At 38.5% G+C, this 288358-nt stretch overlaps 2 protein-coding genes and 2 pseudogenes across 10 annotated transcripts; 2 read left to right on the top strand and 2 right to left on the bottom strand.

Annotated features, from left to right (window-relative positions):
* Window positions 1-46777: 46777 nt before the first annotated feature.
* SERTM2 (serine rich and transmembrane domain containing 2) lies at window positions 46778-57929 on the bottom strand. 2 transcript variants are annotated; one of them, XM_030934784.1, is made up of 4 exons: window positions 57740-57888; window positions 57480-57576; window positions 54985-55040; window positions 50090-51185 (listed from the first exon to the last, which is right to left on the bottom strand). In XM_030934784.1, exon 4 carries the CDS (start codon window positions 50397-50399, stop codon window positions 50127-50129), a length of 273 nt encoding a protein of 90 aa, XP_030790644.1. In that variant the 5' UTR covers window positions 50400-51185; window positions 54985-55040; window positions 57480-57576; window positions 57740-57888; the 3' UTR covers window positions 50090-50126. The 2 variants fall into 2 exon arrangements, with proteins under 2 accessions (XP_030790643.1, XP_030790644.1); XM_030934783.1 differs by lacking the exon at window positions 54985-55040 and having other exon boundaries at window positions 46778-51185; window positions 57740-57929.
* Window positions 57930-59746: 1817 nt separating this feature from the next.
* Window positions 59747-60034, bottom strand: LOC115898787 (annotated as a pseudogene).
* An 87772-nt stretch (window positions 60035-147806) lies between these two features.
* Window positions 147807-147903, top strand: LOC115898863 (annotated as a pseudogene).
* A 9064-nt stretch (window positions 147904-156967) lies between these two features.
* On the top strand, window positions 156968-286359 carry DCX (doublecortin). Of its 8 annotated transcripts, none has more exons than XM_030934632.1 (7): window positions 156968-157225; window positions 158780-159165; window positions 168180-168520; window positions 246855-246957; window positions 248971-249093; window positions 266569-266663; window positions 278380-286359. In XM_030934632.1, the coding sequence occupies exons 2-7, from the start codon at window positions 158802-158804 to the stop codon at window positions 278434-278436; spliced, it is 1083 nt and encodes a 360-aa protein (XP_030790492.1). In that variant the 5' UTR covers window positions 156968-157225; window positions 158780-158801; the 3' UTR covers window positions 278437-286359. The 8 variants fall into 8 exon arrangements, with proteins under 8 accessions (XP_030790492.1, XP_010381700.1, XP_010381699.1 ...); XM_010383398.2 differs by having other exon boundaries at window positions 157009-157057; XM_010383397.2 differs by having other exon boundaries at window positions 157009-157057; window positions 248971-249108.
* The last annotated feature ends 1999 nt before the right edge of the window (window positions 286360-288358 follow it).

Below are 288358 nucleotides of genomic sequence, written 5' to 3'. Positions count from 1 at the left end.
TAATTTTTTTGTATGACTCATAAACTGGCTTAGAAATCAGTTGCAAAATAGGCAAAAGTTTTCCCAAGTGATAGTGGCATCCATGGAATAATAATTATTTTTTACTTAAGAGACTATTCTGATGTACATGAAGGTGGAGGGTCCCAGGGAAAGCTTTCCATTTGCTCTCTGAAGGTTTGCTGAAAAATCAACTCACAAAAGGAGAATAATGGGAGAAATGTAATATAAATTTGTTAATATGCATAAGGAGGAGAACCACAGTGATTAATTCAATGCATCAATGGGATGCAGAAACTTGTATACCATTCTGAGGTTACAGAAAGGAGTAGGGGCTTAGGACATGGCCAAAACTAGATGTTGTGATAAATCAGATTATAGAGGTGAGACAGGTCATGGGAGCAAGAGAAGAGGAAGCCTAGCTAGTAAAGGTGGTCTTGCAGTGTAAATGGAACCTCACAGGTAGGAGCCCTCAAAGAGAATAAATGGTAAATGTTTCTTTCAGACCCTGAAAGGTGTCAGACTCTCAGTTAATATTTCCTAGATCCAGACAAGGGAAGGCCTAGCAAGCATCAATGAAGAGGCTGTATAGATGAAAATCTCTCCCACAAAAGACAGCTTTGCAGGGATACTTCTGCTTTCTGACTTTCTGAACAGCCATCTCAAAATATTTCAAAGAAATATATTTTGTGGTAAAATATTTTGATTTCCTTGAGTTCCCACTTGGAAACTACAAAATGTTTCACATAAAAGCCATGTTTATAGTTTTGGAGAGATTTGGGTTAGAGGTTGTTAGATAAAAGATAAACAAAGGAGAGGGAAAGACAAATAGGGATAAGAAGAAAAGATTAAATTTAAAGATATCGTCTCATATCTCCATTAATTAGTCTCTTAGTCCTAAGAATAGAACAGCTCAGTTAAACAGTTGTGTCCCGTTCCATGAGATGGCATTGCAGGTGAACTAGATCTCTATATATGGTGCAGACAAACAGATCTTTAATAAGAGGCACCTCTGTGAAAACAAGAAAAACAAAGGTTAATACCCCAGGTAGTCCATAAACTAGTTTTTCTAGAGTCTTTGAAGCATCTTCAGATTGCTGTGGCAATCTGACAGATTTTTCTGGATTGTAGCTTGAATCAGTTGTTCGACTGAACCTTCTGACCAGTCCATTCTGTAGTAGGCATACAGGCTGTTTAAATATAAACTACTGTGGTGATTTTTCCTGAAATTTATATGAAGTTGTTTAGCTTCAGTTTGCAGGACTTCCAGAAAAACACAGTTTTAATTTCTGGTGATTTCAAGCCAGAAAACTCGAATAAAAATTTAGAAACATTAGTTTGGGGACTTGTATCCAGGAAAGAATTCAGGGTTCAGTCCAAACCATAGGTAATTTTATTGTTAAAGACTCAAAAACCATGGGCAAGGCTAGAATCTAATAACAGGTCTACTATAGTTGTTTTCTAAAACATAATTTTTTCTTTCTAGGTTTTCTTTTCTTTTTTTTTTTTGGGGGGGGGGATGGAGTCTCACTCTGTTGCCTAGGCTGGAGTGCAGGGGTACGATATCAGCTCACTGCAACCTCCAGCTCCCGGGTTCAAGCAATTCTCCTGGCTCAGCCTCCTGAGTAGCTGGGATTACAGGCATATGCCACCATGCCTGGATAATTTTTGTATTTTTGGTAGAGACGAGGTTACATCATGGTGGCCAGGCTGGTCTCGAACTCCTGAATTCCTGACCTCAAGTGATCCATCTGCCTCGGCCTCCCAAAGTGCTGGGATTACAGGCATAAGCCATGGCACCTAGCCTGGTTTTAAATTTTTACCAGGGGTTATTCACATAAGTTGCAGCAAGAATAATGATTGGCCATAAAGACCTCTCTTAAAGTTGACTTTCTGGAACCTCTTTTTTTTTTTGAGACAGAGTCTCACTCTCTTGCTCATGCTGGAGTGCAGTTGCGCGATCTCAGCTCACTGCAACCTCTACCCCTGGGTTCAAGCAATTCTTTTGCCTCAGTCTCCCTCGTAGCTGCGATTACAGGCATGTGCTACCACACCTGGCTAAGTTTTGTATTTTTAGTAGAGACGGGGTTTCACCATGTTGGTCAGGCTGGTCTTCAACTCCTGACCTCAAGTGATCCACCTACCTTGGCCTCCCATGGCAAAACCCCATCCGTACTAAAAATACAAAAGTTACTCAGGTGTGGTGGTGTACGCCTGTGGTTCCAGCTATTTTGGAGGCTGAGGCACGAGAGTCGCTTGAACCTGAGAGGCAGAGATTGCAGTGAGCCAAGGTTGTGCCACTGCACTCCAGCCTAGGCAATAGCATGAAACCCTGTCTCAAAAAATTATATATATATATATATATATATATATATATATATATATATATATATATGATCACAGGTCACAGCAACATAATAATTACTTATTTAGCCAAAGGAATAATTCACAACTTTCTAAAAGCAAAATTTTACTCTTCGATAGAGCAGAGACTCCATTTCCCAAACAATCACAATACCTAATAAAGATAGCATGAGGCAAACTGAATGTCTTTTCCTCTCCTCCTTCTTTTTTTTGAAGTTTTCTCAGAAGGTTACCAAAAATATTTTGCTCTTTTTTTTTTTGAGACGGAGTCTGCTCTGTAGAGACATGGTTTCACTACGTTGGTCAGGCTGGTCTTGAACTCCTGACCTCGTGATCCACCCATCTTGGCCTCCCAAAGTGCTGGGATTACAGGCGTAAGCCATCATGTCGGGCCTTTTGCTCTTGTTAATACTACATGAAAGTCTTGTTCCAAAGACAATGCTAAATTTTATCTTTGCATCAGTGTATTATTAATACTAAATCTGATCTTAGTGACATCTTATAAAAGATTTATCCAATATCATTCAGTTTTGACCACAAAAAATAAAACTTCCATAAACCTTTCACAACTTACTACAATTTTTTCCATTCTGTTTTTCTCCAACTTTCTATATTCATTCAATTTTATCTATCATTCCTTTTTATTCCTTCAACTTAGAACATTTAAAAATATCTACTCCAGACAAAGTTACTTTTCTTTTAAAATGAACCAGATTCTTATCACTTCTTATAACCTTCCCTCCAAAAAAAAAATATCCTGTTTTCTTCATACACTTTGTATATATAACTGTTTCTCTTCTCTATAGTAGTTTTAATTGTATATATTAATTACAGTGTTAACTCTTAGTAATCCTTTTAACTGAAAAACCTAAGTAGATAATTTTAATTATTTACCAGATGCAGATAGTAGGACAAAACACAGAGCTGTGAAGACAATGCCTGGAGAATCCAACTTCTTCCAGTATGACCAGGAGGCAGAGCTGGGTCAGGGAGGATCGGCTCCAGTACCTCGCCCGGCCTCACCAGGGCCACTTAGCTAGACCTTAGAATCTAAACGCTCAAATCCAAAGATATAAACTTACAAAGAAATTAAGCAAATATCAAATATATCATAGAATCAGAACATAGATGTTTTATGACCTTAAAACATCTATCATAGATAGCATAAACCCGCCTTCCAATAGACACAGGCAAAAATGTCTAAATTAAATTTTGAAAATGTTTTTATTTTACCAACAATTTAAAAACTATCTTTATTTACTAAAGATTACTAAAATAACATGAACTTGAAAAGCATTTGGACTAACTTAATTTATGAGTGCTCATTTATTTTTAAGTCCACATAGACAGTTTACAAACAGATATACACATATGCACACGTAAAGATACAAACGGATAACAAAGACTCTACAGCCCCAATTTCAAAACTATAGGTATGAGACAGGCAAAACTCACCAGTCCAAAATGATAGCTGGATTCAAATTGTGCCCCTGCAAACAAAAAGAAGTCAACGTCCACTTGTCCCACACGGTCTAAGTCCTCACCAAGTCTCAGAAAAAAACAGGATAGTAATCCACATTTCAAAGCACACACATACACACACACACACACCCACACAGAGAGAGAGAGAGAGAGAGAGAGAGAGAGAGAGAGAGAGAGAGAGAGAGAGAGAATCTAAGTCCCTCCAAGAGGGAGTTTGGGTGTGCTAGCAGAAGACCAAAAATGGATGCCAAGACAACAAAACTTCACAGGAATTCACCAGAGGATTATATAAGGAGACCAAGTTCATATGGATAGGTAGCTTTTTAATTTAGTCTGTTTCTCCAAGTGGACCACTGATTTCAGGGCAGAGCCTATCAAGGAATGGGGCCAAGAAAGTTCTTGCAGTTTTTAGGGCTCAATAATTTAAACATGTGAAAAGAAAATGCAGTTGAAAAGCAGAACATCCAGACCTTTAAAATCAAGGACTTTACTCCTACGCTGAATCTCAGGTCCCCCCAAAAAGAGAAATGCCATGGGACCAGGCTGCATAATGTCTTCACAGCGCACCCTACTATACAGATATCTTTCAAAGCGTTCAGACCAGGCCCTTCCTATACAGACATGCAAAGAAACAAGCAGTCACCCGCAGAGACAACTATAAACCATAAACAACTGTTGTCATCTCCCTCCGAAAATGCATGGTCTCATAGGTGACAGCAACCTCCAGCTCTCCCATAGCACCAGCCCTGAGTACAAGAAATGTCCCTGAAATTTCCCGGTAGCAGCCCTACAGCCACTCCGAATGTCTAGGTAGACAAGCCTTGCCAGGCTTCAACTGCAGCCATCATTAATATTCATGGCAGCCTTTCTCAATATACCCAGGGTGCTACACAGAAGAAGCAGATATGCTAGTCCCCTGGGATGAAGAACCGGTTGGCATCCAAGATGTCTGAAGATCCACGTGAAGCTGCCACAATTGTAGCAACACCAGATGGGAAGCATCTCCCTCTTGAACTCTCCCTCTCTATGATTTCTGCCAAGTGGCCAGCCAAATTAGCAACCTGACAAAGGATTCCTGTGGCCCAGCTGGGGCCATACTGTCCAACCAGGACACCAGTAGCTCCATGTAATCCCGAATGATAGAGGTCTGGTCATGCAGGCTGATAGGTAGTAATTAGCATATTAAATTGGCTAGCAATGTCTAAAGAGTTTAATCCGGGATTGGGAAAGTTCTTTGTGAGCATCAGAAGCTCAGATTTTCTCCAGGGAACAAACCTGACCTGTTAGCATTACTATCACCTCCCATAATCCTGAAGGAGGTTAGGAGGACACACCTACTGAGTCATAGGAATAAAGGTGTAGTTGAGAGGGGTCTGGGTATATGGAAGAATGGGTATATGGGAGGAGAAGGGAGGGAGGCCTCAGGGCCATAGGAGGGGGAGGACCTGAGGTGAGAGGAGGAGTAAGAGAAGGTGAATGGGGAGGAGAGGTAGGAACAGAAAAAGGAAGAGGAGTTGACTCAGTAAATTTTTTGTATGTGTGATTTTCTTTAGGTTTGTCTAGTTCATGGAGTCTTTTGTTTAATTTCTTTTTTTTTTTTTTTTTGAGGCGGAGTCTTGCTCTGTCGCCCGGACTGGAGCGCAGTGGCCGGATCTCAGCTCACTGCAAGCTCCGCCTCCCGGGTTTACGCCATTCTCCTGCCTCAGCCTCCCTAGTAGCTGGGACTACAGGCGCCCGCCACCTCGCCCGGCTAGTTTTTGTATTTTTAGTAGAGACGGGGTTTCACCGTGTTAGCCAGGATGGTCTCCATCTCCTGACCTCGTGATCCGCCCGTCTCGGCCTCCCAAAGTGCTGGGATTACAGGCTTGAGCCACCGCGCCCGGCTTGTTTAATTTCAAATTATGTTCTTTTAGAAGACTCGAAATACTAATTATAGAATAATCCTCATTGTTTTTGGGAGGTGTAATATTCTCTTTCTTCCAATTGAGCATGCGGGTAAACTAGTCTAGAAATCTCCTAAAACCCCCATTGTGGCCAACAAAGCTTTAAATCATCCCAGGTTAGTTTTATCCAGGATTCCAAATATTCACAAGAATTTCTCCCATAGTTCTTAACATGTAAGCAACCGGAGTTCCTGACGGTGGTTGGTCAGGGAATGTCCCCTTAGAACCTACATTCCCCATAACAGCACTTACTTACTGAAGGCATCCCTTCAAGTGCCACTAGAAGGAGAGTATCTTGACCAATACTGATGGACCAGCTGAATTCAGCTGAAAAGGCCATTCTCTTAGAAACCCGGGGCCAACCTAGAAGTCTCCTCAGGGATTCAGATGGAGATCAGAGGAAAGAAATAAAATCTCTCAGATCTCAACCTAAAAGCAGGAAATCTTTGATCCAGGGAGAGCTTACCAGGGTCACTATCAATGTGAATGGGGAGACAACTGAGTTGTCAATGAGCTTTTGCAGGCACTGGTCCATTGACTCCAATCACACTGCAGGGAACCCAGAGAATCTCTGTGGATACCATCCTCATCACCAATTATGTCAACTTAAAATCATGAGATCTGTAAATTTGGAAATGAGAACTTTATTTCTGAGAAGGGTTGCAACCTGCAGGCTGGGAAGCAGAGCCTCCAGTTGAGACTGAAAGCAAGCACTTGGAGGGAGGAAGGGTGGGACAGGAGTTTTATGCTAAACAGGTTGGCTAAGCATACATATTTAACAGGTTATAGGAGGAGCTATGAATATTCATGAAAAGGTGTTACACACATGCATGATAAGTAATCATACATGTTACATACATCTCATGTTCACTTTGGAGTGCAGACTTAACATTAAAATGCAGTAAAATTAGGCTCTATGAGTCAAAAAGGTGAAACTTAGGGCACACAGCCTTCACACATTGACTAAAACCAGTCCATGGCTGATGGTCATTTATCAGGAAGGAATGCTTTGTAAGCTGATCAGCTGTCATGTCAAAACCATGTAAAGGGATGGGAGTCTGGCTGCAGCATCAGGCAGTTAGTCAGGTGATAGAGTCTTCTGCTCTTTGCTTTCTAGGGCTGGTTTCTGTTTAACCTTTATGAAAAAAAGTCTAGTGATGGTTATTGAGGAAGTGGATATGCTGAGATTGACCTCCCATCTCATCATGGCCAGGAAACTAAATTTTAGAAGTTTTTCTGTGGTTTTCTTGGCCAAGAGGGGTCCGTTCGGTTGGTTGGGGGGCTTAGAATTTTATTTTTATTTCATATATCCATTGTGTTCTTTATTTTGGTTATTCTTTATTTATGTAGTTTCCAGGACCTATTATTGTTTCTGTTTAACATCAGCATTTTCCTTGTTCATGGGTGTGATCACTTCTCTTATCCTTCTGAGAGCATTACTTATACTTATTTTAAGTCTTTTTTCATTTACTGTATTTACTGTTTCTTCAGAAGTTAGTTTTTGTGTCTATAGATTGTGGTAAGTTTCTTACATGCAGTCTGTTGTTCAAATATTAATTGGTGTTTCTTGTTTGTGTGTTTATCTTTGTTTTCAAGACTCTTTATTAGATTGCCTATAGATGTTGGTTTGTAAAGTAAACCTGCCTTTGATAATTATGGGGAAGAAACAGTATATGGCTAGAAGGGGTGTGCCGATAATGTGTATTCTAGGTGTGGCTGCTAACTATTTCTACTTATTCTGAGCACAAGGCAGCAGCAAAATTTTATAAGAAATGCCCTCCCAGAGGCATAGTTATCCAAGATGCTCTGAATACAGCTCTCCATTATTTATGCTGAAATTCCCAAAGGCTCCTTCCTACTCTTTATATCACTGACTCTGAGCTTGCAAATCTCTAAACCACTTCTGTTTTCACAGTGTTCTTCATGTATATTTTGGACTACTGTTGTTTATTCTAGTTTTGCTTTTTAACTATAGTGGATATGATTCTCAGTCTACAAACTCATGTGTGGCAGAATTATCGGATACTTTATTTCCTATATATCAACTACCTAATTCTTCAAACCCAGTACTTTTCCTTGGTAATTGCAGTGTGTGTGTGTGTGTGTGTGTGTGTGTGTGTGTGTGTGTGTGTGTGTGTGAATTATACTTCTAAGTCCCAGCTCTGGTCACAATACCTCATTAGTACCAACACAGAAGGGCTGCTTACATCCCAGCAAGTGTCACTATATAATCAGGATCAATATAAGGGTTGCCTAACTCACCTATTTGCAAAAGCTATACCCAGGTGGGGATAAGCATAGCCAGAAGGGCACTTATCACATTTAGCATCAATCTAATAGCATGCCTAATTTGCATATATGTGAAACCTATACTAGAAGGATGGGAATAACAGAGCTAGCTGTGCACTCAATTAGCATACCTAACACAAATATATTAAGGTTTTCTAAGTCTAGGAACCCTCAGGATGCATAGCTTGATGGCACTTGTTTCCACTGCAAGGCTTTATGCAGGCCCTCCACTCTTCTAAGGCTTGAATGTTGTGCCTCTAGCTGGAGACTCTTGAACTTGCTTTGAAAAGAGCCTTTGTACCAGAGCTCACCAACAATGATGGCCTAAGTAACCACAGGAGGTAAGCACATCCACACCTAAAGAGTAACCAGTGGGCCATTTCAGGCACCCATCTAAATATTAAAGATAAGATAAAGGTTAATGTACCTTTTACCCTTGCCCCAAAGAAATATGCCTGACTGTGGTGTGTATTAACAGGAATATTTGTTTAGATTAGAATTTATATTAGATAATCTTTTGTTATGCTGAGTAATTCCATAATAAATGTAAGTAATTTGAAAAAGCTACCTCTTTGTTATGTCAGTTTGCCTTTGTTATGTCAAAGCCAGTGGGATAAACGGGACAGGGTTCCCTGTAGCTCTTAGACATGCAAACCTCCAGCTTTGACTGCTATGCTTTGTGAACTTATTACGATTTAACTAATTAGTAGTTTTGTGAAATTATTAAGAGTATTGCTTCTGGAGCCAAGTAACTTGAGTTCTAATTCTAGCTCTGCCATTTAGTAACTGTGTGACCTCAGGCAAATTATTTAACCTCTCTGTCTCTCAGTTTCTTCACTTGTAAAGTGGAGATGGTAGTAGTACCTAGGTCACAGGGTTATCATGAGGACTAAAAAAGTTGTTACATGTACAGTACTTAGAACATAACTTAGCACATATGACCTCTCAGTAACTGTTATCTAATATTGTTATTATTTGATCTTTTGCTTTATGTCAGCCTTCCCTCTAAAGCTTTGATGTCTGACACAGTAGTCACTAACCACATGTGGCTATTTAAATTTAAATTGATTAATATTAAATAAATTTAAAATCCAATTGCTCAGTCACAGTGATCAATTTTCAATCACTCAGTAACCATATGTGACTAGTGGCTAACATTTTGGACAATTTACACAGTCATCTCTTGGTATCTGTGAGAGGATTAGTTCCAGCATCCCTGCAGATATCAAATTTTCTTGAGTAATACCCTACAAGCTCAGGCAACCAAAGCAAATATGGACAGATGCTATCACATCAAGTTAAAGAGCTTCTGCACAGCAAAGGAAACAATCAACAAAGTGAGAAGACAACCCAAAGAATGGGAGAACATATTTGCAAACTATCCATCTGCTAAGGGATTAATAACCAGAGCATATAAGGAGCTCAAACAAACCTATAGGAAAAAAATTTGAATAATCTGATTTAAAAATCGGCCAAAGATTTGAATAGACGTTCTTCAAAAGACATGCAAATGGCAAACAAGCATATGAAAAGGTTCTCAACATCACTGATCATCAGATAAATGAAAGTCAAAATTACAATGAGATATCATCTCATCCCAGTTAAAATGGCTTTTATCCAAAAGAAAGGCAATAACAAATGCTGGAGAAAATGTGGAGAAAAGAAAACTCTCATGCACCATTGGTGGGAATGTAAATTAGTACAACCACTATGGAATACAGTTTGGAGGTTTCTCAAAAAACTTAAAGTAGAGCTATCATATGATCCAGCTATCCCACTGCTGGGTATATATCCCAAAGAAAGGGATTCAGTATATCAAAGAGGTATCTGTATTCTCATATTTGTTGCAACACTGTTCACAATAGCCAAGATTTGGAAGCAACCTAAGTGTCCATCAGAAGATGAATGGATAAAGAAAACGTGGTAATTATACACAATGAAGTACTATTCAGCCATTAAAAAAGAATGAGACTCTGTTATTTGCTACAACATGGATGTAATTGGAGGTCATTATGTTAAGTGAAATCAGCCAGGCACAGAAAGACAAACATTGCATGTTCTCACTTATCTGTGGCATGGAAAAATCAAAACAATTGAACATATGGAGATAGAGAGTAGAAGGATGGTTACTAGAGGCTGGGAAAGGTAGTGAGATGTGCAGCGGGGGAGCTGGTGTTGGTTAATTACTACCAAAAAATGTGAAATAATGAATACCTAGTACATGATAGTACAACAGGATGACTATCGTCAAAATAATTTAATTGTACATGTTAAAATATAATAACTATAAGCCTATAACTGCATAGTTTTTAACACAAATAATAAATGTTTGAGGGATTGGATACCCCATTTTCCATGATGTGATTATTACATGTTGCATGCCTACATCAAAATATCTCATGTACCCCATCAATATATACACCTACTATGTACCCACAAAAATTAAATATAAGACACAAACAAAAACAAACCACAGTTACATACAACTTTACACGCATTGGGATGGCTCTAAAGAAAAAGAGTAATAATAGCAAGTATTGGTGAGGATGTGGAGAAGTTAGAACCCTCATATGCTGTTGTTGGGAATGTAAAATGGTGGAGCCACTTTGGGAAATGGTATGGTAACTCCTCAAAAAATTAAGTGTAGAGTTACATATTACCCAGCAATTCTGCTCTTTGGTATATACCCAAGATCATTGAAAATATATGCTCACACAAAAATTCTTACACAAATGTTCATGGCAGCATTATTCATAATAGCCAGAAAAAGGAAACAACACAAATGCCCATAAACTAATAAGTGAACACACCAATTGTAGCATATCCATATAATGGAATATTGTTTAGCTGTGAAAAAGAATGGAGTACTGATACATTCTATGACATGAATGAACCTTGAAAACATTACGCTAGGTAAAAGGCCAGACAAAAAGGTCATATATTGTATAATTCCACTACTATGAAATGTCCAGATTAGGAGAGAGAAAATAGATTAGTAGTTGCTTAGGGCTGAGAAGCAGGTTTTAGAGAGAAATGGGGAGTGACTGCTAATTAGTACAGGGTTCTCTTAGGATAGATGAAAGTAATCTGGAATTACTGTTGACAGTTGCACAATCCTGTAATACACTAAAAAACACTGAGTGATATACTTTAAAATGTAAGCTTTATTGTATGTGAATTATATTCCAATAAAACTGTTTAAAAAATTGTACTGTTTATTTAAGCTCATTCTTCATCTGTAATAATTTTTCATTTTTTAAAAGAATTGCATTCACTAACTATGTAGTAATAGAAGATGTATTTTTTTATTAAAATGAAGTACTGTAATTGGTTCATATATGCAAAACAGTTCCTACATGAACAGTTCTGGGCTTATTTTTGTTAAGCAATTAACAAAACCAGCAAATTAAAAAACCAGCAAAATGGCCAAGTTCACCATTACTCCATTCTTCTTTCAGGGCACTTTTTTATCACACTGTACTATGTTGGTAATTTTTGCTATCTATGTCTCACTCTCCCCTACTAGGTTTTGAGCTCCTTTAGAAGATGGACCAAGTCTCATTTTTGTATTTTAAGGCCAATCTCAGTGCCTGGAACATCACAGCTATTCATTAAATATCTGTTGAATAATTGAATGAATAAATAATAAATTACAAGCTCTATATCAGTCAATGAAAATGTTCAACTTTATCAGTTCTCTTCTTTTTCAAGAATAGCAATCACTGATACTTCCTGATTTATAAGAGCTCTACCAGTCATCCATAAGTCATAGCAATATAAATGTAGGCAATTTTTTGGATAAAATAGTCGATTGGAATACATAAGTGTGCCTAAATGCCTTAAAAAGTACTAATTGGAATATAAGTCTCTTAAATATCTGGAAGTAAAAATTTCCCTTGTTCTTCCTTTTTCAAAATATACACCACATCTAGTACAGAGTACTAAGCTGTTAAAGTTACTGAATTAACAATTTGGAAGCTGAGAGAATGAGATCTTAACAAATGTATGATAAGAAATACTGCATCTCACTGGGGTTCTAATTTTAACATATGGCGATTTAGTTTGGGCTAGACTGTCTGGTTCTTTATAATGGATGAGAGACATACATGGTTCATGCTTGTATTAGTCAGCTCAAGCTGCCATAACAAAATATCATGGGCTGAATGGTTTAAACAACTTAAACAGCTCAATTAATTTCTTACACTTCTGAAAGCTAGAAGGCTAAGAGCAAGGTGCTGGCCAATTTGGTTCCCTAGTGAACACTTTCTTCCTGGCTTGCAGACAATTGCCTTCTTCCTGTATTCTTACATGGTGGGATGGGGGCATGGGTAGGAGAGAGAAAGCTATCTGGTTTCTTCTCTTTTTGTGAGACAGGGTCTAACTCTGTCATCTAGGCTGGAGTGTGCAGTGCAGTGGTACAATCATGGCTTGCTGCAACCTCGACCTCCGGGACTAAAGCAATCCTGCCACCTCTGCCTCCCGAGTAGGTGGGACTACAGTTGTGCACCACCATGATTTCTGCTTATCAGGGCACCAATCTCAACATGAAGCCTTTACTGTCACGACCTCATTTAAACATAATTACCTTCCAAAGGTCCCATCTCCAAATACCATCACATTGGGGGTTAAGGCTCTGACGTAGGAATTTGGAGGGGACACAATTCGATTCATTGCAATGTCCTAAATGGGTTTACAATCTAATAAATTGAGGAGAATTCATTAATTGAATTAGTCAATAAAGCATTTATCAAGCACTCAGTATGTGCTAGGCTGTGCTTTAGGTACTGGGGGTACAGCAGTGAACAGAAACAACCAAAAATAAACCTCTCCCTTCACAGAACTTTTATACCTAACTGCATCTGATGATTTGCCTCCCTACCTAATCCCCATTTCCCAAATTTATTTCTACATCTCTAGCCAGATTGCTTTTAGATAGGGCCTTGACTATTAATCCCAGAGATTAAGAACTGGTAATATTCCATAAGAAAATATAATTATGCTTCTGAGACCCTTTTTTTCCTTGATGGTATGAACATATAATGGAATACGTTGTCAAGTAAATCCTAAGTAAAATGTACTTTTTTGAGGAATGTTTTCTTTTCATTGTCTCTTCCCTTATAAGAAATATGGACCATCTATCATCCATACAGGTGGTAAACTCTGCCATTGCTCTGATTTGTGGACTGATAACTGAAACTCTGGAATCATTTTTATAAAGATGGATGACATGGAGCTTCCAGCACACTCTCTTCTGATTGGTCTTGTGTATGCTCACCTATATACCCATGGGAGTGAGTGTGAATGACAATGATGAAGGAATACCATCTCCACTATCCTTTCCAGTCCAACGTGCTAAATTGTAGATAAAATGTTGGAATAAGTGGAAAATGTAGTACAGGTACTGCAAGTTGGTTAGCATGTCAATTAAAACACACACATGTACACATATATACCACTGTATTTTATGGTCAAAGTGGAAATACGCTACTGTTTTTATGAGTTATACAGAACTGAGGTTTTTCACATTTTCAACAGTTTGTTAAGTTAATGTTCAGATATACAGAAAAGGTGAAAGAATTTTACAGTGGACATCCATATTCTCACCACCAGTCTTCTATAATTTACATTTTACTTTACTGGCTTTATGACATGCTCTTCCATCTGTCCATACCTTTATTCATCCATCAATCTAGAACTGAAGATCTAACGTCCTTTCCATAGGCTTACTCAAAATACTAGGTGCACGAATAGACCTCCTGGTTGCTATATACCCTTATCTTATGCTCTTCTTTGAATTTAATCTCTTTTATTTGTCGAATTGAATTTAGCTTTCAAATACTGATGGCTCTGTAAAGACGAATTTTTCTATTAAGTTCTTGTCCAATTGAAGGGAATTAAGCTGGTCGAAAGGCTTCTGGTGATTTATTTGTTTAAACATTTTTGCAGTTGCTCAGTATGTGTCCAGAAGTTCAGATAAAATGTGAACTTTTTTCATCTTAATAATAAGATATGCTTATAATAATAATTCTGTTAAATGTCACTTCTTATCCCTGGGCTCTCTTGATTTAATCCAGGACAGATGTATTGCTGCCAGCATCTTTTTGTAGACTGTACATGTTAAATTAATTATATGATTTAAAATATGATTATCTATATTCATATTCGATTTGATCTTTGTCCTTTTCACCCTTTCAATTTGTTTTTGTACACTCAGTTGTTATTCACCTCAGTGATAATATTGAGTGAAAAAGGCATTAGAGAAAGGATTAAACATGGAAAGCCAAGATTATAATATCAACTCCACATCCTGAAATATACTTATGATTTTTAACACAGTGAACTTATGTGTTAAAACATTATCCTATGATAAAATGTATGTGTGAAAGTGTGGCAGGCCAGGTCTCATTAACAGTGGTTTCAGACTGACTGAGTGGTTAAGTTCAATATTAAAAGCCAGTGCCCTTATACAAAGGCTAGGATGTAACAAAAGCCCATCAATAGTTTTGCCTCTACCTTTCCTGGGTCTTAAAGCATGACAAAATAATGAAGGAATTCTTAACAGGACCCATTTAGGATTAAACAAGTTTATTGGGGGTCTGAAGGAACTCCTCAAACCTCCATGATGTAGGAGGAGACAAGATAAGGGTAATCATCCCAGCACCTGGACCCATTTAGATTAAGTAAATTTACTGAGGCTTCAGAGGAAGGTGTTCAGGACTCCAGACCTTAGTTATAGATTAAAAGAAGTTAATCACTTATGCCTTTAGATGAATGCACGGTTACATGTAGATGTATAGCCTAGAAGGTATATAAGCTCTGGAAAACTTTGTAATTTTGAGTTGGTCTGGCAACAATTTCCAGGCCTTCTCCCTATAACTGTTTACAGAAATAAAAACTTTCTTCCTCCCCAGTTCATCTCCATCTCGTTATTGGGCCACGAGAAATAGCAGCTCAACCCTCAGTTTGGTCTGGGAACAAATTTGGGGAGCCAGCCAGTAGATAAGGACAGTGCTGCATTCAGTGGCTGGCAGCTTGCGATGAGACAGGCTTCAGGAGGATCCAGCAGCTAACAGGCGAGGTTTCTCCTGGGGACCCTCTGGAGGGCTGTTCCATGTACAAATCTGCATGTCTTTTTCTCTACTGGGGAAGAACAGAGATCGGGAGTGGACATGCTCAAAGGGTGAATTAATTGGATTGTATGCCAGGAGCCTTCTGTTTTCCTATCTGGGCTTGTTAAGCCATTTGTGCAGTACCACTAAGGGAAGCAATAGGGCTTGCTCATACACCTGTCTTGCATTTTGGTTGAGATCAGGTTTTGAGTTGGTTTTGAGTCTGTTTTGCCTGAATGCACTCCCCTTTATGCTGTCCAAAATCTGTCTCCACTTGTTTGTGTATCTGCTTATTTCTTTTGATACCATGTAAACTTGAAAATGGGAGGGATTGGGTCCATTACTGCTGAGAGGCCTCTAGGAAGGAAAAATATTTTTTTAGGAGTTCAATGTTTAAAAGTCAGCCTAATTAAAGCTAACATCCAAGATGTGTATATGTAGGTTTGCATGTTTGTATTTAAAAGGCCTTCATGTTTTTGTTTTTGTTTATTTCTCTCCTAGGAGGACCTTGTCTTTTTGAGCAAAAGTTTTTTCTTCTCAGTTGACTGAATTCTGTTTTCTTCATTAATAGCTATTACAACAGAAGTTACTGTGGGGTTTTTAAGAAAAATGTATAATTTAGGCACTTAGAAATGTCTTTTTTTGGGAAAAAAATTTTTTAAGTGCACTATAAAAGCATCACATGGTCTAGCCTCACAATAATTTTCCCTTTTTAAAAACCGAGGATTCAGTGTGGGCTCTGCCCAGAGCTCAAAGATCTAGTTAAAAGATAGGAAAAAGGAGGTCTCATGAATCTATAAAAGGTACTTCTGTTGGCATGTCTAGTACGTCTATGTATTTATGTCTTGTGTACACCACGTTTCACTACTGAAAATATATAAAAGAGTTATAATTAATTGGCTCAAAGAAAAATAAAAGCACTTAAATACTTTAACAGCAAAGACTAATCAAATGCTTTTTCAAGTTTATGTGACTTAAAATCTTTAATAAATAAGCTAGCTTTAAAAATTATTGGTGAAGTAATAGTGGAAATGCCTTAAGAGTTACCAGCATACATTTTTGTTTGCATTTGTTGATCAAGCAATATCATACTTATCTCTGCCAAATACTGTAAGGTGTCAAAATTTGGCATAGAGGCTACAAAACTATAACTCAGCCCAAATAGAATGATCTTTGCTTGTGTAATTTTTAAATAAATGAAACATTAATGTTGGTTTAATGAAGATAGCTGTATCTTGAATTGTTTAGTTAAATACCCTAACTTCTAATCTTGTGGCCTTAGGCAGGCTAGTCCACAGACATGAAGGAAGTTTGTTCCGGGAAAGGACTGTTATCATCTTTGAGTCAAAGCTAAACTGTAAACTAAGTTAATAAACAAGAATATCTTCTAGGTTAGAAGCAAGATGGAGTCAGTTAGGTCAGATCGTTTTCACTGTCTCAGTTATAATTCTGCAATGGTGATTTTATAATTTTAAATTATGACTATCACAGTTTTCATAAATAATCCAGGTAAATGATTAAAATAAATAATTAGATAAATATAATGGGATAAATACTCATAAACAAACTTCTCATAATTTAGAATCTAAAATTATATCAAATTAAACAACAGATATCTCATTATTAGGGTATTTTCCAATAAATAATATATTGTAGGAAAGCATTCTTTCTAAAAATGGTGTCCCTTTTTAAGGGGTAACTAATTTTTGTCTAATTCAAAGCTTATTTAAAGATTATATATAAAACAAGGTAAACAAAACCGGGAAATAAGAGAAATATAAAGAAAGTTATAAAAATAAAGAGAATTTTAAAGATTATTGGTAAAATAAAAAATCTTCAAAAATGTAAACATTTGGTGTAAATTTTGTAGGTCAAATGTTAGGTTTGCTAAATGCTTTAGGTCATAAACTTCTTCTTTGACTTAAAAATTGTTCAATTTATTTTGGAGTGTTAAATTCTAGATAAAGCCTGGGACACATGGAGTCAGACGCTGAAATAAGTCAGAACTTACCTGTACTTCTGTCTAGGTCCTAGGCTGCACACCTAGTACATAATTAAAATCCCAAACTTACCAAGGTTTTCACCAAAAGTAAAGGTTGCTAAGAGTTAACAGTGTAACATGTATTTAAGACTATTGAAGAAGCAGTTTACATGCAAGGTGTGTAAGGAAAGTAAAATATACTTCTGGTAAAAAGATTATAAGGAGGCATGAGAATGTAGATCTTTGCCTAGATTAAAAGGTTAAAGGATTGCTTTAAGTTGGATAAAATAAAAATGAAGGTTTAAGCAAGCTGTGGAAGGTTGATTGTAAAGGAAATTCTGTGCGTAAACATATTGGCTAAAGTTAAAGGGGAATCATCCAGTTTTTCTGTAAATTGAGCATTAAAATAAAAGCAGAATGGGTTTCCCTTAGAGCACTACCTGCCCTTTTCTTTTGGAGGGGACGGAGTCTTGCTCTGTCATCCAGGCTGGAGTCAGTGGTGCGATCTTGGCTCACTGCAACCTCCACCTCCTGTGGAGGTTCAAGCAATTCTCCTGCCTCAGCCTCCTGAGTAGCTGGGACTAGAGACACACGCTACCACATCCGGCTAATTTTTGTACTTTTAGTAGAGACAGGGTTTCACCATGTTGGCCAGGATGGTCTTGATCTCCTGACCTTGTGATCCACCCTCCTCGGCCTCCCAAAGTGCTGGGATTACAGGCATGAGCCACCGCACTGGGCCATCACCTTCTCCATTTCTAAGCCCCCGAAACATAAAGTGCTACTGGGAACAAATCAACTTCTATTACAGTGCGATGTTCGATACCCCATATTGACGACCCTCTCTCAACAGGAAGTAGCCAGAAAGTTTACGACGCCTCATCTCCCTACATACAAGGATGGTAGAAATCATGTGCAAATTGACATTGGGGATTGTAGCAGGCCAAGTCTCACTATCACAGGCCTCCATAACAACCGTTTCAGTACCGATTGGGTGGTTAAGTATTAAAAGCTAAGAAAAAGCCAGTGCCCTTATACAAAGGCTGAAATGTAACAAAAGCCCACCAAGAGTTTTGCCTAGGCCTTTCCTGGGCCTTAAAGCATGACAAAATAACAAAGGAATTCTTAACAGGACTCATTTAGGATTAAACACGTTTTATTGTGGGTCTCAAGAAACTCTTCAGGCCTTTTTCTGGAAGTTTCATTACATAGGCATGATTGATTAAATATTGGTCATTGGTGATCAATTCAAACTTCAGCACCTCTCTCTTCCTTTAAGTGAGAAATGGGGCTGAAAGTTCTAGCCCTTTAATTACATAGTTAGTTCCCCTGGCAACTAGTCCCCATCTTGAGGGTATCCAGGAGCCCCCAGTCATCAGTCATCTAATTAACATGCAAAAAGACACATTACTTTGGAGATTCCAAGGGTTTTGGGAGCTGAGTGCCAGAAAACTCAGCTTCTAAAGACTAAATATATACATCTTATTATAAATTCCAATATCCCATGCATGCATTGCCATGGGAATGTAAAATGGCACAGCTGCTCTGGAAAAGAGTTTGGCAGTTTCTTACAAAACTAAACATGCAACTTACAGCCCAGCAATTACACTCTTAGGCATTCATCCCAGAGAAATGAAAACCTATGTTCATACAAAACCCTTTACATGAATGTCCATAACAGCCTTATTTATAATAGCTACAAACCCACATATCCTTCAAATGGTGAATGCTTAAACAATTAGTGGTACATACATACTATGAAACACTACTCAGTCATAAAAAAGAACCATCGATTCACACAGCAATTGGATGAACCTCAAGGAAATTAGGCTGAGTGAAAAAAGTCAGTATTAAAAGGATTGATAGTCCATGGTTCCATTTATGTAACATTCATTAAATAGCATAATTATAGAAATAGAGAACTGATCAGTGGTTGCCAGGGGTTAGGGATGGAGAGAAAGGAAACACATGAACACATGTGCCTACAAAGGGATAACATAAGGGAATCTTGTGGCAATGGTACAGTTGAATCTCTTGGTTGCAGTGGTGGTTATGCAAGGCTACATATGTGATCATATTGCACAGGGTCACATGCTGTTGAATTTGAATAAGCTCTATAGACTGTACCAATATAAATTTCTTTTTTTTTTTTTTTTTTTGAGACGGAGTCTTGCTCTATCGCCCAGGCTGGAGTGCGGTGGCCGGATCTCGGCTCACTGCAAGCTCTGCCTCCCGGGTTTACGGCCATTCTCCTGTCTCAGCCTCCTGAGTAGCTGGGACTACAGGCACCGGCCACCTCGCCTGGCTAGTTTTTTTTTTTTTTTTTTTTTTTTTTTTTTCCTGAGATGGAGTCTCGCTCTGTCGCCCGGGCTGGAGTGCAGTGGCCGGATCTCAGCTCACTGCAAGCTCCGCCTCCCGGGTTCCCGCCATTCTCCTGCCTCAGCCTCCGGAGTAGCTGGGACTACAGGCGCCCGCCACCTCGCCCGGCTAGTTTTTTGTATTTTTAGTAGAGACGGGGTTTCACCGTGCTAGCCAGGATGGTCTCGATCTCCTGACCTCGTGATCCGCCCGCCTCGGCCTCCCAAAGTGCTGGGATTACAGGCTTGACCCACCGTGCCCGGCCCCTAAATTTCTTGATATTGGTGATGTATTATTGTGGTTTAAGAAGTTAACATTGGAAGAGGCAAAGGAATGGGTACACAGGACTTCCCTGTACATTTCTTTTGCAACCTCTTGTGAACAATATAAATTTCTTGGTATTGGTGATGTATTATTGTGGTTTAAGAAGTTAACATTGGAAGAGGCAAAGGAATGAGTACATGGGACTTCCCTGTACATTTCTTTTGCAACCTCTTGTGAATCTCTAATTGTTTCAAAATCAAAAGTATGTATAGATAGGCCGGGCGCGGTGGCTCAAGCCTGTAATCCCAGCACTTTGGGAGGCCGAGACGGGTGGATCACGAGGTCAGGAGATCGAGACCATCCTGGCTAACACGGTGAAACCCCGTCTCTACTAAAAAATACAAAAAAACTAGCCGGGCTAGGTGGCGGGCGCCTGTAGTCCCAGCTACTCGGGAGGCTGAGGCAGGAGAATGGCGTAAACCCGGGAGGCGGAGTTTGCAGTGAGCGGAGATAGTGCCACTCCAGCCTGGGTGATAGAGCGAGACTCCGTCTCAAAAAAAAAAAAAAAAAGTGTAGATATACAAAATAAAAAGCATCTATATACTATACACAGAGAGAGAGAGAGAGAGAGAGAGAGAGAGAGAGAGGGAGGGAGAGGGAGAGAGAGAGAAGTGAATGAATGTTATCTTCAATTTAAATTTTGTTTATTGAGTGCATTCTATAGCCAAGACTCTGGTTAATGCAAACTTGAATAAATACTTTTTCATTGACCATCCATTTCATTAAAGAGAGTCTTCTTGAGACATTCCAATCAATATAACATTAATCTCTCAAAATGAAACTTGCCAGTCAGTATCATAAAGTAATTGAAATGTATCAGCTTCCTCTGAAATAGATTATGAGGATTACATCATTTATTCTTCCCTCCACCATGCTACTAAACTGTTTTTGCTAAATCCACCAAAGATGTCCAAATTTGCCAAATGCAAGTCTAGTTGATCTTTCTGCAACATTTGTCCTTGTTAACCACTTTCTCCCTTTTTTAATGGCTTCTGACTTCTTATTTGGCATTATTTTTCTTTTCAGCAATTTATTCTTTTCTTAGTTATTATTATTATTATTATTATTATACTTTAAGTTCTGGAATTCATGTGCAGAACGTGCAGGCTTGTTACATAGTTGTACGTGTGCCATGATGGTTTGCTGCACTCATCAACCCATCGTCTACATTAGGTATTTCTCCTAATGCTATCCCTCCCCTAGTCCCCCAGCCCCTGACAGGCCCCAGTGTGTGATGTTCCCTTCCCTGTGTCCATGTGTTCTCATTGTTCAACTCCCACTTATGAGGGAGAACATGCAGGGTTTGGTTTTCTGTTCCTGTGTTAGTTTGCTGAGAATGATGGTTTCCAGCTTCATCTATGTCCCTGCAAAGGACATGAACTCATTCTTTTTTATGGCTGCATAGTATTCCATGGTATATATGTACCACATTTTCTTTATCCAGTCTCTCATTGATGGGTATTTGGCTTGGTTCCAAGTCTTTCCTATTGTGAATAGTGCTGCGATAAACATATATGTGCATGTGTCTTTTTAGTAGAATGATTTATAATCCTTTGGATATATATCCAGTAATGGGATTGCTGGGTCAAATAGTATTTCCTGTTCTAGATCCTTGAGGGATCACCACACTGTCTTCCACAATGGTTGAACTAATTTACACTCCCACCAATAGTGTGAAAGCACTCCTATTTCTCCACATCCTCTCCAGCATCTATTGTTTCCTGACTTTTTAATGATCGCCATTTATAATGGTGAATTTAGGATGTTTATAAGATTGTAAAGTCTGATCTTTTCATCATAACCAAGGAGCTTGGTTATGATTGGGTGAGGATCATGATATAATAGCTTAGTCATGGGCCAAGCAGTCCACCAATGGACTTGCAAGACTATCCTGATGGTTCTTCCAGGAAGTTCCTGGAATGTAAAAATAGTTTATTTGCAACTTTTATCTTTCTGAGAGTTTTCTGGAATGGTAAAATTACACCGATGAAGGCAGTGAAAGAATAACATCATGTTAATGTAGACCGTAAGTTGTGTGGGTGTATATGGTCTCAGTTTTCATTATCAAGCAGATAATAAAGAAAGAATAAGAAAAAGAATAAGAATATATTTACACATTAAATTAGTAAAAATTGATATTGAAGAAGTAATTTTCATTTATTATCCTATTTTTGTTGTAACCTGACCTAAGCCACTTTGACCTCCATAAGGGTTAAGTTTGAATATCTAGAAGTTGAGGACTATAGGGCTTCACATTGCACAATCTTGCTACTACATGGTATGTTACCATGAATGGAGGTCTTACACTGAGTTATCCCACACATATAAACATTTATTAGCAAGCAGGCACAAGAAAGTCTTACAACCTGTTACAATAAGCTCAGAAAAGTCCTGCTCCATCTTTTTGAGCACTTTAACAAGCATCCTGCATAAAAGTTTCACCCTAAAGCAAATGTTCTGACAGTAAACTTCTGTAAACTATTTGGGTCATGGAACAACATCCTTTCTTTTAATGGGAGTTGGGGGCATGACGGGAAGGGAAAGAATGCTAAGTGTGAAATACAAAATACACTGGATGATTAAAGAGATAATTTCATTGAGGCTACTACAGTAGGGAGAACATTCATTAATGGGGGACATCTCCATGAAAAGGAAGGGGGCATGGAGTTTTATAGAGGCAGGTAAACAAGGGAGTCATCCACAAGACTTATGGGAGTCCTGAGAAGGATGAAAATGGGTCTTATCTGAGAATATATGAGAGTAGAGTAGTACTTTGAGGTTAGCCAGAATATAAAAGGATGGGGGAAACTCTTAACTGTTGCTGCCTTCCAGGAGCACAGGGCTCAGATAAAGTTCTGCATTGTCATCAGTACTCCTTAGAAGGTATTGGGCTGCTTGGCTAACCAGGTTCTTATACCCTTTTTGTGCAAGGGCAGAGCTGCCTATAGAATATTTCCAGCCAACATATATTTTTTTGAACATCACTGATTAGAACCAATTGTTCTGAGAAGAGTATTTTAGATAGGATGGCCACGGGAGGCCTCTCTGAGGAGGTTATTTTGGAACAGCCACCTGAACTCATTAAGTGAACAAGTCATGAAAGGGGAAGTGTATTCCAAGCGGAGTAACAGAAAGAGTGAAGACCACTAGGCACAATGATCATCTGGAAAATAAATTAGGCTACACAATGAGAACAAGCACAGACTATTTATTCAGAACTTGCTGTAGCTTGGGAGTCAGCAGCCACCATTACTTGCATTTGGCAGAGACTCAATGGTAGGTAGAAGAGTAGAATATCTTTGTCGTGGGAAAAAGGGATGGCTTCAGGTATGCTCTGATAGGAGGCTGTTGGCATGGTGAGGCTATAGGCAGGCTAACTAGAAACAGGGTATCCTATGTGATCGGCTAGTGCTGCATATTTGGCTTTCTCTGCTTGGTCCTAAGTTGGAAGTGGGGGCAAAACATAGGAAAGCTGTCAGGTACTAATCAGTCCTGGCTATTAGGAGCTGATTGTTACAGAGATTATTGTTTGGCTTTCTGGATTGGCTGTTAGAGACAGTAGTCTGGCTTCCTACAAATCTGATTTCTGGTTAGTTAATTGACTTCCTGGACTGGTTCCTGCAGTCTATGGGTCAGAGTTCTATTTTTTTTATAATACGATTTGGCCATTGTCTATATATTCGGTCTCTCAAGCATGATGTGTTTGAAGAACAGCAGGAAGGCTAGTGTGATTAGAGTAGAGGGAAGGAGAAATTGTTAGGAGATGAGGTTAGAGAGAGTGATAGAGAGTAGATCTGGTGGGGTCTTGAAATCCATGGTAATGACTTTGGTTTTATTCCATATTCCCTTTAGAATATTCTCAGTGGGGAAGTGACTTGAGTTGATTTAGTTTTAAAAGGTTACTTTTGCTATTATATGGGTAAAAGAGACCATAGAGAGATAAGAGTAGAAGCAGAGAGGCCACTAAGGAGATTATCGCCATAGTTTAGGTGAGAGAAGATAGTGGCCTAAACCAAAATGGTAGCTATGGAGGTGATAAGAAGCAGTGAGTTATTTGGACATGTTTGGAAGGTAGAGCCAACATGATTTGTTGATGGATTGGATGTATGTGAGAGAGAGCAATAAACAATATCTCCAATGGGTTTGACCTGAGCAAATGCTGCCATTACAGAGATGAAGAAAACCTTTGTGAATGTTTTTGTGCTCCTTCATTAAATCATGTTTTCTTATCCAGCACACATATGCTACTTGAGGGTAGCAATGGAGCCTACTCAAGTTTTCTTTCCATTGTGCTTATTAGAGGATTATATAGCACACAGACTTAAGTGACTATTGCTGACTGACACTGCTAAATAAATTGAACAAAAAATTTTAAAGTTTTGATTCTAGGCCACCAGGTGGCATTTCTAATTGGGATGCCTCTATTCTCTTTCTTTCCTCATTCTTTTGATAAGTAAAAGAAACACAGAACATTTAGCAAATCTTTAAGGGGTAAATTTACCTGCTTATTATTATTACAGTTATTCTAGGCAAAGTGGCCAGATGTTATAACTTGATATAGAAGAATATAAATATTTACATTCATTTGAACCCAGAGTTTAGAAAAAAAAAAACTATTCGCAGATTGTACTCCTGGAGAAAAGGAAACATCAATATCAACCAGAAAATTATAGCTGAATTACAGATTATATACAAATCTGTTAGTTGCATTCTCATTCTAAACTATTTGTTAAGTGCCCAGGTATGGAAGATTTTCTTCTGCTATGATATAAATCTGGATTTTTTGCTTCTTGTAAATCTGTAAATGCAACATAAGGACTACTTTTCTCTATTATTCTATCATAATACTCCTATTAATCATATTGTTACATGAAAATATTAGGGAATAGTAATGCTTGGTTAGTAATGGAATTTACATATGAAAGCAAGTGATGCATATTCAATTGCCTGTCTTTCAGAGTCTCATCATTATCACATGAGTCATTACTGTGTAACTACCTTGTTTTGATTGATTATATACATGAATCCAATATAAATGAGCATAGCTGTTAGGAAAGCTTCCTCCCATTACATCCTCATGAAATAGCCATCAATATATTTAAATTCTGCTTTTATAAATTTTTATATGGTATTCCCTAATTATCATATGATATGCATCTGAATGTAAGCAAGAGTTTTTCTTTATTATCTACATTTTCATCTTTTCTGCTTTCAAAATTGTGCTACAATATTAAGTTTGTATCACCATTTACCTTGATAGAACAACTTACCTTGATAGTAATAGTACATATAGGGGTAAATAAATGATCGAGCAAAGTGAATACACAGTTTAATAAACGACCAAGCAAAATGACCAACTATGACTAAAAGTAAATGGAGTCATTTGAACCCAAATATCTACCAGCAAATGAGAAAGATTATAAAATGATTGTTGAAAAACGGCCTGTTGCATAGCAAGAGTAAGGCAGTCTTGAAGCAAAACTGCCATAGTGATTGATGTTTGACTCCTGTAGACCAAGGCATTTTGCAGCGAAGTCAAGAAGCAATGCTTGTAGCATAGATAACCACTCAAGACAGAAACAATGCCCATAGATAAGCCTCCCCCATAAAGATGCCTAACTAACTTTCCCAGTGCAAAATTTTATAAAAGGGCCTGAGACATGACCAGTTGCATATGTTTCACCGTTTTACTGGGGAAAAAAGAAAAAAAAAAGCTCGCCATATAAAGAATACTTTCTGGGCCGGGCGCGGTGGCTCAAGCCTGTAATCCCAGCACTTTGGGAGGCCGAGACGGGCGGATCACGAGGTCAGGAGATCGAGACCATCCTGGCTAATACGGTGAAACCCTGTTTCTACTTAAAAATACAAAAAAACTAGCCGGCCGAGATGGCGGGCGCCTGTAGTCCCAGCTACTCGGGAGGCTGAGGCGAGAGAATGGCGTAAACCCGGGAGGCGGAGCTTGCAGTGAGCTGAGATCCGGCCACTGTACTCCAGCCTGGGTGGCAGAGCAAGACTCCGTCTCAAAAAAAAAAAAAAAAAAAAAAAAAAAAGAATACTTTCTGGAGGGCTGGTGTGGGGATCTATAGTCTCTCTGCTGCTAGAGACATCTCTCTGTTTGTAAGCCCCTATTAGATGTTTCTTCCAAGAAACTGGATTTATCAGCCTCTTTCTTCAACCTCTCAGCTTCCTTGGCCTTTGGGGGGTTGGTATGCATATACTGTTCACTGCAGAACAGTGGTACTAGGAGCCTATGCTACAAAGAACCATTTGTTTTCTTCCAAATTTATTATGATGTAACCCAAAAATAAAATTCTAAGGCCCCCCAACTGAGGCAGGAGAATAGGGCCTGGAGGCAGGGAACCTAAGGACTTCCTAGGACTAAATCAAATGGAAACATTTCAGCAATGACAGGAATGTGAATGGCTTTGTAGCTTCACTTCATCCTCTCCATTTACATAGGCCACACACACCAAGTAACATCATCTCCATTTACATAGGATACATACTGAGTAAATGTCTTTGTAACTTGACTTCATCCTTGGCATATACCAAGTAACCAATGGGAAACCTCTATAGGGTATTTAAACCTCAGGAAACTCTGTAAGGGGGGCCCTTGAACTACTTGCTCAGTCCGCTCCCACCCTGTGAAGTGTGCTTTCATTTTCAATGAATCTCTGCTTTTGTTTCTTCATTCTTTCTTTGCTTTATTTGTGTGTTTTGTCCAGTTCTTTGTTCAAAACACCAAGAACATGGACACCCTCAACAGGTAACCCAACCATCTGAATGGACTTCCTCCCGAGCCAGAGCTCTTGAAATTTAACCTGAGAGACTGTTTCAGGCCATGATGGGAAGTGGGGGTTGAACGGGTCTCATTATACCTCTCCAGCATTAACATCAACACAGACTTTAAGTGTGATAAGAAACATTTTACAACCTATTCTCTCTGAAGTCTGCTAGGTAAAAGCCTCATCTGCATAGCTAAAACTTTGCTCTCCACAATCCCTTAACTTAGACAGGTTCCAACTCTTTAGACAAACTCAACCAATTGTCAACAAGAAAATGTTTAAATTTACCTATAGCCTGGAAGATCCCACTCCACACCCCTTTCTGGACCAAACCAATGTATTTCTTAAATGTGTTCGATTGATGTCTTATGCTTCCCTAAAATGTATAAAAGCAAGCTGCACCCCGACCACCTTGGACACATGTTCTCAGGACCTCCTGATGGCTGTGTCACAGGCCATGGTCACTCATATGTGGCTCAGAATAAATCACTTCAAATATTTTACAGTGGCTGTTTTCATCAACAATGATTATCCTTCTTTGCCACACGTAACTTAAAAGCTCACTGATTTAGGCTGTGCTAAATCACAATATTCAGAATTCAACATTTGAAGAATGCAGAAATGATTCGGTAAGTAAATACGTAAAGAACACTGTTAGTGTCATATACGTGAACAACCTGTTTACTACAAGTAAACTCCCAGTAATAACGACTAAAATGTTCACAGTATATGTAAGTCTTTCGTATATTTTAGGTCCCAGCAGGGTCCAATTAAGATGAACTACATCTAGTTGAAAGTGAGAGTCGGTGGGCCAGGTCATGGACTTAGACCTTCCACTGAGCAGATCTAGCTATAAGCATCAGAGACAGTGCAGTATGAGAGTCAGAGTGCGACATTTAGCCATACAGTCACTCACCCAATATTACTGAATGTCTACTATGTGCCAGGGTTTGTGCAAGTCACTGAGGATGTACAGATGAGTGTCTTCCCTCCAGGAACTCATGTATATGCAAAAGAATGTATTGCAATGCAGGAATTTAATGCAAGAATATAGGGAATTATAACCACCAAAGTCATGCAGAGGAAATAGTTATTAACTGTATTCTAGGGAGAGATTAAGGAAAATGATAGACTTGAATAATGGGTATGGGCCAAGTTGTTTTAAAGGGCAAATAGCAGTATGCTGAGGATACAGAGGTGAAGGGAACTTTCCAGGATGGGGGAACAGAGTGTGACCTAGCTGGAGTGTGTTGAGAAAGAGAAAGGAGTGGGGTCTGAGGATTAAACAGAGCAAGCAAGGCGAGCAAAGTTTTTTACCCATGCTAAGGATTTTGAACTGATGTCTGATCATCATACAGTGACACTTGTGAGTAAACTTAGCTTTTCAGTGTCTCATTCTTAAGTATGAACATCCAGTCAAGGATCACCAGACATGACGAAATCTTTCAACATCAGAGCTGCACATACTTAAAGTGCACAATTGGAATATATATATATATATACATACATATATATATATATATAAACTTGTGTAAATAAGTACATGTAAGTATTTCATAAAACCATCCTCACAATCAAGATAGTAAACTTATCTACCACCCAAAAAGTTTTGTTAGGCCACCAGAAGCAGCTAGTCTTTTTTATTCTAGACATTCTAATAACTGTGCAATGGTATCTCATTGTGGTTTTAACTTACATTTTCCTAATGATGTTAAACAACTTTTTATGTGCTTATTTTTCACTCATACATCTTCAAAGAAATGTCTATTCAAATATTTTTCTAGTTTTTCAAATTGGGTAAGTTGTTATCTTTTTCTTCAGTTTCGAGAGTTCTTTATGAATATTGGATTTGTCAGTTACATTCTTTGCAAAGATTTTCACACAGTCTGTGGCTTGTTTTTCATTCTCTTATCAGTTTTTTTTTTTTGAAGATCCAAAGTTTTTAATTTTGATGAAATCCGATTTATCATTTTTTCTCTTATGGATTGTGCTTTTGTTTTTAAGTTCAATAAATCTTTTCTTATCCCATGGTAACAAAGATTTTATTCTATGTTTTGTTCTAGAAGTTTTAGGTTTTACATTTAGATATAAGGTCCATTTTGAGTTAATTCTTGTATATCATGCAAAATACGGACATCTGATTGTTTCAGCAGCATTTGTTAAAAAGGCTTTTCTCTCTCCACTCCTTTGATTTTGCATGTTTGTCAAAAATCAGTTGTCCATATAGGAGTGGGTTTATGTCTGGACTCTGTTATGTTTCATTAATCTATTTGTCTACTTTCATGCCAATAACACACTGTCTTTATTCTGCAGCTTAAAATATATATATTTTATTTTAATTGACAAATAGTGCTGCAAAATCAGATATTACCCCCAATTTTATTTTCAGAATTCTTTTGGCTATTCTAGGTCTTCTGCATTTCCTTATGATGTTTAAAACCTGCTCATCAATTCCTAAAAAAAAAAAAAAAAAAAAAAGTCTGCTGGGATTTTGATTGGGATTGTGTTGAATTTACAGATCAATTTTGGAAAGAGGTGACACCTTAACAATACTGAGATGTCCAGTCCATGAACAAGGAATACCCATTTATTTATGTTTTGTGTAATTTCTTTCAAGCAATATTTAGCAGTCATCAGTGTACACATCTTTCACATCATTTATTAGACAGTCCTAAAGATTTCATATTTATTTATATTATTATTTTTTAAATTTCAATTTCCAGTAGTTGTAATTGTATACAAATATAATTGATCTATATTGATCTTGTGTTCTGCAACCTTGCTAAATTCATTTATTAGTCTTAGTAGATGCTTTTGGTAGATTCTATCAGATTTTTTGCATAGGCAATCATGTCATCTGAAAATATAGTTTTACTTCTTCCTTTCCAATCTGGATGTCTTTGTGTATTTATTTTTTCTTGCTTGATTACATTGACTAGAATGTTGCATAAAAATGGAAAAGCAGACATTTGCCTGTCTTATTCCTGATCTTAGGGGTAAAGCACTTCATCTTTTACCATTAAATAGGATGTTACCATTGATTTTTTGGAAGGAGAACTGTATCAGGTTGAGGAAGTTCCCTTCTCTTCCCAGTTTGTTGAGTGCTTTTATTATGACCTGCTATTAAGTTTTGTAAAATGCTTCTTCTGTGTCTGTTGAAATAATCATATATTTTTTTCCTTTTTAGTTTTGTGAATATTGTCAGTTACATTGATTTTTAAAAAACTGCTCATCCAAACTTGCATTTCTGGGATAAAACCCATCTGGTCATGATGTATTCTATTTTTCACATATTGCTGAACTCAGTTTGCTAAAATTTTGTTATAAATTTCTTCATAGGCCGGGCGCGGTGGCTCACGCCTGTAATCCCAGCTCTCAGGGAGGCAGAGGCGGGAGGATAGCTTGAGCCCAGGAGTTCGAGACCTGCCTGGGTAATAGAGCGAGACCCCGTTCTCCACAAAAAGGAAAAAAAAAAAAGACAAAAAAAAAAAAAATTTCTTCATAATGTGAAACGGGAAAGGTTCCTTTGTCCCCCTCGCAGGGCATGCGATGGGGATGTGGCTTGCGTCTAAAGTGCCCCACTGCTCAAACCTCCAGGGAAGCATACAGACTGGCAGGCTGTGGGATTCCAATCCCACGGCAGTGTCTAGGGTTGAATGTTTACAGCTGAAGCCCCAGTGGGAGTGTGTTACAGGGTGCTTTCTAAGGTTGCTATTTATAGACAGCTTGTGTTAGCTCAGTTAGACCCTCTACCTTGTCGCAAGGACAGAGGGCTTTCTGTATCCTGGGGTTTCTCGCCTTGGTGTACCGGAAGAATCAGATCACACCTGGGCTTTGAGAATGAGTACAAGGTTTTATTGAGTAGAAGCAGCTCTCACCAGATGGGGGAACCAGAAAGGAGATGGTTTTCCTCTGGAGTTGGGCTGGTTGCCTGACTTTTCTCTGACTGTTCTGGCCAAACTCGACGTCGTTCCATCCGTTGATGGCCTGCCAGTCCCGTCAGCATGCTCTTCTGCTGGTGGACTCTCCATGACCAGCTGCTTGTGTCTTCTTCCACCAATGAGTTCCTCACGATGTCCAGCCTCTTCTGTGTCTACCTACTAGGTTCTCAGGTTTTTAATAGGCCCAGGATAGGGGCGTGACAGGCCAGGGTGGTCTTGGGAAATGCAACGTTTGGGCAGGAAATGCCTGTCCTCACATGGGTCCGTGGGCTGAAGCCCTAGCTAGGGACCAGTCTTTCTCTACCCAGCATTTCCCTTCCCCACTTCTGTATCATTTAAAGGGACCACACCCTTCCCTTCCCAGCACTCCCATATCAAATGTTCATGAGGATATTAGCCTACAGTTTTCCTGTAATGTCTTTGTGTGGTTTAAGTATCAAGGTAATGATGGCGTCATCGCATGAGTTGGGAAGTGTTTTCTTCTTTTCAATTTTTTGGAAGAGTTTGTGTAGAATTGTATTATTTATTTATTTTTATTGTTTTTGAAACGAGGTCTTACTCTGTTGCCCAGGCTGGAATGCAATGGTGCAAACACAGCTCACCGCAGTCTCAACATTCCTGGGCTCAAGCAATTCTCTCATTTTAGCATTGTGCCACCATGCCTGGCTAAATTTTTAACTATTTTTCTAGAGTCGGGATCTTGCCATGTTGCCCAAATGGGTATTACTTACTTTTTAAAGGTATAGAAGAATTTACCAGTGAAGCCATATCGACCTGGAGATTATTTGTGAGAAGGGTTTAAACTATAATTTTAACTACTCTCTCTCTCACACACACAGACACAGACACATGCATACACACACACCATAACATGTATATAGGTTGCTATTTCAGGTTATCTATTTCTTCTTTAGTAAGCTTTGATAATTTACATCTTTTAAAAAATTTTCCCATTTCACCTAATTCATTAAATTTGTGGGAGTAGAGTTGTTTAAGATATTCCCTTATTATCTTTTTAATATCTATAGATCCTGTCATTATGTCCCTTCTCTCATTCTAGATATTTGTTTAATTTGTGTCTTCTCTCTTTTTTCCTGCGAAAAATCTGGCTAGCAGTTTCTCAATTTTATTGATCTCAAATAATTCACCTTTGGTTTTATTGACTTTTTCAGCTGCTTTTCTGTTTTTTATTTATTTCACAGGTTTCTGCTTTGATCTTCATTATTTCCTTTCTTCTGTTTCCTTTAGGCTTCATTTGTTCTTCTTTTTCTAGTTTTCAAGATAGAAAATGATACTATAATTTGAAGCTGTTCTTTCCTAATATAGGTATTTTTTTTATAAGCACAGCTTTAGTAGCATCCTGCAATTTTTGATAGGTTGTCTTTTCATTTTTATTTAGGTAAAATCACTTTCCAATTTTCTTTTTGATTCCTTCTTTGATCCATGCATTATTTAGAAGTGTGTTATTTCATTTGCAAATATTATGGGAATCCCCAAAGATCATTTTGTTATTAATTTCTAATTTAATTCCATTATGATCAGAGGACATACTATGCAAGACTTGGATACTTTTTAATTTATGGAGGCCTGTTTTATAGTTCTGAATATGGTCTATCTTAGTAAATATTTCCTGGGTTCTTGAGAATAAAGTGCATTCTAATGTTGTTGGGTGGAATATTCTATAAAAGTCAATCAGGTCAAGTTAGTTGATAGTTTTGTTCAAATCTACTATATATACTTGCTGATTTTTCTACCCACCTGTTTTGTCGGTTACTGAGAGAGAGGCATATAGATTCTTAGATTATCATCATGGGTTTGTCTGTTTTTCCTTGTGGTTCGATTAGTTCTTGTTTCATCCATTTTGAAGTTCTGTTATTCAGTCTATAAACATTTAGGATTGTTACATCTTCTGGATAAATTCACACCATTATCATTATAAAATGACTTACTTTATACCTGGTAGTATTATCTGTTCTGAAACCTACTTTATCAGATAATACAGCCACACCAGCTTTCTTGCGAATAGTGTTAGCATGCTATATCTTTTTCTATCCTTTTACCTTTAGCATATTTGTGTCTTTATATTCAAAGTACATTTTCTGCAGGCAGAATATAATTGTGTCTTAATATTGTATTTAATGTGACAATCTCTGCCTTTTAATTTGGGTGTTTGGACCATTTACATTTGTATGACTGTTGATATGGTAAGGATTAAGCCTGTAATCTCATTGTTTATATTTGTCCCATCTATTTTTTCCTTCTTTTTCCTTTATTTCCACCTTCTTTTGGATTAATCACATTTTCTTTGTGATACCATTTTATTTTCCTTGTTGGCTTAGTAGTTATAAAAGTTTGTTTTGTCATTTTAGTGGTTGCTTTAAGGTTTATAATGTATACATTTAACTTGCTATAGTATATCTCCAAGTGATAATATACCATTTCACATATAGTATAAAAACCTTACCATTATATATTTGTATTTCTTTCTCCCAGTCTTTATGCTACTGTTGTCATGTTTTACTTTTATATATGTTCCAAATCCCATAATACATTGTTATTATTTTTGTTTAAACAGTCTTTTAAAGAGGTTGAAATAAGAAAAAAGTCTTGTATACTTACCCATATAGTTACCAATTCCTGTTCTTTTCTGTTTGCTCTTTGTTTAAATCAGTATTTTCATCTGTTTTGTTGTCCTTCTGCCTGATAGATGTCCTTTAATATTTCTTGTAGTGGACATCTGCTGCTGATTTCCTTCAGGTTTTGTATGCCTAAAATGACTTTATTTTGTATTTGAAAAATATATTGCCAGGTATAGAATTCCAGGCTGACAGATTTTAAAAAATACTTTAAAGATGTCCACTATCTTTTCCATAGCATTTTTCTCTGACAAGAAATCTGACATCATTGTTATCTGTTCCCCTTAACAGACAGGTTTGTCTGCTTTTAAGATTTTCTTTTTGTCACTTATTTTGAATAATTTGATTATATGAATCTTAGTGTAGGTTTCTTCATACTTACTGTGCTTTGGGTTCCTTGAGTTTTTTGTATTTGCGAGTTTATATTTTTTATTAATGTTGGAGATTTTCAGCCATTATTTCTTCAAATGTTTTTTTTTTTTTTTTCCCTCCACACCCTCAGAGATTCCCACTGTGCATATACGAGGTCATTTACTGTTGTCTCATAGTTCTCTAATGCTCTTTTCTTTTGTCAGTATTATTTTTTCTATGTGTTTTGTGTAATTTTTATTGCTATACATTCAAATGCACTTATCTTTTCTTCTGTAGTGTCTAGTCTTCCATGAATCCCATCCTGTTATTTATTTATTTATTTTTTTCCTTCTCAGACATTATCTTTTTATCTCTAGAAGTTCAATTTGGGTCATCTTTTTAATATATTTTGTATATTTATTTAATTTGTTAAACATATTAAGTTACATTATAATAAGCATTTTAATGTCCTTGTCTAATTTTAATATATCTGTCATGGGTCAATTTTGATTGGTTGACCTTTTTTCACTTCATTATGTGTCATATGTCTCTTTTTCTTTGTATACCTAGTACTCTTTGATTCAATGTTAGACATTGTGAATTTTAACTTTTTGGGTGCTAGATATATGTGTGTCCCTATAAATCTTTTTGAGTTTTGTTCTTGGATGCAGTTAAGTTGCTTAGAAACAATTTGATTCATTTAGGTCTTATTTTTATGGTGTATTAGGTGGGTCCAACGCAGAGCTCAGACTAGGGCTATTTTTTTTCACTACTAAGGCAAGCCCTTCCTGGTACCCTACCCAATGCCCTGGAGTTATTGGTTATTCTAAACTCACTGGTGGGAATAGGCACTATTTCTGGCCCTCTGTGGGTGTATGACATTTTACCCCGTAGTATAATTCTTTCACATTGCTCTTTCCCTGGCCTTAGGTAGATTTTTCTCATATATGCACTGATAAGTATTCTGCTGAATACCTGAGGGGAGCGCTCTGCATGTATCTGGGGTTCTGTCTGTGTTCTCTTAGCTGTAGCTCTATTAGTCTCCCTGAACTCTCAGCTCCATATCCTCAACAAGAGTCCAGTAGCCTTCACCTTAATACCTCCTTCCTATGCCATGGCCTGGAAAATATCTTAAGGGAGTAAACTAGGGTAATCATAGAGGTTACCTAATTTGTTTCTCATAGCTCCAGACTAATGTCCTTCATTTTCTGAGGTCTAGTGCCTTTAAAAGCATTATTTCATATATTTTATCTGTTTTTATTTTATTTTTTGCTTGTTGCAGCTAGGAGAGTAAATTTGATTCCTGTTACTCCATTAGCTGGAAACAGAAATCCTGGTTAATTTTAAAAATTATCTACATGTGTTATTTTATTTATCATTTAATAATGAACATTTCCAAACATAGAAAAAATTAAAGCATTGTACAATACGCATCTGTATGCCCACACTCTAGATTCTACAATTAGCAATTTGTTCTATTTGCTTTATTATATAACTGTTTATTCATCCATTCACCAAAACTTCTTGTTTGTTGAAGCACTTCAAATTGAAAATATCAATATAATTCACCTTAAGCACTTCAGCATGCACATGATTAATTACACTCTAATATTTGTTTTTGGCTGTTTGTCAAGGAAAAAGATACATATATTCAAATGCACAAATCTTAAGTGTGCCAATTAACAAATTTTGACAAATTAAAAACCTATGTAATACTATCTTCCATCAAACCACAAAACATACTTATCACCCCAGAAATTTTCTTCCTGACGTTACCAGTCAATTCCCCCACCTTCCCAAAAGAAACCACTGTTTAGATATTTTCACAATAAAAAGTTTACTTTTTTTAGGAATAGCACTGTCATATAGAAATATAATGTCAGCAAAAAACAGGGCCACATGTGTAATTTTACATTTTCTACTAGCCATAATTCAAAAGGTGAAAAGAAACAGGTGATATTAGTTTAAATATTGCATGTTGCATTTTGATTCCAAAATGGCAGGGTAGAAGCAAGTTGACTTTACTCCACCCACCCCGCCCCCCAAAAAAACCCGAGAACCAATATACAGGTACCAAGTTTCTCACCAGGACTATCCCAGAGCTCAAATACGAGGAGGAGATAGTTCCCATGGCCATACAGAGGTGAAAAAACTCTAAGCAGATAGTAAGAGAATAGGATTTCCATATTCACAATGCCTTTCCATTCAATCTACCCTGCACCACAGGCATGGAAAAGTTTGCCGTGATTCATGGTTTCTGCACTGGAAAAGGTGAGATAGAGGTAGAAAATCAGCTTCCCCAGCATCTTGGGTTCCTTGGCAGGAGAGCTGTCCCTGCTTCATCCCATGGAAAGCATTAGGAATGCCTAAAGAAATAAATATCCCCAAGGAAAATTGGAAACCAAAAAAAGAACAGGAGTAGCTATGCTTATATCAGATAAAAATAGACTACAAATTAAAGACTGTAAAAAGAGACAAAGAAGGTCACTATGTAATGATAAAGGGGTCAATTTAGCAAGAGGATATGACCATTATAAATATTTATGCACCCAACACCAGAGCTTCCAAGTATACAAAGCAACCATGCATAGATTTAAAGGGAAAGATAGAATACAATACAATAACAGAAGGAGGCTTCAACACCCTCCTTTCAGTAGTGGACAGCTCATCCAGGGAGGAAATAAACAAAGAAACATTTGAAGTACACACTAGACCAGCTAGGCCTAACTGACATTTACAGAGCATTTCAAACAACTGCTGTAGAATACACATTCTTTTCATCAGCACGTGGAACATTCTCCAGAATAGATCCTATCTTAGGCCACATAATAATTCTCAGAAAAATTTAAAAGATAGAAATCATATCAATTATCTTTTCTGACCACAATGGAATAAAAGTTGCAATCAATTACAACAGGCACCTTAGAAACTTCATGAACGTGTAGAGATTAAACAACATTCTCCTGAACAGCAACTGTATTAATGAAGAAATTAATAAGGAAATTTAAAAATTTATTGAAACAAATGAAAATGGAAATACAACATACCAAAATATACGGGATATAGCAAAAACAGCACTAAGAGGGACCTTAATAGCAATAAATGCCTATATCAAATGAACAGAAAGATTTCAAAAACCTATCAATGTACCTCAAAGAACTAGAAAATTAAAAAAATCAAACTTAAAATTAGTAGAAGGAAAGAAATAATAAACATCAGAGAAAAACTAAAATTTAGATTAAAAAACAATACACCAGCACTTTGGGAGGCCGAGACGGGCGGATCACGAGGTCAGGAGATCGAGACCATCCTGACTAACACAGTGAAACCCCGTCTCTACTAAAAATACAAAAAAAAACTAGCCGGGCGAGGTGGCGGGCGCCTGTAGTCCCAGCTACTCGGGAGGCTGAGGCGGGAGAATGGCGCAAACCCGGGAGGCGGAGCTTGCAGTGAGCTGAGATCCGGCCACTGCACTCCAGTCCGGGCGACAGAGCGAGACTTCGCCTCAAAAAAAAAAAAAAAAAAAAACAATACAAAAGCTCAATTAAACCACAAGTTGTTTTTTTAAAAAAAGATAGGCCGGGCGCGGTGGCTCAAGCCTGTAATCCCAGCACTTTGGGAGGCCGAGACGGGCGGATCATGAGGTCAGGAGATCGAGACCATCCTGGCTAATACGGTGAAACCCCGTCTCTACTAAAAAATACAAAAAACTAGCCGGGCGACGAGGCGGGCGCCTGTAGTCCCAGCTACTCGGGAGGCTGAGACAGGAGAATGGCGTGAACCCGGGAGGCGGAGCTTGCAGTGAGCTGAGATCCGGCCACTGCACTCCAGCCTGGGCGGCAGAGCAAGACTCCGTCTCAAAAAAAAAAAAAAAAAAAAAAAAAAAAAAAAAAAAAAAGATAAATAAAATCAGCAAACCTTTAGGAAGACTAAGGAAAAGGAGATACTATATAAATCAATAAAATCATAAATGAAATCTGAGACCACAGAAATACAAAGAACCATTAGATACTACTAGGAACAACTATATGCCAACAAATTGGAAAACCTAGAAAACATGGGTAAATTCCTGCACGCATATAAGCTACCAAAATTGAACCATGAAGAAAAGGATGTGGAAGAAACGGACTCCCCCCACACACTATTGATAGGAATGTAAATTAGAAGTAAACAGCTATTAGGAAGTAAACAGAGATTACGGGAAACTATAGAGAGGTTCCTCAAAAATCTGAAAACAGAATCACCATATGATTCAGTAATTCCACGACTGTGCATATATCCAAAAGAAAGAAAATCAATATATTGAAGAGATATCTGCACTTTTGTGTTTATTGCAGCACTATTCACAATAGCCAAAATATGGGTTCAACCTAAGGGCCCATCAATGATTGAATGTGAGAGAGATATATATATATATATACACACACACAATGGAATATTATTCAGCCATAAAAAGAATGAAAGCATGTAATTTGCAGAAACTTGAATGGAGCTGGAGGTCATTATGTTAAGTGAAATAAGCCAAGCACAGAAAGACAAATATTGCATGTTCTCACTCATACATAGGAGCTAAAAAAAGTGCATCTCATGAAGATAGAGAGTAGATTGGTGGTTATCAAAGGCCAGGAGTATGGGAGAATGAGGGAATAAAGAGAGGTTGATTAATGGGTACAACATACAATCTGATGGAATAAATAGACCTAGTGTTTGATAAATCACTAGGGTGACTATAATTTACAAGAATCTATTGTATATTTCAAAATTGCTAGAAGAGAATAATTGGAATGTTTCTAGCATTAAGATATTTGAAAGCTATTTAAGGTGATAGATATCATTTATACTGATTTGATCTTTACAAATTATATAAATAAATTATCTGGTATACCTCAAAATATGTACATCCATTATGTATCAATAAAAAATAAAATTAAAATATTGCATTTTATGTAATCTAATATATCCCCAAAGATGATCATTTTCAACATGCAGTTAGTGCAAAAATTTTGAATGATATATTTTACCTTTTTTATTTTATTTTATTTATTTATTTATTTATTTATTTATTTATTTATTTTTTTTTTTTTTGAGACGGAGTCTTGCTCTGCCTCCCAGGCTGGAGTGCAGTGGCCGGCTCTCAGCTCACTGCAAGCTCCGCCTCCCGGGTTCACGCCATTCTCCTGTCTCAGCCTCCCGAGTAGCTGGGACTACAGGCGCCCGCCTCGTCGCCCGGCTAGTTTTTTGTATTTTTTAGTAGAGACGGGGTTTCACCGTATTAGCCAGGATGGTCTCGATCTCCTGACCTCGTGATCCGCCCGTCTCGGCCTCCCAAAGTGCTGGGATTACAGGCTTGAGCCACCGCGCCCGGCTATTTTACCTTTTTTAATATTATGTCTTTGAAATCCAAAGTGCAATTTATACTTATAGTACATCTTAATTTGGACTAGTCATATATCAAGTGCTCAATAGCCACATGTACCTACTAAATACCATATTGGACAGTAGAGTTCTAGAACTTTATATAAATGTGAGTATAAAATGTGTACTCTTTGTCTAAGACTTATTTACTTAGCATGATGTTTTTGAGATTCGTTCATTTATTTTTTTACTTAAAATAAAAATTAAAACAAAGTGGAAATAAATGCTCAAGAGTAATATAGAAGATGAAAGGAAAGAAATTGGACTCAAAAAATTCTACTGTGTAATCCTATGTTACAAAAGAGCAGATTAGACATACTGATGAACTTTATCCTTTACAATAAGTATGATAAAATATGTTAATATTTTAGTTTGGTCACTAAAATAATAAAAACAGAATATTGAATTCCAAAATCAGTAGAGGAAATAAAAGGAAATTAAAAACTCAAGCAACTGAATGAAATGTGGGGGAAAAAAGCAAAGAAAAAATAACAAAGTGATAGTAAGAAATCTAAATAAATTGGTAATCCCAATAAATATAAATGGGCTGAATGCACTAATTAAAAGAGACATTTTTAAATAAAATAAGAATACTAAACCCAACTAATATTCTAATTGTCAGATATACACCTAAATATAACAACACACATAGGTAGGGTGCTGTAGTTCATGCCTGTAATTCTAGCACTTTGGGAGGCCAAGGTGGGAGGATCGATTGAGGCCAGGAGTTGAAGACCAGCCTGGGTAACATAATGAGACTTCATCTATATTAAGAATAAAAACAAATTAGCTGGGAACAGTGGTGTGTGCCTGTAGTCATACTTATTTGAGAGGCTGAGGTGGGAGGATCACTTGAGCCCAGGAGGTCGAGGCTGCAGTGAGCTATGAGTGCATCACTGCACTCCAGCCTGGGTGACAAAGTGAGACCCTGTATCAACACACACACACACACACACACACTTACTTTAAGTAAAAAAATGGAAAATGTGATCTGGCAGATACCAAAAGAAAGCTGATATATCTCTATTAATATCAGACAAAATATTCAAGAGGAAAATGGATCAAACATGCTTATGCAATGTAATACAACAGTGAAAATTAATGACACTTTAAGATACATACATATGTCATGAAACAAATTAAATCACATGTTATAATGATAAACTAAATTCTAAATAGTAGTGTTGAATGCTGGTTCTCTCAATATTATCAACATAACCTGTTGAGTTTGTTTGCTTACTGTGGTAAGAGATAACACCAACTTCCCAATACTTTGGTAGTTTCTCAGAGGAGAAAAGACAAGGTCAGAATTTATTCAAAATTGAAAGTTTGTTTAAAAGTGGGTCTTTCAATATTGGGACTTCATTAGGATTGGGTAAGTATCATAATACAACAGTTCGGGATTAATGGAAACAGAGAAGGATTTTGAGGACAGGTATTCAAAGAGTGTAAGGCACAAACTGTCTGCTGACACTTTCATTGTAAAGCTGATGATTCTTTTGGGAAGTTCCTATAATGAACGATCAAACCACCTTCCTGCACAAGAGTCTCCTGGAAGACTCATTTTAATGTAGAAAGCTACATTAATGGGGGTAGAAGTGTACATAAATTTAGTCCCCAGTGTTCAAGCTGGGAGTAGGGGTAGATCATTTTAGCTCTAAGTATTTAACTCTAGGGAAGAGGAATAGGATCACAGAGATGTACACAGGGGTGTCAACTCTGCCTATAATGTTTTATATCTCTTAAAAGATCTGAAACTAATATGGCAAAATGTTAAGAATTGTCAAAAGTGGTTCACAGGTAAAATGGTTTTTCTTTCCTAATATTTTGCATTTTTCTATAGGTTTAAAATATTCCATAATTTTAAAAATAGTGCTTTTGCTTCATAAACAAAGACCAATTATTTGTCTCCTTTTTTCTTCTAACAAAAGATGTTGTATAGATTTCCCTTTTTCTGATTCAGCATCATAGACGGTCTACCTACAGTACAATTGAGATAGTTGACGTTTCTTCACATCTCAGTCATAGCTTCCAGGCTATCTAGCTCTGCCTAGGTCAACTTCATAGGACTTAGTCACTTAGAACATAGTAACCTGGTCACTTTCCATGTCTTGTCAACCAAAATTTTACAAATCGCGTCTCAGTTTGTATTGATTTTAAATTGCACTGAATTTTGCTATTGAGAGGGCCATCTTTTTCTCATCTTTTCCTTGGATTAAGGAGTTTCTATCTCTAGTGTTTTATGTATGGAGATATAGACATATATATGTTCTATGTATGTTCTATTTATGGAGATACATAAACATGTGTGTATCTTTTATGTATGGAGATATAGACATATATACACATACATTTTGTGTGTGTAAATATGTCTGTTTATAATATAATATGCATATATACACATATTATAAACAGACATATTTACACACACATACAGAATCTAAGAATGAGAAGACCCCCAGCTCATCTGATCTAACTTCCTAGCAAATACAAAAATCACTTCTATAGACTTTGGTAGGCAGTATAGCATAATGGTAGTATATGGGTTCTGGAGTCAGTTGGCTATGGGTGAGAATCTCAGTTATGTGTCATTTATGAGCTTTGTGACCTGAGGCAACTTATTTAATCTTTTTAAACCTCAATGTCTCATAGATAAAATAGGAATAATAATACTTATTTTGCAGGCTTTTGTTAAGTTTAAATAAGAATGCATGTAGAATATTAAGCATAGAGCTTGACATATAATAAATCTTCAAAATATATCAATTATTTTTAGTATAATTATCTTTTATAGGTATGTCCATGAACCTTTACTTTAACTGTTTCAATAATATTCTAAGTCAGGAAACAACAGGTGTTGGAGAGGATGTGGAGAAATAGGAACACTCTTACACTGTTGGTGGGATTGTAAACTAGTTCAACCATTATGGAAAACAGTATGGCAATTCCTCAAGGATCTAGAACTAGATGTACCATATGACCCAGCCATCCCACTACTGGGTATATACCCAAAGGATTATAAATCATGCTGCTCTAAAGACACATGCACACGTATGTTTATTGCGGCACTATTCACAATAGCAAAGACTTGGAATCAACCCAAATGTCCATCTGTGACAGACTGGATTAAGCAAATGTGGCACATATACACCATGGAATACTATGCAGCCATAAAAAAGGATGAGTTTGCGTCCTTTGTAGGGACATGGATGCAGCTGGAAACCATCATTCTTAGCAAACTATCACAAGAAGAGAAAACCAAACACCGCATGTTCTCACTCATAGGTGGGAACTGAACAATGAGATCACTTGGACTCGGGAAGGGGAACATCACACACCGGGGCCTATCATGGGGAGGGGGGAGGGGGGAGGGATTGCATTGGGAGTTATACCTGATATAAATGATGAATTGATGGGTGCTGACGAGTTGATGGGTGCAGCACACCAACATGGCACAAGTATACATATGTAACAAACCTGCATGTTATGCACATGTACCCTAGAACTTAAAGTATAAAAAAAAAAAAAATGAGTTCACTGTAGGTGTGTGGATATGTTTCTGGGTTCTCTATTCTGTTCCATTGGTCTATGTGTCTGTTTTTATGTCAGTACCATGCTCTCTTAGTTACTCTAGCACTATAGTATAATTGATGTTAGGTTATGTGATTCCTCCAGTTTTGTTCTTTTTGCTCAGGATAGCTTTAGCTATTCTGGGTCTTTTGTGGTTCCACATAAAATTTAGGATTTTTTTTTCTATTTCTGTGAAGCACATCATTGGTATTTTGATAGGGATTGTATTGAATCTATAGATTGCTGTGGTTAGTATGAACATTTTAACAATATTGATTCTTCCAATCCATGAACATGGAATATCTTTCCATTTTTTGGTGTGTCCTCTTCAATTGCTTTCATCAGTGTTTTGTAATTTTCATTGCAGAAGATCTTTCACTTCTTTGGTTAATTCTTAGGTGATTAATTTTATTTGTAGCTATTGTAAGTGAGATTACCTTCTTGATTTCTTTTTCAGATTGTTCACTCTTAGCATGTAAAAATACTACTGATATTTGCATGTTGACTTTGTATCCTGCAACTTTACTGAATTTGTTAAACAATTTCAATAGTTGGTGGTCTCTTTAGGTTTTTCCAAATAGAAGATCATATCATCTGCAAACAAGTGTAACTTGACTTTCTTCTTTCTAGTTTGGATGCCCTTTATTTCTTTCTCTTGTCTGATTGCTCTAGCTAGGATTTTCATTACTATGTTCAGTAACAGTGGAGAAAGTGGGCATTTTTGTCGTGTTCCAAAGCTTAGAGGAAAGGCTTTCAGTTTTTCCCCATTCAATATAATACTAGCTGTGGGTCTGTCATATATGGCTTTTTTCATGTTGAGGTATGTTCCTTCTATAGCCAGTTTTTCAGGGTTTTATCATGAAGGGATGTTGAATTTTATCAAATGCTTTTTAAGCATCAATTGAAATGATTATATGGTTTTGGCTTCATTCTATTATTATGATGTATCACATTCATTGGTTTGTGTATATTGAACCATCCGTGCATCGCTGGGCTAAATCTCACTTGTTCGTGATGAGTCATCTTTTTAATGTATTGTTGAATTTAGTTCACTAGTATTTTGTTGAGGACTTTTGCATCAATATTCGTCATCCTTCTTTTTTTTTTTTTTTGAGACGGAGTCTTGCTCTGCCGCCCAGGCTGGAGTGCAGTGGCCGGCTCTCAGCTCACTGCAAGCTCCGCCTCCCGGGTTCACGCCATTCTCCTGTCTCAGCCTCCCGAGTAGCTGGGACTACAGGCGCCCGCCTCGTCGCCCGGCTAGTTTTTTGTATTTTTTAGTAGAGACGGGGTTTCATCGTATTAGCCAGGATGGTCTCGATCTCCTGACCTCATGATCCGCCCGTCTCGGCCTCCCAAAGTGCTGGGATTACAGGCTTGAGCCACCGCGCCCGGCTCGTCATCCTTCTTATTCACTGCAACCTCTCAGGGCTGTCTTCTGACGTGTACCTACACTGCTCCATTGGTTTCTGACTTCTAATTATTGGCTTTATTTACCTCTTATTTATGGTCTTGCTCTTAATCTTTGTACTTAATGTTTATATGTGGTCTCCCCAACTTGTAGTCTTACCTCTCTCCCAAGGACTTTGACTCTGACACACTCTTCTACTTCTCCTGCTGGCAAGTTTCTCTGGGCAATATACCTTAGATTGAGAACCCTTAAACATAATCTTCTTTTCAATCTGCTTGAAAAGTGGCCTACCCTCCAAAAATGGGGAGGAGCATGTTTGGGTATATTTTACATACATTATTGTCATTTCCTCAGTTTAATTTATAACCCCTCCCTGGGTAATCTCATCCTTTATCACCTCCTAAATTTATGACTCCAGCCCAAACCTCTCTTCAGAGTTTCAGATTCATATTTTCAACTGCCTACTTAACACCTACACTTGGGTGTCTCAGAGGTACTTCAAACTCAAATGTCCTAAATTGAATACATCTCTTTATCTGATTTTCCTCCATTGTTCTATATCTCAGTGAATAGAGTCACCAGATCCTTGTTCAAACCAGAAATCTGCAAATCGTCCTAGACTTTTTCTTCTTACTTACCCCACTTAGCCAATTCATGGTCAAGTAATGCTGATTTTAGCTCCTAAATCTATCGCAAAGATATCCATTTCTTCTTTCTCCTGAATCACTGCCATAGCCTTTCTGCTGGCCTCCCTGCAACCTCTTTTGCCTTTTTTCAATCCATCCTCTATATTGCTGCCAGTGTTCTCTTCTCTACACTTAAAATAAAGTAAAAAGTCTACAGCACTGCCCACAAAGGCCTGCATGTTCTGGTCCCTGTCAACCTTTCCAGGCTCCTGAAGACTTCTCTCCCTCACTCACTGTGTTTCTTCAAGTGTGTCAAGTTTATTTGATCTCAGAATCTTTACATATGCCATTATCTCTATGGCATGTTTGCCTTACTCTCTCCTTTTACTCATTCACCAGACTTTAGCGCATATATATATGATAATATGATATATATCATGATATATATATAGTAATGTCTTCTCTGCCACTTTAAGCCATGTTAAGAAGCATCCCTTCCACTTTATAAGTGCCCAAGCACCTTATACTTCTTTATAACACAGTATTCTTGCAATTATGTGGTTGGTGTTATCCATCCTAGTAGGCTATAACCTTCACCAGGACATAGACTATGTGCTAAAGAAATGTTTACTGAATGAATGAACGAATGAATTTCTGTGTTTGTGATTTTTGCCAGATTGTAAACTTTTTGATTGCAAACTTTAGATTCCTGCAGAGCCTAGCCCAGTACGTTGTGTAATCTGCCTCTTTTATTCTCCTCCACATATATGGTTGATTTAGTCAATAGATACTTGGTGTCAAAATGAATTGGAATACCTGGAATTGCTCAAGTTATTCTTCAAAATCTCCTCACTTATATTTATTATGTGTATTTCCTTTTTCTACTTCACATGTGTTCCATATTTTTTCTCCTTCAACAGTTCATTCTTTGTGGCTACAGGAAACTCTTTTTAGTTGGTAATTCTTTCCTTTTTTAATGTCATAGCATTTATTCTAGAGGATAAATGGAATTGCTGTGTATACTCAAGGCATCACATAATTTTAAAGAACAACATTATCTTTACCTAAGATGAGGTGTTCTCATTTCTGGGAGGCAAGGGGAGAGATAACCATCATGCATATGAAGAACTTGCATTGATTGTGAACATTAAATCCAGTGATCAGATGATTGGGATTTGCATTGTGGGTGATAATTCATCCATATTACTGCCTATTCCCTTCATTTATGTAAATTAAAGCTGCAGGGTTTGCCTTTGTGCAAACTGTCCCTCAGTCTGCGAATGTGTCTTGCCACACTACATAATTATTTGAAGAGATGGCAGATTTGTGTTAATTTGTTTTGAATTATTGGACTCAAGGAGTTAATCACCCACAGAGCTCAATTGTTGTTTGCAGAACTTGGAGTGTTATAGAATGAATAGCTCTGAAATATCTCTTCAGCGTTCAGAAAGAAAAGCATGGTGGAATGAGTGTTAAAACGGGAATCCAAAACCTTACAGTGTAATTTTGACTCTGCCTCTGTGTAACCACGAATGCCTCACAAATCTCTCTGTACCTGTTTTTTCTTTTGTCAAGCAGACCTCATGTTATCTCCACTCACTACTCACAGGGTTACTATGAGGATCAAATGAAGAAAGTACAAAATGGAAACTACATTAAAAAAAAATTTGGCCAGGCTTGGTGGCTCACGCCTGTAATCCCAGCACTTTGGGAGGTCAAGGTGGATGGATCACTTGAGCCCAAGAGTTCGAGACCACCCTGGCCAACATGGCGAAACCTTGTCTCTACTAAAAATACCGAAAAAAAAAAAAAAAAAAAAATTAGCACGCGCCTGTAGTCCCAGCTACTTGGGAGGTTGAGGTGAGAGGATCGCCTGATCCTGGGAAGATGAGGCTGCAGTGATCCATGATCGGGCCATTGTACTGCAGCCTGGGTGGAGTGAGACCCTGTCTCAAAAAAAAAAAAAAAAATCCTATCAGCAGAGGAATGTGGAAGGCTATTGGCACTTTAGATAACTTATCTCAATCTTCCCTCAGGTCACTCTTATTGACAGCTGGAAGTTATTCAATTTTTTTCACAACTTACTACCGAACAAACAAATGCACCAATCACTTTACAAGTGGAGAGAGAATCAAAGAGAGAATAAAAAAAAATAATGAGACCTCAAAATTATAAAAGTCCCACAAATGTGCAGTCGTTATAATTTATAGTGGGATGAAGAGGCTAATGTCATTCTCTTTACATTCTTCAGACAATAGATATGTGTTATCATCAAACCAGTTACCATTTATTGTCCAGGGATCAAAAATGACATGCTAAATATTAATGCAAATATATTTCCATTTTTATACAATATGAATCTATTTCAAACATTAATGATTTCAAACAAAAGAAACCGAATTTTTTATTCCACACAATTCTTCATTTTGTTAAAAAAAAGTTCTTTTGTACAAGTACAAGTGAATAAAATGTATTACTAAATATAACCATTGAAATGTATTAAAATGGATCCCTTATACCTACTTAGTAAGTATGGTGGGATCTGCAGCAGTCAAAGTCAGTTATGAGTCTAAAGCTTCAGATTTGGCATGGATGGAAAGGTTAGGCTGGATGAATTCATCTTTACTTGATTAACCTTAATATTTCCTGCTTAATATATAATAAATAATACATAAGCCTTTTACAATATACTTTGTTTTATACAACCCATGATTCTGAAATATATGCAAAATATCTTTTAAAAAATTGGATTCTTTTAAAACATATTAGGAGAATTTACTATTTACAGAATTAATGTGGTGAGTCTTTGTATTAGGTTGAATTTTATGAAATTGGTGATATTTGAGCATTTTTTGGCCTATAAAATGGCAATTTCATATGGTTCAGCTAATAAAAAGTGAAGAATTGTTCTTTTCATCTTAAAACAGAGTACACACATATATAAATAACCTACTTGTTTATATACTGGCTAATGTGCAATTTTGGAGGGAGTGGGGGTGGGGGAAGGCAATCCAAGTCAGCATTTTGAACAGAAGAATAAACTCAAATTGTGCCCTCTGGTTACTCTAGCTGCCTTTCTGAGCAGTAATATATGTTAATACATTGGGGAATAAATATAATGAAAAAATTCTTTTCTTTACAGTAAGTTTGCTACAATAAAAACATTCAGTTTATTTTCCTAAAGATTAAATACCATGTGAGTCATTATAATGACACATCTGCTTGAAAGCATTTCCATTTGTATTGTCACTGGAAATTGGGTGGGGGGTGTTATGCTGCTATTTTGGTGTAATCTGTGCTGTGTGCTTTGGTTAATGCTCAGTGACGATCTGGATCCCCATGGGGTAGTTGTGATGAAAGAGGGTGGTGGTTTTCCATGTGAGTAACCTAATCATAAATTAGAAAGCTTCATCCAATGGTCAGTGCTTAAAAAGCAGTTTTATTCTCCTGAAATTTGGGTTGGGGAGGTCAGATGGGCAGAGAATAGATTTTCAGTCTGTATCTGTATTAGATTCAGCAACAAGGTATTTCGTATCTTGCTATTCACTGCTGTTGAGAGTATAATCAGTTCCTTCATTTATTCAGCCACTGACTTCTCAACTGTAAAGTGCATTCAAATACTGTGGGCACAAAAGGGAGAGCCTGGAATGAGGGAAGATGTGTGTTCTTACGAAGTTCTGGGGGCGGGGCGGTATTGGCAGTCTTGATGAAGTCCATGTTTGGCTGTCAAAGCTCAAATTTTAAAGGGTCCACTGAATTTGAGTGTTGAATAAACACACAACTTAGACCATCAAGGTGTAATAATGTGAGTCACTTTGAGTTTGGAAAAATATATGCCCTATCCAAGTCTTAGCCTATCTGCTAATTTGTTTCGAATGGTACAGAATGCAGCTCCCATCTCTGACAGGGCACAGTTGGGTAACAGGTGTGGCAGAGTCAGCCTTACTGCTAAATTTAGCTCTGCATGTGGGGATTTCACACTTGCAGCCCCTTGGAGAGAGGAGCATTGACAAATGACTGTGTATAAAAGTGGAAAGCACTTGGGAATTTCACTACCAACTTAGATTTAGATCAGAGAAAAAGGGCCAATCTAAATTGGTTACAGACTACAAAGAACTACATTTCTGGTGGAGGTGGCATTAATCTAACATCTATTTGATTTCTCTCTTACCATCATTACAGTTCCTGAGAGAGTACTCTGTGAAATTTGATGACCCCCCCCTTCAGGTGCAAGTGATAACTTATTTTTTGTTTTAGCAAGTAGAATTTAACACAGGTGTACTCGTCCTTTGGTGGGAAGAATATGACCAGTTTTTTAAATTCTAATTTGTAAATGGTACTCATCTCCTTTGGTTTCCCTTTGAAAAGTTAATTTTAAAAATTAAATTCTCTCCACACTACTGGCATACTAGGGCTACTTATGAGAACAGAATTTTTCAAAATATAATTCTCTTATAGATAATAAGTGAAACACTTCATCTTTTGGCAGGGATCAGGAAGGGAGGAACATTTTCTGGGAAATACAAATGAGACATTTGAGGACATTGATCTCAATAAGGATTTGTTGGAGGATGTTGTTTAGTCCTTTCCTCCTTTGTCTCTCTCTCTTTTTTTTTTTTTAATACTCAGATCTAAAGAGTATAGTGATGACTAAATAGCTCTCTAATCATTTTTCAGCACAAAAACCCTGGGACTCAGAAGGCTTGAATGTTTTGTCCAAAGCCACATTCAACAACAGAATACCAAAATCATTTCATTTCTGCTCTAAAGTACAGTCGAGTCTTGTTTGCAAAGGCACCTTTTAAACAAAGCTCATATTTGTGTGCAACTCTATCCTAGAGTGTGATAGGGAGAAAGAAAAAGACAAAGAAGCTGCATGAATAGAATTAACATGGTTATAATATGCACATTTTTCTCTCTCTAGATGAGGTTGTTTACTAGAAACTTCTTTCTGAAAACTTAGTCTTTAAACTGAAACAGTTTCTTTAAATCTCTTCTTTCATTTGAAACAAACGGAATTGCCTAAGATGATCAAATCACTGCTGTTTAGGGAAAGGGCTCGTGGTCCCTTCCATTAACTTCTGACATAATTTAACTTCGTGTAGAGGTGATTCTTTAGGATCAAAACACTAAATTAGAACTTGTCCTTTTCTTGGGATATCCTCTTTGAAGGATCAACCCTTTCAAAAGCAAATCTTTGTTTTTGGAGCTTCCAGGGACCCTGTGTTTCTTACAACCACTGCGTATGAATTTCTGTGGTCTGAGGTTTGTGCAAGGCCCATGCACTGTTTGGTTACTATGGAAACCAGCCCTCCCAACCAGCTGTCATTTCCTATATTCCTTTCAGAGTGAGTCTTAAACGTTTTAGATAGCCCACAAGCAGAGTAAAGATGAAGAATAACACAAAGAAAACATGAACAGCTTGTTGTTAAATGAACAACTTGTGGATTCCCTACATGGGAAGCTTCATGCAAGAAAGCAAGCTCTCCTGGACATCCATATATAAGGGTTTACCCAGATCCACTAAAGCTCACCTTCATCCTGGCTTTAAGGAGTGGGGATTCGACTCTGCATCTCTACATCTGTGAACTGAGGAACACTTTCTGTGCTGTCCGAGTTGATGGGCGAGATGACATGTTTGAGCCGAAGGAGCATTGTGAAGAGCAGGATGAGGAGAATGGCCAGGAGGCTCAGGAATAAGCCCACATACATGTACAGGTTGGAATATTTGTCTGAAGAGGTATCAACCTCTGTTGCCAGAGTGGGAAAATGGGCACGCCCAGTGAGATTTCCATGGTATTTAAAATGCGCCTCCATCATCACTCAAGACTTGAGTTGGTATGTGTTTCTCTTTGATTTCTATTGCCCTTGAGGCATTACACAGTCACTTAGACTGTCTCTAAATCTATTGGACGTGTTCTAACAATCCGATAAAAACGAATCACTCTCAGAGCTAAGGTAATAGCACACAAGCAGAAAATGGTGATGCTATGATTTGACAATTAAGATACCCTCTCTATCCTTCAGCACAGCAATCACCCCTCCAATAGGTTTTATCAGAGCTTCTTAATCAATTTTCAAAAATATAAGTAATGTTTTATTTTCCACACTCCTACTTTTATACTGATTAAAATAAATATGGGTGAAACTGCTTTATAATACTGTTATTAGAACAAGAATCTTTTACAGTATTATGTCAGTCTTTTGCTCTGTTTTGGTAGATGGAGAAAGGGCTCGTTTTGCCTATACCTAATCTAGATGTGTGGACTAATTATGTGGACCTAATTGGGCTCTTCCTTGAGGAAACTATCTGAAGGCTTTTGTATATATCAGGCTCAGCATATCTGAGTTTTCATCCCGTTTGTCTATATTTCTGAACCTTCCCTAAGGATGGAGATTATAAGGTTCCTGCCCAGCTGCCCAGCTTGTAAGTCTAGAAAATGTGAGTTTTCTGTAGCTTTGTTGACATCCCTCACTGTAGGCTGGACAGAAAGTGTTGTGAGACCTGGTAATTCTCAGGTGAGAGAGGTCTCAGAGACGCTGACAGCAGTAGGCCCAGGCTCAGGAGATTTGGCTCTTCAGATTCTCCAACAGATATTGATTTTCCTGAAAATTAAAAACAAAAATAAAGATTCTGTTATCTCTAAGAAAAACAAACGGCAATGTATTTTGAAATAAAAATAAATTGATAAATTGCAAAATGGTTTACTATATGCAAACTAATTTTAGAATGCTTTTTCTTCTGTGTAGAAGATAGCTTTTAAAAGGTTAAAGAAAAAAATCAGATCACTAAACGGCAGCTAATAACTAACCTAGATTAGAACAATGTTTTCTAAACCAACTGATCATAAGATTTACTTGGGGGTACTTATTAATATACAGATCCTGGGCCCAAATCTAGACTTCCTGAATCATAATCTCCACAGTAGGGGCCTGGGCACCACTCTAGAGATTCAGACTTTATTGGTCTGGGATGGGACCCAAGCACTACTATTTAAAAAGAAAATAGCCACCCATATTCAAAGTTCATGTTTAGAATGCCAAGTTAAATCATTTTGGAAGACTTCGGCAGTAAATAGTTGACCCTATTTACATGGTGGAATGCTTTTGCCAACAAAAAGAAGGTTCTATCTTTACCAATGATGAAGGATGCATTTATTTGCTCGGAATAGGCACACCCTCTCAATTCCTTCTGGGTCTACAAACATTGGGGAAAAATGTCTATTTTTACCCCACATATCTAAATAAGAGAGATAGAAGAAAAGCAATAAAGTCTTTTCCAAGTAACTTCAAAGTGCAGCCAGGACTAAGAACCATTGATCTAGTTGAACCAGGAAAGCCTAGCACTGAAACAAAGGAATCCTAATTTTAAGGAATTGTTTTTCAATCTCCAGATCCCAGTGACAATTGTTACTTTAATGAATCAGGGGAATGTTCAGGAATGCAGGCTTCCCCTAATTTTGTTTTTGGTCTATCTCTCTCATTTAGATCGGTAGGGTGGAAATAGACATTTCCCCCCAATAGTTGTACACCAGAAGGAATCGAGAGAGTATGCCTATTCTGAGCAAATAAATGCATTGCATGCTTTATCATTGGTAAAGCTAGAACTTTCTTTTTATTGGCAAAAACATTCCACTGTGTAAATAGGGTCAACTATTTACTGCTGAAGTCTTCCAAAATGATTTAACTTACCATTCTAAACATGAATTTTGAATGTGGGTAGCTAAAATAAACAATATAAACAACCATCACCTGTCACACTTCTATGTGCCATAGTAGATTGCTAACGGTGTAGCCTAGTTCTGTCTGTTGTTAACATACCCAAGGAGAGTTGGTAGAACTAGCTCCAACAGTCACATTATTTTTCCTATCATCTTGAATGTTGCCCCCAGCCTGAGAACACTTCAGCTTAAAGTTTGTATTCCCTAGCCCACGTTACTATACTTTCCATAATCCATATTTTTCTTTCTTTTTTTTTTTTTTTTTTTTTTTTTTTTGAGACGGAGTCTCGCTCTGTCGCCCAGGCTGGAGTGCAGTGGCCGGATCTCAGCTCACTGCAACCTCCGCCTCCCGGGTTCACGCCATTCTCCTGCCTCAGCCTCCCGAGTAGCTGGGACTACAGGCGCCCGCCATCTCGCCCGGCTAGTTTTTTGTATTTTTTAGTAGAGACGGGGTTTCACCGTATTAGCCAGGATGGTCTCGATCTCCTGACCTCGTGATCCGCCCGTCTCGGCCTCCCAAAGTGCTGGGATTACAGGCTTGAGCCACCGCGCCCGGCCAATCCATATTTTTCTTAGTCTACCTACTTACTGTTCCTATTGCCCACACTTGGTTCATAAGAAACAAGAGCAGAGAGAGAGAGAGAGAGAATATCTTTCCACTGTATTTGGAGCAGTGGTCTAGGAAACATTTTTCTATCCTTGCAAGTACAGCTATTTTGATTTTTGATTAGCTGGGATCAAGGCCCAGGAATATGCATACTAAACACAAGCTTTTCAAGTGTTTCTTTGCATACTGAGCTTTGAGAGTTAATTATTGTTTTTTCTCTCTAGATAGCCCAGCTAAAGAATACAGCTAATCTATCTTACTGGTTGTTTGGAGGCTCTACTTTTAAAAGCATTTAAAACAATGTTATGGGTTGAATAGTGTCATCCCCCCAAAAATGGTGAAGTCCTAACCCCCAGCAACTGTGAATGTAACCTTATTTGGAAATAAGACCTCGCAGATGTAATCAAGTCAATATATTAGGTTGGCCCTAATCTAATGACTGGTGTCCTCACAAGAAGAGGAGAAGACAGAGGCATACAAGGAGAAGATAGAGGCAGAGATTAGAGTGATTTATCTACCAGCCAAGGAATGCTGAAGATTGCCAGCAAATAACAGAGGCTCGAAGTGGCAAGGAAGGAGTCTACCCTACAGATTTCAGAGAGTGCATGGCCCTACTGATACCATGATTCCAGACTTCTATAGTCCAGGCCTGAAAGAATAAATTTCTGTTATTTTAAGCCACCTAGCTTATATAATTTTTTAATGGCAGTTTTAGGAAGCAAATACATGGAGTAATCACCCTGAAGCCCTAGTGTTTTGGAACCTTTGGGGTAATGTTTCTCAGAGTGGTCAAGGGAAGTCCCTTCCCCAGAATCACCTACAGGGTGTTTATTATGAATAAAAACATGGACCCTTTCCCAGAGCCTTTCCCTTGTTTCTTAGATTAGAATCTCTGGGGACAGTATCCTGGAATCAGTGTTTGAAACAAGTTACCTACTTGTTTCTAAGCACATTCTTCAGGGAATGTTTTTCAGTCCTTGCTGTACTTTAGTATTACTTAGTATGCTTTTTGAAAATATATATAACTGGGTCTTTTCTTTAGGGTTTCTGATTCAGTAGCTCTGTATGGGGCATGAACATCTGTATTGCTTAAAAGCTCCGCAGGTGATTTTGATATGCAGCCAGGGCTGAAAAACATCAGTCTACAAATAGAACAGAGCACTTCAAATCAGGACTCTAACAGTCCCAGACAGCCCACACAGCTCAACTGCTTCACTACATATTCAAAGTGCTTCACATATAGGTTGTCAGTCTGATTGGCCTTCCTCCTCACCACTTCTCCCAGCAGCTCCTTTTCTTAAGAATGGTAGTAACCTAGAGATAAGAGCTTAATGGATTTTTCATCCATGTATCTCCTAAGTTACTTTTTTACCTGCCTTCCAGAAAAGAAGGGTAAGGAAAAACAAACACTCACTGCTAGTGCAAGCCAAGTGGGAGAAACTCTATACTATCATAGTATCTTTATACTCCCTTTGAACCCCAAGTACACAGAATCAGGTAAGTCATACTCCTTGGTTTATGGCACATTGTCATCATTGGTAAATTTGAGCACTTTTTTATTCACTTATTTAATAATATATTGAACACCCATGGACGGACATCTGTGGGCAAACATCTACCAACTTTAAGATTGAGAATAGCTAATAATTTACATGACATCTACCTATGCTCTTCCCATCTCATCCTCTTACCTATCCTTCTCCAGAAATAACCAATAACCAATATTCTGAAATTTGTGACTCATTACCTTCCTTTTATTTACACACACACACACACACCCCTATGCCTAAACAATGTTAGTATTATTTGTTTTGAACTTTATAAAAAAAAACCAAACTGTGTGTAATCTTCAACTTGCTATTTTATTCTATATTTTATTACTATATGATTTATTTATAACTAGTCTAGTGGAATGAAAAAGGAAAAAGAAATAAAATGTTGGCAGTCCGCATGTTGCCTTTGGATTTTACTCCATTCTCCTTAGCTTGACATTTAAGGCTGTCAATGCTCTGGCCCTGGCTCACCTTAATTCCTTACATTACCCGCTTTCCAATAAAACTGTAATGTTCACTCTTACCTACTTCCCTGCTTCCATATTTTTGTTTGACCAGTTCCTTCTATCTTCACACATCTCTGGGTGAGGAAATAATACAATTCTTTAAGATTCAGTTCATGAAGCTGATCTTGACTTTCCACCCCAACCCTAATTTCCACAATGCTTTGTATTTCTCCTAGAGGAATTAAATTTGACAAATATTGCAGATATCTATTTGATATGTTTTCTTCTAAATTCTAGTTTACAAAATTCTTGAGGATCATTTTCAGCAGTCTATCCCTTATACAGCTTTGCTTGCAGTAACTGCTCAAGAATTATTGAATAAATGCATGGGTATGATGAAGAAATGTACCTAATATTTAGAGTTCAAAGAGAAGCATGGTCTTATCTCTGATCTGATTGCTAATATAGCTTGGAGAAGAACATAAATTTCTCTTTTCTTTTTATTCCTTTCCTCCACTGTTCAATTTCTTATTGGAGAATAATTCCAGATTATAACCTAGATTTAAGAAATTATCACCTTGTTAGAAACTCTGTTGATGAAGTGCTATTTCACTTACAAGATTTTAAAGGAAAACTATATGGGATGGGTTAAATTTTAAATTTAAGTTTTAGAAAGTTCAATTGTGTCTACAGATAATTTTCAATAACAATTGATAGTTCATTTTCTGCCTCCTATGCAACTGACCCTGAATCTTCCTTAGGTCCGAAAACTTATTCAATATTTATTAGAATTCTATGAAGCTTGGAGAAGCTTAGAGAACAATGATCTCAGCTACAGTTGTCAATTTCTTTAAACATTTCCTTTGAAAGTTTGGAAAACTAACTAATCACATATTTCTTAAAGCCTCTATAGTGTTCAGGAGACCAAACAGTCTGGTCAATTCAGGGAGGTTTATCAATTTAATTCCTTAAATCCATTAAGGACTTTGAAATGAATAAATGCAATGTTAGATATTGGGAAATCCTCTTTTTTGTTACTCTGGTCCTATATCTGTGACTACTTCTCATAAAATCTTTTCAAACAGGATTGTCATGGCTCTCTTTGCTAACTAATTAATGAGTTGCACAGATAATATGATTGCTCTGTTAAAAGCTCTGCACCATTTGGAAAGAAAAACAACCATGCAATTTCAAAAGGAATTCAAATTCTATTAATTCTGAAGGATACGATTTTTTGTGGAAAGAATTATTTTAGTATCCTGCAGTTCTTTCTGGAAAGCTCATACAATAAAAATCAGTTTCTAGCCTTTATAAAAGTGATTGAAAGCTGTTGAGGGACAAGGAGGAGGGTGAGGAATGGAAAAGGGGGTAAGGAATTCGGGAAAGAAAGAAAGGAAGATAGAAGAAGAGGGAAGGGAGAGAGGAGGAAAAGAAAGAAATGTGAGAAATGAGTAAAGACCATGAGGGATGTGGGATGGAGACAAGATGGGGCAGGAAATGAGTGATTATGAGGGGGGAGAAGGAAGGGAAGGAGGTAATATTGAGAAAGAATGGAGGAAAAAAAGAGGACGAGAAGTTTGGGGGAAAGGGAAAAGAGAAAGTGTTTAATTTAATAACTGGCCAATGTCCAATATTAACTTGTACCTCTGGTTTACTTCAATTCTAATGTAAATCAAAATACTCAAAAGTGACATAAATGCACCTTTGGTTTTCTGATTGCATATTTTGTCATTCATTTGGTAAATAAAATCTTAGTAATAAAAAAGTCTTCTGTTTTTAGTATAAACATTGAAATGTCAAGTTCTCACTAATTTTGACATCAGCATAGTATATATAACCTCACAGGAGCAAAATCACATACACTCCTAGATCATGAATTTTGCTCCCCAGAATGATAAGGGAATAGCTGTTTGCATCAATCAAGCCTGAGAGAGATTCCTTGAGTGAAACTTATTTGTAACAAGAGCAACCAAGTTCTGCACAGGTCTCCAAAATCAGATTAACATTTCTTTGGTAAACGTTTATTGAGTGCCAATCAAGTTCCAGACACATTTTTAGGTGCTGGAGATATAAAATAAGAGTACCCTGATCTCTATTTGGTTCTCAGGGTGCCCCTAGTAGTTACTTTTATTTTCTTTAACATGATAAGGTTCTGGGAACACCCCACTGGTAATTTTACATTTTTCTGCATGACACCTGCCTATATAATTCCAGAACTGAAATCTCACCAAGTAGTTAAGGAAAATGTTCAGTGGAACAATTCAGAAAAGAAATTCAAAACTATCAACTGCTATCAGCTTTTAAGAGTTAATACATTCTATTTATATTTATCTTCCTAACTGGGGAGAAAAACTAAGAGAGATAAGTGTATCTAGTTCCACATCACCCTATGAAAAAACGATTCCAGCAGCAAATGCTTCTTCAGTGGCTGGAGCCATTAAGTAATAAGCTTGCTCAAATAGGAGTTGCTGTATCTCTGCAGCAGATGGTGCCTATTTGTCACACCTGCCGATAAATAAAATAATGCCTCTCACTTCACCGGGAATAACATCATATTTCCAAATATCTCTTACCTCTCCTGGCCCACAGTATGAATAGGATTGGTCACTTAAGTATCCCTTTTGAAGCTTTCACCAACAGGTAACTTGTTCAGGAACATCCCTGGAACAGCTGGAAAATAGAATGAAAGCCTTGTTTTGCCAAAGAAGCAGGACTATGTTCATGCAAAGTATGGTTTCTCTTTCATCTTCCTAAAGAGTAATCCCTTTGCAGAAAAACAGAAAAACACCTTCTATTACTTAAAATGTTACTTAAAATGCCAGTTACCACTTACAGCTTCAGAGTGCAGCTTCAGATGCCTGCTCCTTATAAGCTCTGAAAAGCAAAGAGAAGTCTGTTTGGATGTGTGTGTGCCCTCTGGAACATTTGAATGAAAGCAGCCTGAATTAGTCTAAGTCCCCAGTTCCTCTTTCGCAGGCAACAGTTTAGAGTATGCGGGAAAGGTAGTGATTCAGCTCTGCTCTGTCTCAGCGATGTGGAGAGGGAGGAGATAAGAGAGGCTGAGAAGCAAAGTTTGTATAAGCTTTCTACTTTAACCCCTTCGAGGCTTCCTCATAAATCTATAAGACTAGCTGAGGCTCCCTATCTTTATAAAAGCTGCTTCATATGTCATTTAAGAGGATCAAATCTCTAGCTAAATTCAAGAGGTTTTTCATCCTGGGTCTTACAGTAATATATGCTTAGAATTGAAACCAAACATTCCAGGATGTGATAGTGCTTAAATAATTCCATCTTTACAAACAGAATGTTTGCATGTGTATATTTCTAGGTTTGAAAAGGATTTTTTAGGCACCAACTTAATACATTTGATTTAAATATTTTGTGGAAATTTAACATCAGCCTGAGTTTTTGGTTGGGGTTCTAAGATTAAAGTAGAACATTTTCTAAGTAGTCATATCTAGCCAGGGTATATATTCCACTATAAGTTATTCATCCATTTGTAGTCAAAGGCCCTTATCATCTTTTATATATTGTGGTAGGAGGAAGGAGATTAACATTTCTTGAGTGCCTACTCTATATTAAACATTTAACATAAAGAACTTCATTTAATCCTCACAACAGCCCTGTGATTTGGGTATTATGGTCCTCATTTTACAAATGGGGAACCTGAGACTTAGAGAGAAAGTGTATCATGTAGTTTAGTAAGCCTAGAGCCAGCACTGGAAAACAAGGCCATGTGATCCCAAAATCTCTGCTCTTTTCTCTGTGGCAGTGTTTCTCAACCTTTGTGGATCTTGGATTCCTTTGAGAGTCTAAGGAAAGCTACAGACCTTCCCCTTCCTCAGCAGAAATAGGGATAAAATTTCTGTGCTCCATGGCCTCCAGGTTAGAAACAGCTGAATGTCCCCGTGTTACTTCTCCAGTATTATACCATATTAGTGCATTGTTCATCCAACAACACATGATCGTAAACAATTTTTATTATGGTATCAATAATCACAATAGTATTAGTTATAGTATCATGCCAATCTTTAAGAAATTACTGCAGTGATTTTCACTTTATTCCCAAATTCTCCTTAACAATTCTCGCATACTACGTCTTTCCATTTCCCTCATTCCAGTGGTTAAAATGAGTTGAGGCTGTCCTTGAAATCCTTGCCTTACCAGCATATTCCAGTACCTTCTTTCTCAAACTGAGGAATATGCTGGCGTTTCTCAAACTAGAGTAGTATGCTCAAGAAAGTACAGGATAAACATAGTGTATTTTCCTAGATGATTAAATTTACTTGAATATTTAGACAAGGAGAACATAGATAGTTTAAGTGATAATTTTAAACATAGTTTATATGATAATAAACACATAGAATAGAATACAAATTTATGCATTTTTATGGTCAAGCATGAGATTTCAGAGAAATTTTGCACTTGTAGTAGGGCCTTTTTGGGTCACCCAGACTTCCCTAGGGATACGTGCTGACTCTCCTCTGCCATTCGGGATTTTTGGATGAAAAAGTTCAAAGATCATAGTGTAGTAGAAAGATGAGGGACTTAGATATCATAATGACCTGGGTTTTCACCTTAGCTTTGATCTATATTTTCTAGATTACCTTAAGAAGGTCAATTATTTTCTCTGAGACTCAGTTTTCACCTATAAAAGAGGGAAAATTATAAAAGGGGGGTTAGATGAGAAAATATCTCTAAAGCATATACTACAGATGGTCAACAAATCTTTTTTTTTTTTTTTTTTTTGAAATGAAAGGCCTCACATATTTATTACTGAACCCAGCCAACCAATGCATTCGTAATAGATTCAGAGAGGAAAATACGTCAAACTCTCCAGAGAGTGGTGACATTTTCAGTTTGATATGGTAATGTGATCGTGACCTTCAGACAGTACAAATATATGTGCCATCTCATGTGCAATTCCTTATAGACCCAGCTTGGTTCTTCTCCAATGTCTCCTTTTGGAGTTGTACCTTATTTTATTTCCAGTTTTCATCTGAATCCACTGGGGAATGGGACGATTTTGCTTTTGTTTCTTGGCCAGGAATTGCTTAATCCTGAAAGTCTTGTGAGAAGACATGGCGAGAAGTGGAGGCAAGAACACACCACGATGGCGGAGAAAGGAAAAGAGGCAACAAATCTTAATGTTGTTGCTTCAAATTGGTAGATATCAATAGACGATGAGGCTATGTGAATCTAACCAGCGGTTTCACCATGGATAATTGAACTTTTCTTACCTAATTAGAAAAAATAAGCCTTATTTAACATAATATTAAATTCGAGTTTCCAGGAAGACATGATAAATGACCAACAATAGTTGGGAATTCCAAAGCCAGGCCATCATATACAAAATTTACAATGGAAATGCTCCAGAAGAGGTTCCAAGAAATAAAAGGGAGTCAGATTGTGAAAGGGAGTGGAAAGGGAAATTTGTGAAAATGTTTCTTTACCCAGAGCTGTTGCCAGGCCAAGACTCCACTTCACCTTCCAAAACGAGTAGAAGCCTCGTGGGTATTTCACTGGATCACTCACAGAGCTTGACATTTATTCCCTGTGGTAGAAGGGGAGCGAATTGGAACTGTACTCCATTCTGAGAAAGCTAATGTGGCCCTTGGCAGGAGAACAGGATTGACTGTGTTGGGATTGGCCTTCATTGCCAGAGTTTGTTAGGGCACGGTATGTTTGATTTTTTCCTAGGAACCAAATGGGGGTCATGCAAGAAAGGGAGCCAGGGTAGGGTCATCCTGAACCCTGTTCAATATGGCCATCTGCAGGGGAGAAAGGACCCCATTAACAGGAAGCTGAAGATAACTTCTGGATTCCCAGAGGCTGAGGAAGGAGTTGTTAACTACCAACCTAAATAAAAATGCATCAACCCAGGCCTCCCAAATTACAGGAGAGGGGTCTTCTGTGATGGAGGTCTTTGAAGAACCCACAGAAGAGCCAAAGACCCAGAGAGTGGGAAGCCATTCCACCAAGGAAGAAATGACCAATCCCTTACCTCTCTTCCCTACTCCTATTTCCACTCTGGTGAGGATCCAAATAGAAACTGGCAAGTGGAGAGAGAAAGAAGAAAACCTACCACTCCTCCTTTTCCAAAGACATTTAGCCACCACTACAGGCCTTAGCATGGGCTTAGTGGGAAACAAAGCCTCACCATTGAGTGAAGATTGAGAAAGTTGATTAATATCTTGGACTGAATAAATTCTAATTACTAAATCAAGGTTGTGTTTTGTGACTTAGAGTGACCTATGGACGGTCTATTTTTGAAGAAGTGAGCAGAAAATCATGTGCTGTATCCAAACTTCCATCTATGGCTAGGAAAAGGTTACCTCAATGGGGTACATTTTATTGGAACATGGGGAGACAAAATAAAGTTGTGTTTTGATTCTATGATAAATAATACTGTAGAAAATACTGGTTGTACTGACTAATTCATCCCTTCAACAAGCATGTGATTCCTTTCATGCGTCAGACATTGTGCTAGGAATAGGACATACAGTGAAATAAAACATAGTTCTTGCACTCAAATTACTTATGATATATGGCAGGGGTCAGCAAATTCATCTCTAAAAAGCCAGATAATAAATATTTTAGGCATTAAGGGACACATACAATCTCAATTGCATATTCTACTTCTTTTTGTAACTAACCTTTTAAAAATGCAAAAACCATTCTTATTTTGAAGGCTGTACTAAAAGAGGCCATGGGTCAGATTTGGCCTGTGCACTCTAATTGCTGGCTCCTAAATGATCGAAGTAACAAATTTTTATAAACCACCAATTACCATACATTTATTATGATTGAAGATGTGTTTAGGGCACTTGGGGGAGGAGACAGAAGAGCATTTGCTAATTCTGACTGGGAAATCAGGGCTTCCAGGAAGAGGCAGTGTTGATTTGAAATCTGAAGGATGAGTAAGAATTAATCAGAGTTAAAGGAGGTGAGTGGTAAGCTGCCTGTACAGAGGCACCAAAGCTTGAGAGCTTGGTTTACTTAAGAAACTACAAAAGGGGAAAACTGAACCTTAGAGAGGTTAAGTATTTTTCTGAAGGTCACACAACTAGTAAGTGATGGAGCCTAACCTCTTAACTCAGGTATGTCTGACTCCAAACCTGTCCTGTTAGCCACTGTTATCATATTCCTGCCCTAGTATTGAAGCTATGTCTAAGGTCTACTTCTAGTATCTACAAATCAGCAGCTCTGTTTGGCTCACTTCTAATTTCCCTGGGGATAAAAATGACAAAGTTCTAAAAGGGCTTGCAGACCATATTTTTAAGTAAGACACTGAATCAATAATGTTGGGTTGTCTAAATTAGAACTTGAATTTTCCTTTTCAGAAATAACCCCCTGCCCCAATAAAACCTAGTACACATTGTTCAAATCATCTGCTTGTTACATCCTTGCAGAAGAGTTTTTTTTTTTCTTTTTTTTCTTTTTTTCCTGGTGGCTAAGCTCTGGCACTGCTATAATGTAATTTCTTACCTTCTCATTATAGATGCAGACATTTATAAGGAATGGCAACATCTGGCTTAGACTATATCCTATGATTGATCCAAATACTGTTCCCATCTTCATCATTCACATTGATGACCTCGGGCTAGCGAGTTCACTCAGCACGGATGAACCTGTCAATTTTGTGTACATTGCTTGGTGGATTTTTACTGAGGTAGTATAGTTTAAAAAGCTAGATTAACCATGCAGCAACTACTCTCTGAACAATACTGCCATTAAAGATTGCCATGTACTCTTGCAGTCAGCAAGAATAGGGATTGAAATGAGGAGAAACAGGGAATGAGAATAGCCCAACTCGCTGTTGCTGGACTTCCAGTGGTCAGTGGTTCTTAACCATAGTTGTGCTTTTCACTCAGGGGGTTCTTTCAAAATACAGAGTACTGGCCCTATCCCAGACCCTCTGCAGAGCTGAGGCCTGAGAATATGTATTTTTAACAAGCTACCCAGTTTAAGAATCTTAAGAACCACTACCCTGAGGGAACAAATAGACAGGTATCTAATGAACTGACTGTACTAAATAACATACCAGACACTCTTGGACTATGCACAGAAATTCTGCTTAAGAAATAAATATACACGAGCCAGGCACGGTGGCTCATGCCTGTAATCCCAGCACTTTGGGAGGCTGAGGTGGGTGGATCATCTGAGGTCAGGAGTTCAAGACCAGCCTGGTCAACATTGTGAAACCCTGTCTTTACTGAAAATACAAAAATTAGCTGGGCATGGTGGTGCACGCCTGTAGTTCCAGCTACTGGAGGCTGAGGCAGGAGAATCGCTTGAACCCAGGAGGTGGAGGTTGCAGAGAGCTGAGAGTGAAACTGTGTTTAAAAAAAAAAAAGAAAAAAAAGAAAGCATATATTCAAGTTTATTGTTCTAATGTTTCAGTGTGTTACACTGTAAAATAGGTTTTTATTGGCAAATCAGTTTGATGCTATCACAGCAATGAGTATGATGTTATTTAGTGCTCTACTCTCAGAAGAAATAGAAAAAAAGCAAAGTGAGAGTTTAAGTTGTAATTGAAATAAGTTTATGTATTTCAATGAGTTAATGATGGAATACAGATTATATGCATGTATTGCCTCTACATCCCAAGATAGCAAAGGAATACAAAAGATATAAACTCACAACAATGAAGAAAATGGGAAAGAGACCATTGATGAATGAACGTTGGATGAAAGCTAAAAAGTAGATGAAGGAATGGTAATTGATGAAGCAGAACAGGAGACGCCACAGTTTAGAATACTTTAAGTGTGTTGATACAATGAGAGGAAGTCAGCCTTCCCTGCATAAACGCTAGGGTTGACAAAGAAACCAGGTGAGATATAAGGCAGAAGGGGGAGGATGAAGCCATTTTTACACAGCTAATCCTCCCACTGTCCTCCTCAACCTGGTGTACAGAATGCCCGGAACCGGCTATATCCTCCATGAGCACCAAAATATTAGAGTGTTATTCTTGAAAGTAATTGAGAGATCCAAGAGAAAAATCATGTGTATTTCTGCATTTAGGCAACCCCTGAACAAAATGGCCAACTCCCTACCTATGTATATGAAGCTTCCAATCACTTTTTATTGCACCATTCTTCTATGTAAACAAAATATCAATGATTAGCAAATATTTGAGGAAAACTTCCAACGTGAAACAGAATGGTAAACAAACAGAAAAAAAAGAAAAGACAGTTAAGAAAAGAGAGAAAAAAAGAAAAGAGAGACAAAACACTAGAATTAGTATACTTAGATTCAATAAAACATTGCATTCATATAACATAAATAGGATATTTGAAAATATATATTAAGAGGGCAAGAGGGACCTCTTGGAAATAAAAATATGAGTGCAGTGATCAAATTCAAAGGAAGAGTTGGAAGACAGACTTGAGGAAATATTTTAAAAAAGTAGAACAAAAAGACTAAGAAAGGAGGATAAGACAGAAGGTAATCCTGGAGATCTAATATTTGACTAATAGAAATTTAAGAGAGAGAGAACAAAGGAGAGGGAATTATCAAAGAAACAATACAAGATCATTTTCATGTGAAATGTACATTCATGAGAAATTCATGTGAAATTTCAGAATACAAAGTATAGAGATATCCTAAAGCTTCCAGTGAGAAAAGCAAGTAAACTACAAAGAGATGAAAATGATATTGACATCAGATTTCTCATCATCAGTCCCACAGGAGACAACATTGGAGCAATACCTTCACAGTTCTGAAGGAAAATGACTTTCTTCAGCACAACATTCTAAAATCAGTTAAACTATCAGTCAAGTGTGAGAATAAAATAAAAGCATTTTCAGATACGAGATGACTCCTGCAATTACTCTGCAACAAATACTTTTAAAAGAAATTGAGGATTTAGTCCAGTGAAAAAGAGGAAATAAACCAAGAAAGAGGAAGACATGAATTCTTGAAAAGAGCACATCCAACCGCGGGAAGCAGTGACATCGCAGGATGGTAGCTTTAGAGTAAGTCTAAAGAGCAACTGGCCTACAATAGAGCCTGAGGTTGGAGGCCTTGGGAAGTGAATTTCCAGGAAAAAAAGGGGCTTCACCTGTTATGACGAAGACTTTGAAATGAAACGAACAAACTGAGCATATGACACAGGCAAATAGTGTGGGGTGGGGGAAAAGCTATTAGAATGTCCAGGAAAACATTTAAAACCTGTACAAAGAAGAAAACATAATTTAATTATGTTTTACATAATTAAATTATGTAAATTTTTTTAACAAATTTAATTTACATAATTAAACATAATTTAATTATGACCACTATTGACATGGTCACAAAAGTGTAAACACTGGTGACTATTTTTAACTTTTAAGCTAACTGTAGTTATAGAAATAATGCAATAGAAAAGTACAAATGAAGAAAGTTGGGAGGTAAAAGGAAGAGAAGAGAGCTGAAGGAACATGTAATAAACATTCTACATCCAAGAAATTAAAATTTAAAATAACTGATAGAGGAGTGAACATAACTATATAATTATATTAGATGAATGGAAGAAGGGAGAAGAAATTATTTCAGTAAGACCCAGTGGTCTAGGCATTTTATGTAGAGGTAGTAACTATAAGAAGAAACAGCTTTAAACAAGTTAAAGGGGTTGCCCCTGGAGAGCAAGCATATGCACTGTGACATGATGGAGCAGAAGTGTTGTTTTCCATTATAAGTCTTCCTGTATTTTATTATGTTTTGATACTGTGTGCATATTACTTCAATAAATAATTTGTAACCATTTAAGAAATTGATCTATTAGGTTTTGTCAGGTTTTTGTCCAATGAAGATGGTTACCATGGATAATGGAATTTAGATCAGAAGAAATCAAGCAATAAGCACTTGTTGAACACTTGTTATGTGCCAAGAACCCTGCCAGGTGCTAAAGGGAGCTCCAAGGCTGTTTAAGACACAGTCTCTGCCCACAAAATACTTTTAAAAATCTAGTTTGGCAAAGCAAACTAATACAAGAAACAATTAGAGAATTAAAATACATGATAAAAGGCTGAACTGTTAGAATGCTAAATTATGCCCAGTAGAAAATATGACAGCAAGAAAATGAAATTAGTTTGGATTGAAATTAGGGAAGGCTTTGGGTAGAGCTAGGGCTTGTTTTTGGCATAAAATGATGGAAAAGATAGGACTAGGTCATGAAAGGAAGGAGCCTTAGAGGAATAAAAGGCAACATGAGCAACGTTGGCCTAGAGAAGAATTTTTTCTACTTAGTTATGTATTATTAGGTAGAAACTTTTATCCTCTCTAATATCACAGAAAAGGTCTTTCTCTTTAAATCTTCCTAATATAACAACTTTCTCTGAGTGGATTATTTTTTTCTTGCTGACAGTGCAGTAAATTTTCTGTCACTTTGCAGAACGGGAACTGCCATTTACTAAATGAGCTCTTCTATTTTCTGTGCTCCCTTGGTGCCAAGTCTTAATAGTAAGACAGATGGGTTTCCCCCATCGTGCTGCTGCTTCCCATCTCAGGCTGATGAATATGAGACTGACAGCCTGACCCTTTCATTGTCAAGTAATGTAAAAGGCTTCATCCTTATTTATTGCCATACTTTAATTACTAAGGGGAAGTATCAATTAAGGGACAAAGATTTTTAAAAATCATTTCAATAAAACCAGGATGTCTGAGCAAATTAAAATCTTTTTGCCTTTCTATTTTCTCTTCTTTGGTAGTGGAGGGGAAAAGGTAGGGGGATATTTGGTGTTGTTTAGGTTAAATTTAATTAACAGGAACTCAGAGTAGAATGTTCCATGGAAGAATGCACATGTCAAAAACCATGTCATCATAGGAGGTTATCAATTTAAATATTTGGGCTCAATTCAGTGAAAAATTTAGCCAAGTTATTAGACTTTACTGGTCATTCGAGAAACCTTTTATAGATATGAGGGAGTCTGAGCATCACTTTCGAGTGGTTTCCTGGTACTAAACCTGAAGATTTAGAAAGTCATTGACTCCGTAACCCATTTGGGAGAAGGGGTTTGCTCCCCATATGTTGTAATGTAATGTGGAAACACCAAGAATACGCCTTGTCCCCAATCCACATTAAAATATTCCTGACTTGTTTCTAACTGCCTGAAACCTAAAATATTATTCATTCATTCATTCATTCATTCATTCATTCACTGGTGGTAGGATTTTGCGTCTCTATAGAGCCTCAGCTAAATTATGTCTGCTCCCAGGTCGGATTTTATAGCTCCAATCAGCTTCTAATGTGTTAATATGAATCAGTTTGTCTGATTGTGTGTATGTGTGTGTAATGATTGTTTTCAGGATAACATAAATGTGTTTCTTTTAATTTTTAGTTATGAATTCTATAATGTAATTTGCATGTATGAAATCTATTGTATATATGAGAGCATATGCAACATAATGCTTATTGTTTAAAGAATAATAATGAAATGAATACTCATTTACCCAAGTACCCAGACTAAAAAAACAGAATTAACCCAAATCCTTGAAGCATCTGGGTGTCCCTTCCTCGTCTCCAGAAGTAACTACTACTCTAAATTTTGTGTTTGTCATTCCCTTCCTCTTTTTCATGTGTGTATCTCTAAATAATGTTGCTTAGGGTTTATGCATGTTTTGGATCTTTACATACATGGATCCACACTGTGTATATTTTTCTGAAACTCTTTTCAACATTATGTTTGAGATTCATCCATGTTGACATGTAAGGCTATAATTCATCTGTTTTAATGCCTAACTATTCTATTGTACAGATATACTATAATTTATCCATTCTGTCAGATGCTTACTTTGGGTGAGAAGGCTTTTTAACAAGATAATACATGCTTATGATTTTAAAAAACCTGAATCAACATGTAAATATATAAAGAGAACATCCTCTCCACTCTTTCCCCTCACCTCTACAGAAGTAACCACTGTTAATAGTTTAGTCTCTAGATTTTCTCTATGAACATACAAGTATATTTGTGTAGATATAAAAATAGTATTACACACACATTGTTCTACATTTTTTTCATTCAACCACATTATATGGACAGCTATGTCATGACATATATATTTATCTTGTTTTTAAAAATGTCTTCCATTCATTCCTTAGCATGTATGTACCTTAATTGATTTAATAAATATCCTCTTGATGAACACTAGGTTCCTCATCAATAGTAAAATAAATTGCTATTATAATAAGGTTGCAATGTTTGTCCTTATACATATAGATGTCTGCACAGAAAAGTAGAATTATTGGGTTGAAGATATTCAAGTTTAAAAATTTTATTGATACAACCAATTGCCTTCCAAAAAGGGGTCACTAATTTACACTGTATTGGAACAATCCTTTTCCTCATGGTCCCTCCAGTGATGGATAAGAGCTGACTCAATGCTTTTTGTTTCTGATTATAAGAAGACAATATTTCATTTATAGATACATTTGGAAAAAACAAAAAGGATTACTAAGGAATAACCAAAATAGCTTGTATTCTCATTAATCAGCAAGAACTATCATTACTCTTTTGGCGTAGTTAATTTCTACTCTTTTTTCTTTTGTATGTTGACAACCTTTAACATTCAAGGGAGATATGTCCTGAGACATTGACAACTCCCCAAAGTCTTGAATATGTCTACAACATATTTCCTTCACAAAACACAGTTTCTGCACTGACTGTATTCCCCTCACTGAAGTTTTCTAATCACTTTTTTTTTTTTTTTTTTTTTTTGAGACGGAGTCTCACTCTGTCGCCCAGGCTGGAGTGCAGTGGCCGGATCAGCTCACTGCAAGCTCCGCCTCCCGGGTTCACGCCATTCTCCTGCCTCAGGCTCCCGAGTAGCTGGGACTATAGGCGCCCACTACCTCGCCCGGCTAGTTTTTTTTTTTTTTTTTTTTTTTTTTTTTTTTTTTTTTTTTTTTGTATTTTTTAGTAGAGACGGGGTTTCACCGGGTTGGCCAGGATGGTCTCGATCTCCTGACCTCGTGATCCACCCGTCTCGGCCTCCCAAAGTGCTGGGATTACAGGCTTGAGCCACCGCGCCCGGCTAATCACTTCTACTTATTTCCATATATAACATACAGTGAACTTGTTTATATCAAAGATGCATGCCATCATCAAATCCAAACAACTCTACTTTGTTATTTGTTTAAAACTTCCATCACAGGAAATTGTATTTTTTTTTTTTAAGGCTACTTTACAAGAAATGGAAAATCATGCCTGTTTGTTTTCATTCTATTTTTTTCATTCATTTGTCTTTGAATACTCACACGTTTTCTGGTATAATATGACAGTATAATTCTAAGTTATTCCAGATTTCTCTATTCTTTCATGTATTTGGGATACATTTTTCAAAATTCCTAGGCCTGAGGTAATAGAACTATTAATTATTGCCCTAATAACCTCTCAGAATATATGAGCCATCCCTGTGTTATCCAATACAAAAATAGATTTTTAAAGTGCCAAGTTTTTTTTCATTTTTAGGATTGGGTCTACTGTGCAAAACTGATCATGTTACTTTTCTAACTTAATTGTCCTTTTTAAATGTTTTCACCAAAATGGTATCATACTAGACATATTATTATATAATTTGCTTTTTCATTTGATAATTCCTATAGTCATCTTTTCTATTCAATGCATATTTACCTCATTTTTTAAGTAGGTGGATAGTATTCTATAAAATGATGTCTCATAATTTACTCAAGTATTACCCTATTGATGAACATTTAGTTAGCTTGTTTTTTTTTTTTTCTTTCTGTTTTTTGCTTACTGTAAACAATACTCTTTGGGTTGCCAACTTGTTTCAGGTCATCTGTGACTTTACTGGTTTAAGCACTGAAAGTCGCATTCCGAGGAAATTCTTCAGTTTTGGGAAAACTGGGACAGCTGGTCACTCTACTCTAACATCTTCCTACATCTGTTTTTACCACCTGGTAATTTATATCTGTCACATCCATTCCCAGAAGTGGGATTGTCAGGTCACCTGACTGCTTTCCTACATGACACTTTTTGTAGGAAGTCCTATTGCAATGCGACTCAGGTAATTTCTAGAGTGGGAGATGTGGAGAGGGAGTCACAAAGTAGAGATCTGGTTCATATTACAAGCCATAAGTAAAGTATTTTAGCATTACACCATCTGAGCAGAGGAGGAGGGAATCACAGAAAGGGCATGAAGATTGCTGAATGGGTAAAGAAAAATACAGAAGGGCCCAAAGACAAATTTCACCTTTGTATTTTTACCTAGAATCAGTCCTGCTATGTAGACCCTCTATGCAGTTTAAGGACATGGCAGTGAGTTGAAAATTTGGAAACTTGTCTTGTTTAATATGGTTGTCTCTCAATTTTTAAAATTCAAATAGGAAGGGCTAAAGATTTGCCCCTTTCTTATAACTTGGGTGTGTTAGAAGGCTAAGTTCCAGTGTTTATAAAAGTACCATGAACTACTTAAATTATAAGGGTTATACAAATAGGAAATACTTGTTCCAGTATCCACAGATATCTTCTTGACTTGTTCACAGATGCTGGGTTATATTAGCATCACTTAATTAATACTGAGCAAACAAGGTTTCAATAGGCCTATTTAATAGATATACGTACAGCTTCTTCTGCCATCTGAGGTAGTGCATTTCAGAGATAAGATTCTCAATAGTGGTTGAGTGCCATGGCTCATATTTGTAATCCCAACACTTTGGGAGGCTGAGGCAGGAGAATGGTTTGAGACCAGGAGTTTGAGACCAGCCTGGACAAAATAGCAAGACCCTATCTCTACAAAAATAAAATAAAGTAAATTAGCCGGGCTTGGTGGCACGTGTCTGTAGTTCCACCTACATGGGGGCTGAGGTGGGAGGAACCCTTGAGTCCAGGAGTTCAAGGCTGCAGTGAATCATGATCATGTCACTGTATTGCAGCCTGGGAGACAAGCAAGACCCCAACTCAAAAGAAAAAAAAAAAAAAAAGAAAGATTCTCAATATTGTTTGCTTTTAGTTAGGCAGCAATTAAGGAAGAAAGAACATGTGTTTTCCAGGACCTTGTACTCATCCGTTACTTTTAAAATAGTTTCAAGGAGATTTGTTAGGTAGTGCTGGCTGAATTACTGGGTTTCCTTTGATTATTGCCAACGTATTTCCTGTAAGTCCTGAAGAGGAAGCGGGTAAGGGTTAGAGAGAAACAGTCCAGGGCTATTTATTTCTTATAATCTTCTTAGCTCAACTCTTTAGAAATTGTTAGCTTTGGAATACCAGAAAAGAACAGCAAATAATTCACCAAACTGTTGTGTAATAACCAAAGACTAAAAAAGTGCCTTTGAGTTACCTATTTGACAATGAGGTAGAACTACAAAAGTCCTTGCAAACTAAAGTCCCAAGCCACAGGACAGTCTCTATGGTAAGGGGTCAGGTAGCCTAGTAAAAATAAAAATTTAGGGACTCTGAATTTGGGACCTATTTCTGCTGAGCGACTGTGGCACCTCAGCCACTGGACACCAGTTTCTCATTTGTTAGATGTACTTAATACAGGTTGAGCATCCCTAATCTGAAAATCCAAAATCTGAAATGCTCCAGAATCCAAAACTTTTGGATTGCCAACATGACACCATAAGTGGAAAATTCTACACCTGCATACTTAAAACTTTATTTCATGCACAAAATTATTTAAAATACTGCATAAAATTACCCACAGGTTATGTGCATAAGGTATATATGAAACCTAAATGAATTTCATGCTTATACTTCGTTCCCATCCTCAGGATATCTTCTTATATATGTGACTATTCCAAATACAATAAAATCCAAAATCAAATACATTTCTGCTCCCACCCATTTCAGATAAGTAATACTTAACCTGTATCATTGTGTCTGGAGATGCACTATCAGATGGGAGTGTAGGCCACAGAACCAAAATGCACGGTTCTGAATCTTGGCTGTGTCACTGATTTGCTATGTTACTTGGACAAGTAACTTAATCCTCAACTACAGCTTGCTTGCTTGCTTGCTGTCCTTCTTCTTTCTTTTCTTTTCTTTTGGGGAGGGCAGGGAGGGGGGGGGGCTGAGGTGGCGTCTTATGGGTCCTTCTTTCCTTCTTTCCCTTCTTTCCTTCTTTCCTTCCTTCTTTCTTTCTTTTCTTTCTTTCTTTTTTTTGTCTTTTCTTTCTTTTCGTCTTTCTTTCTTCTTTCCTTCCTCCTTCCTTCCTTCATTCTTCCTTCCTTCCTTCCTTCCTTCCTTCCTTCCTTCCTTCCTTCCTTCCTTCCTTCCTTTCTTCTTTCTTTCTTTCTTTCTTTCTTTCTTTCTTTCTTCTTCTTTCTTTCTTTCTTTCTCTCTTTCTTTCTCTCTTTCTTTCTCTCTTTCTTTCTCTCTTTCTTTCTCTCTTTCTTTCTCTCTTTCTTTTTCTCTCTTTTCTCTTTCTTTTTTCACAGGGTCTCAATACATTGCCTAGGCTGGTCTTGAACTCCTGGGTTCAAGTGATTCTGCCTTCTCAGCTTCCCAATACACTGCAATTACAGGCACGGGCCACCACACTCAGTTATTTCTCTTTTTCTCCCCTTGAGAATTAGTTTCTTAATCTGTCAAATATAGTTAATAATGGTATTGGCTCCCAAGGATTGTTGAAGGATCATTATGAGATAATTAATGAGAAGTGCTTAGAACTGTGTCTTGCACCTTTTTCCATCAACATAGGTGAAGCTTGAAATCACAGGGTCAGGATTCAGCCAGCCTGTATCCAAATCCTGATTCTGCCAATAAATGACCTTAGAAAATTATTTTACCTCTCGGTGCCTCAGTATTTTCATTTATAAAATTGGAATAGTAATTGTAATAACCTAAGAGGGTTATTTCCTGAAAGAATCCATGTAAAGGCTTAGAACAGTGCAGGGCACACAGTATTTAATAATGATAATTATTATTACCTAAGAGTCTTGATGTAGGCCAAGCTTATATTTAGGGCTTTTCTTTTTCTGACCTCACTCATCCCTACTCTTCGGTGTTAACCTTTTTCTATGGCCCAATATCTTCATCACTGTTTCTTTTTTCCTTTTGTTTATAACAAAACCTGTTTCCAGATTCTTCTTTAATGCTCCATAAAAGTTTGATTGTCATTGAGGCTTTCAATTTAGCTGATCTGCAAGCTGGAACTAAAGGGAATTTCAGATTTCAGATTGAGGATGAAGACTGTGAAGCTTTTAGAAGGAAATTACACCACTTGGAATTTAACCTCATAGGCACTGTTTAGTGTACCATAGTTATTAGATAAAAACGTGAACTATTAATTCATGCAAAAATCCAAAACTATCAAGTATATACCAAATACTCAAGGGACAAGACTCTTCGTTACCCACCAGCCTTCGCTGACAACTCATAATCATGGATTACAGATACTATTAAATTCATGCTTCCTGTGTGCTGAGCTCTTCACCGTTTCAGTGTTGCATTACGATAATCCAATGTGGTAGACAACTCCATTTTACAGTTTTAAAAAAATAGATAAATACTTCAAGAATCTTAAGTAATTTGTACCAACTTCAAATAGTGAGCTTCCATAAATGATAAAGCCAAGATTTAGGCTCAGATTTATCAAATTTTACACACCCCAATCTTTTTACTTCACTACATTAAAAGAGTTTTTATTCTCAGAACACAGTGTCACTGAGTACAAATCACTTTGGGAACTCAGAGGCTTGTCTGGTAGCCTGGCTGAAGAAGAAGCAGAGACTGCTAAACATTTTTCTTATTATTGCATCTCCCCATACAGTCTCTTCTGCTATTCGGCCAAGAGGACTGTAGTGGTGAATACCTTGATATTTGTTTTAGAACTTGTGTTCCCAGAGTCCCAACTGGGCCCAGATATTAGACTAAACTGATTCAAAGTGCTTATTTTAGAAGTTTGATGTTTGCAAGGATGTGTCTGAAATAATGAAAGAAGGGAATCCAGTTGATGACTGGGTAGGTTGCTCTTCCCTTGAGCCCTACCAGACTGAAATAAGAGCCAGATCAAGATAGTGCTCCTCCCAACAACTGTGTGTTGGAAATATGTGGCTACTCATCTAACTTCACCTCTATGTTTGAGCCCAGACATCAGTTGATTATGAAGCTAGCTGATAAGATGGGAAAAGCTATGCTCCACACATTTCCTAAAATCCCTTCTTTTCCATGAAGATAGCAAGAACAGATTTTGAGGAATAGGTAATAGACATAAGCATAGATTTTAGTGGTGGTTGGCTAATATTTTCTAAGGAGTACACTGGAAACTTTCCATAATACTCTTTTTAGATTTTAGAGGTACATCTTAAGGAGGGCTTTCTGTGCTTGCAATACAAACATTCCATTGGATGAAGCACAGATAGCCTTTTTTTTTGAAACGGGATCTCACTCTGTTACCCCAGGCTGCAGTGCAGTGGCATGATATTGATTCACTGCAATCTCCACCTCCAAGATTCAAGTGATTCTCCTGCCTCAGCCTCCTGAGTAGCTGGGACTACAGGCATGCACCACCAGTCCTGACTAATTTTTGTATTTGTAGTAGAGACGGGATTTTGCCATGTTGGCCAGACTGGTCTCCAATTCCTGACCTCAAGTGATCCGCCCACCTCGGCCTCCCAAAGTTCTGGGATTACAGGCGTGAACCACTGTGCCTGGCCTACTCTTTTGTTAAATATAATACTGGTTCATGGTGTATTAAGTCTTTGGAGGACTTTTTGACTCAATCAATGCATATTTTATCTGTGGTGAATAAGAAAAAAGAATGATTGTTTACCTTTTCCCCAGATAATAGAGTGGGATGAGGACCACTTTGAACACAGAGCCATGAGGGCTGGGAGATTCTATGGTTTGAACAGAAATGAACTAACATCTGCCCCCAGACCACAAATTGTTCACAATATAGTAGAAGAGACAATTATGTAAACAGTCTTCATACAAAACAGAATGAAATGCATGCTAGACAGAGTTACCAGTGCTAAGCAAAGTGCTGTGAAAATATAGAGGAAGGTTAAGTTAGTTCTGCCTGAAGAAATTAGGGATGGCTTTGCACAAGAGTTAGCTATTCATGTGGGCCTTGGAAAATGAGTCCAGTTTTGTAAAGAAGATGCAGGAAGAATATTCCAGGTTGCGGGAATCTCATAATCAAAGGTACAAATATGTGGAAGCAAATGCCATCTTTTGTTTGTTTTTTTCCTTTGACAATAGTGACATACAGCTATGTGGTTGGAGTATATAGTATGTGCAGTCACCTGTGCAGGCTGGTGAATCTGAACGTGGAAGTGGGAGTTAAGTACTGAACTGCAGTGATGCTTACAACTCTATTCCTGGACTTTGCTTTGGAGCCTACTGGGGGAGAACATGCTGGAGTAGTTGGTGATCCTCCTGTTTCCAGAATCGGCTCTTACACTTGGAAAAGTTGGGAATTAGGGAGCCAGCAGTTATCTTATGGAGTATCTAGTTTTGCCATAGAATAAACTCTTGCTTCTGCAGGAAATCATTAGTCAATTGAACATACAAATGGCTCTAAAATTAAGTTTTATCTCATTATTTCAATTTCTTCCCTTACCTGACTCTTTCTGTAACTGTTGAAATGATAAATGCACTTGTCTTTTATTTACAGTGCATCCCTCTACACATTTCAGGTGAAGGTAAAGGACCGAATGATGTCCCTGATGGTAAATAAGGATTCTGGAAACCCACAAAATGAATATGATAGTTTACTAATGAATTAAAGGGCCTAGGTGCAGTATCCAACACATTTCTATGTCAGACAGACAAGAAGCACAGCTCAAATAATACCTCTGATCATCTTCCAAACAGTTTAGGAGACATGACAATTATCCCTGTACATGGATTATGTATAAGATCCTTTAAATATTTTTTCTTGTTATAAAACTTAATGTTAAGATTTGTTAATAAAGCTAAGGTGTTTCTTAGATTGGCTGAATTTATTAGTGCCAATAATTAGTACTTAAATATTTCAAAGTATGTTACTTGTGGAGTATTTAAATGAAGGGGCTACTTACTTATAGCAGTGTTGTAGTTTGGACTAAAATATATGTAAAATATATAGACAGACGTATTCATTGTTTTTCTAACATGCTAATATAATTGAACTGATTCTTTACAATCCAAAAAAGAGCAATTAATGAGAATTTAGGCAATTTTTCTTGTAAATTGTAAATAGTAAATAGTGGAGTCCTATCTTACTTGGGGGTTGGGTTCTTAGCTCAGTTGATAAGGCAAAAATCACTGTGGCAGAGACTACTAATTGCCTACCCAATATCTACTTTTCTCTTCCTCATTAATGGCAGGACCTGACCCTGTTGTGTGTGTGTGTATGTGTGTTTTCTGGATAGTAATGTGCTTATCAAAATCTATATTTCTGAGCTAGAAATGGTTAATGGAATCTAAGTGGACCTTATTAGGAAGGACTTGCAGGAAAGCTATTGAAAATTGAACAGAATGCTGGTGAATGCCCTTATTGCCTGCTACCCCTCATATTTCCTGCTTGGAATGCAAAATTAATGACTAGAGCTCTAGCAGCCATCATGGACCATAAAGTGACTTTGAGGGTGGCAGTTAGCGCTAAGGACGGTGAAGCAGAAAGATAAGAACTTGAGTCTCTGATAACATTTGAAACCATTACATCATCCCTGTACTTACTTCATATGAGGGAATAAGTTCTTATTTTTCAAATGTTGTGGTTGGGTCTCTGTTACTAGTGACCGAATGCATCTCCTGATATAATTGTGTATAATCAAAATTACCTTCAAAAATAATTTAGGAAGGTGCCATGTTAGAGAGCAACATATCTCCCAATAAGTCAGTTTTCCCTTCAGTATTGGAACACCTTACTATTTCTATGTTTGAGCACTGGATTTACATATAACACTGTCACATGATACTGGAAAATACTTGAAAAAACAAGAGTCATATTTTTTCATACCTCCATTTACTCTGGGTGCAGGCACATTGAATGGGATAGGATAGGTTGCCAAATTTAGTAAACAAAATGAAACAGGAAGCCCAGTTAAACTTGAATATTGGATAAACAACCAATACTTTTTTAGTATAAAAATGTAATAATTATATTTTAAATTTTTTTGATTTTTTTAATCTGAAATTCAAATTAACTTTGTGTCCTATATTTTATTTAACAACTCTGGATGGGGGAAAGAATCGCCAATGCTGTTTAAATGATCATTTTTCTCTCTTTCTCTATTTTTGTTATTTCTTCCTTTCTTCTTCTTCTTTCTATTTCATATCATATAGTTAAATTTGTGTAAGTTAAAAATGTATCTAAGGCTCAGCCAATTAAGTTCCAATGCAGATGAAGGGAGAAAATGCCAGAATACAAACATTTTGATTCCTTTTTATGTAATTTTCAAAACAAGGCAAAATTATTCAATGCATCTTCTAGGAAATCACACATAGGCAGCAAAATTTATAAACAAAAGCGAGGGAATAATTAGCATAATATACAGGGTTGTAGTTACCCCTGGGAGTTTAGAGTTGCTATAGAGGGTACACCGAGGGCCTCTAAGGTATTGATAATATACTATTTTTTAACCTGAGTGATAGATACAGAAATGGTTGCTTTATTTTTTACTATTAATCTTTTAACTATAGGCAGGGTTAATCTTTCTTTGTAAATGACATATTTAACAGTAAAAAAAAAACAATGATTTTATAATCACACTTAATCTTATGCTAATAGTTATTCCCTGTTTGTGGACTATCTGCCCAAGTTCAGTCTTTGAGACATATATTTTTTCTAACTAAATGAAAATGAAAATTTAAAATTATCTTTATAGCTATTTAATGTTTAAATCAAACTTTTGTCTTCTTGTTCAGGTGTGTTTGCCAATTCATAGATGGGCAAGTTTTCATAAATAGATGTTCTTGTTTTACGTAAAGTAGCAATATAAATCACCTAATGTGCCTTATATTTAACACATAATAGCTGTGTGACAGGCACCAACTGGATAGATGCCATTTGTTAAGTGGCTGTGATGTATATCAATCTCTGCTGTTAAATCAGAGGTGGCTTATGCAAAATTGCATTTGCACCATTCAACCTTGAAATTGGCCATTAGGCACAGGAAGTAATATATCAAACTTCAGTGATTACATCACATTTAGGGGAAAACATAAACAGTATCCAACAGACAGACCTAGAGGATTAAGTCCTTGACTCCATCTTTTAGTGGGATCAGATAAAATGTACTTTACTTTAGGCTGAGGCCTCAGGAAGCATACTCTAGGAGCATAATAATGAAGCCTTCTATGTGAGCAGATCACTTAACTGATCAAAACGCCAGTTTCCTCTTCTGTAAATATAAAGGACTTAATGAAGTAATATCTAAAGTCACTTTGATGCCAACATGTCTGGTTCCATAACTGGAATAACACTTTCCATTTGTCAAAGTTTCTTGGCATATGTTATTTCATTTGACTTCCCACTAACTCTCTGAGGTAGTTAGGGCAAGGTATTGTTATCCCCAGTTTAAGGATGAGAAAACCAAGGCTCAGAGGGTGTGGTGACCCCAAGGCATACAATTTAATTGAATAAATTTACCAAGAGGACAAAATACAGGTTTCAGAGACAGATTTTATATTGAAAGTATTGTATAACACTTGATATATAACAGAAGTAATATTGCAAAACTGTAGGGCAAGCTTGGACTATTTAATAAACACTGCTGAAACAAAAGATTATCCATATGGAAAAAGTGAAATTGGATCTCTACTTCACACTCTATACAGTGATCAATTCCAGATGGTTTAGGGGCTTAAGTGTAATAGACAAAACTTTTAGAATAAAGTATAGGAGAATATTTTTGTAATCTTGCAGCAGGGAATGATTTCATCCACAAAGCAAAATATGTAAACTATAAAAAGGAAAATATTAAAAAATATAATAAAAACCAAGTGAATGGATTAAGAAATGAAGGCTTAAGTGTATTATTTGAAGTTTATACACCTAATATAAAAACTAAACGCTATAATAGAAATTTCAAGGGGAGGAAAAAGAGAGGTAGGATTAATGAGTTAGGGTCTTGGTCACATCATGAGAGAGGATGAGGGAGCCAAATCTATCATCTTTTTTTAGTGGGAAGTCTCAGTACAGATTAAAATTGATAAACTGAGAACTAGAGGCTCTAGTTAATCAAAAGTATGAAAAAACAGAAAATTCAAATGTCTAAAGGGATTTATCTGGGAGCAAGGGGCAGGAAGGGAGCATTTTACTTGTCATTTTGTACCATTCTGTACTGCTTAAATTTTTATTTCCTGTGTATGTATTTCCCATATACTTTTTAAAAAATTTAATTAAATGAGCAGGAAGAACAAATATGACAAAGTTGGATGCTTTGACCTCATTTTCTAACCAGAACTTTCTATGTTACATGAGAGGATCAGGTTGGCAGGTCAAATCTTAACCATTGCATCTGTTAAGTCTCTGGACAGTTGATTGCATTTTTGAAATAAGGCAGAACCAGGTTGGAAAGTGTTTAAATCTTTCTGTCAAGTCTTCTCTGTTTACATGATTCATACAGAACAGATGGCCCAGCTGTCTGTATTTAAGAGAAGTGGGTGGTTCATGGTTTGCAATCAATGAAGCAATAATTACAATTTTGAGTAAACTAGTCCCCAGAAAATGTTGTTTTAATTTGTGAATGAGATGGAGGCACAAAGAGAAGGTAGGCTGATTGGAATGTAATTGCAACATATTTAGGAAAGGGTCTTTAAAATAGAAGCAGCTAAAAACCTCACTAAACCCTCTCACCAATATACTGGGAAAATGAACTTTGTCTTTGAGTACTATCAGACCACAACCTAACCAAGGTAACAGTGAGGCTGTTACTTTGTTTGACACTCACAGATTCCCTTCCCTCAAGGCCCAGGAAACATTACTGCTGCTTAGAGTGTACTGGAGTTGGCTGATCTTGAGATTTGGGGAGAAGACCTTTACTTCTACCACCCAGTACCCCTAAGCACATTGAAATCTTGTTATTTGAATACTGTTAACCCACTCCCTCCTGAGAGTGCTTCTCAGAAATGAGAATGAGGATGTTTTGTGCCTCTCTTAAATAAATGGTGGATAAATGTAGAAAAGGCAGGAGTTGTAAGAATTAAAAGCACTGACAAAAATAAGTCATTCTCACTTTGAAAGCTTTGGAACATATAAATACATTCATGCCATTCTTAAGGGTGTCTTTTATTTATTGAATGTTTAAAATGTCTTATCAGCAGGTTAAATAGCAGTTTTAAAGTGTAGGTTACCAGCTGCTAATGCATGCTTAATGACCCATTTTGTTCACTATAGAGCTGCATATTCCAGCTGTGTATTTACGATTGCAGCAAATTTGTTCACTTAAGTTGGCCACAGCTTGGTAGGAGGGTCAGCCTTCCACAGGATGGGAAATGGTGGGAGATGGAATTATGTAAGCTTCTATTTTTGGGGGGGCTCTTCATCTTAGGTTAACACTTGGGAGCTTGTGGAAAGGCCCTGTTTACAGGGAGGTAACAAATTTTCTCAAGGGAAGAGATCTTAGTCCATGAACTGTAGACTTGGAAGAGGACTAACTCCTGGATTGCACTGAAGCTCCTTAACTAGGCACTGCCTGCCACTTCTTCCATATACCCTGTACTCAAGCCACATTGGACTATCAGTGGCTCTTGAGAACCTTTACCACACTCCTGGGGGTATTTAAAAGTGTACGGTGGTAGCTTTGGTTATCATAAAGTTTGGCACTCCATTGAGACACACTGGTCCAGCTCTTAAGTAGGCAGTGTTATTTTTATTTTTAAAATTTTTTAAAATTATTTTTGAGATGGAGTCTCACCGTCACCCAGGCTGGAGTGCAGTGGTGTGATCTTGGCTCACTGCAACCTCCACCTCTCGGGTTCAAGTGATTCTCCTACCTCAGCCTCCTGAGTAGATGAGATTACAGGTGCATGCCACCATGCCCGGATAATTTTTGTATTTTTAGTAGAGATAGGGTTTCACCATGTTGGTCAGGCTGGTCTCCAACTCCTGACCTCGTGATCCGCCTGCTTTGGTCTCCCATAGTGCTGGGATTATGGGCACGAGCCATTTATTTTTTTAAAAAAATTTATTCACATGCAATTTACATATTGTATAATTCAATGGTTTTTAGTAAAGGTCTTGCTTTTTCTACCTCCATATCTCTGCTCAACCTCTGCCTATGATCTTTCCATCTATAACCCTCTTTCCTCTCTTATACACCTGAAAAAATGAGACTAATTCTAATATTTCCAATTCAGACATCATTGTTTTGATGCTTTCCTGGTTACCTCAAACAGATTTAACTTCTATAAGGCAGGAGTCTGTAAACTTTTTCTGTAAAGGGCCAGGGAATTACTACTTTTGGTTTTGCAAGCCATAGTCTCTCTTGCAACAACTCTGACATTGTAGTGCAAAAGTGGCTACAGACAGCAAGTGAATGAATGGGTGTGGCTGTATTCCTTTATTCACCAAAACAGGTAGCCAGTAGTTTGCAAACCTCCACACTAATCACTTTGTTCATACATTAATTACATCACTCAAAACATTATAATGCATTCAGTAGTATATGTACTTGCCTCTTTCATGAGACAGGAATATCTTTTTCATCAGTGTAACCACAGTGATTAATATAGTGCCTGGAACATAGTGGGTGATCAATCTACACTGGTTGGTCGAATAAACACTGGTGCAGAGAGCACTGGAAGAAATACTTCTAGATTGCTATCAAGGTAATCAAACCTTCTGGCTATTTTACATATAACTGACTTTGTATAAGAACGTATTCATCAGAACAAGTCTTGAGTTTCAGCCTCAAATCTTAAGCCCCTTGATTTGGCCAACTCTCAAGAAGCTTTGTAGTACTAGCTCATTGAAAGAAATCACAACCAGGATACTGCCTGACACCTTGAAGGCATTCAATAAAAGTTTATGGAATTGTATATCAGTAATAGAAACTATCTTTGTTGGGATCTTTGCTACAGACCAATAAAATATATAACAAGTTTAAGTGTCTTCCCATCTCCCACCTACCACCTCTGGAAAGAAAAAAAGGAAGGAAGGAAGGAAGAGAGAGAATGAGAAAGAGAAGAGGAAGGAAAGAGAAAAGGAAAGAAGAAAGGAAGGAAAGAAAGAAAAGAAAGAGAAAAGAAGGAAGGAAGGAAGGAGAGAAGGAGAAAAAAGAAAGGAAGGAGCAAAAAGACAGACCTAGACTGGAAGATAGCAAATGTTTTCATAGCATACTAAAACGGGGGCACTAGTTCATAAGAAATAGAGTCCTAGTTATGTTAGAAAGAAAGCGCATTTCTCATAACCAGTGAAGGGTCTATTTAATTGCAGACATTTTAGAGGGTGAACAAGCCTACAGGCGTGAGTGGAAAATCATCAGTATGCCCTATCCCCTTTGTGACCAATGCTTATCCTTGAGAAAGTCTACTACCCAGGACACTGCAGACCAGCAGGAAAGAGAAAAGGAGAAAAAAACGTTGACATTAGTGGATCCTTTGAGACTGTGAAATTTATAGGTTCAAAGTCAGAGTTGATGGGTCTTGAGGTTTGATTATTTCTATTGGGATAAATAACTGAGAGGGGAAAGTAGTAGGTAGAGGAGACTGAGACAACGAAGGAGGAAAGGATTGAGGACTGTGGGAAGGGAATGGAAAGAGGGAAAGTTGAGGAATGAGGGAGGTCCACATGGAAAACTCTCCAAAGTCCCAGAGAGCATCCAACTGGGGTCACCCTACCCTGCTTCTGAGGCCTAGAATGTAAGGTTCATTCCTTGTGTGGTAGGAGACACTGAGGTAGCTAGTCCAATATCACAATGTCTAATTTCAGACACTGGCAACCAAATTTAGATGGCTTTGGACAAATAACTGCTTAAACTTTCCTGGGATCCAGTTAATAGTTTCTCCAAGGAAAGGCATGGAAATCTTGCTTTTTCCCAGCCAGATACGATAGTATAGGAGCCTCCTCTTTGTGGACTATTAGATACAATATTGACTAGAACAACATCTGTACCTTGGAGTAGTTTATAGTATGATAAGGGAGATGGACCTGCACATAGGATGTTCCATTATAATGTGGTAGATATATATATATATATATATATGATAAGACACGTAGAGGTAGAACAAAGGGTGGTAGAGCAGATGACATTCAAGGCAGATCTTGAAACATGAACACTCAGCTCTCCAGGAAGAGAAGCAGACTGAAGGCATTCTAGGCAGAAGGAATAAACAAGGCATAAAAGTCATAAAATACAAAGGATAATTTAGGCTTTTCCAATAGCATGATATGGCTGAAACTATAAAGTAGGAGGGAATGGGAAGAAAGAGAAGGAGGAGGAGAAGCAGGAGAGGAACCAAGAGATAAGACTGGAGTCAAGTGACAAAGAGCCTTGCTAAGTGGTTTGGCTGTTCTCTTTTAGATAAGGCATAGAGAAAAGCAAGCTGACTATTTTTATAGGTAAGCACTGTGTTTTGTTTTTTTACATTTTAAAAAATTCAAATTTGAATGCGTTTAAGCAGCATTTACTCTTCAATTGGCCACTGAACCCACCATTCAAAAATTGTCTTGCATCTCATAACTTCACACATTTGCATGACTTAACTTACCTCTAGAGGCAGTTAAGTTTGTGATTTCCTGCTTAGAATAGGGAAACACTGAAGTAGTGGTGGAAAATTGGTACTTTTATAAAATATTTCTAATGATAGTGGGAAGAGCATAGGGAATGATGGAGGTAGAAACTATTCAGTCAGAATGCTATTGTAGTAATTTAAACAAGAGATAACAAGGAGTCTGTCAATAGATGAATGGACACACAAAATGTAGTCTATCAACACAGTTGAATACTATTCAGTAACAGAAGGAATGAAGTAATAATTCATGCTCCAACATGGATGAGCATTGAAAACATGCTAAGTGAAAAAAGCCAGCCACGAAAGACCACATATTGTATTATTCCATGTATATGAAGTATCTGGAAAGGCAAATTCACAGACATAAAGCAGATTAGTGGTTACCAAGGCTTTGGAGAGGAAAGAATGGGGAGTGATTGCTAAGGGGCATGGGGAAAATATTCTAAAATCAGACTGTGGGGATGGTTGCACAACTCTGTAAATATACTAGAAACCATTGTATGTGCACTATTTAAGTGCATTAATTTTATGATATGCAAATTATATTTTAATAAAGCTGTGATTTAAAGAAAAAGATAATGTAGACCTGAATTATGGCACCAGAAGTGGAGGTGAAGAGGCCAGGAGGCTGGATATGTTCCAGAGACACTCAAAGACATGTGAATGATGCAGATGCAGTACTTGAATTCAGGTGAAGGCAGTCTAAAACAGCCAAAGCATAGACAGAAGTAAAGCAGTAAAACGAGCCTGGCATACAATAATTGCTCAAGATATGTTAACTCTTAATATTATTATTCTCTCTTGTAACCAGGGTTTTCTCCAGAACTTTCTGGACATGGTGCTGCTTTCCATCTTTACCATATTGAGTGTGTTAGAAAGAGCACTGGACTTCAAATGAGAAAACTTGAATTTTAGATCTTGATTTACTACATGCCGTATAACTTTGGGCAAGTCAGTTTATTTCTCTGGACCTCAGTTTCTTCATCAGCAAATTGGGGGAGTTGATTAGAACTGTAGTTTTAAAATTGTGCTACCCACTTTCACTACTGTTATTCAGCATACTACTGTAAGTCCTTGCTAGAGCAATCAGACAAGAGAAAGAAAGGAAGGGTGTCCAAATTGAAAAGGAAGAAAAATTATCTTTGTTTGGAGACGATAGGATCTTGTACTTGGAAAACCTAAAGGCTCCACCAAAAAACTATTAGAACTGATACAACAAATTCAGTAAAGTTGCAGAATACTAAATCAACATAAAAAAATCAGTAGCATTTCTATATGCCTATAGCAAACAATCTGAAAAAGAAATATAAAAGTAATCCCGTTTACAATAGCCACATGTAAAATTAAAGACCTAGGAATTAACCAAAGAAGCGAAAGATCTTCCCTAATGAAAACTATAAAACATTGACAAAGTAAATTGAAGAGGACAACCAAAAATGGAAAGATTTTCCATGTTTGTGGATTGGAAGAATCAATGTCATTAAAATATTCATACTACTCAAAGCAATCTATAAAATGAATGCAAGCCCTATCAAAATACCAATGACATTCTTCACAGAAATAGGAAAACAATCCTAAAATTCTTATGGAACCACAAAAGCCCCAGAAAAGCCAAAGCTACCCTCAGCAAAAATAACAAAACTGGAGGAATCACATTACCTAATGTCAAATTATACTATAGAGCTATAGTAACCAAAACAGCATGGTACTTGCATAAAAACAGACACATAGACCAATGGAACAGAAGAGAGAACACACAAATAAATCCATATATCTAAAGTGAACTTATTTTCAACAAAGTTGTCAAGAACATACATTGGAGAAAAGACAGTCTATTCATAAATGGTGCTAGGAAAACTGGATGTCCATATGCAGAAGAATAAAATTGAATCCCCATCTCTCATCATAAACAAAAATCAAATCAAAATAGATTTAAAGACTTAAATCTAAGACCCTAAAGTATGAATCTACTACAAGAAAACTTTGGGGAAGATCTCCAGGACGTTGGTTTGGGCAAAAATTTCTTGAGCAATATCCCACGAGCACAGGTAACCAAAGTAAAAATGGACAAATGGGATCATATCAGGTTAAAAAGTTTCTGCACAGCAAAGGAAACCATATAAAAAAATGAAGAGACAACCCACATAATGCAAAAATGTATTTACAAACTATCCATTTGACAAGGGATTAATAACCAGAATATATAAGGAGCTCAAACAATTCAAGAGGAGAAAATCTAATAATACAATTTAAAAATGGGCAAATGATGTTAATAGACATTTCTCAAAAGAAGACATACAAATGGCAGACAGGCAGATGAAAAGGAGAGTATATATCTGTGGATTAAGACTGATAATGTGACACTGTAATGGTAGTAAATATAGGGAGATTATGGAATTGCTCAGTGCCTATATTGCTTCCATCTTTTCTATCCAGGAAAATGATGGCTAGGTTTTTAAAAGTAGAAGAGCATTAGTATGATGCAACTAAAGACCACGAGAGGGATGGAAATTATTAGAGCAAGACTCTTGGTTTGATAGAGGTCTATATCAGGGTGCTGAGAAAAATTATGCATAGCTCATTGGTGTGATGAATAGAAATGGTATATCCTTTGAAACCACTGGTCTGGCTTTGAATCTTAGCAAATTTCTAGCTGTGTGACCTTTGGTCAATCATTGAAATGCTATGAGCCTCAAGTTTCCTCATCTGTAAAATGGGGATAGTACATATCTCACAGAATTCTTGCAAAGACAACATTCTTCTAGATGAGGCTAAGGCAGTAGTTTTCAACCTTGGCTATGCCTCAAAAATCATAGGAAAAACTATTTTTTAATATGTAAATACACATGCCCTATTTCCAGGAACTCTTAGTAGATCTGGGATAGGACTTGCTTATGTAGATTTTAAAAAAATGTATTCCTTGGGTAATTCTCGTTTGTAGACATTGTTGAGAACCAATTGGGTAGATATTCTGGACAGGTTAGACAGCAGGGTAGGTGTCAATGAAGAGATAAAAATAGCAATTATTAATGAACAGCATACATCACTGTTAAAGATATTAAGCAGCCAAATCCATCCGAATTAAAGATCTTTTCCAAGTTTTCAGGCAGCCTGCTTCAGAAATTTTGGAATCTTTCAGCTCATTAACTTTCTCTTTCTCTTGGGTCTTATTTGGCTGTTTTGTCATTCAGCGTGATGGTGATACCGAGCAGTAGGTATACCACCCCTGCAAACTGCATATTGTCTTTGTGTGAGAGGAGGAGGGCAGAGCTGGTGATGAGGTGGAAACCCCAAGGGAAAAAGCTTAGAATAAAAAATGTGCTTCCAAAGCTCAAGCAGAGCCAAGCATCTGTAAATCAGTCACTGCCCGGTCAGGTGGAACCTCACTGCAGGATCTGTTGCTTGTCATCTGCAATAAATTTGCTTGTGAAGCAATGCAAGCCCTTCTCACAAGGGTGTGTCGGCCCAAGACTGAATTTCACCAACTGTTAAATTAAGAGAGCAAAAAACCATACCATCTACTTGGTCGACTGAAGCTGAAGGATATCAAGGGGTTCTCTCTCTTTCCGCATTAGTTTAGAACACCCCAAATTTTAAACTCCATTTCAATGCTCATATTCTCACTCACCTCTACCTACTACCTTCTCAGTAAGAAAACTCCATGGCAGAAAGTATCAGGGGCCTTTGTCAGACTGACTTGTGGGTATAAAACAAAGAGAGAAATTTGCCTCCAGGGAGATGCAAAGTAGGAATTTCCACAGAGACCCAATAAACAACTTTCAAACCTCTGATTCTCACTTTCATTTAAAACCTAATGCTTCAAGGCCTCATACCTCTGAGTGTGTAGACTTTTTGAAGTTGTGACCATACTTCCTGTCATAGGTGACTTTACAACTAGAATGTAGCCAAAACAGTGTGGGCAAAACAATACAGACATCATGAGACCCCTTCCCTCTCCCAAACCTTTCTTCCAAAAATATTCATCAAATGACTTAGTTCAAAATTTTCCCAATATTAGAAATTAATTTGGAGGAAACTGATCTTCTTTTAAAATTCAGAGTCCCATGATTACTCAAGAATTTTCAATCATCCCTACCTTACCTTTGAATTAGTTCAATCAGATTGACTTCCTCCTCATATTTAGGTGAATCTGCACCTTAAAGAACATATATTTTCTGATGAGCAGGAAGAATAGAAGCTGAACTTTTAAAAATGGGGGATGGAAAAGCATTTTGGTGGAAAGAAATAAAACAAAGGCCAACTAGAGAGCAGAACTGGGGAGATGAGAACAAGGAGGTTGAGAGCACAATTCTAAATTTTAAAAGAAACAAATACAATTCTTTTCAGGGTTCACATCAAGCTCTGACCAATACTTATTATCATTTGGATTCATGAATTATTTTTAATTATTATAAGCAGCAAATAGAGGAAATCATTCCATTAGAGTGTCTCAAATATTCATAAGACCATCATAGGTTTCCTCTAAGGTTGAACTATAAGGCTGCTATTAGCTTTCCTTGCCTTTGACTTACTCATTCTACCACTTCCACATGACTGTACTCACATCCAATACCCAGGTTGCTTTGCTAAGCAACACTTGGCTGGCACAAGGGATCTGTTGCTATTTGGCTTTCTCTCCCATGCCCTTTTGTTTCTGAGGTTTTCCATGCTTGGTAATGAGAGATTTGTGGAGGGGAGATTTCCTATTTAGGGCTTTATCCCCCAAACTCCATTTAAATGCTCAAGTGTCCTAAAGCCTATTTCTCTTGATTTAGAAAATGGATTAAATAAAGAGCAGAGAATGAAGGGGTTGGTGCTACACATCAGTTTATCCTAAATGGTTTTGCTGTAGGGATTCCTATAGACTGAGGAATGAACTAAGATCCACATGGCCTGCCAAAAGCTCTTGCAATCCACTTGATTCTCTGGTTCTAAGAGAAATTGCTCTGTGTCTTTTTCAGGCTGTTACAATGTTGGATGCTGTGATTCCCAGTTTGCTCCTAACTGAAGTGGCTTCAGTGATGATTTTCCTAAGCTCAAGCTTTGAGAAGACTAGCAGTAGGCAGAGTGCTTTACCAGCCATCAACCCAACACAACTGCCCTAGAACCAGATGCCGCCAGAGATCAGACTGTCCCTAAGGGGTCTGGAGATGGACACAGCAGAGATGTGCATATACAGTTCTGACTCTTCCCTAGCTGTTTCTAATAAGTGAAACCTAAGAGCAGAATAGACACCAACAGAAAAAAATGATGCAATGTTGCTACACTTGTTTCTCACAAAACAGTTATCCCAAGCAACCTGCATGTTTTCTGTTTAAACACCTAAGAAGGGCTTTACATTGCAAAATGTCAAATGTATTTTAAAAGCAATTTTATTTATTCGTATATCCAACCAGGGAAATTGTAGTCACCATTTTATCGTGTGAGAATTTCCATGTAAGTCTAGTTTCTTTAAAGAGGGTACTCTACCTTCAGGCAAATGCCCGACTGACTCTAATCATGCAAACCGAGAGGTTACAGCCTATTTCATATGTATTTGATTATAAATGCCACTGGATGTAGGGCCCTCACATATTTCTGTATGGTGTTATAATGATGATCGACACTTACTAAGTTCTGACAATGTGTTGGGCACATTTCTAAGCGCTTTATATGAATTAATTTATTCAGTTTTCACAAGAATCCTTTGAAGTAGGTACTACAGTATTATGATCTTCATTTATCAAACAAGAAGACTGAGTGACAGAGATACAAGTAACTTGTCTAAGGTTAAATCTGATGGTAGAACTGGGAACTGAAAGCAGGTAGTTTAGCTCTAGAGCCAATACTCTTTATCTCTATGCCATGGAGCATACTGTGGCACCAACCATGCAGTAGGCACTTAAGAAATAAAAGTTGTGGTTTTAAAGAAATGAAACTAATTCTGGAACAAACAAACATAAGCCAATGTTTTTAATGCTCTAGAGTTATGGCATCAAGAGGCTATACTGATTCCTATAATGCTATCATAAATAATCCCTTATACTTGTGTTATATTCCCCACTTCAAGAGAGTTTTTCTTGCAATTTTCAGGTAAAAAAATCATGTAAAAAATCCTGTAACATACAATGACTATTGTTCTTCCCATTTGAGAAATAAAGCAGGTGAAACCAGGCAGGTTAAATGACTTGCCCTAGCATCCCATGTTCATGGATTAGAAGACCTAACATGGCTGTGATGGCAATATTCCTCAAAGCAACCTACAGATTTAAAACAATCTCTATCAAAATTGTAGCTGCTTTATTTTTGCAGAAGTTGATTATAAAATTCATATGGAAATGCAAGGAAATCAGAAGAGTCAACATAGTCTTGAAAATGAAGAACAAAGTTTGAAGACTTATACCTCGATTTCAAAACTTACTACAAAGCAATAGTAATCAGGACAGTGAGTTCTGGCATAGGATATAGATATAGACACATATACAATCAATGGAACAGAATTGAGAACTGAGAAATAAAAACTTACATTTTTGGTTAACTGATTTTTCTCAAGAATGCCAACAGAATTCAATGGGGGAAAAATCATCTTTTTAACTAATGGTACTGGGACTACTAGAATATCCACATAAAAATGATTAAAGTTGAACCCCAACCTGTCACTATACATAAAAATTAACTCAAAATGGATGACAGACCTAAATATACAGGCTAAAAGTACACAACTGTTAGAAGAAAGCATAGATGCACATCTTCTTGATCTTGGATTAGAAGTTTCTTAGATATGACACCAAAAGCACAAGAAATCAAAGAAGAAATAAATAATGGGATGTTCTCATAATTAAAAACATTAATGCTTCAAAGGAAACAATCAAGAAAGTGAAAAGATAACTGACAGAATGATAGAAAATATTTGCAAATCACATATTTTACAAGGGACTTGTGGAATCTAAACAAAAAAAAGTATCATAAAATAGACAGTATAACAGTGGTTACCAGAGACTGGGGAGGGGATAAGGAAGGGAAAAATGGAGAAGGGTTGGCGAATGAGTACAAAGTTACTATTAGACATGAAGAATATGTTCTGGTGTTCTGTTGCACAGTAGAGTAACTATGGTGGATAGTTATACACTTTATTGCATGCTACAAAATAGCTAGAAAATAGGTTTTTTAATGTTCTCACCACAAATAAATGATAAATAAATCATGTGATGAATATGCTAACTATTTGATATGATCATTTTACAACAGATATGTGTATTGAAACATCAAATTGTACCCTATAAATGACTGTGATTATAATGTATCCATTAGCGTTTAAAGAAATTGACCAATGTCACAGAGTTAATGCATAGCAGAGATGGGACTTTTATTCAGCATAGCTCTCTTCTAACCTGCATTTTGAATCTCTATTAGTCATTCTAAAATCACAGCTTTTGTTGTGACTTTTCTCTCATTAAAATCCTCTGGGGTACTTCTCATCAGATAGAAACTCCTCATGATGATATTCAACCTTATTTTACCTTGCAATCTTAATTTCCACTAATAATTTATTTCTTAAACATTAACAGAACACCTCCCATGGACATCTCAACTTGCTAGGACTGAAGATTAAAAGTTTGGGTACCTGTCCTTAATTTTAAACTACTACTTTAAAGTTAAAGTACTAGTTGGGATAACCCCCCATCAAATAACTATAATACAAGCTAAAATTGATAAGTGTCACGTGAACTAGAGTAATATTAGTGGTGTGGTAAGTTTTAAACATGAGACAGCTTTTAGCTAGTGTTTGAGCATATTTGTAGGTGCACGGGGTTGGTAGAGGGAAGGATTTGTGCAGAGGAAGTAGCATTTGAATTGAGCTTTGATAAAGAAAGGACTCACCATCTAGAAAAATGCATAGACAAAGGCAGTAGAATATAGGCATATCTTGTTTTATTGAATTTCACTTTATTGCACTTTACAGATACTGCATTTTAAATAAATTGAAGGTTTGTGGCAACCCTGCATTGAGCAATGCAATCAGCGCCATTTTTCCAACAGCATGCGTTCACTTTGTGTCTCTGTGGCACATTTTGGTAATTCTCACAATATTTCAAATTTTTTCATTATTCTTGTATCTGTTATGGTGACCAGTGATCAGTGATCTTTGATGTTATGGATTGCAATTGTTTTGGGGCACCACAAGCCACACCCAGATAAGATGGTAAACTTAATAGATAAATGTATATGTTCTGACTGCTTCAACATCTAGCCATTCCCCCATCTATCTCCCTCTCTACAGGCCTTCCTGTTCCCTGAGAAACAGCAATACTGAAATTAGGCCAACTAATTACCCTATCTATGATGGCCTCTATGCGTTCAAGTGAAAAGAAGTCTTACATCTCTCACTCGAAATCAAAAGCTAGAAATAACCTTAGTGAGAAAGGAACGTTGAAAGGTGATATAGGCCAAAATCTAGGCCTCTTGTACCAAATAGCCGAGTTGTGAATGCAGTGGAAAAGTTCTCAGAGGAAATTAGACATGCCACTCCAGTAAACACATGAATGATAAGAAAGCTGAATATCTTTATATGGTTTGGCTGTGTCCCTACCCAAATCTTATCTTGAATTTTAACTCCCATAATTCCGTGTCATGGGAGGAACTCAATGGGAGGTAATTGAATCATGGGGGTGGGCCTTTCCCATGCTGTTCTCATGATAGTGAATAAGTCTCATGAGATCTGATGGCTTTATAAAGGAGAGTTCCCGGCACATGCTCTTTTTTTAAATTGTTCTTTCAAGGATTTTTAAAAACAGTTTTACCTTTTTTAAAATTTTTCATTTTTTTAAATTTTACTTTAAGTTCTGGGATACATGTGCAGAATGTGCGATGGTGGTTTGCTGCACTTATCAACCCATCATCTAGGTTTTAAGCCCCACATGCATTAGGTATTTGTCCTAATGCTCTCCCTCTCCTTGCCCCCTACCCCCGACAGTCTATGATGTGTGACGCTCCCCTCCCTGTGTCCATGTGTTCTAATTGTTCGACTCCCACTTATAAGTGAGAACATGCAGTGTTTGATTTTCTGTTTCTGTGTTAGTTTGCTGAGAATGATGGCTTCCTGCTTCATCCATGTCCCTGCAAAGGACATGAACTCATTTTTTTTTATGGCTGCATAGTATTCCATGGTGTATATGTGCCATATTTCCTTTATCCAGTCTATCATTGATGGGCATTTGAGTTGGTTCCAAGTCTTTGCTATTGTAAATAGTGCTGCAATAAACTATTTACATGCTCTTATTGCCTGCCACCATGTAAGAAGTGACTTTGCTCCTCCTTTGCCTTCTGCCATAATTGTGAGGCCTCTCCAGTCACGTGGAACTATGAGTCAATTAAGTCTCTTTCCTTTATAAATTACTTAGTCTCGGGTATGTCCTTATTAACAGCATGAGAACAGACTATCACAAGCCTCATTGCTGATATAGAGAAAATTTTGGTGGTCTTGATAGAAGACCAAACAACCCACAACACTCCTTTAAGCCAAAGCCTAATCCAGAGCAAGCCTCTAATTCTTCAAGGCTGAGACAGGAGGGAAAACTGCAGAAGAAATGTTGGAAGCTAGCAGAGGTTGGTTCATGAAGTTCAAGGAAAGAAGCCATCTCCATAACGGAAAAGTGCAAGATGAAGCAGCAAGTGCTGATAGAGAAGTGCAACATGTTACCCAGAAGGTCTAGCTAAGATTATTGATGAAGGTGGCTAGATTAAACAACAGATTTTCAGTGGAGATAAAACAGCCTTCTAATGGAAGAACATGTCATCTAGGACTTTCATAGCTAGAGAGGAGAAATCAATGCCTGGCTTCAAAGGAAAGGCTAATTTTTGTTAGAGCCTAATGCAGCTGGTGAATTTAAGTTTGAAGTCAATGCTCACTTACTATTCCAAAAATCCTATAAGAAATATGCTAAATCTATTCTGCCTGTGCTCTATAAATGAACCAACAAAGCCTGGGTAACAGTACATCTGTTTACAGCATGGCTTACTATTTTAAGCCATTGTTGAGATCTACTGCTCAGAACATTCTTTCAAAATATTATTGCTTGTTGACAATGTATCTAGTCACTTAAATGCTCTGATGGAGATGTACAAAAAGATTAATGTTGTTTTCATGCCTGCTAAGACAGTATCCATTCTGCAGCACATGGATCCAGGAGTAATTTTGACTTTTAAGTCTTATTAAGAAATACATTTCATAAGGCCATAGCTGCCATATGCAGTGATTTCTCTGATGGATCTAGGCAAAGTAAATTGAAAGTCTTCTGGAAAAAATTCACCATTCTAGATATCATTAAGAATGTCCATGGCTCATGGGAGGAGGTCAAAATATCAACATTAACAGGAGTTTAGAAGAAGTTAATTCCAACCCACATGGATGACTTTGAAGGATTCAAGGCTTCAGGTGAGGAAGTAACTGCAGATGTGGTGGAAATGGCAAGAAAACTAGAATTAGAATTTGAGTATGAAGATGTGACTGAATTTCTGCAATCTTACGATTAAACTTTAATAAATGAGGAGTTGCTTCTCATGGATAAACAAAGTAGTTTCTTGAGATGGAATCTAATCCTGGTGTAGATTTACTGGAATGACCACAAAAAATTTAGAATATTTCATAAAGTTAGTTGGTAAAACAGTGGCAGGATTTGAGAGGAATGACTCAAATTTTTTATCAATACGTAACATTTTACATATTTATATGGGTACATGTGATATTTTGCTACATGCATAGAATGTGTAATGATCAAATCAGGGCATTTGGAGTATCCATCACCTTGAGTATTTATCATTTCTATGTGTTGGGTACAGTTTAAGTTCTCTTCTGTAGCTACTTTGAAATATACAATAAATTGTTGTTAAGTATAGTCACACTACTGTATCGTCAAACAGTCTAATTTTGAAAGACCTTCTAGTGTAGATAAAATGTTGTCAAACAGCATTGCATGCTACAGAGAAATCCTTTGTAAAGGGAAGTGTCAATTGATGCAGAAAACTTCACTCTTGCCTTATTTTAAGAAATTGCCACAGCCACTCCAACTTTCAGCAACCACCACACCGATGAGTCAGCAGCCATCAACATTGAGGCAAGACCTTCCACCAGCAAATGATTATGACTCTCTGAAGGCTTAGACTATTATTAGCAATAAAGTATTTTTAAATTAAAGTATGTGTATATTTTAGACATAATGCTATTGCACACAGTAGACTATAGTATAATGTAAACATAATTTCTGTATGCACTTGGAAACCAATACTGCATGATTTACTTTACTGCAATATTTGCTTTATTGTGGTGGTCCAGAACTAAATCTACAAAGTCTACAAGGTACACCTGTACAGGGTATGTTTCAGAAGTGGCAAATTGTCTTTATAGGCAGGAGTAGAGTGGACAGAAGGAGGAGTGGTGTGAGACAGAATGGAAAAGTAATGGAGGTAGATTATGGAAGACTTCGATCACCAACAAAAGGTATTTGGACTATACTCTGACATGGTATGAAGGAAAAAGACCATGGACTTTGGAAACAAATGTACCTGAGTTCAAATCCTGGCTGAGTCACTAGACAGGCCAGTGACTTCCAGTAAATTATGTTCCGAATTTCCAAAATGGGAATAAGGATATTTATTGTATTTGGGTTGTTGTGAAAACTAAATGTGATAACTAGCTATTAGGTGTTGGGAGAACCATTGATAGATTCAGGGGAAGGATAGAAGAGGTGATTAAAGCTATGTTTTGGAAAGGTTCCTTTATTAGCAAGGGGAATAGGGAGGAGCTGGGCAATGAAATAAGTCAGGGAGGCTGCTGCTATAGTTCAGATAAGAGATTATATATACTGATTCTCAAAATGTAGCTCTAAAAGAATCCCTTACACTGATGAAAACCTAAACAAGGATGGTGATATACAAAGACCATCCATAAGATGAATCAACCAAGATATTTGACTGATAAGCTGCATGAAAAAAGGGGAAAAAAGAGTTAAAGAGGACCTTGGGCTTTCTAACTTAAATGAATAAGAATTTTATTTCTACTGACAGAGCTTGGAAAGTCAGAAAGCAGAACAGTCTTGGAATAAAGGTGAATGAGCTAGGTTTTGGACGTCTCTGAGGAAATATTAACTTGATTGAGGGTGAGGGCGAATAGGAAATTTGAAAGCCATGGGAGACTGGAGATGCTAAAGCAGTTTAGGAAGCTGTCAAGCTCTGGGTCTTAGGACAGCCTAAAAGGCCCGGAAAAGGTGCAGAAAGACAAGTGAGTGTTTTTCAGAAACCATGTGGCATGTTTGAAAATTTGCCTTAGGCAGGCCAGAACTATTCCCAAGGGAAGAGCAGGCAATGTGGAATTCTCTTCCTCTTTCTTCTTCTTCTCCTCTTTCATTCTGTATTACATAGGCCCTATTAACCAGAAGTGAGAATTCCAACTAATACTACAGTATTACACCTCAGCTACACTGGAGGATTAATAGGCTTTTTTAATGGGCTGATTTGGAACCTGAGAATTAATGTATAGCATTAAATCTATGGGAAAATGTGTTTTGAGTTCCAAATCACCAAATCTTTGGAACACATCTCGTTTGTAAGCTGAAGACTGCCTGTATTAAAATCATAGTTATAATTCCTCTTGTTCCACTGGATTCAGCCTTTTCAGAAAGCTAGATAGTATTTAAAGCACATAGGAAAACGATCTGTTTTGTGTGGAAGGTCCAATATCAGCTTAATCAGATGGTTGGCTGTTGGTCCATCTGCTTTAAGGGCCCTAGCCATCCACAGCTCTTGAAGGCATTATGCAAATGAGCTTCTTAACAGGTGTTAGCCGTTTCATTCATAGCCCCTTGGCTCCCATCTAGAAATAAACCTGTGGGTCACAAATTATCTCTGTTACTCTGAGCCTCTAGCTACTGCCTTCTTCTAGCAAAAGCCAGTTGGTAGAGGAATTCTTTGGTGTAGTTGCCATTCTGCAAGCCCGGGAACATGCTGGGCACAGGCATTCAGTGCCCTTTCAGAAACCTTCTGTATCCTGATATATGGAATGTCTTTTTAATGCCCTTTTACTGGCTGTTTGTAGTTTCCCACAGTCCTGCCTTGTCAATTAGCTAGCTGGCAAGTGTCTCTAATCTCTCCATGTCCTTTCTTCTGAACATTAGCTTTCTGTGCCACCTGAGAAGCTAATTGACAGTTAACTGGTGGTGGGGATCACAGTAATGTTCAAGGACGAAACAGCATTGGACTGATGTGACTGAACCAGGGCCTTTCCTCTGGGAGAGCAGCCATTGTACTAGAAATACTTGTTAACTGGTTTCCCATTTTTTTCTCCTACTTCCGTATTCTAAATACATTTCTTGGGGGGAGGGGCAAAATAATGCCAGACTTGTTTGACTGTAGGAATGAAAATTTCAAGGACAGCAGTAGAAATCACACTAAAGTTAAAATGATATTGTATCAAACAGCAACTGACCAAAGATTATTGAGACTCTGAGATCCCTATGCTTCCAAGGAAATAAACAAAAAACATAAGTACCAGACCACTGCCAAAGCTCCAAGTAGAACTGATTGCTCCTTTCTCCATCAACCCAAAGTAATTTGTGGCATTGAATTGTAGTAACCCTGTAACTACATATCCAATAACCAATTTCCTCTACTAGATTATAGTCTTAATACTTCATTCAGTCACTCTTTCTATGAGAAAATTATCCAGAGATCTGATGTGAAAGCTTGAATCAATCACAGATTCACAGATTATAGAAATCAGAAAATTTTATATATCTATATAAAACTGCTTTCTGAAAAAAAATCAGAAATGCAAACAAAATTTTATGTACAAGGATAATATAGTATTATTTATTAATGGTAATATGATTTGGATGTTTGTCCCTCTAAACCTCATGTTGAAATGTAATCTCCAGTGTTGGAGGTAGGGCCTGGTGGGAGCTGTTTGGATCATGGGAGTGGATTCCTCATGAATGGCTTAGCGACATCCCCTTGGTGATGAGTGATTTCTCACTCTGAGTTCACACAGTATCTGATTATTTAAAGGAGTCTGGGACCTCCTTGTTTGCTCTCTCTCACTCTCACTCTTGCCATATGATGCAACTGTTCCCCATTTGCCTTCTGCCATGATTATAAGCTTCCTGAGGCCTCACCAGAAGCCAAGCATATGATGGCACCATGCTTCCTGTAGAGTCTGTAGAACTGTGAGCCAAATAAACCTTTTTTGTTTATAAATTACCCAGCCTCAGGTATTTCTTTATAGTGACATAAGAATAGACTAATACAGAAAATTGGTACTGAGGAGTGGGGCATTGCTACAAAGATACCTAAATATGTGGAAGCAGCTTTGGAAATGGGCAATGGGCAGAGGTTGGCAGAGTATGGAGGGATCAAAAGAAGACAGGAAGGTGAGGGAAAGTTTGGAACATCTTAGAGACTAATTAAATGGTTGTGACCAAATGCTGATAGAAATATGGACAGTGATGGTCAGACTGACAAGATCTCATATGGAAATGAGGAAGTTATTGGGAACTAGAGTCAAGGTTACCCCTGTTATGCCCTAGCAAAGAGCTTTGGAACTGGGTAATGGGCAAAGATTGGAAGAGGGCTGCATTGTGTTAATGCCACAGGAATCGATAGAAGTTTGAACTTAAAAGTGATGACCTAGTTTACCTGATGGAATAAATTTCTAAATGTTCAAGAGATGGCCTAGTTGCTTCTCACAGCCTATGATCAGATACAGGAGCAAATAAATGACTTAAAATAGGAACATACACTTAAAATGGAAGTAGAACATAAAAGTTTGGAAAATTTGCCACCTGGTCCTGTGGTAGAGAAAGAATTCAAGCGGGCTGTGGAGCAACCACTTGCTAGAGAGATCAGTGTGACTAAAAGGGAGCCAAGTGCTAATATCCAAGACAATGGGAAAAAGACTTCAAAATCATGTCAGAAATCTTGGCCTCAGCGCTTCCCATTACAGGCCCAGAAGCCTAGGAGGAAAGAATGGTTTCAGGGGTAAGGTCTAGGGCCCTGATGACCTATGCAGCCTGAGGAGGTTACTCCTCAAATCTCGGCTTTTCCAGCTCCAGCCTCAGCTCGAAGGTGCCCAGGTATAGCTCAGGCCACCACTCCAGAAGGTGCAAGCCAGAAGCCTTGGTGGCTTCCATGTAGTGTTAAGCCTGTAGATATGTGGATTGCAAGAGTAAATGAGGCTTGGCAGCTTCCCCCTAGATTTTAGAGGATGTATAAGAAAGCCTGGGTGCCCAAACAGAAGCCTGCTCCAGGGGTGGAATCCCCACAGGGAACCTCTACTAAGGCAGTACAGAAGGGAAAAGTGGAGTTGGAGCACCCGCACAACCTCACAACTGGAGCACAGCCTAGTGGAGCTGGGGGAAGGGGACTACTGCCTTCCCAGACTCAAGAATAGTAGATTCACCAGCAGCTTGCATCCTGAGCCTGGAAAAGCCACAGGGACTCAACTTCAACCCATAAGAGCAGCCATGGGGGTTAAGCCCCACAAAGCCACAGGGGTGGAGCTGCCCAAGGTCTTGGGAGCCCACCTCTTGCACCAGTGTGGCCTGGGTGTGCGACATGAAATCAAAGGAGATTATTTTGAAGCTTTAAGGTTTCGTGACCTTCCTGCTGGCTTTCAGACTTGCATGGGGCTTATAGTCCCTTTCTTTTGGCTGATTTCTCCCTTTTAGAATGGTAATATTTACCTAATACCTGTATCACCATGTATCTTGGGAATAAATAACTTGTTTTGATTTTATAGGCTCATAAATGGAAGCAGATGAGTCTCACATGAGAGGACTTTGGGCTTGATGTTGAAATGTTTTGAGGACTATTGGCAGGGGATGATTGTATTTTGCAATGTGAGAAGAACATATGATTTAGGGACAAAAATGATATGGTTTGGATGCTTGTATCCTCCAAATTTAATGTTGAAATGTAATCCCCAGTGTTAGAAGTGGGGCCTGGTGGGAGTTGATTTGATCATGGGGGCAGATCTCTCATGAATGGCTTAGTACCACCCCCTTGGTGACGAGCGAGTTCTTGCTTTTAGTTCATGTGAGATCTGGTTGTTTAAAAGAATCTGGGACCTTCCCCTCTGCTCTGTCTCATACCTGCTTTCACGATGGGATGTGCCTGCTCCTCCTTTGCCTTCCATTATAATTGTAATCTTCCTGAGGCCTCACCAAGAGCAGATGCTGGCACCATACTTCCTGTACAGCCTGCAGAACCATGAGCCAATTAAACCTCTATTCTTTATAAATTACCCAGCCTCAGATATTTCTTTATAGTGAGGCAAGAATGAACTAATACAAGTGGTGATAAACTAGAAGCCATTTGAATGCCCAGCGATGGGGGAATTATTAAATGAGCTAAGTTATAAATACAAGGTGGAAAATTATACTGCCATTAAGAAGCACTATTTTGAGAGTGGATAATGATATGGAAAATGTCCATGAAATACAAAGCAAGATATACAACTACAAATAGAGTATGATCCCTGTTTGAGGAAACACACATACACACACACACACACACACACACACACACACACACACACACACACAGAGAGAGAGAGAGAGAGAGAGAGAATGAGAGAGAGAAAAAGAGAGAGAAATTCCTAACCATTAGGGATAGGTGATAAGGTTCCTGAAGATTTATTTTCTTTCTTGATACTTTTTTATGTTTTTTAAGTTTTCCACTGTGGACATGTATTACATATGTTCTACAAAATGCACTAAATATCATATGAAACATCAATGGTATATATAATAGAAATGGAAAAGACTCCCTTTATACTAACCTTTTTTTCCATTATGTTCTCATAGTTTTGAATTTTCTTTTTTGTTGTTGGTCCTTATATTAGTCTGTTCTCATGCTGCTAATAAAGACATACCTAAGACTGGGTAATTTATAAAGAAAAAGAGGTTTAATGGATTCACAGTTCCACTGGCTGGGGAGGCCTCACAATCATGGTGCAAGGTGAAGAAGGAACAAAGGCACGTCTTACATGGTAGCAGGCAAGAGTGCATGTGCAGGGGATCTGCCCTTCATGAAACCATCAGTTCTTGTGACTTATTCTCAAGACTTATTCACTATCAGGACAACAGCATGGGAAAAACCTGCCCCCATGATTCAATTACCTCCCATGGCATCTCTCCCATGACATGTGGGGATTATGGGAGCTACAATTCAATATGAGATTTGGGTGAGGACACAGCCAAACCATATCAGTCATATTTACTCAATCCATGAGAGACAAGGATGATTTGCCAAAGCTTTTATAAAATTAACAGAGTCAATTAATGGAATAATACATAACATTGGTGAGGAATGTTTAAAAGAATGAGATCTGTGGAGAAGATAACCCACAGGGATGGAATATGACCAGTTAGCAACTGGAAGATGTATAATGGGAAGACTTGTTTCCCACTGAAGACTAAATAACAGAAGATTAAATTGCAGCTAGGGGAATTTAGGATAGAAACATTGCAAACATTATTGGTAGTAAAGATTGTTAAGCTTTCAAGTGGGTCACTAAGAAATGACTAGATAATCAGATGTGTGAAGTGATTTTAAGTCTAGATTTATTTACAGGTGGGGGATAGACAAAATGACTTCATGCAATATTTTTTTAGCCATAAAATACTATGACTTTATGCTTGATCAGGATATAGAAATGATGGTAACAGCTTTTTTTTTTTTTTCTTTAGAGACAGAGTCTTGCTCTGTCACCCAGGCTGAAGTGGCAAGCTCATACCTTGCCACAGCCTTGAACTCCTAGGCTCAAGGGATCCTCCCTCCTCAACCTCCCAAGTAGCTGGGACTACAGGTGCATGGCATCATGCTTGTCTGTTTATTTTTATTTTTGTAGAGACATGGTCTTGCTATGTGGCCCAGACTGGTCTCAAACTCCTGGCCTGAAGTGATCCTCCAGCCTTAGCCTCTCAAAGCATTGGGATTACAGGCAGGAGCCACCACTCCTAGCCTGGTAACATATTTTAAAAGGGAGAATGAGCATTTAGAAGTGATTGGGAGCCTGTAATCCCAGCACTTTGGGAGGCCGAGGTGGGCAAATCACCTGAGGTTGGGAGTTCAAGACCAGCTTGGCCAAAATGGTGAAACCCTGTCTTTACTAAAAATACAAAAATTATCCAGTCCGTGGTGGCACACACCTGTAATCCCAGCTACTCGGGAGGCCAAGGCAGGAGAATCACTTGAACCTGGGAGGCGGAGGTTGCGGTGAGCCGAGATCATGCCATTGCACTCCAGCCTTCGCGACAAAGTGAAACTCCGTCTCCAAAAAACAAAACAAACAAACAAAAAAGTGATTGGGAGCTGGTAGTCATTTGTATTTCTATCTCTACCTTCTGGCATATCAATTGGTAAGAGATTTGGATATAATCAGGGCTCAATCAAGCATAATTTTTGACCACAAAGCAACGAATAAATCTCAAAAATTTCAGATTAGGCTTTTACTAGCTCTTAAAATATACCATCCCCAAGGAATTCTAAGTGCCAGCATCCTTCAAACAGTAACTCTTGGAACTAGAGCTCTGGGAGGTTGGCTCAGGCCCAGGGACCCATTTAGCTGATGCTGTATTCTGAAATCACTCTGCAGAGCTTCTAAGTGCCAGATCTCAGACAACTCAACGAGTTGACTCTGCAAAGCTAACAGGAACCCAGGAAGCCCATTGGCAGCACTGTTAGTTATTACTGTTGTTCAGCTAGGGAATTGTTACCGTTATAAATCTCTATGCTCCTGAAAAAAAAACAGGGAGCCCAAAGGGACTGCTTATCTTTGAGCAGAGAAACTCAAAAGTATGAGGCTAAATAACCTCCTGGATGTAACATCAGGAGCAATGTGAAAGTCCTCCTTACTTCTGAAGAAATTCTGGCTTAGATTAATGGATACCTGAAATATCTTTAGTAGAAAAACACCATTTTTCTACAATCACAGATAAATATTGCTATGCAAACACTCTTGGGTGAGGAAATAAGTTAATGGCATAACTCATCCATACTGATGTGAATGTACAGGCAGAAAACTTTAATGGGAAGATATCTGAAGTAGTGGGTATGCACAGAAGCAGGGAGAGGCACTGGGATGGCGTGGCTGAATTACCCCCTCTCCAACTTTGACCCCAGGGCAGCATTATCAGAATCCAAGTGCATGTGTTGGTGTGTATGGGTACTCCTGTGTGAGTGCACATGGGCCCAGCCCTATTATATTTAAAGATTGTGAAGAAATATTAACACCTGCTGAGCACCTGAGAGTGCTAGACACTGTACACCTGTTATCTCACTCCATCCTTACAAAGTAGTTTTTATTCCCATTGTCAGAAAACTGATGCACAGAGAGGTTAAATTGCTTGCTCAAGATTTTAGAACATGATGAAATCTGGAAATAAAATCAGTTTGGAGATGGAGAGTGGCCTAGGCTTCTACCTAGATTAACAACATCTCTATATGAGATCACAGAAATAGTCATTGAGTTAATGTGTGTATTTGAAGTGTTAACTTGTTAAATATAATAATTTTTGAATAGTTCATACTGTTTTTGGCTTATTCTATAATTTCTTTCTTTTTTTTTTTATTATTATGCCAAGAGCCTTCGTAAAATGGAACTGGACTGAGCTTCCCTGAGCTCTCAGAGGTCTTGTCTCTATTGCTTCAGAGTAGCCACCACCTGGTCAATAAATGATGTCTCTATAACACACATCTGCTCTTGTCATTCACTTACTTAAACCCCTTCATCGGCAATCATTTAAATCTGTTTAAAGGACAAAGTCCTTAACATTTTCTTTACTAATCTGGCTCTACGTGAACAGCCTGATCACCTGCCATATTACTCCATACATCCTCTGAGAGCCTTGCTGAACTTCTGGTTGGCTATACCCTAAATGTGTTGTGCTGACGATTTTGATTCCTCTGCCTGGAATCTCTCTGTCTACTCTTCCACCTAGATAACTGCCACTCCTTCTCTAAAATCATTGTTTAAGGTGCCAGGATGAGGTAAGGATGGGGATGCGGGATGCACGTTAGAGGCAGCAATGTAATATTTAACTACATGTAGTCATAACTACTCCGAAAAATGTATTAAACACCCCAAAGTACATAATACATTGTTTTGTTTGAAAATGTATTAAACACCTCATGTTACATGATACAACTTTGTACATAAATACGTAGGTAAAAAATATGTATAATTAAACACTAGAATCATATTCAGAGCAGTGTGGTGAGATGCCAAAACTGCAAAAGTAAGGAACTAAGATCCCGTGGGACAATCACAAATGCATTTCTGCTGTCTCACACTCACATAATTCTACACTCACTAAGTCTTCTTGGTAGTCTGAATTATTAAAATTTTTCCTCTCTTTTTCTCTTTTCAATGTGGATGCACCCCTGTAATGTTACTTCACTATAGCCAAAAACTCTGAAACTTTTTCTGACTCCCTGTGGCAGTATCAGCTTCATAGAATTATATTCATGTCTCTACTACAGCACCAGTTTGTCTAGCTGTAATTAAAGTATCTGTTCTTTCAAATAGACTGTGAACTTCTCAACAGTGTGACCCATATCATCTTTATTACTCTACTCATAGCACTGAGGACAATTCTTAGTAAAGATAAGGCCAAAGCTTCTCTAAGCATATCCGTGGATCAATATCAGAATTACCTAGGAAACCTCTCAAGATGCAAATTCATGAAGAGAAATAACAATTTTTATTTAAGGTTTTGATTCAGCATTTCTTGGGTTAGCTCCTGGAATTCCTATTTTCAAAGCACTTCCCAGGCACATCCACATTTACATATGGAAGCAAATATAAATGTGGCCTCTTGTGATGCCTTCTCTATTCACTCCCTGTCTGTCCTCCATAGATGTGGCCTTTCCTGTTGTAATAGGATGAGATCTGAAGAGGCATCAGAACTGAAATGCAGAGAAGTGTTGCAGGCACTGGAATGAAACAGCTGTGAAGGAACTGGAAGGAGAGCTTGAATTTTGCACAGAGGTTTTGTATCCTAGTCTGTGCACTTGAGTTGAGGTTGCTCCACAAGTTGTAAATTGGAAGTAGTGGACATTGTGGTTGACTCCCTAGGACTCATTTTCTTCCTCTCCTATTGAATTGCAGCAATGCAAGTTGGAGAATTGATTTCAGCTCAAAGGGTGAGCCTGTTTGGTCTGAGGATAAATTTATATCATTTTCCAGCTATGGTTCAGATACTCAACCTGCCTGAAATTCAAGGAAAAGTACATTGGAAGCTTTGCGGGAACTGTCTTTGGTTTTAGGAGAAAGGCTCTTCCCTTGGTTGTAAGCAAGAAAACATACAGCTCTGATTGTTGTTGTCTATCATGACCACGAGGAGATTCTAGCTTTAGAAAGCAGTGAATGCTCTAGATAACAGAGTATAGTGACAAAAAAAAGAATCTGGACCAGGTGCAGTGGCTCACATCTGTAATCCTAACACTTGGGAGGCTGAGGCAGGAGGATCACTTGACCCCAGAAGTTCAACACCAGACTGGGCAACATAGTGAGACTATCTCTACAAAAAAAAAAAAAAAATTAAAAAAAAAATTAACTGGGTGCTGTGGCCCATGCCTGTAGTTCTAGCTACTTGGGAGGCCAAGGTGGGAAGATTGTTTGGGCCCTGAGATCTAGGCAGAAGTGAGTCATGATCATGCCACAGCACTCCAGACTGGGTGACAGAGTGAGACCCTGTCAAAAAAACAAAACAAAACAAAACAACAACAAAAGAATCTGGGTCCTTGATGGCTTTTTTTATTGGTAAAATACACAGAACATACGTTTTATCATCGTAACCATTTTTAAGTGTACAGTTTAGTGGTATTAAGTATATCCATATTCTTGTGCAACCATCACTACCATCCATCTCCACAACTTTATCTTTCTCAACTGAAAGTCTGTCCTCATTAAATAATAACTCTGATATTTCCCACTCCTCTAGCCTCTGGCAACCACCATTTTGTTTTCTGTTTTTATGAATTTGACTACACTATGCACTTCATATAAAAGAAATCAGGCCGGGTGTGGTGGCTCATGCCTGTAATCCCAGAACTTTGGGAGGCTGAGGTGGGTGGATCACCTGAGGTCAGGAGTTCAAGACCAGCCTGGCCAACATGGTGAAACCCCGTCTCTACTAATAATACAAAAAAATTAGCCGAGTGTGGTGGCACACACCTGTAATCCCAGCTACTTGAAAGGCTGAGGCAGAAGAATCGCTTGAACCCAGGAAGCAGAGGTTGCAGTCAGCCAAGATCACGCCATTGTACTCCAGCCTGGGCGACAAAAGCGAAACTCTATCTCAAAAAAATTAAAAAAGTTAAAGAAATCATACAATATTTGTCCTTTTGTTACTGGCTTATTTTATTTAGCACACTGTCTTCAAGGTTCATTCATGATGTAGTGTATGTCAAAATGTCCTTCCTTTTTATGGCTAAATAATATTCCATTTTGTGAATATACAACATTTTGTTTATCCCTTCATCTGTTGATGGACACTCGGGTTGCTTCCACCTTTTGGCTATTGTGAATAATGCTGCTATGAACATATATGTATAAATATCTGTTTAAGTCCTTGCTTGTGATTCTTTAGAAGTATACACAAGGAAGGGGAACATCATACACTGAGGCCTGTTGTAGGGTGGGGGGGAAGGGGAAGGAGGGAGGGATAGCATTAGGAGATATACCTAATGTAAAAGATGAGTTAATGGGTGCAGCACACCAACATGGCACATGTATACATATGTAACAAACCTGCACGTTGTGCACATGTACCCTAGAACTTGAAGTATACTAAAAAATTAAAAACTAAATAAATTAAAAAATAAAAAGCAATCAGGAAGAGGTAAAAAAAAAAAAAAGAAGTATATACAAGAAAGTGGAGTTGCTGGGTAATATGATAATTCTATTTTTAATTTTTTCCACAGAGGCTGTACCATTTTATATGCCAGCCAAGAATGCACAAGGTTTCCAATTTGTCTGCATCCTTGCCAACACTAGTTATTTTCTGTTTTTTTTTTTCTTTTTTTAATAGTGGCCATCCTAATGGTTGTGAGGTGGTATCTCATTATGGTTTTGATGTGCATTTTCCTAATGACTAGTCATGTTGAGCATCTTATCATGTGTTTATTGGTTATTTGTATATTTTTTTGAGAAATGTTTATTCAATTTCCTTGATCATTTAGATACTCTTTCCTGTTATTTAATGTTATGCTATGTTTTACATTATTAGAGATAGGGTCTCACTCTGTCACCAGGCTATAGTGCAATGTTACAATCATAGCTCACTGCATCCTCAGATTCCTTCGCTCAAGGGATCATCCTACCTCAGCCTCCTGAATAGCTAGGACTACAGGGACATGCCACCATGCCCAGCTAAATTTTGTCCATTTTTAAAATAAAGTTGTTTGGTGTTGAGTTGTCCTCGATGATAGTTTTAAATGTTTGAATCAACCAACAACAAAGTCTCCTCTAACTTTGTACCCCCAATGTGTAATCCAGTAAACTACGTATGGTAGACAGAATAATGGCCCACCCAAGATGTTAATGTCCTAATCTTTGAAATCTGTGAATATATTCTCTTACATGGCAAAAGGGACTTTGAAGATGTGATTAAGTTAAGGATCCTGCTATATGAAGATTATCCTGGAGGGCCCAATCAAATTACAAAAGTCTTTATAACAGGAAAGCAGTAGAGTCAAGAGTCACAGAGAGCTACAACAATGAAAGCAGAGGTCAGAGTGATACATGTCCATGAGCCAAGGACTGTGGGAAGCCTCTAGAAGCTGAAAATGGAAGGGAATGGAATTTTCCCTAGAGCCTTCTGAGGGAAGGCAGCTCTGCCAACACTTTGATTTTACTCCGGAAAGATTTATTTAAGATTTATGACCTCTGGAACTGTAAGATAACAAATTTGTGTTGTTTTAAGCATTAAGGTTTGTGGTAATTTGTTACAGCAGCAATAGGAAACAAATACGCTACCTTACTGTTTAAGCCAGTTTGAGTTGAGTTTTCTGTTATTTACAGCGAAGAACATCTTAATTGACAGAAAAAATAAACCAATAATATAAGGTGGCCAATCCCAGACTTTTAATGAATTCTAACTACATAGCAACCATGTTCAGGAAGGTTGATAATAGGCAGTCATGCATGACAGGAGACAGGCTGGGAAAAGAATTTCTGATGTACGTTATGGTTAAAGAACAACTGGAATAGCACTTAATAAATGTTTGTTTGATTAATGAATGATGTTTTTGTTTAGTTTAAATATTGGTGTTTATAATTTCCTCCCTGGTTTAATGATTCTGTGGTCCTGACTGACAGGGCTGTGTATTTCTCACCAGGCTTGGCTTGCATGTATTTTGGAGGATGAATATACATAGGAGTTGATTGTTGCCCCAGAGGCTTGTCTTAGAAACTTAGGCTATTTGCAGACTCCATCTTGCCTCCCTCAGGGATCTTTTCCTTCTCTGTTATTTTTGTTAAATAGCTAGGCTGAGCTAAGCACCCAAACAACAGATCTTTCTCATTAGGACCCAGGGGAAAGAGGTTTGGACTACTCACCTTAGACCCTTCTGTCCCTAGGCCCCAAACCACCAATGAAACATAAGTTCCCTAGGCCAGGGTCTTGATTCCATCATGGATGAGCAGAAGCTCTTGCCTGAAAACAAAAAAAGCAAAATTAATAGGCTTGTTTTCCTTCCTCTCTTGATGTTTAGAGTTGATGTTAAAACTAGGTTTCCTGTTGTTACTTTCAGATAAGAGTGTGGGGAATTACAGAGCAGTGCTGAAAAGATCATTAAAGACCCTGAAGATTGCTTTAAAGTGAAAATAACACTTCCTGGAAATCATATAAGCAAGTGCTGAGAATATAAGTAAAGCTGTTTCCTGGAATAAAATTTCCATTAATCAGATATCTCTTTCCCCAGAATGAGCTCCAAGCAACTAGAGATACAATCATCTTTCTTTCTAAGCTAGCTGATGATCTAAGTTGTGGATTACTCAGAAACTTGGCGTCTCTTCAACCTCTCCATGGGCTGCTGGATTTTTGGACTTTTCACAGCAGGTCAGTATCCCCAGTAAAGCTGAAATATCATCCTCAACAACTACCACCCAGATCTCAAGAATAGTGAGAAATTGAATGTTTATGTGAAAACAGGTTTCCAATTAACTGCTTGACTCCAAGTTTCAGGGCTTGAAAGGTGAATCAGCCTATGGAAGCAGGTCTGTCCCATCTCATGTCCTTCACAAATTAACTTCAGGCACAGAACTTAACTTTCAGCCTGTGTTTCGGAGGAAGACAAGTCTGGGTTCAAGTCTTGGCTCTCTCACAATACTAGCTAAAGGTAGTTTTGAGGTTGTTTAAACATTCCAAGCCTCAATTTCATCATCTGCAAGAGGGGGATTACAGGATCGTTCTGAGCATTAAATGAGATTATATGTATATAAGTGCTCCGTAAATGTTAAAGGAATTGGAAAATGTTTGTATTGGCCACTTGGGGGTCAAATTCTTGGCCTATGATACTCTAGAGTTGGCTGATAAAATCATCATTCCTGGCTGGAACCTTGCAGTAAACTCTTGATAAACATCTCAAACTGCAGCTTAAATTCTACCATGAGAGTACACAGCCCTTGCTCTGTTGTATTATGTCTGTTTGAGACAAAATACCACAGAAATACTCATTGTCTGAAAAAATGAGTTTCATTCAGTTCCACCATGTGTGACTTATGATAGTTTATCTTAGGGAGTAGGCAGCTTCTTTGCAGCAAAGTAAGCATTAGGCCTAACAGGTATCAGGTTATTGAATGTACAGAATCACTAATCCTACTGCCCAATTTGAGGAAACAGACATTCCATTTCAATGGTTTTATCTCTTACGCCAGTGACCCCCAGGGCTAACACAGCCAGTCAGGTGGAGTAAACCCAGCTGGCTAAACAGGTGGTCCCTTCCTCTCCCACTGTTCCATTTGTTGTGTCATATTAACTTCTTTTCTTGGGAATATTAAGGCTCAAGGGGAATATAAATCTATTCCTGCTTGAACTGTAAACTATGGAAAGTAAGGTCGAGGTCTATTTCATTCTATTTCCAGAGTGGTATATTAACATCAGTTTCCTAATCCAAAAGAGGCATTTGAGTTCATTTAAATGATTAATACAACCTCCAAGAGTACCTAATGTTCACCTGGAGAATGATATTAAGTTAAAAAGGAATTGGTCTCCTTACCATCATTCAATAGGAGGGCACAATGGACCTTAAATAAATTTCAGACCTCAGTAATTGTGCCTTTCTAGCATCACTTGTCCTTAACTTGGTAACGAGAAAGAAATATTAATACATATACAGTTGACCCTTGAACAACACAAGAGTTAGGGGTGCCAACTCCCTGCACAGCCAAAATCCATGTATAACTTTTGACTCCCCCAGAACATAACTATGAATAGTCTGCTCTTGACTGAAAGCCTTACTGATAACATAAACAGTCAACTAATACACATATTTTATGTGTCATATACTGTATTCTTACAATAAAGTAAGCTATGGAAAAGAAAATGTTACTAAGAAAATCATAAGGAAGAGAAAGTATATTTACTGTTCATTAAGTAGAAGTGGATCATCATAAAGGTCTTCATCCTCTTCATCTTCTTACTGAGTAGGCTGAGGAGGAGGAGAAAGAAGAGGGGTTGGTCTTGCTTTCTCAGGGATGGCAGAGACAGAAGAGGTAGAAGAGGTGGAAGGGGAGGGAGGAGAGGCAGGAACACTCAGGATAACTTTTGTTGAAAAAATTCCACAGATAAACAGACCCGTGCAGTTCAACCTCATGTCAAGGGTCAACTGTACATATATGAGATTTAGGTGAGCCAAAAATCATAGCAAGAAGAGAAACCCACAAAACCCTCATATATTTGGATATAGTTTTGGCTGTTTGTAATAGAGACCTAAATTGACAATGGCTTTAACAAGTAGAAGGTGATTTCTCTCTCGCATTACAGTCTGCAGGTAGGCAATCTAGGGCTGCATGGCTGCATGAGGTTGTCTAGGGATACAGATGTTTCATATCCTGTAGTTCAACCAATCTCAGGGTATTTCCTTTGTCCATGGGGATCAAAATTGTTCTCCACAATGTCTAAAAACCAAGCAGTGGGGTAAAGGAAGCAGGAGATATTCTCCTCCTTTAAGAGTTAGATCAGGGGTGCTTCAAATCTCTTCCAGCTGCATCCCATTGGCAATAACTTAATCATATGACCAGAACTAGCTGCAAGAAAGGTTGCAGAATGTGCTCTTTGCCTAGGTGGTCATGTGTCCAGCCAATAATCCTTTTACTTTGGAAGAAGAGGAGAATGGATATAAGATAACAATGAACACTTCTGAGCAAATGGCCATGTCATCACTAATGTCCTCATGACATGTAAAAGGAAAAAATAATATGTTAAAAATGTTTCCATGTATTTGGTTTTTCAGGAGAAAAGCATAAACCTGCTTGCCTTCTAACCACACACATTCCTAGGCAGTATTTCTGATTATAAGCACCTCGAGACAGCATTTATAGCCACTAAGACAGTGCTGACATTCAGCCGGTCTGTCCCACTGAGGCTGTTCCTGTTGTTCAATTCTTGAAATCCTTTCCATACTGGTTGGTAAGTAGCTACTGCTTCGAGATCCCCACCATCCCCTCTGACCCTGCTCTATACTTTCCATGATCCAGCAACTAAAGACTTAGGGCCTGGCTCAGCAAGTGGCTTTGGAAACTCTGCTCCAGGACTAAGCTATTGCCCATTCTAATTAGTTAATGCAGGCCAATACAGGTGTTAACCTATTTTGACTATCACCCTGCACTAAAGATGAAGGGATGCTCCAGCAGGAAGTTAACTCCGTATTTTTCAGTTGCTTGATCATGCACACCTGAGACCTAGTATTAGCAACTATCCCACAAACCTGGCCATGGCTGACATTATGTCTTGGTTTCTCTACCCCTAAAATGTGAGAGGTTTCCTTTGTAATTATGTCAGGAAACTGGCAAGAAAAGGAAACAGTGACATCATTAACCAGATGTACCAGTAAGGAATTTCATCCTGACCCTGTCAAAGGGAAATTCAAGAGAGACCATTTAATAAAAGGGATTGGAAGAATCATCAAAACGAGGTTTGAAAATACGGTCTGGACTAGAGCTGGCAAAAAGAGGTAGTTTTCTACAATAAAATATCATGAAAATGAGAAAGCTATATGGAGTCTCTCAGCAGCAATACTGGCATCTTAAAAGACGAATTATAAATAACCACATTCTCCTCATTCAGAGAGAGAGAGGCCTGATGATTGGCCTCTTCTCAGTTATTTCCTAGAGGAACACCAAACACAGAGTATGTGTGGAGATTCAAAATAATGTCATAAAGCTAATCAAAGTGCACACCCCAATGTGCACTTTGCTCCATCAATAATCAGTCTGCCTTCACATTCTGAAGGAAGCACAACAAGAAAATCAGGCTCAGGCAAGTTCGGTAACCTCTCTGAGCCTTGAAGGTTTTCATTTGTAAAACAAAGGTTTTGCCTGCCTATCATGGCAGTTGTGAGGCTTACAGTGAGAAAATGCGCATATGTATCCTGTGGCCTTAGTACATGGATAGTTGCTTAGAAATTTTGAGTTCTCTCACCATCAGCTCTTGGATATTTCTAGGTCACAGGTTATGAATAAAAGTAAGAATTTAAGCTCAGCACAGACTCCTACATGATTTCTCCTTCTCAGTCTTTCTGAAAGAAAGCATTAAAATTAGCAAAGCTTCTACCCTATGAAACCCAACCCCAGATCATTCCACCTCACCTGCCATCTCTAATCCTTCCACAGGACTGTAGAGCTCTGCTTGAGATAGCCACATCAGTATGCCCATTGGTGCCATGTGATCTTCAAATTTAACTGACTCAACACAGAAACACCCTTTGATGTGTCCCACCTCCTCAGCAGTCTCTTATTCATCACCTTTCAACCTTTGTTAGTCTCTGCCTCACCACCATCCTCTCTATCATAGACCATCTCTTATCCTAGTCACTAAGAAAATTGATATTGCCTACAGGTATATCTGTATCTGTTTGCATCCTGATTTGACAGGAGAGGAATTCTGACTCCTGCCCACATTTAATCATCCCACCCCTACATGAATCCCATTCCTGTCATACACTGGGGACCATGTTCCATCGCTGATCTATTCTTTTTTTTTTTTTTTTTGGAATTTCAGCCACTAATTTTCTGCTAGCTTCTTCTCATCAGCATTATAAACATGTTTAAATATCTACTATCTTTTCAAAAAACTTCACAATCAGCACTTTGTTCCACTCTAGCCCCTGCCTTTATTTTTCCTTTACAGACAACCTTCTGGAAAGAAGCTCCTATTCATCTTTCAGCCATTTTATCTTCTGCTCCCAACACTCACTTTCCAAAGTCACCAATGGATTCCTTGTGTTAGATCCAAAGGGCAATTTTACTTTTTAAAATTTATTTATTTATTCTTTCCCTACTTTGTGATAAAGAAAAGGGATAGAAAAGTAGGTACTCTTACTATCTTCATTTTATAGATGAGGAAGCTGAGGCTCAGCAAAGTTAAGAAATGTACCCAGGGTCTAGTAGGTATTCAAGGTAAAACAGCTAGCAAGTAGAGAGCCAGGACTTGAACCTAGGTCTATCTCGTGGTCTACACCTCATAGATTACTACTTCTCAGTCTCCTTTGCTGGTTCCTCTTCATCATTTGGCTGTTCTAGATCTCAATTCTCAGAAATTATGTTTCTCTATACTTACTCCCTTAGTCATCTCATCCAATCTCATAACTTTTTTTAATTTTTAAAACGTTTACTTTAAGTTTAGGGGTACATATGCAGGTTTGTTACATCGGTAAACTTGTGTCATGGGGGTTTGTTTTACAGATTATTTCATCATCCAGGTATTAAGCCCAGTACCCATTAGTTATTTTTCCTGATCCTCTCCCTCCTCCCAATCTCCTCCCTCTGATAGAACTCAGTGTGTTTGTTTTCCACTGTGTGTGTCTATGTATTCTCATCATTTAGCTCTCACTTATAAGTGAGAACATTTGGTTTTCTGTTCCTGCATTAGTTTGCTAAGGATAGTGGCCTCCAGCTCCATCCATGTCTCTGCAAAGGACATGATCTCGTTCTTTCTTTTGGCTGCATAGTATTCTGTGATGTATATGTATGACGTTTTCTTTATTCAGTCTATCATTGATGGGCATTTAGGTTGATTCCATGTCTTTGCTATTGTGAATAGTGCTGCAATGAACATACGTGTGCATGTGTCTTTATAATAGAACAATTTATATTCATTTGGGTATATACCCAATAATGGGATTGCTGGGTATCATGATAGTTCTGTATTTAGGTCTTTGAGGAATCACCACAGTGTCTTCCACAATGGTTAAACAAATTCACACTCCCACCAACAGTGTTTAAGCACTCTTTTTTTTTTTCTCCACAACCTCGCCAGCATCTGTTATATTTTGACTTTTTGAAAGTAGCCATTCTGACTGGTGTTAGATGGTATCTAATTGTGATTTTGATTTGCATTTCTCTAATAATTGGTGATATTGAACTTTTTTCATACCCCTGTTGATGTATATATGTCTTCTTTTGAAAAGTGTCTGTTTATGTCCTTTGCCCACTTTTTAATGAGGTTGTTTTTCTCTTGTAAATTTGCTTAAGTTCCTTATAGATGCTGGATATTACACCTTTTTCAGATGCATAGTTTTCAAAAGTTTTCTCCCATTCTGTATGTTGTCTGTTTACTCTGTTGATAGTTTCTTTTGCTGTTCAAAAGCGCTTAAATTCAATTAGATCCCATTTGTCAATTTTTCCTTTCATTGTGATTGCTTTTGGCCGCCTCTTCATCATAAAATCTTTGCCTGTGCCTATGTCCTGAATAGTATTGCCTAGGTTGTCTTCCAGCATTTTCATAGTTTTGGGTTTTACATTTAAGTTTTTAATCCATCTTGAGTTAATTTTCATATGTGGTGCAAGGAGGGGGGCCAGTTTTAATCTTCTGCATATGGCTAGCCAGTCATCCCAGTACCATTTATCAAACAAGGAATCCTTTTCCCATTGCTTGTTTTTGCAATCTCATGACTTTAAATATTGTGACGCATTACCTACAAAGATGGCCACCAACAACTCCTCCTATTGTTGTATGTGCACCTTGTTCCTTCTGACAGGAGGTGAAGTCCATTTCTCCTCCTCCTTGAATCTGGGCTGGCCTTGTAACTTGCTTTGAACCATAGAATATGGGAAAATACAGTGAAATTAGAAGGTGCCAATTCTGAGACTAAGCATGAAGAGGCCTAGCAGCTTCTGCTTTTGCTTTCTTGGGAGCCAAGTCCCATGTATGAAGCTTGTGGTACATAAGTAAATGATGAGAGACCATATGGAGAGAAAGAGATGCCACATGAAGGAGAACTGGGGCACCCCATAAGATAGCCAGCACCAAGGCCCCAGACATGCATGTACCAGCTGTAGCTGAGCTTCCAGATAATTGCAGCTACACAAGCCACAAGAAACACACAAAATCATGACAAATAATAATTTATTGTCACTTTAAGCTACTAAGTCTTAGGGTGTCTTTTAACAGAGCAGTAGATAAAAATAAATGCCATCAACATGCTGATGACTTCCAAGTTTATATCTCCAGTTTCAACTTCTCCCCTGAACTTTAGACTTACATATTCAACTGCTTACTAGATAGCTAAGAAGCATCTAATAGGTCTAACAAATACTCATTTTTTGGCAATGGTTTTATTGGGATATAGGTCATACATATACCATGCAATTCACCCATTTACAGTGTACAATTCAATAGTTTTTAGTATATTCATGGAGATGTAGTGCAGACCTTTGATTCCCACCTCACCACCCCCAAAAACCCTACCCCTATTCTTATTTGCTTTGCCAAGTGTTTTTAAGCCCCAAATCTAGGAATCACCATTGGTTCCTCTCTTTATGTCCTACTCCTCTTCTGACCCATTAGCAAGTTTTGACAGACTTGTCTTTCAAACATATCACAAGTCTAACTATCTCCTTTCACTTCCACCACTCTCATTTTAGTTATGCCAACATCTCTTCTTTCCAGATTTACTGCAGTAGCCTCCTAATTAGTCTTCCTAACTCTCTTTCTAACTGATCATCCACTCAAGTGACACTCAGTCAAGTTTTCCACAAAACAGAGTGATGATTGAAACACATAGATCTTGTCACACTCCTGCTCAAAACCCTTCATTGACTTCCCATCATGGAATAGATTCCAAACCGCTCACCATAGCCCACTAGACCCACCCTTACTCATGCTGTTCCAGACACATTGGTCTTCCTTTTTTTACCTTCAAGCCATCAAACTCATTCCTGCCTCAGGGCCTTTTCACTACTTCCTCTACCTGGAATGCTTTCCTCAAAGTTTCACATGGCTTCTTCCTTCCTTAATCAGGCCTCTGCACAAATGTCACCTTCTCAGAAAGGCTTTCAGTGACCACGTTATCTAAAATAAAACTCCTCCCCCTTCCAAACAAAGTCACTTTTTATGGCCTTACCCGGATTTATATTTTTTTCTAGCACTTGTCTCTTTCTGACATTTATCCTACATTCAGTTGTCTATGTGTTTGTCATTTGTTTCCCCTATTGTGGCAGCTATGGAAATGCTCTTCTCAGATCTTCTTCAAATGAACACCTGGTAGGGAACATGGAAACTTCGCTAGCCTCTCAGAGCTTATTTTTTCATCCATAAAGTGGGATAATCTAGCTCCTGTCCAGATTACATAATTATGGTGAGGACAAGTCATATATTTTAAAAACCTTTATGTAAATTTATTTTGTTAATTTTACAAAACTTTATACAAGGATAAGATTGTTTTCTCAGCTCACTGAGTAGCACCGAGTAGCTGGGACTACAGGCGCCCGCCACCTCGCCCGGCTAGTTTTTTGTAATTTTTAGTAGAGACGGGGTTTCACCATGTTAACCAGGATGGTCTCGATCTCCTGACCTTGTGATCCGCCTGTCTCGGCCTCCCAAAGTGCTGGGATTACAGGCTTGAGCCACCGCGCCCGGCCCAAGATTGTTTTTAAAGATCCATTACAGCCTGAGAATGCTGATCCATTCTTTGAACTGCTTTTTAAAATTCTGAGGCTACCTTTGATATGAGGATGCCCTCTGTTGTTCTCCTGTATACCAGATTCACAGTAAATATGAGGCATGGTCTGCATCATCATTCTATACAAGACTATCAGAGTAGGAATGATACTCAGAGAACACATAGTCTCATTGTGAAGATGAGAGAGCTAAGCACAGACATAATAATAAAGTGCCTATAAGCAGTCAAACCAGGACCAGAAACCAGTATTCTTAATTCCAAGTTCAGTGTGCTTTAGTCAGAATGGCAATATACAAATATGGAAATACTGTTGAATTTGACTTAAATGTCCAAGTTGACTTCATTTTCTTGCCTTAACACTTGTTATTCCTCACAATTTAATTATTCACATTAACAGAATTACTCTTGGTATCTACCCAGTCTCCCAAGACGGAAAACCCTAAAGTCAGTTTTAATTCTGTTCTCTCCTTTATGCACGACATTTTGTTATGTGGTCTCATTAATTCTACCTTCTAAATCTCTTTCACCCTCTTCTCCATGTGGGCTGCCGTCCTCTAAGCCTTCATCTTTTTAAGTCTGTTTTATTTCAATAGCCTCCTACGTGTTTTGGCATCCTCCAGGCCCACTCACCCTTTTTTCATTCAATATCATTCTTGCTTAAAATTTTTATAATATTTCAGGGGTGAGGCTAGATATGGAGAATGAAAAGATGAAGTGGACATAGTCTGTGCTCTAAAGGAACTAGAAATCTAACGGAGAGATGTAAACATGTAAATAAATATTGATTTCTTATTACTCCAAAATATCATCAATACAAACTGTTGATGAAACAAAGCTGAGTTTATTCTCTTTGCAGTAAGGGGTGGCACTACCTCAACAGACTTTAGTAGTATCTACACATGGTGAGGGTGGATTTGGGATATTTATGAGTTTTGAAGTCTGGTTTAAGGCAGATCTTTCAATGGGAAGAGGGCATTGTTATAATTGATTAAGAATCATTACACAGTAGTTTAAGACTGGTATATCCAGCACATAAGGATTTTGAGGAGTGGAGTTCAAAGAATCCTTGCTTATAACTATTGCTTGATGTTCCTGATGAGTTGATCATTTTTTCAGTAAGTCCCTGGAATGTACAATAAAGTTGATTTACAACTTGCAGTTTCCTAAGCAAAAGTTTCCTGGAATAGTAATGTTGATGAAGACAGTAGAATAGTAAAATCATGTTGATTTAAGCATAAGACTGTGTGGTGGTAGATAGTTTCACTTCTTAAAAGTACAGCAAGACATTATAGACACATGTGTGGAGTACTGTGGGAGTATGAAGGAGGGGGTGGTCAATGATTCCTAGAGTCAGAGTGAGGAAGAATTAGAAAAGACTTTACAGACTTGAACTGTATCTTAAAAGGTAAATAATATTTCATTTATGGATATATCACATTTTGTCTATCCATTCATCAATTAATAAACATTTGGGTTGTTTCCACTTTGGGGCTACTACAAATAATGCTTCTAGAACACTCACGTATATATTACACTTTTTTTGTGAACATGTGTTTTCATTTCTCTTGGGTATACAGCTAGGAGTAGAATTGCTGGGTCATATGGTAACTCTATGCATAACTTTTTGAGGAACTGCCTAACTATTTTCCAAAGAGCCTGAACCATTTTATATTTCTACCAACAATGTATAAGGGTTTAAATTTCTCCACATCCTTGTCAATGCTGGCTATTTTCTGTTTTGTTTGTTTGTTTGATTATAGATATCCTAGTGGTGTGAAATTGTATCGTGTTGTGGTTTTGAATTGCATTTCCCTAATGACTAGTGATGTTGAACATCTTTTCATATGCTTATTGGACATTTCCATATATTCTTTGAAGAACTGTGTTGTAAATGCTTTGCCCATTTTTAATTGGGTTATTTATAGTTTTATTGTTGAGCTATAAAATTTCATTACTTTGGATACAATTTCCTTATCAGATATATGACTTGTAAATATTTCTCCCACTCTGTGGCTTGTATTTTCACTGTCTTGTTGGTATTCTTTGAAGCACAAATGTTTTACCTTTTCTTATTGAGGTGAAAGTCACATAACATAAAATTAATCATTTTAAAGTGAACAATTCAGTGGCATCTAGTGAATTTAAAATGTTGGGCAACCACAACCTCTGGTAACAAAATATTTTTATCATCTCCCAAGGGAACACTGTACCCATTAAGCAGTTGTTCTCCACTCCTTCTTTCCTCTAGCCCCTGGCATCTACCATTCTTTGTTCTGTCTTTGTGGATTACCTATTCTTGACAATTCAGATAAATGGAATGATACAATATGTGACCTTTTATATCTGGTTTCTTTCACTTACTGTAATGTTTTTAAGTTTCTTTTACATTGTAGCATGTATCAATATTTCATGCCTTTAGATGGCCAAATAAATAGGGAAGTGTGTATCCTCTATCTTTGTCCTACTTTTTCAAAAATGTTTTGGGTATTTGGGGCCCCTTGCAATTCCATACTAATTTTAAAATTTGCTTTTCCATTTCTATGAAAAGGCCATTGGAATTTTGATAGAGATTGCATGGAATCTATAGATTCATTTGGGTAGTATTGCCATCTTAACAATATTAAGTCTTCCAATCCTTAAAAACAGGATGTGTTTCCATTTCATTAGGTCTTTAATTTATTCTAGCAATGTTTTATAGTTTTCAGTGTATAAGTCTTTTATCTCCTTGACTAAATTTATTCTTAAATATTTTATTCTTTTAATGCTATTGTAAGTAAAATTGTTTTCTTAACTTCCTTTTCATTGCCAGTGTATAGAAATACACTTGATTTTTTGTTTGTTTGTAGATCTTTTAACCTGTAACTTTACTGAATCTGTTTATAGCTCTTGTAGGTTTTTTGGTGGATTCTTTCAGATTTTCTATATATGGGATCATGTCATCTGCAAATAGAGATAGTTTTACTTTTCCCTTTCCAATTTGGATGCCTTTTATTTATTTTCTTGCCTAATTTATCTGACTAGAACTTCTAGTACAATGTTGAATAGCAGTGGTAAAAGCAGGCATCTTTGTCTTGCTCCTGATTTTAAGAGACTATTTTCAGTCTTTCATCATTGAGGAGGATGCTAGCTGTGGGTTTTTCATAAATGCCCTTTAACATGCTGAGGAAGTTCTCTTCTACTCTTAATTTGTTGAAAGTTTTTGTCAAAAAAGGGTGGCTAGACTTTGTCAAATGTTTTTCCTGCCTTAATGGAAATTATCATATTTTTTTTCCTTCTTTCTTTTAATGTAATATGTTACATTGATTAATTTTCTTATACTAAACAACCCTTTTGTTCCTGGGATAAATCCCACTTGCTCATGATGTGTAGTCCTCTTCATATGCCATTGAATTCAGTTTGACAGAATTTTATTGAGAATGTTTATACCTGTATTCACATGAGATAGTTGTAGTTTTCGTTTCCTGTGATGCCTTCATGTGGTTTTGGTATCAAGGGAAAACTGACTTCATAGAATATTCCCTTTTCTTCTGTTTCTTGGGAGAGTTTGAGAAAAATTGGTATTAATTCTTCTTTATATGTTTATGTTTCACCAGTGAAACCATCTCGTCCTGGACTTTTCTTTTTTGGGAGTTTTTTTTTTTTTTTTAATTATTGATTCAAACTTTGTAATTGTTATAGGTCTGTTCAGATTTTCTATTTCTTTCTGAGTCTGTTTAGGTAATTTGTGTGTTTCTCAGAATTTATCCATTTTATCTAGGTTTTCTAATTTGTTGTTGTACCAAACAAATTTTGATGAAGTCCAGTTTTTCTACTTTTTTCTTTTGCTGCTTATGCTTTCATTGTCATATTTAAGAAACTGTTGACTAACTCTAGGTAATAAAGAATTATGTTTATCATGTTTCCTAGGTTTTCCTATAAGACTTTTATAGTTTAACACCTACGTTTAGGTCTATAATCCATTTTCAGTTAATTTTTGTATTAATATATGGTATGAGATAAGGGTTGAGATGTATTGTTTGTTTATTTCTGTATATGGATATATAATTGTTCCAGCATCATTTTTTAAAAATAATAGGAGTCTGATGCTCATTAGTTCCCCAAACTTGGTACAAACTTTAGCATTAGGGTGAGGATGTTGCAGGGTGAGTTTTAGTTTGGTGTCGGTTTGGCGGAGAGGGAAGTACAGCTATCTGGTAAAGGTTTTGCTTGTTGGGCAATTCAGAACAAGGAAGGACATACTGACATCTCTTTCATGTCTCAGACCTAAGGCGGGGTGCAGCAGGTCGGCATTTGTGTTCATGGTAGTCATTTCAAGTGCTCATGCTGTACTCCAGCTGCCTGACATTTATCTAACATGCAGCAACTGAGTTGAGCTGACTTTTAAAATTTTTATTTATTTATTTATTTATTTTTTAGACAGAGTCTTACTCTGTTGCCCAGGCTGGAATGCAGTGGCATGATCTTGACTCACTGCAACCTCTGCCTCCTGGGTTCAAGCAATTCGTGTGCCTCAGCCTCTCGAGTAGCTGGGACTACAGGTGCATGCCACCACACTTGGCTAATTTTTTGTATTTTAGTAGAGACAGAGTTTCGTCATGTTGCCCTGGCTGGTGTCGAACTCCTAAGCTCATGCAATCCACCCGCCTCGGCCTCACAAAGTGTTAGGATTATAGGCGTGAGCCACCGCGCCCGGCCCTAGCTGACATTTTTTTTTCCTCTCTCATTTCCTTCTCTCAGGACTCTACCCTCTGCTTCCCAAAGTAGCTTCAGATAATCTGGGAGATTGGTTTTTGGTGGGGGGTGGGTAGTAGTAGTAGTACTAATAGTAGTAGCAGATAACAAGATGGAATCTGGAGAAATAAAGAAGATGTACTTGGCAGGAGGAGAGGAGGAGGAAGGAATAGTGGAAATAGAAAGCAGCTGGAATGACCAGGAAGGGTATCCAAAAACCCAGCCATGAGGCTTTAGTTTTTGCAGAAAGGAGACAGAGAGAACTTTAGTAGTGCACCAGCTGGCTGCTACAACATTCAAGCTGGGAAAAAGTCAGAGGGATGGGGCAGGGAAGACTGAGCACTCAGATGTATTAATAGAAGGGAAACAAGAGGAAAAAGGCAATTTCCATCTCACTGTAGAAAAAATTCAAGAAGAATGAACATAGGTGGGAAACAGCTTCTTCCTCTTCTTAGGCAAACACTGCTCACACTCTCTTGGGGCCCAATTTCTATTCTTAGGCCTTGCTAGAAGATCAAAGCCACTCTGATACTCTTGCTTTAATGTAATGGTTGAGAAAAATAGAATTTTGCCCTGCCCAGATAACATGTACAGTTTATTAGGAACTGTGACAGGCCCGTGGAGATGATTAATTGAAGAGGGTCTGTTTCCTTTGCATCATTCAAACTGCACTCTGGGGGGCAGTGTGGTGTAGTTGAAAGATCACAAGCTTTGTAGCCTGACAGACAAGGGTCCAAATCTAGGTTCTGCCATTTTACTCCTCGTGCACCTTTGGATGAGTTACTTAACCTGTCCGAGTTCTGATTTTTCTCTCTCCAAAAAAGCAGATTATGTGTACCTCATAGAGTTTTTCAGGGAATTAAATGAGAGAATGTCAGTAAAGCCCCTTGTACAATGTCTGGTACATATACTAGGAACTCAGTATGTGCCAGTTTCTCCCCCAGTGTCATCACTGACTGCATCGTAGGCACAAACTGAAGCTGTCTCCTGTTTTTAAAGGCTTTGACCCCAAAGTTCTACTTTTAGTACTTTTATTAAATTTTGAAGTTGTATTAAAAAGAAACAATCCAAAGAACAGAAAACATTTTCTGGTTAAGGATGTTCACTGGGTTTGTTCATAGTAAAACAAAGAAAAAATATTCTGAGCCCCCCAAATGTAAGCGAATGTTATTTATTTAAAAAGACTTCCAGAAATAAAAATAAATTAAAAATGACATCCATGAGGATGTTTAATAACACATGTGTTATTGTTTACATTCTAATATGTGATATGTTTACATTCTACTATTAAGGTAACAAAATTTATATACACAATTCTATATGCAACTATCTTAATTGTTGAAAAAAATGTATCAAAACAATATTGAGATGAAAAACACCAAAATGTTAATGATGGTTGATCTATCTTTGGGAAGAGGGTTATGAGTTACTTTTTAAAAAAGTTTCCTACCATTCACAAAACATGACTTTCATACTGAAAAAAACAAAATTTAATTTAACCACATACCAATTTTTTTTTTTTTTTTTTTTTTTTTTTTTTTTTTTTTTTTTTTTTTTTTTTTTTTGAGATGGAGTCTTGCTCTGTCACCCAGGCTGGAGTGCAGTGGCGCAATCTCAGCTCACTGCAACCTCCGCTTCCCAGGTTCAAGCAATTCTCCTGCCTCAGCCTTCCGAGTAGCTGGGATTACAGGTGCATGCTACCACACCCGGCTAATTTTTGTATTTTTAGTAGAGGTGGGGTTTCACTATGTCTGCTAGGCTGGTCTCGGATTCCTGACCTCAAGTGATCCACCCACCTAGGCCTCCCAAAGTGCTGGGGGTACAGGCGTGAGCCACCATGCCCGGCCACCGCAGACCAATTTTTAAGAGGCTCTTGAGGAATACTCTACAGCAACAAGAATGATGTACAACTATATGCAACAATATGATACATAGAGAATACCTCAATTTCTATAAAATACAAACACAAGCAAAATAAATCTATGCTGTTAGTAATTGGGATAGTGATAACCCAGGGCAGGGGGCGGGTACTAACTTTTATATCTGGCCTTATTTTGCACAATGTTACATTTGTGAAATTCACTGTGAGTGTGGGTTGGGGGTGGGGAGCAGTGACTAAAAAGGGGCACAAGAGGGCTTGTGGGATCTGGTAGTGCTCTGTTTCATGATCTGGGTGCCAGATATGCTTAGTCTGTGAAAATTTAGCATCCTTATTAATGGTGAAATTTTCTATATGTATGTTATGCTTCAATAAAAAATTAAAAAATAGGATAGATGATAGATACATAGATTACGAGCAGATGATAGAGATATAGATAAACAGATAGATGACAGATATACATAGATAGCTATAGATAGAAATACATACATACATAGATGATAATATACTGAATGAATGCACATCATTTGTGTCTTAGCTGGAGAGCCATCTTTAGAACAAAAAGACAAACTTGTTTTGACCACAAGATGGCAGCATTAGTTGCTTGGGAATCAAATTCCAGGGTGCTTCAGCACAAACATTTCAAGAACCAAATATGCAGTGGGTACATATGGACATAAAGACGGGAACAATAGACACTGGGGACTATAAGTGGGGAGGAAAAGGTTGAAAAATGACCTATTGGTTCCTGTGTTCACAACTTGGATGATGGGTTCAATCGTACTGTACTCCAAACCTCAGCATCATGCAATACATCCATGTAACAAACATGCACATGTAGCCCCCAAATCGAAAATAAAAGTTGAAAAAAAAGCAACACATATTTGTGTTAGTAGGAGATAATTTAGAGATTTTATACTCTGACCTTCTTTAATTTTCCAGATTTAAAAAAAAAAATGCCATAGAAAGACTAGTTGCCCAAGGACACACTGCTAGTTAGAAGATAACCTAGGCTGAAAACCCCGATTTCTGGGCTTGCTCTGCCACACTTAAAAACTCCTATTTTCAGCTATGGTTCCTTTCTATCCTGCTGTGGAAGAGGAAGTTTATTAAGAAGAAGCACTCCTCCTTTTATAACTCCAGAAAACAGAATTGTCAAACGGAATAGAAAATTCATGAGCAGAATTGGCAGTACTGACAGGCTGTAGCATGAAATTTCCTTATATGGACTTTTAAAAACATCACATGGCCAATTCTGCCTGAGCTCACTTAAGCTTCTACTTCCTTAGATGTAAAAGATAGACCCTGTGACCTCTCTGGGTTTTGTTTTTTCTCTCTCTCCCTCTCCTTATCTTTCTTTCTTTTTTTGGGTTCATCCATATTTCATCATATAATTTTGCTTTTTATTTTCTTCTAAGGCAAGAAGTACTGAAGCCAGTTCTCAAAAAATTGAGTGCCATCTATGCACAAAGAAGGCATAGCACTGTCACCAGAGACCCTCGAAGATCAGAATCACAAGGTGAGAAGGTCAAACTTAGCTTGATGTTTCCCTTTCCTCTGCTCTCTTTTGTAAAATTGCAATGCAGGAATTTTAATCTAAATCTTTTCTAAAGAACAGCTAAGCATTCCCTGGCATCACTTATATTTCATAAATGGCCAAGGTCATTCCTGACACCTAATAAGAAAACATGATTGTCAACTACTCTGCAGCCCACTGAGTCCAGACTCCAGCTACTCCCACTCTTACCCCTAGTCTTTGTTCTTGTCACCAACAAGCATAAAGGACACCGGCAGAAAAGCTTCTCAGAGGGAAAACACAGGTTACCAGAACTCTTGGTGGCTGAGAGAAAAGTTCTGGTTGATTTATTTTTCTGGGTAACTAAAGGATAACCAAAAAAGACTTCATTGTTTCAACTTTAGTACTGAAAATCTTCTGTGTGCTCCTTCTGTGTTAGGAAGTAAGAGAACCTGGAGAACATAGTTGGAGCAGATGATTTCATGGATTTAGTCATTGTCTTGCACATCAATTACCATGTTCAAGGGATGAACATGGTAACTGAAATACAAGAGCTTTGGAAGTAGTTCAGTCCTTCATTTTACAAATTAGGGAACTGAGGCCCTGAGAAGGAAGTGAACTATCCAAGGTAAGCTCACATGAGTCATAAAGCTGGGAAGGCAGAGAACTAGCTCCAGTGTGAGCTTATATCTTCTAAAATTGGGAAGGAAAATAACCCCACTTAATTTGAAGGTCCTGGCTTGCTTAAATAGAAGTCATAAGTTTCCCTGTTCATCTAGTTCTTCTCTAAGTACCAGCCAGAATCCTACTGACAAAGTAAAAGAATGAAGTAGTTTTCTGAACCATTTGGACTGAAACCCCATTGCATAGCTATAGCCTTTAAATATATGTGGTGTGGCTATAAAGCAGTGTGACCAGTTTCCACAAACCACAGAATAAAACTGGGCACACTACTATATATTCATACTGTATGCTTTGGATTTTCCATGAATACAGGGGACAGGAAATCCAGAAATAGCCCCCAAACTTGTTTTGAAACCAGTTTCTACCTCCACCTTCAACAAACCTTTTGCAAAAGGCCACGAAGGAGAAGCACGTTGACTTAGCCATGACATCGCATTTGTTATCTTTTCTCTTGTGCATATTTCATCATTTACTGGTACTAATACCAAGGCAAGTGTCAAAATGGACAAATGAAAGCAGGGGTAATAAGGAGACGAAAAATGAAAAACAGTCTGTATCTCAAAGAAAGATGGTGAAATAAACATGCACAAGATAAAAGATAAGATAAGAAGAAATGTGATGGTATGGGTAAGTCAATTTTGTTTCTCCTTAGTAGCCTTTTGTAAAAGAGCCTCAAGTGATTTGTGTGCATATTGAAGTTTGTGAGGCACTGATGTAGTAAAAATAACTCTGGATTCAGACTTGGAAAACCAGGTTTCTTTCCTTGCTTTTGCCACTTTGTGGTTTAATAAATTTATCCAAATGACTTCCTTTCTCTGAGCTTCAGTTTTCTCATGAGTAAAATGAAAGATTCAACCAGAAGGCTTCTGAAGGTATTTAAGCCCCAAAGTTCTAGGATTCTAATTAGCAGTGAACACTTGACCTTGGATGCTTCCTTGTAAATATAAATAGCTCAAGTTCCTTCAGATTAATGAAGTTTATGATTGAAAACCAGGTGGTAAAACATTGGTTTGTTGGATATTTCCAATTCCTCCTTTCAGATTGCCTCAACTCCACTGGCCCTTCCAGGCATTCTGAGATGAGGTGTTCATGGTTGTCACCATTCCAGTTTTGCAAAGTGAGCCCGCATGAAACTACAGGAGAGGGTAGCTGTGCTGATGGTGGGAAGAAACCAACATCTGAGGCTTTCCCCCCAGAGCTAGATTGAACAAAGGTAAATTCTCAAGGTAAAGAGAAATACAGACAAGTTCAGAAACTAATCCCAGTTCACCTGGCACTTCCTCTTCACAGGATCACTTAAGAATAAAGCATTAATTTTACCTTCAGTGTTGATTTTCCTCTTTCTGTTCTTCCATCTCTGAAATCAGGTCAAGTTGGCCCTACCACGATTTAACCATGGCAACAAGTTCCCATGTTTGGCCATGGCCTTATTTTTGTTTGCTTGTTTGTTTTTTAAATTATTTTATTTTAAATTTTGTGGGTACATAGTAGATGTATAGATTTATAGGGTATATGAGTTTTTTGATACAGGCATGCAATGTGAAATAAGCACATCATGGAGAATAGGGTATTCACAGATCCCACTTCTTGATGGAAGGAGTGACAATGAATTTGTGGCCATTTAAAAAAAACCTCTATATTATCCAGGAGATAAATAGCACTGAAGGAACTCTCTTTATTCAATGCTAGATTGAAACATGTATACTGCCAGGGATTCCTTTTTCCCATCTAGCTTGGGGTTCACACAAGAAAGCAAGCTCAGCTCACATCATATCTTAGTTCACTGGATCTTAAAATTTTGGCCAAAAAGGAGAAAATAAGTGAGAACATAGAAAAAAGTGTCCACACACTCTCTCTGTCTCTCAATCTCTCTTTTTAAACCGCTTTTCCCCCTCTTTCTCCTTCTTGTTTTTATAAGATCTAGATGAGCTAAACCACCCACTCTCAGTCTCCTTTCCCCTGAGCCACACCCTGATCCTGCTCAAATTTTCAAGAGCTGTGGAATGGTGTCTTCCTGCACCAACCCACTGGGATCAGAAAGAATCAAAAGAGCAAACTATGCAGAAAAGAAGGGATCCAAGAGAGCCAAAAGAAAGCAAGGGTTTGTTTGCCTTAGACCAGTTCTATTTATATTTCCTATACTCCACCCTAGCAGGGTGGTCTAATTGTGTGGCTCTATGGACTCCAGAACTAAGCTTTATTTTTGATCCACACCAAAGCTCCTACTCTGAGCAGGAGGAGAGAATTTCAGTCCTGCATTTCTCTCCCTTTCCAGAGTTACTATGTGTGCCACTTAGCTAATATTTATTACTTATTCTGTGCCAAGCACTGTACCAAATACTTTATAGCCATTATCCCATTTAAGCCTCACAGCAACTCTATGAGGGTACATAAAATTATTCCTGATTACAGGTGAAGAAACCAAGACATGGCGAGCTGAAATAACTTGTTCTGGCTCACACTGTTAGTATAAAGTAGAACTTAGTTCAGAACCAAGGCAATCTGACCACAAAGCCTGTGGCAATCTCTCTGTATTTATCTCAGCTGAGCAAGAGGGACAATAGTATTTATCATAAAGCTATAAGAACAGTATATTTATAGTCAATAAGACTTTTGTTTAAGGGCTACATGCAACTAACTGGTAAAAATAACCAGTATCAATAAAAGTAGATTTTTAAGAGAGGCTGGGTAATTATAATAATGACAGTTAACATTAACCAAAAGCTTAAAATGTGCCAGGAGCTAATGAAATATTTTACCTATATTAATTTGTTAAATACAGCAACCTAGGTCGGTAGTATCATTATTATATTTGATAATTGAGTAATATAGAGCATAGAGAAGGTAAGTAACTTGCCCACAATCAAACTCAAAGTAAAAGACACAGCAAGGACTTAAACACAGGCAGCTAAACTTGGAAGTAAATGCTCTTATATTATGCAATACTGCCTCTCTTCATTGCATCTGCTCTTGCAAGTTGAAATTATAGACACTATTAATCTTTCTGGGAAGATGAAGGTATATAGCTTACCCTAGAAGTGCATAGTATTAAACATCTGAGAACTATTTTGGTCAAGGTCTTGCATCCTCACTGACAAGAGTTTTGTTTTATTTTGCTTTTTTATTAGTCTAGTAACAGTACTCGGCATGTAGTGGATGCTCAATAAACAATTTCATGAAGGTATTATTTTATTCACTTAATCATATTCTATGAGGTTCAGGATCATGTGAACCAGCAAGCTAAATCAAAACAAATCATTTCCTTTCTGCTTAAATATGGTGAACATCATCAGTGCATGAGGCTGTGTACTAAGCATTTGTGGAGACACAAGATATAAAATCAGTCATTGATAGCTCCCCAAAAGACCTCATCTTATTATTTCTTATATGTTTGCAGCACTACTCTTTTCCTCTAGAAAGATTATCTTTTTATATCTGATCTCCTAATTCTGGAGTTCTTAGGTTTTCATAAATTAGGTTTTTTCTTTTCTTTTCTTTCTTTCTTTCTTTCTTTCTTTCTTTCTTTCTTTCTTTCTTTCTTTCTTTCTTTCTTTCTTTCTTTCTTTCTTTCTTTCTTTCTTTCTTTTTTTTTTTTTTTTTTTTTTGACAGAGTTTCACTGTTATCACCCAGGCTAGAGTACAGTGGTGCAATCTTGGCTCATTGCAACCTCAGCCTCCCAGATTTGAGCGATTTTCTTGCCTCAGCCTCCCGAGCAGCTGGGACTACAGGCATGCGCCACTACGCCCGGCTATTTTTTGTATTTTTAGTAGAGATGGGGTTTCACCATGTTGGCCAGGCTGGTGTCGAACTTCTGACCTCAGGTGATCTACCTGCCTCGGCCTCCCAAAGTGTTGGGATTACAGGCGTGAGCCACCGCGTCTGGCCCAGTTTTTTTTTGTTTGTTTGTTTTGTTTTTCTTTACTCCTATCCCCACCACTTTTTAAGGTATGTTCCCTCCTATGGAGATGGCTCTCTGCCTTGCCATATTCCACAGACCATGCCTGGGGAGTTGCAGCTGCCAACCAGTTTGTTAGAGGAGTGAGGACAGAAACCTAACATGGCTGCAGCTTGCCTTTTCTTTCATATGGTACTTTCAATGAATGCCAACCCATCAGTCTATCACATCAAGTACAAATCTTTCTGATTTTTTAGTTCATTTATATCTGGCCCCACCCTAATTCACCAACCCCATTTCTTCCTGCTCCTATATAAAGATCTTCTGTCAGGCAGGCAGGCCTCTGTCACCAGAAATTATTTCATGCTCATTTCCACCCTCCTGTGATTGTTCACTCAATTTTTCCTTCTTCCTGCCACCACTAGCACTTATACCAACTCAAGCTAACACTTAGTGGTATTCTTGTAATAGGCACTCATTATTTCATGTATCAACTTGGAGTTCCCAACTATATTGTCAAAGCCTCTAAAACTCATGCTATCCTGCTGTAGCACCCTTGATTCCTTTATGTCACCAACATCTACTATCCTCTCAATCCTAGCTTTTCATTTAAGTCAGCTGGTGCCTTTGTCTGGTGTAAGGTGTCTACTCCAGACTTACAAAATTGTTAATGAAAGGAAAGCATCACATATAGATTAAAAGAGAGGAAGGGTCTCAAATTAATAATCTAAACTCCTATGTCAAGTACCTAAAATAAGAACCAAATAAGCCTAGATTAAGCAAAAAGAAAGAAATAATGAAGAGGAGAAAACAATGAAATTGGAAAAAAAAAAAGGAAAAAAAAATGAAACCAAGAGCTGGTCCTTTAAAAAGATAAATAAGATGGACAAATGTGTACCAAGACTGACAAAAAAGAGAAAGCATACAGATTACTAATATCAAGAATGAAACAGAAGATATCACTATAGACCCTGCAGAAATCAAAAGGATAATAAGGGAATAGTATGAAAAACTCTAACACATAAATTTGGCCACTCAGACTAAATGGACCACTTTCTTGGAAAACATAAAGTACCACAGTTTGCCTAATACAAAATATATCATTTGAATAATCCCATAACTAGTAATAATATTGAATTATTATTTTTATAACTCCAAAAAAACTTCTAAACCCAGAAGGTTTTACAGGAGAATTATACCAAATTTTAAAGAAGAATTAACACATTTCCACACAATCTCTTCCAGAAAATAAAAGGAGTATTTTCCAATTCATTTTGCAAAAGTAAAACTACCCTGGTAACAAAATAAAACAAAGATTGTTTTTAAAAAAGAGAAAAGAAACAGAAAGAAAGAGGAAAAGGAAGAAAACTACAGACCATTATCTTTCATGAATATAGATGTAAAAGTCCTTTAAAATATTTACAAATAAGGCTGGGCATGATGGTTCATGCCTGTAATTCTAACACATTGGGAGGCTGAGGCAGGTGGATCCCCTGAACTCAGGAGACAGCCTGACCAACATGGTGAAATTCTCTCTTTAGAGAAAAAAGTATGAAAACTATCCAGGCATGGTGGCATGTGCCTGTAGTCCAGCTCCTCCATAGGTTGAGGTGGGAGGATCACTTGATCCCAGGAGGTTGAGGCTGCAGTGAGCTGTGATCATGCCACTGCACTCCAGCCTGGGCAACAGAGTGAGACCCTGTCTCAAAAAACGAATGAACAAACAAACAAAAAGTCAACAAATAAAATTCAGCAATGTAGAGAAATAATTATACATCATCATCAGTGGGATTTACTCATGTTGTGATCATATGGGTAAACATAAAAGCCAGTAGTATTGAACATTTTTGGTTTGTAACTCCTATTTTTTCCCTATATGATTTAAAAAGCAAGTAAATAAAATGATAATTATAAATCTATCTTAATGGGCACACAAATGTGTAAAGATGCAATTTGTGACAATAACAACATAAAGGGGGCATGGAGCTATATAAAGCAGCAGTTTGTGTGCGCGCGCACGCGCGCGCGCGTGTGTGTGTGTGTGTGTGTGTTTAGATAAAGTCTCACTCTGTCGCCCAGGCTGGAATACAATGGTATGATCAAAGCTCACTGTAGCCTGGAACTCCTGGGCTCAAGTGACCCTTCTGCCTCAGCCTCCCAAGTAACTGGGTTTATAGGCATGAGCCACCATGCCCAGCTTTTTATTTTTTGTAGAACGGGATCTCCCTATGTTGCCCAAGCTGGTTTCAAATTCCTAGGCTCAAGTGATCTTCCTTCACCAGCATTCCAAAGACAGCAGCTTTTTTAATACTATTGAAACTTAAGTTTTTGTTAATTCAAACCCGATTGCTATAGTTAAGGGGTTAATTGCAATCCCCAGAGTGACTACAACAAAACAACTTAAAAACATAGAGAAAAAGGAACAAGAAGGGAATCATAACACTAGGGGGAAAAAACAGTGAATCACACACAAAAAAGGCAGTAATGGAAGCACTGAAGAAAAAAAGTTATAAGAAATGTAAAAGACAAAGCAAAATTACAGAAGTAAGCCTTTCCTTGTCAGTGGTTACTGTAAATGTTAAGGGTTTAACTCTACAACTAAAAGATAAAATTGATGGAATGGATAAAAAACATGATCCTGTCTACATATGCTGTGTACAAGAGACTCACTTTAGATCCAAAAATTGCTAATACATGCAACAGCTTGTATGTGTTATTTGTGCAGATAAATGTGGGAATACTTGAAGTATGCCTTGTCTTCTACCCCTCCTCACAAGACACCCAAATAACTTAAGCAGTCTCCCCACAAGGCTTTCACCCCACTCAACTCCACCCTATTCGCATTTAGATCTTGCATTTACGCTAAAGAGTTTACCTACCTACCTAGCAGGGATCAAAGCCATATCTCAAGGCTAGAATCTATGAATAGATTTCAGGTTTTAATACAAGGAAGAGACAGGGATAGGATTTGGAGGACTGGGGAAGGAGGAGTAGGGCAAAAGGACCTTTGCTACACCTATGATAAAATATACAATACACAGCCTGGGAAATAAAAAAAAAGGGCTCCTGGAATATGGTTGTACTTGTTTTTTCTCTTTCTTTTCTTCCTTCCTTCCTTCCTTCCTTCCTTCCTTCCTTCCTTCCTTCCTTCCTTCCTTCCTTCCTTCCTTCCTTCCTTCCTTCTTTCCTTTTCTTTTCTTTTTTTGCACTTGCCCACACAGCTTTACAAAGAAATCAAGGAATAGGCACCTGGCTCTTTTTTCTAGTCTAGAAATGCTGATTCTTGTTTTCTGAGAAATGAGTGACTTTCTCTTCTCGTAAACAATAAAGCAAAGCTCTGCAAATTATCTGAAAGACAGCAAGATTCTCCCTTGATTAATTTTCTTATTTCCCCTTGCTCTTCTTACCAAATGTGGAAAGCATGTGGTGTGCTTCAGTTTCAAATGAGAGCTGCTGGCTTGGATTCATGAAGGATTTTTCTTGTTACTTATTTTTTGCTTGAAGGAGAGAATTTCAGTTAAATTTTTTCCAATATTTTATTATGAAATTTCAAAAGATACAGAAAATTTGAAAGAATTTTACAGTGAACATTTGTCTACCCATCACCTAGATTCTACAATATTCCATTGTATGGATGTACCACAGTTTATCACTTATTGAAGGATATTTGTGTTGTTTCCAATTTTTGGCATTTTTTCTTGTTACTTATTTCTTGTTTGAAGGAGAGGATTTTAGTTAAATTTTTTCCAATATTTTTCCAATTTTCCAATTTTTGGCAATTATTAATAGAACCTCTATAGACATTGATGCCCAGAGTTTTTATGTATTGTTATTTAGTATTTTATTTCCAACTTTAAAAAAGCAAACTCTGCGATGATTACTATATTAGTATCATCCATTACTTACATTTTCAGTATTATTCCTAAAACTACATAAAAAATACAAATGGAAAAATGTAAGTCATAATTCTTTAACAAAACAGCAATTCATCACAAAAGCGTGCAAAACTGCAAGAATGTCAGTTTAAAATACTGGCACTTTAAGATAACAATAATCTCAAAACCCACAAAATTGTCAAATTTCCCTAAACTGCTAAGCGGAGAAGAAGCTGACTCTAATTAATAACTTTAAAGAAAAATCAAATTCAAATAAATTGAATACTTCATACTGAGATGCAAAGCTTAAATGTCTTCTTTCCTCACATCTATTTGATTTATAAAGAGGTAAACCGCACTATAGGAAAATATACCCTATTTTAAATCTGACATTGTCATTTTAAAAGCTGGCCCAATTAATTAGAAATACTTTTAATGGAGAGTCTCAAGTTTCCTGAGCAATCCATATTTAGAGAAATGGGAAAAGACCTTTACAGCCAGCACTCTCAGTCTTCACTGGAAGTAGCATCAACAAAAAAGTATTCAGTATGGTGGTCTTGTATTTTAAGCTCATGCCTTTGGGGATACATTCTCCGTTCTTCTTCAATGTAGGAACTGCAAAATATAACTACCATTACACGGTAATGGGAGTGAAAGAATATAGAGTCCTCATGCAAAAATTAAAACATACTTTTCTATTAGTCCTTCAAAAATAGACTTTCAAAATGTTTGATTCTCATAACCCCTTGCTATGAGTAGCTTTGTTACTCTTCAGTTTGTAAATATAAGTGGGTTATATGAAGTTTGTTATCAACTGATCAAGATTTGGGGATTCAGTTACGGATGAAAACGGTCTCAATTTAACTTTTATTACTCCCATGATGAGAAGCAGGGTGTCTAGATAAAACCTTTTTATCAGCTAACTATATGAAAAGATAAACACTGTAATAATTCATGTGATACAAAATGGGCAAAAGCAAAAGGCTACCTTCCCCCCCAAGGAAGAAAAATTTCAGGCCTATGAAAAGGAAGGACAACAATATTAATTTTTAAAATTATATTTACTTAGAAGCATTTAGAATGTCAAACAAAACAGCTGCAACTTTTTTGCAATTAAAAATTAGTATTTAGTAAACAAAACAATACTTATTTTGTATAAGCTGCATCAGAGAGAACTGAAGATGAAAACACTGTCATCCCATTCATAATTTGTGCTGTGCACCAACATAAACCTGCTTTAAATTTCCATGCCAATTTGCAACCGCTGTGCTGTAACAGGCAAGATTAGTGGCTATTGAACATACCACCAGGACAGGGCTAGCTAACTACACATTTGGTAGCATGCTAACTATACAAAAAAAGACACTGTATAGTTGTTAAATCTTACACAACCTTATATTTCAATTTTTTTTTATTTAAAAGGAGTGAATTGTGTACAGGGAGGTTAAATGCTTTGCAGACAAGAAAGAAAAAACCGCACTAGAACCAGCTTATTCATCATCATCTTCCTCCTCAACATCATCCTCTTCATCTTCCTCCTCTTCATTCTTTTTCTTGCTTTTCTCAGCCCCGACGGCTTTCCTTTTTGCTGCATCAGGCTTTCCTTTAGCTCCATGTGCAGCGAAATCCTTGTCATATTTTTCCTTCAGCTTTGCAGCCTTCCTTTCATATGGCTGCTTATCATCTGCAGCAGTGTTATTCCATATCTCTCCCAGTTTCTTTGCAACGTCACTAATGGATAGGCTGCAATGTTATTTTTGATTTTTGGGTGGTACTCAGAACCGAACAAGACAAAGGCTCGAGAAGGCCTCTTGAGTGCATTGGGATCCTTGAACTTTTTTGTTTCCCCTTCAGGAGGGGTTTAGGTTTCATTTCTCTTTTTTAACGGGCCTCACCCGACTTTGCCATGTCTCCACATTTTCCTTTCTTTTTTGCAGACAGGTTTGCACCTCTCTGAGCACTTCTTAGAAAACTCTGAGAAACTGACTGAATCTTCTCGGTACTACTTTTTGTGCTCCTTCCCGGCAAGTTTGCACAAAGAATGCATATGATGACATTTTGCCTTTCAGCTTCTTAGGCTCTCCTTTGGCCATGTTTAGTTATTATTTCATCAGCAAGGCACAGAGTCGCCCAGTGCCCATCCAGCTCTCACTTGCCTGAGCGCTGTCTCTGAAGCCAAATGTACTGCAATCCCATCTTATTTTTAACATCCCAAATTATTTAATATTGTTGTGGTGTTTTTTTTTTAAAATCAGTGGCTGTCTAGATTTCTACATAGATTAATTTATTTGTTCACTATGGAAGATTATATTTTCCAAGGATAGAGGTGACCATATCTCTTATTCCATATCCCAAATGCTCTTTTGCAGTGTGACCTTGCCACTCCCCTATCAAGAGGTGCAGTCTAATTCTTTTCCCCTTGAATTTGGGCTGGCCTTAGTGATTTGTATTAATCAATAGAATGTGGTAGAAGTGACACTGCATGGATTCTGAGGCTAGGTCAGATACTGAGGCACAAAAGGCAATACAGCTTCCACCTGGTTCTCTTGGAATGCTCACTTCTGAACATTCCCATGGAGAGGTCATTTGTAGGTACTATGGTCAACAGTCTTCACGAAGCAGTCTTTGAGTTATCCCAGTTCATATGCCAGATATGTGAGTGAAGATGCTACCAGAGGCTTCCAGCCCACCAGATTTGAGTCATCCCCAGCTATTCAAGACATTCCAGCCAAGGTCTCAGATACCATACAGCAGAGACAAGTCATTCTTGCTGCTTACCTAGGTTTTTGTGTGAACAGAAGTTTTCATTTCTCTGGAGTAAATACTCAGGAATGTGTTTAAAAAGAAAATTTCAACAAATTAGCATAGAGATCTAATTGGATTTTGTTAGCAATTCATGAATTAGGGAACTTCTTCTATTTTTTTTTTTTTTTTTTTTTTTTAAGACAGGGTCTTGCTCTGTCGCCCAGGCTAGAGTGCAGTGGTGTGATGTCGGCTTACTGCAGCCCAGGTTCAAGTGATTCTCATGCCTTAGCCTCCAGAGTAGCTGGGATTATAGGAACATGCTGCCACACCTGGTTAGTTTTTGAATTTTTAGTGGAGCTGGGGTTTCGCCATGTTGGCCAGACTGATCTCGAACTCCTGACCTCAAGTGATCTGCCCGCCTTGGCCTCCCAAAGTGCTAGGATTACAGGCGTGAACTACTGCACCCGGCCAAGGCAACATCTAATCTACAAGATAGAAAGGCACTCCACTGGGCACGGCAGAACAGTTGGTTTTTATAAGTTAGTTTAAGCAGAAACAAGAAAACTGATATCATAGTGTGAAGAGCAGATTGGTTAACATCAGGTTACTTCAGGTAACATTCCTTATAGGGTTAAAGCAGAGAAGGCTTCCTTATCATACCTGCTCAGGTTGACTGGGCCCCTTGGGATTGGTTGCTGTGAATCTCTTGTTCTTTTCAAAACTGGCCAGAGTTAAGTTCAGTTTGGTTACATGGCACTTAGTACAAGTGACTCAATTCTGCGTTGATCTGGTCTGTTGGGCCTAGTGCAGGAGCTCAGTCCAAAACAATGGCCTCCCTTAAATTCTATTTAACAAGTAGGATTACTCATTCATATGGCAAGTGTGCATTTAATTTAAAAAAAGGCCAAATTGTTTCCCAGGGTGGCTGTACAGTTCTATATTCCCACCAGTAATATATGAGAGGTCCTGTTGCTTTCAGTCTTCATCAGCACTTGGAATTGTCATTATTTTTAACTTTAGCCATTCTGATAGCGTTCAGTGATAGCTCATTGTGACTTTATTTGCATTTTGCTAATTGAGAATAATGCTGAAAATATTTTCATGTGCTTATTTTCCATCCATGTATCTGCTTTAGTAAAATGTCTGTTTAAGATTTTACCCACTTTTAATTGGTTATTTCAGACTGACTTTTAAAAATTCAAATCTGATAATGTCCAACATCCCCCCTGCCCCCAATATGACGTGTATTCTTCATTTTCTTTCCCATTCTGTTTTTCTTTTTGATGTGCATTCACTGAGTTTTGAGAAATGCATATACCCATGTAAACCAAACCCCTATGAAGTGATACAACATGATCATCACCCTATAACATCCCCTCCTATTCCCCCTTTCCAGCTATTTTCTGCCCCCAACCCTCTCAAATGTAATTCATGTTCTAAATTTTTCCGTCGTAGATTTTTCCTGATTTAGAAATGTACATACATGAAATCATACAAAATGTACTCTTTTGTGTAAGGCTTCTTAGCATAATATTTTTGAGATTCATCCATCTTGCATGTATTAATAATGCATCCCTTTTTATTGCTGAGTGGTATTCCATTGTATAAGTAAATCATAGTTGGTTTACCCATTATTCTGTTGATGAATACCTGAGCTGTCTCCACTTTGGGCTATTATGAATAAAGCTGATATGAACCATCATATTCAAGTCTTTTTCTGGGCATATGTTATCATTTATCTTGGCTAAATACCTAGGAGGTAAATTGATGGATCACAAGATAGCTGTGTACATAAATTTATAAAAAACTGCCACAATTTTTCCAAAGTGTAGAAAAGAACTTCTATCATTCAAGATGCCTTTGGAATCTCTGACTCATGGGTTTCCTAGGAATAGAAGTGCCCTTTATTCTGGAAATTGTGGAGGTGGGATGATTCCCACCCCCTTCCTGTATCAGAATTGATTCAAGAATATGTGTGCCTCTCCTAGCAGCTCTGTTCTCACAGCTGTCAGCCCTGGTCAGGGAAAGGCGGGGATGTTTAATTATAATGTTCCTGACAGTTTCTGAGCAGACAGCCCAGTGCCTGCTGTGCCAACAGCTGAGCTTCGCCTGAAGCTGCCATGCTGAAGACTCACGTACCCGTGTCTGACTTTTCCTCTGTAGGCTTGCTTAATGGCAAACAAATCTCATGTTTCCACTTGCTCAGTGCTGATTAGGTGCAGGTTGCAGGCACACTCCAGCTTAAGAGGCTTGCATTACTTTCCTCATCCTACCATTGGGTTAGCTGCCAGTGCATGATACAGCCCAGTAGAGCCCAAACTACCTAAGAATTCAGTCCTCGACATAACCCGGGCTCTCAGAGTTCATCAGATTTGGACATACAGCTACTCACTGGTTCTACCGAAGTCCCTCTGGGATCCATTTATGTGTCTTCTGACTTGTTTCTCCTGTGGTTAATTAGTAGATCAGGGAAACAAAGATTCACTGAGAGATAGGGCACTCCTATTTTTCCCTTTCCATAAATGATCTTTACTTCTCCCCTGTATTAGTCCGTTCTCACGCTGCTAATAAAGACATATCTAAGACTGGATAATTTATAAAGGAAAGAGGTTTAATGGACTCAGGGTCCAGCATGGCTGGGGAGGCCCCAGGAACTTACAATCATGGCGGAAGGGGAAGCAAACACGTCCTTTTTCACATGGCAGTAGCAAGGAGAAGTGCAGAGCAAAAGGGTGGAAAGCCCCTTATAAAACCATCAGATCTCGTGCGAACTCACTCACTATCACGAAAACAGCGCGGAGTGGGGACTGCCCCCATGATTCAATTATCTCCTACCGGGTCCCTCCCATGACACGTGGGGATTATGGGAACTACAATTCAAGGTGAGATTTCAGTGGGGACACAGAGCTAAACCATATGAGGGTGATTTAGAAACGTATATACGTGAAATCATACAAAATGTACTCTTTTGTGTAAGGCTTCTTAGCGTAGTGTTTTTGAGATTCATCCATCTTGCACATATGAGGGTGATATGGTTTGGCTACGTGTCCCCATCCAAATCTCTTATGGCACTGAACACTTTCTACCTTGTATTACTATTATTTGAAGTTTTTTCTTTAGTTCATCTCGTCCCAGAAATTGGAAGTGATTTGAAGGGTAAATCAAATATAAACACACATCATATATTTTAAATGGAATTTTAAAAAAGCAAGGGTGGGGACATAAAATGGAGCCAGGAATGCTAATTTTGTGCATTTCTTAACTATCCTAATAAATAGTGAGAGCCATAACAGAAGGAATGCATTTTATTCATCTTTGTATTAATCGCAAGGCCCAACATATTCTTTTTAAAAAAAAAAAGCTTTGTTGAGATATAACTCACACACCACAAAATTCACGCACTTAAGTTTAAAATTCAACAGTTTTCAGTATATTCAGAGTTGTGCAATCATCATCACAATCCATTTTAGAACATTTTTACCACCCCCAAAAGAAACCAGGTACCCATTAGTATCATTCCCTGTATCACCCTACCTCCAGTCCCAGGCAACGATTAACCTCCTTTCTGTCTCTATGGATTTGCCTATTCTGGACATTTCATAAAAATTGACTCATACAATATGTGGCATTTTGTGTCTGGCCTCCTTCAATTAGCATAATATTTTACAGTTCATCTATGTTGTAGCATGCATCAGTACTTGATTTTCTATGTCTGCATAATATTCCATTTTATGGATATGTCACATATTGTTTACCCATTCATCTATTGATGGACATTGGGTTGTTTACAATTTTTGACTATTAATAATGCTGCAATGTACATGTGTGTACAAATTTTTCTGTGCACATTTGTTTTCATTTCTCTTAGGTATATACCTCAGTGTGGAATTGCTTGATCATATGGTAACCCTGTTTAATCACCTGAGGAACTGCCAGACTGTTTTCCAAATGCACCATTCCCACTACCAGTGTATGAGGGTTCCAATTTTTCCACATCCTAGCCAATACATTTTATTATCTGTCTTTTCTATTCTTTCTTTTTAGTGAGTGTGAAGTAGTATCTCACTTTGGCTTTCACTTCAATTTCCCTAAAGACTAATGGTGTTAATCATCTTTTCAGGTGCTTATTAGCCATTCCTATATCTTATTGGGAGAACTATTTATTTAGGTTATTTGCTTTTTTAAAATTTTTTTTTTAAATTTTTCAGTTTCAAGAGTTCTTTATATTTTCTGGATACAAGCCTTTCATCAGCGATATGATTTGCCAATATTTTCCTCCATTCTGTGGATTATCTTTTCATTTTCTTCATGGTATCATTTGAGGCACAAAAATTTCTCATTGTGATCAAGTCCAAGGTATCTATTTTTGTTATATGGGCTTTTGATACATGTAAGGTATTTGCTTAGCCCAAGGTCATGAAGGTTTCTCGGCCCTTTCTTGCACAGACTGGACAAACAAATGTTTATTTATAACAACAGCACTATTTGTTCAGCACTTGATTTAAGCTTGGGGTCATGTTGTGCACTTGCCAGAGGGTACTGATGTCAATAACAGCAACAATAATAGCTAAATTTATTGAGCTCTTACATGAATGATTTCATTTAATCCTCACAACTAATCTTTGAGGTGAATATGAATATCTCCAATTTACAGATAGGGAAACTGAGGATCAAAAATATTATCTTCATGTGATGTGCAGAATTGTAGCCATCTTCTGACCATGAAAGAAAGCAGTGATGTCAAGTTGTGGAAGACAGAAGAGAAATATGGAAAGGACCAGCTACCAAATTAAAAGCCAAAATAGCATAATCAGTCACAACATTAATAGCTGACATTTATTGAGCACTTTACGAGAATTATCTGTTATCTTATTTAATGATCATAACACTTCCTTGTAAAAAAAAAAAACCGTATCATGGGGATCTCCACCATGTGGCTCAGATATGTTAAGTATTGTGGCAAACTTTATTGGTTTCTTTCACTTATTTCTCACAGAACCCCATTTTTTTTCACCTTCCTCTCATCAGCTATAATCTTCTGGAGAGACTGAATTTTCTCCCATCCTAAGGAGGTGAATCATGATCAATTTTACTCAATCAGTGGTCTCATTCCTTTTGCCAATAATTGGCTAAGGCATGGAAATGGAAGAAATCCTGGCTAATGACCTGAAAGGAAGTCTGCTGAGTGGCTTCTAGGAAAGATTTTCATGGAGAATAAAAGCACATTTGTTGGAAGAAATGTCCTAGCTTTTATTTAAAATGGTTGGTTCTACACATAATGCCTAGAACATGTGTTATTTTGTAGCTCATGTGAGCAGGCACTGCTGATAAACTGGGGAAGAGAGAAGGGATATGTGAAAAACAGTGGATCCCTGAAGAGCCACTGAATTAAAAATCTTGGAATTGCCCTACTTAGAGGCTTATTGTTTAAGCCACTCTTAGTTGTCCTTTCTGTCCCTGGCAGCTAAATTCATCCTGACTGATCTAAATACTTAGGTCGTAAATGGCTGAGTCAGGAATCAAATCAAGGTCTGTCGGACTCCAGAACGCATGAACTTAATCCCTATACTAAAGTGTCTCTGTTCAAATGGGTGAATTTTCAATGCAGGACTAAGAGTCTGTGATGTTATATCATATACAATTCTATAGGGTGGAAATAATTTCATATTAGTAAATATGACATTTATGAGTTTGTCAACTGAAGAATGATGAAGTTGTCAAATTTGGAAAGGAGAGGTAATATTCTTTTTTCGGAGATGAGAAGTGGGCACCACTCCCAAGCACCACACCTAAACATCACGAAAGTATGATATCTCTCACCTGTTCTCCTAAGGGCTCATTTATCTCTCTAAAAACTCATTTAAATGTTTTTCAAGAAATGCCCTTTCTCCTTCTAAGAAGTCATTTATTCTCTTAGAAATGCCCCTCTGCTCCTCCCCATCCTTTATTAAGATGCTATACAAGCCTCCAATTCTAACCTCCTTCTTGAGTCACATTTCTTTGTGAACTCCCATGTGGATGTAATTAAATTTGTTATTTTCTCTTGCTGATATGTGTGTTGTCAGTTTAATTTTCAGGCCCCCAAACACTGAAATTAGAGGGTAGGGGAAAAGGTTTTTCTCTCCAACACCAGCCATCATAATGTGAGACAAACCAAATTAGCTAAAGTAGAGAAATCACACAGAGATGCTCGGTTATGGAGGGCAACTGAGGCCCCCAGCTGACAGCCAGCATCAACTGCCAGTCATGCTCTGAGTGGACTAGACTAGAGATGATTCCAGTCCCTGGCCTGTGAGTATTCCAGCTGAGGACCAGACATTATAGAGCAAAGACAAGTTATTTTCACTGTGTCTTGTTCAAATTTCTTTGTTTCTTTCTCTCTCTCTCTTCCTTCCTTCCTTCCTTCCTTCCTTCCTTCCTTCCTTCCTTCCTTCCTTCCTTCCTTCCTTCCTTCCTTCCTTCCTCTTTCTTTCTCTTTCTCTTTCCTTCTTCCTTTCTTTCCTCTCCTCTCCTCTCCTCTCCTTTCCTTTCTTTTCTTTTTCGAGACGGAGTCTTGCTGTGTCACCCAGACTGGAGTGCAGTGGTGCCATCTCAGCTCACTGCAATCTAAGCCTCCCTGGTTCAGGTGATTCTCCTGCCTCAACCTCCCGAGTAGCTGGGATTACAGGCGGGCTCCACTGCACCTGGCTAATTTTTGTATTTTGATAGAGACGAGGTTTCACCATGTTGGTCAGGCTGGTCTCGAACTCCTGACCTCGTGATCCGCCTGCCTTGGCCGCCCAAAGTGCTGAGATTACAGGTGTAAGCCACCATGCCTGGCCATCTTGTCCAAATTTCTAACCCACAGGATCCATGATAATAATGAATGATTGCTTCATGTTTCTAAGCTTTGGAGCAATTAGTTATGCAGCCATAGTAACTGGAATAGGTGACATACACACAAAAATTCAATAACGTGTCTGTAGGGTAATTTTTAAGTACAGGTCTATAAATCATGCCTATTATTAAATATCACCAACTATGGGCCGAGAACTTTATACTCATTATTTCATCTAATTCTTACAAATTGCCTACAGGTTTGGCTCTATTCTTACCCACATTATATAGCTGAGTAAACTGAAGCTCAGTGAGACTAAGTAATTTGCTTGGGGTCATACAGTTAAAGTCTACACTTTTTCCACCACACCACATGGTTTCCTCAGGAAAAACTATATTTTAAATATGCAATAAAAGATGGAATATCTAAGATTTGATTACAGAAATCTTACGCAAATTTCTGATGTTTATCCCTCTCAACTTCTATAAGGCTACTTTCACTAAGTGCCTGTAATTATTTCATTAGCTTCTAGATGGTTTCCCTGCTTTCAGGTTTTCAAGGTGCAAAATCTTCCCATAGCCTGTACCACACTGAGATTCCTAAAACACTGGTAGTTTGGGTCTGTCTTTTACTGCTATCCTTGATGTAATAGCTTCATTAAAAATACTTCATTTTTTCTGAAAGACTGAAGCACAAAGGCCATCTCTTCAAAGAGCAGGATCTGCCACTTCTTCTTTATTTGTCTTCTCATTTCTGTATTCCCCCTTGCACAGAGCCTGGCACATAAGAGAAGCTCAGAAACTATTTGATAGAATGAAATCTCTTGAGTATACTATTGTGTGGATCAGTTTTCTGCTTTTTTTCAGTTTATGAACCACTTCCACTTTGCTTCATACAAGGATATTTTAGACCAGAGATGATCCCTGGGACTAGCTATAGATGAGCATGTACTTTCTAGAAGTTGTTTCCTGGGAATTAACTTAGGCCAGTGACCACAGACACCCCTCATGCTCTTCTAAATGGCTGGAAAAGCTACATAAGTATTCATATCCCCTTTGTTGAGGTAAAATGAAAATGTTATGTTTTTCTTGGTTCAAGTAAAATTTATGGGTAACACACTTCACTGCTCTTACATTTGCAAAATTTTCTCCTAGATGGTAGATAGGTTATATCTCATTTTAAAAATTAATTCTTACTTATTTAAATAATACATAAATTATTAAGCATTATTCCCTTAACATCACTATTTTCCACAAATTATTTTTCTTCTTGCTGAAGTATATTCTCTAACAATTCTTTCTGAGGGTTTCTGTAGGTGGTAAGTTTTCTGGGTTCTTATATATCCAAAATGTCTTAATTTCTCCCTCCTACTTATATAATAGTTTGGCTCAGTATTAAATTCAAGTTTCAGCATTATTTTAACTCAACAGTTTGAAGATATTGCTGCATTGCTTTCCTGCATGTGATTTTGATAATGGAAAATCTGATGTCAAACAGATTCTTGTTCCATTGTAGGTGGTCTTTATTTTCTCTCTGAATGCTTTTAGTATTTTCATGTTATACTTGATGCTCTAAAATTTCATTGTGGTGTGTCTAATTTTAAGTCTTTTTAAAAAAATTACTTTTCTTGTTTTCATAAGTCATCCTGCTTGGCAATCAGAGGGTCCTTTCAATCTGAGGATTAATGATTTTGTGTCTGAAGAGGTTTTTCTTTTTGGCTATTCTTCAAATATTGCTCCCCACTCATTTTCTCCAATTTTATTCGATGGAACTGTTTTAGAAAAATGTGAAAATGTCTTGATTGGTCCTTCATGCCTCTAATTTCATCTATTATTTACTTTTAAAAGTCTCTTAAGTTTTCATATTTGCCTATTATTGTTTTCATAATTGCTTGATCTTTCATTGATGTGATATCTTTTCTTATCATTTTGAGCTTATTATTGTATATTCGTGTTCTTAGGACTGTTACTGTAGTGAAAGTCTTTTAATTTGTTGAGTCTTTTTGTCTATATTTCATAGGATTTTCTTTGTCTAAATGTTTGGCAAGTCTCTTATTATCTGCTTCTCTTTGTAGTTGAGATATCATATTAGACTGTCTGCTTCCCCTGGCTATGCAATCTATTTCAGAGAATAGGGGAAACAGACAGAGGTACTATTTTCAGTGAGAGTGAGTGAGATGGAGAACATGCCATAAGGAAGGGTAACTTGATGACTATATGTGCTTTGCTATTTCTCATGAATATTGTTATTTTCTTAGCCATTGCCCGTCATCATCACCCAAGGCACTACCCTGTCTCACAGCCTTAAGCTCCTGTACTTATTTCTTTCACCTGAAGACAGATTCCTCTGTTACTGCTTGCTGGTCCATGTGGTGGGTAGAGGGATAAAAAGGGGTTGAGTTTTTGGCTTTTCTTCCTCTTATACAAAGTGGCTGCCTCTAAGACCACTGCTTGGTTCTAGGTTTCACCTTTTGGTCCGGAGAACTCTTGGGATTATTTCACTATCTGTAAGAATACTCTCCCACGTGTGCCCTGTGCTGTGGTTCCTTCTTTAATCAGAGCCTATCTACTTCCCGTCCTTCAGATTCTTCACAGTTTTTGACCCACCAACAGTGATTTAAAGCATGCCTATATTTAACATTTTTTCCTTTGTATTAGGTATAAGAGAGCCAGTGAAAAAACTATAAATAACAGGGGTTCAATAAATGTATAAGCTTATTTTTCTATGCCTTAAAAAACATTTGTAAGGAAGTTTTCCAGGGCTGATATGGTTGTTTTGTAATCACCAGGCTCCAGTTTATCTTGTTGCTCTGCCATTCTCAATACCTGGCGCCCACTTCCTGGTACAAGATGGCTGCTTGGGCACAAATTTTGTCATTCAAATTTTAGCCAGCAGGAAGGAGAAGAGGATGAAAACAGATGTGTTTTTGCTTTCTATGAATATTTCCCGTAAGTTGTATGAGATACTTCTATATGCTAAATCTGATAAATATATCCTTTATATGTATCATAACTACTACTAGGTACTTTACATCTGAGTCTAAAGTCCATATTGTTAAGTTTGTTCCACAATGCCAGTGGTTCTCAACATTGGCTGTACTTTAGAATCACCAGGGTAGCTTTGAAAAATAGTAATGCTTGAGACCACACCAGATCAATGAAATCATAGTTAAAAGTATGTTGTAAAAGCATCTCATCTGATTCTATTGTGAAGCCTGGGTTAAGTACTACTGAGCTATGCTTTACAAATTGTTTCTCTTTTTGACTACCAAGCTGTATGTCCTTCTGCCACACATTTTTCTGAGTAATTAATTGCTTACACTGTTTTACAAGTCTGTGTAATTTTTAAATTATTTTGAAGTACAGAAAAGTTCCTTATTTCATATTTGCTTCAAGTTAAGAAAAAAAACTAAGAAATATATCAGACATTAAAAATGTTACAAATTTGAAAATTAATTTATGTAATAAACCATATTAACAGAATAAAGAAGAAAATTATATGATTGTATCAATGGATATGGAAAAAGCATTTGACAAAATTCAATGCCCATTCATAATTTTAAAAAAATTCCTCAGAAAACCCTAGAAATAAAGGGGAACTTGCTCAATTTGATACAGAACATCTACAAAAGAGCCCCTTACGGCTAACATCATACTAAAATGGTAAAGACTGAATGTTTTCTAGGTAAGATTAGAAACAAGTTAAGGAAGTCCATTCTCACCACTGCTACTCAATATAGTACTAGAGGTTTTAGCCAGTGTCACGAGGCAAGAAACAGAAAGAAAAGGCATTGAGGTTAGAAAGGGAGAAATAAAGCTATCTCTAGTTAAAGATGATATGATGATCCATATAGAAAATCCCAAGGTAATGACAAAAAACTCCTGAAACTAATAAGTGAATTCAGCAGGGTGGGAAGATACAAGATCAGCATACACACATCAATTACATTTTTAGATACTAATAGTGAACATGAGGAATGCAACATTTAAACTACAATACAATACACAATCCTTTAAAAATGAGATATTTAAGTGAAAGTCTAACAAAACATGTATAGGACATGCATGCTAAAAATTACAAAATACTAAGGAAAGAAATCAAACCTAAATGAATGATGAGGAATATATTGTATATGGATAAGAAGATTCAATACAGTCAATTCTCCCCTAATTGGTATATTGGTTTAACACAATTTCTATCAAAAATCCCAGCAAGATTTTTTATAGATATAGACAAGATTATTATAAAATTTATATGGAAACTCAAAAGACCTGGAATAGCCAATGCAATTCTTAAGAATAAGAATAAAATTAGAGGAATCAGTACACCCAGTTTCAAGAATTATTATGTAGTGACAGTAATCAAGACTTCAATATTGAAGGAGGCATAGATACATAAATCCACGGAATAGAATAGAGAACTCAGAAATAGACTCACACCAATATATCAAATTGATTTTTGACAAAGGTGCAAAAGCAACTCAATGGAAAATATTCTTTCCAACAAATGGCTCTAGAGCAAGACATATGAACAAAAAATATGAACAAAAATGACATGTGAACAAAAAAATAACAAAAATATGAACAAAAAATGACACATGAACAAAAAATATCGCCAAAAAATGAACCACAACCTAAACCTCACACATTATACAAAAATTAACTCAAAATGGATCATAGGAATTAGGTAAAACATACATTTATAAAAACTTTAGAATATAAGATAAGAGAAAACTTTAGGACCTAGGCTTCATGAAGGGTTCTTAGGCATGACAACAAAACCACAATCTGTAAAGAAAAAAATGAATAAACTAACAGCTTCTCCTCTGTGAAAGACCATGTGAAGAAGATGAAAAAATAGGCTATGGACTGAGAGAACCTGTTTGCAAACAACATATCTGACAAAGGACTGATATGAAGAATATATAGTGAATTCTCAAAACTCAAAATCAGAAAAAATAAACAGTCCCATTAGAAAATGGGTAAAAGGTCTGCTTGCTTTGGCAGCACATATACTAAAATTGTAACGATATGGACAAGATTAGCATGGCCCCTGCACCAGAAAATGGGTAAAAAGGACAGAGTCATTTCACCAAAGAAAATATATAATTAACAAATAAGCACATGAAAATATGTTCAACATAATTAGACATTAGAAAAACGCAAACTTAAATCACAAAAAGATATTACTGCACATCTATTAGAATGGATAAAGAAAAGAAATGACAGGTGATGCTAGTGAGGAGGCAGAGAAACTGAATCTCTCATACATTGCTGGTGGGAATGCAAAATCTAACAGCCACTCTGGAAAACAGTTTGTCAGTTTCTAATAAAACTATATATTGCAATTACCATATGACCCAGTAATTGCAATCTTAGGCTTTTCATTTCCAGAGAAGTGAAAACTTATAGTTGCATAGAAACTTGCATACGATTGCTCACATAGCTTTATTTGTAGTAGCCCAAAACTGAAAACAACCAAAATGTCCCTCAATAGGTGAGTGTGTAAACAAACAGTGGTATATCCTTACCATTAAATACTATTCAACAATAAAAAGGTATACATTTATGATGCATGTAACAACTGGGATTTGTCTCAAGAACATTATGGTGAGTGAAAAAAAGCTAATCTCAAGAGGTTACATATTGTATGACTTCAGTTACATAGCTTTCTCAAAATGATAAAGTTACAGAGCTGGAAAACAGATTAGTGGTGTCCAGGGGTTAGGAATGATAAAGGGATGGAGTATTGGGTGTGACTAATAAGAGGTAGCAATAGCAATCCTTGTGGTGACGGTATAGTTCTATATTTTGATTGTGGTAGCAGCTCCACTTAATATATACACAAAATAAAATGACATAGAATTAAATATATTTTGCCAATATCAAACTCCTGAGTTTGATATTGTACTACAGTTTACTAATTTGCAACCATTGGGGGAAATTGAATGAAGGGTACTTGGGCTTCTGTACTATTTTTCCACCTTTTGTAAATCTAGAATTATTTAAAAATAAAAAATAAAAAAAGTACGGAGAAAACTAGATGGACCACCCATGTACCTACCACTGAGTTTTACCCAATCATAAAAATTTGCCATATTTAAATGTCTCATTTTTAAATTAACATGCAATAAAATTGACTTTTTGGTGTATAGTTGTGTGAATGTTAACATATGTACAGATTTGTGTTAACAACACAATTAGAATTTGTGTGAACCACAATTAGAATCAAATACACTTTTGTCACCCCTCAAATCTCCTTTGTGCTATCCTTTTGTAGTCACACCTTCACCCCACACCTAACCCCTGGCACACACTGCTATGTTCTTTGTCTCTATTTTTTGTCTTTCTAGAATGCCATATTAATGGAATCCTACACTATGCAGTCTACTGAGACTGACATCTTTTACTTAGCATAAGAATTTGAGAGTTATCCAAGTTGTTGTGTTTACCAGTAGTTCATTGATGTTATTGCTGAGTAGCAATCTATTGTGTGGATGTAGCTCAGAGTGTTTATCTGTTTATTTGAGCGGTTGAAGGATACTTAGGCTGTTTTTACTTTTTTGCAGATTATGAATAGAGTTGCTCCACACATTTATGTGTAAATTTTTATAGTTTTTCTATTGAGATACAATTCACACACCATAAAATTTACTCCTTTAAAATGCACAATTTAGTGGGTTTGAGTATATTTATAAGGTTGTGCAGCCATCACTAACTACTACATAATTGCAGAACATTTCAACAACCCCCGAAAAACCCATACTCATTAGCAGTCACTTCTTTCTCCCTACCGCTAGTCCAAGACAACCACTAATGTACTTTTTGTCTCTTTAGATTTGCCTGTTTTAGACATTTCATATAAATAGAGTCATATAATGTGCAGCCTTTTGTGCCTGGCTTCATTCACTTAGCATAATGTTTTCAAGGCTCATCCACGTTGTAGTATGTATCAGTAGTTTATTCCTTTTTATGGCTAAGTAATATTTCATTGTATGGATATATCATAATTTGTTTATCTGTTCATCAGTTGGTGGACAGTTGTTTCTACTTTTTGGCTATTATGCATAATGCTGCTATGAACATTTAAGTACAAGTTTTTATGTGGACAGATGTTTGTGTTTCTCTTGATTATGCAGAATTAAATGTAGAATTGCTGAGTTATGTTGTAACTCTGTGTTTAATTTTTTGAGAAACTGCCAAAACATTTTCCAAAGTGGCTGTGTTAATTGATATTGTCACCAGTAATGAGGGTTCAATTTCTGCACATCCCCATCAATGCTTGTTATTGTCTGTATTTTTTTTTTTTTAATTAGTCATCCTGGTAGCTGTGAAATAATGTCTGACTATGGTTTTGATTTGCATTACCCTGATGGTTAATGGAATTGAGCATCTTCTCATGTGCATAATGGCCACCTGTATATCATCTTTAGAGAAATATCTATTCAAATCCTTTGCCCATTTTCAAAATGGGTTGTTTGTCATTTTATTGTTGAGTTGCAAGAGTTCTTTTATATTCTGGAGAGAAGTCCTTTATTAAATATATAATTTGCCAATATTTTCTTCTATTACATATGTTGTCTTCTTCATTTATTCATGGTATCCTTTGATACTCAAAAGCTTTAAATTTTGATAAAATCCAATTCATATTTTCTTTAGTTGTTTGTGCTTTAGGTATTATATCTAAATATACCATTGCCTAATCCAAGGTCAGTTACAAAGATTTATACCCCTGTTTTCTTCTAAGAGTTTTAGTTTTTAGTTCTTACATTTAGGCCTTTGACTAATTTTGAGTTAATTTGTTCATATGGTTGTTGTGGCATTTATAACTTTCTTTCTCCACTACATACTCCATATTTGCTAGGGATTTTTGTTTTTATTTTGCTTGTCTGTTTGGGTTTTTTGTTTGTTTGTTTATTTACCCCGTAGCATCATCCCAATTTTTATTTCAAGAAAAACTGAGCCTTTGATAGTTTGCCGGTATTGGATTGCTCTAACTTTCAAGTGATGGAAATACCATTCCCTTTGGAATTAAAAACCATAACCACACCAAGTCCAAAGTTGCAGGGAGTGAAGCAACTTTTTGTGAGTGGGTCATTAGGCATAATAATGATTGATACCATCTCTATTTCCATTCTTTGATAGCCTGGCTGTAAGAGAAATATAGGTAGCTAGTTCAGAGCACAACTATATCCATAGAACAGTACTTCAACTTCACAAGGTGTAGCCTCCCAGTTAAGGCCATAAACTGATTCAGTGTGACGTAGTGCACCATTCAATAAGGCTAGCTGCTTCTGAGAGATGGCATCCATGGTAAGACCTGTGAAACCCATGAATATGAGGCTACTGTCTCTCTTTTTTGGCTGACAAATGAATTATTTAATTAGAACGAATGTTGCAAAGATACTGTGATGATGAATAAGATATTCAGTAAATCCATGGATGGTGGTATGGCAGAAGCCTTGTGGACAGCCAATGTGAGCATGTATAAAAAATAGTTGTCTATTCCATTGAGGACAAACATCTGCCTCCCAAATGACAGTTGTAATTATACTGTTACCAGGTAGGCATATGGTTATACTGGGTTATGGTTCCAAATTAGCAGCTCAGCAGTGGTCTCTGCTAGAGGCAGACTGGGCACTCAGCAGTGGCTGTAGCCAGACTAGTTTTTTGATAAGAGGAACCTCATGTTATTTAGCTATATGTATCTTCCACCCTTATCATCATGGACGTTTTATTCGTCAGCCATATTAACCAAGCTCTGATGTAGCTGGGCAAGGACATCTACAGATAAAATGTCTACTTTCTCAAAAAATTTTAGGACATGCGAAGTCTTGATTTTAAATATCAGTTCTATTTGAAAAGGAAATGCTGCTGTGCATGTTCAACTTTATGTCCTGGCAGATCAAATAAAACCCATATACGATGGGAAGCTTGGGTTCCAGGGTCATTCTGTTTCCCATGGTCAGGCATTAAATTCTTGCCTAGAACACACAAGAAAATCAAGAGCTACTTTACAATATAAGAGGCTTTTCTTCAAAACCTTTGAGGGATGGGGAGGGGGTTACACAAATGATTCTCCTATTAGGACTTGCCACCATATCTATATAACAACCTGAGCTGCTATAGATATTTTTGAGCACCACTGGATCTGTTGGATAACATGAACCCTACAGGTTCGATCAGTATTATGTCCATTGGGATGGTATGATGATCAACGTGCCTAGATTAAGCTAGAGATCCAGAAAGCTGGTGAACTGCTGAAATAAGACAATAAGCATGTACTGATGTCAGAGGGTATACTTAGGATATATACTAAGGGTAAACAGATGAAAGCTACTTGTTTTCTGTTTTATGGTTATTGGGATAGAGAAAATGTCTGATTGGTAACTGCACATGAGTTTCTAAGAGCTGTGTTTATTTGGTGAGGTAAACATATCCTCTATGTTGGATCAGGACATCCTAATGGTATAGCTGCTATTAAGGGTTTGTTTGTTCAACGATTAAAGTCCTACGTGATCTGAGTTCAGTGAACCACTTATCAATAGGACTGATAGGAGGACGATACCTAGGATGACTTCATATGAAATTGTTTGGACTACTGCTCATAGTGCTATCACACATACACACACACATATATATATGATACCTACAACTTTACATATATATTTTTATATATAGCTGTATTCAGCCATTCTTGCATTTCTATAAAGAAATACCCAAGACTGGATAATTTATAAAGAAAAGAGGTTTAATTAGCTCATGGTTTTGTAGGCTGTACAGGAAGCATAGCTCCAATGTTAGTTTCTGCGGAGGCCTCAGGAAGCTTATCGTCATGGCAAAAGGCAAAGTGGGAGCAGGCACTTCACATGGCAAAAGCCAGAGCAAGAGTGAGAGAACAAGAGAGCGAGAGAATAAGAGAGCGAGTGTGCGAGAGAGAACATGCATGCATGAGTGCGTTGGAGGGGAGGTGTCACACACTTTTAAATGATCAAATCTCTGGAGAACTTACTATCAGGAAGACAGCACCAAGTCATGGGGGATCCACCCCCATGATCCAAATACCTCCCACCAGGTCCAGCATTGGGGATTACAATTCAACATGAGACTGGGCAGAGACAAAAATCCAAACTATATCAACATCTATGTGTCATATATAGATATCAGGACACTAACTTTCTGTTAGATATCTAAGTTTCAAATATCTTTCTCAGTCTATTATTTATTTTTTAATGTTTAAATGCTGTCTTTTGCCTTTAGAAGCTGTAAATTTTTATGAAATCAATTTATCAATATTTTCATATAAGATCTCTGCTTTCTGTGTCTTAAATTCTTTTCTACCATAAGGATTTAAAGGAAACCTTTTTTGCTTCATTCTAATAATTTTAAAGTTTTGTTCTTTATTCAGGTATTTAAAACATCTGGAGATTATTTTTATGTATAGTGTAAGGGGAGTATCTAATTTGTTTATTTTAGTATGAAAGTTAATTGACTTAATACTATCTATTGAATACTCTATGAGTTCCTTACTTTATACAGTTCAACAAATACCCAAACCCATTGTGTGTTAGACATTGTTCTAGGCACTTAAAATGCAATATTAAAAATATAGACAAAAGTAGTCCTATTGGTAATGTGACTTATATATACCATTAAAGCTGTTAGAATATTTCTACCCTGTTGAAGCTTATATTATACCTTGAGGAAATATGTAATTAATAAGTATATTATATAGTATGTTGGAGATGATAAATGTTATGGAAAAATAAAGAGAGTAAAAAATTTTGAACTGCTGGGTTGAGACGGAAGGTTGTAACTTTAAATCAGGTAGTCTAGGTTGGCCTTGTTGAGAAGTTAACCTTTGGGTGAAGACTTGAAAGAAGTGAGGGAGGTGACATATGAATATTCAGGGGATAATAAAAGTTAATACTTATACATACTATATGCCAGAGTCTGTTCTAAGCACTATACATATATTTGTTCATTTAATCTTCATAACAACTGAGAATGCTACTGTTATTATCATCACCTTCGTGTGACAGACGGGTGAAGTGAAGCACAGAGGGTTAAGTACCTCACCCAAGGTCCCTAGCTAATAATTAGTAGAATCAGAATTTGAACCTAGGCAGCCTGGCTCTAGAGTCCATGCTTTCAGCATTACCTTATGATATAGCAAGTTCCTGTTTATGCTGATATCTGTTTTAATTAATCTTTTTCTGTCCTATAGGCCAACACCACACTATCTTCATTACTATAGCTTTATAACAAATTTTTGTGGAGCAGATATTGGCTTCTGATTTCTCTTTTCTACAATGATCTTGGCTGCTCTTAGAGTTTTATATTCTTCCACAAAAATTTTGAAGTAATATTTTGAGTTTCACAAAAATTCTTGTTGGGGCTTTTATTGGAATTTCTTCATATGTATAGATTACTTTGGGGAGGACTGTTATCTTACATCATTGCATCTTGTTATCCATGAGTCTGGTCTGACTTCACATTTATTAACAGCTTCTGTTATGTTCTTCGATAGTTTTATGATTTTCTCAATAAAGGCCCTATGCATAAACAATCTTGTAATATGTTCCAACCTCACTTCCTGTTTGCTTACTCTGTCCCACACTGGATCCTCCTCTTTGTGCTTCTGATTGGTAACATAAACTAACAATTTTTTGGTATTGTGTGTGTGTGTGTGTGTGTGAGAGAGAGAGAGAGAGAGAGATGGAAGAGAGATTTCTCGACCCTGCTCTTTAAGCTGAGTTTGATTAACCCAGACTGCAGTATATCAAGAAAGATCTAAGCCTTTCTTCATGATTTTTGCAAGATGCTTAGTCTTGTGCTATCTCTTTTCCTCAATGAGTCATCAAGCCCCTCAGGGGCAGTGATGGATGTTTCCTTCACTGTCTTGCCTGTGGTACAGGGCACATGGTAAGTAATCAAAAGGTCTTATTGCACATTTCCAACATGGAGTTGCTATTCTTTTTCTTAAATCACTTCCCTCTATTGAGCCCTCAACCGTGACTTTCCCTTGACCTTCAAAGTTGACTTCCATATTTAAAGATGTACTTTTCCCCTGGACTCACATCTGAGACTTTCTCTTTTGCCAGTGGCCTGTTTCCCCTGAAGAAGTGAGAAAGAAGGTCTTGGTAAGTAGCTGAGAGTTCTTTGAGAAGAAATATCTTTGTGAGATAATCTAGTCCAATTTTTGCAAAAGTTTTTTTATCCCTGAAGAACATTAGTGCATGTTCTGGGGCAACCAAAATGTTCTGAGCTTTAAAAAATAAGTGGAAGCCCTGTATACCAAGTTGTTTTCTTTTTGAGACACATTTTATAGTTTATATTAAGGGCCCTGACAAGTTTTATGATAAGCAAAACTATTTTTGTTTAGTACATCACTTTTCAAACATTTTTGCCCACAGAATTTTTTTTCCTGTTTTTAAGGAACACCTTTTAATGCCTACATATCTCAAACAAGGAAATATTGATCCTGCCTCTCCCTCTGCTCTCTGGTATATATAAAGCAAACAAAGTCATTTATCCTAGGCTGTCTCATAGACATTTTTCAGCTTCCACAGTAGCATTGCAAAGCCTGTATTATGAGGAAATTTCCTCTAAAATACATTTCAAATGGTTCGTGTTTAAGTTTTATTATCCCATCCATTGTTGTATCTTCACCAGAAATAAAATGATTTTGAGTTCTGATGCAAAATTAATTGCTACATATTTACTGAATGCTTATGATGTGCAGGAAAGAAGTTTTAAGACATTAACCTTGTTGGAATTTCCATATTTTCCTGTCCTTATTCCTTGATTTTTCTTTGCCTCTAGCCTGAATAATGTTGATTTTTCATGACGTTGCCACAAGGTAAGGTAACAACACATGGAGGAAAACAGGGCAGACACATGCATTCCCCTGAGGTACTTGTATGGTAACCAAGAAATCAGGAGCAAGTTGTTGGGGGGACTTAACTAGGTAAGTTGCACATTTGAGGCTGTCCACTCAACTAACAGACAGCTCCAGGCTTTGCTGAGTCAACACCTTTCACAGAAGAAAGACAATCATACTTTTTATCCCACTTGACTGCAGCTTACAATAAAACACATGCAGAGAAAGTGCTTAAATACAAAAGATCAACAGCACTATATAAAAGAAAGTGTTAATTATACTAGGAATCAGATATAAAATAATTACTGAGCATGGTATTAGCTGAGTTTCCTGGAAACCAAGCAAAAATAGAACCATGATAGTTCAAGGCTGCTACATATTGATGCATGTAGCCTCAATTATGAAGATGGTAGCATCTCCCTACCCCATTCAACCTCTCACCTTTCTCTTTTGTTTTATAGTTCGGCCTGATCTAATTAGTTCAATTTGGATGCTTCCTTGAGATTTTTGTACCGTATTTTATATAAAGCAGTCAGTTAGTGACAAATAAGCAGTTTGAGGAGAAATCTGTTAATATTTATTTTGTAGCCATCAGATTTACTACACATAGAAAGGTCTTTGGGTTGGGTTTGAACTTCCAAACTGTCAAAGGTAAATGCCACACTAACCTTTCATTAACCAAATTCTTACAATAGGCTAAAAGGTTTGGGGTGTTGTTTTTACTTCTGTCTTCCATAATATTCTAGAATTATTTTCCCTTTTTTGTTCCTATCCTACTTCCTCTTAGTCTACTTTGTTGACTTCATTAAAAAAAAAAAAAAAAAAAAAAAAAAAAAGACCAAAAAAGCAGTTGTTGGACACTTGAGCTAAACTGCCTTAAAGAATCTGCAGATTTTATTTATTTATTTATTTTCCACTCAAGAGGGTAAAAAGAAGAGAGCTACAATTTCTAAGAAGCCTGGATTGGCTGTCTGAGTCTGGCCCCCAGGCAGATTAGGCCAAGGTTTTGGCCAAGTGAAATTGCCAGTTTTCTAAAAGAAAGGGCTAGCACATTGCTCATTAGAGCATTCTGATTTTGTCTGCGCAATCTTTTTGCTACCCTGCAATTTCCTGTTGGTTATAAATGAAACCTTTTTAGCTGTTAATGCAGCCTGTGAGTTTTTTTAAAAGCATGTAATTAATCATAGGAGGTTGGGGGGATTCACTAAGCCTGAGTTACATGGGTGAAGCTGGACAAGGCACTAGGACCTAGAAGGCATCTATCCACCCTGGCAGGAATTTCTTGCTTGGAGCTCAGACAACAAAGGCATAGAGAGATTGGTTTTCTTTCTCTCAGCATCTCCACCCAACCAGCAGAAAACCGGTGAGTGGGGCTTTTAAGTAATTTTCAAGCAGAATGTAACAGATGTCAAACGGGAAAAGCACAAGGCAAAGCCTGCTCTCTCTGTCTCTCTGTCTCCTCTTCTCCTTTTTTGCCTTATTCTATCCGATTTTTTCCCTAAGCTTCTACCTGGGATTTTCCTTTGGAAAAGTGAGTTTGACGTTCCTTTGTTTTCACTGTGATGTTAATTTAGAATAATACTACCTCTGATCCTAAAGCAAAGCAAAGCCTTACTGGCATGCCTGGGGAAATGTTTGCTACTTGCCTTGAGGAGGTGGGGTCTCTTACCACTGCAGGTTGTCTTACAGAGACAATGCTGAGCTCAGCATAGGTCATGGTGACATTGGAAAAAAGGGGGAATTCAGCCTGGCAAACCCATTAGGCATCAGTCTTTCTTATTTCCTGTCCTCCTGGTCCCTTGCAAATATATTGATGTGGCAGTGTGTAGCAGCTGAGCCCTGCTTGCTTTGTGAGTCCTTTTATCTCCATCTGTGAGATGCATGTTAATAGTTTGGCTCTTAGGATGTCACTACATTTGCTAGCATTTGGGGCTTCAGTTGTTTTGGGTTTCATGTTTTGATTGTTTGGGGTTCTTGGTGGGGGAGGGGGTTCAACAGAAGGGAGAAAAGCAAAACCTGACAAATGACCATCTTTTCCTCAGCTAATGCACCTGGGCAATATACGAGTTTGGGGTGAATTGCCTGCTGTGAGGGTAAAATGTCACTTCAATTAGGGTAGAAACCCAGAACAATGAAAGGTGTGCTTCCTTCTAAAGGTCCCATATGCTGTTCGGAGACTCATTTGTGAATCTTTCAACAATTAAATTATTCCATTAAGAGGTGTTGCTGCATCGGTGGGGAGGGGGTGGAGCAACTGGGGAAAAAAATAAAAAAGGATTTTGTGAACAAATGGTACCGGGGGAAGACAGAGCTAATAACTTGTTAAATAACTTATTTTTCTAATCCCTTTTCCCCCTAGCTTATTTCTTATGAATGTAGGATAGCTGCACCAGCTTGGTGGGGAAAGGGTTTGATGAATAGCACAAAGACACTGGCTGTTCCCTGGAGGCTGTCCCTTTAAAGGAGAATCTTAGTTTATTCTGGGGGGATGGGATGCACACATTAGAGTAGGAAAGAGGGCTTGGAATAAAATGAAAACACTCCCCCTTCATAGTCATTGTACTGAGATGCAAAGACTGCTTCCTAAGCTGGAGATGCTAACCTTGGCTAGCTCCTTCTGTTCTCTTCAAGGGGAATTTTGTCAGGCTATGGATTCATTTACAACTGTTAGTCATGTGGGCATGTGTGAGGAAACAGATGCCAGTTTTAATGTATTTAGCCCGAAGTTACAATTTGATAGGAGCCACTGTCAGTAAGTCTCAGGATTTTCAGCTATTTCAAAATCTCCCCCTCTCCTCTGTCTGGAACAGTGCCAAGAGTGCCTCCCTCTCTATCTCTTGCTCCCAACCCCCACAACCACCAGCACCCCCGCCCAGCCCCTCCTTCTTCTCTATTAAGATCAATATTCCTGCAGGTCAGGGGCAAGCAGCAGATGGGTCACAGGCTTTTTTCAACCAGTTCTTTTCACAAGCAGCAGATTGCAGATCTGGATCTGGCTAATATTTGAAATCCCTTCTTTTTTCCCTCTCCCCGTCCCTTTTTGTTTTTGCCTCTCTTCACCCCCATCCCTTTCTCCAACGCTCAGGTCTCTGAGGTTCCACCAAAATATGGAACTTGATTTTGGACACTTTGACGAAAGAGATAAGACATCCAGGAACATGCGAGGCTCCCGGATGAATGGGTTGCCTAGCCCCACTCACAGCGCCCACTGTAGCTTCTACCGAACCAGAACCTTGCAGGCACTGAGTAATGAGAAGAAAGCCAAGAAGGTACGTTTCTACCGCAATGGGGACCGCTACTTCAAGGGGATTGTGTACGCTGTGTCCTCTGACCGTTTTCGCAGCTTTGACGCCTTGCTGGCTGACCTGACACGATCTCTGTCTGACAACATCAACCTGCCTCAGGGAGTGCGTTACATTTACACCATTGATGGATCCAGGAAGATCGGAAGCATGGATGAACTGGAGGAAGGTAATTTAAATAGTGGGTGGTGGCCCTTGGTGGGAGGTGGTATCATTGATTATGGTTACATTCTTGGTTTGCTTTGAAAAAAATTAGGCAATGTATTTTTCAAAACACCGGGTTGATTGATGCTCAAATTTCTAATGCTACAGAATCAACAGAACCATTAGTAATCACCCTTCAGTCTCTGCTGAGGTTGAAGTGTGAGTGGTGGTGATCATGCATTGTGCTTATCTGCCAGGGTATAAAAAGGAAAATCTTAATTGTAGCATTTACCCTAGATTTTGTTCATAATTAACTCTGAGTAGCACTATTGAGGCAAAACATGAAATCATTATGGGTATAACAAGGAAGGACATTTGGTTGGGTTAACAGAGAAAATATTATGCCCAAATTTTCTTTGAACTGCTGAGAAATTATTTGTGAATTGCAACTCATTGGAAATAAGCACCTTAAGAGCAGAATTTCCTGGACATATTCACGAAGGATTATTCTTTTAGGTAAGTGGTTACTGCTCAGCTGTTGCTTCTAAAAAGCCTACTTTAGGGTGTGTCCCTAAGGCTGAGGTCGTTGGGAGAAATACCAAAGAAAGCTGTAGGTATGTCTGGTATTTTAATAAAGACCATTCCTATTAGAATAGGAATTGACTCACTATACCTAAATCCCCTTATAACTTTTCTACATTTTTGTATGGCAACTAAATTTTCTATGTAGATTGCCAAAAATCCCAACAACCTGTGTACCCACCTCAAAATAGGGAAAATCCCACTTCTTACCGGAACTTACCCAGCCATAGAGTCTTCTTCATGGTCATTTAGAAAATAGATCTTGGGTCACATTTTTTAACATTCTATATTATCAAATCAATTATACTGAGGATGCTTCCCTATTTTTAAATTGGTGGATATAACGCATGTGATCAATTTGACCTAATACAGTGCTTTAAAGAACAGCCTGAAGGAGTGGTGATAATTAATGTGTTCTTCCTCAAGCCCCTTCCCCATTATCCAGCCCACTCTCCTCACTCCTTTCTTTCCCTGAGCAAAGGTGAGTTTAAAGCAGGCAGATCTCTAGAGTAACCAAATTATGAAATAACTATCAAGGAAGGAGAATAGCACCTTAAAGGATTTGATGTGGGAAAAACCTGCCTCTGCTTCACTGCTTCTAAGTTTCTTATGTTCCCAGACAAAGGAGAATGAGGGTTTCCTTTGTACAAGGCCCTACTTCTCTCAAATAGCTGCTGTTGCCCAAGTAGTCAGGCAAAGTGACTGGGACCAGTTACTTATAAGAGACAGCGTCCATATGGTTGCTTCATCTCAGTCTCAGGGTTCAAGTTCGAGTTTCTTTCTTTCTCTCTTTCTCTCTCTTTCTTTCTTTCTCTGACAGAGTTTTGCTCTTGTTGCCCAGGTTAGAGTGCAATGGCATGATCTTGGCTCACCACAACCTCTGCCTCCCGGGTTCAAGCGATTCTCCTGCCTCAGCCTCCCGAGAAGCTGAGATTACAGGCATGTGCCACTATGCCCGGCTAATTTTGTATTTTTAGTAGAGATGGGGTTTCTCCATGTTGGTCAGTCTGGCCTCGAACTCCTGACCTCAGGATCCACTCGCCTCGGCCTCCCAAAGTGCTGGGATTACAGGCGTGAGCCACCATGCCCAGCCGAGATTTTTCTACATAGATGACCTTGAAAAGCAATGTGCAGGAAGCTTAGATTATTTCATCGTGTGCTCAACGGACAGGCAGAGGTTAATCCTAGCCCCTTCCTGACAGTGGATATAAAGTGCATATTACTCATCAAAGGATTGGCCATCCTAGTGCTTGTCTTTTTTTTTTTTTTAATTTTTTTTTTTATTATACTTTAAGTTCTAGGGTACATGTGCATAACGTGCAGGTTTGTTACATATGTATACTTGTGCCATGTCGGTGTGCTGCACCCATCAACTCGTCAGCACCCATCAATTCATCATTTATATCAGGTATAACTCCCAATGCAATCCCTCCCCCCTCCCCCCTCCCCATGATAGGCCCCGGTGTGTGATGTTCCCCTTCCCAAGTCCAAGTGATCTCATTGTTCAATTCCCACCTATGAGTGAGAACATGCGGTGTTTGGTTTTCTGTTCTTGTGATAGTTTGCTAAGAATGATGGTTTCCAGCTTGTCTTAAAATAAAGGAGAGTCACGGCAACCTCGAAGGGTTTGAAGCTAGGTCGAGGGAGCTGTCCAACAGAGTAATTGTTAGGGTGTCTGTCTTTTGTCACTGTAAAATCCACATCTCAGTCAAATTTCAGGGATTTCTCCATAAAAACTTTCACAGACAAAGCGCCCTGTATCACCCAATATGTCCTCATGTCCATGGACTGTGACATTCTAAAGACCACAATAGACATTAGGAAAGAGTACTGAACCAAGTGACGTTGTATTCAGACCAAGTATTAGAATATTCTTGTGTCTGATATAAGAGAGGTGATATGCACAAAATTTTCCCCCAAATCCATTTTTTACTATTGATTTTTCTCCCAAGATATGTGTGTGTGTGTGTGTGTGTATTGGTGTATTACGAGAGGGCTGGTGATAATCTCTGTTCAACATAGGTAGGCAATAAATGTAATTTTGAAAAGACTGCAGCTTTCTATTGCCTTGATTCCCTTTGAGTCATATTAGATTGAACTCCTCTTATCTGTCACTCCCGGGTGCAGTGGTACTTCTTGGCGAATTCTCAGACTATGTGAAGTGTGAATAGGGCTCAGTTGCATTTGTTCACATGTCATCTACAACTACAAGGCACAGTGGACTTCAATACCCTTCCAGTCCTGAGTACTGCCTATTCAGTCAAGAAAATTCAGGGCTATCTCTGGGATAGTGTTAAGAAATGTGATCAATTTTCCCACTGACACAGAGCCAAATGGGAAAGGGCACTGGGATGAGGAGGATGAAGACAATGTGTCTTTTTCTCACCTATTTTATATTTTAGACCTGCCCATCTGGGAATGGAGGACAGAAGTCCTTTGACTTTGCTCCCCTTCACAAGAGGTTGAACGAAAGATCAAAAAGTCACACACATTGCTTTCAGTTAGACTTCCCGGCGTGAAATATCAGTGTATTGAGTTCTAGTCTTAAAAACAGCAGATTATAATGAAAAAAAGAAGTCTTTGGACTCCGATTTGGTTCAAATCCAGGATCTGTCAGTGCTAGCCTGGAAGACCTTGAGGAAACCATCTAGATTCCCTAAGCCTCAGTTTGTCATCTGTAAAGTGGGAATAATGGCTCTGAGGATTAAACAAGACAGTGGATATAAAGTGCATATTACTCTGCCTGGCACACAGTAGTGCTTAATAAAAGGTAGTTATTATTGTTTGAATTATCCTAGTTTATAGCTGATTTAGCCACATGATCATAGACTTATCCTTATCATTAATGTGACTCATGTTATTTTTAAAATAACTCTTTAAAAAACAAACAACTGTATTAAGGTATAATTTGCATAACATAACATTTACCCATTCAAGTGTACAATGATTTTTAGAAGATTTATCAAGTGGTGCCACCATCATCATAACATAATTTTGGACCATTTTCATTTCCTCAAAAAGAAACACTATTCCAATTAGTTGTCACTGAATATTTTCTTCAATCTCTCCAGCTCTAGACAATGATTAATCTACTTTCTGTCTCCACACTTTTGCCTATTCTGGGCACTTCATATAAATTGAATCAAATACTATGTGGTCTTTTGTGCTTCTTTCACTTAGAACAATGTTTTCAAATTTTATCTATGTTGTCCATGTATTGGCACTTCATTCCTTTTTGTTGAAGAATAATATTTCATTGTATATGTAGACCACCACATTTGTGTATCTCTTGCGAGTAATATTTTTAATTGCAAAATGGGACTAGTAACACCTGCTTTCTCTATCCATTGGGGTGGTTGTAAAGTTAAACTTAAATAATAGATATGGAAACACATTGACAAGGTAAAATTATAGCTACAGGTACTATTATTATTAATGATGTAAAAACACTAATAATGGAAATAATAATAATAATGATTATAACAATGATGTTAGTAAGGGATTGCAATGATCAGTGGTTCCTAAACCTGGCTGCCTTTCAAAATCTTTCAGAGCTTTAGAAAAATATTACATTCCTGGGCCACACCCAAGATCTGTTGAATCAGAATCCCCAGGGGTAGGGACCCAGTGTTTGTGTTTTTACAAATCTCCTCACATGATTTTTATGAGCACTTAGACTTGGGAGGTATTAGACTGGGTAATCTTGATGGTTCCATTCACCTTACTAAAGTGGTAGGAGTTTTGAGACATGCAGAAATCTGTTTTTATTTTTTTTCTTTTTACATCTTAAAGGAATAATAGAGCATAGAACTCACTGTGTTTTCAAATGGCCACATTATTACATCTTTAGCCTAAAAATACATGAAAGTTTAAAATTATTGGTTAATAATCACTCTGGCCTTGTGGCACTCCTTTGTCTAGTGTCTCTAGTCTACAGTTTTCTGCTAGATACAGAAAGTATCAAGGGCAGCATTTTGGATCAAAGGTTATTGATGTCAGTTTTCCCACAGTCCTTGGGTACACCGAGGGTCTTAGTGAAGTCATGTAGGATGTGGGCCTCATTAGCTGTATCCCAAGGAGGTCAATGAATAAAATCCACTGGTGGGTTTTCCTTTTGTCATGTCTTTTTTTTTTTTTTTTTTCAAGAATCTTTCTCTTTCCCTTGATGTCGGGTCCAATTCTTTTCTCATTTTCTTGTATGTAAGTATCCAGATCAACCTTGGGGGTATCATTTATGACTAGCCAGTTTTTCTGAACTCAAATTGAGACAAATTCAAGAGTTATTACACAGACCACGGGACAGAATATTTACAATTGGAACAGTCTTAGAAAATCTGAGCTGTGTAGTCACACTGGCTATGACCCAGTTCTTTTACCATAGTTCATATGTTTCAATGAGATGAATCCACCTTCTCACTAATTTATTCTCTAAGTACTAAAGCGAGTACATTGTCAAACACAAGAATTTTAAGATACCTGGGAGGGATGCATTGCTAATAGATACGATAATATAATCAAATGTCATTTAATATTTTAATATAATACAGTAAAGTGTCATTTAATATATTCCTTCTTGAGTCAGGAAGTCCTGGAGAAGAGGAGAAAACCCAGGCAGAAGTGGTTTTGTGCTGAGAAGCTACAAATGTATATATAATGCTTTTGAAAATGGAGCCTCTTGAAGAGAAGGGAGGTAGACATTAGATCACCTCGAGCCCACAGCTTGTTTCATTTCTGCCCTTTCAGCTGTGCTTCCATGATTTCACTCCTTACCCCCTTACCCTAAAGCCGGTTTTTAGTTCCAGCCAATTTGCACCCTGCTTGGCTCTGAAGCCAGCTTTCCCTCTAGGCCCCCAACTGGTAGGAAATAGCCCTTGGAAGCTGTGGCAGGATGGGAACCCAGCTGTGTAAAGGTGTGACACACCTCATCCACCTCCAAGTGCCAGGCAGCAGGATGTGCAGGAGGCACTGAGTTCTGGCAGCAGACATTGAAAATGCTGGCAAAATCAGAACAAGGAAGTCTTAGTCTAGCAAAGAAGCGCATTTGATGTCTTTCTAGCATAGAAGTGGAGAGTCCTTGGAGGTGGGCAGCTATTTTCTTAACATTTAATTATCCTAACAGCTTTGTTTTCTCAAGCCTGTTTGAGATGGAAAAGAGAAGAAGATTCCTTCTTATAGACTCTTGGACCTAGAAGGGACTCAGGTGTCACCTAGTGCATTATCTTTGCTTTAGAGATGGCAAAGCTGAGACTCAGAGAGATTAAGTGATTTCCCTGAGGTCACACAGCTTTTAAGTGCCTAGTTGAGATTTGAATCCAGGTCTGTGTGACTCCTGAGTCATCACTCTTGACAATGATAAATATCCTGCCCTCAGTGGGCCTCTGCTGTGGCAGCAGCGGCTTTGCTGGGTGTTAGCATAAATCTCCTATATTTGGCATTTGCCACAACTGGAAGCCTCCTCCCGACAAGGAGGAAATCTTATCCTTGAATCACAGGTCCCCAGCAGTGCTCATGTCGTATTGTACTCACAGTTCAGTTCCTAGATGGTTGCCCTTGATACCTTCTCTTGTTTTTTCTCTTCAGTTTCTATTCCTCTTTTTAGTCTCTTTCTCTCAGGAATTTCTTCCTCTTTTTCCTCTTTGCTCTTTCCTTCTTGTTCTCTCCTCTATTCCGTAAGATTAGGGGCTTAGTAATAATAGAAATTTATCAAGTACTTACTATGCTCCAGGTTCTGGGATCAGCATTTTTATTTTATTTTATTTTATTTTGAGACGGAGTCTCACTGTCTCTGTCACCCAGGGTAGAGTGCAGTGCTATGATCTTGGCTCACTGCAACCTCTGCCTCCCAGGTTCAAGCGATTCTCCTGCCTCAGCCTCCCCATTATCTGGGATTACAGGCATGTGCCACCACACCCAGCTAATTTTTGTGTTTTTAGTAGAAATGGGGTTTCACCATGTTGCCAAGGCTGGTCTTGAACTTCTGATCTCAAGCGATCCACCTGCCTCAGCCTCCCAAAGTGCCAGGATGACAGGCATGTGCTGCTGCGCCTGGCCATGGGTTGAGCACTTTTTATCCATCATCTGATTTGTGCCCCACAACAACTCCACAAGGTAGGTGTTCTTATTATCACCCTTGCTTTGCAAAGAAGAAACTGAAGCAAAGGGAGGTTAGAGTGCACAACTAGGAAGTGTTGGGGACCCCATTCTGACTGACATCACATCAGCTGCGCTTTTTCCATTACTCCATATTCAGCCCAACGAGAGAGTGGAGTGACTAAAATGTACCACTGGAAGGTGCTCAACATAGATTTGGCTGAGGGCTGGGCCCTCTGGAAAGTTCTTGGGTGCTATGTGATACTTTAACTGTCAGTCATCATGTTCATTTTCATCTGGAGATGGTTAATCATACTCATACTTCAGAGGCTTAAGAGGTTTAAGAGATGGGAGCAAAAAAGTCCAAAGTCCTAATAGGGCTACACAGCTGACTCTCCAGAGGAGACTGGATGAGTGAAATCATAAATATATAGCTTCACATTTCCACACCACCAGTTGTCTGACAGTTTTAAAGTACATGACAAGTTATGGAAAACATCTGACTCGAAGGCAGTGACCTCCTGCAAGGTGGCAATGAATCTGGTGAACTGCTAAGTCAAGAGACCATTTCTAGGGTTATGGGGGTTATTGGCTGTGAATATATGGAGACACTAAAAAGGCCCCTTCCTTCATCCTTTTAAGTCAAAAATTAAAGACCCCAGCCTGTAATCACTTGGGTTCAGTTGAATTAACCAGCAAGGGAGTCAGAGAAATCAGAGCTTCTCTTGGCTGGGGTGTTGACCATCTCATCCTGGGTGTCCATGTATGCACCAAGTGAGTAAGGGTGCCTATCCTCACTTAAAATCATCCCTTTGTTCCCTTGTCAAGATAGAACTCTGGGACTAAGGGCAGCTTTGGAAGCCACTTTGCTTATGTTGGATGCCACTTACCTTCTCCCTACACACACACACACACACACACACACACACACACACACACACACACACACAAATGTCCTCAAAGGTACCCTAGAGATTTTAACTGAAACTTCTCTTAGCATTACTGAGAAATTTATTCATTAACATGTCTTAAAGGATTTGGTGCTATGGCAAAGCAATAAATATTTGCAAAGGGAGTGAATTATCAGCCTGGTGTTTCTGAATGCAGTTCTCCTGCTGAGACCAAAGGAGAGCCATCAGACTATAATTGTGTTTAATGCTTTCTGTGCACTGGCTAGGGTTTATTTATTTATTTAGGGTTATTACCGAAAACTTAAGCCTGATTAAATCACACTGCTTCTGCAGCTCAACCTCTCAATGAACTTCTAGATACCTTGAGGCTAATGTGTTTTACTCAATGAATTCAACCTTTTCCAATATTCTCTCCCCAAGGCTGAGCCTATCTCTCTTCCTATTTTCTTCAGCTCATAGTCCCAGGTGTCCAATCCCGTCCTCTTGCCTCTGATCCCTGCATTTCTTCGGCTATATTAGTCATTTCCTGTAGCCCAAGGTAAATGTGAAAATTACACTAGATCCTTCCAATCCATAAATCAGGCTGTATAACGTATTCTCACCTCTTTACCTCATTACTTGTGGCAGCCAAGGGTGAGCACTGGTGAAGATGACCCTGAATACACAGATCTTATGTGCATCCTTTGAGAGGATGGAAAGATGAAGGATGAGTGGTAGAAACAGGAGAGTATTTTTCAAGCAAGAGCTAGGGTGTTTATATGTACAGGTTGTTATTTAGACAGTTTCTCTACCTAGTGTAGTGTAAGGAGTAGAGGACACACTTATACACACATATAAACATTCAACATATGCACACACATTTCACATTTCAATATTCCATACTTGGCCATATACTCTGTGCAAAGGATGATCTGGTTTCTTAGCAAGTATGTATGTATGCCTGATATACAAGGTTACTTGGTTCATTTTAACTTGGCATAAAAATGTTTTAAATTTGAAAGTTTTCCTTGGTTCATAATATAACAAAGGGATGGGACTTTGAGTCCAAAAATAGGACAAGGATTTTAAGAAATAGAGATGTTAAAAATGCTCCAGCAATGCCCCTGAAAGCTAAACATCCTAGAAACTAACATAAATGTTTAAATTCCAAAAAAACCGTACCAAACTTGGAACTCCACTTGTTATATTAAATTTAGACATGCTCTTTGTCCTTAGAACCCTTAGCTTTACAGAGTTCTTCAACTAGGTGTGCCATTATATTGAAGGATGTTTTGAGAATTACTCTTGAATTTGGATGAGCCAAGTTTTTAGCCCAATTAGGTATTGCACGTAAGTTTGGTTAATATCACCATTTATTGAAAAGTTCCAATCCAGTGTCAGTGTGTATTTGTTTAGTTAGAATAATCCATATATCTGCTATTAAACTAATCACCTAATCACTTATTTCTTGCCTTAGGGGAAAGCTATGTCTGTTCCTCAGACAACTTCTTCAAAAAGGTGGAGTACACCAAGAATGTCAATCCCAACTGGTCTGTCAACGTAAAAACATCTGCCAATATGAAAGCCCCCCAGTCCTTGGCTAGCAGCAACAGTGCGCAGGCCAGGGAGAACAAGGACTTTGTGCGCCCCAAGCTGGTTACCATCATCCGCAGTGGGGTGAAGCCTCGGAAGGCTGTGCGTGTGCTTCTGAACAAGAAGACAGCCCACTCTTTTGAGCAAGTTCTCACTGATATCACGGAAGCCATCAAACTGGAGACCGGCGTTGTCAAAAAACTCTATACTCTGGATGGAAAACAGGTAGGTACTTTTTCAAAGTACTTTTCTCATTTTTTTCTAAATTCTTACATGATCATGTTACACCTAAAATATCATTTCTTGTAGATGGACTCTTCCTCCACATCTCATCATCACAACCTGATATTATGTGCTTCATTTGGAGAAAATGTATTTTCAGCAGGCAAAACAATGAATCAGGAATCTGAGGCTCTGAAATTCAATCTGCTTCTGATTTACCTTGCAGAATGGTCACTTAGCCTCACCTTCTTTATCTGCTATGAAAGATGTGTTAGAATCTAGGTTCTATGACTTCTTATGAATATGAATTTAGCTATTATATGATGCATTCTTTATTGTTCAATACACGTGACTGAAATGATATTTGCCCATTCATTACTTTTTAGATACCCTCACATTGGTGCTCAGCATCAATTTTGATAAAAGGAAGTTGAAGTGACTTTCATATGCTCTGAAAGAAGTCAGATGCGGGGAAAGTACTGAAGCCTCTGGCTCGTTGTCTTTGCCTCACACTAAACCATATTTATTCTCTTTCTCTTTTCCATATGACATAGCTGTCTTAATTTGGTTCCACTGATGGTTTGTGTGAGAAAGGGACTATTTCAGGATCCTAAAATTAGCCCAAGAAAGATGCTGCCATCTGTTCCCCCTCCAAATCAGGTTCTTCATGTCATTGGTTATACTACTAAAGTGCCACCTATATTAATATCTGGGAAAGAATGCAGCCAGGCGTCTCCATCAGACAGATGCACCATTCTCTTGAGCATAGGGAGCTGTAAATATACAACAAAAATGTTCCAAGGGAATTGGAACAGTAGCTGGTTCTGTTGGCTCTAAAGAGAATCCTGGTCTCCCATCAGAAAAGACAAGTGGGGATTAGAATCAGTCCGTATATTCTACCTATTAAAATGCCTTTGGTGTTTAAACAACTATATAGATTCTAAAAAGGCGGATTCACTATATATCAAAGTTACTGATGAGTGTTCAAATGCAGACCTGTGCCTCCTCCTATAATTTCTGATAATAATGTGTGCGCCAAGATTTTAAGTTTCAGGGGAAATCCACCCATGTACTGTGTACTTCACAATTTTGAGAAATATGTGGCTTTTGTTTCCCATCATTTTGTGATCTGAGAGCTACCTGGATGCATTGGTTATACCTGACTTGTGTTTGTTGTACCAAAGCAATGGGTTTGTCCGTGATGTTGGGAAAATCTCCAATTCCCAAGCATTTCTCTAAGAGTATCTATCTTCTAAGCACCATGTATGTATGTCATAAACAGGAGCTGTCTAAGTATAGGCCTGATTGCCAAAACCTCATCTCAGAGAAATAGGACATATAAAGTTTGGAATCATTGGATCACAGAGTTGAAAATGACTTTAGAAGCCATGACATTTAATATTCCACCTAAGGCATGGATATCCTCTACAATCACTCTATAAGACTATAAGGCAGCCTATTTCACTGTTCAACAGCTGTGATTTTTAGAGTTTCTTTATATTAGGCATAAATCTGATTCCTTGTGCCTTCAGCATTGTGAAGTAATATAGAAATATGGAAATCAAAAACATAAGACTGGGATTAAGAAGATTTGGACTCTAGTCTTGATATTGTCACTTAACCACTTAACTGTCCTGAACTTTATGCTCCTCCTCTGTACAAAAGGACTGATCACACCTGCCCTGACCATGCTCACAGGGCTTTTATGAGGATCAAATCAAATAATGGATATGAAAGCACTTTGTAAATTGACACATGGATATATATATATATATGCATACAATTCATCATTAAATGAGATTTTTGGCAATTTTTGTATATTAATAAATGTTAGTTCTCTTTCTCTCACTTTATTTATTTATTTATTTATTTATTTATTTATTTATTTATTTACTTTTGGAGACAGAGTCTCACTCTGTCACCCAGGCTGGAGTGCAGTGGTGTGAATTCGGCTCACTGCAACCTCTGCCTCCCGGGTTCAAGCAATTCTCCTGCCTCAGCCTCCCAAGTAGCTGGGACTACAGATGCACGCTGCAACACCTGACTAATTTTTTATATTTTAGTAGAAACGGGGTTTCACTGTGTTGGCCAGGCTGGTCTCGAACTCCCGAGCTAAGGCAATCTGCCCACTTTGGCCTTCCAAAGTGCTATGATTATAGGCATAAGCCACCACGCCTAGCCTCTTCCCCCTACTTTATCTCTATCATTCTTATTATAAATTTCCAACATTTGTGAATATACACCATGTCTTGGCATTCTGATTTTGTTCCAAATAATATATAAAGAGACACCTCCATCTTCTAGGGAAGCAAGCTCCAGTCCAGTGATGCACAGGGTTTTGTCCTTCAGCAGGTCATGCAGAGTGGCAAGCTCTCTCAAACTCCTTTAAGCATCAGTTCCCTTTCTTTGGGGAACACATTACAAAATGCCAGTATATGATGTGACATTTATATAGAGAAATAGAGCAGTGCCCAGTGGATCTGAACAATGCCCTTTCAGGCATCTGTACCTCTGTATATATGTTCCCTTTCTTTAAAACGTCTTCCTCTGCCCACCCTGACCCATGGAGGTTATCTTATAAGACCTGGTTCAAATGTCACTTTATCTTTGAAAATTTCTGTCTCTACTAAGGAGGGTAAAAGCAATCCTAACGTTTTTTTAAAAATTAATGGTCAGCTCCTGGTATATTATGGATGCTCTATAAATGTTTGTTGATTGAATGAACTGACATAAACAGATTCTCTTAAGGCCCAGGTAGATGTTTTGAGGACCCTTCTTCTTTCAATTCCCCGGACATTATCCTTAGGTCTTTCAGAAGAGATAGGGGGCTTCCAAAGGAGTGCATATTCCACCCAGGTGATTTCTAACTGGTGGTTTACTTGGAAGTCACTGAGGGCAGGCATTTAAAGCATTTCCCTAAATACATTCTAAGGAGAAATGTCTCTATGTCCCCACCTCAAAAAGCTCTCCAAAAAGAATTCTGTGGGCAAATAAGGTTGTGAAATGCTGCAAATCATGTGCCATTCTTAGAGATTCACAGTACTCATTGGCACATTGAATGCTCTGAGAAGTTCTACAGCAAGGAAATCCATCCCAATCCTACTTAACCACAAACATTTTTAATGAAACATACACACAAACCCACACATACATATATGTATATGTATGTATACACACACACACACACACACACACACACACACACACAGAGTGCACTAGAAAATGTTGTTTACATAGGCCGGACGCGGTGGGTCACGCCTACACTCCCAGCACTTTGGGAGGCCGAGGCAGGCGGATCACGAGGTCAGGAGATCGAGACCATCCTGGCTAACACGGTGAAACCCCGTCTCTACTAAAAAATACAAAAAACTAGCCGGGCGAGGTGGTGGGCGCCTGTAGTCCCAGCTACTCGGGAGGCTGAGGCAGGAGAATGGCGGGAACCCGGGAGGTGGAGCTGGCAGTGAGCTGAGATGGTGCCACTGCACTCCAGCCTGGGCGACAGAGCGAGACTCCGTCTCAAAAAAAAAACAAAAAACAAAAAACAAAAAACAGAAAATGTTGTTTACATTAAACACTGATGATTAGGAACTAACTACCGTAACTTTAATGGTAAGATTGGTATGCACAGGGTAACCACAAATTAAACATTGTTGTTTTGTTACAGAAAGAACATTAAATAAAATTTGGGGGTACATGGACAAACCTACTAATTACAAAATAGATGCTGGGTATAGTGAAAGTTGTTGCCAAATTCAAAATTTTGGAGCTCAGCTCATTTCCCAGGTCTGGTGATGACAGCTCTAATGTTAACACCTGTCAATTACTTTGATTATTAGTGGGTATTCGTACGCTTGCGAATATAATCCTTTTCGTGGAGACCAAAGTCACATGTATTGCAATAGCTTGACTTGCTTGGATGAGATTCCAATGCCTGTTTTTGGCTACACATGACACAAGGCACTTAGTTGAAAAGAACAAAGTATGGTCAAGTCTATTTGTTATGGAGTGATTTGTTTGTGAAATCAAGGCCGTCGCTTGATTTCAGTGTTCACTATAAATGGATTCCAAATCGACCAAACCAAGTGGTTTTCCCTCTTCGTATAAATAATGATCAGCTAAAAGAGCCCAGTTGGTTATTGCAAATTTATTGTTGCTTCTGTAATTGTGTGTACCATTTGACTGATTGGCTTACACTGATTGACAAGCAATCTGCAGACATGGCTCATTTCATTCTGTTTTTATTTTGTTTGGATGTGTCTTTTAGAGCCCTTGATCTTTTTAGGGCTTATGTTTGATGTTATGGAAGATTGGTTTCCTGACCTCTTGCCTCTGAGATATTTGTGGTCTGTGTAGACAGGAAAGCCAACCACTACTAGTAGGAAGACACCCCAGTTGATTCCTCACCTCAATAAGAAGTTATTAATATTGTATAAGAAGTAGTTGGTAGGGCTCTGGCTACTCCCAGGGATTAAAATAGATTTCTAAGAGGTCAAAGAGGACATGATAGAGGATTGGATGGTGATGCATGTGAGTTCACTTGCAGGTGAAAAGTGTTCTTTTGATTCCTTGGCAGCTGGAGTGGTTGTAGAGTGTTGACAAAATTATCCAATTACTAATTTCCATAACTAAAGTACACATTGATTTTCATGCATAAAAGTCATGGATACATAAAAACTAGGACCCAAATTTCTGGTTCACATGATAGTAGTAGTTTAATAGATACATGTCCTGGCCTGAAAATTAATTGCAGAGCTTTAATAATAGACTTTCAGCTTTTTGGCCTCATACACAGGGGTGCAGCTGGTCTTCACATCGTCCATTTTCATGCTACACTGATTGACATCTCTAGATTCAGTTTTGTCCACACCCAGAATCTGTGCAAGAAAAGATTCACTATTGCTTCAATATACATGCCTAAGGCATAAGTATGGCCTTTAGTGCTCGTTCTAGCTTTGTTAGGCCAATTTTCAATTGGATGGATTTATTTTATGTTTTTGTCTGTACCTTTATAGCACCGAATACTTGGACCTGGGATTACAGGTCTCAGAATAACAGAGGAGAGGTTTAAGCCAATTCCAAGATTATCCATAGCCTTGGAAACTAGTACAGGGGTTTTAAGGAAATGGTTGATGCATAATACACAGATGAGAGCATGAAGGATGTTTCAATTGCTGGTTAGTATTCTAGGAAAGACTTGCCCTTTCCACGTTGCCACACAAAAGAACTGGGTGCTGTAAGCACAAAGGCAATTGCAGGAAACACAGGAAGACAGATTGGATTTAACCTTGGAAACGTTGAGTGCACTTACCAAGGTAGGCGTGTTTTTCATTTGCCTACATAGCCAGTTTTTCTCTTCCCTGTTATCTCTGCTTTCCCCAGTAATATCTGATCTTATTTATACTCCCTGGCCTCCAGCTCTCTCAGAGTCAACCTCTCTCTTCTCCTAGTGTTATGACCCTGTCAGTCAACATTGGGCTCATTAGAAAAGGCCACGTGGGCATAAATTATGCACCAAGAGGGAGGTCATTTATCATCGGCCTTCACTTAAGAAGATTAAGGCTGGAAAGTTGATGTTTTTATTACCAAAATTCTCCTTCCCCAACCTTTCAGAGGTTCCTAGAGAAAGGCTTTGGGAGGATTGGCTTGAGCATGAAGTGTAATAAAACAAAGGTGGAAAGCCAGGCTGGGCTCTGTGAAGGGAGACAGTTTGCAAACTACCATCTCATACGTGGTGGTAGATTTCACACTTTAAAAGAGTGGCCAAACATTGAATATACTGCCCTTCTGGAAAGAAAGGACTAAGTGTAACCTGGTGATCAGTTATTTCTTCAGTAATTTATCCTCTTAGAGTTTTATTATTGTTGAGATGCTCCTGGCTCTGAGCAGTGATAGAGGTGTGACTTGGCCAATTCAATCAAAAGCTTTGGCATAGAATTCCAGTCTCTTGTACTGACTAGTCTGTCACTGTCTAGCATTCAGCAAGTGGAAAGAGCCCTAGGCTGGGATTCAGAGGCCTGAGTTTTAGTCTTCACTCTGTTCTTCCCTAGCTATGTAATGTGGAGTCAATCACATCTCTTTTGGGGCCTTAATTTTTTAAGGAGGCTTAGTATATGACCTGTAAGAGTCCTTCTAGTTCCACAGTAACAGAGTATTCATCTCATAGAGTTGGTTCTGTCTAGATATGTTTTCACTCTTCTGAATGTACTCCACCTCTCTGTGCTCCTAAAGATTGCCAATGTGATGTAGTAATTACCTTGGTGGATACATTGCTTTCCAGGATGGCCTCTAAATGGTATTTGCATAATTCTTATATTCAGATCTTTCTTGCTGCCTGCAATGACATCACCAAAGAATATTTTCAAACTTGTAATTTTCATTTGACCCCCTTTTCTTTACATTGTGGATGGTATAAGGAGCAAAGGGCAGAGGACTCACAAAACAAAGCAAGACAAAAGCCAGCCTGCTAAAATTGTGGCAAGTGTTTGACAGTGCCATTATTAAGCTATTTGTATCACAGTGGTGCTATTTTCAGTGCTGGAGAAGGATTATTGCTAATGGGGGTGGTTAGCACTGGCGCTAAATGCATTGCTATTTCTTGAGTAGACTGAAGAGATTCATCAAGTGGGGATTGATCTATCCAGGGATGCAGGCTGTTCCATTTAAAACTGTTGAAGCAACAGTCATTTTGTTCTTAGTTCTTTATTTTCATCTGTTTCATTATTGTCATTCCCTCAAAGTGGGAGAAAAAGCATTGTCTCCAAAAACAGTTTTTAAAAACAGTTTTATTGAAATATAATCCCCACATTATATATCTCACTCATTTTAAGTATAAGATTCAACAGCTTTTAGTATATTCACAGAGGTCTGCATCCATCACCACAATCAATTTTAGAATATTTTCATTATTCCTAAAAGAAACGCTGTGCCCTTTAGACATTGCCCTCTAGTTCTCTGATTCCACTTCCCCATCCCTAAACAATCACTTATCTACTTTTTGCTCTAAGGATTGTCCTATTCATGACATTTAATAATAACGGAATCATGTGGCCTTTTGTGCCTGGCTTGTTTGACTTAGCATAATGTTTTCAGGGTTCATCCATATTGTAGCATATATTGGTACTTCATTTCTTTTATGGGTGAATAACATTCTATTGTATGAACTTACCACACTGTATTTACTCATCTATTAATGGACATTGGGTTGTTTCTATCTTTTGGCTATTGTGATAATGCTACTATGAACATTCATGTACAGATTTTTATATAGATATATGTCTTCGTTTATCTAGGGTAAATATCTCAAAATTGTATTGCTGGGCTGTATAGTGTGTTTAAAATTTTAAGAAACTGTCAAATGGTTTTCCAAAGTGGCTGCACCATTTTCCATCCCTATTTGCAATGTATGAGAGTTCCAGTTTCTTCACATCCTCACCAACACTTGTTATCATTTATTTTTTTATTAGATCCATCCTAGTGGGTGTGAAGTGGTATCTGATTGTGGTTTTTCTTGATTTGTTTGCATTTCCCTAGTGACTAATGATGTCACACATGTTTTCACATGCTTATTGGACAATTGTATATCTTCTTTGGAAAAATGTCTATTCAGATCATTTGCCCATTCTTTAATTGAATTATTAGGCTTCTTATTAATGAGTTGTAAGAGTTCTCTATGTATTCTGGATACAAGTCCTTTGTCACATATGTGATTTGCAAGTATTTTCTGCCAGTCTGTAGCATGTCTTCATTTTCTTAATGGTTTTTTTAGTTTTTCAAGAGAAAAAAGTTTTCATTTTGATGAAGTCTGATTTATTAATTTTTCTTTTATGCATTATACCTTGGTGTCATATCTAAGAAATCTTTACCTAACCCAACATCTCAAAAATTTTCTCCCATGTGTTCTTCTAGAAGTTTTATATTTTTAGCTCTTAGATTTAAATCTCTGATTCATTTTGTGTTAAATTTTGTGTACAGGTTAAGAGTCAAGGTTCTTTTGAGGGAGGGGCACATAGATATCTGATTTTTCTAGCACTATTTGTTGAAAAGAAAAGATAAGGCAGTTTTCTTAATTTAAACTAAATATGAGCAGTGGTTCATATAGCCAAGCCCTCTAAAGGTTTTTAGAATTTTTAAGAACTGTGGGTGTGAAATAATGGAACACAGGAGCTTCTCCTATACAGAGATTGTGGAACAGTACTCTACTCAACAATACTCTACAATACAAGTACTCTGCAATACTCTAAGGCTGTATTAGTAAGGCTGGCTTAGTCTCATTTCGTAGGGTAAAAAGGGAGCTTGATAGGAGAGGCTAAAGTGGGCTATTGTTCCTTGACAGGGCCCCTGCCATGTTCTAGACTCCTAGAGTTCCCACCCAGAACTATCTGAACTTCCCTGTCGCATATCCTATACCCTTCTGGTGATGCTAAACAGGATTGGGGGAGGGGAGTAAGGAGATGTCCAAAATTGTTGGGGTTATTTTCTTTTGTAACATCTTGAGATATAATTCACATATCACATATTTCCCTTATTCAAAGTGTACAGTTCAATGATTTTAATATGCTCACAGATATGTGTGACCATCACCAAAGTCAATTTTAGAATATTTTTATTACCTCTCCTACCCTCTATCCCCCACAGCCCTAAGCAACCATGAGTCTACTTCATAATTCTATAGATTTGCCTTTTCTGAACATTTTGTATAAATGAATCATATTTTATGATTCATACATATATGCTAAGTGACTAGCTTCTTTCACTTAGCATAATATTTTCAAGGGTCATCCATGTTCTGTCATGTATCTATCTGTACTTTGTTCTTTTTTATCACTGAGTAATACTCCATTGTATGGATATACCACATTTTATTTATCCATTCATTTGTTGATGAACATTTGGGTTGCTCCATGTTTTGCCAATTAATAATGCTGCTACAAACATTTGTGCATGATTTAGGTATAGACATATATATTCATTTCTCTTGAATATATATCTAGTAATAGAATTGCTGGGTGTTGAGGTTTCTTGATGTCCTATCCCCTAACCACCAAACTCATGTTTCTAAAACATGTACCCCAAGGCATGCTCCAAACAAAGAAATTCAGAGTCTTTTCTTTTCTATGTAGATATTTGTCCCCCAGAGTTCTTGCCTAAACAATATAGAAGGAAACATGAAGGTTTCTTTATTAACTTTTCTTAAAGCTAGAACAAATCCTAAGAAGCTATTTTCTTGTTCTTTTTATCTGAGTCCTACCTTGGCCCTCCTAACTTCCCAGAATCAAAGATGGATTCTAAACAGTTGGGACCTTCAATCCAGTGGGTCACAGATTCTCCTCCAAACCACCAAAGTTTCTTATTTTGAAAAAGGAGCAGAAAAAGGAGCTTCTAGAATTCCAGTCTTATTAATTTTTCCTAGATTTAGAATACTTTCATAATCAATACCACATATTCTACCCTCTTCAGGTCTTGTAATGTTAGCTCATGAGATAAAAAGCAACTTGGGTGTAGGGAGCCACAGCAGGTCTTCATCATTAGCCCAGTTGTCATCGACTAGGACAATTTGCTGTCCAGGGGACACTTGGTAGATATATTTTTGGTTGTCACAACTAGGGAAAGGGTGCTGCTGACATCTAGTTGGTATAGGCCAGGGATGCTGCTGAACATCTTACACTGCACAGAACAGCACATCCCCCCCACAAAACACGAGTGATCTGGTCCCAAATGTCCACAGTAGTTGAGAAACCCTGCATTACAGGTAACGTGCCGGGCAGACACAGCAGAAGATGAAGCTGAAAGGAAGGCAAAGGCAATATTTAGCAATGATCTTGTAAACTGTGTTAAGGAACTTGTATTAGTCCATTTTCACACTGCTATAAAGAACTATCTGAGACTGGGTAATTTATGAAAAAAAAAAAAGAGGTTTAATTGACACACAGTTCCACAGGCTTAATAGGAAGCATGACTGGGAGGCCTCAGGAAACTAACAATCATGACAGAAGGTGAAGAGGAAGCAAGGACCTTCTTCACATGGTGGCAGGAGAGAGAGAGAGAGCAAAGGGGAAGTGCCAAACACTTTTAAACCATCAGATCTCGTGAGATCTCACTCACTATCATGAGAAAAGCATGGGAAAAATCTGTCCCCATGATTCAGTCACCTCCCACCAAGTCCTTCCTCCAATATTGGGAATTACAATTCAACATGAAATTTGGGTGGGGGCACAGAGCCAAACCATATCAGAACTCGATTGTTACCATGTGTTAACAGAAGCCAGTGAAGGATTCTTTTTTTTTTTTTTTATTTTTGGCAGGGTATCACTGTTGCCCAGGCTGGAATGCAGTGGCATGATTTTGGCTCACAGAAGCCTCATCCTCCTGGGCTCAAGTGATTTTTCCCACCTCAGCCTCAGCTTCTTGAGTAGCTGGGACTACAGGCATGGACCACCACATACAGCTAATTTTTGTATTTTTTGTAGAGACAGGATCTCACCATGTCGGCCAGGCTGTCTCAAACTCCTGAGCTCAAGTGCTCTGCCTGCCTCGGCCTCCCAAAGTGCTGGGATTACAGGTGTTAGCCACTGTGCCAGGCCCCACTGAAGGATTTTAAGCAGGGGAATTATATGATCAGATATGCAGTTTGAGTAGGTCACTGTTGTTTTGGATTTCAGGAAGACAAAACTAGTAAAGAGTTCAGATAGAGGCTGTGTGGTAGTACAGGCAGGAGAATAGAAGGATCTAAATCGAGGCAGCGGTAGTGGAAATAAAAAAGGAGAAAACAAAGCCAATAAATATTTGTGAGGTAGAAACTGGAGAACTTAGTGATTGATTGAATTTGAGGGTGTATTAATTGTCTATTGCTGTGTGATAAGTTACCACAAACATAGCAGCTCAGAACAACAATCATTTATTATGTCACAGTTCTATAGGTTAGAGTTAAAGGCTTGACTAGATTCTCTGCTTAGGGTCTCACAAGGGTGAAGTCAAGGTGTCAGATAAGATAGGCTTATTTTCTGGAGGCTCTGGGGATGAGTCTAGTTCCATGCTTGTTCAGGTTTGGGGCAGATTTCAATTCCCATGTCCTTCTTAGATGTCAGCTGAGAAATGTTTTCAGCTTCTAAAGGTTACCCACATTCTTCTCACATGTCCCCTTCCATTTTCAAGCCAACAACATACATCAGATTGTTCTCATACTTAGAATCTCTCTGACTTCCTTTTCTGCCACTAGCCAGAACAAATTCTCTGCTTTTAATGGGGTCATGTGATTAAATTGGTCCCAACTGGATAATCTCCCCTTTGATTAACCCAAAGTTAACTAATTTAGTAACATTAATTACATATAAAAAAGCCCTTTTTGCCATGAAACATAACATAATCATGGGAATGGCAACTCATAATTAAAATTCAAAGAGAGGAGAATATACAAAGGCAAGAGTCATTGGGGGGTCATTCTTAGAATTCTGCCTACCACAAGTGAGGGAATTGGAGGACTCAGGTGACTCTGAGGTTTATGGTTCAGTTATGTGGGTGGATGGTGGGGCCACTCACTGATGCAGGGAAAACCAGGGCAAGAAGTAGGGTTATTTATTTATTTATTGACAGGATCTTGTTCTGTCACCCCAGCTGGAGTGCAGTGGCATGATCCTTGCTCACTGCTGCTTCAAACTCCGAGGCTCAAGTGATCCTTCCACTTTAGCCTCCCAAGTAACTGGGACAACAAGCGTGTCTCACCACACCTGGCTATGGAGTTTAGAGGCATTGAACTTGGGGTACTTTGCTACATCTAAGTGGAGAATCCAGAAGGTAGTGATAGATATGGATCTGGAAATCAAGAGAGAGGTCTGGGCTAGAGATTCAGGCTTGGGAGTAATCTTCAAACAATGGTAGTTAAAATCAGGTAAGTAGATGAGTTTACCAAGGGTGCATGTGAGAAACTGTCCAAGGAAAAGGCCCTGTAGACATTTGCATTAAATGGGTGGGTAGGCGTAAGAGCCTGGGAATTGCTAGAGAGAACCATGGAGAACTAGATGAAGATGTAGCCAGAGAACGCTAAAAGGCAGGTGCGGGCAGCTGTGTCAAATGTAGCAGACAGGGTCTGTTTCAGATAAAGATTTAGGATAGTAAATCAATAAAATCCAGCTGATTTGAATAGTCCTTATTGCTGGGAACAGAAAGCAAAATTCTCCAGCAGACCAGAGGGCAAGCCTTGGCTCATAAAGACTCTCAGAGGTGACTAGGCAGATGGAGCTATGACTGACTATTGGATCTGTCTCTTGGCAGCTTCCCATGTTCCAGATCTATCAAAACTTGTCTGTCCAGTGTCCCATTTTCTCTTTGCTAGCTCTTGTGTTATATGTAGTTGGTTGCTAAAATGTCCCGTGTAACTTACTTATGTCATGTATACATTATAACATATAGAGCTAGCCCTTAGTTCAATTGTGCTCTTGTCTTATCACTTAAAGCCCTAACTCAGATAGATCAGACATTTTCTGAGTCTGATTTTCTCAAAGCCTTCATCATAGTTCATGGATTTAGTTGGTAAGGCTAATCTAACAAATCAATCCTCACTATATTAGCACCTATCAATTTAGAGCACATTTCTCAAATTACGCTACATGTAACACTGGTCTGATCAAATATTCTGTGGTCAAATAAGTTTACTAACATTGCATAGTATAGTCTCCTCTTGGAAAAAAGACTCCACGAATCCCTCTACGAAGAAACCTGCTTGTGTTTAGACTAGTATTCCCCAAACTTGTTTGAACACCAAACCTTAAAAATAAATCTGGCCGGGCGCGGTGGCTCAAGCCTGTAATCCCAGCACTTTGGGAGGCCGAGACGGGCGGATCACAAGGTCAGGAGATCGAGACCATCCTGGCTAACATGGTGAAACCCCCATCTCTACTAAAAACAATACAAAAAACTAGCTGGGTGGGGTGGCGGGCGCCTGTAGTCCCAGCTACTCGGGAGGCTGAGGCAGGAGAATGGCATAAACCCGGGAGGCGGAGTTTGTAGTGAGCTGAGATCCGGCCACTGCACTCCAGCCTGGGTGACAGAGAGAGATTCCGTCTCAAAAAGAATAAAATAAAATAAAATAAAAAAATAAATCTATGACCATATGGTAGAATGTACTTTGGGAATCACTAGTCTTTGCCTCAGGTATTTATTTGCATTTTAATTAGAGAATCTTGAGGAGGAAAAACCTTCAAGGCTGAAAGGAATAATTAAATTGAAAGAAAACAGGCACCACTGCATTTTGATAGGGCTTATAAACTAAAACAAGAAGGGCTTTGTAGATAGAGTACCAAGAATCACTGCAAAGGTAACATCTATTCACCCATGGTAAGGGCAGGACTTTAGAGCATCCATCTCTGATATAAACTATAGAAGGAAAAGGAGAAATTGAACAAAAGGGGCAAATTTTCTAGAAGATGTTTGAATAATCCCCCAAAGTTGTAAGAAGTTAGGAAAATCCTATTGGTTATAGGCATTAAAGTCTGGCTTCTCTAGCCTTAGTGGTAAAGAGGCAGTAAATATCAATTGCCAGGTTTAGAACCTTCACAATAGATTTAGTCCTATACAAACAAGCACTCCTTCTACTCACCACACCATGCTGCAGAGTCTCACTGGAGGAATCAGTTAGGTTTACTAATTAGACTTTAACTTCCATAAGTAGTGTTTACCATTTAAATAGACTGCATACTTTCTATTGCACCAAGCCCATACTTCTCCAGCTGGCAATAATTTGGAAGACCCTAGGGGTCTGAATGGCTCGCACAGCACGATAATATCCCTTAAGAGAGGTTTTGAGCCAGAGACCAGCACCTCTCTAAGTCTCTTTGTGTCTGCATACACACACTTGTGCCCCTGTTTCTTTTAAGTATTGGCTGTCTCATCTGATGAAGTCGTATATAAATATTTATATGTGAGAACATTTCTGGTCTTACTCACCAGAGACATTACAGCCTTGATAAAAAGCCTCCCTCTGGCAGTATTTGCCTCCACAGTTTATTTAATATGGCAGTTGATAGGTGAACTTCCTCTTGCTGTTTGCAAAGAGAATGGAGCCTTGCCTTGCTTGGAGTTTCAAGTGTTTGACTTGTCTCCTGCTGGGAATTGATGTTTGTGCTTTCCCAGATTTCTCTGATTAAAAGAAGTGTGAGTTCTCTAGCAGGTCATCCTACCCTTTAGATTTTGGATTTTTAGGAATATTTGATAAACTTAGGAATACATTATGCTTTTGGTGGGCCCTCGGCACTTTTGCCTTTGTGGATCTCTTCCTCCACTAAAAAACAAACTACCATTGTGCTGATATAAAGATGAATATATTAATATTACATTTTAAAGCATTTTTACCAACGTAAAAGTTTATGTTTCTGGTTTTCAAAGAAATCAAACCCTTTTCATGGGTCCATAACAGTGCTGTGGGCCCTAGGCACTTTGCCTACTGTACTTAACAGATAATCAACCCTGGATATACAGAGCTATCTGATTTCTGGGCTGGCATTGTGAGGTCACATGGGTTAAGCAATGAATAAGAATGGTATGACTCATGGAAGGTTTAGTCTAGGAATGTGGTAGCTTCTTGGATGTACTAGCTACTAATTGAGATGTACCAAGGAGGTCCCCTCCATTTCCTTTGTTCTAACACATTTTACCCACTATACAGAGCATGGTAATAAAATGCTGTCAATAGGCATTTTTTTCTGGCTTGGTGGACTCAGAGTTGGGAATAGAAATCTGCCTCCTCAGCATCTTCCAGGAGAGGCTTCTGGGAATGATGGATGGTGTCATTCATTTTCAGACTGAAACTGTTTCTGTCATTTAGCCTGTGATCCTACAGAAGGCAGCTGAGTGAAGGTGGAGTGGAAGTTGATTAGCAATGAAATGGATTATTGCAGTTCATCCAGAGAAAAGAGGGTAGGGCTGGTTTTAATCCATATCTATATTAGTGGTAGTTAATTTAGGCAGCTCTATGTCAACCCCAACCATAATCTTCCTTAGCAACAGCCACCCCACCCTGGAGTAGGGTTCTGAATCTGACCACTGCTATCACATTGACTGCTGAAGAGTTTGTTTCCTAACAGTTTACCAATAAGCCCTATCTGGAAGCTGGTGGTGGTTGGGATTAGACACGGACTGATGTAAATAGAAGATAAGAATTTAGAGGGGACACTCTCATGGGGCTTTACTTTACATTGCTACCTTGCTTGTAGATATTTTTCTGGCTTGGTCCAGGGCTAGCACTTGGACTCCAGAGGAAATAACAGTTACTGAGCAAGCTAAAAAATTCACACACACATTCCCACTCAGCTTAACAGTGCTGGCTCTGGTTAAGTTCACCGAGCGGTATGGAGGTTGTCTTCTCCACAGGGACCTTGCTGAGACCTGAGGTCAGACAGCAATCATTCTCCTTCCCATCTTGCCAAGCAAAAAAAAAAAAAAAAAAAAAAAAAAAAAAAAATTGTTTAAATCAATCAATAGGTTCCCATACCCCCAGCTGGATGTGGCTTTCAAGGATGACAGTATCTGCTCCATACTGCTCTTGCCCTTGTCAAGTCCCAGGCTGAAACAGAACAGAATGACGTGGGGTAGCTAGCTTGTGTATGTAACACATACAGCATAAACACGAAGATTCTAGATCCTGGAAATCTTCATACAAAAGGCAGAGCTACTGAGAGATAGAAAACAAGAGTAATCAGATTGAAATATAATTAGAAAGAATTAAGGCTGATGGGAGTTTGCAGTCTCCAGGAAACTTCCCTTTGGAATACAAAGGAGAACCTGATTTTCCTTCCTTCCTTCCTTCCTTCCTTCCTTCCTTCCTTCCTTCCTTCCTTCCTTCCTTCCTTCCTTCCTTCCTTCCTTCCTTCCTTCCCTCCCTCCCTCCCTCCCTCCCTCCCTCCTCTCTCCCTCCTCCTTTCTTCCTTCCTCCCTCCCTCTCTCTCTTTCTTTCTTTCTTCTCTTTCTTTTCTTTTCTTTTCTTTTCTTTTCTTTTCTTTTCTTTTCTTTTCTTTCTTTCTCTCTTTCTTTCTTTCTCTTTCTCTTTCTTTCTTTCTGTCTTTCTTTACTCTTTATCTTTCTCTTTCTTTCTTTCTTTCTTTCTGTCTGTCTGTCTGTCTTTCTTCTTTTTTGACAGATTCTCACTCTATTGCCTAGGCTGGAGTGCAGTGGCACGATTCTGGCTCACTGCAATCCCTGCCTCCCAGGTTCAAGCAATTCTCCTGCCTCAGCCTCCCAAGTATCTGGGATTACAGGTGCCCACCACCACACCTGGCTAATTTTTGTATTTTTAATAGAGACAGGGTTTCACCATACTGACCAGGCTGGTCTCAAACCCCTGACCTCAGGTGATCTGCCCACCTCGGCCTTCCAAAGTGCTGGGATTACAGGCATGAGCCACCATACCCGGCCAAGAACTTGATTTTCCATTAGTCAAAATACAATAGATCAGAGGTCAGCAAACTATAGGTTTTTTAAAAGGGACAAAAAATATACAACAGAGAAAATGTAGGACCACAAAACCCAGCATATTTATTATATGGGCTTTTTTGGTCAGGGTTCTCCTGTGAAACAGGACCAATAGGATGTATATAAAGAGATTTATTTTATGAAATTGGCTCCCACAGTTTGTGAGGGCTGGCAAGTCCAGGAAACGCAGGAAGAGTTGATGTTTCAATCTGGAGTTCAAAGACACTGCCCTTTCCAGGGCATTTGCCAACCCCCGCAACACAGGAAAAAATTGTGGAAAAGAGCTTTGGTCAAGGGACTCAGAGACTCCTGCTTTGCCACTAAAGAGCTCGATAATCTACGAGAAACCATCACCTCTCTCTGGATCTCAGTTTCTGCTTTGGTAGAATATATTCCCAAAAGTTTCTTCCACAATGCAAACATTCTGTGCACTTCAGTCCTCCCTGTACATAAAGTTCCATAATAACATAACTCAAATTTCAAACATTCCAAATAGCCAATCTTAAGCTGCTTCCTGGCAATGTCTAGAAATAATTCCATGCTGGCAAGAGTCCCAGACATCAGTAAATTTTAATTATCTATTATACAAAGAATAAACAAAATACCCAATAGTTCCCATCTTTAGTGACTTTCTTAATAGTAGGTTCCATTAATAGCCGAATGTGATGGTCCTTTATAATCATTAAACCGCAATGCATCCGTTATTTAAAGAGTATTGTGCTAGTACTTTGGGAGACTCTATAGGAACCAGAAAATCAAGTATCTAGTTTTGAGTTGCTTACAATCTAGTCAAGACGACAAGCTCCATACCTAGAATAAAGTCTTATATCTTTAGAGTAACATATAAACAACTGTCGGGGCAGAGGAATTATCATGTTCATAGATATATCCTCAGGACCTAAAACAGTACCTGGAACATGGTATATGCTCAATATATATATTGAATGAATGAATGAATGGAGAGTGATTTAATAAGTAGTAAGTACTAAAAGAATGCATATACACTTAGATTAGGGCCAGGTGGAGGCTAATTCATGAAGGCCTTCTAATGGAGGAGAAGGTATAGTGAGCTCAACACAGGAAGGCAATAGTCCAAGGGCAATATTTCTGAAATGTTGTATTTCTATAGATAAAAGTATAAAAGCTAAATTCAGGGTTAATAACCATACAGATTTAGACATTTGGTAAACTAAAGGCAGCTGGAAACAAGGGTCTAAGCTTTGAAGTAGAAAGACATGGGTTAGGGTTTATCATCTATCTTAGAAGTGATTTAGTTTTTGACCTTCAGCAGTTATTTAACCCCTCTGTGTCTCAGTTACCTCATCCTTAAAATTGAAATGGCATCTATACTCAGAATATCAGAACCGTAAAAGACCTTAGTCCTCATCCAATCAAATGGGTCTCAGTTTTGGCTGTCCACTAGAAACCTTGGAGAACTTTTAGAAGGTTCAATGCCTAGACCTGACTCCAGACTAATTACATCAAAATCCTCTGGAGTTGAGACCCAGGCACCAGTGTCAGTATTTTTTAAATCTCCCTAGGCAAGTCAATGTTCAGCCAAGATTGAGAACTACCGTTCTACTCCAACTCTCTCATTTTATAGATGAATAAGGTACAGAACAGATTAAGGGACCTTGCCTAACCTACCTCACAGGGCCATAAAGGACAATATTAGGTCATATAACTTTAGCGCTTTAGACATCAAAATACCTGTGAAGGTGCTCTGAATAACATAACCATTATTCATTTGTAAAGGATGATCATGCCAACAGAATCAGAAAATACTAATTGGTAACCAGGCAAAGCATCCCCTCTGTCAATAAATTATACTAGTAGGAAAATGGATAAAACCTTTATTCTTTATTCATTTCCCAGGTCTCCTTGAATTAACAAATGAGTAAGTGCTCCATTTTAAAAGCTAGGATATGGATTATTGGATTAAAATTTTGGAAAATGAAGATGTCCTGAAAATTATATTTTTTACCAAGAAGAAACATAAACATCTTGCACGAAGACACAAATCTATAGCAGGAAGTGCTGTTAGTCTAGTTCTAGCATATTTCTAGCCTACATCATCTGTTTGGGGCATAATCATGTCTGGAAGAAAAGGAATGAGGTTTGGGAATTTTAGCATGGTATCAGGCATTTTTGCTTAAGAGGGCCTTCATTTGCTCCTGGCTTGGGAGTCTTTGGCTTGCACTCAGCTTGTAGATGCCACATTTTGTAGAGGATGGAAACCAAGAGTAATTTTCATTCAAGATTCGTGTCCCCATTCCCACCCTTTCCTTATTTAATCAGATGCACTCTCTGTGATTCAAACTTCTATACAAAAGTTGTTGAGTGTTAAGTGCATTTTCTATTCTCCTGTTTAGCTCCATATTGTTGAGTTATCCTTTGTCTCAGAGACCATTTGTTGAATGACTCCTAGAAGAAAAAACGAAAAAAAAAGTGAGATGATTCCCTATGCATGCCCATGGTCACCTCTTTTTGTGCAGTTTTCCAATTCACATACCTTGTTTGAACGTCAGGCATACTGAGAATGCCAGAGAGTTTATCACTTCATTGTTTTAAAGTTATTTTTTTATGTGTGTTAGGTCTATCTCCCCAACAGATCCTGTCTTGTATCTCTCTTGTATCTCTCCCTTCCCCTAGTTCCAGTATTTAACATGTTGTTTTTACAAAATCAATGCTTGAGCCACTTGTGTAAACAACTTCCAGTTGCTTGAGGCCTTTCAAAACCCTAGTAAAATGCTTCTCTGCTGGGCTCATTTGCCATTCACAGAAATTTCTAAAGGATAACACGTGACTGTATGTGAGGAGAGGTGGAGAGGTTGCGAGGTTGCGATAAAAGTATGTTGGGATAGCACTTGTCTAAAGCAATGTTTCCCAAACATGGCTGTGCATCAGAATCACTGGGAACTGAATTGTCGGGGGAGGGACCTGGAAATCTAGAAATTTGAAAACTCCACAAGCAATTCTGATAACATCCAGGTCTAGAAACCACTGGCCTCAATGTTCTCTAGTGCTTCTCAAACTTTAATTTGTGTACAAGATTTTGCATTTTTAACAAGTTCCTAGCTGATGCTGATACTGTGGGCCAGAAGACCAAAGAAGGCTAGAAGGTAGTGGTCCTCAATGTGTGGTCCATGTGCCAGCAACATCAGCGTCATCTGGGAACTTGTTAGAAATACAAACTCTCAGTTCTCACTCTAGATCTACTGAATTCAAAACGGGTGGGGCCCAGCATTCTGGGTTTCAACAATTCTCGCCAGTAATTCTGACTATTGCCAAAGCATGAGAACCACTGCTATACATAATATTCAAAATAAGGTACAGGGATGGTGCAGTGGATTTTAAAAACTTCAGTTAAAGTCTCAGTTCTGTCACTCAGCTACCTGTTACTCCCCCTGAACCTTAGTTTTCTCATCTATAAATCCAGGATAGAAATAATATACATTACTTCAACAAGCATTTATCTTGCCAGGCATTTCATTAGGTGCTGGGAATATATTAAGATGAGTAAGATACATTCTCTGCCCTTGAGGAATTCACTGTTTCCTTGCCTAATGCAAAAGGTTATTGCGGATCTTAAATGAGATAGTGCATGTGATAGTGTTCTGTGAACTATAAGGTATTTTGCAAATGTTAGTTATGTTTCTGACTAAAACAATGAAATATGCCCCTTTTTTCTTACATTTTGTGTTCGTAGTAGTTCTGTGAAGTACTTAGGCCTTAGGAAACATTCCACTGGTAAAGATAAAAGAAGTAAATAGAATAGTAACAAAAATATTTTAAACTTGTCTTGTATTTCATACTTGTAGGAGTCCTTTCACTTTTATTATCTGTTTGAATTGTCACAACAATCCTATGAAGTAACCTTGATGGATATGATTATCTCCATCTGAGAGATGCAGTTTCTAATATTCTAGGAAGTGAAGGGATTCACTCAAGGTCACAGACCTGATCAATAGCAGAGCCAGAACTAGAATCAAGATCTCTCGACCCTTAGGTCAGTGTTCTTTCCCTCATACCATGCTGGCAGATCAAGTAAAAGTAGTTTCAGAGATTCTCCACGTGTTAATTAGGTTACTGCAAGCACAGATGTGAAACAAGCTGAAACTTTCAAAAATCTTAAACCTGCCCAGATTTTACTCATCTGCTTGAGTTAAAGTGTATAGCAACTGTCAAAGAGACATAGCTAAACTCCTCTGTTTTGAATTTCTATATATTAGAAGCCTTATCAACTGCTGGCATGCAGTTGGATTACATGTGCATTTTAAGAATCAAAGGTGGCTGGGCGCGGTGGCTCACGCCTATAATCGGCACTTTGGGAGGCCGAGGCAGGCGTATCACGAGGTCAGGAGATCGAGACCATCCTGGCTAACACGGTGAAACCCTGTCTCTACTAAAAAATACAAAAAATTAGCCGGGCGTGGTGGCGGGTGCCTGTAGTCCCAGCTACTCGGGAGGCTGAGGTAGGAGAATGGCTTGAACCCGGGAGGCAGAGCTTGCAGTGAGCCGACATTGCACCAGTGCACTCCAGCCTGGGTGACAGAGTAAGATTCCGTCTCAAAAAACAAAACAAACAAACAAAAAAAACCAACAACAACAAAAAAACAAAGACTTGCTTTAGATGGCTACATTAGAAAACCAGAGTAATATTCTTGCATTATCGATAGATAGCCCTTTAGAATGGATTAGAAATAAGAACCTATATCTTTAATACAAGCTGAAACTGTAGGCCTCCTCTCCTTTGTTGATTTTTGTTTTACGACACATAGCCTAATTTTCAGAGTAAGTGAGTGTTGAGGAATTTCAACTTTGGACAACTATAGTTACTGGGAGTTACGTCTTAATAGAGACATTTCCAATTTGCAAGTAAATGCTGGAGGAATGACATATTCTGCTTGGACACAAAAGACTAAGAGAGAAAATATGCTTGTTTTCTAAATAGGATTTCTTTGAAATAGATTCTGAGTAGAGTTGTTTTCTTCACAGAATAGGCAGAACAAATGGCTGCCTTCTTAAATCTTCAGGGCAATTCTGCATTCTTTCATGTCAGCCTCCCCACCTCCTCCCATTAAAGTCTTACACCTATACCATTATGTACAGATAATTCTCTGTCATCCCAAATTCTGTTGAATGTCCCAATTGATATATATTCCTTTGGAGTTCTCTGTGTCATGGACTATGCTTCACTGGTACTTTCATTCAACATTATGTCCTGTCTAATCCTTTGCACTGTATTTTGGATTCCCCCATACCTTGATCCAAGAAACAAATGCCACAGAAATAATTCAACCTTGTTACGTTTAGTTAAAATAAATATAAACTGAAAACACAAGGACATCATATTGGCAGAGTAGAGTTTGGAATATAGGAAAGAGGAAAAAAAGAGAAATTATATTCCAAGCAGAAACCTAACAGAATTCTTTCCAAAACATCATTTCTACCATTTAAAAAATTTTAAGAAACAAAATGTTGATTGGTAAAAACATCTTTGATTGGGAGTCAAAATACCTGGGTTTTAGTCATAGCTCTATCATTAAGTTGCTGTTCAACCCATGCCAGTCACTTAACCTCTTGAGGTGTCAGTATCCGCATCTATGAAATGGAGGAAGTATCCTTGCTTTACCTAAATCACAGGTGTTAAAATATAATTTTCAGAAAAAAGGTAAAATCATAACACACAAATATAAAAATGAATATGTGTTAAATTTTTCATTTAACTCATAATAAATGAGAGAATCAGGCTGATGTTATAAACCAGTTCAAAAGAGAATTTATAATATTATTAATATAATAATATTCCCCAAATTGACCTACTGATTCAATGAAATTCCTATCAAAATACTGACTGACTTTGCAGAAATTGATAAACTAATCCTAAAATTCATTTGGAAATTCAAGGGATCCAGAATAGCAAAAACAATATTGAAAAAAAGAGGGATAAAGTAGAACTTATACTTCCTAATTTCAAACTTACTACAAGTTTACAGTTATCAAAACAGTGTGGTACTGACATAAAGATAGACACGTAAATCAAAGGAATAAAATTGAGAGTTCAAAAATAAACTCTTACATTTACGACCAATTGATTTTCAAAAAGGTCAATATAATTCAATAGGGAAAAAATAGTCTCTTCAGCAAACAGTGCTGGAACAACTGGATATCCACATGGACAAGAATGAAGTTAAATCCCCACATCACACCATATACAAAAATTAACTCAAAATGAATCAAAGACCCAAATGTAAGCTATGAATTTTTTTTTTTTTTTTTTTTTTTTTTTTTTTTTTTTTTTTTTTTTGAGGCGGAGTCTCACTCTGTCGCCCGGGCTGGAGTGCAGTGGCCAGATCTCAGCTCACTGCAAGCTCCACCTCCCGGATTTACGCCATTCTCCTGCCTCAGCCTCCCGAGTAGCTGGGACTACAGGCGCCCGCTACCTCGCCTGGCTAGTTTTTGTATTTTTAGTAGAGACGAGGTTTCACCGTGTTAGCCAGGATGGATGAAATTCTTAATATGTATAAATCTTGAATTTAGATTAGGCAATGGTTTCTTAGATATGATACCAAAAACACAAGCAACCAAAGGAAAAATAGACAAATTCGACTTCATAAGAACTAAAAACTTCTGTGCTGCACATGATACATCAATAAAGTGGAAAGACAACTCAAAATGGAAGAAACTATTTGAAAATCATATATCTGACTAGGGACTTGTACCTAGAATATATACATAGAACTCTTACAAATCAATAATAAAAAGATAATAGCCCTATTTTAAAATGTGCAAAGCCTTGAATAGATATTTCTCCAAGGAGCACGTACATGAAAAGATGCTCAACATAATAAGCCATAAGGTAAATGCAAATCGAAACTACAATGCGATACAACTTTACACCCTTAGGGTGGCAATAATTAAAAGAGAATAATAAGCATTGGCAAGGAAGTTAAAAAAAAGAAACCTCATGCACTGGTGGTGGGAATATAAAATGGTGCAGCTACTTTGGAAGCAGTCTGTTATTTCCTTGAATGATTAAACAGTCACCATATGACCCAGCAATTCTACTCCAGAGAAATAAAAATGTATGTCTACAGAAAAACTTGCATGCAGATGTTCAAAACAGCATTATTCATAATAGCAAAAAGGTGAAAACAAACTAAATTCCCATCAATGAACGAATGGATAAGGAAAATGTGCTATATTCATGCAATGGAATATTATTCAGGCATAAAAAATCAAGTAATGACATGCTATAACATGAATGAACAATAAAAACATTATGATAGGTGAAGGAAACCAGACACAAAAGACCATATATTGCATGATTCTATTTATATTAAATATCCAGAGTAGACAAATACATAGAAACAGAAAGTAGGTTTGTGGGTGCCTAGGGTTGGGAGGTTTGGGGAGAAATAGGGATTGACAGCTAATGGGCACAGGGGTTTTCGTTGGGGGTGATGAGAATGTTCTGAAATTGGTTGCAGTGATAGTTGCACAACTCTGTGTATGTACCAAAAACCATTTAATTGTACACTTAAAATCGGTGAATTGCATGGTATACAAATTATGTCTCAATAAAGCTGTTACTTAAAAGAAATACATTTATAAAAATATTCAAATTCAGTAATATAGTTTATACATGAATTATAATGTGTGCTTATCAACTAAAACTTCCATTTGTGCTGCTATAACAAACTACCTTAGACTAGGTAATTTATAAAAAGCAGACATTTGTTTTATCACATTTCTGGAGGCAAGAAAGCTCAAGATCAAGGTGCTGGCAGGTTTCCTTATCTGGTGAGGGATGAATTTCCCAGAAGGGAGGAACACTGTCCTCACATGGCAGAAGGCAGAAGGGCAAGAGAGCCTAATGCTATGTGAAGCCTCTTCAAGGGCCTTAGTCTCATTCGCAAGGGAGGAGCCTTCATGGCTTAATCACCTCTTAAAAGCTCCACCTATTAATAATATCACATTAGCAACCCCTGAATTTTGGAGGGAACACATTCATATCCTAGCAGCAGTCAATTCAAAGCACATGGGAGTGCTTTGACCTTGTTTCAGGGCAATGGACTTACAGACAGAGATAAAATGGATGCTTACTAAACAGACAACTGTGGGTATAGTTGTGAGGCAAGCTACTAATGGCCCCTGAAGAGAATCTCCATGCCCATATACAGAAATTTGGTCTCTACCTAGCCGCACATATTAGAAAGTTGGGAGTTGTTTGTCTGTTAGAGAAGATTGGTAAGGAGGTGTGAAGAATATTATTTGATGATGTGAAAGTAAACTTTATGTCAAAGAGACACCATAAACCAGTATTTTGCAGTGTATTGTTCATGGGCCACCTACATCAGAATTCATGTGGGTAGCTTGTTAAAAATGCAGATTTCCTGAGCCTCACGCTAGACCTGCTAAATTAGATTTGCTAGAGGATACAACTCAGGACTTTGCATGTTAAGCAGCTAGCCAGGTAATTCACGTAGATGCTAATGCTTGAAAACCACTAAGTTAATCCTTTACCTTCTGCGATATTGTGAGATTCTCAACACTAGCTACATATTCTGAATACCTGTGAAGTTTTTAAAATAAAGATGGTTGGCCCCTCCCCAGATCAGTTACATTAAACTTTTTATATACATGTTCAATGCTTTTGCTTGACTTCTATACTCCTTGATTCCTTGATCCCTGCCTGACTCTAGCCCATTGTCTCATCTCAACCATTGATTTTGGAACTCTACCACATCAGGCTTGCTCCTGTGCTTGGCCCCTACATTTTGTCCTGGGCCTTTCTTTGGTTTCCTGGTCCTGCCTTCTCACTGCTGTCCAAGCCTTACACACTGCTAAGAAATAAAAGATTCTATGAGTGTTCAAGATTAGGTAAGTCCTTTGGGCTCTTTGTGCCTTAGTTTCCACAGTTATATTATGAAGATAAGTGTTCCTAGTAGAAGGAGAGAGAGAAAGAGAAGGAGAAGGAGAACAGGAGGAGAAGGGAGGAAATAAGAAGGAGAAAGGGAGGAAGAGGAAAGGAAGGAAGTAGACCAATCATTGACAATGTATATTGAAGATTGAACATGTGTTCCATTGTCAAAGAATAAAAGCCATGTGCACCATCCAGAGTATTTGACATCTCTGGGAAGCATTCCCACTCCTCCTTCAACCCTCTCATTTTCACACCTAGGATTGGTAGATAGAGCAGATGCAGGTGACAGAAAGCTGAACCCAAGCAGTCTGATTGGGAAATTGATTCTCAACAGGAAGGGGCTCCAATCTCTGCTTATCTTTTCTCACTCAAATGTAGCATTAGACCCCAAGACAAAGCTCAGATTGATGCAGTCCCCACCCTACCCTTCTCCTGGCTTCTTTTCTGTAAGTAATGCTTTCAATGTTTGGAGTCTGGCAGCTGCAAGGCCTGGTTGCTAGGTAACAATTTCTCAGCACAAAGAACCTTCAGCTGGGAAGGTCAGGTCTGTCAGTGTGAAACAGCTGTAAAGAATTTTTATTTGTCTCCTCTTGTTTTGGTTAATCACAGGGCAGGGAACCAAAATCAAACTTTCCATAGAAATGAGAGATACTGGAGGGTACCAGTTTAGCTGCTGCTGATTTTTCGCAGCTCTTCAAATCACAGCCCTTTTACGCTGGCTCAATAGAGCCCCAACAAGCCTGTCAGGCTGGAAGTGGAAGCGGGAGGAGGAGGGGTCAGGTATTTCCTAGCCTCTTTAGTGCCTGAGACAGGAAGGGCATAGCAAAACCATGAGCTGAGAAGTTAACTCTTTTTCTTTAAATTTACCAGCAATTTCTTCAGATTAGGGTTGTCAGATTAAGTGTACGACAGACAGTTAAATTTGTTTTAGATAAGCAATGAGAAATTCAAATATAACTGGGCATCCTGTATTTTTATTTGGTAAATCTGGCAACCCTACTATGCAATGCACTTGATATGAATTTTGTATGGGATTGTTACCGAAAGAGTAGTAGAAATGGGAACAGAGGTTGGACTAGAGAGTGGCTTTCAAAGTGTGCTCCCTCCGTCATCAGTAGCATGAGTATCACCTGGGAATTTGTTAGAAATGCAGATTGTCAGGTTCCACCTCATACCTTCTGAATCGCAAACTCTGGGGGCTGGGATCTGATGTCTGTTTTAACAAGCCCTCCTGGTGATTCCTGATGCAAATTCATGTTTAAGAACCACTGAGCTAGATAATCTTTAAGGGACCTTTCAGCTCTTATTTTCATTGGTTCTGCTTACTGATCAGCAAGTTCCAGTGGTCAGCTAGTTATTTGAAATGGCATATTCTCCTCATTCCTACCTTCCTCAGGGACTTATTCAGAATTAGTTCTTTTTGGGCTCTATATCATAGCACAGAAGTTTCCCTTATATTTTCACCTTCATTTGATTTTGTAGCCTCTCATTTTCATACAGCAAGGACTTCTAAGGTCCACTTTGCAGCAGGCTGGTGCCAAGGTGAAGGTTTCTGCAAGAATCAGCAAAGACTCTGACTACTGCATGCATGCTTCATCTTACCACTAGACAAAGGACTCTGTCCCGGGTGTGTTACTACACAGGAATAACTGGCTAAGGACACACCTCAATCTGCTTAAGTTGTTTTGAACCACAGCTGCCTTCAATTCTAATTTTTCCTTAAAAAGCTGATATTTTCAGTAGCCCCTCCCCTGGCTCATTCCCCATTCTTCCTATAAGATGGCAAGAACCCCACCCTACTGTCTTCCTAAATATCAGTTTACTAAAAGGAGTAAAACAGAATCAAGAGGAGAAACTTAGGGAGCTAATAAACCTCGGAGCTTGTTTCTCTCAATAGCTGGCATCTGATAGTGTTGTCCATGGTGCTGAATGTGGTTGTTGCTCCTAAACTTGGAAATCTTCGTAGGAAATGCAGGCAAAGGAAGGGAAGCTGAATTGTTGTGGTAGTCTGTCATTTGCTTATTTCATTTCCCAATGGAGAAAACCTAATGAATTTGATAATCACATCATGCCACTTAGTCAAGATGACCAGGGCAATTATATTGTTTAATATGCCGGTGCCTTTCTCTTGTGCTTTTCTAGTGGAGGAGCAGAGAAAGGTGCTCCTAGCTTGGGTAACTGATTTTATTCTGACATAGAGAGCTTAATGTAAAGTATGTTTTTGCTTAAGAACAATGGATCATCCTCCAAGTACTGCACTGTAAATATGAATGAGAGAGGAGAACAGTAGGATATAAAGTCAGCAATCAAGAGCCTAGAGTGGGACTCACAAATTATCTTAACCATTAAGAAGCCTTAAGCACGAAGAGACCCAAGCATCCTGCCCTAGTACTGTCTAGACTACTCATGGAAAGCTCCTTTTTATTTTTAAGAACTGTTTATTTTGAAATAATAATAGATTCACAAGAAGTTGTAAAAATTATACAAAAAAAAAAAAGCTACTGTGTACCTTTCCCCCAGGTTTCTCCCAATGGTAGCATCTTACATAACTATAGCACAGTATGAAAACTGGGACATTGACATGAGTACAATCCACAGACCTTATTCATATTTCACCAGTGTTACATACATTCTTTTTGGTTTGTGTGTGTTTATGTAGTTGTATGCCTGTGTAAAATTTTATCATGTGTAGATTTTTGTGTAGCCATCACCAGGATCAAGAAACAGAACTTCTCAGCTACCCTAAGAATCCCTCGTGCTGCCCCTTTATAGTCACATTCACCCTCCTACCCACCCCACTCCTGCCTTTAACCATTGGCAATCACTAATCTGTTCTCCATCTCATTGATTTTGTTATTTCTAGAGGGTTATATAAATTGAATCATCTAGTATGTCATATTTTGAGATTTTTTTTCATTCATTATAACTCCCTTGAGGTCTCAGTTGTTTCATGTGTCAATAATTTCTTCCTTTTTATTGCTGAGTAGTATGGTGGCCAATAGCTGAGAAGCCTAACAGGAGATGGTGAGACAACCTATAAGTTAACAATAGCAGCAACTTTTACCACTCCTCCCTAGGACTGGCAGAACAAAGGGTTAGTGTCACCAGAGCTTAGGGCTAGGGTTACCTGGTAGAAGCTGGAATTATGACCGACTCTCCTGTGGGAACTGAATCCATGTGAGAGCTGTGGCCACCACAGGGTATGCTACTTGAGGTGAGGGTGGAGGAAGGTGCTAGTTGAGAAATACCTTGGCTTTTCCCTTCCTACTGCCTGTCATTTTCCCTCCATTGCCTTCCACTGGGTGAATCCAACTGGAAGGCAGATAACCTGGCTGCCCAAGATAAGTAGCCTCCAGCAGTCACCCTGCTGCAAAACTGAGCATATCAGGAGACAGCAAGGAATGGATCTGAGGGCAAACATGCCCAGGATCTGAACAGTAGCATATGTGAATATGCAGTTTTACAAGATAATGCCACAGTGTTTTTAGGTATTGTATTAATGTATAACCCCACAAGCAATATAAAAAAGATCCCATGGATTAATTTGTTCTCCAGTGCTTGGATCATCTATGGATAACAGAAAGCTTCTTAAAGCTACTCTAGGCTATGCTCAAATAGGCAAATAGTGGGATCCAGAAAGCTAGAAGGGAATAGCCCAACCACAACATGCCCTTCAGTCCTGCCACAGGACCCCGGTTTACTTCACTTCCTTTGGGGTTCTCATTATGACATGAGCTCTACTTTAATAACTTCTGGAGTAAGCTCCTGTGTGTCCATAATGGCATTGTTCCCCACATGGGCACCTACTCTCAGATTTCAGTGTAATTTCATGAACACTACAATTACATGGAGGATCAAAATAGAAAAAGAACAGATTCAGGGAGCCCATAGTTGTTATTTTTAAGGAGCTTGGACTTGTCTAAGAGAGAATAAAATGGAATGCATTTAATTCCAAATCTCTTTAAAGTGTCACATCCAGTTATATACTGTGACTCTAAATAAGTTTCTAAGTTTCCTTGAGCCTCACTTTTATTATCTATAAAAATGGGTAAAATAATAACGAATAGGTACTATTTGTTGAGTAGTTACTATATACCAGACACTATCCCTGCTTCAGAGGGTTCTTGTGATAATAAGATATGGCTGTTGTAAAGTACTTGGTGCATAGTAAGCACTCAAAAATGGCATATATTTATATTATTATTGACAACAAATATTTACTCCACTTGTACGGAGACCTGGATTTATTTGGACCATGCATGGTGCCTCAGACTCTCTTCTTGGCCAGGAGTTGATCCTGCCTAATGTTAACTCTTGGCATGTCTGACAGATGTGTCCCAAGAGCCACAGTTATTCCTGGAAACAAGAGTAAACACAACCAATTATTCCTATTTCTTGACTCAACAAACACCATTTTTTTTTGTGTGTGTGTGTAGTAGTATTCTTGAATGACAACGAAAGCCATCCCTAAAATAGTTGAATCTCTAGGTTGAGAGTCAAGATATCCGCAGACAAAATCTAAAAGCCTGAGCTAGTCATTGATGGTCAATATTCACACAAATATCTTGTATCTGTTCTGTGGAATCAGGGACCAGGGAAGGGATTTCTTGCAGCTTGAACTTGGTCCCTCTGTTCCTTCGTCCCTATATCTAAATGGTGTGCTTAACCCCTCTGGGGCTAGAAGGATAATGATAAAAGGTCAGCCTTGCTGTATTTTGGCCACAAGTCCGGTAGCTGAAAGTGTCAAATCATAGTAGTGATTACACTGGGGACGTTAACTCTATGGGTTTTGCAATAATGGAACATTGACCTCCCTAACAGAAAACTTCATTTCATTTCATTTCAATTCATTTCATTTCATTTCATTTCATTTCATTTCATTTCATTGTGTTATCAGCTTTCCTCTGTTAGAAAGCATCCCTTGATTGCTGACTTCATCATAACCCCAGCCACTCATTTAGCTAAATTGCCAGCTATTTCCCTTCCCTGGTGGAAGAGTATCTGTAAGCCATCACATGATTAAAATAACCCTGGCAGTCTGATATTCCAACGGAGCCACAAAGCTTGAAGTCTCAGCACCCTGTCTCATCCTCTTCTCACTCCCTTTGCTGCCTGTGGGCTAAATTGAGATTCCAAAGCTTTGAAACTGATTTACCAGCCATTTTTAGGCTTCCTGATAGTGATAAAAGAAGTTCTGTTTTCAGCTGTCACCATACTTCCTCTTAAGACTCGGCTACAGAGTTTACTACTAGATATCCATCTTCTGCCCTGCCCAGAGCATGCCACTCTCTTCTTGGTGCCAAACAACTAGTATCATCTAGCCTGTGAGGGTAGGCTATTAGTCTGAGTGGCCCAATAGGGGAGACTGAGGAATAAGATGGCTCCATATGATGCTGCCTTACTTAGGAAGAAATGGACGACTCTGATGTACATAAACAGCCACCTCGAATGGGGTGTGGATAATTGCCCAATACAATGGGATTTTCATTAGGAGGAAGGGTAGCATAATGTAGCTTGAGTGAGCTCCAGTCCTGCCCATTCTCTGGTTCTGTGGAGATGTTAATAATGCTGCTTCTGGAAAGTCTGTCAGAGCCAAAGCCGATGATGTAACCGATTTTCCAGCAATCCTTTGTTTGAGCGACTGCAGCACAGCTGCAGAACAGAGCGTCAGGGAGCTGAATGTGTTAATGGGAATAAAAGCTCTTCCCCCAGTTCTTTATTCCACAGAGATGTTGTCACTGAGAGCTTTGTGTGTTGGTCAGCATGATGGCTTGTCTTATTGCTGGTATTTCTCAAAGTCATGATGGAAAGTGCATTGTTAAGAACACAATAGATACAGATGCTCATACCAAGGTGTGGACCAGCAACATTGGGCTGCTGAGATTTCTAAGCTTTCTCTGTGTTTGGGTCAGAGGCTCCATGGCTTCATTTGAACTCTATAACTGAACAGATTAGACAAATTCTAGGGAAGTGTGTATGTGTGTGTGTGTGTGTGTGGGTTTGTGTGTACACACATATCCATATAATACTATATGTATAAAATACAATGTGCATATAATTAACACATAGTTTTTAGCTCTTACTCTGTGTGTAATGCATAGAAAAGGAAGTGTGGTAGTCAACAGTGTGAGAATGTGGTTCTTACAATCAAACCACTTTAGATTATATTCTGACTCTTCCAATTATTAGCTATGTGATTTTGGGCAAGTTATTCTCTCTAAGCCTATTTTTTCTATCTGTCATGGAGATGAAACAGTAGAGAGGATTATATGAGATAATCCATACAACTTGTTTAGTGCCTAACAAATTGTAAGCCCTTAATAAACATTAACTTTATTGCTAATTTACTGACATTATCTTATTTAAATCTCCCAAACAACCTTTTGTGGTAGGTACTATTATGATTCCTATTTTATAGATGAAGAAACTGAGATTTGCACAGGTTACCTTGCCTAAAATTTCACTGATAGCATTGGTTGAGCTGGATCTGGCCTCAAGCTTTTGGACTCCAGAGGTGTTAGCCAAAAGACTCCACTACCTCAATTACAGAAGGCTGGGGAAGTGGAATTTGCCTATCTCCTTTAAGGCATTTTCCACCCTGGCTACAACTTGGAATTACCTAGAAAAAAATCAAACGAGAACAGTGATTGCCTCTCAGGAGTAGGGATGGGTGTTTACCGGGAAGATGCATGAGAAAATGTTCTCTATCTTGATAAAGGTTTGTATTATACAGGTGTATGTATGTCACAAAGGTAAAAATATCAGATGACATACTTACAATTTATGCATTTCACTGTATATAAAAGTTAACTAATAAAAATAGTGTTAAACAAATATTGAACTCTAATGATATGCCTGCAGAAATGTTTAAGGGTGAGTGTTCTAATATCGGTAACCTATTTTGAAACGCATTAAAAATAGGATGGATTGATAGAGGGGTGGATAGAGGGATAGATATGTGATAAAGCAAATATAGCAAATGTTAATTGTAGAATCTAAGTGATATAGACTTTACTATATGTTTGAAAATGTTCATTTGAAATGTTAGAAAAAAATTGGATCACCTTCTGGAGCTTTTAAAAAATACTGATGCTGGGGATTTCTTCAAAATTTCAGAACTAATTAGCCTGGAGTAGGGCACATGTATGTTTTTATTTTATTTAATTTAAAAAAAAAAAAGCTCCCCAGGTGTACCTGACATCCAGCCAAGGTTGAAAACCATTGCTAGGGTAAGCCCAATTTTGGTGTGTGGACTTCTTAATGAATAATGTACCTTAGGTCTTCAAAGCAAACACTGGGTTCTCAAAGCCAGTTCCAAACTGAGAGCGTCCTGACAGACTAATTATTTCTGACACTATTGTGAGTGATATGCAAAGAACTGCCCCTCTCCCCACTGACCCCCTACTCCAAGAGAGAATTATACAGCCCAAAATGTCAGTAGTGCCAAGGTTGAGATATCATGCTATAGACAAGTGCTTCTCAAACGTAAAAGTATATATGAGTCACTTAGGAATCTTGTTAAATTGCAGCTTTTGATTCAGTAAGTCTGAAGTGAAGTCTAAGATTCTGCATTTCTGACAAGCCCTTAGGTGATGTCCATGCTATTGGCCTATGGAACACTCACTGAGCAATGGAGACCTATAATTTCCCTCTTTATCTTTCTACCAAATCATGCCTATCTCAGAGTTCCGTCCTCTCAAGACTCTAAGATTGGCTATTAAAATGAACTACTAAAGAGTAAAATGGCTGAAAATATATTAATGTGTTTCTTGTAATTAGTGGGGCCATCAAAGCCTTAAGCCAAAGACTAACTTGGATGAAATTTTCAGGAACTAAGCATAGTCAAAAAGAGATATATTTTGTCTTTGGGTATGTTTTAGGGAATAGGGCAACATTTTTTTTTTAGCAGTTTTCCACAAAAATCAGAGGTACCCAGGCTGGATTTATGGAAATGGTCTTATTTATTTTCATATCCCTGATGCCTAGCACAGTGCCTGGCTCAAAGTAGATGCTCAAAACCTGTTTGTGGAACCAATTGACAAATTGCCCATAGCGCTATAGATAGCTGCTAGAGAGCAAAGCAAAGTTATCTACTGAGGCAGGACTCCGTTGTGGACCCTAAAAGCCAGAAAAGAATTCCCTTCAGCAGATTTCCATTTGAAAGATGCATCCTCTGAGAATGCACCCTCCTCCTCACCCCCTGGATGGCAGCAAGATCAATTAAAATAGCTGCAGTACTGGCTTAATCTGTTGTCAGTGTATCTCTGCCCACTATCTTTGACTCTTGGAAATATGTGCTAATATATTATGTGATTTGCAGTGTGCCAGTCATAGGGCCACCACTGCTTCACATGTTCCCTATCATGGTACCTGAAAATGCCCCTTTGGGGACCATCCCCTTGGATAATGCAGATTTTCTAGAGGTCTCTGTTAAAATATATGAGTTACTGTATAGAGAGAAATAAATTGGTTGGTTGCCTGGTGCTGGAGAGAAATGGAAATTGACTGCTAAGGGGTTTCCTTTTGGAGTGATGAAATTGTCCTAAAATTGATTGTGAGGTGGTTGCACAACTTTGTGAATATGCTAAAATCCACAGAGTTGTATACTTTTCATAAGTGAATTGTATAGTATACGTGATGGTTAATACTGAGGCTCAACTTGATTGGATTGAAGGATGCAAAGTATTGATCCTGGGTGTGTCTGTGAGGGTGTTGCCAAAGGAGATTAACATTTGAGTCAGTGGGCTGGGAAAGGCAGACTCACTCTTAATCTGGGTGGGCACCATCTAATTAGCTGGCAGCATGACTAGAATATAAAGCAGGCAGAAAAATGTGAAAAGATGAGACTGGCCTAGCCTCCCAGTCTACATCTTTCTCCCATGCTGGATGCTTCCTATCCTTGAACACTGGACTCCAAGTTCTTCAGTTTTGGAACTCAGACTGGCTCTCCTTGCTCCTCAGCCCAGCAGACAGCCTATTGTGGAAACTTGTGATCATGTGAGTTAATACTTAATGAATATATATATATACACACACACATATATATATATCCCCTATTAGTTCTGTCCCTCTAGAGAACCTTGACTAATACAGTATTTGAATTGTATCTCAATAAAATGGTTATAAAGTATATTAATATAAATGTGGTTAAATTAGGGATACAGATTAATTTAAGAGATAACTAGGGAAACCTTGGAATACCACCTGGAAAGTAACAAAGAATGCTCTGACTGACACAGAGAGAGAAATATTGAAACAAGAGATACAGGGCAAGAAATGGAATTCATTCATTTTTTAACTCTTCATAAACTCATTTCTATTCTTTCAAAACCAGTTGCCAATGATCTCAATGTTATTAAGTCATTCATCATTTGCTTATTTGCTTGGAAAAACAGCCAGGAAATGCTTGAATATAGTGAATAAAGAAAGCCAGGTCCCCTAAGATAAAATAATCATGGTGTTATCAATGAAGCATAGGGTTTGGCACTACCCCAGTGTTCTGGAAACTCTTTAAATTAGATCAGGCCACTCAGACTACTGTTGCTTTCTATAAAGAAGTACAGGACCTGAGGTCTGAGAAAATTAGACTTTTTTCGTTGAAATGGAGACTATGGTTTTGGAAGAGCTGGTGTTAAAACCACAGTTATCTTATAAGCCTTGTGGCCAAAGGCTTCAAAACCACAGAGTGAGAACCCTTGTCTTTCCACGTGTGGCTTTCCATGAACCCACTGTAATTTCAGAAGGTGGTATGGCACAATTGGGGGCATAAATTGCAAGGCTACTTCAATAAAATTGTTTTAAAAGCAGAAATGGCAGGCCTAGGACCTAGAACCCCTGTTCCTAGGTCTGGGATCATGCTAGCTGAACACACAAGTAGTATGGTTTCAAACATGGTAAAGAATTCTTCTGCCCCCTAGCCTGTGGCTTGAAATGTTTGGGGAGAAAAAAATAGCATACTTAGCTATTGTCAATGTTTATATCTCATTATGAATTAAGACTCTAAGGAGCAGGTCATGATGGTTTGGCTAATTTTGAGGAAAAGGGCCCACCACTGGGGCAAGATGATGCCAACTAGGAGGTTGGGGGTTAACAAAACAAACTTCATTTTTCTCAGTTTTGCTCTGGACTTCCCCTGGCTGTGACCATGGCCAGCAATTCCTAGACTTGGAAATATAAATTGAGAGGGGGCTATCATTGCTATGCAGAATTATAATGTCTGCCTCTGAGTACCCTACTACACAGCACATTGCTTATAATTTGTCACTCCCTTAGGCCCTACTATTGCTGCAGAAACCCAGGACAAAGGAAAGACTATAGAAAGACAAAGAGGATAGGCATTCAGTTATCAAATACGCATTTTACAGCAGAGCATTATCTCTATTGGATGCCAATTGGAGGTAGTCCAGCATTTAGCCATTTAGCCAGTGACTGACCTGGGTGTAATAAAACCTCAATTGTCAAGAAAGCATTGTGGAAACTCCTCTGATTGAACTCATCTCACTCTTCAGAGGACAGTGGGTTATTTGCAAGGCATAATGATATCCTGCAATGCCCTTTTTCCTGCTAAGAAGAGATTTTTTCATCTCTCTAGATTTCACACCAGGGTCAGTCTTCCTCGGCTCCATTTCCTTGTGTCTGCAGATCTCAAATAATCAGGGACCATCTTGTCAGGAAAAGGCCAGATGGGCAGGCAGGGAAGTGATTCAGCCCCTGGGGAAATAAAGTGTTCAGTCTGTCTCTGCTCCCCCATGGCACCAGAGAGTAAAGAACCAGACAGACAAAGATGCATGAGGGGTTACCTCCAACTTAGCTCAGACTGCAGAAACCTGGGCCAGATGAGAATTTTTGGAGTTTGGGGAGCAGGAAATTTACATTTTCAATGTAGTGAGCTCACATTTTTTTTTTTATTATTTATTATTTTTATTTTTATTATACTTTTAAGTTCTAGGGTACATGTGCATAACGTGCAGGTTTGTTACATATGTATACTTATGCCATGTTGGTGTGCTGCACCCATCAACTCGTCAGCACCCATCAATTCATCATTTATATCATGTATAACTCCCCAATGCAATCCCTCCCTCCTCCCCCCTCCCCATGATAGGCCCCAGTGTGTGATGTTCCCCTTCCCAAGTCCAAGTGATCTCATTGTTCAGTTCCCACCTATGAGTGAGAACATGTGGTGTTCGGTTTTCTCTTCTTGTGATAGTTTGCTAAGAATGATGGTTTCCAGCTGCATCCATGTCCCTACAAAGGACGCAAACTCATCCTTTTTTATGGCTGCATAGTATTCCATGGTGTATATGTGCCACATTTTCTTAATCCAGTCTGTCACAGATGGACATTTGGGTTGATTCCAAGTCTTTGCTATTGTGAATAGTGCCGCAATAAACATACGTGTGCATGTGTCTTTGTAGTAGAATAATTCATAATCCTTTGGGTATATACCCAGTAGTGGGATGGCTGGGTCATATGGTACATCTAGTTCTAGATCCTTGAGGAATTGCCATACTGTTTTCCATAATGGTTGAACTAGTTTACAATCTCACCAACAGTGTCAAAGTGTTCCTATTCCTCCACATCCTCTCCAACACCTGTTGTTTCCTGACTTCTTAATGATTGCCATTCTAACTGGTGTGAGATGGTATCTCATTGTGGTTTTGATTTGCATTTCTCTGATGGCGAGTGATGATGAGCATTTTTTTCATGTGTCTGTTGGCTGTATGAATGTCTTCTTTTGAGAAATGTGAGCTCACGTGGTGAAATCTGATACCGCCCTCTGTGCTCTGCAAATGAACTCAGTCTTCTCCTTGAATTGAGGTCTTGGAGCCACAGAGCCTCACAATACTATTCTCATTCTCCATATCTTACTGGATTTTGGAGGCAAAGTGAAATACTGAAGACAAGCATGGATAGTGATACGTGGTCTAATTAAGTGCTCAAAATGAGGAGTGTTGTCACTGCCTTTATATTTTGATTACCCGATAGATATATTTCTCTGGAAGTTATGTGGTAATTTGATTTTAGACTAAGTCACTCCAGAGTCATCTTTTCATTGCCAGAGCCCAGCACAGTGCTTGATATGCAACATTCATTAAATGTTTCTTAAGGGTAGGCCTGACACCTGGCTTTGACCTCTCCTTGTTCCTTGGGAATATAAGCATTGAGGTCTCGGTGTCATGTCCTCAGCAGGCAAGTGCCAAATTTTCCATGGCCTATCTCTATGTCTGCCCTTTGGATTGACCATGCCCTGAGAACCTGGGTAATGTCTAAATAAAGCAGAAAGGGAAGAAGGAAGCATTGTTTGCCAAGCAACCATGTTTTTGATTGTTCAGAGAGCTGATCCTGTGGTGGGCTCTGGTTGCCTTCCACTTCTTAGCCTTGACCATTAGCCCCATGACTTTAACCCTCAGCTATGTCTCTGGACTGATTACTTTTTACCATGTTAATGGGTTTCCTGATTACTATCCCTGTTTTCTGACACATGATCTGAAATCAGTCTACGATGTCAGGGGAAGAAGCCTGGCTGTTACTGTTTAATTGCTTTAGTGGTGATGTCAGAGTACAGTCTGGGCTGAGGAATCCCCAACCAACTAGGGAAAGAGGTGTCAGAAAGCAAGGTCAGGTTATCAAGGCCAAAGTTTGACATACACAAATCAAGATCTGGGAGAAAAACAGAGACTGGCATTAAGTTTGAAGGCCTGGGCAAGGTTATAAGGATTTATATAATGACATTATGCTAATTATGTATTCAACCAGTGGTTTTCAACCAGGAACAGTTTTGTCCAACAGGGAACATTTAACAATGTCCAGAGACATTTTTATTGTAATGACTGTGAATGTGCTACAGGCACCTAGTGGGTAGAGGCCCAGGATGCTACCAAGCATTCTACAATGCACAGGACAGCCCCTCAACCCCACAGCAAAGAATGACCCAAAAATGTCAATAGTGCCAAGGCTGAGAAACCCAGTGTTAAACAAAGAAGCAAGATACAAATTATAGATCACAATTATATACAATGTAAAGATAAAAAGACTAAAAGAATACACACCACACTTATAATAGTAGATTTGTCCAGGTGGCAGGACTATGCATCGTTTTTTTTCTTTTTTTCTTGTTTACAAATGTTCTAATATAACTATATTGCCTTTAAAATTTTAAATTATTACCAGAGGCTGTTAAGGGTAGTGGGGGGCTGGGAGCAGGGGAAATGGGGATGGTTAATGGGTACAAAAAATAGAATAAATAAGAACTACTATTTGATACCACAATCCTCAATAATAACTTAATTGCACATTTTGAAATAACTTAAAGAGTGCAATTGGATTCTTTGTAACTCAAAGGATAAATGCTTGAGAGGACGGATACCCCATTCTTCAAGATGTGCTTTTTTTCACATTGCATGCTTGTATCAGAACATCTCATGTACCCCATAAATATATACACCTACTATGTACCCACAAAGTTTTAAAAATTTTTTAAAAATTAGAAAGCACCCACAAAAAATTTTAATATAATTTTAAATTAATTTTTAATTACATAAATAATAAGTGAACAGTTCTGCTTATAAAATATTACAGTATCACAAATAAGACTATGCCTGGCATGGTAGCTCATACCTGTAATCCCAGCATTTTGGGAGGTGGAGGCAGGCAGATCACTTGAGCTCAGCAGTTTAAGACCAGCCTGGGCAACATGCAAAACCCTGTCTCTCCAAAATAATAATAATACAAAAATTAGCTGAGCTTGGTAGTGTGCACCTGCAGTCCCATCTACTTGGGAGGTGGAGGTGGGAGGTTTGCTTCAGCCCAGGAGGTGAAGGCTGCAGTGAGCCTCACAGTGAGATCGCACCATGGCACTCCTGCCTGGGCAACAGAGTGAGACCCCGTCTCAAACAAAACAAAACAAAACAAAACACAGATAAATAATACTGAAAATGTCTTTGACCAACCCAGCTTTTCCCACCTCAGTCCACTTCCCAAGGGTAACCACTTTTGTGACTGTGGCCTTTCAGAGCTTATCTATGCATTTACATGTATATTATGTGCAGTCATACAAAATATAAACTATCTCATTCTTTTTAACAACTTGATAGTTATTCTGTAGTTCATCTGTTTTCCTACTGATGAAGATTTAGGTTGCTTCCAGTTTGAGGCTATCACAACAAATGCTATATTGTACACATTTCCTGGAATATGCTTGCAAAGGTGTTCTAAAGTGGGTATGGGAATTAAAAAATGCTGGTTTGTGGAACACACATATTTAAAATTTTATCAGCTACTATCAACTGACTTCCAAAATGGTCACCAATTTAATTCCTGACATCTTCACCAATACCCAATACTTATCTTTGTTTTTCACATTTGCCAATCAGATAGTTGAGAAATAGTATCTTTTTTATATACTTTGCATTTACCCTGTTACTGATTAAGTTGTGCACCTTTTCATGTATTTGCTGAACCTGTCACATATTCTCTTGTGTGAACAGTGGTGTTCACCTCCTTTACTCACTTTTGTATTATAATGACTTTCCAATTTTTTTTTTTTTTTTTTTTTTTTTTTGAGACGGAGTCTTGCTCTGTCGCCCGGGCTGGAGTGCAGTGGCCCGATCTCAGCTCACTGCATGCTCTGCCTCCCGGGTTTAGGCCATTCTCCTGCCTCAGCCTCCCGAGTAGCTGGGACTACAGACGCCCGCCACCTCGCCCAGCTAGTTTTTTGTATTTTTAGTAGAGACGGGGTTTCACCGTGTTAGCCAGGATGGTCTCGATCTCCTGACCTCGTGATCCGCCCGTCTCGGCCCCCCAAAGTGCTGGGATTACAGGCTTGAGCCACCGCGCCCGGCCTGACTTTCCAATATTTTTAAGAACAAAACAGAAAAGGATCAGTTTTGCATAAAAACAAAGAAGTCAGCCTACCTAGTGTCTTGCGTATCCTCGCTAGGCAGATACTGAGTCCCACTCAGTCCAAAATGATCCTTACTTGCCATTACTAAGAACCTTAGAAAGCAGTTATTATTAGGAAACAAATTAGGCAGTCCTATTTCCACCACTGCACCATGTTTCTCTGGCCTGTGTGCCTCCTTTACCGTGCTTGCATCTTCATGCCGAGCAGCCAGCAGGTACTGCCAGTCAGATTCATTCCATTCAAATACAAACCTGATATGTAGTAAGGCATAAAGGGTCATGAAAGGCAGCGTGTGAACCTGATGGTATCTGCAGCCCATGCAAATGGCAATTAGTACCATTAAATTTCACTTAATCTTCATTAAGAACATCTGTTGTCTAGCTAATGCGAACACCAAAGATGAGATTGGGTAATTGTGACCACTGCAAATAGGTAGTTTTATCAGCTAGTTTTTCCCCACCTTGGGCATAAACTGAAAAAAGATATGACAAGGAAAATGTATAATATGTGATATGTGGTGGCTAAAGAATAAAGTTAGGTGGAAAGCTTCTTCAAGACCGTTCAGCATTATTTGAAACTAGGAGGTATGTAGGACATGCCCCTTTGTGGTGAAGGAGATGATTAATTCAGTGGTGGTGAGTTGCAGGATCAGAAGAAGGGGTTCCAAAAACTCAAACAGAACAAGCCTTTGGCCAGATTGAGTATGGCTACATCAGACCATACCCAATCTGACATTTCTTATCCCCTCCAGCCCTGTTGGTTGCCCCCATCCCATATACCCTCTTAAACTGTTTTCTTGGGGCCTTGTTCTCTGCTGGAGGACTATGGATTTAAAACACTTTAAATTCCTGCTACCAACATGTTGTCTGTCTGCCTCCCTTCCCCCAACAGATGGGGGTGCATCTTCTGCCTGATCACCCTCCCCGTTGGCTTGTGTTCTGTGGTGAAGCAGACAGTCAGAACTGTTCACACCAGTTACAGAAGAGGTGTCAGGGAAAGGGCAGTGCTTTCTGCCCCTTAGCCTGAGTTTAGGCAGGTTAGGCTCTTCATGCCCATTTACAAGGTGATGGTCTTTTCTAAGTGAGTGGAAGGTTAGGTGGGAGATAGATAGGTAGATAAATGGCCTATATCATATTCTTTTGTCATATACACCAAGTACCTCACCTTGTAGGCTTACCACAGTTGTAACTTTACATTTGTTTGGATGACTATTTGGTCAATATCAGTCTCCTCTATCAGCCTGTAAACAACATGAGAACAGGAGCCAAATCTTTTTTTTTTTTAACTTTTATTTTGTTCATCAGTGAATACCCAGCACTTAGCACAGGTCTCTATCAGGTAAGTGCTAATAAATAGCATTTGTTGGCTAAATAAACAAACAGTAGTAGCTCTGATGTTCTTAGGATGGAGGAAAGCCAGATATTTTGGCAGGAGGATGGGGAAAGGCATTTGTGAGAGACAGGGAATCCCCCCATCTCTCTACTTTCACAGGAGAGAGATATCTCACCCTGCGACTCCACAGTCCACCTTTGCATAAGGCTGTCTCCAGCCCCAGGCATCCCCTGAATCTGTCAACAGTGCCTTCTAACCTAGGAAGGTTGGAAATGACTGAGGATGAAACCTGCCTTTGATAGTTTACTCTTTTCCCATGATCTCAAAGCCACTGTCTTCTCCAAGACAGATGCTCATTAGCAGGCACAGCGCCATCTTGTCCTTTGGAGACTAGGAGGAAAACTATGCCAATAAGTTGTGGAGTTAGAAAGTGGGAGAACTGAATGGCTTGAGGACTGCATTTCCATTAAATTTGAAACAAAGACACACTAGTATATTTCTTGTATCATAATTGCTCCAGTGATATATTGCCAATATATCACTCTTGAAGACAACTGACATGCAAGGAGGAGAGGATGAAGAATGAAGGGTGTTGCAAAGATGCTGGAAATGGAAGAAAGTATTTTGAGGAAACTGACTCAAGCTCTGATTCAAGAGCATTCTTACGAATTAAAGCAATGACTTTTTTTCTGCATCTTTTTTCATCCATCTCATTTCACCTCTTTTCAAACCTTGCTCTTTTTTCACAGTCTTTCTCTTGATCTCTTATCTGTTGTCCTGAATTCTTGAAAGGCCTTGTACCTCTGTCCATTGATAGCAAAAATAAGATTCCAACCGAATCCCCAGCCCCTCTCATATGACCCAGGATCCTGATGCAGAAATGAGGAGCAAGCTGAACCCACAAATGCTTTTACCACAGCAGCTTCACAGTTGCTAAATTGGAATAGCCCTAATTCATGAAAACCAACCAAGAGTTTTCCAGTGAGACCATTGCTAATCCCATAACTCAGGAGCTAGATAAAGCAGTTGGCTTGGGTATCACTAATTTCATTTTCATGCTTATATTTACCATTATTCATTGAGGGACAAGAACAAGTCTGCTATGATAAGGGTAAACCCTATATTAGCATTGTGCATTGTAGCTGTAAATTTTACTGTAAATGAAATGTACAGATGATTTAAAGCCAGGTATAGAGGAAACAAGAAACTACAAATGAGCCTTTGATGGAAAATAACTTCATTATTTGTTTGTTGAGTATTTGGGATTGGTTTATTTTTCCCTTTTTACAGGGATATAGTTCCCAATAGGCCTAATATTCAAATAATGGTAACAGTTTAGGAGTTTAGGTGAAGTTAATAAAACCAAAAATCAAACTGTTCTGAAGTGAGAGTAAGTGAAGTCTGGCAATTCTCTTGTTTGAAGTATACAACTCTCTAGGGCCAAAGAATAAACTTTATGGGATCATCCAGTCTCATGTCCCATGCAAAACAAAAATTCCTCTTACTAGTGATTCTTTAAACTCTGAACATCTCCAGAGACAGAAAGCTCATTGTTCCTTATTATTTTTTTAAGTACACATAATATATTAGTTCATTATCACTTTTAGGTAATTAAAGCAATCCAAAAGTATGTAGAGAATATGTAAAAGTTCTCTCTTCTCTCTTTTCCCACTGCCTCTTTCTCTCATTGGAGGTGACCATTGTTAACTGTTTTATGCATATCCTTCTAGCACTTTTCTGTACATTGATATCAGTGGTTCTCAACCAAAGCTATTTTGCCCCTCAAGGGGACATTTGGCAATATATAGAGACACCTGTGGTAATTACAGTTTGGGGTGGGTCGCTACTGGCACCTAGTGGGTAGAAGCCAGGGAGGGATGCTGCTGAACATCTTAAAGTGATCTTCCAACAAAAAAGAATTATGCAGCCTCCAATGTCAGGAGCACCAAGGTTGAGAAACCTTTATTTACATATAAAGACAGAGAGATGTATAAATATATCTTTTCTACTTAAATACATAGAATCACATGATCTCTATTTTCCTATAATCTACTTTTGTACCATTTAGAGCTCTTTCTTTGTGGGTGAATATATTTCCACTGCATTCTTTTTAATTTTTAAATTAATTTTTAGTTTTTGTGAGTGCATAGTAGATATATATTTATGGGGTACAGGAAATGTTTTGATACAAGTATGCAATGTGTAATAATCACATCATGGAGAATGGGGTATCCATCCTCACAAGCATTTATCCTTTGTGTTACAAACAATCCAATTATACTCTTTTAGTTATTTTTAAATGTACGATTAAATTATTATTGACTATAGTCACCCTGTTGTACCATCAGATAGTAAGTCTGACTCGTTCTTTCTATTTTTTTGTACCCATTAACCATCCCCATCTCACCCCCACCCCCACTACCCTTCCCAGTCTCTGGTAACCATCCTTCTACTCTCTATCTCCATGAGTTCAGCTGTTTTGATTTTTAGATTCCACAAATAAATGAGAAGATGCGATGTTTGTCTTTCTGTGCCTGGCTTATTTCACTTAACATAATGACCACCAATTCCATCCATGCTGTTGCAAATAACAGATTCTAATTATGTTTTATGACTGAATAGGACTTCATTGTAAAGAACCACATTTTCTTTATTCATTCATCCATTGAGGGACAGTTAGGTTGCTTCTAAATCTTTGCTATTGTGAACAGTGCTGCAACCCCTGCATTCTTTTAATAGCTGTATAATATTCTATAGTATGGATATATTGTAGTTTATTAAACAGTCCCCTATTGGGGCATATTTAGGTTGATTCCAATTTTTGCAATTACACACAATACTGCAATAGGCATCTTTGTACACATATTGTCTATTAAATAGATTCCTAGAAGAATTACTGGATCAAAGGGTATTTTCCATTTTGATAGATTCTGCCAAATTTCCATCCCAAAAGGCTTTATAAATGTATGCTTATATCCATAGTGTTTAAGAGTGCTGTTTTTCATACCTTCAACAACACTACTCATCAACCTTGTAAATTTGTGCTAATCTGGTGGGTAAACAATAATAAAATTGCTGCTTTCATTTGCATTGTCCTGATACTCTCAAAGTTGAGTGAGCATAATTTTCAGCATTTTCAAATTAATTAATTAATTAAGTAATTAACTGCCTATTTATTTTGCCCATTTTTCTATTGGATTGTTTGTTCTTTTAAAAAATGTATATGATGGATTTTAGAAGGTAATTCTTTGTTGAATGTGTTGCAAATATTCTTTCATCTTGTACCTTGTGTTTTTAATTTATTTACCACGTCTTTTTTGTATAAAAGTTTTAAATTTTGGCATAATCAAAAGTATTCCTTAATTTTATGGCTTCGGTTTTGGGTCTTGCTGAAGAATGCCTTTCTTACCCAAAGATGATCAAAGAAATTCATTATATTTTCTTGAAATACGCTTATTGTTTTTCCTTTTATGCTTATCTCTATTTTTGGTGTTTGGTGAGAAATGGGGGGTAATCTACCTTTTCTTCAAATAGGCAATCTCTGAATCCAATTTATAAAATAATTGTTTCTCCACTGATGTCACCTCGATCACACAATAAACTTCCATGTGTACATTGTTCTGTTTCTGGACTGTCTATTCATCCATAATCTCTGTTCCATGGATTTATTTCTGCCTGCTCCCAGCCTAATACCATCTGTTTTAGATACTATAATCTATTTGTATAATTTACTGTTACGTCCTCACTTACGATTTTTTTTCAAAATATTATTTAGTATTCTTGTGCATTTTCTCCTCCCTGTGAACTGTAGAATCAGATTGTCAATTTTCAGAAAAGTTCTATAGAGATTTTGATTTAGACTGCTTTGAAATTATATCAAAGTTTAAGGAGAACTGACGTGTTTAAAGTATTTTAAAAATTAAAATATCTTCTATTTTCTTCTGTAAAGATTATATAATTTTCACCAAATAGGTACAATAGATTTATTGTAGACTTATTCCTAGGTCTTTTACAATTTTGCTTGCTGTTGTAACTGTGATACTTTTTCATAGCTTTTATATAATTGAATATTGCTGGAGTACAGAAAAAGATTACTTTTTATGTTGCTCTTGCCTTGTTGAACTATCTTATTGTAGCAATTTTAAAGCTCATTTCTGGGATTTTGTGAGTGGATAATCACAGAGTATGAAGATGTGATAATTTTTTCTTCTGTTTTGGAAAATTTATCCCTCATTGTTTTTGTCCTTACAGCAAGATCATTTCTTCAAAGGCTACATGTTTAATGTTCCTTCTTGTTTTGACTCAAAATCTGTTCTGAAAATTTTCTGTCCCTAGTTCTAATTTGGTTTTCTAGAGCTAAACAGAAAAAGGCAAATTCTTCTTCTACAGGATAACTCTTGAAATGTTTGAATATGGTTATCATGTCCTTCCTCACCTCTTCTGACTTCCAGGATAAGCAACTGTATTACCTTAAGCATATGGTGTGACTTCCTAGATCCCTTTTTCGCGTTGCTCATCTTTCCCTATATAAAGCTCATTTTGTCAAATGACACCATGTCATGAAACCATGTCATGAAACATGGTGTTCTGAGTGAGAGTTCAAATATTGTCTGACATTGCAGAGTATAAAGAAACTAATTCATTAATTTGCACACAATGCTTCTATCAATGTAGTCTAAGATTGCAATATTAGAGCTAAATGATTTAAAATTGTTTGTTGCAATGGAATCTTTTTAGAAATGAAATCTTAGTCAGAACTCCAATTCTGGCTGGGCACGTTGACTCACACCTGTAATCCCAGCACTTTGCGAGGCCGAGGAGGGCGGACCACCTGAGGCCAGGAGTTCGAGACCAGCCTGGCCAACATGATGAAACCCCATGTCTACTAAAAATACAAAAAATAGCCAGGTGTGGTGGCACACGCCTGTAGTCCCAGCTACTCAGGAGACTGAGGCAGAAGAATCCCTTGAACCCTGGAGGCAGAAGTTGCAGTGAGCCGAGATCGCGTTACTGCACTCCAGCCTGGCTGACAGAGTGAGATTCCGTCTGCAAAAATAAAAAAAAATAAAAAGAACTCCAATTCCTTTTTTTTTTTCTTTTTCTTTTCTTTTCTTTTCTTTCTTTCTTTTTTTTTTTTTTTTTTGAGACATGCCTTGCTGTGATGCCCAGGCTGGAGTGTGGTGGTACAATCATGGCTCACTGCAGCCTCAACACCCTGGGCTTAAGGGATCCTCCCATCTCAGCCACCTGAGTAACTGGGACTAGAAGCAGGCACCATCACGCTCACGTAATTTTTTATTTTTTATTTTCTTTAGAGACAAAGTCTCACTATGTTGCCCAGGCTGGTCTCAAACTCCTGAGCTCAAGTGATTCCCTCAACCTTGGCCTCCCAAAGTGCTAGGATTACAGGTGTGAGCCCCTGTGCTGGGACAGAACTCCAATTCTTAAAACAGTTAAAAGTAGAATTCCTCTCATTGAAACAAAGAGAGTGAGAGGCTACAGAGCCTTCATCATTTCAACTTCTTTCTTCTCCCCAAAGGTAGCCCAAGAGGAATCCTAAGGAACCAAAGAACATAGTTTGAAACCACAAATTGAATCCAACTTCTTCAGGGGGCTGTGTGGTCCTGAGAGTAAAAATGACTTACCAAGATTACATAGTTACTTAGTGGACTAGATGGACCTAAACTTGGGTTTCCTATTTCCCATTTCAGAGATCTTTTCACTATGTCATGCTATTTCTCCCTATTAACCACTGCACCCACCTTGATGATTCATAATAACCTTGAGCTCACCTAAAATCCTAGAACTACTAGTACTATTTTTGTTCTACCATATATCGTTTAATATTAAAAATCTAAATGTGAAAACTTATAATTATTAAATGTATTACATGTAATCTCTCCCAGAACCCAAAGGGGCATTAAAAATCTTTTGCTTTGGCTCCAAAGTTCTGGTTTTTTAAAACTTTCTTCTGTTATCAACTTTTTATTTATTTATATTTTGTAGAAACAGGAATCTCGTTATATTGCCCAGGCTGGTCTCGAACTCCTGGCCTTAAGTAATCCTCTCATCTCAGTCTCGCAAAATTTAGCAATTTTCTAAATCTTGATTCTGTCATTCAACATCAATCTTTTGATTGATTTTTATTCTTTTGGCAGGACTGTTCAATTAAAGTTTTAATTCTTTGTTATAATTTTCACATTTAACTGCCAGTTTAATTTGCCAACAATTGTATAATCGACTCCTCACTTCAAAAACATCAGACTAATATTTTATGGCATTTTTCCTTCTTTACTTGGAGAACTCCTATTCAACTATTGAAACCTATTTCAAATGTCACTTCCTCTGTGAAGTGCTCCTAAGCTCTTACTCCCCATCCTTAGAACAAAACTGATAGGTCCCATTTCTGTAATATAACAAAGTTATAATACCTAAATACTTTCTGTACTATGTTGTACATTCCCTAAGGGTCTTATGTATTCTCTGCATCCCCAGACCCTGAGCCTGGGACAGCAGGTTGGTCTGCTGTGACTGCTTACTGAGAAGGAATGTGAGGTTGAATAAGAACTCAATGGCAAGAGTGCTGTGAGGGGTTAATGATTTCTGCCATGGATTCTGGAAGGAGATGTTTTGCCAGTCCTAACCCAGGCCATGCCCACTCCTAGATGTCTAGTAAAGTTATCAGAAGAAAAGTTGGCAGGGCATGCCTTCCATCAACCCTTGTTTGTATATACTGATTATAATTTCTCTTGAGTCCTCAAAAAATATATTCTAATAATCCCTTTTAAAATTTTTATCTGGGTATCGGCATCAAGTTAACTATTGGTTTATATTTCCTGAGATATACTTCTTCCCCTTTGCAAAAATTAGGACAACATTTCCTTGTCTTTAGCCTTCTGGCACTTCTTCCATTTTCCAAGAACTTTCCAGGTGGTGGTGACTCATTTGGAGAAAATGGCCTCTTTCACTCGGACTTTTCAACAGTATTGTTTGTAATGGTCAGGGGCCATGACTAGGAGATCTGTTTCTTGGAAAAAGTATATTTGAATTGGGCAAATCAGAGGCTGAAGTCAGGATGGCCAATAAATGTGTTATTGACAGAAGCCTGGCCTAGAAAGTGAGCCAAGTCAAGGAAGGCAGTTTTCTCTGAACCATGGCCCAATAAGCATTTTGGATGGCCCTCCCTTGTCTCTCTTCCTTTCCCCTTCTCTTGGCTCTATGTTCTTCTCTTTGCTGTACTTCATCTCCTCTGAGCTGAATTTGGATGGCTAAAGTGTAGCCTCAGTACAAAAATGACTAGAAGAATGCACATCTGTCCTTGAATTTCTGATTAGGGCATAGGTCAGTGACTGTTAGTGACAGAGATGATAAGCAAAACAGGAAATAATATCAAGAAATTAAAGATATTAATGAACTTTTACCCATTAAAGATAAATGTTATCTTTAATTAAGAAATTAAAGATATTAGATTAATAATAGATGTATTTCAGGCTGTATATGTTTGAAAAAGAGAGGTTATCAGCTATGTAGACACACACAAAATACCATAAAATGATGATTCATTGGAATTTAAAAAACAATAGATTTTTTTTGTGGACTTACCAGTGCCCAGTCCTGTGCTAGACTCTGAGTGGATACAAAGACATGATCCTAAATATGTAGCAATAATTTAAAAATATTTTTCTACTTTAATAAGAGAATGACAAACAGGGGTTCAATTAAAAAAAAACTTTTTCTTTAACAAGATTCAGAACCAAAATATGTGAATTTTTTAGAAGGTGAGCCTCCAATTACTAGAAAATGAAATTCATCCAAACTCTTTCAACTATGTGTAGGTTAAACAACCCTTGATCTGCTATAAATGTAAAGAAAATGAGACTGAAAAGGCTGCAGCTTGTCTCTTCACTTAGTGCTGTGGGTTGCTTTGTAGAGGTTACAACAGGCCTGGTCCTCATTGGGATTAGGAAATCTCATCATGCAAGTTCCATCCAGCTAAGGTTCCTGTCCCTCCGGTGTGAATCCTACCACCTACTTCAGTAAGAGGTACAGCGAGAAGGGGGCTTTGGCCCTCCAACAGATTGTCCTGCTGCTATAAACCATTGAAAGCTAGAATTCTGATCCCAGCAGCCTATGCAAGAGGTGAATTTAAACAGGGGCTGCTTTGCTTGAAGTGGAAAGATTTGAGTTGAGCTCGTTCCAGGCAATCACACTGGCTGCCATTTTATACAGTCTATTTCTGTCTCCCTGTACACATCCCTCAATTTGCATTCCTGCTGAAACTTGCCACTGGTCTTGCCTTTCTGTGTGGGAGGTGGGATGGATTTGGAGGGTAAAAAGAAAGGCCTTTTTGTGAGGGAGGAGAATACAGGACTTTCACTAGCTGTTCCTCCTAGATGTCTTCAGAGAAACATTTTGTCTCTTGGTCTCTTTGAGAGTTGTTACAGAGACTCTCTTTAACACAGCCATTAGCCTTATTTCTTTATTTCTTTTACTTTTGACTGAGCTTGAACAAACTTAGCTCATTTTTAAAAGGGTAATTGGCATAATGGGAAGATGAACTATAGGGAAATAGAGACAGAATTCTAAAGATGGTTTACATACAGAGGGTGATTTGAAAGGACAATCAAAGGCCCTCGATATATTTCACCAGATTTTAAGGGATATGAGAATGTCAGCTATTAGAGATTTATTCCTTCAGATTCAGTTATGGCCCTTTCTAGGTAGCCAAATCTTACCCAGGGTTGGGGGAATGCCTAGAGAGAACCATAACTGAACATTCTAGCATGAATTAGCTTATCAAAAATTTGCAGTTGACTCATCCTTTCCCAGTAACCAGTTATTGTTCATTGCCAATATATTGGACTTGGATCTTTTTCTCCATTCTTAAGGGAAATGAACTTAATTGTGTAAGTACACAATCCTTAACAGGCTCAAAAAGTAACTGGTATGAGTCAAAACTTGGAATAGCCAAGCAGTTTCGATGATTGTATAAACAAGGTCCAAAAGTCAAATTTTTTAGACTATTAAATGTAGGTCAGATGCAAGAAGAGAATTAAATTGTAACAGAAGTGACTAAAATGAGAAACTTCCACCAGACTAATGGCTCCTTGAGGACAGGAGGCATGCCATGTTCTTCTCTGGGCCCTTAACAGTTACCATGGTGGCTGAATTATCATGAGCACTCAATGAATGTTACTCAGTAAGTGAATGAATTAAGACAACTTTCTTGAATGAAAGACCAATTCTAGAGTGTATTAATAATGTTGGGAAGTCCTTTATCATATAGATTTTGTAAAATCATAATAAAAAGGATAGTTACTACTATGCCAGGAATGTGGAAAGTGCTTCATAGGGACAGAGAAAAAGACAGGAGATTTCTCTCTTTTTTTCTTTTTGCCAAAACAAGATACACTTTGCCAGCCTTTCTTGTTCTCATCTTATCCAACTTCATTTTCCCTCAGGTCACACATCTTTTGTGATGTGTAATTATAATCTCTATTCATATAGCACTAATGATTTTCAAAGCATTTTATATGCACTATTTCTTTTTGTTCTATAATTTTAAAAAATTATGAAGCACTCAAAGTAGTATTCACTCCATTTTTCAGGTCAGGAACCTGAGGCACACACTGTTTAAGTCTATGATCACACAGCATTGTGTGACTGAACAAGGACTAGAAGCCAATCCCTTTCCATAATACTACCTGACTCTCAAAATTCAGGGATGGAGATTTGTTTGAAAAACATCAGTTGGTTCTACTGTCTTCACGGTCATCCTTTTTGTTGTTGTTCTAAATTCCTCCTTTATAGTCCTTTCTAGGCATATGAAGCTGACACTTGAGAAATGGCCAAAGCCGACACTATCTTAACTTTGAGGTTTCAATTTTCTCTCTTTCTTTCTTCTTCAATACAGAATTGATGCTTAATTGGCTCTAAAACACCATTGTGTAGAACATCTTTCTACCTCTGCTTAAGCCAGTTGACACAATAGTCTTCTGAAATTTGTTACCCAGAATGCAATGCATCTTCTCTCTCTCTCTCTCTCTCTCTCTCTCTCTCTCTCTCTCTCTCTCTCTCTCCCTGTCTGTCTGCCTCAGCTTTCACTGACAGTCACAGGAGGAGCAACTGTTGCGCTAGCTGATAGTTCACTGAGGTGTTTCTTCCCTGGGGCTGGCACCTTTCTCACAGAGATTCAAAAGGCGGCAGGTCTAGTGTAATTGCCAGCCCAAACCCTATTTGGTGTTCCCGAATGAAATGAGTAGAGCAGTGTTGTACTGAAACCATAGATGAAGTTGGCTCTCAGAGCCTGGGAAGGATGCCAGGACTAGAAGAGCTTGCAAAAACCAGAGGTCTAGGCAGGCTGAGTCATTAATCATACAACAGTTAGCAACTAGGAAATAAGCTTCTATTAGGGTTAAAGCAAGGCCAAGGGTCAAAAACTAAATAGCAATGAACAATAGTAACAGCAACAACACACTGGAAAATGAGATAAATTCTGCCTTAGCCCAGAAGCCTGCTGAGATGGAGCTGGTTCTTGGCATAGTCAGCCTGGGATTCATAGGTGGAAGCAAGAAAGCCATCGTCAGAGATGGGGAGTGAAGAGTATAATGGCCAGGGCTAAGGTAAATATCTTGACAGTCATCAAATGCCCTAGACAGAGCTTCTCAACCCTGGCACTATTGACATTTTGGCCCAGACAATTCTTTGTTGTAGGGAGCTGTCCTGTGCATTGTAGGACATTTAGCAGCATTCCAGGCCTCTATGTCTTAGATGTCGTGGCACCCCTCCGAGTTGTTACAACCAAAAATGTCTCCAGATATTGTCCAATGTTTTCTGGGAGGAGGATATTGGAGGGAGGCAAATCATCCCTGGTTAATAACCATTGCAGGCCAGGCACAGTGGCTCACTCCTGTAATCTCCACGCTTTGGGAGGCCGAAGCAGGAGGACTGCATGAACTCAGGAATTCCAGACCAGCCTGGGCAACATGGCAGAACCCCATCATTACGAAAAATACAAACATTAGCCTGGCCTGGTGGCTTGCGCCTGTATTTCCAGCTACACAGGAGGCTGAAGTAGGGAGGATGGCTTGAGCCCAGGAGGCAGAGGTTGCAGTGAGATATGATCGCACCAGTGCACTCCAGTCTGAGTGACAGAAGCTGTGAATTCTGAAAGCTTATTGGCCTTGAGCCTTCTGTATTTACTAAATTATCTCCCAACCAGGGAGACTAAGGTAGCAGCTATAGGCATCTGCAATCTCATACTTCCCAAATGTTTTTTCATATCTGGTGCCTGGCTCATCACTTCCATTAGACTGTTGCAAATCCTAATAACACTGAACATTTAGAGTTTTCCCCAAATTCCACTTAATTGCAAATTCAGTGGTGGATCTGCTCATGGTTTTCATTTCTGAGCACCTAATAGATGGTTTACATGCTAACTGGAACAAATGTGTAAATACTTTTTACTTTTTGCAGTTGAATTCTAAAAGACATATTATTTCTGTTTTCTTATTGTTTACCTTGAGCTTGTCATTTCTTCATTTTCATTTATTTCCCTACTTCCATTCAATCATATCTGTTACACTGGAAGTATATAGTTGATAAGGTGGAACACCTAGAGGCCAGAAGAGAGAAGAGGGAGACAGGATAGGGAATCTTGACTAAAGTCATTTGGCAAAAACTGGGTCTAAGAACCTCTGCTCTGGAAAGTGGTGAGTGCAAAGAACACGGTATCCTCTTACCTGTCTTCCAACTCAGCTTGTTCCCTCATGACCCCACATACTGACTGGTATGGTTTGGCTGTGTCCTCACCCAAATCCCATCTTGAATGGTAGCTCCCATAATTCCCACGTGTGGTGGAAGGGACTCAGTGGCAGAAAATTGAATCATGGGGGCGGTTTCCCCCATACTGTTCTCATGGTAGTGAATAAGTCTCACAAGATCTGATGGTTTTATAAGGGGGAAACCCCTTTCACTTGGTTCTCATTCCCTCTTCCCTCCCACCACATAGCTAAGATGTGACTTGCCCCTCCTTGCCTTCTGCTATGATTGTGAGGTCTCCCCAGTCATGTGAAACTGTGAGTCAGTTAAACCTCTTTCTTTTATAATTACCCAGTCTCTAGTATGTCTTTATTAGTAGTGTGAGAATGGACTACTACACTGACCCTTTCCTAAAAATGAGAGGAAGAAGTGTATATACTTTCCCCCCTTATCGTTGCTCTTGTGGTGGAATTGACTGTGTGTCAGAAGAAGCAGGAGATCACTGAAGAACTATCAGAATAGCTCTGTGGACTAAGACAGGGTACAGAAGAGATAACATGATACAGTGGAAATGGTCCTAGACCAGGAGCTCAAACCCAAGTTCTAGTCCATGTTCTTTATTTGTAGACATTTGGTCTTTGCAAATCACCTAAATTTGGTTGACCCTCAGTTTCGTTATCCATAAAAAATACTACCTGTTTGCTTATATGGTAACTATATGTTTCAGAGGAGACAATGGGGTAACTGAAGCACCAAATGTGTAAAGGCTTTTACAAATGCAAAATGGTATTATTATTATTGCTTAATCACTATTCACACATCTCTTATATTCTAGGCTATAAGAACAGCTCCTTCCTTTTGCCTACAGTGGCAGATCTACTCTCCAGGACTTCCCCTCCAGATCTCCTTTCTACTCTCTATTCCACCCTGCTCTGTGTCCTGGGAAGCTGACTCTTATCAACAGGCTCCCTTGTTTTTTTGGATTCCAGTTGTATTTAGCCAATGGGGAACACTAACAAGGAGAAATATGAGATTAGGCTATCTATTTCCAGGCACCTTGCCTGAGAGGTTGCTGGGCATCCCTTGACTGAAGGTCATAGCTCTTATCAGGGTGTTCTCTATATATAATTGTCATTCTCTCTCCTTCCCTCTGAGTTCTGGTTCCTGACATCTCCCCTGTCTCCTTCAGGCCTAAGAGTGGTAATGAACTTCACTATTACTATTCCCAAAATTCTACAGTGCCCACTGTGGTTCTTCTATACCCTGCCCATACTTTTGTAATCAATCCCCTTTAGTAAACTTCACTCAATTTATCCACTCCAGGAGTGTCAGGTATTTCCTACTGGTACCCTGACTGATGGTTGATGTACCCATGAGAACTCGTTCTTTCTTCTCTCCTAACCTCCTTCTTGAGTAGCAAAATATACACTTACAGAGTAGGGGATATTATGTAAGGAAATGCAATATGTTTATGGTCATTAGTATTCTGTCCAGCCATGTTGAGGTTAGCTCCTAAGTAACAATTTCAGAATATCTATAATCAAGCTGTATGTCCCTTACCAACCGGGCAGTCATGTTTTTTTTTTTCCTATCCTCAACCAACCACTAAGGAACATTTAGAGGTCATGACTCTCATGCCTACACTCTCCTGAAAAGTTAGCATCCTTACTAAATTCTAGCAACCTGGGAGGCAATGGATCCGATGCACACTCTAGTTTTTGGTTTGCTGTAAATCAGTTTGCACTCCTTTGCTTCCCTTGGACTCAGTTTGCAGAGAATGAGCTTACATCCTTTTGCTTCCTTTGGACTGGAGTCTCAGGAAGCCTGGGAAGGGGGGTACAGTTAAGCCTCTGGGATTCCACGACAGCTGCCAGCATTCTGGCCCGGGTGTCACTGCTCATTAACTGTGTCCAACCTGGAATGTTTCATAGACTATCAGGGCTAGAAGAGACCTCAGAAATCAACTAGTCTAGAGACTCTTAATTTGGGATCTATAGACAAGCTTCAAAGAAATCCTTAACCCCACTAAACTATATGGAAAACTAGCTATCTATGGGCATATATGCATTTTTTCTAGGGAGAAGACCGACAGCTTTCATCAAATTCTTGAAAGGGCTTGTGACACAAAAAAGACATAGACCTCAAAAGGTTCTAGACCAGCACCTTCTCCTTATAGCAGAAGAAACAGACCCAGAGAGAAAGCAGTGAGCCAGTGTCAAGTTGTAACCTAGAATGCAGGTAGACAATAACTTTCTTTCTTTCTTTTTTTTTCTTCTTTTTTAACAAACCTTTCCTTCCCCTACGGGGTTCAAAAGCAATATCCCTCCCATGCTTTGTGTGTAGCAGACACCAGGAAACTGTTAAATGCAACAGATAACTGTAATGGGCCCTACAAGCACACTCTCTTATTTTAATTGACCTTACTAAATAGAACCTAGAGTTGTGTGGGGCCCAGAGCCAACCTTAGAGCTTAATGGTGCCAAGGGATCAAGCAGGGTTTTTCCACCCCAGTTCTTTCTGATGAATGGAGTTCTGTCTCGTTTCTGTTTCTCTGAGCCAACTTGTCCCCAGGGCCTTGTGGAAGGGCAGGTGTCAGTCCTGGGCATGTACTCAACAGCCCAACTCCAGCGCCTCTGCAGCTGTTCTCATCCTTGAGAGGCCCCCAGTGGGAGCTGACACAGATTCTTGGAAAAATGGCAAAGGAAAAATAATGAAAAAACACCCTTGAGCATTGAGGGGCTGCCAGCCTTCCAATCAGGCTAGTATTGCCTACCTCAGGTTATTAAATCACTACCAGCTCCAGGTAAAATAGGGTAGAAAGCCTTATTCCTTCCCATCTCCCCTCTGTGCCCCTCTTTCCCATACCACTGATATTTTCATGCTACTCAGAGTCTCCTGCTGTTTTTCCTTACCTGGGTCTCCCCTGTCTAGGAAATGCCTTTGCAGTATAACTTAGGTACCTAGTGTGTCAGAATAAATTAGACAATCTTGAGTTCTAGTATCAGCTCTGTCACTAACCAGCAACGTGACCTTGTACAGGTCACTGAACCTTCGTGGACCTTGACATTTCATTTATTAAAAATTAGGCCAATCAACCAAATAAGGTAATGAAGATAAGGGCACCTGACACATGTAAAACAGCAAAAACTATGTAGGATCATTATGGCCCTTCACCATTCAAAGATAAATTATTTTAAAGGTTGAAAACAATAAATTTGAGGACCAATATCTCAGCTGAGATCTGACAGCCCAGATTTAGTATAACTGGGTTGCCTGGGGGAAATTCTAGAATGGGGAGAAGAGAGTCACCATTGGCTGTGGGGCTAAGAAGATCAGTGGAAAAAATGACTTGACAGAATACGATCTATTTGAAGAGTTTCTCATGGTACTTTATAGCCAAAAGACCAATGTAAAGAGCTTCTGAGGTCCAGTCACTCTTCACCAGGCAAGAGTGGAGAGCAATTCAGTCAGATCTAGTGGCTGGAGGATCAGACGGGAGTCAGTCTCAATATGACTTGCTATAGGAATAGGTAAACTGGCTGCACAGGGGCTGGGAATTTCCAGAAAATGGTACAGGTAGTAGGAAAAGAATATCAACTTTTCCCCCACAATCAGTTAGTCAACACTGTTTCTGAAGGCCCTGGGATGGGTCATATTCTGTAACTAAGCCCCACAAGGCAAGCCAAAGGAAATCAGTGTCTTCAAGAAATGGATGCTTTGATGGGTGAAAGAGGGAGAAAGGACAAAACTCATCATAGAATGATCCAGGCACTCAAAGAAATGGTCTTTAGTTGGGAAGGGGGTTGACATTGTATTGTTTTTAGGGAAACAATCAGAAAACAAAAAGATCCAGAATTAAGTAAACAAGTCAATTTCATCTCTTATGACTTACTCTTCCACAAGATGCAGAGGACAGTGATCACTAGTAGTCCAGAGATAGCCTTATTACATTGCAATATCCTTAATTATGAAACTAAGATTTAATTATGAGTTTTAGATTCTTCTTACTCTTGCTTGTTACTACTGCTAATAATAATTTTTAAATATGTGTGGGTTTTTTTTTTTTTTTGTACTTTAACTTAGTAGGGATAGAATGGTGAACAAACAGATGAGGTCTCCACTCTTGTGGAGCCTAGATTCTTATGGTGGTGGTGGTTCTACTTTATATTGGGCAATAGGTAAGACATCTCCACATAGGTGAAATTTGACTTCTGTTACAGTAATATGTCAGAATAAGAATTCTAAAAGGCCTTTTGGCTACAATATAACTAAATTCTGAATAAATCTTAACCTTTTTTACATTTCTTTTTTAACAGTTTTATTGTTATATTATTCACATAGTGTATAATTCACCCATTTAAAGTGTATAATTCAATGGTTTTGGTATATTATATTCTTAATGTTTTTAATTTGGTCAAATATGTATAACATAAATTTTGCAATTTTAATGTGTAAAATTAATTTTAATAATTTTATGTGTACAATTCAGTGGCTTTAGTTACATTCACAATATTGTTTGATCAGTATCTAGTTCTAGAACTTTTTAAACCTTTAACACGACAACCAACTGTTACCATTAAGTAATGACTTCTTATTCCTTCCTCCCACTAGCTGCTGGCAACTTCTAATCTACTTTTTGACCCTATGAATTTGTCTCTTCTAGATATTTCATGCAAGTGGCATCACACAGTCTTTGTCCTTTTGTGACTCATTATTTCACTTAATATAATGTTTTCAAAGTCCATGTTGTAGCATGTATCAGAACTGCATTCTTTTTTGTAGCTTAATAATATTCCATTCTATGGATATACCACATTTTGCTTATCCATTTCATCTGTTGTCTCTTCTAGCTCTGACAGTCTAAGAAACATTCCAGATTGGACACAAAAGCCAAAATTGACAAATGGGTTCTAATTAAACTAAAGAGCTTCTGCACAGCAGAAGAAGCTATCATCAGAGTGAACAGGCAACCTACAGAATGGGAGAAAAATTTTGCAATGTACCCATCTGACAAAGGTCTAATATCCAGAATTTACAAGGAACTTAAACAAATTTACAAGAAAAAAACAACCCCATGAAAAAATGGGCGTGGAATACGAACAGACTTGTCAAAATAAGACATTATGTGGCCAGCAAACATACGAAAAAAAGCCCAGCATCACTGATCATTAGAGTAATGCAAATTAAAACCACAATGAGATACTATCTCACACCAGTCAGAATGGTGATTATTAAAACGTCAAGAAACAATAGATGCTGGCAAGGCTGTTGAGAAATAGGAACGCTCTTACACTGTTAGTGGGAATGTAAATTAGTTCAACCTTTGTGGAAGACAGCATGGAGATTCCTCGGGGATCTAGAACTAGAAATACCATTTGACCCAGCAATCCCATTACTGGGTATATACCCAAAGGATTGTAAATCATGCTGCCATAAAGACACATGACTGGCATGAGATAGTATCTCATTGTGGTTTTGATTTGTATTTCTCTAATGATCAGTGATGTTGAGCTTTTTTCCCTATGTTTGTTGGCCATGTAAATGTCTTATTTTGAGAAGTCTGTTCATATTCTTTGCCCACTTTTTCATGGTTTTTTTTTTTCTTGTAAATTTTGTTTCAGTTCCTTGTAAATTCTGGATATTAGACCTTTGTCAGATGGGTACACTCCAAAAATTTTCTCCCGTTCTGTAGGTTGCCTGTTTACTCTGATGATAGCTTCTTTTGCTGTGCAGAAACTCTTTAGTTTAATTAGAACCTATTTGTCATTTTTGGCTTTTGTTGCAATTGCTTTTGGTGTTTTTGTCATGAAGTCTTTGTCCGTGCCTATGTCTTGAATGGTATTGCCTAGGTTTTCTTCTAGGGTTCTTATGGTTTTGGGTTTTACATTTAAGTTTTTAATCCATATTGAGTTAATTTTTGTGTAAGATGTAAGGAAGGGGTCCAGTTTCAGTTTTCTGCATATGGCTAGTCAGTTTTTCCCAGCACCATTTATTGAACAGGAGTTGCTTTCCCCATTGCTTGTTTTTGTCAGGTTTGTTGAAGATCAGATGGTTGTAGATGTATGGAGTTATTTCTGAGGTTGCTGTTTTGTTCCATCAGTCTATGTGACTGTTTTGGTACCGGTAACATGCTGTTTCTGTTACTGTAGCCTTTTAGTATAGTTCGAAGTCAGGTAGCATGATGCCTCCAGCTTTGTTCTTTTTGCTTAAGATTGTCTTGGCTATATGGGGTCTTCTTTGATTCCATATGGAATTTAAAGTGCTTTTTTTTTCTAATTCTGCGAAGAATGTCAATGGTAGTCTGATGGGAATTGCATTGAATATATAAATTACTTTGGACAGTATGGCCATTTTCACGATATTGATTTTTCTTATCCATGAGGATGAAATGTTTTTCCATTTGTTTGTGTCCTCTCTTATTTCCTTGAGCAGTGGTTTGTAGTTCTCCTTGAAGAGGTCCTTCATATCCCTTGTTAGCTATATTCCTAGGTATTTTATTCTTTTTTGGTAGTCATTGTGAGTGGGAATTCATTCATGATTTTGTTCTCTGCTTGTCTATTGTTGGTATAAAGGAATGCATGTGATTTTTGCACATTGATCTTGTATCCTGAGATTTTGCTGAAATTGCTTGTTAGTTTAAGGAGTTTTGGGGCTGAGATGATGGGGTTTTCTAAATTTAAAATCATGTTGTCTGCAAACAGATACAATTTTACTTCCTCTCTTCCTACTTCAATATCCTTTATTTATTTCTCTTACATGATTGCCCTGGCCAGAACTTCTAATACTATGATGAATAGGAGTGGTGAGAGAGGGCATCCTTGTGTTGTACCAGTTTTCAAAAGAAATGCTTCCAGCTTTTGCCCATTCAGTATGATATTGGCTGTGGGTCTTTATAAATAACTCTTACTATTTTGAGATATGTTCCATCAATACCTAGTTTATTGGGAGATTTTAACATGAAGGAATGTTGAATTTTATCAAAGCCTTTTCTGCATCTTTTGAGATAATCATGTGGTTTTTGTCTTTGGTTCTGTTTGTGTGATGGATTATGTTTATTGATTTGTGTATGTTGAACCAGCCTTGCATCCCAGGATGAAGACAACTTGTTCGTGATGGATAAGTTTTTTGATGTGCTGCTTGATTCGGTTCGCCAGTATTTTTTTTTTTTTTTTTTTTGAGACAGAGTCTCATTTTGTCGCCCAGGTTGGAGTGCAGTGGCACCATCTCCACTCACTGCAACCTCTGCCTCCCAGATTCAAGCAATTCTCCTGCCTCAGATTCCAGAGTAGCTGGGACTACAGGCGCCCACCACCATGCCTGGCTCATTTTTGTATTTTTAGTAGATACGGGGTTTCACCATGTTGGCCGGGCTGGTCTCAAACTCCTGATCTCAGGTGATCTGACCACCTTAACCTCCCAAAGTGCTGGGATTAAAGGCATGAGCCAGCGCTCCCAGTCTGCCAGTATTTTATTGAAAATTTTCGCATCTGTGTTCATCAGAGATATTGGCCTGAAGTTTTCTATTTTTATTGTGTTTCTTCATGGTTTTGGTATCAGGATGATGCTGGCTTCATGAAATGAGGTAGGGAGGAGTCCCTCATTTTCAGTCATTTGGAATAGTTTCAGAAATAATGGTACCAGCTTCTCTTTGTACCTCTTGTAGAATTTGACTGTGAATCTGTCTGGTCCTGGGCTTTTTTTTTTTTTTTCCCGGATTGGTAGGCTATTAATTACTGACTCAATTTCACAATTTGTTATTGGTCTATTTGGGGATTCAATTTCTTCCTGGTTTAGTGTGTCCAAGAATTTATCCATTTCTTCTAGATTTTCTAGTTTACTTGCGTAGAGGTGTGTATAGTATTCTCTGATGGTAGTTTGTATTTCTGTGAGGTCAGAGGTGATATCCCCTTTATCATTTTTATTGTGTCTATTTGTTTCTTCTCTCTTTTCTTTTTTATTAGGCTAGCTAGCGGTCTATCTATTTTGTTAATTTTTTAAAAACCCAGCTCCTGGATTCATTGATTTTTTGGGGGGAGGAGGTTTGTGTGCTTATCTCCTTCAGTTCTATTCTGATCTTAGTTATTTCTTGCCTTTTGCTAGCTTTTGGATTAGTTTGCTCTTGCCTCTCTAGCTCTTTTAATTGTGATGTTAGGTTGTCAATTTGATATCTTTCTAGGTTTCTGATGTGGGTATTTAGTGCTATAAATTTCCCTCTTAACACTGCTTTAGCTGTGTCCCAGGGATTCTGGTACGTTGTCTCTTCGTTCTCTTTGATTTCAAAGAACTTCTTGATTTCTGCCTTAGTTTCATTATTTAACCAGGAGCCATTCAGGAGCAGTTTGTTCAATTTCCATGTAATTGTGTGTTTTTGAGTGAATTTCTTAATCCTGAGTTCTAATTTGATTGCACTGTGGTCTGAGAGACTGTTAGGATTTCAGTTCTTTTGCATTTGCTTAGGAGTGTTTTACTTCCAATTATGTGGTTGATTTTAGAAAAAGTGCCATGTGGTGCTGAGAAGAATGTATATTCTCTTGATTTGGGGTGGAGAGTTCTATGGATGTCTTTTAGGTCCACTTGATCCAGAGCTGAGTTCAAGTCTGGAATATCGTTTTTAATTTTCTGTCTTGTTGATATGTCTAATATTAACAGTGGGGTGTTAAAGTCTCCCATTATTATTGTGTGGGAGTCTAAGTCTCTTTGTAGGCCTCTAATAACTTGTTTTTTTAATGTGGATTCTCCTGTATTGGATATATATATATATATATATATATATATATATATATATATACACACACACACACACACACACACACACACACACACACACATATATATATATATGCTCTTCTTGTTGAATTGTTCCCTTTACAATTATGTAATGTCCTTCTTTGTCTTTTTTTGATCTTTGTTGGTTTAAAGTCTGTTTTGTCAGAGACTGGGTTTGCAACCCCTGCTTTTTTTTCTTTTTTCTTTCCATTTGCTTGGTAAATTTTCCTCCATCCCTTTATTTTGAGCCTGTATGTGTCTTTGTACGTGAGATGCATCTCCTGAATATAGCACACCAATGGGTCTTGACTCTATCCAATTTTCCAGTCTGTGTCTTTTAACTGGGATATTTAGTCCATTTAAATGTAAGGTTAGTATTGATATCTGTTAATCTGGTCCTGTCATAATGATGCTATCTGGTTATTTTGCACACTATTTGATGCCATTTCTTCATAGTGTCATTGGTTTTTACATTTTGGTGTGTTTTTGCGGTGGCTGGTACCAGTTTTTCCTTTCCATATTTAGGGCTTCTTTCAGGAGCTCTTGCAAGGCAAGCCCGGTGGTAATGAAATCCCTCTGCATTTGCTTGTCTGGAAAGGATTTTATTTCTCCTTTGCTTATGAAGCTTAGTTTGACTGGATATGAAATTCTGGGTGGAAAATTCTTTTCTTTAAGAATGTTAAATATTGACCCCCAATCTCTTCTGGCTTGTAGAGTTTCTGCTGAGAGGTCTGCCCTTAGTCTGATGGGCTTCCCTCTGTAGGTGACCTGGCCTTTCTCTCTGACTGCCCTTAACATTTTTTCCTTCTTTTTGACCTTGGTGAATCTGATGATTATGTGTCTTGGGGTTGTTCTTCTCATGGAGTATCTTAGTAGTGTTCTCTGTATTTCCTGAATTTGCATATTGGCCTGTCTTGCTAGGCTGGGGAAGTTCTCCTGGATAATACCCTGAAGTGTGGTTTTTGGCTTGTTTCCATTCTCTCTGTCTCCTTTATGTACTGCAATCAATAGTAGATTCAGTCTTTTTGCAAAGTCCCATATTTCTTGGAGGGTTTGTTCATTCCTTTTCATTCTTTTTTCTCTAGTCTTTTCTGCATGCCTTATTTCAGTACGATGGTCTTCCAACTCTGATATCCTTTCTTCTACTTGGTCAAGTTGGCTATTAATACTTGTGTATGCTCCATGAAGTTCTCGTGCTGTATTTTCCAGCTCCATCAGGTCATTTGTATCTCTCTCTAAGGTGGTTATTCTAGTTAGCAGCTCCTCTAACCTTTAATCAAAGTTCTTAGCTTCTTTGCATTGGGTTAGAACATACTCCTTTAGCTCAGCGTAGTTTTTTTTATTACCCATCTTCCGAAGCCTGCTTCTGTCAATTTGTCCATCTCATCCTCCTTCCAATTCTGTGCCCTTGCAGAGACATTGAGATCATTTGGAGGAGAAGAGGTACTCTGGGCTTTTGGGTTTTCAGCATTTTTTCATTGATTCTTTCTCATCTTCATGAGTTTGTCTAGTTTCAATCTTTGAGGCTGCTGACCTTTGCATGGGGTTTTTGTGGGGGCTCTTTGGTTGTTGTTGATGCTGTTGTTGTTGCTTTCTGTTTGTTTGTTTTTCTTTCAATGCTCAGGTCCCTCTTATGTAGGGTGGCTGTGGTTTGCTGGGGGTTCACTTCAGGCCCTATTCATCTAGTTCACTCCATGCCTAGAGATGTCACTCAAGGAGGCTGGAGAAACAGCAAAGATGGGTGCTCTTCCTTCTTCTGGTATGTCTGACCTCAAAGGGCACCAACCTAATGCCAGTAGGATCACTCCTGTATGGGTTTGTCTGACAACCCCTGTTGAAGGGTCTCATCCAGTCAGGTGGCACAGGGAACAGGACCCATTTAATGATGCACTTTGTCCCTTGGTGGAGGGGCTGTGCCTCATTGTGGGGAAACCCACTCATCTGGGCTGCCCTGATTCCTCAGAACTACCAGGAAGAAAGACTAAGTCTGCTGGTCTACAGAGACTGCAGCCACCCCTACCCCTACGGGTTCAGGCCCACGGAGATCAGAGATCTGCCCCTGAGCCTCTGGCTAGAGTTAATAGAGTTCCTGCAGGGAAGCCCCACCCAGTGAGGAAGTATGAGTCCGGGTCAGGCCTGAAGAGGCACTCTGGCCACAGTCTGCCACAGGCAGTGTGCTGGGCTGTTGGGGACACGTCTTGAGACCAAGCAGTACAGCTCCCTGGCTCCAGCAGGGGAAAAGTGTGGCCTGGAGCTATAGAGATGGATGCTGTCCTTCCCCCACCCAGGGAGCTAAAATGTTTGGATTTTACTCTATCTGTGATGGGTAGACTTTCAAGAGTTTTAAACAGAAGAGTGATATTCCTGATTAAAATAGTAAAATACTACTCTGACTCCTTTATGCAAAACAGAATAGGTATTTGTAGGGCATGGGGAGGGTATGCTGCCTAGAGAACAGTTGTGAGACTATATGGTAGTATATTTTGGACTAGTACTGTGACCAGGGAGAGGGAGAAAAGTGGTTCCTAATGTAAAATGACTCTCAGGTTTCTGGTTTGGGTAACTGTGTGAATTGTGCCTTTTCTTTAAGATAAGGAAGGCTGAAGGGAGGTAAAATACGGAGGAGAGAAATAAGAATTTAGTCTTGAGCATATTAAACGTGGGATGCCTATCAGACAAGCAAGTGGAGATATTGAACAGGCAGTTGGATGGATATGCATGTCTAGAGTACAGGGGTAAGAAGGACCTGGAGATATCAATGTGTGAGTATTCAGTATATATATGGCATGTATCTTAGTTAATTTTCTGTTGCTTATAACAGAATACCTGAAGCTGGGTAATTTATAAAGAAACATAATTTATTTCTTACAGTCCTGGAGGCTGCGAAGTTCAAGGTCAAGGGGCCAAATCTGGTGAGGGTCTTCTTGCTGGTAGGGACTTTCTGTAGAGTTCCAAGGTGGCATAGGGCATCACATGGCAAGGGGACTGAACATGCTAGCTCAGGTCTCACTTTCTCTTCTTATAAAGCCACCAGTTCTCTTCCCATGATAACTCATTAATCCATTAACCCATTAATCCAGAGCCCTCATGACCCAATCACCTCTTAAAAACCCCACCTTTCAATAATGCCACACTGGGGAGTAAGTTTCAACATGAGTTTTGGAAGGCACAAACATTGAAACCATAGCAGTGTGTAAAGAATTAGAACTGGATATGATCACCTAGTAAAAATATGTAAATAAAAAATAAAAGAGATGTAAGACCTGAGCACTGGGGCTTTCAAATACTGGAAGTCTAAAAAAGGAAAAGAATCTAGCAAAGGATATTGAAGCAGAAAGAAATTCAGAAGACTGTGATCTCACAGAAGCAAAGAAGGAAAAGTATTTAGGGAAAAGAACTCAATCAACTTATATCCAGTGTTGCTGATGGGTTGAGTAAGATGAGGCCAGAGAAGGACCATTGGATTTGACAACATGGAAGCCATTGTTGGCCTTGATAAGAGCAGCCTTGGTGGAGCAATGAGAATGGAAGCCTGATTGGATTGAGTTGAGAGGAGAATTACAGGTATGAAATAGAACATAAAATACCATAAATGTGGAAGTGTTTCAAAAACAGTAAAAATACCATACAAGGGCAAGTGCCATTGTTATTATTTCAGCACAGATTTTAGGGAAGTTCAGGGCATTGAATAAAGAGATCTGTGCCAAAAAAAAAAAAAAAAAAAAAAAAAGAAAAGAAAGAAAAAGGCACTGTAGAACCAAGGAGCTTGTTGCACAGGCAAAAATGTTGTCATAAAAAACCCACAAGAAAGGCTTCAAGATAACCCCAGAAGCATGAGTTTGATTAAAAAAAAAAAAAAAAAAGTCAGGGTTGTTTCAGAAAGGTTGCTGCAGCTCACCAAGCCAACCCTGTGTCAACCTCTGACTGGAGCTAGTCCAGGGCTGGTAGGTGGGAAATGTTCCAAAATACGAGTAGCAGTAACATTTAGAAAAAGCCTCATCTGTTATGTTTACTGATATTTTATTAACTCATTTTGCAAAACTTCCCTGCCGTTCTTGATAGGCAAGGCACACTGTTGGCAAGACAGAAAAATCAGTGTGGTTTGTGTTCCTTGCCACAGTGTTTCCCTCTTCTTTACCGCTCCGGCCACTCCTCCTCATAGACACTCTCTGCCCTTCTCTTCACCCTGAATTCCACCAATAGACAACTCTATGGTTTGCCTGTGCAGAAGGTGGGCAGGTGAGTCTAGGCAATTGTGCTGTGCACAGCTTTGGAAGATTAGAATGCCTTACTGTAGTCAACAGGATGCAACTCTTTTCTTTCTAAGTTTGTTAAGAAAAAGGTACCTACCTTTGTTTTGCAATCACTTCTGCCTCCATCAACCTATATTCCACTCATACTTCAAGACTCAGTTTTTCTCTGTGAAGCCTTCCCCAGTTCATAATTATAATTGTTCTCTTTGTTTTCTGTGCTTCCCTTGGTCTTTGCATCTTTATAATAGTGCTAACAACAGCCTGCCTTGTATTCCAATTATTTGTGTAATCCTGACTTGCTTATTATGTTGTCAACTCTTTGAAGACAGGGCCCTTTATTATACATTTTTGTATCTCTTACAGAGTTCCTTTGCCCTAGTAAGTGCTTAATGTATCAATATTAGTAAAATTTAACTTTTAATGAAAATAGTTTACAAGTTAAAAGTGAGCATCATAGATAATGTGAGCAAGACCTTACTTCTTGAGAAAACATTTCTTTCTGAATAGTTAGGTAAAGGAAATTTAGAATCTGCTAGCATCAGGCATGTTCAAAAAGGAACTGCCAGCATCTGTAATATGTGGATGGAGAATCTAATCAAGCTTAAATCAAGTCACACAGTGAAGTTTCTATTTGCAGCTAATAGACTCAAACTGCTCCGACACAGTGATCTGTTGTCTCCATTTCCCCATGCGTACTTTCAAGCCACTGGACTATCCATATAATCTATTGTTCACACTAATGCACAACCAAGCTGGCTTCCCTTCCCCCAACACCTGCTGTTTTTTTTTTTTAAGGAAGAGCATTGAGTTAATTGTTCCATGTTAATGTGAGTTGATTTTACTGATTTTGTGCTGGAAGTTGATTAATTATAAAGGTAGGTATCATGCCTTTGTGTTCTCTTCCCTAACTTAAAAATCCAAGTATGATTCATACTGAAGCTGATGTCAGCAAGACTTTTGATCTCCGAGGATGCTGTAATGCTGTAAGTGATATTATGATGATTATTATATTTACTATTTCTGTTGCCCCCTTGTAATGGAAATTATATCTCAAAAAACTAATTTGGAAAATCATACGTCTATAATGTTAGCTAAGGTGGACTTTGTATCACATAACCTCCATGGAATTTTAAAAAGCAGGTGTTAAGTGAGTGTGAGTTTCATCTGAGAATTATTTCTTATATTCCATTCTTCTCCTCCTCCTCCTCCTTCTTTTCCTTCTTCTTCTTTCTTTTCTTCCTCCTTCTCCTTGTCCTCCTTCTCCACCATATACTTGGTTATTAGTTACAGTAATGAATAGGAGTTTTGTTGTCCATAGATTAAAAATATACTTAAAGAAGATTTTTTTTTAATCCAGTAAGATGTTCTAATGCATAGCAGGCATTGATTAAGACAAATATTGACTTTCCTGCCTAGGCTATAGATATGCCTTTGAAGTCAGTGCTTTAGGATGATATGTTCTTTCAGGCAACTGAGTTATTTTGTCCTGAATTGAAGCAGAACGCCTGAATGCTAGTCCCAATTCTGTCATGAGCCAGCTGTATATCCTTGGGACACTTCAACTCACTGTGCTTTGAGTTCCTCTTATTTAAGATGGAGAGCATTCTATTTTCCCAACACTGTAGCAAAGATGGGGGGCTGCTGTATCTCAATAGCCAAGACATTTAGGAAAGCTGGGTATCTATCTACATGCACAAAGTACATTTGTCTGCATTTGGGAGCCAGTAAAATGTGGAATGGGATCACACAAAGACATCTGATGCTGAACAGCTGGATTGTAGCATGATTGTGTTTGAAGCCAGCAACACCATTGTTGAGTCTGTCAGAAGCATAGGGGACTTTGTTTTTCTTAGAAGCTCCCCAAAGGAGGGGTTATCCAAAGGCTTTTCCCAAAGCCTGGGTGAGGGTGGAGAGGCTTGTGGTTGGAGGAGGGTGGGTCATTATAACAGCAACCCCTGGAGGAATATGTAAGGCATTATTGTCCTACAATAGGATATCATGGCATGTGTCTGAGATGGCTGCTTTGGAGCTTTTAGATTTTCTTTTTAGGAAGCAATTTCCACAAATACCTCCAAAATGAATGCTCTGGTGACTTTGCAGGGAAGGTTGCTGTTTGAAGCATTTACTAAATTCTTTTTTACAGCTATTAGCTAGTTTCAATTTTCTTTTTTCTTTTTTTTTTCTTTTCTTTTTTTTATTATTATACTTTAAGTTCTAGGGTACATGTGCATAACGTGCAGGTTTGTTACATATGTATACTTGTGCCATGTTGGTGTGCTGCACCCATCAACTCGTCAGCACCCATCAATTCATCATTTATATCAGGTATAACTCCCAATGCAATCTCTCCCCCCTCCCCCCTCCCCATGATAGGCCCCGATGTGTGATGTTCCCCTTCCCGAGTCCAAGTGAACTCATTGTTCAGTTCCCACCTATGAGTGAGAACATGCGGTGTTTGGTTTTCTGTTCTTGTGATAGTTTGCTAAGAATGATGGTTTCCAGCTGCATCCATGTCCCTACAAAGGACGCAAACTCATCCTTTTTTATGGCTGCATAATATTCCATGGTGTATATGTGCCACATTTTCTTAATCTAGTCTGTCACAGATGGACATTTGGGTTGATTCCAAGTCTTTGCTATTGTGAATAGTGCCGCAATAAACATACGTGTGCATGTGTCTTTATAGCAGCATGATTTATAATCCTTTGGGTATATACCCAGTAGTGGGATGGCTGGGTCATATGGTACATCTAGTTCTAGATCCTTGAGGGATCACCATACTGTTTTCCATAATGGTTGAACTAGTTTACAATCCCACCAACAGTGTAAAAGTGTTGCTATTTTTCCACATCCTCTCCAGCACCTGTTGTTTCCTGACTTTTTAATGATTGCCATTCTAACTGGTGTGAGATGGTATCTCATTGTGGTTTTGATTTGCATTTCTCTGATGGCCAGTGATGATGAGCAGTTTTTCATGTGTCTGTTGGCTGTATGAATGTCTTCTTTTGAGAAATGTCTGTTCATATCCTTTGCGCACTTTTTGATGGGGTTGTTTGTTTTTTCTTGTAAATTTGTTTGAGTTCTTTGTAGATTCTGGATATTAGCCCTTTGTCAGATGAGTAGATTGCAAAAATTTTCTCCCATTCTGTAGGTTGCCTGTTCACTCTGATGGTAGTTTCTTTTGCTGTACAGAAGCTCTTTAGTTTAATTAGATCCGATTTGTCAATTTTGGCTTTTGCTGCCGTTGCTTTTGGTGTTTTAGACATGAAGTCCTTGCCCATGCCTATGTCCTGAATGGTACTACCTAGGTTTTCTTCTAGGGTTTTTATGGTATTAGGTCTAACATTTAAGTCTCTAATCCATCTTGAATTAATCTTTGTATAAGGAGTAAGGAAAGGATCCAGTTTCAGCTTTCTACTTATAGCTAGCCAATTTTCCCAGCACCATTTATTCAATAGGGAATCCTTTCCCCATTTCTTGTTTCTCTCAGGTTTGTCAAAGATCAGATGGCTGTAGATGTGTGGTATTATTTCTGAGGACTCTGTTCTGTTCCATTGGTCTATATCTCTGTTTTGGTACCAGTACCATGCTGTTTTGGTTACTGTAGCCTTGTAGTATAGTTTGAAGTCAGGTAGCGTGATGCCTCCAGCTTTGTTCTTTTGACTTAGGATTGTCTTGGCAATGTGGGCTCTTTTTTGGTTCCATATGAACTTTAAAGCCGTTTTTTCCAATTCTGTGAAGAAACTCATTGGTAGCTTGATGGGGATGGCATTGAATCTATAAATAACCTTGGGCAGTATGGCCATTTTCACGATATTCATTCTTCCTATCCATGAGCATGGTATGTTCTTCCATTTGTTAGTGTCCTCTTTTATTTCACTGAGCAGTGGTTTGTAGTTCTCCTTGAAGAGGTCCTTTACATCCCTTGTAAGTTGGATTCCTAGGTATTTTATTCTCTTTGAAGCAATTGTGAATGGAAGTTCATTCCTGATTTGGCTCTCTGTTTGTTACTGGTGTATAAGAATGCTTGTGAGTTTTGCACATTAATTTTGTATCCTGAGACTTTGCTGAAGTTGCTTATCAGCTTAAGGAGATTTTGGGCTGAGACAATGGGGTTTTCTAAATATACAATCATGTCATCTGCAAACAGGGACAATTTGACTTCTTCTTTTCCTAACTGGATAACCTTTATTTCTTTCTCTTGCCTGATTGCCCTAGCCAGAACTTCCAACACTATGTTGAATAGGAGTGGTGAGAGAGGGCATCCCTGTCTTGTGCTAGTTTTCAAAGGGAATTTTTCCTGTTTTTGCCCATTCAGTATGATATTGGCTGTGGGTTTGTCATAAATAGCTCTTATTATTTTGAGGTACGTTCCATCAATACCGAATTTATTGAGCGTTTTTAGCATGAAGGGCTGTTGAATTTTGTCAAAAGCCTTTTCTGCATCTATTGAGATAATCATGTGGTTCTTGTCTTTGGTTCTGTTTATATGCTGGATTACGTTTATTGATTTGCAAATGTGGAACCAGCCTTGCATCCCAGGGATGAAGCCCACTTGATCATGGTGGATAAGCTTTTTGATGTGCTGCTGAATCTGGTTTGCCAGTATTTTATTGAGGATTTTTGCATCGATGTTCATCAGGGATATTGGTCTAAAATTCTCTTTTTTTGTTGTGTCTCTGCCAGGCTTTGGTATCAGGATGATGTTGGCCTCATAAAATGAGTTAGGGAGGATTCCCTCTTTTTCAATTGATTGGAATAGTTTCAGAAGGAATGGTACCAGCTCCTCCTTGTACCTCTGGTAGAATTCAGCTGTGAATCCATCTGGTCCTGGACTTTTTTTGGTTGGTAGGCCATTAATTATTGCCTCAATTTCAGCGCCTGCTATTGGTCTATTCAGGGATTCAACTTCTTCCTGGTTTAGTCTTGGAAGAGTGTAAGTGTCCAGGAAATTATCCATTTCTTCTAGATTTTCTAGTTTATTTGCATAGAGGTGTTTATAGTATTCTCTGATGGTAGTTTGTATTTCTGTGGGGTTGGTGGTGATATCCCCTTGATCATTTTTTATTGCATCTATTTGATTCTTCTCTCTTTTCTTCTTTATTAGTCTTGCTAGCGGTCTGTCAATTTTTTCAAAAAACCAACTCCTGGATTCATTGATTTTTTGGAGGGTTTTTTGTGTCTCCATCTCCTTCAGTTCCGCTCTGATCTTAGTTATTTCTTGCCTTCTGCTAGTTTTTGAATGTGTTTGCTCCTGCTTCTCCAGTTCTTTTAATTGTGATGTTAGAGTGTCAATTTTAGATCTTTCCAGCTTTCTCTTGTGGGCATTTAGTGCTATAAATTTCCCTCTACACACTGCTTTAAATGTGTCCCAGAGATTCTGGTATGTTGTATCTTTGTTCTCATTGGTTTCAAAGAACATCTTTATTTCTGCCTTCATTTCGTTATGTACCCAGTAGTCATTCAGGAGCAGGTTGTTCAGTTTCCATGTAGTTGAGTGGTTTTGATTGTTTCTTAGTCCTGAGTTCTAGTTTGATTGCACTGTGGTCTGAGAGACATTTTGTTATAATTTCTCTTCTTTTACATTTGCTAAGGAGTGCTTTACTTCCAATTATGTGGTCGATTTTGGAATAAGTGTGATGTGGTGCTGAGAAGAATGTGTATTCTGTAGATTTGGGGTGGAGAGTTCTATAGATGTCTATTAAGTTGGCATGGTGCAGAGATGAGTTCAATTCCTGGATATCCTTGTTAACTTTCTGTCTCGTTGATCTGTCTAATGTTGACAGTGGAGTGTTGAAGTCTCCCATTATTATTGTATGGGAGTCTAAGTCTCTTTGTAAGTCCTAAGGACTTGCTTTATGAATCTGGGTGCTCCTGTATTGGGTGCATATATATTTAGGATAGTTAGCTCTTCCTGTTGAATTGATCCCTTTACCATTATGTAATGGCCTTCTTTGTCTCTTTTGATCTTTGATGGTTTAAAGTCTGTTTTATCAGAGACTAGGATTGCAACCCCTGCTTTTTTTTGTTCTCCATTTGCTTGGTAGATCTTCCTCCATCCCTTTATTTTGAGCCTATGTATGTCTCTGCATGTGAGATGCGTCTCCTGAATACAGCAGACTGATGGGTCTTGACTCTTTATCCAGTTTGCCAGTCTGTGTCTTTTAATTGGAGCATTTAGTCCATTAACATTTAAAGTTAATATTGTTATGTGTGAACTTGATCCTGCCATTATGATATTAACTGGTTATTTTGCTTGTTAGTTGATGCAGTTTCTTCCTAGCCTCGATGGTCTTCACATTTTGGCATGTTTTTGCAATGGCTGGTGGCAGCTGTTCCTTTCCATGTTTTTTTGTTTGTTTGTTTTTGTTTTTGAGGTGGAGTCTTGCTCTGTCGCCGAGACTGGAGCGCAGTGGCCGGATCTCAGCTCACTGTAAGCTCCGCCTCCCGGGTTTACGCCATTCCCCTGCCTCAGCCTCCTGAGTAGCTGGGACTACAGGCGCCCGCCACCTCGCCCGGCTAGTTTTTGTATTTTTAGTAGAGATGGGGTTTCACTGTGTCAGCCAAGATGTTCTCGATCTCCTGACCTCATGATCCACCCGTCTCGGCCTCCCAAAGTGCTGGGATTACAGGCTTGAGCCACCGCGCCCGGCCGTTCCTTTCCATGTTTAGGGCTTCCTTCAGGGTCTCTTGTAAGGCAGGCCTGGTGGTGACAAAATCTCTAAGCATTTGCTTATCTGTAAAGGATTTTATTTCTCCTTCACTGATGAAACTTAGTTTGGCTGGATATGAAATTCTGGGTTTAAAATTCTTTTCTTTAAGAATGTTGAATATTGGCCCCCACTCTCTTCTGGCTTGTAGAGTTTCTGCCGAGAGGTCTGCTGTTAGTCTGATGGGCTTCCCTTTGTGTGTAACCCGACCTTTCTCTCTGGCTGCCCTTAAGATTTTTTCCTTCATTTCAACTTTGGTGAATCTGGCAATTATGTGTCTTGGAGTTGCTCTTCTCGAGGAGTATCTTTGTGTTGTTCTCTGTATTTCCTGAATTTGAATGTTGGCCTGCCCTACTAGGTTGGGGAAGTTCTCCTGGATGATATCCTGAAGAGTGTTTTCCAACTTGGTTCCATTTTCCCCCTCACTTTCAGGCACCCCAATCAGACATAGATTTGGTCTTTTTACATAATCCCATACTTCTTGCAGGCTTTGTTCATTTCTTTTTCTTCTTTTTTCTTTTGGTTTCTCTTCTCGCTTCATTTCATTCATTTGATCCTCAATCGCTGATACTCTTTCTTCCAGTTGATCGAGTCGGGTACTGAAGCTTGTGGATTTGTCACGTATTTCTCGTGTCATGGTTTTCATCTCTGTCATTTCATTTATGACCTTCTCTGCATTAATTATTCTAGCTATCAATTCTTCCACTCTTTTTTCAAGATTTTTAGTTTCTTTGCGCTGGGTACGTAATTCCTCCTTTAGCTCTGAGAAGTTTGATGGACTGAAGCCTTCTTCTCTCATCTCGTCAAAGTCATTCTCTGACCAGCTTTGATCCGTTGCTGGCGATGAGCTGCGCTCCTTTGCAGGGGGAGATGCGCTCTTATTTTTTGAATTTCCAGCTTTTCTGCCCTGCTTCTTCCCCATCTTTGTGGTTTTATCTGCCTCTGGTCTTTGATGATGGTGACGTACTGATGGGGTTTTGGTATAGGTGTTCTTCCTGTTTGATAGTTTTCCTTCTGACAGTCAGGACCCTCAGCTGTAGGTCTGTTGGAGATTGCTTGAGGTCCACTCCAGACCCTGTTTGCCTAGGTATCAGCTGCAGAGGTTGCAGAAGATAGAATATTGCTGAACAGTGAGTGTACCTGTCTGACTCTTACTTTGGAAGCTTCCTCTCAGGGGTGTACTCCACCCTGTGAGGTGTGGGGTGTCAGACTGCCCCTAGTTGGGGATGTCTCCCAGTTAGGCTACTCAGGGGTCAGGGACCCACTTGAGCAGGCAGTCTGTCCCTTCTCAGATCTCAACCTCCGTGTTGGGCGATCCACTGCTCTCTTCAAAGCTGTCAGACAGAGTTGTTCGCATCTGCACAGGCCTCTTCTGCTTCCCCTATTGTTGTTTAGCTGTGCCCTGTCCCCAGAGGTGAAGTCTACAGAGACAGGCAGGTTTCCTTGAGCTGCTGTGAGCTCCACCCAGTTCGAGCTTCCCAGCGGCTTTGTTTACCTACTTAAGCCTCAGCAATGGTGTGCGCCCCTCCCCCAGCCTCCCCCAGCCTGGCTGCTGCCGTTTTGGTTGGATCGCAGACTGCTGTGCTAGCAATGAGGGAGGCTCCGTGGCCGTGGGACCCTCCCGGCCAGGTGTGGGTATAATCTCCTGGTGTGCCTGTTTGCTTAAAGTGCAGTATTGGTGTAGGAATTACCCGATTTTCCAGGTGTTGTGTGTCTCAGTTCCCCTGGCTAGGAAAAGGGATTCCCTTCCCCCTTGCGCTTCCCAGGTGAGGCAATGCCTCGCCCTGCTTCAGTTCTCGCTGGTCAGGCTGCAGCAGCTGACCAGCACCGATTGTCCGGCACTCCCCAGTGAGATGACCCCAGTACCTCAGTTGAAAATGCAGAAATCACTGGTCTTCTGTGTCACTCGCGCCGGGAGTTGGAGACTGGAGCTGTTCCTATTCGGCCATCTTGCCTAGTTTCAATTTTCTATTTCTTTTTGAACTAATTCGATTATTGAGATTTTTCTTTTCTTTTTTTTTTTTTTTTTTTTGATGGAGTCTCTCTCTGTCGCTGGGCAGGAGTGCAGTGGCGTGATCTCAGCTCACTGCAATCTCTGCTCCCAGGTTCCAGTGATTCTCCTGCCTCAGCTCCGCTGCCCCCGCCCCCCTCCGCCAGTAGCTGGGGTTACAGGCTTGCACCACCACGGATGACTAATTTTTTGTATTTTAGTAGAGACGGGGTTTCACCATGTTGGCCAGGATGATCTTGAACTCCTGACCTCGTGATCCACCTGCCTCGGCCTCCCAAAGTGCTGGGATTACAGGCGTGAGCCACTGCACCCGGCCTAGACTTTTCTTAAAAATCATCCATTTCATTTGTTTTCAAACTAATTAGCATAGTTATGTGAAGAATAGTTTCTGAATTCGCATTATTTCTACTTTCTTGTTCCTAAATTTGTTTGTGTTGCCTTTTAAAGTCTCTAAATGCTACTCTCCATTGTCTGCTGCAATTGATTTCATCTTTCTTATTCCTACTTTTCTGTCTTTGTATATCCTTACAAAGCTGCTGAATGTTCCTGTATCTTACCTTCTTTGCATGCAGTTGAGGCAGAAACAGCCTTAAGTAAATTTTCACTATGTGATAAACTCTCTACAAGGAACCACAGGAAGATATATTGGAAGGTATAAATTGGGCTGTTAGATTCAGAAACCTGTGATCCAATGGGGAGAACTAAGAGAGTCCTCATGAAAATACAGGCAGGTCTTGAAACAAAGTGCTAAATCCTTGAGACCACTAACAGAGGGACACTCACGGGTGAGGTATTCCTGACTCATGACCAAAAATAAAGACAGCTAGTCAGGGTCAAAGGCAGCCTCGAATAAGAAGATATGGCAGAGATCAGCCGGGTGCGGTGGTTCACACCTGTAATCCCAGCACTTTGGGAGGCTGAGGCAGGCGGATCACGAGGTCAGGAGATCGAGACCATCCTGGCTAACACAGTGAAACCTCGTCTCTACTAAAAATACAAAAAAATTAGCCAGGTGTGGTGGGGGGCGCCTGTAGTCCCAGCTACTTGGGAGGCTGAGTCAGGAGAATGGCGTGAACCTGGGAAGCAGAGCTGGCAGTGAGCCGAGACTGCGCCATTGCACTCCAACCTGGGGGACAGAGTGAGACTCCATCTCAGCAAAAAAAGAAGAAGAAGAAGAAGAAGAAGAAGAAGAAGAAGAAGAAGAAGAAGAAGAAGAAGAAGAAGAAGAAGAAGAAGAAGAAGAAGAAGAAAAGGCAGAGATCTTCAGGGTCAAGGATGTGGTGGCAGGTAAATAGTTCAGAGATATTTGGTGTATCAGAGTTAAGAACTCTGCATTTTATTAAGCCTAGGTCCAAGATGTTGGTGAGAGGTCTGCAGCTAGGATCAAAACCATGTAGCCTCTGTCATTGGATCCACTACTAGGACAATATGCAGGATGCCTATTGAACTAACAGTGCTAACTAGTGACTAAGGTCATTTGGACATGGTAATAAATAGCTTTCACAGCACCAACAGATACTCCCATCCTAGCACTCATGACACTAAATTGAAATACTCTATTTCAATGTATCTCACCTCATCAGACTGTGAGCTCCATGAAGTCATGGCCTGAGTCTTATTCATCATTGTCTCCCCAGTGACTGATCTATATGTAAGTGCTTTGTATTGCCAAGTGGTTAAAAGGAAAGGCTTTGAAGTTAGATAGATCTGTGTTTATTTGGCTTCATTGATTTCCACCTGGAAAACTTACTTATTGTCTCTGGGTCTCAGTTTTCTCAAGTCTAAAATAATAATGACAATAAATACTGACTTCTAGGGTTTCTTGTGAGGGTAAAATGAGATGACAGATTTGGAAGTACTTACTAGAGTGCCTGTCACAGAGTAAGCATTCAATTCGTTTGTAGCTCTGATTGTCATTCTGTGATGGTGGAATGAATGGGTGAAGGACAAGTGGGTTGAAGAAAGGTGTTGACCAATTTGATGAGGTCAAGACCCAGGACTGGAAAGAGGCTTAATGAGAGTGACCCGCAGTCCTTCGAGTCGCCTTCTCTTCTCTGGGCATCTCTTGGATGATTGAAAGGCTGACACAATAGGGATAATCTTAAAGTATATCGCCTTTTGTGTAAGGCTTGCAATCATTTTGTCTGGGAAAACAGGGATTGAGTTAACCTTGGGTGGGGGATTTGTTATTAATATAAATATTTTTCTAATGTAACATATTGCTCTCTGCACCCAGCAAGCTGTTGTTAGTCTGTGAGCACAATCCCTTTGAAAAGCCATTGCTGGCAGCTTGAATGGGAAACTTAGAACAATTAGAGGTTTTGAACACTTTCAAACTAAGAGGTGGGATAAGTATGTTTTGACTCTATGGTTCCTCCAGGGGTTTCCCTGATGTGCTGTACTAATTATTAGATGTAATTAGGAAAGCCGGGAAGTGGGGAGACTGCAGGGAGCACCATACTTTCCCAGGGACCCTCATCTCTTTATGCAGAAAGGGGGTTGGGGAGACTGTCTGTCTGTTGTGGAGAAGCAGTAATGCTTAGGATGCTAGCAGGCATGAGGGTCCTGGGAACATGGCTCTACCAGTAGAAACTCAGGCCTATTGGGACCAGTTGCTCAGATGAAGCTTTAAGTTTCCCTCTTCTGGTTTCACAGGAAGAAATGGTATTCTGGGCCACTACCAGGTTCTTGGCCAGCTTTTAGCAAAAGTTCAATTTTTGTGTGTCCAAAGCAGTTAAGAAATGATGTCCTTTTAGAACTCATTCAGATGAAGCGGCACATTTCCACTTCTGGGTCAGCTACAGTCAGGCTGCAGAAGATTTTGCTCATCTGCCTTGGCCCAGTCCCTCGCCCTAGAGTTGGGCCAGGAGCTCCCTGTCTTTGAGGCTCTGAGAAAAGATGACATTTGTAGGGCCATCTGCCGGTTGACTTTTCTTCAGAAAAGGGCATTCCATTTGGACATGGTCTCAGTCTTACTCATAACTCAGTTGAAACTACCACACTTGAAACATGGATAGACAATGGTACTCAGTGTATCATCACTCACTAGGGATCATGATTCAGACTATGAGTGTGGTAGGTGTTTTAAGAAAAAGAAAACTCCTGGGAGCTGAGATGATGGCCTAGATGGGAAGCTTTTCTCCTTGTCAATGTAGTGTGAAGTTCATTGTCAGGACCATCATATACCAATCAGTGTTTCTGCTTTCTCCATAGGTAACCTGTCTCCATGATTTCTTTGGTGATGATGATGTGTTTATTGCCTGTGGTCCTGAAAAATTTCGCTATGCTCAGGATGATTTTTCTCTGGATGAAAATGGTAAGCATAACCACTGGGTTTTATTCCTCCATTGTTCTCTCCCCTTCTATCCCTTAGGATTTCCATGGGTGTATATAGGGTGGAAAACATCCATGCCTGATCCTTCAAGGGCTTATAATGTTAGTCTTTCTCCTGTATATTTGGATACATGGGTCATGACCCATGTGAGACTGAAAGACTGACTGGACGTCCCAGAGTCCCAGGCTCCAAACTCAATAAAACTCACTGTCTGCCCCAATAGTGACCATATTTCTTGAACCATATATCATGTCACATGGGATAACAGGCACAATCAGACCACAGGAAGGAATATTTTCAGTCAGAACTTGGATATTATCCATATCCTTTTTTTTTTTTCCCATTCAACATCCTCCAGCTACTTAGCTCATGATTATGGTTCCAATTTAGAGAGATTTTCCCACAGTATTCTTAGTGTCAAACCCTTTTCACACTATCAGACTTGCTGCCCCATTCATCTGCCTTGTGATTCAGGATTGCAGAGGGTTGCTAATAATAAGAAGGATCTAATCGTCTTCCCATCTCCCTTTGTTTGAGTCCAAGCTCCAGGTATACATTAAAGGTTAATTAGCTCACGCAGCAACAAGGGTAGAATGTGATGCTGATGGAAAGACACATTCAGAGCATATTTCCCATTTAGGAGAAGCAAAGTGTGAAAAAAAATCAAAGGGAATTTTGCTAACATAGACTTTATAAACAACTCAAGTGACAAGAACCCCGTAAGAGGTGGCATTTCTGCTGTATTCCCTTTAGGAAGAGGCAATGACTATAGAGAAGCTAAACAAACCCCAGGTTATGTCCAATTTCCTATACCTTCTGTATCTTCAGCTCTGGACAGTGATCACTAAAGGACACCAAACAAAACAAGAAGTGAAACAAACAAAAAGGGGCTTTCTGCTTAACTCAGTTTCCTAAAATATTCAATTTACCACAAAAGCTCCTCTAATCTTTCTGTTTAATTTATATTTCAATGCACCTTTAAGTAGGAGGCAACAAGAAAGTGTTTAAAGGAAAGACTATATCCTCTACTCTGCTGTTTGATTCCCCTTTTTTGCATCACAGCACAAGGTTGGAAAAACTGGAGCAAAAAGAGCACCAAACTGAAACTCAGGAAACTTGACTTTTATTCCTTGCTTTACTAATTTCTTGTTTTGTGGCCCTAGGCAAGGGGGTTAAGTTTTTTGTACTCTCATCAGCAAAATGAGTATAATAATCCTTCTAATAAATTAGCACTATTAGTGCCCAAAATGACCATAGAAGGGGATGCTGAGTGCTGCATAGAGAGGGTGTTCTAAGGGTGTCAGACTGAGGCTAGGGCAAATACAAAACGTTTGGCAGACTCTCCCATACACCAGCAATCTTTCTTAAGTTTTGAGTGGCAGAGTCACTGCTGGCCCATTTATTCATTAACCCCCCATAAGGGATTATAATAACATACATGGGAAATCGAAAAGAACTCGGTAAATGCAAGATAGTGGTGGTCATAGTGCTTATTTATATAAAGTGACATGATATCCATCATGTGACTATTACAACATGTGGCATGTAATAGACAGTAAGTGGTAGCTCTCTACCTCTCCTTCAGATTAGTCAATGGATGTTTCATCTGTGTAGCTGTAACCTCTAAGCTGTTAATCTCTAGTTCAGGGAAATTAATTAAACATTATATCAGTAGGTGCTATTCTGAGACATAGCTAGCTTGTCCATAAATGATTGAGTTGACTATTTAATTGCCTACTTGACCTGTTTTTGGACTCTTGCCCTTGTTTTCAAAATTCAGGGGCTTAAACACCTAGTTTAGCCCAGGTGGCTTTTGAAGGTTTCCCTAATGCCTCCCTCCCCAGAACCATGGCTCCTACTAATAATAAGGACCACATTGTAGTCCTGACCCATTTAGGTCCTTTGGCCTGTGGGGGTTATTCCGGTTTCCAGAGGCTGATAACATGCTGAGCCTGTTTTACCCTCTACTAAGCTGTTTGTGTCCTTTGGCCCCAGAATGCCGAGTCATGAAGGGAAACCCATCAGCCACAGCTGGCCCAAAGGCATCCCCAACACCTCAGAAGAGTTCAGCCAAGAGCCCTGGTCCTATGCGCCGAAGCAAGTCTCCAGCTGACTCAGGTAACGACCAAGACGGTGAGTGCTCTTTTCCTAACTGTGCACGCTGACTTCATTTATGGAGGACAATACTGTCTGCATGCAGAGGAATCAGTTCCTCATGAGCACTACTGTGTCTCCATGAAACCCTATTCTGTCAATTCAGGGACTAAACAGTCAAACTTGTTTGGAGTCATGGAGGCACAGCTACAACCATTGTTCCACTCAAATAGATGCAAACCAGAAACCTGGCCCATTGTCTATGCTTGCTGTAATGCTTACTGTCATGGTTGTCATCATTTTCATCATCTTCAACATCATGTGGCAAAAACATATTCAATTGAATAATCAAGTTAACCATAAACCTGAAATTAAAAATCAGAATCAAGAAAAAGAATATAAAAAACAATACCCCAAAGTGTCAACATAGTTGACTCACTTGAGCTTTAAATTTGACTCTGAAGTAAATAGAAGCCAAAACAAAAAGGGAAACAAGCACACTATATATATATATATATATATATATATATGCCATATATATAGGGAGACAACATAAATTATATAAACCTCACAACGGGAAATTAAAGCATAGACCAGAAAACAAAGAGATTTGCCATAGAAGATTTTATATAGTGGATAGTGAGTTATCTAAAACATGTGCTCTATTGATCACTGCCAACCCATGAACTATTTGTTACCAGTCAGTCTGTGGCAAGATTAGGAGCTTGTGCCAAATGTAAATAAACTATGCCATTAAGCAAACCACTTAGCTCAGCTGACTTTTTTTCAGGGCCTGATTTCATTGATGAAGACAGCAGTATGTTGATTTGCATTCTGATGTGAACCCTATCTTGTCTTGGACCCACAGTTTGAGTGACACTGACCTAAGAGGCAATGTCTTCCATTCTTTTATAACAAATATAAAGAATAAAAGGCCTCTGAAGTCCAAGTTCAGAAGCTTAGGTTTATGCACCATTTGAGGTTCTTCACACTAAGGAAACTATATGTTCCAAAAGACATACATTTGTCATCCCAAGGCTCAGAGTTTATCATGAGAATTCTTACAGTCTGAGAGCATTGGGAAAACAAAAAGCCCCTTCAGTTTGGGGCATGATGAGCAGCCTGATGGCTTTGAAATGCTTGTGCCAAGATGAAAAGCCTGTACTGCCTGCCTCACACTGCCAGGAGCATACATATCACCAGTCATTTTTTTATTCTTGGGTTGAGGAAATTGAAGTATGAAAAGGCAGCCCAGGCTTTTAGTACTTCCATGTCTTTGCACTCCCTGTTCCCCCATACCTGCAATGCCATTCCTCTAACCCATCAGCCTTTTTTGCTTGAAAGCTCCTATTCATCCTTCAAGACCTCACATAGAGATAATTGTTCCAGTTTCTGCAATACCATAGCATGCCATTCATATCTTTGGGGTAATATTCACCACACTGTGTTGTAAAGTATGTGTTTACCTGTCTACTTCCCCAATTAAATACTGAGCCCCTCAAAGGTAATGTGATAGGTTCATTTTCATATCATCAGTGCAGAGCACAGTGCCTGGCCACTAGTAGATGCTCCAGTAATATTTGTGAATAAATAGGTGCACAATAGTACCTATTTTACCCAACATGGTGCTAGAGACCAATCAAGCATTTAGATAATGTTTGCTGGAGAAATAAAAAATACATGTGCCTTGATGCTATCTTGTTCAGATGTACAGAAGAGCACATAAATCTATATCTAAGCAAATTCATATTGTTGAAACTACAAAGACCTAGGTTTTAACACTTGGGCTGACAATAAAGTTGGACAATTTTTAAGCAGAGACTTGCAAAAAATACACTTTAAAACACTTGATCAAGATTAATAAAGTCTGGCAATAATTGCTTAGCTAATCATTTCTTAGAAACAGCAGTAGCTATTTCTGGGATTTCTAACCTGTATTACTTGTATCTTGCTGTGAAACAAATTCATTACCCCAAAACTTAGTGGCTTAAAAAAGCCATTTTTTAATCTCACAATTTTGGTGGGCAAGAAATTCTAGAGTGTTTTATCTAGGTGGTTCTGGCTCAGAGTCTCTCATGTGGATATCATTAAAATAATGGTAGGGGCTGCAGTCATCTGAAGGCTCAACTGGGGCTGTAGAATCCACTTACAATATGGTTGTTGTCAAGATCTCCCACCTTAGTTTGTGATCCAAGAGAATGAATAAAGAACAAGATGTATTACCTTTTGTAATCTAGTCTCCATAGCCAGCACTATCACTTCTCCTTTATCATATTCATTGGAAGCAGTCACTAAGTCCAACCTATATTCAAAGAGAGAGGAACCAGACTCTGTTTATTAAAGGAAAGAGTGTTGAAGAATTTGTAGATCTGTTTTTAAACCACCATATAACCCGTCAGTTAGAAATTCTCAGGTGGTATCAGCTTGAAGTAAATAGATTCTTTTTGCAGACTGCATCCAATTGGTTACCCAGCACACGTGAACACAACTACCTATAACTACACAGTTTAAATATATGTCAAATCACTGATCCCCAGAATGCCACCTACAGAATTTCCCTTCTACAAAATATGCACCTCACTGACTCTAAGGTAGCAGAGATATAACAGGAATACATTAGAATTCAATGAATATTTGTCAAATTGAAGGGAGTTATTACATAATAGACCCCAACCCAGGCTTTGGCAGGCAAGATCTGTTCTTGCTTTTTCATAACTCCTTTACTTAAAAAAAAAAAAAAAAAGAAAAAGAAAGAAAGGAAGAAAAAAAAGGAAACGAGGATTTATTCCAACCCACATGATAAAGAGAGTAACTAATTTGGGTGTATGAGGGGAATTTGCTTGACAGATATCAGAATTACAAATAACCTCTGTTTCCTACCACCAATCTAACATTGTGTTCTCAGTTTAAAGAATTGGAATATTCATTTATATTCTGGTGTTCATGAACATAAATGAAGTCAAACCCTAGTCTAGACAATCTTTATGGCAATTGCCAGAATGTTTGTGCTCATCTCAGATAATGTGTCTAGAGTCTCCTCATGATTCTAACCCTGAAGGCTTGTAACATAACCAAGCCCATTTCATGGGAGTTTGTTCAGAGCCTAGTCCAAGGGATCCATTCAGTGGACATTCCGTAAGGGCAAAGTTGATCTCAGGCAAAACAGTACCTTAGCTAAGGTTTGATTTTGCTATACCCTTTTTCCCCTCTCCACTTCCACCTCACCCAAGACCATTCCAATCTGGGAAGTGGAGATGGGTAAGATATGAAGGAGGAGAGGAAGATGACTCTCTAAGAAGTCCCAGCTACGCCACTTCCTGGCTTTGTGGTTTGAGCAAGATTTTTGCCTTCTCTGAGATGTGATATCATCGTTAGATAATTCAGAATTTGAATCTCTATAGATAAGGATAATTTTCCATTCTTATCAGTTATTTACAATTTACAGAGTTGTAAAATAGCTCCCACAGAAACAAAAGCAGATAACCAGAATGATAAGCTATAGGCAATGCATACTTTTCAGTTGGCATAAATTTCTCCTTACTGACATTTGAGATTTAAAAAGGAACAATTGTTTCATAAAATGTCAAGATTTTTTTAGCTGTTAACCAGGGACACATACAGGTTAAAATACACTTAACCAAATGATAATAGTGTTAGGTGGGGCAAACAGGTTTTGTTCGTTTCTAGGACATGGTAGTACCACCCTGTTTCCATCCTGTGTTAGTCAGTCTTGGATGTGGAACTTGTGAATGGATTTATAAACCTTCATTCAACCTGAGTAACAAAAGGTTATGTAAGATAGACCAAAGGAAGATTGTCTTCCTTTGAAGACAAAAGAAAGAGCAAAAGTGTTCCTCTTTAGCAGGAATTCTAACCAAATGAAACATTGACTGGGTTCAGGTTCAGTTTAAGGAATGTTTTGATGTTCTACTCCATTGGAAAATATATAGGTTTGATTCTGGTTTGAACAAGTTTGCTAGATATCTATATCTATATCTATATCCATATGGTCCAATTAATGGTTCGGTTAATAGCTAGGTTCGTTCTGACTTGAGGTTTAGTAAATTGATGCTATTTCATCTGTAATTTGTGCTATAATTTGATTCTTTATTCCTTAGTCTTTAGACCTTAAGTTGTCCCTTTCCTGTTCTGCCCCATGAATAAATCAAATCCTTCTACTTTATTCCCTTCAAGTTCAATCCTCATTTCTGCCAATATTGAGTTTGCCCCAAATGGAATGTCTGTTGCTAAGCCCTAAACTCAAGTTAAGTAAGGATTTGGTTGTCCATATAATATTTCTGTAAGGAGCTCATTTCCACTAGGCAGAACTGATGGACTCTTAGAATCCAAGTCATATTAGCTATGTCTGTCTTTAAATCAGGCCAGGGAATTGTGGTAAAAAGATAAAATCTGAGCCCAGGAGGCTCCTATGGGATATTTGAAAAAAGCTTATGCAGTTCCACACTTTTATTAACCCGGGACTTGCCATTTTGATGAGCAAAGGTAAGCCTGGCTTCAGAACTAAAGAAAGACATGTCTCTCTCTGTTTCCATTTCAGCCATTAATGTGTTAATTTTTCCTTTATGTGACTTTGTCCCCAATTGAATTGAATTGAATTAAAAGGACAAAATAGCTAGTTGCTGGGAAGGAATCTTTTGCTTTCTTTCTTTTTTTTAAGGAGCCCCGAAGGAAGCTAATTACCAACCCTGGTAGGCTGAGAGAATTGTAATGTGATAATTAGTTTGCTATTCTTCAACAGTAAGTCATTGTTGTAGCAATCCAATGTTCTTCATTCCCCTTCCCCCAACTCATGTGCACCTATTTCTGAAAGTCCGATCTTTCCCGTTCCCAAACTCATAAGAAAGAAAGCCTTCTCTAACAAAATATACAGCCTTTAGAAGGGGAGGTCAAAGGACACAAAACAGCAGGGTTCATGAGAGACCTGTATCCCAGGGTCCTTCTTTTCTGAACCTAGTAGGCTGCTTTGAGTTGCCTAAGATAGAGGGACTTGGCCATTCTGACCTTCCTGAAAGTGACTGTCTAGACCAGCTCTGCTCAACAGAAATAGAATGTGAGTCGTAAATGTAAATCATGTATATGATTTTATATTTTCTAGTAGCCACATCTTAAAAAGTTAAAAAATGGGCAAAATTAATTTTGACATTTCATTTAATGATACATTCAATATATTATTAACATATAATTAATGTAAGAAATTATACATTCTTTGAAACTGAGTTGTATTTTACACTTACAACATATCTCAGTTCTGACTAGCCACACTTCAAATGTTCAACAGCCATGTGACTATTGGCTACTGTTTTAAACAGCACAAGAATACCTTTCTTCTCTAGCTAAGAGAGATTCATGACAATGGTCTTTTTACATGAATTAGATACTATGCACTTTGCAAAATATTTCCAAATCTATTACCTCAGTTGTTCCTCATAATTGCAGTATGAATTAAGTTGGAAATGGATAATTACCTCTTTTTTTCTTTCTTTTTTTTTTTTTAGATTGGGGAACTAAGATACAAAGTTTAGGATCTTGGGATCTTCCCAATGTCACACACTACTTAGCACCCAAGAGCCAGAACGCCGCTCTCCTGACTTCCCAGCAAGCATTATTTGCAGTGTCCCACTGACATAGAGTAGTATATGGGATGTCCTGTCTGGTGAATGCAAAGGTCTATGTTGGATGGTCCCTGCTTCTTGGCTTCCTTTACCCTTCTCCCATCTCCAGGCTAGGGAGGTGGAAAGGCAAGGGGTGGGTTGGTATCTGCGTCATTTTCTTTGTGCTGCTTTGAGCAAAGTCCCACAAGTAATTAGGTGCCTTTCAGTGCTACAGAGCACTGAAACAAGACAGCTTAGACATTCCTTCAGCTCCTCTAGCTCCCCTACTGGCAACTCCAAAGGGAAATGGTGTCCTTGACAGAGCTGTGGGAAGAGAAAAACTTCCCTGGTTCCTCCCCCAATCTGATTTTTTCTAAAACCTGCTTAGAAAATGATTGGAGCAAGCAGTATGTTGGGTGCCAGTGAGCACCCCATAGTGCATGGTATATAGTGATATCTCCCTACAACAGGAGTCCTATCAGCCAGCCTTGGCTTGGGACTTGTGTTTACACACAACTGAATGTACAAAGTACTCCTGTAAAGTACTTAGTAGTGCTAGGTGCTATGAAGAAAAAGGATGTTAAGGTGAATTCCCTGTGACTACGAAATTTATGATTTATTTGGGTAACCAGTATACATGTAAATTTTAAATATATATTTACAAATACTTATATAGCTTCTATTATGTGTCAGGCAACTGTTCTAATCGCTTTACATGTATTAACTAATTTAATATTTACAACAACCTTGTGAGGCAATTACTATTATCCCCATTTTGCAGATGAAGAAACTGAGGCATACAAAAGTTTAGTGACCTGCCCAAGATCACACAGCTAGTAAGATGATAGAACTGGATTTAAACCCAAGCAATCTGACTCCACAGTCCACAATTTTAACCACTGAACCATTAATGCCATGTTAATGGTAATAACTTATTTAAATGCAAAATGCATAATAGATACTGGTAGTAAGTATTATTGGAACTATTGGAGTTCATGGGAGAGAGCTCATTAGGGACTAGAGTGCTAAGGGAGAAATTCCTGGGAGAACTGGAACTTGAAGGAGGGTTATATATAAATTGATAAGGAGATGGATACTTCTGGCTGGCGGGGAAAAATGAACAAAGGGGCAGAGGTGGTGATGAATATGGCTTATCAGGGTACAGGGAGGAGGCTCTTAAATCTACCTCTCCAGCCCCAATCTTCCTTCTGGATGTCAGACCCATAATGCCTACTAAACAATCCTGTGTATATGGCTTATATGTGGCAAATACAAGCTATCTAAAAATCAAAAGCATTTCCACCTCCCGTCTCTTTGTCTGACAATACAATTATCATCCTTCCCAGGTTCAACACCCTGGTGCTATTTTTGACTTCCCACTCATTAATCCTGCATACCCACTGTGTGCTGTTGTTATCATTGTTGGACATGTGAACCATCTCCATGTGACTCATGCAGCAGTCCCTTCCTTTCTCTTATGACCTGATGTCTTGATTATTTCACAGACTTCTTAGCAATATTTCTGCTTCAAATCTCTGTCCACTTATCCATGTGGTGTGCTGCCACCACATTTCTCATCCTAAAACACCATTTTCATTGAGCTACTTCCCTGCTCCAAAACTTTCAGTGGCTCCACACTATTCATTGACCAACACACCTTCCCCTGCCATAATAATGCTGAGAGGGTAAAAAGAGAGAACAGTATAGGGCCAATCATTTTGCTTTGGGGAGCACAGCAGTAAAATGCAAAAAATAAATAAATAAATAAATAAAGAAGCAAAACAAACAAACAAACATAAAACAGAAATAGTAGGCTTCACCTAAGGAAAGCTTCAGTTATCTAATACTTGACCAACTAGCCAAAGAATTAGCCCTCAGCCTACATAGACTGATATCTCATCTCTTGTGGAATAGGATTTCCTAACTCAGTGCCTATGAATTGAATACTTACTCAATGCTAGTAGTGGTGGTAGTAATATTGATAGAAAGTACAATTTATTGAACCCTTTTCTATGTGGCAGATACTTGGCTCAGCACTTTGTGTATAGTCTGCCACGTAGTCATCAAAACAGCAACAATTGAGATATTATTATTATTCAAATATTACAGATGGGGAAACTGAGACTCAGAGAGGTTAAGTTAGCCCCAGGATCACAAATCTAGGAAAAGGCTAAGCCAGGATTTAAAACTTTGGTTGATTCCAAAGTCTGTGTTCTTTTCACAAATTAAGAACAATGCAGTTTGTCCTAGTCCCTGCACCAGGAAAACCAGCAGTCAGCATTGACAACAGGCTAGCTCCACCAGAAACATGTTCTGTTTCTCAGTAGGAAATAAATGCTGACAGCATTGTCAACCCTGAGAAAACAATTCTGGCACTTCCATCAACCCCCCTACAGATGTCCTCCTCTTGAGGGAAACTCATCTGTGTCAAAATATTGCAGGATTGGGTATATACATTTGTTTAGTAACAAGGAAGACTCTTACTTCTCCCCCTTATTTAAAGGATTCATAACTCCATGCTGTCCAAGATTCCGTAGGAAATAGATTTAAAATTCAAATTCCATCTTCTGAAGTTACAGTGTCTCACAACCTACAATTGAATTTTGCTTGAGAACAAACCCTATGATCAAATCATTGAAGAACTATTCTCAGGCTCTCAGTTCTTGCTTCCCTAATGGATGGATCTAGGGAGAGGGACAAAGGCTTTTCCATTGAGCAGAAACAATTAGCCAAAGCAGTCCACACACCCTGCCCAAGGGCTCTTTGGAATGTATGTGTGAAAACCACAGGGTCTGTCTCTTGGCCTTGTTCTGAAGTAAGTTGAAACCACCTTGGATCCACTTGGATGGCCTTCCAGGAAAAACTCCCTGTATTTGTAAGGAGAAAACAAGGTATCTTTGGACTGGAATGAATAAAAGCTTAGAGCATCTCAGTATGAGAAAAATGAGGAAGTGGCAGAATTGTGTGTTGAGATCTCCCTCTTCAAGGCATTAGGGAGTTACAGAACACAAGACAGAAAATGAATCACTAGAAGTTCACAGTGGGAGGTATGTGATGTGCTAACTTTAAGGAAATTTTGAAATAGAATCTGTGAGCAAGTCCAGAAGCCACCATCCATTGAGGAGGGGCAGAGTGTATACCATTTATGCAAGTCATACCCTCTCTGAGCCCCCATATCCTTGTTAATTAAAAGGAGACTAGTAATACCTGGCCACCATCTCTTAGAGCTATCAGGAGAATAATTTGAGTTCATGTATGGTAAAATGCTCTGAAAATAACTGCAGAAAAACAGCTGAAATTATAAAAGGGGCTCTGAAATTATTATCATAGCTCTTTTGTTAAACTGGGGTTGTTTTAAATGAGCAATATTTCAAAATGACATCAAATAAAAACCACGAGGCTTGATTTTGAGTTGGGCTCAAATGTTGGGCTTAGGATGGAAGGAAAAGCCAGGGCTAAGTGAATGGGCATTAACTTGGTTTGGTCTGTGGTCAAAGGTTGGGAGAAAAGTAGATGCCAAGCTGTCCCTTTATTTTCTGTACCATTCTGGTCATGTAAACTTGAGCCCAGGAAGTATAATGACTCATGTAACTTGCTGCCCAGGCAACTCTGTAATTGCTACACCTGGGGCCTCTTATGCCCAACTTGTACTCAGTTGCCTCCAAGTTTCCAGGAATCGGTTCAGCCTCCAGACAAGGGAATCCGCAGTTTGGGAGTTTAGCATCAACTCTGCCTGGCTGGTGACCCCACTTTGTCCTTGGCCAAAAACTCACACCAAAAACTGGACTTTCTCATTTTTCTTTGGGAACTAACCTCTCCCTACTCGATCCACACGCACATGCCTTATTACTTATCCCCCAGGAACCCATTTTTCCCCATATATTTAAATCTCCGTAAATCTAGATAAGTCAGCCTAGTTTCCTTACCAACTATCCTGTTTGGGCTTGTGCTGTTCCATTCTGACAGGAAAGGCAGACAGAGCCAAGGAGCTAAAGATGAGTACAAAGACAAGAACAGGCATAATCATTCAGAGGAGCCAGTGAACCAAGACTGCAGGACCAAGCTTGGCAACTGTGCTGCATAGCTGAAGGGCACCAACTGAGAGGGTTGACAGACAGGGCATAGATACTATCTTCCCAGAGAACTCGGTAACATGAGGGTAGTTACGTGTCATGCTAAATGCTCTGTCTGCTATTGTTTCATGACACTGTGTATGATACCCAACTGGTTCGGTGAATGAAAGAAAGCTCTTGCTAACCACTTTCTTTTTTTTTTTTTTGAGACGGAGTCTCGCTCTGTCGCCCGGGCTGGAGTGCAGTGGCCGGATCTCAGCTCACTGCACGCTCCGCCTTCCGGGTTTACGCCATTCTCCTGCCTCAGCCTCCCGAGTAGCTGGGACTACAGACGCCCGCCACCTCGCCCGGCTAGCTTTTTGTATTTTTTTTAGTAGAGACGGGGTTTCACCGTGTTAGCCAGAATGGTCTCGATCTCCTGACCTCGTGATCTGCCCGTCTCGGCCTCCCAAAGTGCTGGGATTACAGGCTTGAGCCACCGCGCCCGGCCGCTAACCACTTTCTAAATATAAACCAGACCGAATAGGATAGAAGCCCCAAAGATGGGTGTCAGCTCTGGTGTCTGTCTTTTTTCATTACTTTCTCTTTTCTCGGCCACAACTTTCACCCTCCTCATAGGAAGGAATTTCAGAAGCAATTAGGTTTTTTGTTTGTTTGTTTTGTTTTGTTTTGTTTTTTAAGAGCCTATGTTAGCAAAAACAAAAAAAAAAAAACATATAGGCTTTGGAATCAAAGAAACTTACATTCAGATCCTGTATTTGCTACCCCTAGCTGGAACGTGTGTGTGTGTGTGTATGAGAGAGAGAGAGAGAGAGAGAGAGTGCCTGACCCATCACAGACACTCAATAAAGAGTAATTTTTATCCTATTTTTGTTGATAAGATTGAAAAGGTGGCCTAGGAGATAGAAAAGTTTTTGATGCCCCTTGTTGCCAAGGGGAAAAATGGACTATACAAGAGTTGAAAGAGATGAGAGAATTTGGACCATGTATAAATAAAAGGTCAGAACAGTGAGACAATGCTGTGGTTCTGAGAAGGGAAATTAGAAAGAGAGACAAGTTAAAAATGGAGAAGATCCACCAAGGCATTTCCTAATTCCCACTTAGAAATGGAAGCTCAAAGACAAGAGCTAAGGATGGTTAGTAAAGAAGAATAAAGGAAAATGAGGGATATCAAACAGTGGTGCCATTTCCAGCCACTCTTAAAATGAAATGTGGATCTACATGGATTTACCAATCCAAGCACACAAAGTTCATCAGACCCTATTTGTATTATTTCCTGCTGCCTCTTTTACTTGACATTTATGTGAACTGGCTCTAGAATCCATGTCAAATGACACCTTTCCAGATTTTTGTCCCACAGAATCCATAGACAAAGTATGCCTTTGAATACATTTTATCTAGTCTGTAAACGTAGGGCCTCCTTCAGCTTGTAATGAATCTACATTTAACTGTGCAAGTCTACATTACTTAATTTCTCTATGTCCACTTTTGGATTTCATTCTATCAGGGAACTCTAGAAACGTCTGAGAAAGTGTCTGTATTTTTACAACAATGCAGTGAATGGTAGTTAAATTATTAAAAGCTGATTTCCAAAATGCTTGTTGAATGTTGATGACAAAATTAAGTCCTTTATTTACAGACAGCTTAAGATTAATTCTTAATTTTAAAAGGGAGAGGAATGGGTGGAGGAGAATTGGGAACATATATAAATGTACACATATGCAGGGAATATATAGAGAGGCATATATGGAACATGTACTTCTGTACTGCCCCTAAAGTTACTGAGTGAAAATGTTTCAGAGGATGCTGACAAAAGACCTGGAAGTTGCTGAAGAGCCTATGCATTCAGTTCTGTAACCAATAAATAGAAACTGACTCACATGGAGACATGCTTGTGCTTAACAATTTTCCACACTTTGGCAAGGCCAGTGGACTCATTTTCAGCTAGGTAAGTGTGTAGGTAAAAAAGACAGTTCTAATATTGAGGGTATAGCAACCATCCCTTTATAGCTTGGCTAACAAATACTGGGACACTAGAATCTGTGAAGTATATAGCAATCATGTAAAACAAAATGCCAGAGGAGAACTTAATGGGGTTGCCCACTACTGTCAGACTTTATGGCTGAGGTCACAGCTCTTTTGGAAGAGTTCTATTGTGTCAGCTCATATAGGTCTCCAAGATTGCTTCTTACCTTGAGTGCTATGGGTCAGGTCCTGCTGGGGAAGCCCTCAGGCACTATAGGTGGTCCATTAACTCTTTCAACTATTAACTCCTTCATTTCTGACAAAGAGTAATTCACTGCTTTGCGACTCCACAGCCTCTTGCCTTTTCCAAAGTGCATTTGTTATTCACAAAAAAAGCCTAGTGCCTTGACAAAGTCTAGTGCCCGCATTCTTGGTGCTGTTTGGCACAGGTCATGTTCTTTGAGTGGTTTATATGGTATGTAAACACAATACTCTATGCTTATCTGGCCTCTAGGACCCTATCTACCATGGTATTCATTCTCTCCCTCCCCCGTGGCCTTAGTGAACCATCATCACCCCTCACCTGGATTAGTGCAATGTCTTCTAACCAACCTCTTTGCTTCTACCCTACCCCTTCCCACTCTGCCCTCAGTCTTAACCAACCACAGTAGCTGGAGCTTTAAAATGCAAATTTGATATCACTTTCAGCTTAAAATTCTTCTGTGACTCTCCTTCAGAAACCAAATGCAAACTTCTTAATAGGCTACACAAAAAGGCCGCCAGGGGCTGACCCTTATCCTCTGTCTTCAGCCTCATCTCCTGAAACTCCCTGCTGGCACCCTGTGCTTGAGCCATTATGAGTTACTTGTACTTCTGTTATCATAATGTATTCTCTCACACATTCATGTCTTTGTTCCTGCTGGTGCAATTTTTTTTTACTTTTTTTTTTAGGTTCAGGGTTACATGTGCAGGTGTGTTATATAGGTAAACTGTATGTCATGGGAGTTTGGTGTAGAGATTATTTTGTTAACCAGGTAATAAGCATAGTACCTGATAGGTAGCTTTTCTGATCCTCTCCCTCCTTCCACCCTCTACCCTCAACTAGGCCTCATTGACTGTTGTTCCCCTCTTTGTGTCCATGTGTTCTCATCATTTAGCTCCCACTTACAAGTATGCAATTAGATATTTGGTTTTCTGTTCCTGTGTTAGTTTGCTAAGGATAATGGCCTCCAGCTTCATCCATGGTACTGCAAAGTACATAATCTTGTTCTTTTTCATGGCTGCATAGTTTTCTGTGGTGTATATGCACTACATTTTCATTATCCAGTCTATCATTGATGGGAATTTAGGTTGATTCCATGTCTTTGCTACTGTGAATAGTACTGCAATGATTATACACATGCATGTGTTGTTATGGTAGAATGATTTATATTCCTTGGGGTGTATACCCAATAATAAGATTGCTGGGTCAAATGGTAATTCTGTTTTAAGTTCTTTGAGGAATCACCACACCGCTTTTCAAAATGGTTGAAGTAATTTACATTTCCACTGTCAGTGCATAAGCATTCCCTTTTCTCTACAACCTTGCCAGCATGTTATTTTTTGACTTTTTTTTTTTTTTTTTTTTGAGACCAAGTCTCACTCTGTCGCCCAGACTGGAGTATAGTGTCATGATCTCAGCTCACTGCAACCTCCACCTCCCTGGTTCAAGCAATTCTCCTGCCTCAGCCTCCCAAGTAGCTGGGATTACAGGCACATGCCACCACACCCAGCTAATTTTTGTATTTTTAGTAGAGACAGGGTTTCACCACATTGGCCAGGATGGTCTCGAACTCCTGACCTCATGATCAGCCCGCCTCAGCCTCCCAAAGTGCTGGGATTACAGGCATGAGCCACCATGCCCGGCCAACTTTTTATTAATAGCCATTCTGACTGGTGTGAGATGGTATCTCATTGTGATTTTGATTTGAGTTTCTCTAGTGATTAGCGATGTAGAGCATGTTTTCATATGCTTGTTGGCTACATGAATGTCTTCTTTTGAAAAGTATCTGCCTGTTCATGCCCTTTTCCCACTTTTTAATGGGATTGTTTGTTTCCTGTACATTTGCTTAAGTTCCTTATAGATGATGGATGTTAGACCTTTGTAAGATGCATAGTTTGCAAGTATTTTCTACCATTCTGTAGGTTGTATGTTCACTCTGTTGATAGTTTCTTTCACTGTGCAGAAGCTCTTTAGTTTAATTAGATACTGTTTGTCAATTTTTGCTTTTTTTTTTTTTGAAATTGCTTTTGATGTCTTTATTATTAAATCTTTGACAAGTCCTATGTGCTGAATGGTATTGCCTAGGTTGTCTTCCAGGGTTTTTCATTTAAGTCTTTGATCCACCTTGAGTTAATTTTTGTACATGGTGTAAGGAAAGGGCCCAGATTCAATCTTCTGCATATTGCTAGCCAGTTATCCCAGCACCATTTATTGAATAGGGAGTCATTTCCCTATTGCTTATTTTTGTCAACGATCAGATGGTTGTAGGTGTGTGGCCTTATTTCTGGGCTCTCTGTTCTATTCCATTGGTCTATGTGTCTGTTTTTGTACTGGTACTGTGCTGTTTTGGTTACTGTAGCCCTGTGGTATAGTTTAGTCAGGTAATGTGATGCCCCCAGCTTTGTTCTTTTTGCTTATAGTTGCCTTGGTTATTTGGGCTATTTTTTTGGTTCCATATGAATTTTAAAATAGTTTTTCCTAGTTCTGTGAAGAATGTCATTGGTAGTTTGATAGGAATAACGTTGAATCTGTGCATTGTTTTGGGCAGTATAGCCATTTTAATGATATTGATTCTTACTATCCATGAGCATAGAATGTTTTTCCATTTGTTTATGTCTTCTCTGATTTCTTTGAGGAGTGTTTTGTAATTCTCATTGTAGAGATCTTTCACCTCCCTAGTTAGCTGTATTCCTAGGTATTTTATTCTGTCTCTAACAAATATGAATGGGATTGCATTCCTGATTTGGCTCTCAGCTTGGCTGTTGTTGGTGTCTAGGAAGGCTAGTGATGTTTGTGCCTTGATTTTGTATCCTGAGACTTTGCTGACATTGTTTATCAGATCATGGAGTTTTGGGGCAGATACTATGGGGTTTTCTAGATATAGAATCATGTCACCTACAGAGATGGTTTGACTTCCTCTCTTCCTATTTGGATGCCTTTTATTTATTAGTCTTGACTGATTGCTCTGGCCAGAATTTCCAATACTATGTTGAATAAGAGTGGTGAGAGAGGGACCAGGCAAAGTGGCTCACGACTGTAATCGCAATACTTTGGGAGGCTGAGGCAGGAGGATCATGAGGTCAACAGATTGAGATCACCCTGGCCAACATGGTGAAACCCCATCTCTACTAAAAATACAAAAATTAGCTGGGCATGGTGGCGCCTGCCTGTCGTCCTAGCTACTTGGGAGGCTGAGGCAGGAGAATCACTTGAACCTGGGTGGTGGAGGTTGCAGTGAGCCAAGATCGTGCCACTGCATTCCAGCCTGGTGATAGAGCAAGACTCCGTCTCAAACAACAACAACAACAACAACAACAACAACAACAACAACAACAAAGGGAATGGTAAGAGAGGACATCCTTGTCTTGTGCTGGTTTTCAAGGGGAATGCTTCCAGCTTTTGCCCATTCAGTATGATGTTTACTATGAGTTTGTTGGAGATGACTCTTAACATTTTGAAGTGTGTTCCTTCAATGCCTAGATTATTGAGAGTTGTTAACACGAAAGGATGTTGGCAATTCTAATGCCTAGAACACCCTTCCTATCCTCTCTGCCTATGTGTTGTTATGGTAGAATGATTCTATGTCTGATTCATCGTTTTTTAAGGGCTTTATTGAGATACAATTTACATAACATATAATTTACTAATTTAACATATGCAACTCAGTGGGTTTTAGTTTGGCCATGGAGTTGTACAACCAACATCACTATTTAATGTCAGAATATCTTTGCCTTCCCCAGAGAAAACTTGTACCCAATAGCAGACTTTCAATCTCCTGCCCTTCCTCCAACCCCTGGAAACCATTAATCTACTCTCTGTCTTTATTGATTTGCCTATTTCAGATTCATCTTTCAAGATTTCTCAGGTGTTGCTGCCTCTTGTTTGTCTTCCAGGCCCCAGATTTCAAAGTCTGTTATCTGGATTCCAGTAATACCCTATGCAAGGCTATGTCTTAGCGTTTATTTCACTGAATTCTTGCCTGCCTCCCCCAGGAAGTAACAGTCCTCTCTGAAACCCCGATGCCTAACACTTTGCTTGGCTCATAGGTAGTGCTCCATAGCTACTGGCTAAATGAAAGAATGACAGGGAGGAGGGCTTCTCAATGAGTGGGTGAGAGATGAGTGAGGATATAAGCCAGACAGTGAATGCTTAAGTGTCCATTTTTCAGCTCACTTGCACTTAAATAAACTTACCAACCACTACACTGATGTCTCTTCCATCTCTACAGTTGATGTGCATGTTCCAGAACCTAGGGAAATATTTCCATAAGTGGTGCAGAAGGAACATATCCTCAGGAAATATTCATGATACAGCAGTTTAAGCTTTACCTATGGGACTAACAGGAACACTCTCAGGCCATCTTTCTGCTTAATGTTTTCAATTTTCTATTTATTCTCTCTCTCTCCACCCCACTCCTTCTCCCTCCCCACTCTCTTCCTCTCCCCCACTCTCCACACAACCTCAGGATATTTGCTTTGCTTTTAAAGCACATTTTAGAATATCTCTGTTTAACAATATAGGTCTTAAGACTTAAAAAAAATACTTTAGTATGAAATGTCTGAACAAGAATCCACTTTGAAAGCTGTTTAATTGTTCCATTTTAATAGTCCACATTTCTTTCTTCATGATTGTGTATTAAAAAGCTCATTAGCAAGGGAATATAAAACAATTTAACAACAAAATAGAATATAAAGATGTTTAAAAAGAAACTCTCTGATTTTCAGCATTTTCTTGGCTAGAGCCAAATGGGAGTAAACCCTGACTCTGGCTACCATTTTGGATCTTTATGTGTCTCTATGTCTTTCTCCCTGTTTCAACTTCCTCCTTCTCTTTTAATATCTTATCATCTTCCATATCTCTTTTCTCCTCCATTCCTGATCTCTTTGTCACTCTCTCTTTTTTTGATTTTCTCCTCTGCCCATTCTGCTGCCTGAGGCTTCTTTTAATGTTTCACCTTCTGTTTCTCCTCCACTTTCTCTTTCATTCTTCCTAACTAGTCTATTTTTTCTTTCTTTCCTCCTGTTCCTTTCACACATGCAGAATGAGGTAGGAAAGGCACAATGGTGGGGCATGAGCAGGAAAAGAGAGTAGGAGAGACTAACAATGGGGCTGTCTTTCGCCTACCCCATCATCTGCCACCAAAGGAAATGTGTGCTGGTCCAAATCGCCCATATTTCTTCCCCTTTAAGATAAGGCACATAACCTCTCTGTGCCTCACTTTTGTCCTCTATAAAATTAAAGCAAAATAGTACCTTCCCAGACTACCTCCCAGAGATGTTAGGGGCAAACCTTGGAATGAATATAAAAAATGTTTGAAAAGAAACAGACCCCTGTGATTGGGAAGCACTGAGGAGGAACGGGTGGGAGGATGACGGCCTTGCACTGCATAGGGATCCAATTAACTGAGGATTGCAGTTCTTGCCCCTTTGAAGAGTGTGTTTCTTTTCACCTTTGTTCTACTCACCACATCACTTGGTTGTCTGTGTACCTTGTTTGAATGTTCTTAGTGTCTTCAGAGGGGAAGGATAACTTGCTCCTTTGTATGCTGTTGATTTTTATCCCTTCCTTTTCTCTTGCCTTGGGCTAGCAAACGGAACCTCCAGCAGCCAGCTCTCTACCCCCAAGTCTAAGCAGTCTCCCATCTCTACGCCCACCAGTCCTGGCAGCCTCCGGAAGCACAAGGTATTATGTCTCTTATACCTTACTAAACCTCTTTGCACTCAGAGTTTCCTGAATGGCTCAGTGAAGGCTTTCTCTTCCATTCCAACTCAAAAGCACATTAAGGCCAGAAATTTTCTTCATCTGGCTCCATTAGCTTGAAGTTCTGGGAATCCAAGCAGGGAGCAAGCTTGTAGTCATTTTTATTTATTCCTCCAGTTCCTGATTTATTTCCTGCTACATTCTAACACTTCTTCCAAAGGGTTTCCAAAAGGTCTCCAAAGCTAATGAGGTAACCAAACCCTGCTTTGGGACATGGGTTGAGCACTTGTCTCCCCAATTCAGAGACATAGCAAAGGGGGTGTTCAGGGCACTTTATGTCACCAGGCACCAGTCAGTGGAAATGACAAAGATAGCAGTCCCAAAAAGTTGCACTGAGTTACCTACTCCATTTAGATTTACTGGACATCAACAAATGAATAGCTCCTACTTTCACTATGTACTCTTCATTACCAGGCAGATTCTGGTGCACTGTAGGAAGAGAGCACATATACACATTGCACTGGCCTTGGCCACCATGTATACCCCTTAAACTATTCCAAATAAATATATCATTAAATAACAGAGCACATAAATTCCCTAGCCCTACTGTCCAAACAGATTCTCACCCAAAAATCTCTGTGTAGAAAATATGCAATGGTCACTGCCTTGAATCTCTTATACCTAAGACAGTGTTGATGTGACTTACTCTCTGAATACCATACTGTGGAGCAACTTCCTCTAGCCTTCTCTAATCTTTTTCCTGCTCACAAGACTGGGTGTGAGATGGTAAAAGGCAAAAAGCCACCAATATGACTAACTGCGTCACATAATCAGAGATGGTCAGAGATGGAAGACACCTTAGATGGAGATAAATTAGTTTTATTTGATTCTCTAAATAATCTTATGAGGTTTGACATTTTACAGATGAGGAAATTGAGAGCCAAAAGGTTAAGTTACTTACCAGGGTAACATATCTAGCTATAAGAGTGGTACCCAAGTCACCGCCAGTGGTATGCTGTAGCCAGCTCACACGAGGTGGTGAGAGCTGATTGTGTACATTGCTTCTCAACTCTGTATTGAATAACATCATATTTGTAACTTGAATTTGGCCATGGTGGGAATATTTACACCATGGACATTAACAAATACTATAAGTCAAGGTTGTTTTTTTCTCACAGTCAGTTGCTAAACAGTTAATAGCACACCACTGCCCGTCATCCATTTTCATTTTCTTTTTTCTATATCAGTCTTTTAATTTCCTGGCTAATCTGGCTACTGCCTGCCCCACAATTTCTAATGTCTGTTCCGTTGCTTTAATGGCCCCTTTAACTTCTGCTATTGAACCTTCCAGAACTTTCTGATTGTCCTGTTGAGCTATTTCATTTCACCAAAGAAGTATTTACTGAACTCTGTGTAACCAGTGTTACCTAGAGATTATGAGATGGATGAAAATAGTTTTTATAGTTGGCTTTTAGTTATTCTTTGCTGAGCAGCAAAGCTTGTAAATATGGACATGCCAAAATGGGAACAGACTACTTCTGTTGTTCCACTGTCCACACAGCACCTCCTATATGCCTTTCTGCCTCTACCTTTCTTTTGGGAGGCATGATTTACCCTAGCACCTTCCATCGGTACCTTCCCTAAAGTGTGAAGGCAGCTTGGACATTTGTTCTGCACACTCGAGTTATTCAGTTTTTCAACTGACATGTTCAGGTCATTTACGCTGAGGACCCATCATCCATAAGCCCACCAAGGTGAGTTGTTTGCATTGTTAAACTATTTTTCCTGGTTGGGCTTGCAGGCACTTATGGCTTGTTTGTTTACTGACTCAATTCTAACCATTGAAGGACTAGAATAAGCTCACAGGTGGCAGCATTGTCAGAGCTTCACTGTTTTCATAACTGTGGAATTTTCAGTGTTTCATTTTATTTTTAAAATTACTCTTTTTAAAGACAGTTAAGCAAGCAAATGTTAAGTAATACATTATATCATTTTCTAGAGCAAGCTTTTAAATTAAGTAACATTTAAATTTGGTATAATTCTCACTATTTTTAAAGCTCTTTATTTTTATATCATTTCAAACTTACAGAAGAGTTGCAAAAATAATAAACAACTTATGTATCTCTTTACAGGGATTCACTAGTTGTTTATATTTTGCCTCATCTACTTATTTTTTATGTTCTCCCTCTCTCTATATATATATATATGTGTGTGTGTCTATATATATATATATAGACACATACACAAATAAATACATATAGTACATGTTATTATTTTTTCTGAACTATTTGAGATTAACATCATGGGCAAACATTATGCCCCTTTACCCCTCAATATGTCAGTATGTAGTTCCTAAGAACAAGGACTTTTTCTTTCATAACCATAGCGCAATCATCAAAATTAGGAAATTTAACACTGGCACAATACTATTATATACTCTACAGTCCATATTCAAACTTTATCAATTGCTTTAATAATGTTTTTTTTTTTCTGGTCCAAAATCCAATCTGGAATCACATGTTGCAAGTTCTCATGTCCCTTTAGTCTTCTTTAATCTGGAAAAGTCCCTGAGACTCTCTATCTCTCAGTACAGTATATTATAGAAATAAAGGGTACAGGCCAGTTATTTGGTAGAATGCCTTTCAATTTGGGCTTGTCTGATGTTTCCTTGTGATTAGATTCAGATTCTGAATTTGGGGCAGGAATATCATAGGAGTGATGTTGTATCCTCTCAGTGCATCCTATCAAGAAGCAATAGTGTCATGCTTACACCACCAGTAATGAAAATTGAACTGGTTTTTCTGAATAAGATAAAAAGCTTGTGACCCTGTCTCAGTCCCCCTGGATCTCAGGTCCTAGATTCATGCTCCTCCTTTCACACAGCTACCTGAACCTTAGCACCATCAAGTCTCGGGGCAGCAGGTCTGAGCAGATCTCATCTAAACTTCTGTCCAAGTGGACCTGAAAGGTGTGAGTCATGATGCAGACAGGAAGCAGATGGCTGAGGCCACGACTTTCCTCCTGCAAAACTGGAAAAAACTTGAAGTCCCAGCATCCCTCTGGTAACTTTTGATGGCTGTGGCGGGGCCCTAAGCTGTAATCAGCTTCTTGGCTTCTTCTCTTAAGCAGTTCATGGAGAATCTTCTTTAATGCAGCTGCAATGGGGTTAGCCAAAGTCCGCATACTCAAGTGTTACAATGTGGACACGAAGTAAATCCTTGGATAGTTAATGAGAACAACATTTTGCATTTTCATACTGCTTTTTTTTTCTATTGCACAGCCATTTTCTCATTTACTCTTGTGATATCCCTGTGAAAGAGACAGGGCAGATAGCATTTCCCTTTTACGGATGAGAAAAAAAGAGGTGCGGAGGAAAGACAGTCCCACTATGATTCAACAAAAATTTATTAAGGATCCCTTTGGAGAAATACGTAGTAAAGATTTTCAAAAAAATCTAGAAGGATAAGGAAACTCTTTCATTTATTTAATTTTTAAAATTTCAGATCAGTGATTGCACCAATGGCTTGAAATTTAGAGGCATTTTGTATGCAGTTGTCTAGAGACTAGAGGGAAGTATATTCAACATAGTATTTGAAAATATAAATAACGTTATTTAAATATGCACTTTCCTCTGCTTCCAGACTTCTTTTGTCCTCTTGTATGTGCTTGGGGAGGCCCTTTGATGAATAAAGTAGGGTCCTGACCCTTAAATCACAGAATGCAACTAACTCTAATATAAGTGGCTTTGGGTAGTATGATCAAGAGCTTACGAAAGGACTGCATGAGCACAAAGGAGGGTGGGAAAGACATCCTACTGGGAGAGAGTGGGAGATGGGGAAAGCTTTTCACAGAGGTAACATTTAAGTGGCTGGTGAAGAGAACAGGCATGCCAGCCTTAAAAAAATCAGCAAGAAACAATCACACCATCATAAAATTGCAGGGCACGTTTGGGAAATAGAAAAACCAAACTAGAAGCCAGGTTTCTCAAAACTCCTCCCTGACTTCCTTTGGACTATAAGCTCCTTGGACCAGAGACCAACTTTTTGTTTTCTCTAACACAATAGTATCGCCAGCACAGCTGTATTTGTTACAAACATTTTGTTCTGTAGGGCTCCAAGGGACTAAGCAAATGAATTTCAGGTGCAAATTATTTGTATTGCTAAGCAATATGTGTGTTTCTGTATTTCTACATATCAATCAACAACAACAGAATGTTGAGATAATTCCTTTTCCTGAACACTGTTCTACCCATACAAGAAAATACATTTTGAATACGAAATAATTTGATGGAGATACAGTGTTCAGAAGTTCATAATTAGGCCTAGTTCTATGAATTCTCTCCATTGCCTGCATCTCATGCCATTAATTTGGAGTCTCCCAGCAGCTACAAGTGAAATCTCTTCAGGATTCTACCCTCAGGCCTTATCCCCGCTTCCTCTGAGATAAAGTTCTGGAACAATCTTCTCAGGTAATTTTTTCCAGCAACCAAGCAACTCCACTGAAGTGTCTGTTGCATGAATAATGCTAAAGCCCAGTGGTTCAGTGTGCTGGGACTCAAGGTGGCCTCCATATTATTAAAAGGTACTTTTGTACTACCTGAAAAATACCCAGGGAGTTCACTAACTTGGCAATGTGTGTACCATTTCTCTTGCTTTGGGGTAACTACAGAAAAAAATAGAATGATTGCAGTTTATAGAATTTTGGAACTAGAAGGAACCTTAAAGATCTTCCTCAGTTTTAAGATCTAGAAGCAAGGACCCTGAAAAGAGAAGTTAAATGGCAAAGGTAGGCCTGGAATCTGAGTCTCCAGACTCTTAATCCTATGCTTTTTATATTACAGTGTTGTTTCATCATATGCAAGTTTAACTTAATGGAATTCATCAATAGTCATAACATAGTAATAGAGCGAACAACTATAAAACCTTCTCTTACATTTGTATGCATCATTACATCCTGAATATCACTACATACCTATATATACACACGTATATATATTTATAATATATAATATATATATTTATTATAATATATACAATATTATAATATATGTGTTATTTAATATATTTATAATATATATAATAAATATATATACATGTGTATATATAGGTGTGTAGTGATATATACATTATAAATATATATATACATGCATATTGCTATATATGGCTGCATACTCAGAAATCACATAAATAGTACTTAATTGTCAATATAAAGGATTTTCAAAGATACTTTAAAACAATAACAGCTTATTGAGATATAATTCCCATAGTATAGAAGTCACTCCTTTAAAGGGTACAGTCTGGTGGTTTTTAAGGTAATTTAGTATACCGCTATCTACTTTTAGAACATATTCATCACCCTCAAAATAAACCCCTTACCCGTTAGCAGTCGCAGCCCCTTCCCCTTTCATCCAACCCCTGGCAACCAACCACTAATCAATTCTGTTTCTATGGGCTAGCATATTTGAAATAGTTCATATAAATTTCCCCCTGAAAACTGCTTTAGCTGCATCCTATAAGTTTTGGTATGTTGTGATTTCATTTTCCTTTATCTCAAGGTATTTTCTAATTTTTCTTGTGATTTCTTTTTTGACTCACTGGTTAGTCATCTGTGTGTTATTTAATTTCAACATATATATGAATTTCCTGAATATCTTTCCATTATTGTTTCTAATTTAATTCCACTCGGGCCAAAGAATATAATTTGTATCATTTAAATCCTTTTAAATTTATTGAGAATTGTTTTATGGCCTAGCATATGATCTATCCTGGAGAATGTTCCATGGGAGCTTGAAAAGAATATGTATTCTTCTCTCATTGGATAGAATATTCCATAAATGTGTATTTGTTTATAGTATTATTCAAGTCCTCTAATTACTCGTTGGTCTTCTGTCTAGTTGTCCTATCCATTATTGAAAGTGGGATATTTAAGTCTTCACCTAATATAGTTGACTTGTTTGTTTCTCCTTTCAATTCCATCAGTTTTTGCTCCGTGTATTTTGGTACTCTGTTAAGATACATAAATATTTATATTTATGTTTTCTGGATATATTGACTCTTTTTATCATTATAAAATGTTCTTTGTCTCTAGTAATAAATGTGTCTTAAAGTCTATTTTTTTTCTGACATCAATACAGCAATTCTAGCTCTCTTTAGTTACTGATTGCATGGCAAATCTTTTTCCATCACTTTACTTTCAACATATTTGTGTGTTTGAATATAAATTGTTTCTCTTTTAGATAGCATTGAGTTGGATCATATTTTCTAAAAATCTATTTTGCCAGTCTCTGCCTTTAATTGGATTGCTTTATCTACTTATGTTTAACATAATTATGGTAAAGCGGGAATTACATCTAACATTTTGCGATTTTCTATATATGTTATATCATTTTTTGTTCATTACTTGATGCTTGCCTTTTATGTGTTAAATATATTTCTTAGTGCACCATTTTAATTCCCTTGTTGTATTTTTACTAATTTCATTTTGAGTAATATTTTTTAGTGGTTGCCCTGAGGATTACAATTTACATTTTAATACACTCTACTTAAGATTAATACAAACTTGATTTAAATTATATATAAAAATTTTGTCATAGCATAGCTCTGTTTCTTTCCCACTCCTTTTTTCTCTTACTGACATACAAATCAACACAATCTTGTAATTACTAGTTCTTATAGTTGTCTTTTGAAATAAGCCAGACACAGAAAGAAAAATATGGTATAATCTCACATATATGTGGGATCTAAAAGAAAAAAGGGTCAAATATACAGAGATGGAGAATAAAACAGAGGTTACCAGAAGCCCGGGATAGAAAGGGAAGAAATGAGGTGATGTAGGTTAAAGGACACAAAGTAACAGATATATAGGATGAACACATCTAGAGATCTTAATGTAAAATATGAGGACTATAAGTAATAAAATTGTATTATTGGGTAAGTAGATTTTAGCTGCTCTTGTCAGCAAAAAAGTAATTATTTCACTATAGTAACCACTATACTATCTATATGCAACCCATAACATTATGTTGCAAACTTCAAATATACACAGTAAAATTTACTTTTAAAAAAAGAAGAAAAGAGTTACCAAAATAAATTTGTACAGTCTTTTGTGTTTACTTATACATTTACTATTTTTTTAATTATGTGGATTTGAATTACTTTCTCATATCCTTTAATTTCTCTGTGGATGATTCTCTTTAATATTCTTTTGCAGGACAGGTCTGCTAGCAATGAATTTTGTGTGTCTATTTGGGAATGTTTTAATTTCTCCTTTATTTGTGATGATAATTTTGAATGAATAGGATAGTTTTGTTTGCTCACCTTAAATGCCTTGATCCAGCAAGACTCCCAGCCTTTGCCGAGGGACTCTGTTCCTGTGTTGGGACATGATTTCAGTGCTCTGCCAGGCAGTTTACAACTCCATCTTAGCATTCTCTTGCTGCTTGCACAGGGCCTCAGGGTCAGCCAGTGGGGAAAGATTAGGGCCATCTCACTTCTTTTCTAAGAATATACCCAGTCCTGAACTTGTGCCTGGCCTTCTAGATTCCCAGGAATATGTCTGAGCTTTTCTTTTTTTTTTTTTGAGACGGAGCCTTGCTCTGTCGCCTGAGCTGGAGTGCAGTGGCAGGATCTCAGCTCACTGCAAGCTCTGCCTCCCGGGTTTACGCCATTCTCCTGCCTCAGCCTCCCGAGTAGCTGGGACTACAGGCGCCCGCCACCTCGCCCTGCTAGTTTTTTGTATTTTTAGTAGAGATGGGGTTTCACCGTGCTAGCCAGGATGGTCTCGATTTCCTGACCTCGTGATCCGCCCGTCTTGGCCTCCCAAAGTCCTGGGATTAGAGGCTTGAGCCACCGCGCCCGGCCCTGAGCTTTTCAAAGATGCTTATAGGCACATAATTCTATGACTTTTTCCTTTCAAGGTTTTCAGCAGCTTGATTTGCCCCAACTTTTGCCCTCTTCCTCCTACGGCTGCGATTTTTAAACAATTGCAACTGATCAATGCCCCCTGAAAAGGCTGTTCACAGCAAGTGTGCTCTCAGTCAGGTTAAAAAAAGAACCTGGCAAATGGGAGTTTCCAGGGAGCTAACCCACAGGTCAAAGAGTGACAATTCTCTGGGAATGAGTTATATGGGGAGCTCCAAACCCCCAACTGCATCCTCTAGTAACTACTAGATTGCTGTTTTTCACGGGTAGAGTAGTTGTGACTGTTGGTTTTCAAGGCTACCATGGAGCTGGGAAGAGGGAAAATGGAAATAGGGCAAGTTGAAACACCAAACATCTTAGTATTTTTACAAGATTCATCAGTGTTTTTTCAATACTATTTGGACTGTTGCAAGCTTTTGATTGATTTTTAGAGTCCTGAAAAAGTTCATTTTTGACAGTTTTGCCAGTGTTACTGCATTTGTTGAGGAACAGATTTTCAGAGGGGCTTATGCCACCTCTCTGGAAGTCCAGAACTCAAAAATACTTTTGACTATGTTCACTTTACTCCAGTACTTCAGAATTAATCCCTTCAGAGATACAACTCCATTGTATGCCACTTTGCCTCAATTCCATTTTACATGTATTCATTGCATTTCTAGTATTTTCTTGACATTGTACATCCTACCTGTTTATCAGTTTTCTAAGAAACTTTTGTTTGGTAGTTTAGAACAGGGATGCCAAATTCTGCATGTGTCTTGGTTATATTTGCATGGATGACCCACCCCATCTAAAATGTTTGTTTTTTTTGTTTTGTTTTGTTTTTTTTTATGTATTTAAGGGGTTGTAAAAGAGCAAACCCCAAACAAACAATGAGGAATGTGTGACAGAGACCATATGTGACCTGCAAAGAAAACCTAAAATAGTTACTATCTAATCTTTTACAGAAAATTTTGCCAACCCCTGGCTTACAGTGAAGGGATGGTACGTTGACGAGAACTGAGAACTGAATCTATTTGCTGTAGTTGCCTTTGTTGTGTTTCTTAATCATTCAATATTCCTTTAGGACTCCCAAATTATAGTCTCAGAGCTGGAAGAAACCTTACAGATTATTCACTGATAAAGAAACCAATGTTCAAAGATTTGTTCAATGTCATAGCATTAATTGGCCAGGGTTAAACCTTGGGTTTCTGAATATGCTTTACTCCTCTTTCCATTATAAAGTGCCTACAAGTTTTCCTGTCACTTCTTTCTCAGCAAAAAGCATTTTCAATGTTAGATACATTCTCAATGTTACATAAATAAGTTCTTCTCCTCCCCACTCTTGTCTCTCTTCCTCATTTCCACTCTTTTCTCTACCTCAAGGAGAAACTGTGTTCTCCAATTTTCTTGAACAATCCTCTACTGAAGTTCTTGTCCTTATGATACAAAAGCAGTGGCAAGGCGGTGGGGGTGGGGGTGCCACAAAATTGATTCTATATTTTCCAGTTTTCTTTGGTATCTTCCCGACAGCATGTATGAAAAAATGTGGTTTTCAAATTGTGTTCCATTTGGGGAAGGTGAGAAAGACAGAACTGGGTGAGATTTTGCCTCCCACACCTCTGGTACAACTAGAACAACTACACTTTTACCTGTTCCATGTATTGGGCTTCCAAGCAATATTTCATTTGAATAGAGGATTTAAAGGGAGAGAGAGGGAGGAAAGAAGAGAGAGAGAGAGGGACAGAGTTAAAAACCAGTGATTTATACCATGGATGGAGTCCAAGAGGAATCACAAGGATCTTCAAATAAAGCCCTTGGAGAATGGGAAAAAGTCAGTGCCATGTCATCTCTGGCCCTCCATCTCCTCAAGACAGACATAAGGCTTGGGGCAGTATTGCAGCCAGGAATCCCAACTCCTGGAAGCATCAGAAAATAAGTTGGAAGTAGGTAAATGTGGTACATTTTCCCAGCTATCATTTATTCAGGGCCTGAAAGTTCTCTGGAAGATTGAAATGAAACTACATATATATTCACAACTGATTTTGACAGGGGTGCAAATGTCAGTCAATGGAGGAAAGACAGTCTCTTCAATAATGCTGCTGGAGCAGTTGAATATTCATAGGCAAAAAAAAGTGTCATGGCTGGGTGCAGTGGATCATGTCTGTAATCCCAGCATTTTCAGAGGCCGAAGTGGAGGATCACTTGAGGTCAAGAGTTCGAAACCAGCCTGGCCAACATGGTGAAAATACTAAAAATACACAAATTAACCGGGCATGGTGGTGGGTGCCTGTAATCCCGGCTACTCGGGAGGCTGAGGTAGGAGAATCGCTTGAGCCCAGGCGGCAGAGGTTGCAGTGAGTGGAGATCACACCACTGCACTCCATCCTGGGTGACAGAGAGGGACTCTGTCAAAAAGAAAAAAAGAAAAAAGAAAAAAAAAGTTTCTTGACCTAAACCTCGTATCATACGCAAAAATTAAAAATGGATTATAAGCAAAGAATTCTTAGACTTGACAACAAAAGTAAAATCCATAAAATAAAAACTGATAAATTGGGTAAATTTGACCTCCAAAATTAAAAATGTTTGCTCTGCCAAAGACCATGCAAAAGGTGTGAAGGTGTAAAAAGACAAGATATAGACTGGGAGAAAATATTTGCAACCCAATATCTAATTAAAGGCTTACTTGGAGAATATAAAATAACTGTTAAAACTTAGCAGTAAGAAAAAATCTAATTCAGAAATGAATAAAATCATGAAGAAACATTTAATTGAGGAAGAAATATAGATGAAAACTAAGCACATGAAAGGATGTTAAACATCATTAGCCATCAGGGTAATGCAAATTATAACCACAATGTGATGTCAATACAAATCCACAAGAATGGCTAAAATGAAAAATGGTAAAAACATCAAATACTGGAGAGAATGTGGAGAAACTGAACTAGTAATACTTTGCTGGCAGGAGGTGAGACTGTAAATGGTATAGCCACACTGGAAAGCAATATGGCATTCCTTACAAAACTGAAAATGGAATTACCATATGACTCAGCAATTTTAGTCCTGGGTGTCTGTCCCAGAGAAATGAAACTGTATGATCACACAAAAACATGTACAGTACAGGAATGTTTACAGCAGCTTTATTTGCAATAGCCCAAAACTTGAATCATTCAACGTGTGCTTCAGCAGGTGAATGGCTAAACAAACTGTGGTACATCTACACCATAGAATACTACTCAGCAATATAAAGGAGCAAATTATCGATACATACAATGGCTTACACGAGTCTCCGAGGAATTATGCTGAATGTAAATGGCCAATCCCAAATGGTTATATACTGTATGGTTTCATTCATATAATATTCTTGAAATTCCAAAATTACAGAGACAGGAAACAGATTATTTGTTGCCAGGGCTCAGGGAAGAGGGGAGGATTGGATGGAGCTCTAATGGGGTAGCACAAGGGAGCCTTGTGTTGAAGGTACAGTTCTGTATCTTGACTGTGGCGATGGTCACACAAATATACACACATGATAAAATTGCATAGTACTATATACACACATACATACACACCCCACACACAAATGATTGCATGTTAAACTGCAAAATGGTACCATTAGGGAAAATTGATTGAAGGGTACATTGGTACAAGGGTACCTCCCTGTACATTTTTTCAACTTCCTGTGAATCTATAACTATTACGTTGTAAAAATTAAAGAAAGTATTAATAAAAACAAAACAGCCATTCCAGAGCTCAAGATATCAAGAAAAAGAGAATTAACTTTGTCTCTTCTCTTCTTATAGGACCTGTACCTGCCTCTGTCCTTGGATGACTCGGACTCGCTTGGCGATTCCATGTAAAGGAGGGGAGAGTGCTCAGAGTCCAGAGTACAACTCCAAACCTATCATTGTAGTAGGGTACTTCTGCTCAAGTGTCCAACAGGGCTATTGGTGCTTTCAAGTTTTTATTTTGTTGTTGTTGTTATTTTGAAAAAAACACTCCTATATGTTGGGTTTATTTTCCTGTGATTTCTCCTCTGGGCCACTGATCCACAGTTACCAATTATGAGAGATAGATTGATAACCATCCTTTGGGGCAACCTTCCAGGGATACAAAATGTGCTAGTCCATGACCTTTCAATGGAAAGCTTAGGTGCCTGCGTTATTTTTGCCCTGTCTCATTTTGCCCATACAGTCTTCCTTCTGTAGAGGGCTGTTTACATATACAGCACTTAACATGTTTGTGTGGGGAAAAAAACTCATTGGCAGATCCAAGAATGACTTTGTCAAAACACAAGTGCCCCTTTTCTCTGGATCTCAAGAATGGTGAATGACCCTGGAAGGACAGCAAGGCAACTCCCCATCCTCACTCTTCACTCCTGATTGAGGCCCGGGTTTGTTGTCCAGCACCAATTCTGGCTGTCAATGGGGAGAAATAACTAGCAACTTATAATTGTGACACCAGATGCTTAGGATCCTGGTGCTGGGTTAGCTAAGAGAATAGGCAGAATTGGAAAATACTGCAGACATTTTGGAAGAGTTTATAAAGCACAGTGAATTCCTGGTCAATCTCTCCCCTGAGGCAATTTGGAATCAATAAGCAATTGATAAGAGTTTGGAGTAAGGGACTTCATATACCTGATTCCTCTAGGAGGCTGTCTAACATACCACATGATTACATGAACTGTATGGTATCCATCTATCTCTGTTCTATTGAATGCCTTGTTAACAGCCAACACTGAAAACACTGTGAGAATTTGTTTTCAGGTCTGACACCTTTCAGTCTCTTTTTATAGCAAGAAATCAATATCCTTTTTATAAAAACTCATGTCTGTATTTCAGGAGCAAACTCTTCGGGCTCCTTTTTTATAAACTGGTGATTTTTCTTTTGTCTAAAAAACACATGAAGAAAATTTACCAAAAAAAGCAGAATAATAATGTAGTTTAGAAATTATGCTGTCACTGCCAAACAGTAACCTCCAGGAGAAAACAAAATGAATAGCAGAGGCCAATTCAATAGAATCAGTTTTTTGATAGCTTTTTAGCAGTTATGCTTGCATTAATAATTTCAATGTGGACCAGACATTCTAATTATATTTTAAATGAAATGTTACAGCATATTTTAAGCAACTCTTTTTATCTATAATCCTAATATTTCATACTGAAGACACAGAAATCTTTCACTTGTCTTTAACATTAGAAAGGATTTCTCTTTACTAAGGACTGATCATTTGAAATAGTTTTCAGTCTTTTGAGATACAGGTTTATAATACTGGTTTTTTTTTTCTGTAATTGTAGCCCATAATGGCAAAGACAACTAAATTTAAGTGAAGGTCATGCATGCCAATTCTGTGTTTGCTTTTAGCAGATATGAAGATTTCCTTATTTCTTTGTAATTGTGCAGATATTTTGAAAGGCACAGCATTCAAAGCCAAGCTGCTGTTTGGCTACTGAATGGTTTGCAGTTGTTCCTCCACTCTAAATGGAATGAGCTTGCTGTGTGTGTGTGTGTGTGGTGGAGGTGGGAGGGGGTGGTACATGTGTGTATATGTGTGCATCTGCAGCTGCTTCAAAATTAGGAAATACTACAGGACACCCCTGTAATGGATTGGTGGCAACTTGGTGGCACTGCTGATGTGCACTGTGTAGGGGGAACCTAGTGGTGGTAGGGGTAGCTCAGATGCTCCTAGACAAGTTTCAGATGTCTGTAGCTACCAGAAACATTTTTGGTTCAGGAGAAGTGAGATGATGATACTACTGGTTTCTGGTGAAACTGGTCATTGAAGAACCCCAAATGATGAGGATCTCTTTTTGCCCCCTCCTTTATTTGTAGACCGATTCAAAACCATTAATAAATTTATTTTACTCAATCCCTATTTCTTTCTAGAAGCTCAGGGTTTTCTTAGTGCCTCCCAGAACATTTTGTAGTTAATTGGGAAAAAGTGATACTTGGATTAGGGGGTGTGGGCATAAAGAATGGTGGGAGGCCTGATTTTAAACTTCAGGCCAGAGCCCCCCAATGACTCCACCCATAGTCTCACTTTAGGTCTCATTTAGTCCAACACCTTTATTTTAAGATGAGGAAATGGAGGCTGGTAAAGAGCAGGACCAGAGGAAGAATCCAGATTTCCTTATGCTTGGGCCTCACACTAGCTCTCTGAGCATTTCTTTGATTGCAGTATATGTACTACTAGAAAATACTAAATAGACATATTTTCTTTAGGATAACCTTTGAACCAACAATCTTCAATAACAGTAGTACATTTTCCATCTTACTTTTAATTGAGTGTAAGGAAATGTTTCTTTATGGCCATTTTGGAGGGGGCAAGGGATGGGGCTTGGCATAGTCCAAAATTCGTCTCCAATAATTAATTGCATTTTAAATTGGCCCACTTTCAAGGCAGATTTTTTTGTGTGTCTGTAACTGAGCTCCTCCACCCCATCATTCACTCCCAATTTTACCCAATCCAATTTTACCACTCAAGTTCCATTGTGTTAATTTCTGCACAGTCAGCAAACATCAAGTCAGCAAGCATTTGCCACCACTCCCTATACTTCTCCCTCCCTTTTATACACACACACACACACACACATACGCACATACAATCCATCTCTTGCTTGTTCCTACCTCCTGATTTTTCTTCCCTACAGAAATAGAAATAGGGACAAAGAAGGGGAAAATGTATATATTGGGGCTGGGCTGAACAACTAACTTCATAAGTAGTGTTAACTAGGGGTAATTTGAGAGAAAAGTTCCTTTTCTCTTCACTGTTTTTGGAAAGGATAGCCATTAGCATGACTGCTTTGTGTCCTTATGGACTTTAGTATTAGCCTAGATTGAATCATAGTGTTTTCTAGCTGGAAGGAACCTTAAGATCACATCATCTACTCCTCTACTCCAAATTTCTCATTCTTCAGGCCAGGAAACCGAGACACAGAGGTAAAGTAATTTCCCCAAGGTCACACAGCTGGCTGGGGCAGGATTGACATTAGAACCCACACCTCCTGGCTCTTATTCTAGGGCCTTTTCCCCCTAAGCACTATTGCCTTCCACTAGGCCCCTGAGAGTTATTTCCCAGGGTCATGTTGCATCTTGGAGCCACATGCTGCTGCCCTGATGTCAGTGGGAAATCCACCCAGCAACCTAATACAACCCCTTTTCCCTGCATTCACATGGTTCCTATCCACATGGGTTGCAGATGTCCTCGAAGAGAGTGAGGCATTGAGGGCCAATAGGAGCAATGGGGTCCCTGGCCTTGTCCATCTGATTCAGGAGATCACTGCTCCATCTTGAGGAGCCCTCTGAATAGGCCCCCCTGAATGCTTGCCTTGCCCAAATGGCATGGGGGAAGACTGATTTTCACTGTCAGTTCACCTTGTGTCATCTCATAATGGTTGGTCTTTCCAGGCTGAGGGAAATGTTTCTTGTTTCCAGAGTAGAGAAAGAGTGGAACAATAGCTTTGTTCATCCTAACTTTCTGAGATGGCTTTTCAACATTTTAAAAAACTAGTGTGGCTACCATTCACTGGCAATGATTTCTTTTAGAATATGGGAGTGAGACAAGCTAGAGAAAATAACCTGGTCTTGCTGTGGTTGCCCTCATCCACAATGTCCCCAAAGCCATCCTGATCTGATGAGGACAATTTCCAGGTATAAGCAAGGGGCTTTGTGACAAAAATGTACCCTGGTTGATGTTAAATATTGGCTCCTGTGTTTGCACCAAAATAGCAAGCTGTGTACTCTATACACTCTTCCCATCTTCTTGTGTACACTGCTCCTGTGGCCTTCCACAGCAGAAACCAGGGCAAAAGGGTAAAAAACATGTGGTTTTCCTTGCCGCAAGGCTCTTCCTGGGGATTAAGGGGGTATTTATTAGTGCAGTTCTAAGAGTCCTCCTTCTGGGCTTATCCCACTCCTCAGGTACTTCTCTTTCCTTCCTCCTTCTCCTCCCCAGTCACAAGTAACCAAGGAAGCTGAAAGTGGATGTGTAGCTATTTGAAGAAGGCAAGGAACCCTGAGATTCTTCTTTGAATCATCTAGTCCAAGTCCTAGACCAGTGATCGGTGCTTACCTTGAACAAAATTTTGTCTGTGTTCCTAATCCCTTCAATACTCTGGGTACAGATGCTCCCAATCACCCTGCACATTTGATTCTAAATGACTTTTATTTTTTAAAAATCCATATCCCTAGGACAGGAGAACAGGATGCCTATATCCCCAAAATGAGCTCCAGGACACTCATGGGAATGTTCCCAAAGATCAACCCACCTCAGAAACATCTGTGCCAAGAGACTTCCCCAGATAGAAATACTGGGACAGTGTGGTTTGAACAACTTCTTTTATGGTGGTCCAGTTTGCTATGGAAATAAAGGGCATTGTTTTTTTTAAAAGGTGATTGGAACCTGTCCTTGGCCACATAGGGCCACTTGGATCCATTTCCAGGCCTTACTCATGTATTGCCTTCACTGAATCAAGGGCTTTGACTTTAAGTCCCAGACTGGTCTCCCAAGGGAACAATAAGTGTTTTGGAGTTCATCTGGGGTGGAGCATGAGAATGTTGCCCCATCTATCCCTTCAGGAAAAGGTGCCTTCCCTCCCTTTCTCCTAAAGCCTGGTCCCCAGAATTTGTTTTCATCTCCAAAAGTCTAGTATGGTCTTTACACCCAGCCTCTTAGTGTTGCTTTCTGCCTTGTTCCCTTGTTAAGGATCTACGCAGACCTCCCACTTTGGCTTAGCTAGAGTGACATTGGCTATCATTTGACAAGACTAACTTTTTTTTTTTTTTTTGACAGAGTCTCCCTCTGTCACCTAGGCTGGAGTGCAGTGGCACAATCTTGTCTCGCTGCAATCTTCACCCTTCACCTCCCAGGTTGAAGTAATTCTCCTGCCTCAGTCTCCCGAGTAGCTGGGATTACAGGCACATGCCACCAAATCTGGCTTTTTTTTTTTTTTTTTTTTTTTGTAGAGATGGGGTTTCACCATGTTGGCCAGACTGGTCTTGAACTCCTGGCCTCAAATTATCTGCCCACCTTGGCCTCTGAAAGTGCTGGGATTACAGGCATAAGCCACCATGCCCAGCCAACAAGACTAATTTTTTATCACTTGGTTTATTGGCTTCAACATCTTCTGGAATCAGAGGTGATTTTTTTCTTACCTTGGTTGCCTGAGACTAGGGGAGTACAGAATTCCAGTTGGGAATTAAGGCATCTTTCCGCTCCTGATCAGAAGGGCAGGTTAGTTGGGAGAGGTCAGATGGCACAACAGAAGTCACCTTGTAAGTAAGGCAAAGACTTGAAGGCATTAGCCTTTCTCATTACTAGTTTTCAATAACCTGAAGGAATCAATGGCTTTTTGCCACTCTACCTCTTGTGTGTCTCTTTAACTTTTCTTCCTCTGTCTGGTTTCCTCTATTCTCAGTTTATACTCTGTTATCATTCTCTCTTTCCGCAATACAAACATCCATCCTTTGTCCTGTGCAATTCCCTCTCTCCCCTTATTATATTTATTTGTACTTTTTCCTTCCTCCCTGTCGAGACATTGGGCATGTGCCTCTTCTTAGCCTGTGATTTTGCCTTGGGACTGATGATAAATTATTTCCGGATTCAATCAGCCCTGGTCCTACCCCAGTCCAATCAGAAGTATGTTGGTGGGAATCAACCTGATCCTGGCCCTTTCTTCTTCTCCATTTTCATTCTTAATCCCTCTCCACAGATCTTTACAAGCAGTTTCCTTATAGCTCATGTATCTTTAGGTCTTTGCCTTCCAAGCGCTGTACAGAATACTTTGTGTTTCCTTTTTGTCTGCCATTTTGTGGAGCAGTGAAGCGTGATCAGAGACATAATCAGCTGAAGAGAAAAAATCCAGCCATGGATTTATATCAGCTAAATACTAATAATTGATTTTGTTTGATTTGCCCATGATTTTTAAAGCTGCAATATAATATAATGAGGGACCACAGGTAATTTCTCCTGTCATTTGTTTCGGCTAGATGGGGGTGGGGGAGTAATTGCTTAAAGTTTTACCATTACACTTTAAACTCTCTATAAATAATCTTGTTTGGGGCTTGCTGTTGAGTTGTTTTAACTAAACTGGTAGGCAATTGGAGTTGATTTAAATGAAAAGATTATTTAACACATCTATACTATAAAAGGAGACATTCGCTTAATTGAAATGTATTTTTTCCTTCTATTACTAGAGTCACCTAAACATTTACTCTTGACACCAACTGTTCATGATACTGAATAGACAGTCCATATAAGAGAAATTAGTGGACCTAAAGAAGCCAGCTTGTAGGTGTTAATTTATTAAACAGAGTGCAAAGCCCTTGGAAATGTCACTGCTTTGCAATACCATATGGAATGCCAAAATTCACAATGACTTTTCTTTATAAGTTATCTGAAAGGGGTTTGAACAAGTAAGAGGTTATGCCAAAATGTCTCCAATGTATGGTCCTGTAATATATTGCAGCTTGAAGCCAATGATCCCTTATGACTTGTATACAACTAATGCATGTTTTGATTGAATTTTGCATTTCCCATGTGTGGTAAGTTCTTTAAAATGTTTTTGATCACCTTTTTGTGCCATTAAACTTGTACAGAAAATGCTTTTATGGCCATTTTCAAAGGGAGAAAGTTTAAAATGGAAACAGCCCACCCTTTCTGCCCTATAGCTGTAGTTAGAATTGAGTAACTGTAGCAAAACAGCTGTAATTGGTGGTTGTAGTGTTAGAGGTGTTAGCTTGCTAGTGACTAGCTTTGGAGAGTAAATGCATGGTATTGTACATCACATTTCTTAAATAACTCATTTTAACCTCTGAAAAGAATATATTCTTCTTTGTAGTCCTTTTTCCCACCCCCCTTGCCCTCTCCCTTTCCCTGCTCCCAGGTGTCTTACAGTTGTAAATATCTGATTTGAGGCCCAATAATTCTAGCCAAGTAAAGTCAGCAAACAACAAACAAATCAAAATGTGGGGAAAAGGCATTTCTCAACCATCTCTCAGTAGTTATTGATCATTTCTTAAGGAGTGGCATTGTGATCAAAGACTCAACTTTACGTAAAAATCAGTGGTAAATTGGGGTTGTATTTGGCCATTTGATTACATTTCAGGATTGAACAGTTTTCAGAATCACACGTAATCCAAAGACAGTAGGTAGTGATGTCTCTTATCCCTGCAGCTGTTTTGAGGTACTTAGAGACCTCAGAAGACTCTGCTTGACCAATGACCAATAATTATTTGAAAAAAAAGAAAAAAATGAGAGAAATACAATAGATATTTAAGAATTGTAGCCACCTATTTAGAATCGTTATAGCCAGAAAAAAAAACAAGGGCATGAGTTCAAATGCATTACTATCAGTGTCCCAGGCAATACTTAATCTACTCTGAGATTGTGATTCAAAAGCAGTATTTCAAGAGGCATTCTCCTTTTTGGTTTGCTGACCCCACTTGGACTGGTAGGTTTGGTGAGGCCCCCATAAATCAGCTGGAGCAGACCCTTTTCATCTCCTGTGCCTGCAACATCCCTCTTCCCCTACCCCGTCCGCAATTCAGTGAGGGCTTTCTTGGGTCAGAGGACTTCAAGGTTGTCTAGAGAAGTTCGCCATGTGTGTAAGGTGCTGTGAACTGTGAGTGCTGAAGATTCGCAGCATTCAATACCGGGCAGCCAAAGAGCTGCTCTTGCAATCATTTTGGCTCTCAAGCTCTGTTCTTCATCGCATTCTCATTTCTGTGTACATTTGCAAGATGTGTGTAATGTCATTTTCCAAAAATAAAATTTGATTTCAATATTTCTGGCTGACATTCTTTTTTAAAAAAACAAAAACAAAAGCAAAAAACATTGAACCAATAATCATATAACCACAAAATGTCCAAGCTGGCAGGAAGCTTAGACATTATTTTGTCCGACCTCTTAATTTTATACATGAGGAAGCTGACAGTTAATGTATGGTAGAAACACCATAATTATCGGTACAGCACATTTACAAAAAATAAGATCTCAGATCTCCCTCTAGAGTTGAGCAGGAATAAAGTGACCTCCTTTTATGCATAAGATGCTTTGGCCAATGTCAGCCTGTGTCATCAGGTGGTGACTTCTAGTACCATGTTTTCAGAGGCCCAAGAAAGACTCCATGTCTTCCAAAATACCTCTACCTGTTGCTTGTAATTTCTTTAACAGTGTGACTATTCTTCTTCAATAGGCTGATGGTGCAGTTACTCTCTGCGAGAAGAAACACATAACTATCTTATTTACCCTCAGACATAAATGACTGTTGTTTCTCAGATCAGGTTTTAATGAGATAAAGAACACAAAGCACTGGGCTTGGGAAGAGGTTGACAGAGAGGGAAGGAGAAAAGGACATAAAAAACAGGAGGCTGAGGCTGGGTGCGGTGGCTCACACCTGTAATCCCAGCACTTTGGGAGGCCAAGGCAAGCAGATCATCTGATGTCAGGAGTTTGAGACCAGCCTGGCCATCATGGCGAAACCCCATCTCTACTAAAAATACAAAAATTAGCTGGGTGTGGTGGTGCACACCTGTAGTCTCAGCTACTCGGAAGGCTGAAGCAGGAGAATCACTTGAACCCAGGAGGCAGAGGTTGCAGTGAGCTGAGTCAGTGCCACTGCACACCAGCCTGAGTGACAGAGTGAGACTCCATCTCAAAACAAACAAACAAAAAACCAAACAAACACAAGAGGCTGAGATTCTAGGAAACAGTTTGAGCAACATCACAATTATGTGAGGGCCAACTCTGCAGCTCTCAGCTGACCTGTGTTCAGAGAAGCAATGATGTCAGCTTCCCCTAGGCACTCCCAAGAACCAAGATGATTATGGATTCTTCATCTAAGCAGTATTTTACCAACTGGCTCCATGGCCATTACTCTGGTGGAGACAAAGAAAGTAGATGGAAATGGGACTTCTTGGTGTTTCTAATCCAAAGAAAAGTTGGATACAACAATCAGATTAGCTAGGCCTCTTGCTGACAGATTTATCCCCACTACCATCAGGTTCTCCTTGTTCCTGATTACTCATGATGTCCTTTTCGTCCACCTTGGTCTATCCTGAAGTCCCCTGCAAGTAAAATCTTTCTAGAAGATCATTTTGGTCACAAAAGGACAAATATCATAAGATTCTGCTCATATGAAGTAACTAATATAGTGAAAATCATAAAAGCAGAAAGTAGAAAGGTGGTTACCAAGAGCTTGGGGAGGGTAAAGGGAGAAGTAGTATTTAGTGAGTATAGAGTTTTAGTGTTGCAGGATGGAAAAGTTCTAGAGATCTGTCGCACAACAATGTGAATATACTTGACACAACTGAATTGTACACTTAAAAATGGTGAAGATGGTAAATTTAATGTTTTTTACTACAATAAAAATCATTGTGATTGTCTCATTTCTCTGATCATTAAACCAAGTCCAACTCCTCTTCATGGTTTTCATTAAGACATCTCTACAGCACTATGTTCTAGGTACCCTGCCAATTGCTAGTCTTTGGACCTAGGCCTCCAGGAGTTCTAGCCTAGTGAAGACAGACCTGTAAATAAATGAGTCCAGTGCAAAGGAGCAAGTGCTGTGGGAACACCAGTGATAGAATAATGATTGCTCCAGGATCATGAGGTTCAGAAAAACTTCATGGAGCTGGCAGCATTTGAAAACAGATTAAGAGCTTTCAGGTGGGCAGTGAGCAATCTAAATAGAGGCAATAGCATGAAAGGTGTCCCAAAAAGCAAGAGTCTCTCTGAGAACTGATGATGACCTGAGGTGGCAAAGTTACAGAGCCAATACACAT

This window comes from Rhinopithecus roxellana, chromosome 7, assembly GCF_007565055.1.
Source record: "Rhinopithecus roxellana isolate Shanxi Qingling chromosome 7, ASM756505v1, whole genome shotgun sequence".
Taxonomy (NCBI): domain Eukaryota; kingdom Metazoa; phylum Chordata; class Mammalia; order Primates; family Cercopithecidae; genus Rhinopithecus; species Rhinopithecus roxellana.
Note: the sequence above shows the minus strand (reverse complement) of the source record. Positions and strands in the feature narration are given on the sequence as shown.

Bases quoted from the DNA above. Each gene is read 5' to 3' on its own strand.
- DCX (XM_030934630.1), top strand. From the start codon at position 158,226: ATGAAAACACTCCCCCTTCATAGTCATTGTACTGAGATGCAAAGACTG. The intron at 168,521-246,854 runs GTAGGTACTTTT...CTTTCTCCATAG, and splicing joins ATACTCTGGATGGAAAACAG to GTAACCTGTCTCCATGATTT. The intron at 246,958-248,970 runs GTAAGCATAACC...CTTTGGCCCCAG, and splicing joins TTTTTCTCTGGATGAAAATG to AATGCCGAGTCATGAAGGGA.
- SERTM2 (XM_030934783.1), bottom strand. From the start codon at position 50,399: ATGATGGAGGCGCATTTTAAATACCATGGAAATCTCACTGGGCGTGCC.